Source organism: Apteryx mantelli, chromosome 5, assembly GCF_036417845.1.
Source record: "Apteryx mantelli isolate bAptMan1 chromosome 5, bAptMan1.hap1, whole genome shotgun sequence".
NCBI lineage: Eukaryota > Metazoa > Chordata > Aves > Apterygiformes > Apterygidae > Apteryx > Apteryx mantelli.
In genome coordinates this window covers 5,823,742-6,106,255 of record NC_089982.1, presented here as the reverse complement: position 1 = coordinate 6,106,255, position 282,514 = coordinate 5,823,742, and the positions used below count along the sequence as shown (strand labels likewise).

The 282,514-nt window shown below is 45.4% G+C and overlaps 11 protein-coding genes across 27 annotated transcripts; 7 read left to right on the top strand and 4 right to left on the bottom strand.

Annotated features, from left to right (window-relative positions):
* Positions 1-27,261: 27,261 nt before the first annotated feature.
* LOC106494834 (glycerol-3-phosphate acyltransferase 3) lies at positions 27,262-52,742 on the bottom strand. Its single transcript, XM_067297389.1, has 12 exons — positions 52,480-52,742; positions 42,281-42,353; positions 36,647-36,917; positions 36,052-36,126; positions 34,842-34,931; positions 34,544-34,637; positions 34,011-34,126; positions 32,012-32,067; positions 31,437-31,522; positions 30,014-30,142; positions 29,351-29,430; positions 27,262-28,457 (listed from the first exon to the last, which is right to left on the bottom strand). Exons 1-12 carry the CDS (start codon positions 52,621-52,623, stop codon positions 28,331-28,333), a joined length of 1,341 nt encoding a protein of 446 aa, XP_067153490.1. The 5' UTR covers positions 52,624-52,742; the 3' UTR covers positions 27,262-28,330.
* Positions 52,743-69,078: 16,336 nt separating this feature from the next.
* LOC106494838 (glycerol-3-phosphate acyltransferase 3-like) lies at positions 69,079-90,614 on the bottom strand. The gene is made up of 13 exons (XM_013955165.2): positions 90,572-90,614; positions 89,698-89,717; positions 81,040-81,112; positions 79,185-79,455; positions 77,924-77,998; positions 77,151-77,240; positions 76,126-76,219; positions 75,722-75,837; positions 74,118-74,173; positions 73,694-73,779; positions 72,526-72,654; positions 70,423-70,502; positions 69,079-69,977 (listed from the first exon to the last, which is right to left on the bottom strand). The coding sequence occupies exons 1-13, from the start codon at positions 90,612-90,614 to the stop codon at positions 69,863-69,865; spliced, it is 1,248 nt and encodes a 415-aa protein (XP_013810619.2). The 3' UTR covers positions 69,079-69,862.
* Positions 90,615-97,656: 7,042 nt separating this feature from the next.
* ABRAXAS1 (abraxas 1, BRCA1 A complex subunit) lies at positions 97,657-106,577 on the top strand. Of its 3 annotated transcripts, none has more exons than XM_067297383.1 (9): positions 97,657-97,787; positions 98,899-98,989; positions 100,328-100,364; positions 101,242-101,308; positions 102,908-103,101; positions 103,747-103,866; positions 104,670-104,754; positions 105,267-105,378; positions 105,547-106,577. In XM_067297383.1, the coding sequence occupies exons 1-9, from the start codon at positions 97,701-97,703 to the stop codon at positions 105,972-105,974; spliced, it is 1,221 nt and encodes a 406-aa protein (XP_067153484.1). In that variant the 5' UTR covers positions 97,657-97,700; the 3' UTR covers positions 105,975-106,577. The 3 variants fall into 3 exon arrangements, with proteins under 3 accessions (XP_067153484.1, XP_067153485.1, XP_067153486.1); XM_067297385.1 differs by having other exon boundaries at positions 97,706-97,787; positions 101,259-101,308; XM_067297384.1 differs by lacking the exon at positions 103,747-103,866 and having other exon boundaries at positions 97,659-97,787.
* A 95-nt stretch (positions 106,578-106,672) lies between these two features.
* MRPS18C (mitochondrial ribosomal protein S18C) lies at positions 106,673-109,139 on the bottom strand. The gene is made up of 6 exons (XM_013955164.2): positions 109,009-109,139; positions 108,832-108,893; positions 107,727-107,810; positions 107,259-107,316; positions 106,872-106,931; positions 106,673-106,788 (listed from the first exon to the last, which is right to left on the bottom strand). Exons 1-6 carry the CDS (start codon positions 109,073-109,075, stop codon positions 106,712-106,714), a joined length of 408 nt encoding a protein of 135 aa, XP_013810618.1. The 5' UTR covers positions 109,076-109,139; the 3' UTR covers positions 106,673-106,711.
* A 126-nt stretch (positions 109,140-109,265) lies between these two features.
* Positions 109,266-131,460, top strand: HELQ (helicase, POLQ like). Of its 6 annotated transcripts, none has more exons than XM_067297378.1 (18): positions 109,269-109,629; positions 110,095-110,830; positions 111,350-111,528; positions 112,147-112,347; positions 113,376-113,448; positions 114,818-114,915; positions 115,495-115,593; positions 116,309-116,454; positions 117,296-117,535; positions 118,530-118,671; positions 119,002-119,106; positions 119,664-119,883; positions 124,239-124,396; positions 126,052-126,150; positions 126,433-126,606; positions 127,149-127,262; positions 129,499-129,633; positions 131,249-131,460. In XM_067297378.1, exons 1-18 carry the CDS (start codon positions 109,483-109,485, stop codon positions 131,333-131,335), a joined length of 3,153 nt encoding a protein of 1,050 aa, XP_067153479.1. In that variant the 5' UTR covers positions 109,269-109,482; the 3' UTR covers positions 131,336-131,460. The 6 variants fall into 6 exon arrangements, with proteins under 6 accessions (XP_067153481.1, XP_067153483.1, XP_067153482.1 ...); XM_013955155.2 differs by having other exon boundaries at positions 109,269-109,650; XM_067297380.1 differs by lacking the exons at positions 129,499-129,633; positions 131,249-131,460 and adding an exon at positions 128,864-129,492 and having other exon boundaries at positions 109,266-109,650.
* A 5,853-nt stretch (positions 131,461-137,313) lies between these two features.
* HPSE (heparanase) lies at positions 137,314-155,667 on the top strand. The gene is made up of 12 exons (XM_013955143.2): positions 137,314-137,596; positions 139,701-139,846; positions 141,426-141,551; positions 141,952-142,125; positions 142,600-142,771; positions 143,182-143,229; positions 146,615-146,708; positions 147,349-147,455; positions 148,613-148,727; positions 150,576-150,694; positions 151,088-151,234; positions 152,129-155,667. The coding sequence occupies exons 1-12, from the start codon at positions 137,400-137,402 to the stop codon at positions 152,286-152,288; spliced, it is 1,605 nt and encodes a 534-aa protein (XP_013810597.2). The 5' UTR covers positions 137,314-137,399; the 3' UTR covers positions 152,289-155,667.
* Positions 155,668-157,086: 1,419 nt separating this feature from the next.
* COQ2 (coenzyme Q2, polyprenyltransferase) lies at positions 157,087-183,800 on the top strand. 5 transcript variants are annotated; one of them, XR_010884323.1, is made up of 10 exons: positions 157,087-157,291; positions 157,639-157,805; positions 160,758-160,879; positions 161,114-161,199; positions 162,020-162,153; positions 162,586-162,774; positions 165,504-165,655; positions 177,908-177,995; positions 179,288-179,365; positions 183,691-183,704. XR_010884323.1 is itself a non-coding variant. In XM_067297387.1 (9 exons), exons 1-9 carry the CDS (start codon positions 157,087-157,089, stop codon positions 183,706-183,708), a joined length of 1,161 nt encoding a protein of 386 aa, XP_067153488.1. In that variant the 3' UTR covers positions 183,709-183,800. The 5 variants fall into 5 exon arrangements, 2 of the variants coding, with proteins under 2 accessions (XP_067153488.1, XP_067153489.1); XR_010884321.1 differs by lacking the exon at positions 183,691-183,704 and adding an exon at positions 182,393-182,502; XR_010884322.1 differs by lacking the exon at positions 183,691-183,704 and adding an exon at positions 182,371-182,502.
* Positions 183,801-197,020: 13,220 nt separating this feature from the next.
* LOC106494841 (uncharacterized) lies at positions 197,021-206,869 on the top strand. The gene is made up of 3 exons (XM_067297371.1): positions 197,021-197,083; positions 197,941-198,062; positions 204,555-206,869. The coding sequence occupies exon 3, from the start codon at positions 205,332-205,334 to the stop codon at positions 206,319-206,321; it is 990 nt and encodes a 329-aa protein (XP_067153472.1). The 5' UTR covers positions 197,021-197,083; positions 197,941-198,062; positions 204,555-205,331; the 3' UTR covers positions 206,322-206,869.
* LOC106494840 (maestro heat-like repeat-containing protein family member 7) lies at positions 202,126-224,402 on the bottom strand. Of its 6 annotated transcripts, none has more exons than XR_010884320.1 (10): positions 220,770-220,859; positions 219,187-219,257; positions 218,645-219,005; positions 217,376-217,485; positions 211,759-211,913; positions 210,881-211,047; positions 209,029-210,670; positions 207,813-208,425; positions 203,964-204,070; positions 202,126-203,836 (listed from the first exon to the last, which is right to left on the bottom strand). XR_010884320.1 is itself a non-coding variant. In XM_067297376.1 (10 exons), the coding sequence occupies exons 3-5, from the start codon at positions 220,860-220,862 to the stop codon at positions 218,870-218,872; spliced, it is 300 nt and encodes a 99-aa protein (XP_067153477.1). In that variant the 5' UTR covers positions 220,863-220,865; positions 222,814-222,854; positions 223,739-224,402; the 3' UTR covers positions 207,325-208,425; positions 209,029-210,670; positions 210,881-211,047; positions 211,759-211,913; positions 217,376-217,485; positions 218,645-218,869. The 6 variants fall into 6 exon arrangements, 4 of the variants coding, with proteins under 4 accessions (XP_067153477.1, XP_067153478.1, XP_067153474.1 ...); XM_067297376.1 differs by lacking the exons at positions 202,126-203,836; positions 203,964-204,070 and adding exons at positions 222,814-222,854; positions 223,739-224,402 and having other exon boundaries at positions 207,325-208,425; positions 220,770-220,865; XM_067297377.1 differs by lacking the exons at positions 202,126-203,836; positions 203,964-204,070 and adding an exon at positions 223,739-224,402 and having other exon boundaries at positions 207,325-208,425; positions 220,770-220,865.
* A 2,879-nt stretch (positions 224,403-227,281) lies between these two features.
* On the top strand, positions 227,282-230,520 carry DCTN6 (dynactin subunit 6). The gene is made up of 7 exons (XM_013955141.2): positions 227,282-227,363; positions 227,629-227,693; positions 227,786-227,891; positions 228,697-228,785; positions 228,991-229,038; positions 229,786-229,928; positions 230,074-230,520. Exons 1-7 carry the CDS (start codon positions 227,341-227,343, stop codon positions 230,170-230,172), a joined length of 573 nt encoding a protein of 190 aa, XP_013810595.1. The 5' UTR covers positions 227,282-227,340; the 3' UTR covers positions 230,173-230,520.
* A 5,158-nt stretch (positions 230,521-235,678) lies between these two features.
* Positions 235,679-282,167, top strand: RBPMS (RNA binding protein, mRNA processing factor). Its single transcript, XM_067297372.1, has 8 exons — positions 235,679-235,797; positions 259,684-259,761; positions 261,102-261,140; positions 261,767-261,829; positions 267,823-267,973; positions 271,963-272,093; positions 279,457-279,526; positions 282,082-282,167. Exons 1-7 carry the CDS (start codon positions 235,735-235,737, stop codon positions 279,517-279,519), a joined length of 588 nt encoding a protein of 195 aa, XP_067153473.1. The 5' UTR covers positions 235,679-235,734; the 3' UTR covers positions 279,520-279,526; positions 282,082-282,167.
* Positions 282,168-282,514: the final 347 nt, after the last annotated feature.

Below are 282,514 nucleotides of genomic sequence, written 5' to 3'. Positions count from 1 at the left end.
AAGGAGAGGAGAGAGTTGGGAGAGGCAGTGGAAGGAGGAAAGTACGGGGACGGGGAGGGAGAAATCCCATTCTCAAATGGTTCCCCATGGAGCTAAATGTGTATACATGAATGATCAGGTTGGAGGGATAAAAAGCGCTTCTAACAGTTGCTCAGAAGCAGAGTTCTTCATGAATTTCATAGTAAAGCTGGATGCAATTTTCACATTCAGCACAGCAAGATTACAGCAAACAACACAGATGGTAAAATCACTGGAGAGAGATGACAGGGCATGACCAATTCCTGTGAAGAAACCTTTTTTCAGATACTGTTATGATGATGTTAATTAAGCTACAATTTTATCAGGACATTATATCTGTTGGGGAAAATATAAAGCCAAAAGATCCATAATTACAGTCCACGAACATCCTTTTGATCATCAATATCCTGACTATTGATTCATGCCTAACATCCAGTCATCTTCCACTGCAATGTGCAAGTCCCAGGCAGGACATAATAGGCCTCACCACAAATTCTAATTTATATATGTTTTGGATTAGCATACCCAGCATCCTTTGATATGTATTGCTGTGACTGCTGTACATATTCATGTATAGCATACATTCCTGTGATAGCTTTGTTTGGATCTTGTTATCAGTGAAGAGAATGAAAGCACATAAACACTTCTGATGGAAGCAATATGACTTAAAAGCAGAATAGTTAAGCTTACCAGAAAAGTTCAAAACTACATAGTGTGCCGCCAAATCTTTGTGTTTCACCCAGCAGAATTTAGACTCCACCATTCACTAAGAAGTTTATAAAGTATACCGAATTTTAGGTGAGGATTATAAATTATGCCTTTGGTTAAACTTATGTCTTCCAGGTCCATGTCTAAGCATATGCAATCTACTAAGATTTATCCGAGGATTCAGAAAATACTAGAATTAGCACCTTACCAGAAATAGTCCCATATGTTAGAGGCTGAGTTGTCCACAGACTGTTTCTGAGTAGAAGTTGAACATAAATTTTTTAAAGATTCGAAAAAGTAAAATGATTCCTCTTTCAAAAGCCTCTGTCTCAGAATTGCTTGCTGGTGACTAGTAGTATATTCCAATACTCTAAAGAAGACATTTGTTTGCTTACCACCTACGAGAAATTTCAAGTGACTTTTTTCTCAGAGCTATGGATGAGGAGTGGGCCATACCGGAGAAATTATTCAAAGATAGTTATATCCTAAACTAGGAATGTAATCTGCAGCATCATAAAGTCAGTAAGATGCTAACGTTTTAGACTGCTTTAACTCATATAGTTGATACGTACTATTTAATTACAGAATGACTCAAACCTGATCTGGGAGTGGACTCCAGTACTGCTATGCGAGAGAGTCTGTAAATGGAATAAGGATTTTCTTGTAGCTCTGAAGATCCAAATCTCTGCAGCTTAAAAACAGGAAAGCTCTCGTCTTAACAGAAGGAAAAAAGCCGTAAAAGTCACTTGCAGAACTCATGTGGTAAATGCTGCTGGACAGCTCCCTGAGCCTCCTGGGCACGCAGGCACAGACGGGAGGGCAGCAAGCCTTCCTTGCTATTCTCCTCAAGAATCCGCTACAGCATCCTAAAGGAAACATTCTCCAAACTAATTTGGGTTATTATGTCTCAAATAACCATATGTTCGTTTTCATCTGAATAATACACAGTGTAATAGATACCTGCAATGATTCAAACAGAAGACAGTTACTGACTCTGAGGGTGAGACTGAACATTGCAAACAAGACTAGAACTTGAAGAATAAATTATGAAAAGTTCTTCACAATTCCTATGTGTTTGCTGTTCTGCACTGACTAATTTTATAAAGGTTATTATACCCTAGAAGTCAACTCAGTAAAGTTGAACTTACAGAGAGATACGAATATGTAGTCCAGGCTCATGCCACATTTTATTAATCTGAAGTTCAATTGAAACCTAACAGTTCACATCATAATTTGGAATTCCTCCAAATTTTGACAGTGTTGGGGGCCAAGGTTTTGACTCATTTAATCTTGAAATGTGTGGCAACACAAGGAATTTTAATAAATGTAATACTTTAATCAAATGGAAAATCATAATAATTATTCAATTATTACTTCTGTGCAACATTTACAACTCAAGCACTGCAGTATTCTGTACAGTGTTTACACCTAACTATGCCAACAACTTTCTTTGACAGATCTATTCTGAGTGCAGGGCAAAGGTATTGAATAAAATGATGAGAAACCCCCTTATTAACTCTAGGGTGTTCAGGTGAACTTGCAAACACACAAAAGCTGACTCCAGTGAAACACAACTGCCACAGCTTCTGATGTTCTCCCTCACTAATTGGTACACAGCGATAATGCAGATTTTCCAGTATGACCAAAGCTGCTAGCACAAATGACAAATTAATTTAACACCTCCACGTTCCAGCCAGTGGGGCAGTTTAATCTACCTTTTTTTCCAGGCTAGCTTTAAACAGCCTCAATCACGAGTTTTTCTCCCTGCTGAGAAAATACTGAAAAACCAAATGCCTGCCACCAAAGCTTGCTCTTAATATTTAACCTAAACATATTGTCCTCCTTTTCATCTCACTATTCTAAATTTACATTTCCTGTATAAAATAAACAACTCTTCTCCTTTTTTTTTTGGCTTGTTTATATCATGGAATATTTGTAGACCATGATTTCTTGCTCAAAATGGAGATGTTTATATGGAAAACAGTAAATCATTCCTCTCCCTGCTGTGCCTTGAAATGCCAAAATTAACGTGAAGTTCTCTTTAAATAATCTCACACCAAAACAAAGCTCTTTATTATCCTCTTAAATGGAAACACATTTGCTAGTATCTAAGTTTCAAATGGAGGCAGGTCTAGCATTTGACAGAGATACAATGTATAATATATAATATAAATATACCTTCACTATGAAATTTAGATACAGATTAGTGTTCAAATCTCCTCAATGTGAAGGGAGGGTTGCTCTTTCAGTATTCTTCTAACCAATCTATTCAGATTGTGAGATAAAAAGTGCTTCTTTTTTTCCCTCCCTTAAATAACTTATTAGTTAAAAGGATGTGAATTAACTTAGAATGAATGTTCAATTCATATAGTTGAATCATCATCATCATTATTACAGGAAGCTCTAATCATTACACAGCCACTAATATCAAACATTCTGCTAGCTTGCCTTTAATGAACATGACTCACATTTCACTTTAATGATTCCCACACCCATGTCTCCCTTCTGCCTCCTGGTTCTACCCAGCCACAGGGGAAGGGCAGACTACAATGCTTTTTAAGATGAAAGGCTACCTTTTAAGATAGGAATCATTTCCAGTGCCTTGGTTTTATAGGTGCTCAGTCTGCAAAACCTTGGATATGCCTGAAGTCCAGGAAGTGCTTGCAGCCATCTCCTTTCAGAGTCTCCAACTGGGCCACCCGAAATGGGGCACACCAATGGAGTGGTCTCCTCCCCAGTGGTCTCCAGCATTTCCTCCAGGAGAGTCACCTTCTCATCTCACTCAGGCAACTCATGATTTTCTGCAAGAAAACCTAGCAGCTGAAACAGAGCAGAGCTAGCAGGAAGGGGCTGGGGGAGGCAGCAGCTCAAAGATGGATGTGCATTGCACTAAGGGCTGGAAATAAAAGGGCCCATGTGAATATTTCAAAACTGAAGTGCCAACACCTTGCATCCTCCCTTTTCAGCCAAATCTGATCTTGCCACACCAAACAGCTATTGAGAAACCCCAGTCTGAAATGGCTAAAACAGTCCACAGAGTCTGCTTATCTCACAGCATCTCAAGTGTCTTCACAGCATGGACCATCTCTCAAAAAATCCACCTCAATATGTCACATCATGGTCAGAAACACCTCTGTGGCAACCATAAACAATGGCTTGGGAAGCATTAACTGTAATAGCCAGGGATAAGCAAAAAGTTTGCACATCACGTCAGCTACAGTTAAAAAAACAAAAAACAAAAAACACCCACATTCATGGAAAGTGGGATAAATAAAACTGCTAATTCGCAAAGGACTTTCATTAAATTGCTTAAAGTTTTATTGCTAGTAATTACACAATTGAATTGCAGAATTAATTACTTTACAAACCCTGTAAGTTCAACAGAATCTTACTCCTACTAAATGACTGCTAGGGCCAATTCAATGCCACGTGTCATCACAGCCTTCCCAAAGAATAAGACCTTAATGGTTCAGGGCGCTCAGGTTCTGGTTTTATGGGTGGTGGTTAGGGGTGTAAATGAATCACTTCTTTAAACAAGAAGAAATCCTCTATTGCACCCCTCAGTTATATAGACTAGAACATTTTACAGCATTTGTGGGAAAGAGACAAAGGAAGAGCAGGGAAGGCTTCCCAGAAGTGCCCCCATGTCCCAGGTGTGATGTCTGGCACGTAACAACAAAGCACCCGGCCACCTGAGGCCAGGGTCAAAAAGCAATACGGCCACTTGAAAAAACAGAGTTAGTCTGGGGAGGGAGAAGGCACCACTAAAATTGGTTGAAAAGTTTCACATTACAGCTTGCCTCCCTTTATTTTGTATTTTTTTAGTTTTTTTTTCCTAACTTTGACACTTACACACACACACATGTGCACACACACACACACACATTCTTTGCTTTCCCTCAGTAAATTTAGTGAAGCCAGCAAATTCAAAACTAACTTTCTCAAAGGACTGTAATGATCCGGAACCTGTTTAACATCCCACCTTGCAGGCAGCAGTTTGTAAAGATGAGGTTTGGTCCAGTCCTGACTGAGAGGCTAAAATGTATAATTACTTCCTGAAGCAAGCACTGGCTAGGTAATTAACCAGCGTTTGAGCAGCACTTTGAAGATACAAAACTCAATGTATATGCTACACTATATACACACTCTCTACCCTACCACTACTTCTATGCTGTGAGCCCTAATAGGCCTGCCTAAGACATTTAGGTCTTAAATGGAATTACTTAGGCTATTGAAAGACCAGTTTGCATGAGACAGCTTGAGTGGGAAAAATAACAGAAATATTCCTACTTTTTTGCCCATTGCTGCTATGAGCACAACCTGTTGGAGCTTTCACTGGTCTGAGTCAGGCCCAGATAGAGACCATCACCAAAATTTGTCTTAGAAAGAAGCATGCCAGTGATGTATACTGTACAGTGAGAAGGCAGGAGAAAGCGTAGAGGTTTCCAGACTACCAAGCCCACGTTTAGCTCCCCAGCTGCATTCATTGTCAGTCCACACCCACATTCACCATCTATCTACATCCCAACCCTTTATAGCTGATATTCTTAAGAGATACAGGACTTGCTTCCATTTCAGGTTTGGAGGAACATACCTATTATTTCATGTGCTCAGTGCCTTCTGCAATTACTCCTCATTACACCTTAAACCATAGCACAGCCTGTTTTACTCTTTGGTCTACAGTACAAAATGATTTGCAGGATCACAGTTGAACTTTTCCCAGAAACACCAAACTTCCCATGCCCCAAATTTGCCTGTGGTATAGCTCAGCAGAACATGCCATCATCGCTGAATTTGGCCTGACACATTCAAATAGTTTTCGAACAGGATTGGAAGGACATGGTCAGCTAAAACAACATTTCTGGTATGAAAAGTTGGCCAAAGTTTTTAGAGATTGCAGAACAATATTTTTTTCTTTTTGTTTTCAATAAAGACAAAAAGAAGATTCCCCTCACCCCATACTCATCCATTGCTGTCATCCTACTTCACACCCATTACAGCCAGGCACAGAAGCAGACTTGCTGAGCTCCGTCACAAAGACTGTGTTTCCTAGATTGGCCTGTGGAAGGAAGAAACAGAAATGCTAGAAGCAAATGCGGTATGAGTTCAGAAGGCTCAATAACTCTCCCAAGGTACCCAGGCATTGCCCACACAGAGTGCCTTCATATTTGGGGCCAGATTCAGACACTTTGGCTGATACTACCTAGCACTTTCTTCCACAAGTGGCTGCACAACAAGTGCCTGTGAACACGGGTGTTCGATTCTGACTCCCACAGGCTTGTTCAGTTTGCAGTCATCCCAAACTATATTCTTGTCAACAACATACACTTTTCAATACATCACTTGCTTTTCTAGTTAAATTAACACTTCACAGTCAGCTTCTGCTGCCTAGACAACTCTATTCTAATTGAGACTTCTATTTTATTTCAAGAGAGAGGAAGAGCTTTCATTCATGATTTTAGCTGCAGGGGCAGATAGATAATGAACTGCATAGGTTTCACCAAACAAAATATCACATCCCCTGAATGCAGCTACCTGACAAAAGACATTAGAGTACAGGAGCTGGGACTGTGCTTAAGCCCAGACATGTATTGTTAAATGTGACATGCTCAATTTATCATTAGTTACGAAGTGAAAACGGATGAATACACATTCAATTTAGTTCAGCTGCTTTCTTCATTTATCACACTCTTTCATCATCCATCATTCTTCCCCACCACCCTTTTGATTTGAACAAATAACACACTTTCATAAGTTTAATCTAATTAATCATAATTGTAAGGTAATGTTCCCTTAATGAACCATATATTGGGCTTGATAAAGTTTGTTGCAATTTTAATAAAATCTGTTCCAGATAGAATCTACAAATGTTTTCAATGGAGCCAAAACCACCCCTATCTCTCTTCCACTCATTATTAAGGTTGATGATGATGTATCGGTACAAAGATTTGCTCAAGCATATTATTCTTCTTTTATAGAACAACTGTTTCAATAAATTGGAAAGCGTTCATCATTTTATGAGACAAGAATCACAGTTAAAAAAGTTAATTGAAGTAGAAACAAATTAGAAAACCGACCAAAAAGATTTTTCATACATTATTACTCAGAAATATGCAATACTTGCTATCTCCTGAGGGCATCTTGAGTGCCAAAGATGGTGTAAAGGAGAAGTAGCTGCTTATTATCAGAAATGGTGTACAGAGTAAGCTTTGCTATGGGTCTCAGTTTCTCCAGCTGCACTTAATCCAGAAGAGACCTACTTTCTAGCAGTGTCAATGAACAGGAATCCTTGTGCATAAGACTGTGAGTCAAGAAATTTCAGTTCTGGTCAGGAAAACTTTCTGTGAACAGAGACAAGTCATATAATGACCTCCAGTTTCAGTCTCCCCTACTGTCCACGGAGGACCACAATTGCTTACAATGTCTTGCTGCTATTTTCAAAGGCCTGAGGGTTCATAAAGCTTTTTGGAGCACTTGGGTAGAAAGTGCTGTAGAGATTCAACATTATTTATGACTATTTTAATGAGTAATTTTATTTTAGCATTATTAACATACATGGACCCTCCATACAAGATTAATGTAACGTCCATTTGCTAACACTAGCAAATTCATCTGACTGTGTTTCACGTCAATAAGGATTTCTGCAGAACTATTGGCAAGTGAATACTCCACCTATACAACTGTTCATCCACAGTCTTATTTTCATTTTAAAGTGCAGTTTAACTAGCTTTAGTTAGCTTTTTTCCAAACTAGTGAGAAATCTCAGCAAGAAGAACATTTCTAACCATTATATAGTACTACCAGCACCTCCATCTAGATGGAGATTCATCTGGCAGCAAGATCACAGGTGAAAGCGTCTACCCCAGCATCTTCCTCTGGTGTGAGTCATTACAGGCTTCTTTCCCCTTTCATTAAAAAAGAGAGGGCAAAAAAGTGGTTCTACATCTGGTTCCTTGTTTTATATTGAAGAGTTGCAGAGTTTTTTCCATCTACTTTGTAAAATGACTGTTTGATGGTTTCTGGCAGACTGCTAGACAAAACGTGGTTGAGACACTCCCATGTTTTACACAAGATTAAGGCTGCGCAGCTGCCAGTGTTCTCCTTGGACCTCACAAGTCTTTTTATGTGCCACACTAACAGTGGTGAAAAATAGGGATTTACTGGTTAAAAACAAACCAAGTCAAAGGCAACACTAAAAGGAAGTAACTTCATCTCTAACATGGACTTACCGTGGCCGATTGCCTCTTTCAGGAACCACCTACTTGTGTTTCAAAGGGTTGGTTACAGGAAAGTACATGGCTTAATAATCCACCAAGGACTCTGAACACACACGCAGCAATGCTGGGAACAGGAAGTAGCACAATGGTCATAACAAGCCCTGTAGCCGGAGCTTGCTGCAATAAATTCACTTGTAAAGGAGCAACTAGCACAGATAGCCAGGTCAGGCTCTCTCTAGACAGAAGCTGCTATAGAGGAATTACATGAAAGAGATGCTTCAGACACCTAACATCATTCTTTTACGTTCTTCTGGAGAGAGAAAAATGAGGCCTGACCAGGTAAAGGAGGAGGCAAAGGGTGCAGTGCAAGCTCTTCTCTCCGGACAGTGAGAATTTCCACAGCTTTTCAGCTCCTGTTTTGCACCCCATTCTCAGCTCCTTCACCCACTTCCATTTTCCCCACAACACTAGCACGGGCCAGCGAGAAACTGCTTGGTGGCACTTTATGTTCCTTGTCCTATGCCCCTTCACGTTTTTCTGACTCAGAACAGAGTACATCCTCTAAGGCTAAGCTGCTACTGCAGCCAGTGTGGCCAAAGCACTGCTACCAATTAAGATAAGTACAAAGTATGAGATCAATTCATTATCTTTACAATGCAATAGCTGAAGCTCCAGGGTAGACAGTCCAATAATCCTTACAACCCCCAAGGTGCTCATCTTCTCCTAAGCGGATCATTCATTATCCAGAGCATATCAGCACCAAAAATTCTTCATTTTTAAAGGCAGTAAGTCTAGTAGAAATGACAAGTCTTTGAAGCTCTGGTCCATCTTAAACCCATGGAGTTTAAGATGCCTGTAAAACACATGTTAAATCTTAAGCAGATTTAAGTCTTGATCCCGCTTTCAGTGAAAGCAAAGGGAAAACTCTCCTTTAGCTCTTGGAATTCAGGTACAACAGTCACAACACAAAAAAAAAAAAAGAAAAGCAGGTAGCCTTCACAAATGCACTGTTCTGCCCTAAGTGCTACCTCTCTCCTAAGGCAGAAGTATATAAGAATGCAATGCAAGGGATGTATACGTAGTGAAAAAAGCTGCCTTCAGTAAACTGAGCACAGACAGGAAGTGATTTTGTATTTCTGGTGTATGATAGCTAAAAAACACAAGCGCAAAATATCCCAGCTCTTACCTTTCTTGTTTTGAGTTGACCTGTGACCTCTGAAGCAGGGGGAATAACAAGCGGGCAACATAAATGAGAAAGAAATGCCATGGGGTACCCATATAAATTAATCCACAGTAGTACAGAGCATTATCTAGAGAAAAGCCATGGTCGAGGAAAACAAACAAACAAAAAACCCACTTTGATAATATGATAGGAGTGTCCAATTCAAATGAACGGGTCAGTCAGCAGAGACTGATTTACCAACATCAGGCCACACAGCTGCTGGGCCAGTGGGGTTTGGAGAAGGGGTTGTATCCAGGAATGGCTGCTCTCCCCAACAGTGTCCAGGAGAGCTTATGCAGCCAACTAAGGGCTCCGGATCCTACAGAGCTAGTACCTACTTGTGCCTTTGCTATGATTTTAAAGCAATCTTGTATGTAGATAATATTCTAAGTACACCAAAATCATTAATTAAAAGAATTTTGGCTCCATCCTTTCCTTCTTTCTGTGGGAGCTCCCTCAATACAATAGGGCTGAAGATGTTTGCTCATATCTAGAAAACGTAACTGATGAAATTATGAAAGATACTCCCCACCTAAGCGCTAAAGAAATCTGGGCCATTTTTAAGCAAGAGATTTCTCATGTAAAAAAACCTTTCTTCTTTCAAAATAATAAAAGGCATAACAAAACCTCAGAATCTACTTCCCTTATATTCTTTAGTAACTTTTTTAAGGAAACTGATGACTGTTAACAAGATTCTTCTGCACGTAGAAATGTTTTTCCTCCTTGTTCAGCAGCAAAGTAAAAAAGAAAAAGCTTGCTTTTTCTTGGAAATGAGAAGGGAGAAAAGGAAAATAGGAAGAAATTCTAAAATGTCAAATTGCTAACATAATATTTTTTGTAAGATGCTTCTAAATTAAATTCTTTCCTTTCTGAAACCAACAGAAGAAAAATAACTTTGCAGTTTCGCATGACAGTTTTCATAAGATTTCCACCAACACTTGTGCAAACAGGTACCATTCCAGGAGCAAACTACATCCCTCTGAACACATCCAGGCTCAGGGTCATGGGGACCTCCTCAGTCCAAACACCAATGCTGTCAGCGTGTGCCGGAGACAGCAGTCTCAGCAGCAACACTGCTTCTCCTCCAGGATGTGGGCAGATACTTGCACACAGCTCTGACTTCACCTCCCCAAAACAGACCAGAACTGCTGAGCAGATGCAGAGGGGAAGCAGTTTTCCTCCGCACTATACTCGGCCCTTCATGCAGGGCCAGAGGCAAAGACAATCTCACCCCTCGTTACTTTTTCAGCTGTATTTTCCTCTCATTTTCCCACCCCTCAAAACTTACACTCCATGAAGGAGCTGAGGCCCCTCCAAGGTTGTGTCCTTATAGCTGTTCCCACTTCAGCACAGTCACCAAGCAGAAGGTTTCATCTGGGGAAGTCAGAGAAGATCCTTCTATTTAGCAACTAATTGGTTACAAAGAAAGGTCTCTTGCTTTTGGTTGTTGTTTGTCTAGAGAGTTCCTTTGTCATTTACTTTGTCAGTGCAATGTATTTCCTGAGCTCTGCATTCCTGGCAGCAGAACAGAAAGAGCTTGCAGTCAATTCATTAGCGTATAACGTTATATTCATAATAAGATCCACCACTTTACAAGAACTAACAAACATTGCCACCATATTATGCTGCAAGCAGAAGATAAGAGGAGAAAATGCACTGAGCATATTCCATGTTACATATCTGCCAACGCTAACTTTATTGTATACAGCCATTGTAACCTTGCTTTCAACTCTACTGAAACAGCTCATAAAATCTGCCTCTCTCTTACAACACTGTCTGCTCAGAGACACAGCACTAACATTTAATTAAATGGATACGTTGTAAGAAAAGCACAGTGAAGGACAACACCTACACTTCCACTTACAGCAGTACCATATAACTCGCTGGCTTGCACACAAACGTATCCGCTGTTCCAGCTTTATGAGGAGTGTATAACAGCACATAATCAACATACCCCAGGCCCTGAACTAACAAGGTATATCTGTTCAACACCCATTCTCAAAAAAGAAAGCATTTCATGGGGGCAAGAGCTTAACTGGGAAAAAAAAAAAGTCAATAAAACTCAGAAGAATCTTAATAGCATGTTAATGCTCTCTTTTTCCAAAGTGAGCAAATTTTTTTTCTTTTCTTTTTCAGCTTTAGGTTGAGGAGGTATTTTCTTGGAACTGTGTTTTCTAAGTGTTTATTTTAAAAGAATATTGCCAGAGAACGGAGCTGATTTCAGGTCTGGAAAAAGAGAACTGCATGCAAATAGACAAATGTGGGGGAACGACATGGAGAAAAAGAAGTCGTAATGAGGGGGTAGAGAAGAAAGTGCGTGAATGTTGTTCCCTATGAACTCTCCTCTGTAATGTTAGTGCTTGATCCTGGGTTTTAAAAGGAAAGACTCAGTCTACAGGTAAAATTCAGCAGTGCCAGCTTGACTGGTAAGAGCAAACTTAGACTCTGACAATTACTAAATAAGAACATAATTAATTATTTCTTCAACTGAATAGTCCCGAATCCTACCACAAATCAATCAGCTCTTCTAGCCTAAGAAGCTCTGACTCTATTTTAGCTCAATGAAAACAAAATCAATGAAGGCCAATTATAGCCCATCTCGTTAGAGTATGCAAATAGGGCACCGCATAGATGAGCTGCTATTGCCTAGGGCCCTGTTTCCAAGGCAAAATGCAAACGTGAGCTGCTGCTGGCCCCTAGCTGCCTGTGCTGTAAAACATGAGCTTCTTTCCAATTTATTTGAAACGGATGCAAAAGCAGCAGAGACAGTCTGTGCCCCAGTGCAGTTGCTCTTCAGCTTCCTTCCTAATTTAGGATCCAGAAACCTCCCCAACGTGTCTCATAATGCAGATTCCAGGTTAGTTGCAAGAAATGGTACACACAGAAATTACAGAGTGAGCCTACTAAAACAGCCACAGCCTTCCTGCCATCATCTTAGATAATGAAAAGGCACTTTAAGAAGCACATAATTATATAGCAAGGAAGGGATTTCAGCCAACTGCTACCTACATCAATTAAGCATCTCACCGTCTCAAATGACAATGTAGAGCTTTCTGAGTCCCCAGAACAGATTTCCGGTGACAGACATAGACAGTTGTACATATCCTCCATGCTACTTCACTAATCAGAGTCTGTTTTTTCACCTCCACCAAAGCACAAGTTTATAGGGAAACCAAAAACAAAGTTGTAGCATTTCATGAAGCTTTGTCCTCTTTCCTGACAAAATTCAAAATATAAAGGAAAAGCTGGGCAAAATTTTCACACATGCAAAGTATTGACTCCATAGCTGGCTGGAAACATGAGGTTTCTAATAGATGATTTTTTCAGGGTTTAGCCTTTTTTCTTGCCCAAGTTGCACAGTTCTGTTTACGCTGACCACACACCAGAGTATTAACATAGCGACCCTTGACTGTGAAACTGCACACACATCCCTGCAGCACACGTGCAACAGACGTGTGCCTGCCACACCACGGGGATCTAATTTCACACACTCACACAACAAAAATATCTGGCCTTTCTGGGTCTGTCTATCCCAATTCTTTTTACCATAATCCACTCACAACAGGCAGAAGTATTCCATTTCAGAAATCACCCATGTTATATATTTACCTTTAGAAACTTCCCCTCGTAGGTGCCTTACTCCAAGGCAGCCAGCATAATGGCAAAGCTGTGTACCAACCTCATGGTTTTTACAGCATCTTTCAACATCGTTAAGGGAAGTCAATCTGAACTTGTTCCCCAGTCACACACCAGGAGGCCAGTGATATTTCTTGTCCTTGGACCTCACGTTAAATAGGAGCAGGAATTTACTTTTATATTGGGCCAACTCCTATGGAACCCCCTCATGTCTGTAATCTTTAGCAAAGAGAAAGGCCACCCCCAGTCTTCTCATTAGACTCCACAAACAAACTAGGGAGAACCAGGACTGCTGCTACGTCCAAACAGCAGTGCCTGAGCCTGCTTCCCCGTTCTCTGGCCACAGCCCAAAAATGCTTTTGGCCAAAACCCAGCTGTGCACTGTCTTTCTCTGCCCATGTAGCCAGACTCTGCCCTTGGCTTTGTGACCCACCTTGGATAGGCAACTTGCATCTTTCCATGTCTTGATTAGTTATCTGAAAATTATGAGAAAATATTTTCTTCATTGCAACACTTGTTTGTGTTGCCAACGCTTGTGGTTGACCATATAGCAACTTAGTGACTTTTGCAAGATCAGGGTATCTCCAGTTTTGGGGTGTTCAAATTCTGAAGTCACTGCATGGTTTTCTGAAATATCTTTAAGAGGAATAAAGTTATATTGTATTTGGAGTGAAGTTTTCTTCACTGTTACTGCTTGTAACGCTAACAATCTCTGACACGTACATAACAGATGGGCCAAACCAAACCTGGGGGTTCAACTGCTCCAGTCACATTTGACCCTTGTTCCCTTTACATATTTGTAGGTAATTGATTTCTATAATAAATCCAGACACAAGCATTTTTGCACTGTGGACTGCATGGAATAAGGTTTGAGCTTCATATTTAACTACTGTAATCTCTCTAACGTCAAGTAGCCCCAAAAGACTTTTGAAGCATTAGAACTGAAACTCTTAAAGCAAAAAAGTGGTTTAAAGCAAAGCATTGATTAATTCATGAAATAAAAAACATCCTCTTCTTCAGATAGTTTACAAAACAATGAGCAAACTCTTGTGCAAAATAACATGATGTTCAGTAGCATAACAACCTGCTTGAAACATCATACTAAAGAGTCTATTTTACCTTTCTGCTAAGAGAATAGTGTGAAATAACCACTCATTTTAGAGCGCACATAGAAACGCATGCAGTTAGAAGGCTGCCTGAGACACTGTAATAAGTGAACTCTATAGACTATAATGAGGTATGCTGGAATTGTTGCCACTTACCCATGAAAAAATTTTCAGGGCTATCAAGGGCATTCTCAAGACAGCATTTCTGTCGCATCCTAGGATGTATTTCTTCTGCCTTCTCCCTGGGTCACAACCAATTCAGATAGCAATTTTCTTAATGGCTGAGAGTTTTACTCCCCACAGAGTTCATCGTCTTAAAGAACCACAGTGACTTATACAGGAAACCTTTTTTTTTTTTTTTTTTAATCTATTTACTGATTTTTTTTGTGGGGTATCTTCTTGAGGTTTAAAAAAAAAGACCAGAACGTAACAGCAGGCAAAGCAAGCAAGGCTACCTTACTGATGGGAAGTCCAAAGGACAGCAACAAGACTGGAAGATTGGCAGGAGTAACATAACATGCTGTGAGGAAGGCAGCCCTGTTTAGATTGGACTGAAAAGGCCAATTGGGAAAGGTAAGCCACAGCTGCAGGCCCATTTATACTAATTCGATCCTTGTTCAATTTCATTTGAGCAAGTGATTTAGTAAGGCAAATTAAACTGGCTTAAGCAAGGATTAATCCAGTTTAAGGTCCCAAATTGTCAAGTCACTTCAATTCAGCAAAGCTAGCAGGTACAGGTCTAACCAAGTAAATAATTACATCTTTTTGACAATAAGCCTATGCTTGTTGACTTCCTAAACTGGATTTCTGCAATAGGAGTTTACCGTGATTTAACCAGGTCAAACTCAAACTCTATTTGATAAGCTGGTGTGTATTTCCAAACCAAAAGGAGCCAGCTGGTCTTATTTGCTTCTAAAAAAAAAGAAAGCCCAAAGCATGAGTAGCAGTATCCAAAAAGCGGTACAGCTACAAATCCTGGTGCTGCCATCAGCAATTGCTGCAGAGCCTGTCAGAGGAGGAAGGTCTGGTTTGCTACATACACAGATTTCAAAGCCACATATTAAAAATAAGCTAATATGTAGAGCTGAGATTTCCACAAGGACCCAGAGGAGCTAGGTATGGCACTTGGCACCCAACTCCTAAAACCTATCTGAAAATCTCACCTGGATTTTTAATAACACATCACTGAACAATTATTAATTAGTATTTGTAAGATAGTGGGGTCCAGGAGCCCAGCAGGGACCAGGATCCAGAGCCAAAGTTTGGTCTTTGCATCAGACAACTGACATCAGCATAAGTTTGTCCAGAAGCTGCCTCCCAACGGGCATTAATGTACATACGAGTTCTCTCCTCCTTACCAGCTTCTTTTGGTTCTTGGACTGATAGTGATGTTGTGAGCCCTTGCTCATGAAATCATAGCTTCTCATCATGGCAAGTAAGTTGACATTATGAAGAGTACCAGCACCACATCCTCACTGATGTATCAGGTCAAGAAGCAGCTGACAGAAAAAGAACATGTCTTATAGAGTACATTTACCGAACTCTTCAGAAACATTTTGTGTTCCTAGCAAAAAATAGAAGGGTTTGACTTATTGGAAGGACTTCTGACTGAAGAGTTTTAATTATAAAAATATATCTCCTTCATACTTTACAATCTTCCAGAAGTGTTATATCTGAGGTTTGAAACATGTAGAAGTCTGGTTTAGAGAAACTACTGAGAATGGCTTACCTGCTGACCATTTCTATATCCCCAGAAGAAACATACTATTGTTAAAAGCGGAGAAAAAAAAAACTCAACTCATTCTGTTCTAAGTGTTGTTACACAAAAGCATTCTAATTCACCAGGAAACGTTACCCTCTACTCTCAGCATAATCAAAAAAATCTAGGCAGCAATATGACAGGACATCATACTCAAAAGAGTCACTCTCTCAGGCTCTGTGGGCCAGATTGTTCACTGTGTTTATAATATAGCTGCCTAAGTATGCTCTCCTTGCCACTCAGCATGATTTGAAACACTTACTTTAATAGTGCATTGGCAGTAATTACTGAAAAAGATCATAAAATTCCTTTTAGGTTTCTATCATCCTTTCTAACTCTTTCACTTTTTGTCTGTTTCTATTTCCGAGGTCATGGTGAGCTCCTTGGAGACAGCCTGTAATGTAGTTGTAATAAGTGAAAGAGACATGCCTGGAAAATACTTGAGATTAGCAAGGCTGGAGTGGAGACAGGAAGGGATGGGGGGGACCTCTTCACTGTAGTTCAATAAGCTCAGGACTTTATTTCAAGAACTTTGATATGCCACCCCCCTTATCTCTTCCCATAAAGAGCCCTAGGATGGAAAATTAGTTAGCTCTTACCTACTGTTTGATTAAATGAGATCTTACTAGGATGATAAACTCTCTCAGCTTTTAAGTACTAAAACGAGACCAACCCATCTCCCCAACCCAAACGTGCATTACAGGTAAGAAATTTGACAGTCTCATGACATTTCTGTGGTTTGGCTCCTTCTCCTATATCCAGAACGTTCATCTCTGAGTTGACGACAGAGGACAATGTAATGAGTTGCTATAGCTCTTTCAACCCCAAGCTCACCACATTAATATCAAACCCAAGGTTCTACCCAGCATTGCCATGTTTTTACTCTTCAGTTTCTCCATGGGACACAGAACAGAGGTCAGTTCTTCAGTACATGCACTATCCCTCCATCTGATCTGCACAGCTCACAGGAATCGGTTTTCTTTGGTCACCTTTGAAAGATCTTCTAGCAGTACCCCTTAGACTTGTAAGGGTCGAGCCCTGCTGCAGAGGATGCTGAATAGAGCAGCCTCTCTAGTCTATGCTCGGCCCTTGGAATAGCTCCTCAGAAAAACATCTGGCCGTATTGCCACTGAAATCCATGCTAGCTGAGCAGACTGACGGTTGATAGCCAGGACAAGGAGAAGCAAATTTCTAATGAGAAGCCACAAAGCCTTGGAGCGGATGGGGCCTGAGCTGACACTGACTGCCTGCTTGCACTGCCAGCAATACTCTTTGATTTGCCATTTGGCAAGGAGGCAGGTGAGCCTTGGAGAAATGAGTCATCCCTCCACAAGTGAGGGACAGTAGTTTAAGGAGGTGTCAGAAGAGAGGCAAAACCAGCAAGTGGGGATCAGTTACAGAACAGCCAGCAGCAAGCCCACCTCAGTCAAACAACAAGGCAGCCCCACTGGGAGCAGGTTTGCTGCAGAAGGCAGCCCGGGTTAAGAAACACAAGCAGGGCTCAGGCAATAACAAGGGAAGCAGTGGTGGAGGGCTGGCTCTGTGGCATAAAGCAATATTTTCAAATGCAACAAAGAGCTCCATTTTGTTGAAGCTTTCCTGAAAACCTTTCCCCTGCTGTGCTGGGGAGCACAAGGTCACTGCAGGCTCTCTTCAGCTTTCCAGGAGAGCTGTGGAGGGCTGGGAAAAGCTAAGGAGATGGCTGTAGAGTTTCAAGCAAAGGAAAACAAAAAGTGAATGTGACTGTCTTTTACCAATCTGAGAGACTTATTTTAGTAAGAAATTGCCTTATTGCTGTCCTGAGGATTTTGATCTGCAGATTTCCCAAGGGACACCACAGCCAGATCAGTTAAAAAGTAAAGCCTGTGGCAGAATGGGGGTAGCCAGGGGGTAGCCCCGTGCAGCCCAGCTGCCCTGCAGGAGATGTTCAGAGGCTCTGGCTGATGCAGCTGAACATCAAAGAGACTTTCAGACACTAAAAAGCTTGCTTCAAGACTGCAAGGAGCAATGTTTGGCTTTCCGTTTTGGCATTAGTCCCACACAAAGGGCAACAACCATCTCAAGTTTTAACATGTTCAGACACAAGTGGAAAGTAGTGTTTTCTAGCTACCACACTATAAAAGCTGCAGGCAAACAAATCCCAGAATAGCCTCTCTGAGGGAGTATATGGTGACCCACTAATACTGAGACAAAAACACCCTGGATTTCCATCTACCTGGCCTCCTTATGTCTATTTTTAAATTGTACAGCTTATGTTCAGATTTGTACTAAATTTCACCTTCAAAACTAACTGCAAAAGTCCAAACAAATGAGTCATTTTAGATAGAGTGAATAAAGGATCTAGAGTCAGAAATGAGAAGTTAATGATAAATCAGGTTGCAAAGAACTGGGAAGGAGACCTCTCACTAAGGAAGGTCTCACAAGGAACAAACATAGATGTGAGAGAAAGGGAAATAAAGAGCACCAGAATTAGAATAACTATTAGAATATCATGAAAGTCTCCCCCTTTGTCATGTATCTGATCCTCTCTAGAATACTACATGCACCTTTGCAATATTTAAAATATTGATGCACACAAAATATTTTTTTTATTACTCTATAGATGGAGCTCCAAGAGATTCCAGTGCAAATTAAGAACCTGAATGTCCCTGGTGTAAACCTGAGGACACATAGGAAGCATGAAAAGCTATATGTACTAAATTACACACTATTGTTCCATTCTTTTTCAAAAAGATTTATAATTAAACCCATCTCCAACATTTCTCTTTATCCCAAGAGCCAGAAGAGTTGGCAATGAATCTCAACGTCACTTGGAAATTTCCATCATCTAGGAGTACTGTCAGAACATGAGGTAAGCCAGATCTCCAGAGGCTTTGTACAAAGCTGTCAGGAAAGAGCTCAAAACTGGGACCAGTCATTTCACTAGACAGTAGCTTTAACAGTAGCTTTTCATTTTCACAGGACAGTAGCTTATATCAAAGGCATATTTGTTTCTCATGAAATACGAAGGATTCAAAGCAGTAAAACTTGTTGTTCACAGTTCTTGGTCTGAGATCCTGCCAATGGATTCTGGCAGTATTTTGGGCTCATAATCACTTTAAGCTGTGTAAAATAATAGGGATCAATAAGTGGCGTCTGCAATTAACAAAAGAAAGAATGCCAGACTCTCACTGCCAAAGTACTGCTGGGAGATGCAGTATCTGAAAAAAAACTGAAATGAGGGATGTACGAAGTTTAAAAGGATGTGAAATTCATTTAACAGAAATATAGTTATGCCAGAGGCTGACTATTGTATAAAAACAACAACAATTCAAAGAAAATAGCAGCATGCTTTAATTTTAGCCATTGGAGCAGCACCTCGAGTGGTGCTTAAAAAAAAACAGGACAGTTAGTACTTACTAGTGAGTGCACACATGCATCAAACCATAAATTTTTCTCTAAGTTATATATATAGCAGCATTATAGTAATGCCACCCTGCACTGAAGGTTAACTCTTGATCTTAGCCCTTAATGCATCTTTTGTCAAATCACTTCAGCCCTCTCAGAGTGCTTCAAAAACCTCCACAAATACTGCAGTAAACAACACTGTTAAAATAATTTCAGGACCAGAATTGACATATCTGTGGAAATCGCAATGATAAATATTACCTCTGAAATAGCACTGATTAGCAGTTCCCAATGAGTTCTCTTACAGAGGTATAAGTCAGTTTTACAGAGGGAGTGGGATGCAAGACAAAACACTGCTGATATCCTGAAGGTTCATTTCTAGCCCCTTTGAAACACGGTAAATCCTGTATTGACTGAAGTAGGAAGAGGAGTGGGTCCTGAATGAAACACAGTCAAAATGGGGGAAAGACAACATACCAGACTGGAAACAAAACCACAGGTTTGTCCCTTTCAGTGAAAGAAGAGCTGGTCATTAGACTGCTCAGGACAGCTTTGAAAGAAACAGATGGGTGCAAAGAAAGGATGTAGTTTGGCTTGAACATAAGATTTTCCCAAGCAGCAAGAGATTTCAGCAGCTATGATGGCACTCCCTCCCCAGATATGATTTTTTTCTTTTTTTAATTCACATGTTAGTCAGCTGTAGTTTTACAGAACTAGTGTCAGTCTGTGCTACTTAAGGAGCTTGCAAGATTGAAGACTTTCAATGGAGGCCCACCTGTCTAAAGGTGCCAGAGAATTTCCAAAGATCTTTCTGGACCTGAAGATTAAGATACAAGGTTTTTAAGCATCTCAGCACAGCATCTTAATACCCAGCAGGCACTTCACAACCCCAGAAGCCTAAGTCTCTCCTCCCCACATCACAAAAAAAAACAAAACAAAGCCAAAACCAGCAGAAAATGATTAACTTTTACCCTAAGACAGCCCAGGTAGATGAAACAGTTGGGTTTTGGACTTTTCAGTTGATCACTAGTTTCTTACACATGATTGACTGGAGAACTTACTACCTATATCAGGTCCTCTTAAATAAGATTGCCTCCCACCCTGCCCAACAGGGTATGGTCCTTACTGTCAAACGTGACAAGGAAGAGATTGCTGCTGCCCACAGGAGGCCGTGCTGCCAAATTCCCTTCCCGTCCCTTGAGCACGAACCCAGCATTAGGAGTCACGTGCATGAGTGGAAGTTTGATTGTGGTTGTTGAAAAGAACTAATCCCTGCCCAGGCAGCTGACCTCCTCGGGGCAGAAATTAAGTGGAACTCTTGCACGAGAAGAAGCATAAGGAAGAAAATTACTGTATGCTGTGCAAGGGTTGTTTTGCAATAGAGCTATCCCACATGGGTTTATGCACCATCATGCTCACTTCACGCAATGCATCTAGACTAATCCATTAGCCAAGGATGAAGTGAAGAGAGCACAGGGCTGATCTCATTGTTCTTCTATAGCAAAATGAAATTAATTGTAGGAGACAAGTGACTTGCTAGTGTACAGGGGTGGAGAGAGAGACAGCCCACAGGCAAACAAGAGTAAAAAGAATTCAAAACAAACAAAAAGAACAAAACTTGTGCCTTATTTTGGGGAAATATCAGGCATTGAACTGCACAGCCAGAGCACGTTTCCAAAAAAAAGAAATCCAGATTGCAACAAAAGGCATGATGAAAATATATGGAAAGGTGTGAAATTCTCATGAGCAAAACACACACACAAAAACCCGTTGTTATTCAGTAAAGCCCTGACTCATGCAATTTACTCACTTCTGCGACAGGAGTCTCGACAATACACTGGCACAGGGCTATAGTCCGTAGGTGGCAGTATTCTGCTAAGAAGCAGATAGAGCAGTAGTAGGTTTCTGAAACCTCCAACAGCATCAAGGAGAGCTTGCAAAAAGCAAACATTCCCCCATCCTCACTCAGCTGCAGCTCATCCAAAAATCCCTCTTCCCTACTCAGAGCAAGAAGGTTTTTATGGTGTTGTAAAGATGAGTTAATATGATATCCCAAGCTAATTCATTGCACAGGGTTGTAACTGAAAAACTTTCATGCTATCATCACCTGAAATGTGGCACTGCTTAGCATAGAGGAGGTCTGTTTCCTAAAAGGTATTCAGTACGTGTCTGGATTAAGGTAATTGCTTCACAAATCCAAGGCAAGTTTCCCTTACATTTCTGTGTGATGGTTTTTATGAGAGATCTCGGGACTTACCAAGAATGAAAAGCTTAAATACTAAGACAGGACATATGTTCATGGTATAGCCCAGAATCGCAGTCCTCAGATTCATCCTCATTTCAAATTGGCATGACTCCAGTAAAGCCAACAAAATTACACTGGTGGAATGGTATCAGGTATAGCATGGCATAGAAATTCACAGAAATTTAGGGTTACAAACCTCTCACTCTCTCTGCAATTAAAATCCCTACAAAATTAAGTCACTGAGAAATGTTGTGCAAAATGAACATTATGTGAAGTGTAAGAGGAAGTTAGATTTAGCCCAGCCCATGGGCTGGACAATACTCTGGCACAGAAACACAACAGAATAACTGATGATGATGAGGCAAGGCAAAGAGCAGGTAAGCTAGCCCTTCCCACCACACCGAGATGCAGAAACAGCCAACTGGCTACCTTCAGCATGCCAGCCAGGGTTTCTGCCACCATGCCACCCCTGGCCGACAGAAAAGGCAGAAAGTCACCAGGGTGATTTCTCTGAGCTTTCTCACCATGTTGTAGGGGCAGCTCCACTGAAGTTTGGACACAGACAGCTCTACACTTGCCTGTCCCATGGGTGGTCCCATCACCAGTTCGCAATTTGGAAAACAGACCCAAGCACTTGCCCATCCCATGGAACCTAACAGAAGTAGCGGTCTTATCCAGGGAACAGTATCATACCTGCTGTCCATCTTGCATTTAAAAACAACAATACCATTTTTCTTAATAGACAAAGGGTAAAGAGAGGTCACGCTCACAGTTATAGAGCCTAAAAGCCAGATATTAATTTCGAGAGACCGTAATAGCTTCATGATCTGTGCAAGCAAATCACTGTCATTCCAGATGATGTCTTACATGCACTGGCTTCTCTGTAAAACGAATTTACCTTTTCATTATTATTTACTGACTGCCATTGTATTTCATTTGTATGGATTTTATCCAGCAAATAAGGGGAAAAAAACAGCCTCAGAAAATCTAATAGAAAGATGGAGACAGTGAACAATCATTGGAGTCTGTATCTTGACTCTTGAGGTCACATTTCTGCCTTTTTTATTATGTTCATTTCAGGGAAATAAAAAAAAAATTCTAGATGGCAACGTATCAGATCTGATAACAGCATGGGCACATCCATCAGGAGCAGCAGTGCCAAAAAAGCACAGCTGTGACAAAACCAAGAGGTTACCCTCACTGTTAGGCTTAAGCAATTAGTTTGTCACCCAATCAATATTCAAAATACCACTGACTTTCTAAGAGCCCCTTACTGTGCACGCTCAGGCATGGCTGAGTCATTTGCAGCATGTACTGGCCTATATTCACGCTCAGGATGACTGTGCTCAAACCTTGATTCCTCCCACCCTAAAGTGATTCAGCCCATAGTTTTCAATCACCATCCTGGGATCAGGGCAAAGACTGGAGCCCCTCAAAGCTACTGCTGCTAATGAGTCTTCACAGAGACCTATTTGTATAACCACAGGACTGGGGTCATTAAGGCTAGCCTGAGAGAAGCTCAAGAATATCATTAGTTTCCATTTTACCCTCATTTAACAAAGCTGTCTCAGTGAAATGTTGTCTGGAAGAAAGGTCGATTAGCTTGCAGGAGAAAACAGTGCTGAAGACTGAAATAATGGGACAGTGACAGTGTAGAAACTGTGATGTGAACATGCTCAGGAGCTGCTTTCTGAGTATAAAAGACAGCCCAGAAAAGACTGGCAAGACATCAGCCTATAGTCTCCTAAATCACCAAGGCAAACCAAGTCTGGTTTGTTACTTTCACTTGTCTTCATTAAAAATAAAAACATACCCAAACAACCAACCGGGACAACATATCCCCATGCATAAAATCTAAATGGGTATAGCACTCATTCATGAAATGGCAAACACTAGCTTTATACCTTCAGTGTTCAGAGATGCCACATACATCCACTTTCCATCTCTCCCAGAAGGGCAATACCAGCAAAGGTATGTTATACTGAGCAAATGCATTTCTCCCCCTTCTCCCCTCACTGAAACAGAAGCTGTGCAAAAAGGCAGGCAGTGATCAGGGCACAAGAAAGGGGCGGGAGGGAGGGGGGGAAAGGAACAGAGACTTAGCCGTCTATTGAGGCACCAAGCCATCAAACTTAGGCTCTTGTCCAAGAACTTATTTGGGTTTTGAGTGGTTTTCTACAGGAAATTAAACTTGCAGCATCATGGCAATTATGTGCCAGGAGGTGCATCCCTAATAACTTTGTACTTGTCTATTGCTTTCAAAAAAATTTTTAAAAGGAAGTAAAATTCTTTAAGATAAATACAGCTCTACTAATCTCATTAACCCAGCTGGCCAAACTGAGGACAGATTATATTCATGTCTCCACAGAAAGTAATGGATACATTAGACACAAGAGAATCCACAGCCAAGACACCTTATTGTACCACAGTCCTGTATCACTACTTCAATTACAGCTTGCAGTCTAAGTTGTGGCACAAATCCATACAAAATCAGGCTTCCTTAGTCCTTGTACTGATAGCATTTTTGTTTATCCAACAGGTATCTAAATTCAAACACATACAGAAAACTAGGAACCAGCAACATCTTGCTAGGGAGTTAGTACTAGTATCTTGGGCAAAGTTTCATAGCTGAAGTCTGCTTCCTTCTTAGTTATGTGGCTGCAGTGTTATTTGGCTCTTTCCTTAAATAGCTCAGTACTGCTTAAAATCCCTTCCATCCCTCAAGGGAGACTTTGCAGACTGCAGAATTTCTGGACTGTCCAGTTCCTGAGAAATACCAGGCAAAACAAAACAGGGGAATACATCACAGCATTTGTCAGCTAGGTGGTTAAAACCTTCTGCAAGTTACATCAACTATATATTCAAGAGACCCAAGTCTTAGAAACCCCTATGGACCTGTTGAGCAGTGAGGTTGAGAGGGACATTCCTAAGTACCTAAAGTCTCAAGATAAAGTAACTTGGATTCTGGCCCTACAGGTTCCAGAGCAATACTGGTTTATTCATAACAAGTTTCCAAGGACTCCTGATCTGAGGATTTTCATGAGTCTCCCTCAGATCAAGCACAAGTTTTCTACAATGGTGGCCTGCATGTATTTAATGTTTCTCTGTATTTTGTATAGTTGAGGAAAAGCCAATTAGAGACGGAATGACTTAAGCAGGACACAACAGAACCGTTGGCAATAACTACTATGCTGAATGTAGAAACAACATGTAGATTTGAGTGATGTGAAAAGATTAGTGACACCTGAATTGGGCTGTATCATCATCTACCACATCAACTACCAGTGTTTTTGCTCAAAGTCAATGAGAAAAAAAAAGAAAAAAAAACTTTTTTGGTGGAGTTTCAAAGGAACCTCCATCCTCTGCGAGTTCAGAAGACACATTACACTCTAGGACTACAATAGAGGGGAAAATAAAAGAGCTTTGACAAAGAAAACATTAACATTTGTGAGATACAACAGCAAAGGCTGCTGTATAGCAAAGCCCAAGGAAAGAAAGAAAGAATTTTCTATAACACACTCCTTTAAATGCCTATTTTAAAAAAAAAGAAAACTAAGTACCACCTAAAACACAGGTATTCCTATGGTCCTCGGCCCTGGTCTCTTGTATAAATAAGATGCATTTGATCTCATTTTCTGCTACTCCATAAGCCACCCTGCAAGCCTTAGCTGTGCAGAAAAAGAGGTAATAGGCATGGGCGTTTCTTAGCTTCTCTCTGCCTCAGTCTGAGTCATAACTCCCGCAGGCCCTGAAGATTGAGATACACAACTCATGTTTGATCTCTTCTTATTAGTTTCTGTTTTCTGAGATCAAATGCCTTTCCCTAAATCATAGAAGAAAGAATACAGCTCCTTAAATAAGAATCAATGCTCTTATGTGCACAGCACTATGAACTAAGTCCTTAAATTCAACTGTGCCATGGGTTTCTCAAGCTGTCTCTATTGATCCAAGCCAATTCAGCAGCAACATTTCCCAGACTCATCAGGAAAAAAAAGAAGAAATTGAACAAAAACTTTTCCAAAGGCAGGGTAAAGAGGCAAGAGTAGCTTAGCTGATATTGAGCTGAGTGGCATATATGATTCATTGTCCCACTGCCATCTGCAATTGGGGTATGCATAGCTGCCCTGTAAAAAAACTTCCCCAAAGCTAATAGGCTCATCTTCAAACCACCCAAAGAACCTGGATCTCACCTCTCTAATGAATTATGGATATGGTCCAGAAGCATCTATTAATACTCACCACTGCTCCCACAGCCTCCCTGAACAAAACACTTAAGGAGAAATAGAAGCAGTCAAGGGATATTACACCAAAGATGTATCAACTCCTGCCAGGGATGGAGTCAAAGACTAAGTGAGAATACATTTTGTTTAAGAAGTGTATGAGCAACTGTATGTTCATAAAAACCTATCGGTTTGTTAACTCACCTACATCTTCTGCAACTATGCAGCAATTAAGAGGTGACTGATGCCTCATCTCATGACTATAGAGATGCACTCTACTTATTTAGTCCTTAGTGTAAATTGTACTGCTAATCTACACATTTTCTTGGTAAGGTATCTGCAGTCAAAAAAAAAGGAAGAAAGATTTTATTTAACAAGTGATTCAGTAGAGGTTATTTGCAAATCTTTTAAACCTGTAAATTCTACAGAAGTCACACAACCCTACCGGGCTTCCTAGATGATATTTCAACACAATGCTGTTGTATTACCTTATTATTACCCTTCCACTTAACAGGGCTTTTTTCCTTGGAAGCCAAATTTGCCCTAAGCAAGAGTCAAACCACAGTCCTGGTGCTGTAAACACTTACAAATACAGGATACCCCAGTGAACGCAGCAGGATTTCATAATCCAATGCAATTCAGTTGCTGATGACCAACTCCAAACACAGGAAGGAAGCAGTGGCACAGTCAGCCCATAAGCTGGCCATAAAGATTTGCTTAGGAATTGCGTATTTAAACCTTCACCTATTCTCACTTTATGTTTCATCTATAGAGTAATATATATGTAACAATATAGAGATTAGAATGTATTTTGTATCTGTCTATACACACACGCGCAGAAAAGAAGGGTTTCCTAACACAAAGCTTCCTACAGAAAGCGCAGGCTAAGCCCCAGCTCAGAGCAGGCATTCAGAAATTATGACCAAATTCATTAGCCCAAAGGTCATATGACCAGTTCATCCTAGTAGGAATAATAAAACTCAAGTCAAAGTTGAATTAGGTTCGAATTAGGCAAAAACTTTTACCTTGCTTCACTTCTGCCACCTCTAACCCTCTCAATATAAACATTTTTGCTCTTAAAAAGGCCCACCATGCTAAACCAAAAGGCATTTTTCCAATGTTTTCTTCAAGGTCACATAGCTCCAATGGGTTTCAAGACAAGATACCCAAGACCCAAGTACGACATGCAGTGTATCTGTATTAGACTTGATGAATGGGAGTATCTATGTTTATGAAAGTACACATACTGAGGGATAAGGGAAAAAAGATCAGAAACCCTTATTCATGAGGCTAAGTTGTAACAGGACTTTGAGACACTATTCTCAGTTCTGGAACAGTTTTTCTGCTCAGCATTAAATTGAAAATCTCTCTGCTCTGGGAAAATAAGACTTACAAATGAACTCACTGTTAGTAACAAATTTAGAGGTTCACTGTTGCTTTAGAATTAATGACAGTTTAATTGGTCAAATCTCCTTGAGGTGACTTCATGTTCTAATCTCAAGTTCAGTCTGCATGATGTGCAAGTCATTTCTACTCTCTAGACAGAAGAGACACCTTCCTTTGTCAGAGGAAGAAAAAGGAAAAGGAAAAAAGTCATGTTAGAAATCAGGTAAGAGTTCAACTACAGATGGTGCAGCATGCCACAGTGAGTTAAGTTTCCATGACCCTAACTCTAAGTTTCCAGAAAGTACAACTGTTTTATTTAAACACACATAGAACAGAACATAAATGCCACACAAGACCCATTAGAAATATAGAATTTATTTCTCTTTACATTAAGACAGCAATAGATTGTAGTTTTGAACATGCTACTTCTTGTATCATAGATGACTTATGGATCCTGTTTAGAGTTGTGATAGCTATTGCTGGCCCAGATCAACACAAAAATGTGTTTCTGGAGTTGTACTCTTAAGACCTTTAAGCCATTAGCAGGATTTTTTTTTTTTTTTTTTTTTCCAGAAAAGTAGTCTTGCAAATCCACTTCCTAGAATACATCTGCCACAGCCTAACTTATTCAGCTGCCTACTGTATCTTACCTTTAAGATAGCTCTTCTGGTCTGAAGAAAGCAATTTGAACAGTAGCAGTAGACAGTAGATTGAGGATTCACTCTTTATACCTCCCCTCAGACAGCAGTTCTCAATAAAGACAACTCCATGTCACAAGGCTGCCAAATTCCTCATGGTCCTTGAGCTGTGCTTTTGGCAAGGCAGCTCCTTCTCTATCCTTTGGGATCTATCAGTCCTTGCTTCCCTCCCCCATGCTCATCCAGGTCAAGGTAAACAGAGTCAGCCTTAATTTTGACACCATCCTAAAACATGTTATATAATAACTCTACAACAACAAGAAGTCTGTGAGCAACAGGAAGAAAACAAAATTTTGTTATGTTTAAAGTTTCCCATTACCATGGACAAGAGGTATCTGCACAACCAGTGTTCTCAGAGCATCTGTCCAGCGTACTTCCCTTCATCCTTACGAATTCAGAAAAAGTAGTGTCGTGCTTTTTTGCTTTTGTCCCTTAATTCTCCACATGCTCCATTCCCCGATACCAGGAGCCACAATACAGCAGTGCATCATCATGCTTACAGTGAAGATGGGGAGGGACAGCAGAGGGAGAAAAAAGGGGGAAGGAAGGAGGGAGATATACAGAGACACTAACCTTGGCAGGCTCTGCACCAGCCACACAAAGAATATGCGCACACATTACAAGAGGGATTTTGTTACTCTGTTTTTTGTTTGTTTTTTTTCTTGTAATTAAAAACGATTATTCCTGCTAAGGCTGGATGTGCAAAAATTGCTTGAAAGAACCACCATTCAGTCTGACTCTGTTCCTGTAGACAGATTTCCTATTGATCCATTTCTTACTAGCATCTTGCTGTAGTTTTTCTGCTGTTCTTCCTTGAAAGTATCTTTGACTTTAGCTCGTTTCAGGCCTCCATCCCTGGAATAGAGCAGGAGAGAGGTACTCCATCAGGTTTGTTACCACTATTGTTATCAAAATAGGTATTACATCAAATATCTTAGTCAACTCTAGAATCTTGTCCCACAAGACGTTTCAGGAGGCTTTTCTTCAGAGCTTTTAAATACAAGTTTAAGTGTGTTTATTAAAACAGCACTTACCCAAAGCCTTAATGAATATGCAGGCCAAGTTTAGAGTTTAGCCCATTAAAGGAGAATAATGCTGATACCAGGCTGCACCTACAACTGAATAAAAATCCTTGCCTACGTGGGATAGCATTTCCCTAAACTGCAGAGGCAGCCAATCTTGTGGAAAATCATAGTTGTCCCTTGCATTACTTCCTCTCTAGGGCCAGCTGGGCCTTGTAGCTCTAACAGCTTGCCTATTCTGTTTATCCTGTTCTCACATTGTTTTCTATAGTCCAATAAAATTAAGGGGTTATACATTCTTCTAATATTCAACTTCTTACTGAAGTAGCACACAGTATGGGGAGGTCAGTACAGCAGCGACTTTCAAAGTCTGTATTTTATTGTTCATTGTTCGTCAGTGTGGCCAAGTAGTTTCACCTCAACTTCAATCTCAACATGAGAAACTACAGTGAGGGGACCCTCTTCAAATGCACAAAGCCTTCAGACAGAAGTCACTGCAGGGGAGCTACATGCTGCCAAAGACATTATGCATCTTTTTTCTCACATGCACATATCTGTATGTGCAAGTAAAGTTACTCCCTTGTTTTCTCCTGACCAGAATGAAGTGAGGTTGAATGGTATCTATCACAAAGCTAGGAAGGGAAGCATCTCTCAACCACAAGCTCTAACAGATAAGTCTAGAAGTGCAAGTAGTCCATACACTCTAAGAACGATGGCATTACTCACCAGGGAAGTTCAGTCAGTCCTCCTTGGCGAGCAATGGCAGACCTCACTCTGTTGGCAAACTGAACAGCATCTTCTCCTTCCTTCAGAGGTTTTAAGTTCAACATAATGAGACCAGAAAGAATTGAATTGAGACAGACTTCCATCACACTTTCTCATCTGCTGCCTCATCAGATTAGCTTGGTGACAAAAGATCCCTCCTCCCTTCCCATGCCAACATAATCTGAGCTTCCTATGCGTTATTCATTTAGCTCTCAATTTTCCGAAAATGTTGAAATTAGGGGAAAGTTTTGCTCCAACACAATGAGTTCATGGACAGTTTTGCAAACTATTAATATACTCTTAACTCCAGCTGGCATTAGCAGCAGTGCTACTGTAAATAGCAGTATGTTTACTGCTATCTTGTGAATATTTAGTGCAGTGTTGATGGTACCAGGCTGCATTCCACACCTTTTTCCAGCACAAACCCTGCCAATCCTTTAGAAAAACATGTCAGGAGAAGCAAAGTTCAGTCACAGGGCAAAATCAACACTGAAAGTCCAGTATAAAACCCTTTTGATTTGGGGGTGGGGGGATGGAGGTTGGGGGAAAGAGGAAAAAAAGATGCTTGCAGAGACAGTGTAGATCTTAAATAGCAATCAGACAGTCAACCATATGCCAAATTACCTTTCTAACCATTGGTGGCATGTACCACACATTGCACACAATGGCCCAGCTGGTCATTATTCGCAGCAGATAGCTCACAATATTATATTTGCTGCTGTTCCAGAATGCATCTCCAAACTGAGGATCATACTGTAAAGGATCACAAAAAGCAAACTGTAAAACCATTTCCTCACAGAACACCGCAGCCTGTTTCAGATCTCGGGGGAATGCTTTCAGTCACACACCAGAGAAAGAATATTTTCAACTAATGCGTTCACTTAACACAAGGCTTTAGAAAGTTAACCCGTGCTCATTTATGCATCTTGTGCTACATAGCAGCGCTGGTCACCCATTTGCTGGAACAGCCAAAAGAGCTACCTCTACTGTGAGCTACACGCTTCTCTTCCTTTCAGCACTGGGAAGGAGTAGCTGTGTCTCCCTCTGCAGCCTTCCTTTCTTCCAATTTTCTGGAGAAGGACATCAACCCTACCAAGTCTTAAGCAGCAAGCTCCACAGACTGAAGGATCGATCTCTCTCTCTGCCTCTCCCTGCCTTCCTCCCTCCCTCTGCCTCTCTGCCCCTCCCTCCCTCTCTCTCCCTTTCTCTCTCCCTATCCTCACCCCACCATTCTCCACCTCTCTCTGCCTCTCCCCCCTCCCATTTCTCCCTCTCTGCCTCTCCTTCTCTCCCTCTACACCTCTGCCTCTCCCACTCCTCTATCTCCCCTCTCCCTCCCCCACCGCCCATCCCGCTCTGCCTCTCCCTCCACCTCTCCCTCCCTGTCTCCCTGCCCCTTCTCTCTCCAGCCCTCCCTCCCTGCCCCTCTCCCCCTTCACTCTCCCTTCTTTCTCTCTCCCTCTCCCCCCCTCCCCCCTTTACCCCCTCCCCGTCTCCCCCTTGCCTCTCTTCCTCTCCCTCTCCTCCTCCTCCCTGCTTCTCTCTCTCTCCCCCCTCCCCCATTCCCCCTTGGCCTCCCTCTCCCCCTCACTTCTCTTCCTCCTTCCACCCCCTTTCTCTCCCACCCTCTGCCTCTCTCTGCCTCTCCCTCTTCCCCCATCTCTCCCACCTCCCTCCTTCTGCCTTCCTCTCTCCATCCACCTCTCCCTCTCTATCCCTCTCCACCCCCCTCCCCCTCCGTGCCCCTCCCCCTCTCACTCCCCCGTCATCCTCTGCCTCACTGCCTCTCCACCTCTCTCCCACTGCTGCTCACTCTCCGCTGCCTCCCTCCACCTCTCTCTCCCTCCCTCCGCCTCACTTGCTGCTGCAGACTCTGCCTCTCCCTCTCCCCCTGCTTCCCTCTGCCCCTCTCCCCCTGCCCCCCCTCCCTCCACCTCACTTAAGCTCCAGTTTTTATTAGCAGCTGGGCTGAGACAGCTTCCCACCTCCCTGAGAGAAACAGATCCCAAATCATTTACAAGTTAAGCAAGCACTTATTTCCCCTTACCTTGATCGCAACGGGATAGATTGTCCCTCCTATTTCAAAGCTCCCCTTCTTGAACATCATCACAGATGTATTATTTATGCAGGTGCCTGTCCAGAATAGAAAAAGTCACTACTTCATATAGCCTGCCACATTTCAGTAGCAAGACTACACCAACATACAGGTCTTGCACTCACTGAGGAGCAAATGCAGGCCCTTTAGAGATAAAGTTAAGCATCTCTCCCCTGCTGTCCTTCATTCTGTCTTGTGACAGACTCCCTGACTGAGGCAAGACCAAGTATTAGAGAGAAAAAGCACAAGGCAGAGGTTAACTCTGTAGGACAGTGAATAGATATTCACAGGGTAAAACAAATAATCTTCCTGTTCTTCCGCATACAGCTTCTGTCAGAAGATCCAACAGCCAGAGATTGCATACTGTTGTCTTTGTGAAGTCTTATACGAAAGAAAAAAAATATATGAAAGCCCTAATAAAAATCTCGTGCTCTAATGGAGCTGACCCATGGCTTAGAAGTCATGACAAGGGAAAAAGAGAGATGAGATTATGCTGAATAGAGGGAAAGAGCTGTTCAGTTTCTTACCTTCTGGAAAAATTAAGATTGGAAGTTTGCTCTTATCTGCCACATGTTCCCTCAGCCTGTGGGAACAGAATGAAAGTTTAAAAAACAGTTCCTTTCCACTTTTATTTCCCCAGGCAGCTGCATTTAAGAAAAAAAGCCTTACTTACATATATTCATAACAAAACCAAAGCTTTATACTGGAGACAAATTTGTATCTGCCATTCTGTTCGTAACAGATCTGAAGCTTTGTGCATGCAGTCTTTTCAACCCTCTGAGAATTGCTCCCATTACTTTTACACTGAGGCAACATCCTCTTTTCTTTCCTGCATATTATTTTATTAGCTAATGACCATCAGGAGAGCCAACAAATATATGCCATTAAGTCATTTCTATAAACTCAACTTGTAAGAAACAGCCTACATGAGAGAAAAGTGTGCGCGCGCGAAACAGTCCATCCAGGCTCTGCTTACTTAGACTTCTTTAAGACAAGATTTTTAATGCCTACAGCTCACGCTACCTTGACAACACTTGGATGACTTGTCAGAGCCATCCTGCCATGTAGAGGCCAACAAGGTGATCAAGAAGATAACCTGTCATAAAATTAATCTGAGAAGTTCTTCAAAAATTAGGAAGAGTACCTATCTCTCTATGCCAGCATCCACAGGCAAGCCTTTGGACAAGTTCAGAGCCAGGACCATGCCTTTCACATGGAGAAGTAGGCTTTATCACCAAGCTATTTGGATAAAGACTTCATTCAAAGTGTCTGAGGAATTTAGGGTGAGCAAAAGGGGGGGGGGGGAAGGGGGGAGGAAGAAAAGGATGTTGAAGTCATTTGTGAATACATAGAAGGAAAGAAAAGAGGAACCAAAGAGGAATGGTTTGGGTAAAACATTCTGCCATTCATAAGAGCACTTTGCCTTAATGAAGGCCTAGACTGGATAACTAGGCCTAATGAGGTGTCAGCAGTTCTCTTCAAGTCAAAAGCATTACTTTGCTTTGGTCCAGATGCCAGTTTAGAGTACCGCTTTCATATACAGGCATGGCTTGCAACACATGCACTATTATCTATTCTAAAATGATCCAAGTCAAGTCCTCTCCTATATGCTATACCGTACTTCTGCAAAAATATGCCTTTCTTTTAAGGAGCTCAGTTTTACAACTAGATACATTCTTCCTTCACCTGAGCAAGCCAAGCTTGCCAATTTTAGTGGCTCCCAATTTAGAATGAAGTCCTGATAGGTCATGACACAGAAAGTCTGTTTTATAATCAGGATTTCCTTCTGAACATACAGTCCCTGAATTTGAGGTATCTTCATGTCCTTTTAAAGTGTATGTCTGAATTAGTAAGAAATTAGTTATTAAGCTGATGGTTACCCAAATGACATCTTCTGTTATAGTCAGCTACAATCCAATCCTTACCAGAACCTCTGGTCTGAAACACTTGACCCTGTGTAAAGTATTCAAGAGTTCCTCAGTGACCTGGGGGCCTGACATTTTGACGACAGTCTACTGTACCTCAGACCACACCAAGCAAGCACATTCAGGTCATTCTGAATGAACCAGTATGCTGCAAAACAGCCCCTCCTCTTGCTCCAAGAGCTGCCATACAGTCACTGCTATATTGACGGTTTCCACCCCTACCTGCTTCTACTGGTTGGTAAGGTCCTGCATCATTTCAGCCTACAGTAATATGGAGTTACAGATGACTGGTGTCCCTAGGATCAGGGCTTGTAAGCAGCAGCCATCATTTGGAATAAGACAACTAGATGTGGTCCCTATTAACAGAAGATGCTTTCGCAAGACAGCTTGAGTCCTCACAGGACAACGAGGTTCCAAGTGCCATTTCTCACAGTAACCTCATGGGCTCCTTGGGTTTTTGACTTTCCAAATTAATAATTCCTAATCTGGGTCCTTATTTTTGAATTACTGTGCAGGGATTCCCTACACGGGGCCCCTCAAGCACCATTAGATATTACAATTACACTACCACTACAATTTACCACTCAAACTCATGTCTCACCTTTTTGTCACTAGATGGCGGTCTTTAACTTCTGAGCGTTCAAACCAGACATGAGGACAGGCCTTTACTGTGGCTCTCTGAATAACTCCCATTAGTCCACCATGAACCTGGCCAACCTGCAAGTCCAATGAGACATGTTAGCATAAAAGACTCCTGGAAAGTAGAATTTCCTCTCCTGCATCCCTACTAAAAAAAGCCTACTGGAGACTGCAAATCAGGATTGGGAAAGGCCAATAAAAACTAGTAAAATGCATTCACTTGAAAGGGTCTGGAAGCACACATGAAAGCATATCTCAGGTTTTATATCAGATGAAGAACCTGGCATTGACATTGCCAGGGTAACTTTACCAGAACAAAAACTTCCCTGTAGTCAAACTTCAGCACAATTTATACTTTTCCCACTGACTAACACTGACCATAACATAGCTACTAACTGTAAAAGTTAAATACTGAACCCCACAACCAATAACCTATAGTCCTCCCCTTTTGCATCCTCCCTCTCTCCTCTGTGTTCATCATGGACCTCTGCATACCATTGCATAGCATCCATCATTTGTCAAAATGATTGCATCTATCGGTGATGTGTGGTTGGCCACACAAATGCCTCCTTTCTGAGGTTTGTTTTCCCTGCAAATACAGAATTTGTTGTTAGACTAACAGTGCAGGGAGCACCACATTACACACACATTTCTTTAAAACTACCAGGTGAGTCAGCATCTAGTGCGACATCGACCTGTGGGCCAGGAAAGAGCTGCCCCATTTCAACAAGGATACTCATGCACGTAGAGCTATGCACAAACACTTAGGCTATCCTAGCATCGGCTCACTCACTTGTTATGGTAATGGATAGTACCAGAGAGAGCTCTGACAAGGATCCGGGAGCATGTGAGGTGGACAAGTTCACTCAGATAGCTTTTCACACTGAAAGAGAGAACACAATAGTGTGGAGCATCCTGGAAAGCAGTCAGACACAGACAATGTTCTCCAGCCTGCTCAGAGTTGGGGTTAAGAGAGGTTTTCCTGGGACTCAAGAGCACAGGGGGATATTCCCAGCTCAATCACTCACTTGCTACAGCAGCTCAGCCAAGACACATCATCCCCTTAGTCTTATTAGATAGCAGGCAAGGCAGAAATTTCCCTCCTGGATATTTTGTATCCTAGCACAAAAGTAGCCCAGGATTGGTGCCTCAGAAATGCTAGTGTATAACAGAGGACTGACCTCAGCGTGGAGACCCAACTACAGAAGAGGGATGCCAACATCTCTTCCGAATTTCAACTTGGAGAGATAGCAAGAGAGGGAGGGAGACCTGAACAATTCAGCACCACCTTTTTTGCTTTACTTCTGGGATTGTCCCCACACAGAGCTAGGTCTACCCTTTTCTACACACCTCTGCATGTTACTGGGCTGTCCCTGGCTGGACACTGCTTCACTGTCATATCCTATCACTAAGACACACTGCTGAATTCAATTTGCTTCCTCTGATCATCCTTCCCATCAGCCCTTTTAGACAAGCCTGTCTTAGTAACTCAGCAGAATACTGCACTACTTTTCTGTCAAGTGGATTAAAAGCAGAGGAGTCTTTCATTTATTAATTCTCATTTCTTTCTGTCTTCCTCACTACTTGTAACAAGGTCACACCAGCACACACCTCCTTCCTCCTTTCCTTAAGGAATGGACATCACCAGCATCCTATCTGAAGGGCTGTTTTGGGCCTCAGTTCTTTGATTTTGCGGTCCTAAGACAATGAGATTTTTCGCCCCCAAGATCTTCCTGATGTTTTTAACACCTCTTATGCTTATCTCTCATAAGAAGAGGGGCCCATCAAAAATCACCATCCTCAGTGCCAAGCCTGGCAAGAAGACAACCTCAGCCTGAGTTTGAAATGCCACCATAGACAAGGACACCAGTTTGTGGGTGGAGTGTACTATTGACAGTGTACGACTTGTCAAATTCTGTCCAGTTTTAACCTTGAATTCTCTGCACTGCAGTGCTACTGACTTGGCTAGTTTATCCCTCATATACACAACACACACTACTTACTTGCTGTTTGGCAGCTGCCCTACCATTGTTGTCCCCACAATCATTGAGGTAATCCCAATGGCAGCCAGGGTAAAGCTGTAAGAAGAGAGACATTAAAGCAGGATAATTGATTTTGCTCCTTTTAATATCACCTTCCCCTTTAAAATGGAAATGGATTGCAGAAGTTCAATTATTTCTCAGAGTCTTGACATACCCATTTCTCCATAACTCTACTGTTAATGACTTCCTGTCACATATTGCTCAAAATCATGGTACAGCAAAGGCAACAGCATCAGATACCCCAATGCTTATAAGGTCAGAGTTTAACTAGAGATTGCCCAGTCTACTCTTATGTTGCCAATCCATGTGACTCAGGGGAAATACTCACAGAAAAGATGATCGCTTGCCCTAAACTATTCTGCATAGGGAATGGGAAGATAAATGTTGAGAGTGGCTTTTTAGCCAAAGAAGAGTTTAAGCCAGTTAACTGTCTGTATCCACAGGTGGTCTCTGATAATGTTACCTTCTGCTAGAGAACTTCAGATGATGTTTCCTAAGAATATACACACTGACATGTTCCCAGACTAACATAATCCATCAGCACCTGTGAGCTCACCGTAGGGGCAGCAGGAAGCAGTACCGCACCACAACCCCAATGACCCACACAATAGTCAGCCGCAGGCTGATGTAGTGGAAGTTGACATTAGTCCTTGTGAGGAGATTCCAGGAGACCAACTCTTCAGAAGAAAACCTTTGGGTGACTTCATCTTCCACAATGGCCTCAAACCCTTTTCTGCAGAAATAGAATATGTCGGAGAATTCGAAGTCCACTCGATGCAGACCTGCAATTTCTTTCTCCATAGTGGTTTCATCTCTTTCTATGATACCTTGGGAAAAAAAGTGTAACCATATGAGAAAATAATTCTGTACAATAATAGCCATCCTCCAAATTACTTGCTGCTCTGCAATGTTCCAGGAGACAGCTTTATTATCAGACCTCTACACCTATGACAATAAGATCAGAGGAGTAACTGAACACCGCATGCTCTTCAGCAGGCTGGTTATAGCTCCCTTTCCTCAAATAAACCCCTTGAGGAGCAAACATCCAGTTCTGTAGCCTGCTGGAGGTGAAGCAAGAAAGCCAACCCCTTCCCACCATCTGACACATTATAAACTCAAAAACTTTATCCAAGACCATCTTGTGCTTCCACAGAAGAAGAGAGAAGAAGTGAGAACTTGGTCCCTTCAGAGCCCTTCTCCCAGTGCTCCATCTGTATATTTAGGGGCATTCATGCTCCTGCATGGAGGCTTCCCTATTTTCCAGGCCCTTGGCTCTAGTCAGGCATTGTGGCTTCCCACAGCCATGCTCTGCTAAGACCTGCTCTGCTGCTACCTGTCCAAGTCCCAGACCATGACAACTACCTGACACCTGAGCAAGGACCAGCTTTGGACCAAATGTACCTACCTTCCTTCACAGCAGAAGTCTCTTCTATGAGTAGAGACAGGACCACACTGTTTGTTTGTTTTTATTATAGTATACATTAAAGAAAGAAAAACCCTCCAAAAGAAAGGAAGTCAGATAAAGTTGTGCCTAGAGGTGCCTTAATGTAATAATGTAGTTTGTCACTAACAGTTGTGTTTTAGTTGAACTCTGCCCGTGTAATGCCTGACAAAACAAGGGAAAACTGCAGAGCTCAAAATTGCAGTAGAAATAGCAAGCACCATTTTTTTTAATTTATGGTCCGATAAGCCAGTTGGATGAGCACCGATTTCTCACTGAGTCCCTGAAGGTGAGGGGAAATGGGGTAAGCTAAATATAAAGATCAAGTAGCTGCTGTCTGGTAAGCAAGTCTAGCTCCAGAAGTTGATGACTGAAGAAATCTAGACTGGCATTTAACCAGAACAGCCATCACCTGAAACACTCAACTAGGATTACAGAGGTCCAAGTTCAGGTCACTGCTCTTCCAGACTCCCTCTGACAAGTTACATAATTTCTATGCTTCAATGTTGGGATTAAAATAAGGGAAGGAGGAGGCACCCAATTGTCTCAAAATACATGGCACCTTCCCACAAATACACAACCCACAGAATTAAAATCTACTTCCTACGAAAGTCTTGCCAGCACATGAAAGAAAGACACTAGGAATATACACGCTATGCAAATCATAGGCAACTTTTAGACTACAACTGATCCGGGGAATGTTTGTATTGCACTGTATCATACACAGAGGCTCCTGGCTCCTATTTCTTGGCTGAAACTGCTGCAGGTGCAGCACATCGGAGCCTAGGGTTCAAGTTTAGCACACTGCTGGCACACACAGGATGCCCTTGCTGTAACCTCTCTTATCAGAGGCCTACTGTGTCACCATCACACCACACCGCCAGTACACACGCTGCCTTACTGGTGAGAAGTGCCCTGCCAAGAGCTCAGTAGCATTATGCATAGAATTAAACACACACTGCTCAAGCAATATACTTAGCTTTCTTCTAATCAGGAGTAACATTTAATGGCCTTTAAGCCCTTGGCCATGAGCAGAGCTGAGTTTGCCAGAGGCAGCTAAAAGGCAGTTTTATGCAGGAGCACAGCAAACATCACTCACAAGCAAAAGATGGACATAACCACCCCTCTGTTCACAATGTCATGGCACAAGCTCTGAACGCTTGAGCTTTAAGTCTCAAGCTCCCATACTCTAATTAGCTAATTATGCCATGCTCAAACTTCACACTACCTAGTTACAGTCACATATTTGCATAAGCCCTTCTTTCAGTAGATGATGCTTTCAAAATTTATAACTGAACAGTGTTTTGGCGTTTTTTAAACACACAAACTAAAGAGCAGCACTACCTTTTGACACAACCAACACCCACACAGACAGCCGAGAGCTAGTTACTCAGAAACACATATCCAGCCTCTGAAGTCCTGCCCAGCAGAGAGTCGCCCATTGGGCCCAACGTGTGACACACTGCCCTCTGACATGGGCAACATGGGAAGTGACAGAACCAGATAATTCCCCACTCAGCAAATACAACAGTCAACCTTTTTCCTGGGACTATTGTGTCTCACACCACTAATGCAGGGGCATTGGACACTCTCTTTGCAGACAGATACAAAAGACACTGGGCTTTGGTACTGGAGTGAAAGGTGTTGCCTCCTCAGTCATGCTGTCGCTTGGTTGTCATGTTGAAGAACCAGGTGACACTGGATTTTAAGTTCTTTGGAAAAGGTACCTTTTTTGCTCTGCCAGGGAACAGCGCCCTGAACACAAGAAAACAAGTCATTTCACACACAACTGTGATTCTCCCTCGTTTCCTAATCCACCTCCTACTGAGGATTAGACACAGTCAAGAAGGAGGGAGGAGGTACTACAAATTCTCCTCAAGTCAAACAGCCCTCAACACACACATGCACACACACACGTGCATGCCCTTACCTTTACCCTGTTTTATTCAGTACTCTGCAATCTATTATCACCAGGAATTTCTCCTCCCTCAATAAATATTGCATAACGCAATTGGGCCTTTCTGCCTGCTCATGTTCTGACACCTCAGGGGCCAACTTAAACATAGCACTGCTACACCTAAACCTTCCCTGGTCCCCAAGTAGTTTCATCCACATGCAGGAGCCCAGAGCACCTAATCACAAGTCAGTTAGTACTGTACTCTTTTTCAGTACTAGAAATTCAATGTGGAAATAGCTGCAGGCCCTGACGGCCAAGGGCATTCAGCAGTACTCACCTCAGATTCACGCTGCCGCTCCCCTAAGTTTCTAGTGGCCCCAGCACACGCACAATTACCATTGTAAATGCAGATCCATGTTTGGTGCTATCCACTTAACATCTATTCAGACCTAGCACAGCATTCATAACACTGAGCACAGAGACCACCTAATATTGTTTGGCAGTTCTGACTGCACATGTGATCATTTGCATTTGGGCCTGCCCTCTGAGCTAGGACAGGATTTCAGAAGCAAACAGGCTACTGGATTGCAGAGGGAACAAAGAAGCAGCAGCCATGCCTCAAAAGGCACTAAGTGTGCCCAGATCTGGTTGAAGACAAAGGGAGTTTTGACTCTCTGTAAGAAGGTAGAATGCTCATCACAAGCTTCCTTTCTTACTTTTTTTTTTTCCCCCCCCTCCTCCCCTCCCCCGACTAGAATTCGGACAACTCAAAAAACTCCTGAGAGCAATATATAGAGTACAGCTTGGTACAGGAAACTACAAATCTCCCCTGTTCCCATACTTTCTCAAGTAAGGGGGAGTTAGGTTCCCATAATCCCCATGAGAAAGGGAGTCACCATGTCTCCTTTGTGACAAGCTTCTTCTGGAATGTCATGAAACTTAGTACAGGAGAAGACATCCACAGAGGGCAAATGCTTCGGTTTTACTTTCAAACATAATCCAAAAGACGGTTTGAACATAGAAGGCCTGCATGCAATCATCTATATGAGTTATCCACAGGCATTATTACTAATGCCTCAATAGAAATCATATAGATAGGTGCACAGATTTGTCCGGGTTATAAACTACAGCACATCTAGTACACCCCTCAGCTGCACATACAATTGGAATAGGTATCCAAAAAGGGTACTTTGGGTTTTTATAAAAGGATAGCTCATACAGTGATATCCACTACCCAGGTATTCTCTCCCTCAGTTTTTCCTTCTTTTCTAGGAAAGAAAAACTATGTGTCACAATCATCAGCTATACAGGAAAAAGAGCTCCTAGTTGCAGCAGCACAGTCGCATCTCCTGCTCTCTCACTTGGCTACAACGTGACAGGACACTATCACCCTTACAGGAAGAAAGAGGAAATCTAGCAGCATCACTGAGAAGCTGTGAGGCATAGCCAGCGGGACACTTGCATTACCTTGGGTGGTTCCTTAGCCTCTCTGCCTTTTCCACACCCCACCCCAAAAAAAAAGACAAATGCAGCAAAACAAAAACAAAACTGATTCAGGACACTAGCAACTGGTACAGGACATTCATATTTTCGCTTGCCAAGTTTAAAGTCACAAATTAATTTAGAAGTCATACTCTGACCCCTGTTAAGAGCTGTTGTGCAGCACCTCCAGTTTATTATTACTGCTGCTGACAGTTGGGTCTGCTACCATCCAAGTCTGTTTCATACTTGGCCTGCTGATAGTACAATACCCAGTATTTCCAGCATTGGTAAGGATGCTCCTTTTGAAATGAAATACACACGACCACTTCAGGAGTTCAAACCCCATTACTGTAACATGTTCACACAAGAGCTATTTTGTGGGATCAGAGAACAATCTTGCTAAGCACTATCCTGTTTTCAGGTGTGCTGCCTAATAAGGGAGTACACAGTAAAAATGCTAACAGTAAATCTGTCAAAAAAAAAAATCAGCATATCAACAGAAATATGAATGCAGTCAGGAAACGGGAGAAGACAAAGTGCTGGCTACAATGGCAGGTTCAGCCTTCCCCTTCTTTTAGTTTCCTGTGCAAATTCAGGCTACTCTTGCTGCACGTACAGCTCCAAAGTCCTCTTGCAGACAACTCTGACCTAATATGGCCTACCATGACATGCTGTATGGGATAAGATATAGTAAGAGAAGTAATTTCAAAATTAGGGTAAAGGAAGAAATATGAAGCAATTATTCAGCTGTCTTTCTACAGACAACGAGAGTAAGAAGTTTGTCTGCAAATACTGAGGTAACTCAAGAGGGCAAAAGGGAAATAGAAGCAGACTGAAAGGAAGGAGAAAAGTAAAACACCACACTGTCCTACAGCAGAAACAAAGCACTGAGCTTGCGAAAGAAGAGTGCTGGACTTGGACTTCAAAATGCTCTCCACTAAGCTCACAGATCGCTTTAGAGATCTGATACTGTCAGGACTGATGGCCAGCAGCCTTGTCAGCACTGACCTAAAAGGAGTCTTCAAGACAAAAGCAAGCATTGCAACACAAATGTTTCCTTCAATTGATAACAGTCTCCATCTTAAGCCCTGCTTTGTTTTTACTAAACATATTGTTATTTCATACCCTTGTTTTCTCAACCCCTCTGGCTTTTCAACCATTCAACACAGGCCAATACAAGAAGTGTTTCATTCTGCAATAGCACTTCTTGTGCCAGTAGTATTTCAAAATAATTAGATCTAACAGTAAGTTAGTAAACAGCCCCATCTCCTCTCCTGTTCACTCTCGCACACACATCTACTTCTTCATTTGAAATGGTTCCCCTACTTCAGCATGCGAGTCTTATCAGGATGACTTGACTTGATTCTTACCATTAGCAACAGGAGTTTTGAGCATCTGTGGTTGTGCCTTTTTGACACCTTTTTCTATCCGTATAGTAGCCCACTGTCGAAGAGAAAGAAAAGTTAATTTCACAGCTGTAATATGCACGTAATAAGTAATAAGTTAATAATATGTATATAATAAGTAATATTCATTTAATATTCACTTAAACAAGTCTCCTAAGAAGTGACAGTTACTTAGAGACAGGTTGTGACTTTCAAGGAACCTCCTCACCTGGTAACAATCACTCATCTTCCTCAGATGCACACACAAAAGCACGGATCATTCCTCTGAAGAAACACTGCCTGAACATATTTCATAACCAAAAAACACCTAGTGATAGCCAATGCTTCAGACTCTGCTTACCTGTCTTCAGAGAGCCAACAGATTTGTAAGTTAAATTTCAGATACTTGGCCACTGAAAGCCATATAGGCCTGTATCAGTCTTGCCGTTCACACCTCAGCCACTGAACGATGACCACACGGGAGGCTCCTGGCTACCAACTTGTGGGAACAGTCAGTCCTCCCACAGGGGCACAGTGCTGAGCCTGAACAGACCCTGAGCACGCAATACATGTTCACAAAGCCAAGAGACACATCACAATTCAGCTCATCTTCTTTCATTGTCATTTCATGCTCTTTTGTGACAGACTCACATTTTCACTTCTTGAGTCACAATACCAGCAACAACCTTGCACACCATTAGGAAATATTCTCCAAAGAAACCTTCCTGTACCAAACTCCTGGCCCAGCCACACCCCTGAAAGTAACTGCATGAAATTGAAGAAAAAAGAGTTATAAGTGCATTAGGTCAAACTGAGGCCTAAATGCAGCTAGCTGAACAGAAAAACAAAACAGCATTTACAGTCATGGGAAGCCTTGTTTAAGTTTGGTTTCACTCAGAAGAGGACTGCACCCAAGATTTTTCTAAGTTGGGCATGACTGAAATTTCCCTTCACCCTGCAACTGCTCATTTCCTGCCATTTTTTAGGGCTAAGAGCAGCAGAGAATCAGGCTAAAATGTCAGTGATAGTGAACAGCTGCAGAAAACTATTTCCCCTGCCCTTGGACAGGGCTGCCAGCTGTTTAGGGTGCAAAATTCCTATTTTATGGTAGGCAGGTCAGGAGAAGGAGATTGAAAAAGGGCATAAAGCTACCTGAGCTCTCACCCCAGCACCACCAACATCAAAGTTTCCTGACAGCTCTGTCCCTCTGCTTCCCCCACAAACACATGTGGCAAAACCACTCCAAGGGTTAGGAGCCTGCTTCTCATTTCCAGCCCAGATTAATCTCTAGCCAGTTCAACCTGTTCTTGGGCCAAAGGGCTTCAGTTGACTCAGTTCCACAAAGTGCTTTTAAATAGCCCTTGCACCTCCCACATCAGCCTTCATTTTTACTTGGTTAAACATGACAACCTTGTTGCTGCTCCCAAACTTTTTTGACCATGTAGTAGCCCTTCTGCCCTGGATCTACTCTTTCCTCACATCACTGCTTTTGGAAAGGATGGAAAGCTCAGCAAACAACGACTGATTTTGTGGTTGCCTGTGAAGATAAGGCTATGAATATTAATCCTCCCACACACAACTTCATCCTGTTTCCAGGAAAACTGTTACAGTGGGTGTTTCTCAGACAGAGGCACGCAATCTAACAAAAATTAGCTCAAAGGTAGGGATCAGGATATTACTCTGTTCAAACCTCAACTTGCTCTGCAGTCCTCAACCAGTATCAAAGGAATATTTGTTGTTTTAACAGCATATAGATGGGCCTCACTGGTCTGCACAGAACTCACCAAGAGCAGGGTAGGTCAGACAGAAGAGTGACTGCCCACAGGCACAGCAGGGCACAAATGGAACTCACAATAACTAAATTTTTGAAAGCATCAGCGCATGCAGTTTCCACCTCTTCCCTCCAATAGAGTTGTGGCATTTGGGGATCCAGTTTCATTTTGAAGGTTCAGTATCCTGACTGACAGCATCATCTCCACCATGGAACTTTCCAAGACAGCAGACTGCCAGGACTGCTAACCGCATCTAATCCTGCTGATTCAAGACCTACCCTGCCAACACGTTCACTTGTTTTGTCAGTTCTTCTGCTGCAGAGGCAATAGCTGTTCCAGGAACTATTACTTCCAAGACTAGCTCAGTACCTTCTGGCTACATGTGATCCTCAACAATGCTACAGCTGTGAACATCCTAGGAAATACCAAAGCAAAACATTCTTAAAGGAAGAAATTATTCAGAATACCTCCATTTCTGGAGTTCCTCTACTAACTGAATTTGGGGCACACGTGGACCGGCAAATATGCTGATATAATCATTCTCTGACCAGGCTTGAATCACTACACAAAACACATTTGTGAGCAGGCAAGTCAGGTTTATTACACAGAAAAGCAAGAGCTTCAGCCATGTACACTAGCAGAGAAAATGAGTTTTCACCTACCAGATCCTCTCAAATTGGTAATCAGAATGCAGTGTTGCCACCCCTTGTTTTGCAAAATCTGGGAGAACAGTTTCTCCATTTGGAGCTCAGAAGAACACACAGCATTCCCTACAGATCATTCTTGCTACAGAAATCATACTGCTACAAGTAAGCTCAGTTCATGCTAGACCTAGTGTAAAAGTTTGAGACCAAGCAGAAGTCGGTAACACCCTGAGGACACAGGCTACTGAGACATGCCTTTGTAATGCTCAAAAGCTTGCAACATCCTAATATACAGCAGTATCTTTCAACACTCAGCTTTGCAAAGGAGGCAATGGACTTTTCCCAAAGCAAATGGAAACTACGCAGTCATGCAACCCAAATAGGTTTCTACTGCTTAGATGTGTTTATCCACCCTTCTCTGAAAAGGACGTTCATGCTTCCAAATTTCTCTGACTTCTAATCCACAGGCTCACCTAACTTCAAAGGGTTGCAGCACCACAATAAAGTGCCTAGACACCCCTTCTTTAGGGCAGAAAGGAAGGCTCCAGGGGACAGTTACCTTCATCCTCCACCCATGCCCTGCCAGGAGAAGGGAGCACCACCACAAGCATGGTACCAACATGGCACCCTGTACAAAGGTTGCACAGATCATTTCAGGGGATAACTGACTTGTGTTCCACAAGTCAACAGTTGAGACAATTTTATTTTTGGTGCCAGACTTTCCAGGGGATTTAGGCATGCTTCGTAAAACCAGCAAGCAGGAGGAAGACCATCTGCCCTTCTTGCCCAGCAGCGTTAAGGCTTTCTCTGGGGCCCAGGGGACCCAGGTCTACCACCCCTACTGCAGACCAGTTTGAAGTCCTCTCCTCCAGCTCTCTTTCTCTCTCAGTTTGTCCTATTTCCCGAGACCATGCATGTTCTAACCACCAAAGAAAAAGACTTGTTTACTTAAGTTTACTTAATCCAATCCTTCCACTTGTTCTCAGGCACTTAAAATAAAGGCACTTTCATCAAAGCTAAAAATTTAACTTTGATGAAGTCAAAAGTCAGTTTATACCTACCTTGAAAAAAGACACCGCATGCAGAAACGTGAGTAATTTCCTTTCCTTCCCACTAGCTACTGATTTGCACTGCCCATTGCCATTCCAGCTAGTTCCTGTACTAAAGCACAGCCCTGTGCTTCAAAGAGCTACCACAATATAACCTGATTCAAACCACACAGGGGAAAATACCTTGTCCTATTAGGGACAAAAAGCATCTCAAAACAAAATTATAAAGCATAGCTTCCATTCTACTTTTACACAGAAAATGAGCAAAAAGCAGCCTGGCAGGTTTTTCAGATATATTGCTTATCAGCAATACTGACACACATCAAAGGGGCTCTTCCTCCCAGCTTGTGAGCTGGCTGAGCAGGCAGCCTCAAGCACCTTAGTGCAGACCTCACCTTTTATCAGGAATTCCTGAAGCAGTTTTAGAGAAGGAGTATAAAACCTCAAACTCCTGAACAGATTATAAAAAAAGGGTTCTGCAGCTTGGGCTACCCACTAATACATGGAGTTAGAAAGCTGCATGATTGCAGAAACTGTGCCAATATCACCACAGGTCTGGTTTTAAAATTATGACATTTCAGTAGCTCAGGATGTGTGAAGTAGCTTGCATGCTTAAGTCACACACAGGCACAGTCTGAAGAAGACACCACACCACATTTCACAAGGTGAGAATAACATATTCACCTTTCCCTGAAGAGGTTTCCCTCCTAAACCTATAGGAAATATTTAAGTTACCAACACCTTAAAGAGCAGCAAGTCAACAACCTATACAAAATAAGTCAAAAGATCTACTTCCCTTATACCTGGGAGCAATGCATTACTCAAGAAAGGTCCAGTTAGACCTCAGAGGCAACAATCACACATTATTTGTAACAGATGTCCAAAAACAATCCCATTTCCAAGCAGATACCCATCTCCAAAGCCAAATTTGACATATAATTTCACGTAAGCATATCTCATTGATGTTTTGCTAGGCTCCATCACAACTTGATTTACTATGAACATTTCAGAAATTGCCCTTATTTCTCCTTATGTAGGTGGAGCTTTGCCTCTCATCCCCCTTTTCAGCTTTAAACAACACCTCCAGTTCAATAGCAATGCTTGATCATTACAAAAGAGGATATTATTAAATATCTAGAGTCATATGAAGTTAGATCACTGGTGTTCCCCTATTTAAAGATACTGGCAGGTCATGTTCAGAGCAAAATTTGATGTGCTAGTTTAAGTGAGCGCTCCTCCTTGGAAGCTTTCCAAAGGTTAATATCAACAGAACAACTTCAAAGCATCTCCCACACAATGCTGTGGTGTTTAATGCAACAAAATCTGAATACCAATTGTTGGGTTGTTTTGTATGAGGAGGAGAGGAAAACAACAATGCAAAGAGCAGCAACCATTTTGGAATGAGTATGAAAGGTCTTCTGCAGTCTCTTCTACCATCTTTTCCTCATTCTGATGATATATCTTTGTCACGACCTCAAAACAGCTTTTGAAATGTTTCTATACACACCACGAGCAGTATAGCAAGTCTTTCTTGGTGGACAAGTATCCAAAGCACAGTGAAGAGTATAACTTGATGGGGAAGCACCAGGGATCAGCAACAGAAATGCCAAGCAGTTTCTTTTAAATAAACTTCACGCATTTTAACTTTAAGACAAGATTTGAATATAGCTGCTTTTTGTTTTTGAACAGCCTTTAGTTATCAACAGTATCTGGAATCCTGGTGTTCACATGCTGTGAAACTGGGAGCAGTTTCAGGTCAGTGCTGTTGGCCAGAAGGATGGTGAGTTTAATTACTGATGTAACAGCAGAGGGTAACCCCCTCTCTGCTAACCTTACCTATGTGTAAGGGGCCTTGCTGATTATTAACAAATCTCTGTGCAAAATATGCATAAGGGCCTGCATAGGACTGGCATCTAGGTTAATACATCTGGGGAATTTACATACTTAATATTAAATAAGCCAATTTCCTAAATTCTTGTTCCAAAAGCCAATGCAAGCCTTGTAAACATGGGTGTCCTTCATATTGGGCTCCTCTCGAAGAGATGCTTCTTGTTAACATCTGATCTAGCAGCCTTTGGAGTTACTCTCTTACTCCAGAGCTCTTAGTTTCTCCTCTGCCCCGACAGTCCTTGAAGGATACCAGCTATGCAGTTAAAAAGGCCTCAGCTGACATTGTGCAATGACATTAGTCAGCACAGCTTGCTTAAGAAGCCAATTAAATAGGAAACTGTAGAAACCCACAATGATTCACATATTTAAAGCCTACATATCCTCTGTATTCCTTCCCCACCCCATTACACCTAGCACCATATTTTGTAGCTTGCAATCCTGACGGTGGTTTACAGGAAAGAGCTGCATCCTTGAGTACTTTAGGACAGACAGGCCATCTCACCTAACCCACACAGCCAGAGCCTAGAGTCTGACCAGAGGTACACTATTCTCAAGTTGAGGTCCATTCATCCCATAGGGGTCATTCCTAACCCAAGTATCCTTGGCTTCACCTCCTTGCTACTGAATAATGTTACACCTTTATCTAGTGAAAACACAATCTCCACAGGGCAGCATAATGAACTATTAGAAATTGCTTCTGTTCCAAGGGGCCGCTATTAAACCCAGCTGGATCAGTTACCTGACATAAAACACCTATGACTCCCAGCATCTGTTGTGCTTTACAGTGCTCCAGGAGAAAAACCAACTCAGGAAATGCTTTCTTGGCTAATCAAAATTCCCAGAAGTGGTATGCCTAGACAGAGTGCAGGATGGGGGCATTCAAAGCTCTGCAACTAGCAACAAACAATTAGTCCTAATAACACATAGTAAGGTGATGTTATTTTTTGGCAGAGCTGCTCCTGAAGGCCTAATAATTTTATTTCACTCAGGCTGGCTAGTTTCCCGAGATTTCACTAGTAACATGCACCATGCAATTTAAAACATACAAGAAATGTATTAGAAAAAGCAAGTGGGGCAGAGCCTATGCAAGCGTTTATTGGAATTAGTTCTTTACAAGACTGGATACAATCTGTCAAGCACAGACCATCACTCAGGAGCATTCATCACTACTGCCTAATACTGAGGCATGCAGTGCAAGCTAATCCTTCAGGTTTTCTATAAACTGATGTAAAGGGAGGGACAGATTGCTCTGTAGTAGTGGCTGGTCCATGAGCCTTAATGCAAGACAAATCACTCTCTGAAAGGGTAGTCTCTCCACTGCTTGGCAAGAGAACTCGAACGGCACGCTTACAGGTGCTGTATAAACCCCAACTTGTATTAGAGTTTATAGAAGAGGTAAACAGAATCCAAGACAGGGGAAGAGTGAGAGCAAGACAGAAAGACACACAAAATTCAAAACTGGAAACCATGTGAAGACTGTTAAAAGCAAACAAGGAGAGCTGTAACATGCTGTGACAATCACAAGAGGCAGTCCCCTGCATTTCAAGAGCAGGCAAGAGTTCAGCGGCAAAGGATTTTGCAAGTGTCAGCCTGGCAGAGCATCGCCAGCCCAGAGAAATTCCTCACAGGAGCAAATGGCTGCCAGAAAAGCTTTTGGAGCAGTAATCTGGCTCTCATGTGAGACACTGAAACATCTCTAAAAAACATATGCAACACAATGCCAGAGGTCATTATATTAGCACTGAACAGGAAGCAGCATGCAGAAGAAAGTGAGCTGTTTTCTAAAAGTTTACTTAGTTTGGCAAGAAAATTCAGAAGCAAGGTCATTATACTCTAAGGTCATTATACCTGGGGGGGGCGGGGAGGGAAGGATTCCTAACAGCTAGTAGACTGCCTGCTGTACTGCATTCCTCCGGTATTCAAATAGCTGGTCACACTTTTCTACTCTTTTTCCCCCTACTCCAATAGAAAAATATGCTCATCCCTTTGGGGTCAAAAGCAACCCAAAGGGCAGTCCAACAGAAGCATATCGTCAACAGTGCCACATCTGTACATGCTGCATTTTGCTTGGAAGAATGTGCCTTTCTGAGGCAGCCCAGCATAAAGAAAAAGCTATTGTGCCCCAGCTGATCTCCCTCATTGGCAACGTCAGACACGCAAAGTACAAAAACGCTCTGTTCATAAAAGGAGCTTTTCCACCCCCCGCCTCTTCTTGGAACATGCTTGTAGCACAGGAAACAAACATCTGCTCCCCTGAAACAAGCACAAACAGATCTATTTTTATTTTATTCTGCTAACACGGGGGAGGGATGTAAGCAGGCAAAACCAAAGAATAACACCATATTCAGCTGGGGTCAATGAGTGACCACCACGTCACTGACCGGTCTTTCCACCTTGCCCATCAAAGAGGCAATGAAAGCAGCAGCAGCGCGATCCCAAGTGCTCTGCAGGCCCAAGAGGCCATCTTCGGGCACAGCAACAGGACTGTGCCTCTGTAAGCAAGGGCTGGAAGCCAAAGAGGAAGCTATTAACTTAGCCACTGTGCTGGAAAATGTCTCAGTCATCAGAGACTGCAGCATCCATCTCAGCCATCAGACTGTAGCATTCTATGATTTGACGCAGCCACAAAATAGGCTATTGCTGCTTGGTAGAAAGCCCATATATTCAACGCAACAGCCCAGGAGATACCAGAGACTTGGGCAACCAGACATGGCTAGCAGCTATGTATTTAAGACTTTGCATTGTTACCATTGTTTTTGGCAGGTAGAAAACAGATGTGACAACACACATTTTTAATGGGTTCTGACAGAAGCTGCTTGGAGCTGGCTGGCAGAATATCCACCTCTCCGTCAGGATGCTGAACAGAGCGGAATCCAGCATCAAGGAGCAAAAGAGATTTGTAACAAACTGCTTTCTTTGAGGGATTCTCCCCACGCAGCTGCTCAGAGGGCACAAAGAATTCACATCTGGACTTTGCCTTGCTAAGTCTAAGCGGACTGAGCTTCTTCACTCTCCTGCAGCAAGTCCACCTTACCAGATTTTCTTTTTCCCAGGTATCTTCCCAATTTGTCATCAGCTTCTCTTTTTAATATATATGTATAAATACACAAATGGATAGAAGAATTGGGCATGTTATTCCAAAAAGGATTTCAGCCATGCCACACACAAAGGTAACATTTGTCATTTTCTTCTCCTAGATTTGTCATTTTCTCCTCCCTTACACATCAGAAAAGCACTTACACTTTGCCTATCAGGCCACCATCATGAAAATGCTGTCAGATGCTTCTCCACACTTATGCCCAAGACATTTTGAATTACCTCCTGTCGCAACATTTGATGACACTAAAAATAATGATAAATGATCTAAGAATAAAGAATGTAGACTGCAGTTAATCACAGGTAAGGGCAAGTTGTTCAAATAAGACTATCTTACTAGGTGATCTGCATTGTTCCCCCAGGCTGGTGTGACCTTTAGCTCCTCAGCTTCTGCTATCTGAATTTTTTTTCCAGCAACAACTGTGTTTTCTACCCTTAACAGTTATCCTCATACCATTTAAACTAGGTAAGAATAAACCTGTTTCAGGCACCCTAAAAAACACTTCAAGTATGTGCATCCTCACCAAAAGCCTTAACACACCACATTTAAGATACATTTGATGGATGCCATTTTTATAGGTGGTTGGTTGTTGTTTAGCAGAGCACCAAAGATCTTTAAGGCACTGAAGTACATTAGCGAGGTTTGCTGAAAACTTCATGGAACGAGATCAAATTTGACAAAACCTATTTTCCATAACAACATATTGATTGGTATCGTATTGCCACAGGTTGCACTTGCATCATTTTACTTTCTCCCTTATGGTTGTTTTGTCTTTGATTCCCTTTCTCCTTGGGGGAAACATGAGAAAAATTTAACTCAGACCATTCCACCCAGGCATTTCAAAATACTTCCCCACCACCACAGCAAGCTTCAGAGAAGCACTTTCATGAATTATATCCCATTCAGAAGCCAATTCCTTTTCAAGAAGAGCTCGCATACCTACAGCATCAGGGTAAAGCAGGAAGGCTGAAGTCCTGCACAACTACAGCTCGTACAAATTCACATTTGTTCACACCAGCACTTGCCATGATAGGAGCCAGGCACGCTGCCAGAAATGTCACATCCACACAGAGTGTGACCCGATAACATTTCTCTCAGATGGGCAACAGCTGCACCAGGCCAAGACAACCACACCCAGGATATGGCACAACCCTAAGCACCAAGGTTTATTTTGCCAGCCTGCAGGTTCAAGGAGTGCAACCCAGAGGTTTGCACAGTTAGTAGATTTACACAGATTTAGGGTTCTGCCTGGGGGTTTGAACTCCAGGACAAAGATGTGGGGATTTTGGTCTATAAATGAATGCAGGAGACACCGGATATTACCAAATTCACCCCAAAATTCCTACCTGTGTGACAGCCCTCACTTCTGCAAAGAAGATAGCACCTTGCCAGCCAACACCACATTTGGGCCCCACCATGAAGGAAGGGGGATGCACATTTGGGCCCCACTATGAGGGAAGGGGGAAAAAGGGGGCAGGGGAAGGCCCACTTTCGGGCCTCACCGTGAGGGAAGGGGGCGGAAGGGGGAAGGCACACACAAGCCCACCATGAAGGAAGGGGGGGGCACATCTCGGTTTCCCCCATGACGGTGGGGAGGGGGGCGGCCCCGCGCGGCCCCTCCCCCAGCCCGTCCCCCCGCGGCCGTTGCCGCTCGCGCTGAGGCGCGGCCGTTGCCCCACGGGGAGCCCCCGCGCTGCCTGCCCGTCCGCCCGCCGCCACCGCCGCCGCGTACCTCCAGGGTCCGCACCAGCAGTCGCATGTAGGCCTCGGAGATGCCCAGCGACACCCCGAGCGCGGAGGGTACCACGATAAGGGCCAGCACCAGCGCCAGCCACACCGCGGCCACCCGCGCCGCCAGCGAGCCCACGTCCTCCATCTCAGGCCGGGCCGCGCCGGAGCCGCGGCTGGGACCGGGACCAGGACGGGGACCGGGCCGGACCGGGCAGCGCCGCCGCTACCGCGGAGAGGGCAGGCGCTGCCGCCACCGCCCCTAAACCCCGGCGGGCGCCACCGCCCCCGGGCCCGCCCCCGGGGCCGAAGCCCCCGCCCCGGGCCCTGCCAGCTTGTTTACTTCTTCCTTTTTTTTTTTAAACTCATCCCTTACGCTGCTCCGTAAGGGAGGAGTCAGCCCTGCAGCGCCAAATTAACCTGCCCTGGCTCCCTCAGCGCGTGGCAGCAATTTCCTGAGAACTGAAGTTTTTAAAGCCGGCTAAGCATCTTCTATCATAAATATTAATTAACAAGATAACACAGTAGTTATATCGTAACTGCCTGAGAGGAGGTTTCCCTGCCGAATTAGCCACAGGAGCTGTTTGCCCGGAGGACTCGGTACATTTGTGTTTCCTGCAATCTGGAGGCAGGGGAAAGTGGCCTCGGGGAACAGCTGAGGCCCTCAAACTCACTACGCACTCTGTTCAGTGAGGCAAAGCCTGCTCCTGCACGGCTTGTGCACAGAAAATGTCATTTATTTTGCCATGGGGCAGATGTTCCTATAGTGAGTATCTCCTTGTGAAGGAGAAAGGAGGATGCTGCTCAAGAAAGAGGCCTCTTTGGAGAGCACAAGGTTAGGGCTTCACGTTTTCCCAGGGAGAACCCAGACTAGCCTCAGAGGCTTTAAGACACCCCACACACACACAAGTGTTTGATTGTGGTGCTGCCTGGCTTGTACCATATACACATTAATACCAGAGTGCCTACATCAAGGTCAGAAAGCAGCTTGGAACAGAAATTATTTAAAAGGACATTACTTTCGAGGTTGGGTGATATGCACAACACAGACACCAATGGGCAGTTTATTTAAATTTGTATTTTTCAGTTGCTTCATAAGCAGGAAGCAATACAGGGCATTTATTATCCGCTCATGAATCTTCATGTCAGCTACGAGTGGCAGAGGCCAAAGGTTTCAGGGTGTTTTGGTTGTTTGTTTTTGTGCTGTATTAAGGAACAGAGGTCTCTCACCGAAGGGCAGATGTAGCACAGGCAGCAGCAATGCACACAGTCCTGCTGCTGCGGGGAGCAGCACTGTGTTCACACTAAATCGTCATATAGATTTCACCTCCATTATGTATTAATATCTTCAGGGAGACAAAACCTGCAAGCATTGCAATACTGATAAACCTGTGCAAGGCAAAGAGCTTTTCAGTTTGGTGACAAAATCTTAAAAACCAGGGGGGGGGTCGGGGAGATTAGTTTGATCTAGTCCATGCACGGGTTAATCATTGTTTTAGTAAAATGCAAAAACAGTTCAAACCAGCACAGTGTATGTCAAATTTTGTGCCATATGGCAAATTCCTGAAGCACCAAGGGCTGAAATCCACTGGCATCCCTCAAACATCAGAGGAAAGTTCTGGTGATGGCTAGTTATAGTATTTCATCACACAAGATTAAGATGTTTGCCATTGTAGCAACCCAGCTATTGTATCTGGCCCGTCCTGGATGACACCAGAGGCAGCCCAACGCCTGCAGGATCCAGCAACACACAGCACGAAACGGAGTCCCCACCAGCGCTGGCTTTTCAGAGCAGGGAAAATGACTGGTTTTATCCCTGCCATCACTAAGTGTCAGTGGGAAAAAATGCTGACAAAAAGAAATTTTAAGGAAGCACAGTTTTAGGCATGGCCAGCCATTCTGCACAAACTGAACAGAAGTGTGACAGAGGCAAGACTGCAAACATGTAAACAGAAACTCCTATTTTATTGCATTCAGGTATCCCTTCCCCCCTTGCATGAATGTTTCACAAAGCCATTAATATTAAATTGGAGAAAAACAGTGCTGTTCTTGAGTTGCTCTTAGAAGCTTCTTCTCTGCTTGGTACAGTAAGGAGGAAACATGTTTAATAACTCAACAGCTCCTTTTTAGAGATAAAGATGCTGGCAAAGTCCTGTCATGAATGTGCTGACGTTCATCCTTTGTGTTTATCTTGCATTCCCATCACAGAATAGCTGGCTATTAACTACCAAAAAATTGTTGACTTATTAAAAAATAAAACCAAACAAAACTCACCTTTGCTCTCATTGTCCAGTGGCCTTTGTCTTTTAAAAAACGTAGCTGTTATAAACCACTGATCATTTATCTACTAATAAATCACTTTCAAATTAAGTCCACCGTTACATTTTATTTGTCTGCATTGTAGCACATGAAAAACATACGACACAATTACTCTGCCTCACTTTAACCAGTAAGCCTATTTTCCTAATAGAAATTACTTTTTCCTCTCAAGCATTAGGACCAGACTTTCAGCATGGGCAAGCCAGCATCAGCCCACTGAAGTCATGGACACAGTGCTAATTTCCATAATTGACAGTTTCCTTTTTTGAAGGACTATTTTATGCAAAAAGACTACATCTGGTCATACCTTCTAATAGAGTATTTCCCAACAGAAAGTGTAAACTGTTAGAAACAAACACATGCCATGAGAATGTGGCAGTGTTGATAAACTTGAAACAAAATATTTTCATAAAACCTTATCTGAACAGAATATTTGAACTTTTCATTTCAAATAATGTTTCCATTTGAAAAGTATTATATATGAATTTATTTTTTGCAAATTATAGTGCAAAGGAGAGAAGCTGTAGTTAAAAGGAAATGGTCTGAGTTTATTTAAAACAGAGCCTTCAGTAGATTCAAAAAGATGTTTTTTATTTAATTTTCTGGGAAATTATCAAGAGTCCTAATATTTGTTCTGCAAAGATTATTAGTAGTATATTTTTATGGCTTTAGTGAAAATGCATTTACATTCATTGCCTGGAAAAAAAGTTTCGTAGGACATATAATGCATAATTGTGACAGTTGGATTAGATCGAAGACTGAAAAAAAGCACGCATAAAATTCTTATTAACTATACCACACTGGTTTTCTCAATAATTTATTTTTATATTCCTTTGGCTGTTGTTATTTTATTCTGTTTAAGTATCGAAGCCTACAGAGTTTTTGCTCCATGGAGCAGAGCTGCAAACTTGGCTTCTAGGATTAAGGAAATCCTATTGAACCAATTCAGGAAGAGTGTCTGGAAAGTTGCCCTTCATTTAGCAGTCACACTCTTCATTTTCTAAGTTATTGTATACATTATTGATTTCTAGTAGGTCAGATCTAATAAAAAAGTGGCTTTTCATTTGTCTCCTGTCACTACAGCCAGGCAGCTTCTTAATATCAGACAGTTTAATCTGATGTAAATATCAGTATTTTATTGAAAATAAATACGGTCAGATACATCATAGTTATCCCAGCGCTCGCTTTTATCTCCTGCCGTTCCAGAGCGGCAGGTAGCCAGGAAACCACTCAGTGCAATTCTTCACCCATTCATTTGTCTTTTGATTGCAGGCAGGTCATGCTTTTTCTCCACCACTGTATTTGCTATTAACTCTCTGTAAAAATTGATATGCTTTAAACATGAAGTCAGATGTTTTCAGCTTTGCTTTGCATCCTGGAACTCAACCGGAATTTTAGTCTCCTGCTCTGCTGTCATTGACCTCTAACTCGAATTACACTAAAAATACATACAAGTATTAACAAGGAGGCTTACTTTTACATTGCTTTTAAGCCTAGCGGTGTTTATTCTCTCAGCTGCAGTACTGTTCACGGCCTCCAGTGCGGGTCAGGGTGGGACGTGCTCCACACTTCATAAACACTGTGCCCAGGCCAGCCCCACCACGAGAATTTAAGGGAAATGTCCACAAAGGGATTTAGGTTTCTGGAAGTTCAGCAGTCCACTTGCCATTAAAACTCTATTAAAAGCCCCAAGCCTAGTTTATCCTTACAATGCATGGGGAAATGTAGACACCCAAGAATGAGATTAACAGAAGCAAGGAAAACCAAAGTGGATTCAAGCTAAAACAGCTAATAGGAGATGCACTGCAGTGGAGACAAGCAACTCCAGGCCACAGAAAGCACCTGTCTCTGCCCAGGACTCCCAGTTAAGTGGCCTCTCCAGAGGCAAGTACTTTAACCAGCCCAGCCCTTTTTCACAGAAAATACAAGAGACAAGTTACCCTAAAGCACACCAATTTGGAATAGGAGCTTAAACACAGTCTCCTGCTGTCTCCACTAAGAGACTCCCAGGTAATCCAGGCCAGAGCTTTTTCTTCAGTTCCCTCTTTTGGAGTTGTTCTATTTTGAGTAAATCATGATATCATCTTTGGCAGAGAGAGCTCCTTGTCCTGGCTGAATAAATAACAACAGGACTCCAGAGTGAAACCCCTGTCTTGCTGTACTCTCATTCTCCAGTCCAGTAAATGCTGGACTATACAGGCAAAGTGCAAATGAAATAAACTCAAAAGCCCCACATCAAAGCCTAAGCCCCAAAATTGTTTGTCAACTTTTTTTAGCATTTATGAGCATAACATCATGAAATCCAGTGGGCTGAGACACATCATCAAGTCACCACATATCAGCTGTGCTACAGAAGGCATAGGTCTCACAGAGGTCCTACACTATTTATCTGCCAGCCTTGCATGTGTGCCCTACATAACCTAGCGTGTCTCAGATGCACCTGAGTGCTCAGAACCTGGGCCTTCAGTGCTGGCTAAAAAAATGAGAGAGATCTTCTCTAGTTTGCAATGGTCACATGAGTATGGTCAAAGGGGCAAATTTTCATGGGCGTTAAGCATCTAACTCAAAGCACAGCTAACAGAGGCAGCGAACAGATGCAGCAGTTTGTGCAGCAGTTCGCACAGAAGGGTGCAAGAAGACACCTTTGTTTCCGATCCCTCCGGTGTACACTTCAAGCATGGTCATGACACACCGCAGAGCACATTCCTCAGTGGCTGTTGGAGTCGCTGCATCGGCTGTATCAGAGGCTGGGACCCAGACAGACCCTCTGACAGCAGATGCAGCTCTACAGGTCTCAGGCTGCAGGGAGTGCTTGGGGCCTCTCCAGGAGGTCTGGGCTGATAGTCAGCTCTCCTGCAGGAGGTGTACTGCTGTTGACAAGTTGTGTCGTCAAGTAAGGGAGTTACAGGAGGAAGTCAGTAGGCTGCATAGCATCCAAGAGGATGAGAAGGAGATAGACAGGGTATTCTCAGAGACTGTACAGCTCCAGGAGTTTCAAGCCCCCACAGCAGTGGAGTTGCTGGAGGGCTCTGTGCCATGTGAAATGGTACATCATAACACTGTAGAAGGCGGCTGGAAGCTGGTCACTTCTTGTAGGAAGAGAAAGGCTCCTACTCCTCCTGAGGACTTGCAATTGAAGAACAGGTTTAGTACCCTCCAGAATGAGGAGGAGCTGGACATGGCTGCAAGGGAAGTAACTGGGACAACAGACCCTGTGCCTTGCGGGAACACCCAGAAGAAGCGGTGGGTAATTGTTTTGGGGGATTCCCTGCTGCAGGGGACGGAGGCATCTATCTGCCGACCTGACCTCATGTCTAGAGAGGTTTGTTGCCTGCCAGGGGCTTGCATACAAGATGTCATGGAAAGACTGCCAAGGCTTGTCCACGCTTCAGCCTATTACCCTCTGCTGCTCTTCCATGTGGGCACTAATGACACCAAGGGCAAACTGGAGACCATCAAGCAGGATTTCAGAGCTCTGGGGATGGTGGTCAAGGGTCTGGGAGCCCAGGTCATCTTCTCCTCAATCCTGCCAGTGAGGGGGATGGATGAGAGGAGGAGGAGACAGACTTTCCAAGTTAACAACTGGCTGCGCCGCCGGTGTTGGCAACAGGGTTTTGGTTTCTGCGACCATGGGACCCTGTTTGAAGATCGACAACTGCTGGGGAGAGATGGGATCCACCTCACTAAGTGGGGCACGCGTATCTTTGCCAACAGGTTGGCCAACCTGGTAAGGAGGGCTTTAAACTAGGAAAGATGGGGGAAGGGGAGAGTTATAGTGACAGGGTAGTTGGCAAAAGGCGGCTCAGGTCGGGACGCCTCCAGCGGGTGCATGCAGCCAGGGACATGCGCACAGGACATGGCTATGGAGGATCCTCTTGTACCCCTCCAGGGAAACCTGCATGCTCGATCACCTCTCTGAAATGCCTGTACACCAATGCATGCAGCATAGGGAATAAACAGGAAGAATTAGAGATCTGCGTGCGGTCGCAGGGCCATGATCTCATTGCCATTACAGAGACATGTTGGGATAGCTCGTATGACTGGAATGTGGTCATGGGTGGCTACGTGCTTTTTAGGAAAGACAGGCCAGGAAAGCGAGGTGGTGGAGTTGCTCTTTGTATGAGAGAGCAACTGGAATGCATCGAGCTCTGCCTAGGGGTGGACGAAGAGTGAATTGAGAGCTTATGGGTAAGGATGAAAGGGCAGGCTAGCATGGGTAACACTGTCATGGGTGTTTACTACAGGCCACCTGATCAGGAAGAGAAAGTCGATGAGGCCTTCTACAGACAACTGGAAGTGGCCTCACAATCACAGGCCCTGGTTCTCATGGGGGACTTCAGCCACCCTGATATCTGCTGGAAAGACAACACAGCTAGGCACAAACAGTCCCGGAGGTTCCTGCAGAGCATTGGTGACAACTTCTTGACACAGGTGGTGGAGGAGCCAACAAGGAGAGGTGTGCTGCTGGACCTCGTACTAACAAACAAAGAAGGACTGGTGGAAGATGTGAAGGTTGGGGGCAGCCTTGGCTGCAGTGACCATGAGATGGAGGAGTTCAGGATCCTGCAAGGAGGAAGCAGGGCAATAAGTAGGATTGCAACCCTGGGCTTGAGGAGAGCAAACTTTGGCCTCTTCAGGGACCTACTTGGAGGAATCCAATGGGTGAGGGCCCTAGAAGGAAGGGACATTCAAGAGAGCTGGTTAATATTCAAGCATCACTTCCTCCAAGCTCAAGATCGGAGCATCCCTATGAGTAAGAAGGCAAGCAAAGGAGGCAGGAGCCCTGCATGGCTGAGCAAGGAGCTCCTGGCAAAACTCAGCCAGAAGAAGGAAGTATGCAGAAAGTGGAAAGGGGGAGAGGCCACTTGGGAGAAATATAGGAATGTTGTCAGAGTATGCAGGGATGCGACAAGGAAGGCTAAGGCCCCTTTGGAATTAAATCTGGCGAGAGATGTCAAGGACAGCAAGAAGGGCTTCTTCAAATACATCAGTAGCAAGAGGAAGACTAGGGAAAATGTGGGCCCACTGCTGAATGGGGTGGGTGCCCTGGTGACAAAGGATGCAGAGAAGGCAGAGTTACTGAATGCCGCCTTTGCTTCAGTCTTTACTGCTCAGGCCAGCCCTCAGGAATCCCAGACCCTGGAGGCAAGAGAAAAAGTCTGGAGAGAGGAAGACTTTCCCTCGGTCGAGGAGGATCAGGTTAGAGATCACTTAAGGAAACCTGACACCCACAAATCCATGGGCACCAATGGGATGCACTCACAAGTGCTGAGGGAGCTGGCGGACATTATTGCTAAGCCACTCTCCATCATCTTTGAAAGGTCATGGAGAACAGGAGAGGTGCCTGAAGACTGGAAGAAAGCCAATGTCACCCCAGTCTTCAAGAAGGGCAAGAAGGAGGACCCAGGCAACTACAGGCCAGTCAGCCTCACCTGCATCCCTCGAAAGGTGATGGAGCAGCTCATCCTGGAGGCCATCTCCAAGCATGTGGAGGAAAAGAAGGTGATCAGGAGGAGTCAGCATGCATTCACCAAGGGGAAATCATGCTTAACCAATCTGATAGCCTTCTATGCTGGAATTACTGCCTGGGTAAATGAGGGGAGAGCAGTGGATGTTGTTTCCCTTGACTTCAGCAAGGCTTTCGACACTGTCTCCCATAACATCCTCATAGACAAGCTCAGGAAGTGTGGTTTAGATGAGTGGACAGTGAGGTGGATTGAGAACTGGCTGAATGGCAGAGCTCAGAGGGTTGTGCTCAGTGGTGCAGAGTCTAGTTGGAGGCCTGTAGCTAGCAGTGTCCCCCGGGGGTCAGTACTGGGTCCAGTCTTGTTCAACTTCTTCATCAATGACCTGGATGAAGGAACAGAGTGCACCCTCAGCAAGTCTGCTGATGATACCAAACTGGGAGGAGTAGCTGAGACACTAGAGGGCTGTGCTGCCATTCAGAGAGACCTCCACAGGCTGGAGAGGTGGGCAGAGAGGAACCTCATGAAGTTCAACAAAGGCAAGTGCAGGGTCCTGCACCTAGGGAGGAATAACCCCCTGCACCAGTACAGGTTGGGGGCTGACCTGCTGGAAAGCAGCTCTGCGGAGAAGGACCTGGGAGTGCTGGTGGACACCAAGTTAAGCATGAGCCAGCAGTGCGCCCTTGTGGCCAAGAAGACCCATGGTATCCTGGGGTGCATTAGGAAGAGTGTTGCCAGCAGGTCGAGGGAGGTGATTCTCCCCCTCTCCTCAGCCCTGGTGAGGTCACATTTGGATTGCTGTGTCCGGTTCTGGGCTCTCCAGTACAAGAGAGACATGGCACTACTGGAGAGAGTCCAGCAGAGGGCTACAAAGATAAGGGGACTGGAGCATCTCTCCTATGAGGAAAGGCTGAGAGAGCTGGGCCTGTTTAGCCTAGAGAAGAGAAAACTGAGAGGGGATCTTATTAATGCGTACAAATATCTGAAGGGAGGGTGTCAAGAGGATGGAGCTAGACTCTTTTCAGTGGTGCCCAGCAACAGGACAAGAGGCAACAGGCACAAGCTGAAACACAGACAGTTCCATCTGAACATGAGAAAAAACTTCTTCACTGTGAGGGTGACAGAGCCCTGGAACAGGTTGCCCAGAGAGGTTGTGTAGTCTCCTTCTTTGGAGATATTCAAAAGCTGCCTGGACACGATCATGTACAATGGGCTCTAGGTGACCCTGCTTAAGCAGGGGGGTTGGACTAGATGATCTCCTGAGGTCCCTTCCAACCTCAACCATTCTGTGATTCTGTAACTCTCTTCATTTAGAGAGACAAAGCATGGACTTTTTGAAAATCTGGCCTTACGTCTACAGCACAACTTTATCACTTGGAATGGAACAGCAGAGGCTCCTTGTTAGCCTGAAAACAGTATTTTAGGACCTTTCTAGCAAACAATACACTTGAACATTTTTCAGTGGGCTACATCAGGGCTTGATCCTGCAAGCTGCTAAATATGCTGGTCTTAATACCACAAAATATTTAAGCACATACTTAAAGCTTAGCTCTGTAACACCAGACAAACATCAGAATGCAATTTAGCAATAGTCCTCCCTTTATGCCCTTTAAAGCATCTATGCTAAAGTGACCAAACTCCCTGGGCTCTGACGTGGGAGTGATTTTGTGGCTGTGGGAGCGGTTCTAAGTATCAAGCACGGGAGGTGATGTGGACACTATCTTCAAAGGCCAAAAATGCTGCAAAAAGACAACCCAGCAGGCATAGGAGAACCTGCAAGAGGAGCATGCTACAGGGGTGGCACCTCCCTGTGCATGTTCCCCATTCCTCTGACAGCCTGCCTTTCTACTGCACCTGGAGAGGAAAAAAACATGGAGGAACAGCTTCATGATCTCTCTAGCGACTTCAGCTTGCAATACAACAAAATTACTACTTAAGATGGTACTGTATTTTTCCATTCATGTCAGTATTATAAGGAAGGACGAAACATGCTGCTGTCCAATAAATTAACTTACCTTTTCTTTTCTTTCTTTCTTTTTTTTAACTTAATAAAGTTATATTAAGGATATACTTCCCAAAAGAGCATTAATCACGGTCTGTTCCTCATGGCAGTGCTAGACATGCGTACAGTGCTGCCACCTCCTGGTCCCAAGGCGAGAGCAACACACAGACCAGATATTGTCCGATGCAACCCGAAGTACGCGCTTAATGTGCCAGCCAGAGTCCCGTGTCACTCATAACGAGGCACTGATGGAGGAGCAAAGCCTCTGGCATTTGAGTAATGACATAACAATGCAAAAGGAGAGGGTGTGACATGCAAATAATTACAACAACAACAATAAAAAAACAAACACACTGATTGTGTCTGGATAAAAGTCAGCGTAAATGTAACATTTGGTTCAGTTAATGTTTTAGATATTTTTAATAAATGTATGATCTATATATTACCTTATAGTCTCTCGCAGATATATTTTATAAAATAAAATTAATTTAAAAAAATGACAAATGAAGTGATTATATGAAGTGTAACATACAAGTTTTTCTATTTGATGTGCATGTATACATTTTTATTAATAATGTACGTATATATCTCATGTATCTTTTGTAAAGTTATACATCATATGGATAAAGATGGCCTCTAGCCATATATGATGAGGCTTTTCTTTTTGTATCTATTATATAATTGATAATACACATTTACTATTTTATGTATGAATTAGTGAATAAATGTGTTTATTACCTGTTATGAAATGTACTGTTTAATAGGTGATGTCTATTGAGTTATAAATGAGTATTTAGTAACTATCCCATATAAAAAGATGAAATATATCTTTATATATTATCTAATAAGATTATATTTTAAGAAAGTCTAATATACAAAAATATAATAGTCTTCAATATTATTCTATTTAATATCCACTGATATGGTTAATGTTTCACCACATCTATTTTCCTTATAGCCAAATACAAACACCAAGGGATATCAGCTGTTGTCAATAATCCACATTTGCACACAAATCATGACTACTGATTAGTAAAGCAATTATCATATTAAAAGAGTTCAACAGGGCTCAACATACTGTAAAATTAGAAATCAGTCAATACCGTGGCCATTATATAGAATATCATTGATCGGATGTACTAAATGCTAGCCTTGATGACCATTGATCACAATGAACCCCACTCACAAAGGAGTCTGGTACACTAATTGAGGAACCATCATTAAATAGAATAATAAATCAAGGAGGAGGAGGGGAGAGGAGAAATGGCTACAAAGCTAAAATCCTTCATAGCTTTAAAAAAAGAAAGAAAGAAAAAAAAAAAGGCCAGGAAGGGCTCTGCCTCTATAATGTGCCCACTAAATTCTAAGCTGGCTTTTCCAAAGCCGAATAAACCCCTCAGAGATCACCTCCAGAACCTGCATCAAAGGTGGGAAACATGCTCCAAAGAGCATGAGCAAACAGCTATTTCATCACAGCACAATCACTTCCAAAAGCAAATCCTCTAGAAAGGCCAGAAAACACAGAGGTCCTGTCGGTAAAGGATCTGTGATCTATTGTCATTGGCTGATTCCATATTAGGCCTCAAACTACAGGCAAACTCCAGGACATGTTTTTTAGAGTGCCTTCCAGCTAAAATAAACATCAGGTGAACAGCTGCCCAGACTGCTTCCTTCCTTTCCATTTGCGGCAAGTTTACAAGGAAGAGTTTGAGTAAATGCCAGATCTGAGTACCCAGCCTTTAATTGGTAGCTATTTTCACTACAGCCCAAGGAAATGCAAGTTCAGAGTATCTCCCCAACATCATCCTGAAAGCATGCTTTCTTCCAGAAATGATGCCATTCCCAAAACAGGAGCAAACAGCATCAACATATTGAGGAACCTAAGGAGGTCACAGCAAAAACTAACCACAGCAAATGACAAGTGACACATTGCCTTCAGGAACACACCAGGCTTGCAATATGCCTCTACTGAATATTAAAACACAGACAAAATCAGGGGGGATAGACCTGCACCTGATTTTGAAGCAGTTAGAGCACAGAACCATCTCTGCTTTTGGTTTGTTCACAGTGATAAGATGACCTAACCTTCACCCATGCAGGGAAAACCTACAGCACACAGCTGCCAAAACTTAGATTGAACACAGGTTTGCAGTCATTTACTAGGGGAATGGTACCAGCTCCCACAGATTACAGGTGGAGACTTTGACTCACAATAGCGCATGGCTTCCTTCAGGCACTTCAGGCACTGAAGAAAAAAAAAAATATCCTAACTTACTGCCAATGCATGAAGCTTTTCTCGTTTTGCATAAAGATAGCACCCAGCAGGGTCTCTAACCACCACACTTAGCTTATTGGATCTGGCAGTGAGAAGAAACTGCAACCTGGGCAGAGCAACCTGAGAACTGGGTCCCTGGAGAGCAGCCTTGAGTGTTCCTGGTCTGTACATGGTCCCAGGTCGTTTTGCTGCCACAGCATCACAGAGGCTGCAAACACCTGTACAGAGAATATGAGGGACACCCAACACTGCCACCCACCCCAGAAAAGCAGCAGGTGCAGAGGTTCCACTTCTCCAAATTATTTCCTGCTGAGCACTCTCACAGCACGATGGCAAGGGCCACATTCATTATTTTAGACCTCAGCTCTCTCTCCTGATTTTTACACCTTCTAGTTGGAAAGAAGAAATAAAACCTTTTAAACAGAATGCAGAGTCCAGCAGCAAGGGAGGATGAAGCATGCAGCACACTCCAGCCCCACACTTTGTATGGACAAGCCCAAAATATGAACAGTCTGGGCCAAAACAACTTCATCCTCTTCCCATTGTCACTGTGTTGTTTATCTCCTCTTCCTTCCCTTTAAAGGTTACTCTGACTTTGCAGATCTCCATCCCAGGACTAATGAGAGGAACTTACAGTTGCAGCATAACTTTAAGAGTGAGGCCAGGCTACCGAGCTATGCTGTGTGCCATATATTCTAGACAGCAAGTTTTGCAATACGTATATCCAGCAAACCCATAAGTAGTTACCTAACAGTGTGTTAGTTCTAGTAGTACATCCATATTCAGGGAGTATTTACATATTTTCCTGGAAATCTAGAAAAAATACATCATTCATTCATCAGTATTTAGGATGATTCTGCATTATTAAATGAAATGTTGAGAGCGCTGTAGGTGGGACAGTTTTCTAGCACTAACTAGATGCCACTAGATGGCAATCTTTGCATTGGCTATAAAGCACATTTCTGACAGTGAATGCACATACAACTACTAAAACAAACTTCCAGAACAGTGAGTCCAGTCAAGTGGATGCAATATGGACTTGGTCAGATACTTAGGAAAAGGAGAGGCATCTCCCAGTACAGTAAAGCGAGTCAGCAGAAGTCGAAGAGATAAGAGTGTTTCAGACATTCCCAAAGATAGGACAAAGCTGTAGAGAGCAAGCAAAAAGACATTTGGAGGAAAGAGAAATAAGGACTCTGTAGCTACAACAATCATTTTTAAGATGCAGGTACGTTACAGTGAAAGATCAACAGATGTTTTAACAAACCCTGACTCAGTTCTCATGGAGTGCAAGAGATCATTAAATTGCTTATCACCACATCTTACAACCATCTATAACATTTCTATTGATGTAATTAATACACATTTCTCATGTCTGCACTATACTTCTAATAACTAGCAGTCATTTAGGCATCCTTTATAGACTATTTCTAAACAAGAATTATATTACTATCTTTATATATATGTATAAATAAACACTAATATATATATAAATACTTTATATATATCCTTATATCCACAACTTTTTGCACACGGCTAACAGTCTGTAAACTGATTTATTTTTAAAAAGCTGAAAACCTATGGAAACCTCAGAACTTTTCATCCCTTCTGATACTTGGTTCATATAAATTTTTGAAGGCCCAGGAAATTTAGAGAACCTGTTTATAAAGCTGACACAGAGATATTAAGCCCAGGACAATCATCTACATGGAATTCACCTTACACTACTTCAACAGTGGACAGTTAAACCAGTTTCAGGCTACTTTACTCTTTTAGCAGAGCAGTGCAATATACTTTCAATGTGAATAGCTGTAATGTGCAAATAACCTCTTTCTAGACCAGAACTGAAAACCCAGAAGTAGGAGCCAGATGCTCAAGCTATTTCAGTCTGCACATTTAATATAAAAGGGGTCAAAGCATAAATCATCCTTGCAAGTTCTAGTTCCAACCAAGGAAGATTTATGTAATAATAATGCAAACAGTCAAAAAGTTGCTTTCAGAGGACTCCTTCAAAAGCTCTGGCATGGAAAGCCTGCCCAAAGAAAGAGGCACATCAGACCCAGTGCCCCAGCATTTACTTTGGAGAGCTGCCCTTATTTATTCAAGGCTGCAAGCCTCTCAGCTACCTGGGAAGGCAGCTCCAGCCTTCAGCACAGTGCATAATCAGGATAGCGTCCAAAGTGGCTTAAGGTCTCGTCCCACCCCAGGACACACACCATGCACTAAGATGCACTGCATCTTAGGCATGATGCATGATTTTTATTAATGATCGAAAGGTGGAGCTAATTTAATGTGTCTGGCTTGCCAACCACACAGCACATCAAATAGTTATGTCTTTGAAACTTAACATAAGCATCCACTTTGATTTTCAGTCTTGCTGACCCACCCACATAATGAAATGGCCAGATTTTATTCATTCATTCCAACGTATGTGTATTTTCAACACATGGCCCACTGCCATTAGCCTTAGGCATCTCAGGCATGAGGGATGAACTCACCTAGGACTACTTTGATTTGCTGCAGTTTCATCAATAGGGTAAATGAGTGCCATGGCCACAATTAACATCACTTAGACACTTCATACATGGGTAGTAATCAGCAGCATCAAATTCCAAAGCAAGGTGAAGTTTTATAATGTAGGACTTCCCCACACTGATTAGCTATATCAGGTCCTCATACATTTTATTGGGAGAAGTCACCCAATTGATTCAAAGACAGGAGATACTCTGATGAAGAGTGCTCCTTAGGCAGTCTTGCTTAAATGTAGCATGAGGCTCATTGGCTAAGGAACTGGAGGGAGTGTTTACTACTACTATTAAGTAGTAAACTAGAAGAAAGTTTTCCATTTCTTCTGCTGCTCTGTTTTGTGCTCTCAAGGAAGACAGAGCTGCAGGCTTCTCCAGGGTGAGGATACATCTTGTGGCTTGCACATCTAACAACAACAACAACAACAACAACAACAACAAAGTTAGACTGATATCTATTTTTGAGGGTCTGATCCTCCGAAATATTCCTTCCCTTCCATCCAGACCTATCAATGGTCACAATTCACCACAAGACCCCACTACACTTGCTCCTGCGTAGGTGCAGAATAAAAAAGGGATCTCAAGCAACTTAGAAGCCTGGTTCCCAAGAGATGGATAGAAGATTAGCAGAGATAAGAGGAGGATGAGTAACACAAACATTATCACAGTTATTCCACTGTGAGAAGCTGCAGTTTACAAACTTCCCACTCATGAGTTATCATGAGAACATGTTCTTTTTACTGTTACCATGTCCTCCTGCTGGAGGAGGAGAACTTGCTTATCTGTACTGTCCTTTTGGAAAACAAGCAACTTCCCCACAACCCCTGCACTCTAAAGGCAGTATATAACCTCAGCTAGGAGTGTTTGCTAAAGGCCACTGATGATAAATGCAAGTGAAATATAGATCATACACAGAGTATCAGGGGAAAGGAAAGCAATAAAACTGAGGTGGAGATGGAGGGTAGCTGAAGAAAGCACCAACAAAACCTGTGCAGGCACTTCTTCAAAGTGGGGTAAGGCAGTACACAAACAAGAGTGCTGCTGCCACACACTGAAGGACCCATAGATACAAGGTCCCAGCAGAGGTATCTGGCAAGGTAAGATTCAAAAAAGAGTGGTCTCCATTTAAAGTCAGGCTGGCATTTTTATCAGCAGCTAATAAAGCACATCTGACTCCTGTCATTGACATGGTATGATCAGAACACATCGAACCAAGTCCAAGTGCCCTACTGCCCCTGCCTCCAATGGAGAAAGAATGAACATCAATCATCAAGAGAGGCAGATATGGTTTTCCTTTGCAGTCTTACTGCTAGCACTCTTCCTACCTGGGTGGCTAATGGCTTTTTAAAAGGGCATTTTCTGCTACTGTCTACCCAAAATATCAAAGTTTGGGCTGACTGACCGACTGAGAGAATTCATGTACTTGTAGAAACTAAACTCAGGGATGATACACTGGGCCAGGCCCAGATGCAGGTGAGCTCAGTTCTCTCTTTCTGTGCTGTGCAGCCTTAAGGAAGTTACTACCCCTCTGTTAGCCCCTCCACTCCATATTAGTTTTGTATAATTAAACTCTGTGAACTCTCCAGGGCTGGACAGTTTTGTAGTCTCTATTTGTGCAGTGCTGTATACACAGCTTGCCATGATAGATCTTCCATCTCTGATGAGACCTCAATGGGCTGTTGTAATGCAAACCTTATTAACTGTCCTTACTGACTGATCTGTCTTTCAGCAATTTAGGCAGACCAAAGTAATATCTATTTGTGTGCGCTTCATTAGTGACATTCAAATCACTAAAAAAAACCCAGATTCTTCCTAGTGAGAGCTACTCAAAGGGAAAGCAAACATTTTATACAAAGAAACGCTAAAGGTGACTGGAATATTTACATCTCACATTCCTTAAGTGCACTCACATGAATTATTTCTGGAGGGTGGGCTTGCCAGGAAGTAATTGGCAGCTGTCACAACCAGTGATGACACAAGCAGGCAGCTAGCCATAAATAATTCCAACAGATGATAATGGAGGCCATGACATAGTTCTCTTTAATTCATGCAACACATAAAAACAGACACAGAAAGGGATACAGCAAAACCAGAAGTCAAAACATAATGCAACAATATGGTGCATTTTTCTATCATGTTGTCCTTTCTTCAGACTAATTTATCCCAGTGACACAGCTAGGCATCTGGGACATGCTGTCATGTCAGTTGTTCTGCTGCTTTTCAGCAGGACCCTTGAACACTTCCTGCCTTGCAACCCCTGGTCTTGTAACATGAAGAGGAAAGTCTGCAATTGCTTCTTTCTCTGAAACAGCCAACACTTCATCTCCAGTTTCCAAATCCAAAAATATATTTTGGTGAACTGCTCAATGGCTTCTGACATCAGCAGGTTTTATCTCTAATGTAACACAGTGCCTCTGGCTCACAGGAAAACTGCTAAAACAAATCGTTGCTATAGGCTGGGAGTACGGAGATATTTTATTAAGAGTTAAGAAGTTAACGTCTAAGTTTTCAAGGTAACTCAAAGATTAGAAAATTGGTGTTCTAATGAAACTTACTAATTTTATTGCAGAGAGTTCTCAGTCATCACTGGAGAGAAATAAAAAAATACATTATAAATCTTCCTATTTATAAACATACATTCTTACTTAAAACAGAACACTCTATGGCTTCTCTGCCATGTCATATGCAACATATCTTACAGGGACAGCTGGTAAAGACGAGGGGTTTAATATATAAAATATAGCTCTGTTTCTGGATGAGATAAGTCATGGAAAAAAACCATGAGGTAAAATAAACACCATTCAATGAACATTTCCATTTCCCACTGTTCCATTTTCTATTACTATCTGACAATATTTTTTCTGTTGCTCCTCCTTCAAAGACTCTTTGACCTTTTTCCTTTTCAGTCCTCCATCCCTGGAAGATACAGATTAAAAAACAGCCTTGAGTTAATTTCATGGTAAAGGTACAAAAAGTTTACAATATTTAGATTATATAGTCAAAGCAACTTTTACCTTAAATGTCAGCTTTTACAGTACAATGCTTAATGATCTGTATTGCCAAGATTTATTACAAAATAGAAACAATGCCTTTAATTCTCATCAAATTCTACCTGCTGGCTGGATCCACATTCTGCCAGATTTGTTCCTCTTTTTATACTGTATTAGTCTACTTATTCTAGAGGAATTGTTCATGGAATAAGAAAATATTCTCTCAAAGTCAGTAAGGGTGGTGGACTACAGCCAAAGCAAGTCAAATTTAGAAGAAATTTTAAAAGATTCCAGGCTTCTAGGCTAAACTTCCAGATTACAGAACACCTAACTATGTTTCAAACACAATTTCAAAAGGTGTTGCTTCTTACCAAGGAAGTACAGACATTCCTCCCTGAGCAGCGATGACAGCCTTGACTCTGTTAGCAAAGTGAACAGCATCTTCTTCTTCCTGAAAGATAATGATTTGCTTTACAATTTTAACGTTTTCTCTACGCCCCACTTTAAAAGACATTTCTTGCTAGAGAGCAGGCACTTAAGTTTATGCCAGGCCCAAATGTGACCTGCAGGCCAGTTTTAGCAGGACCTGGCAAGTCAGCCCGCTGGGTTTGCCACTGTTCAGTACCAAAAAGAAGTTGGATGCTCTGTGGTTTCTAGAGCAGTCTGAAACAACACACGCTCAGAGAAAGGTCACAGGCCTGGCCAGAGCAGGGGATACATCTGCTCCCAGTACCTCAGTAACCATCTGACCACAAGAAACCCAGAGCAAATCAACAGCGTCATCTTGGAGGAGACATGCCTTGAGCAGGTTGGGGCCTGGTACATTCAGCATCAGTGAATTATTGTGGGTCTACAGGAGTCAGTTTGCCCTAACCACATAGGATACGTGTTACAGCACCTTCCTAGTACCTGCCAAGACTGAGCAAAGAGTGAGGTAGGCAATCTCAAATTGGGGCATCACTAGAGCAGAGGCCTTGGGCACCTTGCCAACTTAAGGTCAGCCTTCAGGGGCAGTGGACTAGCCAAGCTGTATGGTAATGCTGCTGGGCAAAAGATTAGCTGGATATTCTGCAGGGCAGAGAAGCAAGGAGATGGGAGGGAGCTGGGCAGATGGGGGCAGAGGAGGGCACAGGATGGCAGAACCACCCCAGTACCGAGTGAAGAGAAGGCCTGAATTGAAATATCACTTCTGGAGTAAAGAAAGGGAGGGTTGTGCCAAGCTGAAGGGCAGGACTCCTGCAGCACAAAACCATATTTCAACATCTTCCAGTCTGTGGGAGCAAATGAGAGCAAGGCAGCTGCAACCATGTAAAGAAGCTGTTCAGGAGCAAAAGGGAGCATGGTGCAGAGATACCTGAATGTCTCTGCAAGAGCAGTTTTTACTTAAAGATAACTAATCCACAGAAATCCATGCTGACTGTGCACAGTTGTGCATCTCGGTACCATGCCTAGTACCCACGTTATACAGCTTTCTTTACCATTTCAGTGTCCCCAAAAATTCCATTATCCCAAAAAACAGAGAAGTGACTGTAAAATCATCTTCTTGTATTGATCTAATTCCCAAAGGGCTGGAAAAAAGTGGCTCCCAAGTATACAGAAACTAGTCAGAAAACAAAACAAAACAAAACTTTTTTTAAAAAAGATGGGCACATTTCAAGAAGTGGCTCATTAAATAAAGAAAAGAAAGGCTCCACATTCATTTCCTTCTGTGATTATCTCATCTAATACCCTCAGTTTACAAGTAGGAAAACTCCCAGCCCTGCAGATTCAGACTAGACACTGACATCTCTAGTAAAAGATGACACAGTGCATCTTTATTAAAACAACAAACTACTGGGCCAAATATCTGTCTTCACCTTCTTACAGCTGCTGCCACATCTGCTTGAGTCTATTAAAATTAAGGTCAGTTTCCTTCCTGATTTCTAAAATGATGGGTGGTGTATAAACCAGACTGCTATATAGGTTTAGCAGCTCAGGAAAACCAAGAATTTTAACAAGACACAAGCTAGAGAGAAGATGCTAGCTCTTCTACAGCTTTTCTGCCTTTGCAATGTTAGCTGTGCTAAGACAGCTTTTCACTGCAGTAAGCAGGTAGGAAAGATGAATACTCTTGAACTGCCCAACTATAAGTGCTCCGAGATATCAACCTGCCCAGAAAAATAACCATAGTACAGAAAGTTTATAGCTCTCACAGACAGGAGCTTTATTTACTCCAAGAGTACACCAAGGAAACCTCTCCCTTGGACAGGGAAATGCAGAACTGTATTTGGATTGTTTCCATTGTCTTAGCATGTTGCATTTTCTGATTTCCAATCTTTGCTTAATTTTAAAGTCACGGTGTCATTTCTGGCTTTTGTCCACTAGGCTGTCAATAAAGATCAAAAACATAAGGCCAGTATATCGTACCTAGCAGTCCAGGTTTCTTCCCAGAAAACAGTTACAAGCATCTCCAAAACATACATAAGCATAAGTACCTCTTTGACCATGGGTGGCAGGTACCACACATTGCAGACAATAGCCCAACTGGTCATCAGCTTAAAAGCATAGGTCATCACGGAGTATTTCATGCTGTTCCAGAACGCATCTCCAAAGCGAGGGTCATACTGGAACACAGAACAATAAGCTGAAGGGTATGATCTCCTATGTAAGCAGTATGTGGAGATACAAGATGTACACACAGAAGAGAAGACAGGCATAGAAGTAACAGCAATCAGAGATCAGCCTGAGATTAAAGAATCACTTCAAAGATGAAAAAGTAAAAGAATACTCAAAAAGGAGTTCACGGTGTCAGTTCTGAGAACGGACAATTGCGAGGCACAAAAAACCTAGTATATGCAAAATAAGAGTTCATCCTGGACTACATATGCTCTACAGCAGGACTTGGGTTAAAGCACACAGGTTGCTCTTTTTTGGCCATGAAATCACAGCTCAACCGCTTAAATCAGGGGCAAATCTAATCACAGCTCTTAAAAGCAGCAGTAAATGCAGGCTGAAGCTCCATGTTTTCACTTTTATTAGAAGTTAATAAAAGTTAACCTTTAAAAGCAACATAGGACCCCAAACTATGACAGCCCCATAGAAACAAATCTCAACTGTAACCAGATGCATCCACTCAAAAAGTAAAAACTTGTAATAATGTCTATATCTATAGATATACTGACTACAAGGTTTGCTTGATAATGCTCACAATACCTGCAACAGTTTCCATGAGATTAGACAACATCATAGCTGCAGGAAAAGGAACTAATGTATTCAGAGGTAAAGTGACTCTGCTAAAGCTACTCAGAAAGCTCTGGAAATGCCAAGAAAATAATTGATTCCTAGTCCTGTGCCTTCATCCCCAGAACAGGCGAGAGCCAGGAGCCTTAGGACGAAAAGAGCAGACAGAATGGAGCACAGCAATTGCCGTGGAGCTTTTTGGGTTTCTCCCAATCAGTTGTAAAGACACTCAGAAACTTATTTCCCATACGGCACTGACCTGCAAGACACTGCATCGTAAAAAGGTTCAGATTTCTCAGGGCTTATTTAGTGCCTTATTCATGCAGAACAAAGACCTTTTTAAAGTTTACACATGAATATTTTCTGTGAGTTGAGAACTTCCTGCAAATAATCTTCCATGCTTGGGAATGGGAGATACATTACCTTGATTGCTACTGGATGGATAGTCCCTCCCACCTCAAAGCTTCCTTTCTTAAACATCATTACTGAGGTGTTGTTTATGCAGGTACCTGGCCAGAATTAAAATAGGTAATGAGTTTATCCATTCTAATAAAAGTGTCAATGAATGAATCAGAATGTGCCTTAAGGAGACTTAAGCTGCTGGAGGATAAAGCAAGCTTCAGAAACCCAGAGTCTGTTCTCTCTTCTATTATGCTACACAAACCAAATAGATTGTCATAAAACTGTTGTAAATTAATGGAATCTGACTTCTAATATCTCACAAGAGCTAATTAATTCTACAGAATAAAAATTAAAAAAAACTGTCATTGTAAAGGTCAGGTGTAATAAACAACGCATGATAGCAAGAAGTGAGCACAGCAGTAAAATCAGTATAGTTTTTTCTTACCTTCTGGAAAAATTAAAATGGGTAATTTGGTCTTATCTGCAATGTGTTCTCTAATTCTGTGGAGGGAAAAATAAATTTTAAGTGTACATTCCACTGTCATAGATTACTCTCTCATTCATACTCAGCCATGAATCTAAACATATGCAATCTCTTAAATATGACAAGAAAAAGCCATTGCCCAATTGCTCTTTGCTAGTCAGTAGTCTCTACCAGGATAAGAATTAGGCTCAGGCCTTCATCTTGGAGGTTCTCTTCCTAATTGCATAAGCAGGTTTTCTACAAAAGTGAATAGCTCTCCTTTTATTTCAACCATTTTAACCCAATTAACAGTGGCACTTGAGAGAAACATGAATTGTTTCCTGTTTATCTTTGAAAGGCTCCAGCTATGAACACAGTCAAACTTTTTTTTTACCTAAAGTACGGCAGTTTTCCATATTTCAAGTTTTCATGCTTTCCAGCTTCATAACATCAGTTTTATACATATCTAATGATTCTCCTCATCTAGATAAGAACTAAAATCTTTTACTACATTTGGTGCATCATTTAAAAAAAGAAAGTATATTACCACTATGCAGAGCACACTTACTGATACACAAAATTAGTTGTTTTTCAAGACATATATCCGTCTTTCCTAAGAATCAAGGGCATGCAGTTTCTCTCCAGGCCATGTTAAAGAACAAAAAAAACCATCAGATACCAAAATGAGGGAATGATCCAGCATAGAGTGACCTCCTCCATTTTTCTAAAGACTAACTGCCACAGACACTTGCTTAATGTTGGCTGCATTGCATCCTCTTTCATGAAGATTAAGAATGGCTAAAAACAATTTACTCTGTAAAAAACCTGAGAACATAAGAAAAGCCACACTGAGTCAAACCTGTTCATGTCCTTAAAGTCCAATAAGCTGTCTCTGACAGCAATCAATACTGCAGGCCTGGAGAACAGTATAGGAATCAAGCAAACATACAAAGACACTTTCAGGATGCTCTTCCAGCTTCTAGCAGTCAGGTGATATCTTGATTTTTTTCTTATGAACTTGTTTAATTGCTTCTGCAAACTTTTGCATGCAAGACTGATGAGGGCTGAGGATGTTTCTAATGAGCTGTGATTGGTTCCCTCAAATGATCTGTCCATCTCCAGAAGCAAATACATAAGCCTAAAGTTAAGATTTGCTACGATCAGCCTCCCTTTATCCTTTACTCATGATGGATACAACCAGCCTCGCAATGGTCAGAGCTGATGAAAAACATATGAGGGCAAGGCATGATCTGGGAAGCAGATATGCTGACAAAACTTGGATTCCTGTCCTGACATTCTGAGTTATCAGTCTTGAATCTGAATGAGCCAGCTGCTGCCTGGGGCAGGCAGAGTGATCGTGGAAATGCAGAAATTCCCAGAGGTTACAGGGCAAATGGTCAAGAGTCCAGAAGAGGATTACTACACCTTCCACCATAAGTGATGGAACAGTTCCAGAACTTTCACTGATGACAACCTACAGTTGCTCAGCAAGAAGAGACGTAGGGTCAGAACATTCTGAATTCACACTTATGGCTCACAGTTTCTAAACCTGATGGGACAATTAAGTTAACACCTCGCTACCTTACTTTTTTCTCACCAGGTGACGGTCTTTCATTTCTGAACGTTCAAACAAAACATGCTGAGTGGTTTTCATGCAAGATTTTTGAATAAGTCCCAGAAGCCCTCCATGTGCCTGGCCAACCTGCAAGCCCAAAACAAACTGGTTACTATGCAAACACACGCACACATTTAAATGATAAAGTTCTGAAAGAAGATGCATCAATTGCTGAGCTCATTCACACATGATCCCAGTGCTCTTGGTCAAAAATGTGTACACACCTACCTGTGTTCATCACTCTGCAGTCCTGAAAGTGAGAATCTGAATCCTATCATATCCCACTCTCTCTACAAATAAGCGTATGATCTCATCCAATACTGTATCTGTGGGCATCTCAACATTACCAATATTTACTGATTCTCTTGTTCATACCAAAGAATAGCATCCATCACTAGCCAGGATTAGAACATCTAATGGAGACGTGTGGTTGGCTACACAGATGCCTCCTTTCTGCGGTCTGTTTTCCCTGCAATGACAACCGTAAAAGTAATTACTTGATGTTTATTCTCGAGGCTCCAGGCCCCACCAGGAAATCCATCTAGTGAATGTACACCAGCAATAGAAACTCTCAGCCACAAAGGCATTTCACACACATAGCTTATCTGTAGATCCGTAGGAAGCAGAAGAATACAAAACATTTTTAAGATATGAATATTACTGTCACACATATTAGAACTTCTGGCAGTATATTACAGTGGATAAGTCATCTTGCCTCATTCCTTAAAGTACCGTTCAGACTTCACTAGTATTGGCATTTCAGTAAATTCCTTATTTCTGTATGTTAGTTTCCTCATAGCAGGGAACATGCAATTTCTCTGCAGAAAACATTTTAGTTGCATACATTACCATTCAGAGAGGCATGTATCAAAGACTACTCAGAGACACTGAAACTCTAAGTTCAAACATACTAGAGCATGATTTTTGTTGTCTTCTAAAGCAAAAAAAAAAAAAAAAAAAGGAACCTACATTACATAAATCTCCATAATTACAATAACTAAGTAAGCAAGATACTAGAAGATTTTACTGAAATATCATCCACAACGTACTTTAGAAAGAGTGTGAAAGATTAGTTACTGAACAAGTCGGCTAATAAAACAACTGTAGGTTTTGAGAAAAAAGTCTGAGTGTAAATTTAATCAAGTATAGAGCATTATTCCACCTTTGCATACCCTGCAAATACACAACAGAAAATACAGTAGTGCCATCAAAATGACTTGAGAGAAAGGAAGAGAGACAGGGTTTAGATTATCTAAGTTCTTGAATCTAATTTCATCCACCATAATACTTATGCAATAATGGAATAAAAATCCCCCTCTGAAACTTGAGATGCTTGGTACCATAGAGGGTACTTTAAGAAATGAATAATGCACAACTGAGAGTAGGTTGGCATCACTCACCTGTTATGGAAATGAACAGCACCACTCAGACATCGGACCCCTAATGCAGCACATGTCATCTGGACCTGGTTGCTCAGCCAGCATTTAACCCTAGAAGAAATAAAACCGTGCATATTTTTCCAGCTCTCTGTAGTCACTCATAGCACAATATCATGTAAACCTCCCAACTTATTCCCAACAGTTGTTATTACAAAAAGCACACCAAGATGATTTATTGCAATAGCTGTGCCCGACAGGACGAGCTAACTGGTTATCAAAGATACCCTTGACTCCATTCCTCTATTCAGGTCTATTATAAAATCATCAGATTCAAAGCAGAGGAGATTATAGTAGGGGTTTTGATTTACAGATTTCCTCTGGAAGAAACTGCTATTGACTCATTCATTAACATTCATCAAATATAGAAATATTTAGCTGGTAAATCATATTTGGGTTGTTTGCACTGACAGAACTACTTCACAGCATTAATGCTGAACTGCTCATGACAGGACTGACTTGCCCTATTCCGAGACAAAGAGCATCCTCTCTATTTTCCACTGTAAGATGGAGTATCTATCTGGGTTACTCCAGCAGTATCTTTCTGGGTTACATTGCACATCCACTTTTGGATACCATTACCTTTCAGTATCCTGTGAGTTTACAACAGAGAAATACCACCCAACAATCTTCCACATTAATCCTCCCAGCTCAAGCAGAATTATATTTTAATGCCCTAATTCAATTACCTAAAGAACTGCAACAGAAATGGCAAAGAGCTCTCAGCAAACATTTACCTGCCATTTGGAAACTGTCCTATGACCGTAGTTGCTAAAACCAGGAAAAGGATACTGAAAGAAGCCAAGCCGATGCTACAAAATAAAATAAACCTCTTAATTAAATGGTAAGAAGCAAAACTGGAAGATCAAGCAAAAAAATCTTTTAATCCCTTTATCCATTCTAGAGTGCTTCTCTTCTCCATTAGTAGCATCTAATTAGCAACACAAACCAGTTAAGGCCACAGGGATAACATAAGCCATAGATTTTCATTCAGTTAATCCTGCATTGAGTCCCAAAACTTTTGTTGCCTGGAGCATATATTCCAAAAAGCACCACGTCTTGACCTCAAGGTATCAGGCAGTAAAGAATCCACCAAGTTCAATGAGGCTAAGTAGCGGCTACGTGATTCTTTAAAGTAGGTAAGATTATATTATAAAACGCAAAGCAGAGACCCGTCATTTAGTTTTTAAAAATCTATCCAGAAATTTCAGTACATATTTATATCCTGTGCAGTAAGTTACTACATAATCATGAAAATTAAATATCATTAGTTACTAATGACCGAGCAAAACAAATACTAAAGACATTTCTGCATGAAAAGCTGTCTCCTTAAATTGTCTATTTCAGCTTACACAGAGGCATATGTACTTTGATAGGTGATTTACTGGTATAAGACACCTTTGTGCACTGTGACAGTTTTTAAAATATTTTCCTCCCACAAAAAAGAGCCTTTAAATGCTCCTGCTCTTTAGAGGAACGTGTGAAGATTTGTAATTGTGTGGGCAATGTGATACAGGTTGTTTTTGCTTAAAAGATACCTCAAAAATTCTGAAAATTAAATATATCTCAAGTGGATGTGTCTTTTTTTTTTTTTTGCCCCATCCAGCTCTGTGCTCCCAGAACACTAGCTTTCCTCCAAACTCCAGGCATTCAGCATACAATCTGCCCCAAATTATTCAAGCAAGTAGAGCCTGATCTTTTCAGTGGAGACAGTTGCTATTTTATATCAAAAACATCTTCAGATCTTTTCTATGAGGTTTTGTTGGATTTGAAAAAACTAGTTAAATGAATAGAGACATTAGCATACTAAGAAAACAGAACATGAGAAATGTACATCCTCAACACTTTTTATGGATATTTGCATTTTGATGGCATCTTCAAAAATCAAAGTCCTGCCACATTCTCATTCCTGCATTAGTCAAAAGCATATCATTTCACCGATCTTTTGTAAAAAGTAACATGAAAAAAACAAACTCAAGCTAATTGCATCTGGCTCACCGAAGAGGCATCAGGAGACAGTACCGGATTAGGATCCCAGTGATCCACACAACGGTCAGTTGCCAACTGACATGGTGAAAGTTGACATTAGTTCTGCTAAGGAGGTTCCAAGAGATCAGCTCCTCAGAGGAGAACCGCCGGGTGACTTCATCATCTGCAATAGCCTCAAACCCCTTCTTGGAGAAATACAAAATATCAGCAAGGTTGAAGCATCCTTGTCGCTGGCCAGCAACCTCCTCTTCCATGGAGGTTTCCTCCCTCTGGATGATCCCTTAATAGTAAAAGCAAACCAAAAAACACCTGCATGAGGAAATGAGTCTCCCTTCTACACAGAAAAATGGATAATCGGGTTTCCAGAAAGAGGAAAATACTGATTCTTTTTAGGAGTAGTTCTCCTACTGTAAGCATTCACAGTAACTGCATTGGTATGTTTGGTTTACAGACTGGCAGTTAACTCCACAGGTTGCTTCTCTAATCCTATGCCATGTCACATCACTAGATTGTTGAAGAAGAGACAAGCTTTCAGAGTCAGTTGCAAATAAAACCCTGAGCATGACACCTTCTTCGCTGTCATTTATCAAACAATGTATGTACACACAGCTAGTAATGTCAACCCTGCACTGCCAAGATTACAGGTCCCTGCTCTTGCCTTGATGCAGAAAGTCAGGCAGTGTTTATTTTGTTGTTGTTTCTGCTGTCCTCATTTAATTTTGCTTTTTTGCAATATTGCCCCAGCTGCAGCAAACACCTTCCTCTAGCATTTTTTCCTTAGAGCCTTCTCCCCCCTCATCCTCTCTCCTTTATGAGTCACTTCACTTCCAAGAAGCATGAAGTTGTCAACTTTTTTCCCCACAAATATACATACTGTAACACAAAAGCACTATCAGGAAGAATTAAACATATTCACATTTCATATCTGTAAAATTATGCCTCATCATGAAATCTCAGTGATGTTGGCTGAAATAGCTCTGAGGCCAGATTCTTAGCTAGCTGGTTACAGTAAACAACACTGCATTGATTCATATCAGTTAATACTTCTTTTTTTATATATAGCATTAAATATGCATTACTTAAAATGCCTCTAGTGTGTCTTAATAAGTGTGCTAGCCTCTGATCAGAATCACAAAACCTTCCTCTAGCTGGATTTCGGTTGAACCTTCAATGTCAGGGAAATCATCAGACCCCAAAGTCTTCAGCTGACAAACCAAACAATGTCTTGGATTCCTATGACTAAAAATGCCACTACAAGTAAAAGGACTATTGTGAGACTTTGATCCAGTCCCTTTCTGGGAAAAAAGAAAGGAAAAATAGTTGGGAAAACAAAACAAAACAAAACTATACTGTCTTTCAAATTCTATCCCCATACCTAGAGAAGAGTTCAACCTGTAACAGTGATCCAAGGGCCGATGCAACTACTTTACTTAAGACTCAGTCTTTTTGCATACTAGGAGTTCTGACAAGAACAGACAACCTGTAAAGAGAAGTGTCAGGTGCAAAAAATATCCATTCCTTCTCCTAATCCTCTTAAGAGAGAAAACTGATGGAGTCAGAAAGTACAAAATCCCCATGAAAAGTGGGACAGCTTCCCAAACACTTATCAGCAATGTCTTTCTCTTCCCACACTGCTCTCTCTAATGCCTGTTATCCAGAAGACTCATCAACAGGGGTCTTGCTTGTAACATACTTAGTCTCTTTTATTGGTTTGCTCAATGAACTTCATTTTGACCATTCTAGTTTTCTTACTTAACATTAGATGCAATTTATGTTTCTGTTCTCTCTTTCCTAGGTAAGATATAAAACAGTTGCCATTTTACCAGATGAATACTGCCGTATCACCTTCATACAAAGATCTTACCATTGGAGATTAAATTTTCAAGTGCCAGCGCCTTCTGCTTTTTTACTCCCTTCTCAATCTGCAGGGTGGCCCACTGTTCCCAAAACAAGAAAAGTAAATATTGATGGTTTTTATTTTGTCATTGCCAGGTATTCTGTAAAATCCCTTTGTGAATTGTCTGAGCCTTTCTTATTGAAGCCAAGGCTTAGGTTTTCATTGATTTTTCAAATTCAGTTGTAAGACTGTCATGCACACCTCTAATTTCATTTGTTATATTGATTACCTTTTGCCACTGTCATGAAAAATTATTTGGTTCAAACTTATTTTCAGGACTCATGCAGGTTTTTGTTTTAAACCAGATTATCTGACAGAATCTGTGAGGTCCACGGGTCCAGAACTCTCTCTTCCCTAGTCAGCTTCAGGCAAATGATACAAAATACTGTCACTGAAATTAGAGGCATTCTGGAATGATAGACCTAAAAATGTATTTTAAAGAATAAAAGAGATTATCTCAGCCTCAGGGCAGTCATGCAGTTTGTGTTAACAGAAGACAAGGAGAGAAGGGGGCCATTTCTTACTGAATAGTACTTTTGAAGAAGGAGAAGTTTCGGTAATGAGCATTCACCCTTCCCTGTCTTTACCTTTTTGAGCTAACCCTATTTTCTCCTCCCTGTGCAAACTAGCACAAAACTCAATTAGCAAAATCAAATACACCAGAAAGAAAAAAAAAAACTCTTCTGCAATACATTCAACACATTGAAACATCTCTTATAAATACACAAAATCATTATAAAGACCATTTGAAATCCTGCTGCCTATTTCTTAAGGTTTTATGTTGGCACAAAATGCAATAATAAATATATAGACATATAAATAATAGCACTTTTCAGTACTAACTCTTATGTTAAGATGTCTGTTCTAACAGTATGCAGGAGTCTTGTGTGTGGGCTCCACTCATCATTAAGAAAGCATCTACCCACTCATCATATGTCTTCAGCTGCCATAAGGCTTCCCACCTACAATAGGTAAGGATCTATCCTTCTGCTTCAGGGTAAGCTCTTGCCAGACAGTTTCTTTCCCTCTTACTGACATGCACAGCCATTGAAGTCACTGAGCAGCTTGATCTCAAATAGTTTTCATCATCTTTCACACCTACAATTTTGCATGTGCCAACAACTTAGACCAGCTTTTTGTCATCCTTAGGTTTTGTGTGTAGTCCTCCAGCTCCTTTTGTAGCTATTGAACTAAAGTCAATGATAAAAAGGGACACTTTTATCATAGCATAATTAGGATGTTTTAGTTACCTTTAGTTGACATACATTACCATTACTAAAAAAAAAAAAAAAAAAAAAAGCAAAAAAAAAAACCAGAATGGGCCCCAATGATGTTATGTGATTTATTAAACTCCACAAAATCCATCTGTTATCACACCATAAAGAAAGTACTCCAAACCTCTGGATTGTCTATACTAGAACATTATTAGATTGAGATACAGTGAAAATTTAAAACACAGTAGGTGTTCCAGCACAGGCAAGTCCCATTATTCACTAGGAAAGGGGAACTGGCACATTTATCTACCCCAATGTTTCTCAGTACGTGGCAAGTCATTCAGGAGTGGGGATCCAGGGGCTGTCATGAGAATTGCATCCCATACATTGAGAAACTAAAGAAAAATGCCGTATGAACAAGAATGTCACACCATAAAAGGAATGGAGGACATGCGACAAACCTGAACCGTTCATAATCTGCCACTGCTCCTCACCCCTCCCACAGTATCCCAAAGAATAGTTGCAAGGCATGAGGGAAGGGGGGGGAAAAAAAAGTAAAATAAAATGAGAATCACCTAACATGGCAAATAAAGCCCCTTGCCTTACTTTTTGCTTTCCTATCTGTTGTCTAACACCCTTATCTTGCGTCTCATGCTCTCACATGGACAGGCACCTGCCATGAGCTTACTCATACTGTCTTAAGGTTATTTTGAATACCTCAAGGAGACCAGCTTTTGATCCCCACTTAAAAAAAAATAAAAAGTAATAATCATTGACCAAGGTGATTTTTACCCAGCAAATGTAAATTAGCAAATTCAAGTGAGTCAGTCAAGGATAAACTGAACAAAAATTGAAAAAGTGGACTAGTCAAGTATAAAATCCTGCCAGGCTATTACCTAGTACCTCACAGCACAGAGGAACAGTTGGGTAAAAACAGCAGTCTGTAGTTAAACAGGCAACTGAGACTACAAAGGTAGATAAGGAAGAGCTTCCATAAGAGGAACAGTTACACAGGACTTAGCCTAGAAAGAGCTGGCTGAGATAGTGTACAACAGAGGTCTATAAAATCATGACTGGCACAGAGCACATTCATAAGGAACAGTTACTCATTTTCTCTTCTAATACAAAAACCGTGGAGCATTATACAAGAACGTTGGGCAGCAGCTATGAGCCAAAAAAAAGGCAACCTTCCTCCACGCAACATGCAGTCAAGTCATGGAGTTCATTACCAGGAACGTACTGCCAGAGATAAAAAACTGAAATCCGTTCAAGTAGTTAGGTCAGGCTATGGAAGAAAATCATTACAGGATATGAAACACATGAATCTGCATCAGATGCTCAAGCAATGAGCAGCTGGGAGAGTACTCCTGGCAGTACTGCTATACATTCATCCTGCTCTTACACTTTTCACTAAGCATTTGAGTTGACTCCTCTCAAAAGCAGGCTATTGGTCTAGGTCAAACTTTGGATCAACCCAGTGGAGTAGTTTTTTACCTTCTTATGCATTTGGTGACATCCTTACACTTACTCTGTTTTTGAAACACAAAGTAAGGCTTTGTGATTGCCTTTGTTTTGCACAGTATTGAGACAGAGCAGTCGCGCTTGCCTTTGTTGCAACACTAATGAAAGGATGTTTTAAATAGCTTACAAAACCACAGATGTTGCAACTAACACAGAATTTAAGTGTTAAATGGAGCAACTACATTCTGAAGTTTGCTGACCGAATAATGAGAACTCAGGTACTGTGTTTTCCTCCCTCCTATTTCTGAAGGATGAGGACACAAGGTGTCTAAACATCCCTCAGGTAATCCCAGTTTGAATACTGAAAACTTGACACCTTAACTCCAACAGCCCATTCATTTGAAGCTCCCTGTAATTACATTCTGAACAAAATGAGTGTGCACAATACTTCCTTATACTAATTATTCTCTTCACAGTACATTAACATTAAGAGCTATACAATATGGAATGTTCACTTTTTTAAATCTCATTTCTACTGTTTTGGTGGGTTTTTTTCACTCCTTTTCTTTTTCAAGCACAGCTTGATGTGTTGTTCAGTAATCCATTCTCCTGTATTGTGTCATCATTTACTTTTGTCTCTTTCTGCTTCCCTTCCAATGTTTTTATCTCTTCTCCCATGTTCTCCTAAAAGTTTTTTCAAATCACTCATTACACAGGTTCTTTTCAAACCCCTTCTTGGCCTAGTTCTCATGGATAACAAAGGCACATTGCTTACTTTGCAGCAATTACTCCATGTAAAATCTTCTGATGCAACCACAAAAAGAAGGTCAATGGGTTTTTATTGCAAGCTAACATAACACTCTAAGATCAAGCCCTCAGGAATTTTTCATCCAACAGCCCTTTCTGCCTAGCTTCATCTCACCTTTCATGTCCCAGCCAAGAACCTAGAGGAAATGATCTGTATATTAGACCCCTGCACAGGCCTGAAGAGGATGTGCAAGCTCTAACTCTCCATGTTCAAATGATGGAAAGTATTCAGAAGTCTCCCGGCTGCCAATCTGAGGGCAGATAAATCAGTTCAGTAGGGTTCTAGTCATCTGTCATGAGTAAAAGCAAAAGTATCATTTCTTTGTTCTGTGTTGCAGTGGCTAGTTCAGAATAACTGTGTACTTAAAAGCATAGCAGAGAGCTGTTTCTATTCACCTAAGTGTTCACAGCATCTGCCCATACTCCAGTGGGAGTTTACAGCACGTTAGCTACCCCAATGTACAAGCGAGCTATTTCTCAGTTGAAGACACAGCTACTGCAAACCTTCCTGAAACTCTCCTGTGGGATGGATCTGGACTTCTGGGGTTCTCAGCCCTCTAGCAAAACATGACAGAGCTGGAAGAGGTTCAACACAGCCCATCAGCTGCTGTCCAGAAGCAGATGACAGTTGTGCGTGCATAAGAGCAGCCTGAGACAGCCTCTGCAGTTGGATGAAGCAATGCTGACTGGGCCATGTGGGAGGCTGAAAATTTTCTTAGGATTTACTCTCCAGACTGGGAATAGGGCACCAGACTTCAAGAGTTTTATAGGGTGGGTCCCCCCAAAAATACTCTATGTCAATGTAATTTCTATCAAAATATTAACTGAGATTCTAGTAACATGAACTGGTAAGGGCAGTGCTGCTTTTGTTCTGCTCTTGAGCCCATTTTTGGACCTAGGCAAATCCACCACACATCAGCTCAAAGAAGTATCCATCACACTAGTTGGCTGATGCTTTCCCTATACATGACTACTTCTCAGGAAACATTAATATTCCAACTATACAAGGAAGTTCAGATCTCAGGAAATTCCAAACAAGATTCCTGGGGAATGGGGCTACAGCTACAAAGCACGCCTATCTAACTTCCCACAGGGCTTTGAGGGTACAGTATTTATTTCATACTAACATTTTCTTTTGCAGGTGCCAATCAGCGCTAAAGGGTTGGGGGAATGTTGCTAGATTAGCTTTTCTGGTATTGTTGTTTCCACCAAAACCCATTACAGATAAGCAACTCTAAAACATAGATGCTATTTCACAAATGAAAGCTGACAAGCATATTGGCAGGGATAAGCTATCCAAACAAAATTCATTTTTAACATGTTCAAAAATATTTTTTTAAGGACAAATAAAATGTAATAATAGTAAGTACTAACAGCTGTTTAATAGAAACTTATGAAACTAATCTTTTAGAGATCTTTTGTTATTATACTATTTACCCGCCCTCAAAAAAAAGCAGATTTTCAAGCCTTGAGTCCTGTTTTTAGAAAACAGCTTGTTTTGTTTTAAGAAATAAACATCTAGATTCCTCACTGGAGAAGAGGCAAAGGATACAAACTCAAGTCTTGCCATACACAGATTCCATCTTGCTCATTTGTTCCACTTACTGTTCTCAGTGTTAGAACACTGCGGAAGTGAAGAAATGAGCTGTCTCATCATATGGCATCATTATTCATTGCTCAAGAACAGATCTGCTAACTTGAACCTGATCTTAAAAGACCTGGAGCTCCCAGAAAATTCAGTAAGGGCTAAAGATACCCTTTCTTTGCAAACACAGCTTTCAAAGAAGCACCATTTGACCTTAAAATCCTTGATTTTAATATCTACTCTTTTATTTTTCTTAAATTGACAAAACATGGAAGAAAATAAAACATGTTTTCCCTCTGCCTCCCAATTTGTGTGGTCATTCAAAGCTGTGAGAAGCAAATATAAAGTGATCTCAGATCAGAATGGCCTCATTTTCTACTCCTTTTGCTAAACTACGTAAGGGACTAAATCAAATGCAAGACAATGGAGAATCCAGTCATGATTTCAATAGGGTTTTTTTTCCTGGGTAAAATATCAGCTACTTGTTAAGTACTTCCCAGAGCACTGACATTCCTGAGATATAGTCAGTATTACACTGATACGTGATTAAGTGTCTGCTATTACTTTTTTAGAATAGCTATCCAGCAAGGCATCATATTTCACCATTCAGGTTAGCCACAAGAACCAAATACAGTCTTTGTGCCATTCCTAATTAGTGAGATCTCAGGCAACCAGATACCGTCACAGCCAGAAACAAGTTGACACTTGGGCAGACTATCAATGTCAAGTGACAATTTTTGAACAAAGGGTGCATATAAGCATATAAACCTGCTTAAAGCAAACTGCCTCTCAAGCAGTGGTTTCAGCAATATCCTCTTCCATTAGCCCCAGGACTTCCACAAGAAGCCCAGCAATTGGATGCACAAGCTATAACCTAGCATGCCCCAGTACTAACTACCCTTACTTCCAAAGGACAAAGCGATCCACTGCCAAAGCAAACGAGACCTAACACTCCCTCCCTTCTTTAGCCCGCCAAGACATCTCTTAGCTACTCTTGTGTCATAGTGAGAAGCACTTTAAACAATACCTGGGAGAAGACAGCTGCAATGAATCAGAACATGAAAACAGAGAAAACTTTCTTTTTTGCCTTCAGGACAGTTAGAGAATAACTTTCAACTGAAAAACAAAACAAAAAAAAGAATGTGTACATGGAACCGACCAGAACTACAGCACATTACGTTGTGCTCTTTCCCTTATTAGCTGCTGCAAATTGGGTAACTATGCATATAAGGTTGTATCTGATCTCAGAACAATTAATTTGATTACATATACATATTTTAATAAATTACTCCTCCATGTTGGGAGCACAAGATTATCCTGCTTGTAACCTGTTAAGAAAACTGTGGATGATAACAAAAACATTTAACGTGCTTTTCAAAAGAGAATTGCCTTCCAGTAGTAAATGCCCACTCAATGGGTCAAATTTCCTTTCAAACAGGGAAACACATAAGAAGAAACTACAAAAATTACTGTAATATCTGCCAAATGCAACAGCAAAGCTGTCCAATGAGCTCCTCAGGTTTATGTTTGATGTGAAAGAGACTGATGAAATCAATTGCACATAGAAGTGTCACAAGCCTCTTATTCAGGTTATCAGTAAGAATTTAATTAGCATACTGCTGGCTGATAAAAAATGATCACATATAAAAGCCAGCATTACTTATAGTCGCTTATAAGTCAACATTACATATAGCCAGTCAATTCCCATTGATAGGAACATCTGAAAATACATGCAACCCTTAAAGTTCGCAATCATGACTCAAATACTACCGTGCTAGACGATGTACAAACAGCTGCAGACAGTCTCTGCCTCTACTTTAATCAGTATGGGGGGAGGAGGGACATACAAGAGACAACTACAAGACAGAATTGGGGAGGTAAGATGGACATACTATAAGCTGTATCACATTGTTAGGGATATTTTCTACTGCACAACTAGATGGCTCCAGTAGTTTAATAATAATAATAGTAACAATAGCAATAAGACATTTTTTGCCACAGTTAGAAAAGTATATAAAGCAGTTCTGTGCCAAAAAGACAGAATTCATCTACTGGAAAGGTGAAATATTTCTCTGTTCAACACAATGAAATCACAGCACCTACTTTTGGCCACTGACAGATATGAAATGTAAGACTTTAAAAATAAATGCAATCCTGGCTTATTAAAGACACTAATATCACTAGTATCACCAATATCAGCAGAATCAGGATCTTAACCATGACCTATTTATTCATCTCTAGAAAAAATTACACTTTTAGAAGACGGTATGGATTCCTCAAGTCTTGTACAACAAAACTTGTGACTGACTGCTGTATCACCCAGATTTATAAATGGAAAAAACAGACATATGCAGTTAGTATTCTTTCCTAGAACAGTATTCACTAGTACTATATAATTAGAATAGTTCAAATAAAACCATTAAAACTTATGTACTTCTAAAATACATTTTCTTGTTAATTACAACCTCCCATAAACTAACATATCCTTTTATTGAGATTTGTTAATAAGTATACTGTGAAGCATCCTTACCAACTTGAACTATAGCACCATATCATGAAATCTCTATTTTAACAGAAGACCACCTGAAGTTAGTGCTAGATTACAGCCCATCAAATAACTAGGTATCATTGAATGCACCATTCAAAGGAGCTACAACATCAGTAAAAGCTATAAAAAACACATTCAAGACTCCCAAAGTTCACAGAAGTCTTTCTGCTGACTTTTATGACATCTATATCAAACACTCAGACTATTTTATTAAACATGCCCTGTAGTAAACACATACCTTTTAACTCAATACTCAACTTACCTCTAACATTTTTATTACAATTTTCACATAGATATGAGAAATCCCCAGCGACACTCTAAACATCGAAGGCAACAGAACTAGTACCACAAACAGAATCGGCCAGACTGACAGAACCTTGCCTTCCACAAGACTGTAGCCCCCTCTATTTTTTTCCATGCTTGCTCCTTCAAAATGCCAACCTGCTGCCTTTCTGACAATATTTCTTCATCTGTAGTGGAGAATCCAGCAAACTTCAACAGACAGAGGCAAACAGAAATTACACATTCTAAGAGCCCAAACTATCCCTAGGAGAGGGCTGCTGCCCTCTGAAGCATGCCACCTCAGATACTCTCAGTGATAACAATTTTTATTCTTGATCCCGCCCTAACTCCACCCACTTTCTCACTATTGATAAGCATTTACTCATCAGATATAATTCAGAGGAGAAGAAAGAAAAAACAGATAAGCAATAATATACGTCAGGCAATATGCTGTCAATAACTTGTCAATGCGTCAACTAGTTTCCACAAGGTGTCCTATCAATAGCTTACAACACAGAGCAAAGTAGGTGTGGTTTCCAGACCTTTGAAAATGTTATCTTTTAAACTAATTTAATACATGTAACACTTCTGCCACTGAAGTTTGATCAAATTAGTAATTTATTTGGTCACTTTCTACTACATGGCAAATGACAGCTTTGTTTGGGTAACTGATCAAAGGAACCAAACTGAAGCTTTAGATGTGGTAAATCATGCTATTTTATTAATACCTGTGAGATGGAAAGACAAACTGCAGCAGGTATGAATCAATAATCCAAGGGAATAAAACATGCTTCCTCCATTGCTCTGCAAGAAATTAGCCAAATCGTATTAGTGTTAGATAATACACGGCAGTGAGGTAACTAGTCATCTATCTTGAATCTATTCAACTGCAGAAGTTCAATATGCTAGCTAAGTAGGTTTCTGCTTTTATCCTATGAAATGCCAATAGTTAAATTCAGTATTTTTTGGAAAGTCCAAGTTCAGCCCCTTAGAGCCACCCCTACCCTGTCCATTTCTACGTACCAGAGAAGAAATAAAACTGAGTAATGGTTTTCCTAGAATTTAAGAGGAGCACATCAGCTGCTTATTTATAAACTTGTCACAGAAAAACAAACTAATTTTGGTGGAATGACGATTTCCAAAGTGATGTCATGTGGGTCTGTGAAAGGTTTTTCCTCTGAGTGTGCCTACATCAGCATTTTTGTTTGCAGCAGGGGCAGTGCTTTTGAAACAAGTTTCACTATCACCCCACATACCGCTGTTTAGTCTCTGTTGTGGAGCAGTCCTGGCACATGCAAACTGGATTCTTTAGGAATGAAAGGAAATGCAAAGATCAACTCTAGAGAGTGTACCTAATACACTCCAGTCACTAATGGAGACACAAGGATCAGAGTGGGCTGCACCACTGCTAAGTCCCCCAGTGTGCACCAAGCTCACATGATATCATGACATGCTTCTTGTGCCATATAATGAGTCATACAGTTTTTGTACCTTCAGATTTGCTGTTGGATTCCAGCCCTCAGGTCTTTGCAACTCCATTGCATCTTCCTCCTCAGTCTAACTTTTCTTCTGCCTCTTTCTTTCCTTCTTTACCTGCCCTACCTTCTTCTCCTTTGCTGACCTCTTTTTGAGCCCTTTGTCTCATCTATGAACCCTTGCTGACTTATCTTTTAACTGGCTCTGCTTTCCCACCGCTCTGTCTCCCAATGGCAGACTCAAGCCTTTCAGTTTCCCAGAAGACTGGTGCTGCCAGGAACCCCACTGCCTACTATTTCCCACCTGTCTCACTAAAAGTTATAGGCTATGTTAGCCTTCTCTAGGAATAAAGTTCCATTGTTTATAGATAGTTTTGCTTACCCATTTCTGTTTAGTTGTCATTTAGTTCTCATTTTTGGCCTCTTCCTAATGCAACTTGCCGTCCTAACACGTGTTCCCTGGAGTGGTATTAAGTAGAGAGTTAGACGAAGGGGTGCAGAATGCAGTGCGTCTCTGAATAGCTGCCTTCAGCATCAGCACATGGAATAGGTTAGAAAATAGTCTAGGTGCTAAAAACTTTGTGGGCGGGAGGGTGCAGGTAGTTTCTGGGACCTGATTTGAGGCAGGAAATGTGAGCCAAATGAGGTATTAATAGTCCACCAGGAAGTAAGAGGAAGGTGTGGTAACTTTCTTAAAGGAATTTCTCAGCAAAAACTCTAGGCACAGGAAAGAAGGATCATTTCTTAAAAGAAGAGAGGGGAGGACAGACTTCCCTTCCCTGCAGGGAGGAAGAGGAGGTTTCCTTTGCTGAATGAGGAAGAATTATTTTTCGTCCTGCGAGACCTTATTATCTGCACTGCTTCTCTAGCCCTTACTGAGTTAAATTCCCCAAGCCACAATACGAGCACAGACAGGTACTATAATTCCTCCTTGTCCCCTTCCAAAAAAAACAGAAAGCCAGTCAACTCCTCCCTTGCTCACCCCTCCATCCTGCTGAATGATGGGACTACAACCATTTGTCAGCTATAATCATCCTTTGTAAACAATTCAGTCCAAGACCTCTGAGCTTTCCTGGGAGCTGTTGCAACAGCTATCACAAGCACATCCCAAAAAAGCAGGAAAGTTGGGAAAGTTACACCTGCTGAAAAGTGCCATTAGGTTTGGGGGGAAACAAAGTGGAGAGGCACTGGCAATCTACTGCTTCTCACGCAGCATTTGCCACACACTGAAAGACAATTACTCCGCCCATCCCATTCAGTTTGCTTCGGGACACACAGCATTGCTATGACCCATTGCAGTGAAAGTACTACCTTGGATTTGCAGGCCAGCCTGGGGGTCCCGGCACCTTGCAGCACTGTGAAAGTTGTCCCATCACAGTCTAGGCAGGCAATCCAGTGACACAGGGGATGCCACATCTCCAAGAAAGCAGAAGGACACCAATCATCACAAAAGATGCCATCACTGCTAAGAAAGTGCCAGTATCCCCTTTCAGTCCAAAGCTGAGTTACAGGCAATTTGGGTATTGTGGCTTCTTCTTCCAGTGTGGCTTCCTGGGATGGCCGTGAATCTGCCTCAGTAGGCCTCCAAGGCTGGCAGGTCAATCAGGTGGTGGCCACTGTGATGGTGTTCCCACATAAAGTGGAAGAAGATGAAGGGTTGCTAGCAGCCTCTCTGCCAAGGTGGTCAAAAGATCTAGCCCAAAGGCAGGCAAAAGGCAATACAAGATCCATGTGGCCAGCTCTCTTATAATTTTTATTCTTCACTCCATCTGCTTTGCACATCCTGAAATAATGAATCATTTTGGTTTTCTTACACTGTTATTGCAATCCTTTATGTCACATGGTTTGGAGAAGGAGAAAAAACAAACAAACAAACAAACACCCGAAGCGACCAAGCCATGAATGGCACCAAAATCAAGTGGAGCCTCTGTGTCTACATATTTACAGTATAGACTAAAAATTGTAATACAATGAAAAAATATCCCCAAAAAGCACTACAAAAATGAGCTTGAGTACCGAAATCAGTCCAGCCAGGTCCAAGAAGTTCAGCCTCAGTTAACTTATCTGCCAAAAGGGGCTGTCAAGGTGTTTAAAACATCCTTCTGCTCATACATGTGATCAGGAGCATGGAAACAACTGAGAAACACTGACCAAAGCCTGCCTACTTCTGAACTCCAAAGTGCTTGATATTGCTAGAGAAATAAGCCTGCATTTTAATGATGCCTCTGGCCTGTCTGAAGGTGATAGGCTTGCTTGTAATATGAAGAGGAAAAGAGGTTCTTCATCTCCAAGCAATTCATAACATAACTTCCTATTTTCAAGTCAGAAAGCTGATGTAGCCTATTACATCGCCAACACAATCATTGATTTATTTTATTACTTCAAAAAGAAACACTGAAGGGTACACATTTATCAAATTCCTGTAAGTTCACTCATGCATCCATTATTATGAGCTGAATAACTACAATGTATGATTGGGCTATATAAATATTCTCAGCACAACAATTTAAGAATTAGCTTTGCCATCCACAGAATAAGCAGAGCCTCAACATGTCATTCCTCTGCCCTTCTTGCTGCTTGTTCCTCTTACCAAGAGTCAGTTTGCTGCAATTGTCCATTCTGAAGCTGGAGGAAATACTTTATTTAGAAGTGGGAAGATACTTCAAATAACTCATTTAGATAAGTTGATGAGGCCACATCTAGAGTACTGTGTCCAGTTCTGGGCTCCCTAGTACAAGAGAGACATGGAGCTACTGTTAGCAAGTCCAGAAGAAGGCTACTAAGATGCTGAAGGGACTGGAGCATCTCTGGTATGAAGAAAGGCTCAGAGAGCTGGGCCTCTTCAGCCTGGAGAAGAGAAGATTGAAGGGGGATCTTATCAATGTTTATAAGTATCTGAAGGGAGGGTGCAAAGAGGATGGGGCCAGACTCTTCTCAGTGGTGCCCAGCGACAGGACGAGAGGCAACAGGCACAAGCTGAAACACAGGAAATTCTGTCAGAACACGAGGAAAAACTTCTTTCCTGCGAGGGTGACAGAGCACTGGAACAGGTTGCTCAGAGAGGTTGTGGAGTCTCCATCCTTGGAGATATTCAAAAGCCATCTGGACATGATCCTGGGCAACATGCTCTGGGTGACCCTGCTTGAGCAGGGGGGTTGGACTAGATGATCTCCAGAGGTTCCTTCCAACCTCAACCATTCCGTGATTCTGTGAAATACGTAGCAATAAAATGCACTTTGACTCATTTAAATGCTCCATCAGCTACAGGTGAATAACGACTGATTAATACCAAATAGCTATATGCACCTCTGCACCTACGTGTGATACAATACCCTATATTTCCAGAAGTTGCAAGAAACTTCACGTGCAAAATTCTCTGTTCATTTGGAAGAATTTTACTCCTGAACTTTCAAAAAAAATTAATAATCAGAAATCTAACTCAGGAGAAAAGCATGTTGGTGACAAAGGAGGAATCAAAAGTAAAACTTCCTTTCATTTGAATGAATCTCAAATTGAGAGCTACAAGCATGGAAAATTCACTTGAAACACTGCAGCAATTCCTGACATCTTAGGGGACTATTTCATTACGAAGTATCTTCAGGTTCACAACTACTGAATCACAGAAATAAGCAAGCTACAAGTAGCTCAGTATCAACTAGCTGATATCATCTATATGTAATGTTACATATAAAGCCAATCTTAATACCAGATATATCAAGTAGTTCAATGGATAATAGATGAAAGCCTGTATAAAGAAGCGAAATGTAGTGACCTGGCACAGAAACCAAATCTTTCTAATAAATTGGTATCAATGCCATCCTTACACAAGCCAAAGAAAGTACTATCAACTCAAAGGGGAATAAAAGACTACTCTATCCATTTAATTGTTAGCGCTATTTGGTTTCCATATGTAGCATGACAGTCAAATATATCTGACAAAATAAAAAAACAAAAGAAAAGAAAAAAAGATGCAACTTCTTTCTACCTACCACCCAAGGAACAGTGCTGTGATTAGCCAATATATTTTCACAGGTTTTTTACTGCTCTTAGAAAAGGTAATTCAGTTATTTGTGTGCATTTCCACAGACCTGCCTGTGAAAAAAAAAAAAATCAATCTGCAGTCCACATAGCTTGTATCTTCTCAAAGTGGCAAAGCTTGTGGTCTTTGCTTCACAGAGAGAAAAGCCCATAAAGTAAATGACACAGAGACAAGAGAACAAGTCTAAGATGACTTCCCAGCATCTCTCAGCATTCAGGGATTACTGAGATTATGTTTAACGGGACAAGAAAAAGCTGTTTGAATATAGTAACCACACTGTCTTCATGCACTAAAGTGCAAGTATCCGCTCCTCAGTGGCTGTACTCTAACTGATATACGTCCACTGTCCTTTAGATCAGAAGATTGGATCCCAAGATCCAATCTTCAGTCTGACTGGATCCCATCTATGCCAGAAAACAGATCCATTTTTACATCTGACTGCAGAAAAACCATGCTGGTTTATGATTTATCTCTGACTATAAACAGCTGAATTATGACAACAGTAGACAAGTACGTTTTAGCATTGCATCATTCATTAGGATGATTAAAACGCATTTAGCTCTGACTACACAAGCATTGGTTCCACACAAGATAAATTCAGCAATCACAAAAGCTTATTTATCATATCCTGTAGATTACAGCAGGATTTTATCTTAGCATCACAAAAGCAGGGAATCCACTGCATGTTCTGACTACATTTGCCTCAACAATATAGAGATATCTGTCAGATGTATAGGCAGTACATGATTGTCAATATATATCTTATATATTGTCAATACATATTTTGTATATGGTCTGCATATCATCAAAGTTGAATGCATTAGAATAATTCGTCAATGCCTGACATTTATTGTATTGATTTAATGTACAGAACTTCATTGCTGCCCTGGAAAAACTTTACTGTGAGGGTGACAGAGCACTGGAACAGGTTGCCCAGAGAGGCTGTGGAGTCTCCTTCTCTGGAGATATTCAAAACCCACCTGGACGCGATCCTGTGCAACGTGCTCTAGGTGACCCTGCCTGAGCAGGGGGGGTTGGACTAGATGATCTTCAGAGGTCCCTTCCAACCTCGACCATTCTGTGGTTCTGTGGTTCTGTGGTGGCTTAAAAGTCACTGCAAAAATGGTACACCAAACTTTTCAGGCCATTTCTGAAAGATGCCAGCATTCATGTTCATTTTTACTCTTTTCTCCATAAATAGCTATCTAAGCTGGTCATATCCTTTTATCTTTGTTGCCTCCACCACAGCAATATGGTCTTTGTTTGTATCATACTTATTGCTCATTCATTTAATGGGGTGTGGCTTCTGTTGCAAGAAATGCCTAATAGCTGTTTCCCATTCACCTTCTCAATCATTCTGTATTATCTGCAGACTTTGCCACCTCGCTGTTCAGAGCTCTAGATCATTTATGAGTGTGTTGAGAAACAGAAATCTTAGCTAGTACCTCTCCGCGCTGTAAGAACAGATAAGAATAGCAGCAATTTTACTCTTTTAAATATCGGTACTACTTGTATATATTTTAAGTGCTACTTAACGAAACTCATTTAAATCTGAACGTGCTTGAAGTAGCCATGTTTCTCCTAAATTTGTTGACAGGTTTTAAGGGAGTAAGAAATTACACTAAAACATTAATTATATATGCTAGTTAAAAATACAAGCATGACAGCCCAATTTAAGGAAACACCCCTTTAAAGAATACAGGAGTATACATCCTATTTCAAGAAATGAAGCATATGCCTAAAGCTAAGAATATGCTTATGTAAAGTCTTGATAAGGGATGAATTTAAACACTTGCTTTCCTAAAGTTGGGGGAGCTGGGGGAGCAAAATGGCAGCCTTTAGACTGGGTCTCTGATTATGTTAAAAAAAATCCCCAAACTCAGTCCATAGCCTGAGGTGGAGTGGTGTGACAGAGTGGCAGCCAGACTGGGGTTTTTTTAATTATCATTTTATTATTTCCTTATCACAATTTATGAGGTTCTTAACTCAGAATATTCTCATCACAATCCTAGATGGTACAGTACAATTCCAGACATACTCACACAGCAAATATGTGTAAATATGTGATAAACTCCACAGTTGTATGTCAAGTTTCCAAAGGTACAGCCTTTTTATGGACACCAGTTCAGCCAATCCCGTGCCTTTACCTACTTCGGGGTGGAATGACACAGTCCTCCCACTCTTAAGACATGAATACAGCCTGCTCCACCCACACTCCAAGCTGGATGATTTGCACCATATAGCTTTGTTTAAATGCTGTTTTGATGCTTTACCGCAGATCTTAATGCAAATTAATGAGGTCCACCTAGAAGCACAGACCGTGACTTTCAGCGTGGCGTTAAGCTGGTCCTGATGCCTGGTGGGCAGCTGACTGTATTGGTATCCACCGCTGACTGTACAGGAATCCATCAGGTGGGGATACCATACCTTGCTTTCCGGAACAACTCCCATGCCTGTGAAACGCATTGGCGCTGAACAGCTCTTCTAAAGCCAAGTATTGTTTCACCTTAACAATGAAAACAAAACAGAAATTTAGACCGAAGAATTATATAATCTGTGAAGGAAAACTGAAAACCTAGTGATAGCAATAGTAAAGTAATAGAGGTAGCAATATGTAAACAGAGCCGTGGCTTTCTAAGGAACAGAGATTATGTAGATTCCTCCTGCTCTCTTTTGTTAAAATGATCTGCGAGTTAACACTTAAAACTAGAGTTTTACCGGCAATCAGTTTTTGCAGTGAATACTGCAGGGCATGAAGAGGGAATAAACGGATCGAGAGAGGGCTCAGACGAGGGAGAATTCGAGGAGGCGAACATTAAAACTCACATGAAGTGCAAAACGCCAGGCACCGGAGAGGCGGCCCGCGCCGCTGCGAGTAGCCATCAGGCCGGGCCGTTACCGGAGGCCCGGGTCCCGCCGATGCTTTTCTCTTCTGCTTCGCGCCCGCTTACTGTCCCCCACCGGGGTCGCATGTCCCCGCTGCCCCGCTCACAGCCCCTTCGCTTCGCAGCGCCGCCGGTGGCGGGGCGCGGAGGGAGGCGGCCGCCGGGGTCCCCCCGCCCGCGGGCTGCCCCCGCCGCACCGCAGGGGACAGGACGCGGCGGGACGCGAGCGGGCGGCGCGGCGCTGCCCTGCCCTGGCCTGGCCTGCCCTGCCGCCGGCGGCCACTTGGGGCTCCCTGCCGCCGCGGGGCGGCGCGGCCCGCCATTGTTGGGGCATGGAGGGCGAGAGCACGTCGGCCCTGCTCTCCGGCTTCGTCTTCGGCGCCCTCGCCTTCCAGCACCTCAGCACGGACTCAGACACGGTGTGTACCGCCGCGGGAGGGAGGGGGCCGCGCCCTGCGCAGGCCGACGACGCGCGGGGCGGGGCCAGGCGCCCGGCCGCTGGCCGTTGGCGCTTGACCGTTGGCGGTTGGCCTCGCGCGTCCGCGGCGGCGCGCGCGGGGAGCTGCTCGCGCAGCGGCGTCCCCGCCGCCATGGCGGGCCTCATCGCCGCTGGGCCTGCAGCGCCGGTACGCGGGAGAAGGGAGGGCAGGCTGGCTCCCCCGGCTCGGACAGCCCTCCTTCCGAGGGAAGGGAAGGACGGGCCCGCCGCCTCCGCCTGCCCCGCTGCGGCCGGGCTTCCCTGCCCCTGCTGCTTCCCGCTCCCACCGCGTCTCCTCTGCGGCGCGTGTCACTGCCTGGGCAAATTCTCTCATCTTTCAGTATCAAAAATGGTGCCTGCCGTGCTCTTAACTGTGGAGTAAGAGGCTATCGCCTTCTTGGGGAGCGCAGGTGTTTTATGCCAGCAGCCATTAAAGATGCATTGGTAATTTGGAAATTAAACTGTAGCCGCAGCGAAATTGCTTGTGGTGTCTTGCCCATGGACAGTTAGCAGCGTTGTTAACCTATATCATCAGGATCAAGATTCAGGCACAACTTTGCCTCATCAATGTGCACTTGGTCTGCGTTTTATTTATTTATTTATTTAACATTATACTGTTCCCTTATTATAGCATGTTTCAATTTAGTACAGTGCTGAGTAAGGTCAGAAAATGGTTGTTGTTTTTAAAACTACTAAAAGTCAGTGGCAAAATGTATGGTGCAGGACTAGTAGTATTGCTTCCACGGAGGATTGTCAGACGTTTTGGCTTCAGCCTTGGAAGTGCACATTAAAGGTAAAGCCCCAAACTGTTCAATTCTGAATAAAAACAGAGAGAAGGAAGGGAAAACATCTCAGAATGGATCTCAGCTTATTTCCTTAAATACTTGCATGTATTTAAAACAGAATGAGAACCTACTCTGTTTAAAAACAGTTGACTCCAAGACTCCCCCCCCACCCCACCCCGAGGACAGAATTTACACTGTTAATATTAGCTATAGAGAAACTATTGTTAAATGTCAATGTTAACTTTTCTTCTCTCCCCCCTTATAAAGGAAGGTTTCCTCCTTGGAGATGTGAAAGGTGAAGCCAAGAACAGCATTACTGACTCACAAATGGATGATGTTGAAGTTGTTTATACAATTGGTTAGTCCAATTTTCTAATACGTGCTTGGTTTTAGAAAATTATAATATATGCTTATAGTTCTGAATGAGGGCAGCAAAAACCTTTCTGAAAGTATAATGATACTAGATCTTGAGGTCCACATTGGTGTAAAAAAACAAATGCAAAGATTATTTTATAACAGTCTGACAGCTGGAAAAATGTAACAAATTTAATGTAGAAATATCTAATAATTTAATGGAAGTACCAGTTCTTGGTCCCTTGAATGGCTCTTCTAAACATCTTGTTACATTAAAGATAATTTCTGGCTTAGACTCCCTTTTTGTCTTAGCCACGTCACTTGAACCCTCCTAGACAACATTTGCCCAGGATAAGCCTAGCATATTTCAGTGATGAGAGTTTTAACGCATATTTGTTACATAATTCAGTCTTTTTAAATAAAGTATGTCAATGCCCCAAACTACTTATGTATTTCATTGTTGAGCAGATGCCAGAGGTATTTCCCCTTATACTTTCCACAGGATTGGAGTGGAGGTGTATTTTACACTATCCCTAAAACAGAAGCATGTGTACATACACACACACACACAAACACACAAATTGATTCCTTTAAAATACAGTCATACAAAAAGAACAGGATGACAGAATATGTGCCTTCTTTTTGACCTTTCATGGGAAGAATTTTCCCCTCAGTTTCCAGTTTGACTCTGAGACACAATTAAGGAATAACATTTTTCTGCACAGAGTCTCACTGCCGATCTGATCCAGAAATTTGGGGACTTTTTGTGAAGTTGATCAAGTTGTGCAGAGTCTCACTAGCACATACTCATCAGCAGTGTTAGTTGCTCCGTAGTTGTTTTTAATTCATTTGTGAAAATGAAAGTAGTGGAGAATTAGGGCAAAGAAAAGGTACTTGAATGCTATTAGATCAGCCATCATTTTTTTTGTCTCTTATTCTTGATCATTTACCTTGAGGGCTTCTGTTCTCCAGCCTCACCTTTCCTGCTAACAACATCCATGCTTTGCTGAAGAGTGCAAAGTAGTTTTAGTGTTTTGTATTACTACTCTTGTACTTGACAGAAGGGAGGGAAAAACAGTGCCAAATTCAATTTTTCACTTAAAACAGAGAAAATTTTATCCAAAAAGAAACAACCACAGTTTACATAGGTAATTATTACAGACTTTTAAAAAGAAATATTTCTTAACCTTATTTAAGTAGATGTCAATACATTCCATTTTAAGAAATGACATTATATAGAATTCTTCCCTGGCCCTTACAGAGTTAAACTCTAATGATAGTCTACAGGAGAATGTATATCTTGAGCAGATGAACCCACAGTAACACTGGTTTCTCTTTTCAGATATACAGAAGCATATTCCATGCTACCAGCTGTTCAGGTGAGGATCTTAAGTAAACAGATATAAAAAATTTGGTGTTAACCCTAATTTTAGCTCTTAAGAATTAAATTCCTGTTATATTATTCAGAAAATCATGCAGCTGGAACAATGGATGCTGCATCAATACCTTGAAATTACAAGTGCAAAGTGTCTAATCATGCTGCTATTTTGGTGTTACATGCCTTTTTATAGGTGTTTTTCTATGCATATAGAAACAGATATGGTATACCACACTTTCTATTGAGCTATGCAACCATATGAACTTCAGAACTTAATGTCCACCTGCTGGAAAAAAAAAATCCCTAAAAGCATACATCCTGACTTCTCACCCTCACCAAAAAAAAAAAAAAAAAAGTAGTATCAGCCTGAGGCTTCAAGGTAGGCCAGAAGAAGGAGCAGTTTTTAGTCCTGTGTTAAGAATAGTTTCAAGGAATAATACCAAGTCACATCAGAAATAAGTGCAGCTGTACAGACTTATACCATAAGGGGAGAATCACAACTTAGTTTCCACTTGAAAAAAATCTTTCTGAAAATTAATCCATACTGTCTTAGGAAGGTGTTTCATATCAAACTGAAGACATCTTACTCTGTTGTAGTTGTGACTACAGTATAAGTAGATTTTACCTTTAAGTTGTTTGTGTTCCAGTAGCATTGGTGGTGGAACAGCACATAGGCTGTACAAGACCACCTACATAATTATCTGAGCAAACAATAATGACATTAACTGCACTGTCCCATCACAGAGGCTGTGTCAGCGCATCTTAAATAGCTTTTTTCTCTGGTAAGCTTAAAATAGGGTAATTGCCAGACCATTTGGGGATAATTATTTGTTAGAGTAGCATTTTTTTTCCCTCTTATTGTTCTAATTTTCTTGTAGCTTTTATAATTCTGCAGGAGAACTGAATGAACCTGCCCTGAAGAAAATATTATCAGGCTGCAAAAAGGTATTTTATTTTCAAACCTAACCCATACCAAGGGGCTGGCTCAGTTTTTTTGGGGTGACTGGGTATCTCGTGTCTCATCTATTGTATACAATCCTTCACATTGCTGATCAAGACAGTTACCTCTTTTTCCCTAAAGAACAGTATCCATTTAGGGTAATTGTGGACAAGGGTATGCCTATGTACACATTGCAACTTTATTTTTCCTATTCATTTTTCAAGTGAGCGATTTAAGTGCCTCAAGGAAGCTCTAATGATTTTTAAGCGTGCATCATTTCAGGTAAACTTTCAGCTGAGGGGTTATGCTTTAGCTTAGTCAAATGGCTATGCAACACCTAAAACATACCATCTTCTCTGCAGAAAAGTTTTTCAAAAGGAGGAAAGCAGAAGCTAGAAAAGGATAAATGGATAAGTAGTGGAACCAAGTTTGCAGACTTCCATGTTGAGCAAAAGCTTAGAAAACAGGCCAATTCAATACTTTTTTGATAGAAGGTGCTTAGTAGAATTACTGGGTTATTGGATATTTTCACACAATCACAGAATGCTCAAAATTGGAAGGGACCCAGGAGATCATCTAGTCCAACTCCCCTGCTCAAGCAGGGTCACCTAGAGCACATTGCACAGGATCGCGTTCAGGCGGGTTTTGAGTATCTCCAGAAAAGGAGACTCCACAACCTCTCTGGGCAACCTGTTCCAGTGCTCTGTCACCCTCACAGTAAAGTTCTTCCTCATGCTCAGACAGACCTTCCTGTGTTTCGGTTTCTGTTTGTTGCCTCTTGTCCTATTGCTGGGCAGTACTGAAGAGTCTGGCCCCATCCTCTTTACACCCTCCCTTTAGATACTTGTACACATTGATAAGATCCCAAGCCTTTTCTTCTCCAGGCTAAACAGGCCCAGCTCTCTCAGCCTTTCTTCATAGGAGAGATGCTCCAGTCCCCTAATCATCTTTGTAGCCCTTCGCTGGACTCTCTCCAGTAGTGCCATGTCTCTCTTGTACTGGGGAGCCCAGAACTGGACACAGCACTCCACATGTGACCTCAGCAGGGCTGAGTAGAGGGGGAGGATCACCTCCCTCAACCTGCTGGCAACACTCTTCCTAATGCACCCCAGGATACCATGGGTCTTCTTGGCCACAAGGGCGCACTGCTGGCTCATGCTTAACTTGGTGTCCACCAGCACTCCCAGGTCCTTCTCCGCAGAGCTGCTTTCCAGCAGGTCAGCCCCCAACCTGTACTGGTGCATGGGGTTATTCCTCCCTAGGTGCAGGACCCTGCACTTGCCTTTGTTGAACTTCATGAGGTTCCTCTCTGCCCACCTCTCCAGCCTGTGGAGGTTTCTCTGAATGGCAGCACAGCCCTCTAGTGTCTCAGCTACTCCTCCCAGTTTGGTATCATCAGCAGACTTGCTGAGGGTGCACTCTGTCCCTTCATCCACATCATCCATGTTCTAGAGGTTTAAAGTTAAATATCTGCTTGAACACGTACCTATCACTAAGCAATTCAAATTCAAGACTTTGCACCAAATCCAACAATTCTTTCTTCAATATAGCACACAGTGACAGAATGCTTTAACAGCAACTAATCAATTTTCTCTTGTCTGCAGAGCATAATAGGATGGTACAAATTCAGACGCAATACAGACCAGACAATGACATTCCGAGAAAGACTTCTTCACAAGAATTTACAGTCACACCTGTCAAATCCAAGCCTTGTATTCCTTTTATTAACTTCCAGCGTGATGTCAGAAAGTTGTTCTACTTACAGACTGGAACATGCTTTACACCGACCACAAGAGGGGTAATTTGTTTGTTCTGTAGTTTAAATGGAACAGTTGCACAGCATATGCTATGACTTGGAACAATTCATTTTTCTTACTAGTTAACATTGAATTACTTTTACTGCTGGTTTATTTTACTCTTGAAACCTATTACACACTAGAGAAAGTTACTCCTTGTACAGATGGAGCCCTTCTTATAGGCAGGGTTGAAACCTTTCCCTTTAGGGCCTTTAATAACCACCTGAGGCACCAGTGTAAGCAGGCAGAAACTATCACTTCATTTATACATAAGTGATCAAGAACAGTTACTGTGCAATTCTTATTCACAATAGCAAATCTGTGTGTAGTAGTCACATTTATACTCTTTAAAGTGTTAAAAGTCAGGGGCAACTTTCAGTTGACTGCATGGAGATACTGAGACAGGCTGATAAGAGAAAGTTTAACAAGGAAGTATTGTATCCAGAAGCAGGGGCATGGTCTGAAATTTGTAGCCTCTTCTGAAGTTTGCTTTGCTTAGCCATATGTCAGTTGTCCAAGTTATACACTAAGTTTAGCAGGAATTATACTGAGAATCTGTGATGCCTAAAGACAGGGAAACTTTTTCACTACTATGAGAGAGCTTTTGAATGTTAATATAGTATGTTTTCATACTTCTGCTTTTTAAGTCTTTTTCAGAAAGTTCCTCTGGTGGTTACTAACTTGGGTATGGCAGAACAGCAGGGCTACAGAACAGTGTCTGGTTCCTGTATATCTGCTGGCTTTGTGAGAGCAGTAAGACAACACAGGTACAAAATATGCCCTCTCTACTTGCCTGTAGCTTTCAAACTAGTTTTCCCATAAGTTGTGTATCACCATTTTCAGTCTCAAGTAGAAGAATGTAAACTAAGTGATGTTCTACCTGAATTACTTTGATACTAGTAAATAACCATCATAACCACATGGCTTAACAACTGCAACAGTTCTGTAGAAGTAACTAAACTATCATGAATGTAAATCATTTTTTCCCCCCCACACACAAAAAATCTTGTTTCTTTGATATCCAGCTGAAGTCTCCAAACACAGTTTAACTACTTCAGCAAATGCTACATACCCTGCTCACTTTTTGGCCTAGTTTCTGCAATTATTTGACTTGCACTAGGTACTTGGAAAGTAATTCAATCATATAACTTTCACAGATAAAAGGAGTCTGTCTAAACATAGGCATCTAGGGCTGAGCAACCCTACAATATCATGTGTCATGTGGACTAGGAGATCCAATGTATCAGAGTTCCATGCTTAGTCAACTGAATCCCCTCCAGACTGTCAACTTAAGAGCAGTGCATACAAGATTCCTTACCAGAAATTAAAGGTCCAGTTTTTCTTTTCCCTATTTTTATTGGTTGCCCAGTAAAGTCAGTTTCCCTTCTAGTTAGTCAGTTTTCCACGTTACTCCTGCAAGATGAGCTTTAGAAGCTGTAGTTTAGTTCAGAATAGCTAATTTTAGATAAGAGTCAAGAAACTTGAAATGCTTCTTTCTGCATTATAGCTTCTACTAAGTAAGCACTGGGATCATTAATTTTCAATTATACAATTGATTCTTTGTCTAAAGGTCAGATTTCTTTTATGAAGATGGATCTTTACAAGAGGTTCATAAGATTAATGAAATGTATGCCACCTTGCAGGAAGAACTGAAGGTAAGTCAGGCTTACCTGCTTGTATAGATATTTTCACCAGTATTACAAACACATCAAGCAAAGGCTGAAACATCCTGCACTAAATGAGACATAAGCCTAGTGTCTTAGGCTAGTGTGCATTCAAAGACAAATGAGTTTAGTGGACAGCCACAAACAGTAAACAAGAGTTCTCAAAGAGGAAGCTGTAACACTGTGCAAGACAATCTTTGCCCAAATGGAAAGGTAAGTTTATCAACAGAATTGCAAAAAATACCTTAACAGGATTATCTAGGGAGTACTGTCTGTAGTTCATTCTAGCTCTTTGGGAGGAGAAAGTAAAGATGCCTTACACCTCACTCAAGGCAAGGTTAAAGTTCCTAATCAAAAAAAATCTAGTCCAATCTCATTGCAGTTTTTTAATACTCTTTATTTTAAAAGCTGGGAACAAAGTATCTTTAAACAGTTTGCTATGAAGTTAAATTCACAAATTCTGTGAAAACAGCTGATTTGATAGAATGGACTTGTCCTTGCAGAACATAAGCTCTACCGTAGAGGTCAGTGAACGATCTGTAGAGAAGCTCTTAGCAGAAGTGAGCCAGTTAAAAGAAGAAATAAAGAGAAAAAAGCAACACAAAGATTCTGTGGGTAAGTTTAATAAATCCAGTGCTGGTCTCAGTAAAACTTGCAGTTAACTTCACTGACAGAAACAAGAACAGAGCTCTTTGAAAAGTCCTGCCAGAGCTTCTGATGCAACCAAAACAGTACTGGTAAGAATGTGCAAGCAGGACTGAAACTCTGACCTTTGTTTTTCAGGAGAGGCCAAAAATGACGCAGGAGAGCCAAAGGAGAATGTTTTCCTTTGTCAGGCTTTGCAAACATTTTTTCCCAATTCTGGACTCCAGACATGTATTGTTTCTTTAAAAGGCAGACAGATATTTAAGAACTGCTGTAACACTGACCATAATATTAATGTTGTAGACAAACTGACTCTTATGGTAGAGGAAAGAGACTTCACTGAAGCTGAAACAAGACAGTTAACCAAGCGTAAGGTCAGAGGAACCACAGCAGGACCAAAATCATTCAAGAAATCAAGATCACTGCAGCTTCAGCAAAAGTTACTTCGAGACCAAGAGGATAGTGACCAGGAAAGGAAGCTTACATTGAGTAGTACTGAAACAGATGAGGAGGTGTTAGAAAAACTGAAGGATACAACTGAATATCCACACTCTCCCACTTTCTGATCACTTAGCTCAGTGATTTGTCCAGATGACTACAACTACACCAAAAGCTACTGCTAGGATGTTAAAACTGTCTCCTATCAATTTTAGTACTTCAGGGATAAAAGTGATATACTGAATTCAACTTATTTTGAAATGCATGAATCTTATTTGGCATATGCAGACCAGAGTTCAGATCACATTTCCTCATTTTGCCTTCCAGAGTTAAGTCTGTTCTCTCTCAGGGTTTAAATACTACACTAGTAGGGTGAAAGCAGTGATACATGTCACATACTGCCTCAGAGTGATACAACTTAAAGCTACTGCTGAAAAACCAATACCATTCCTTGGATAAGCCTTTTCTCAGCAGAAGGTGTTAAAGAGTATTAAGTCAACTCAGGTAACATAAGAGGAGCAGTTGCTGTTTACGTATCACCATAATTTACATACTTCCACCTTTTCTTAGATATCTAGCACTCCATAAGCTTCCCCCCCTTCCTATCCAACAAGGGAAAAACAGCCGTTTCACTTTGAACTTTAGGGAAGCTGCCTAACAGGACAAATGGTCCATACAGTTAAGGATTTTGCTATGACATTTAGCCTTCAGACTTCCTTCAATAGAGACTTAACACTCCATAAAGAAATTAACATCTCTCCTTCCACCAGTGATGTTTTATGCCAGCCAACCACATTTTTGGTAAAAAAAGTCTATAAACAGTAAATAAAATACAGTTTTATTGTTCATTTCTTTACAGTACATATTACTCTGGATACTTGATATTACAGATCTTGGGGTCCATAAGAAATGATGGATTCTTAAACATAACTGGCATAAATCCTGTAAGAAAATACAATTGAGGATTTTTTATTAATAAAAGATATACTTGACTTACAAAAGACTCAAGTCATAATCATACTTACCAAATACATGAGCTCTTTTAATAGCTTTTGTGATCTCTTTCTGTTTCTTGTTACACAAACCTGTGTAGATAAAACATTTTTAGCCTCTACCTGCACAATAACCAAATAGTTTAATGGATAGAAATAGTAATATTTCTTCTAGCTTTTTTTTTAAGTCTTCCTAGAAAAATGCATGTCTGCTTATACAAACTGTTAAGTTATAGAAAAGCATATAATTATGGAATATTTTCATTCCAGGATTATGGAGGTTACCAAGAGCAGTATTTTTCAAAAATACATATACAGCTGTTAGTCACTTTCAGAAAGATAGTTGATATGAAATTACTTGACTCATAAGAGCCTTAACTTTGACAGAACAACACTGAATGAGTTAAGTGTTACACATACCTGTTATGTGCCTGCCATAAATGCGACCAGTATGTGGAGAAACAAACTGTGACAGAAGCTATTAAAAAATAAGGTCAGTGTCAGTTTCTAAAAAGCTTTAGCCTTTTTTTAAAAACTGTTTTCACTCTAGTACTATTATGTTTCCCTTCATGAATCTGTTCTTACAGAACCACAGGTCATTTTTTTTTAAAGGAGAATTAAGTTATTTATACTAGAATTGAGCATTGAGTAAATGCCAGTTATAACAAACATATATAGGATTATTGGGTTGAACAGGTTGTCACATTTACATTATTTGATTTGTTTTATTACACTCACCCACATTGTCATTGTTGAAGTTTTAGACCCCCTTACACCTAGCCTTGAATTCTTCAGTTGTTTTCCTTGGACTTTTCACCCTCCGCTTCAACACAGTAAACCTAAGAGTCACCTTGATTATTTAAGCACAGATACTTTAAAGAAACTCACCTGCACATTCTTGTAGTCTACATTTATTCCACATAAGACACATTTTCTAGGAGGCTCTTTATAGGGATTCTCCATTTGTATTGGCTGAAATTAGAGAACTATTAATATCTCAATTTTGCAACATCTACTGTTTTCCTTTGTGTCTTCAAAAATTAAAAAAGTATTCCCTGAAGCAAAGAGGAAAATGTAGTGTATTAGAGAAATTTTAAGAATTTAGTACAATGGCAAAAAGCCTGCTTATGTATGGTCCTCAAGCATACTGATACCTAGCACTCCAAGAGAAAATTGTTTCTTTTTGCTACAATGCAGCCCTTTGTATCCTAAGGAAGGTGACAACTCACACAGGACTCAGCACATACATCTGATCAAAACCCCCCAAAAAATCCCCAAACCCACCAGCAGTATCCACCCACTGCAGTAGTGAAAAACATTCAACTTAAGTCCCAAGAATAGCAATAAAGATATAGAGAAACCTGCAGTAATTAGTAAGTGTTATCTGTGTATTTGGGAGAGCTTTCTTTTTGAGTTTAACCCCCAAAAAACACAAGAGAAACTCCCATCCACTAGCACACTTTTTAAAGGATATTTTCAGAGGTTTCTGGAGCCCTGGAAAACTCCCCTTAGAACACAACTGGCACCAAGTTAGAACAGCAACAGGCAAGGGAGAAAGTTAACTCTTCCAGTGATATAAATACAAGTTGCACATAAAAACCTTCTTTTAAAAAAAATTGTTACCAATATAGGGAAGGAAATCCAACAACCACACCTAGCCAGCACTTCAAAGTCTCTTCTGAACCACCTGCAGAAATTGTGTAGACACACAGCTTGACAGGAAGAGTGGGTTTGAAAGGTCAAGACATTGCACTTTATCTGGCTTGGTCCTTTTTACCACTACTGCACAGTAGATTTCTTGAGCACTAACTTCAAGGTCTGTAATAGGCTGCATTATTTCACCCTAACATCGCTTTGTCATAGGACACTGAAATGCTTAAAAGCAAAAAAGTTTGTGCCGGTTTCTCTACTGCTTTACCAGATGTCCTCCAAGTGGAGGGCTACAATCAGTTTTAAAAGAGTGAAGAGAGAGGCACTTCAGAGCGAGCCTTACGTAATCCGACTTGACTGACACCTCCTCCTGTCGTGAGCTGCATCTCCTTCCCCACAGCAGCGCTGCAGCACAAAAACGGAACACAACGGAGTCACCACCAGGCGCAGATTTACGCGACCCCGCGTCTCTCCCAGCCCCGTAACGCGAACAGAGACGACAACGGAGAAGGAAACGGACCGGCGGGGAGCTGTCGCCGCAGCGTGCACCAGCTTCGCGTCTTCCCGGCCAAGGCGAGCGCCGCCATGACCCCTCTCGCCGTGCAGAGCAACCGTCACTTCCGACAAGGCACCACACTCCTGACATCACAGCCCACTGCGCTGCCGCCGCGGGAAATAGGCTCCGCCGCCCAATGGGCTCGCAGCCTGTCGTTCTTAAGGCAGACGATTGGCTATTTGATTGTCACGTGTTTATTTTTTTCATTTTTACTCGGTGGCTGTGCATGGGGCTGGGGGTTGCGCGCGCAGCAGCGGAGGTTGTTGGAGTCGTTGGCGGTGCTCCCCTGGGCTGCCGCTCTCGCCATGGAGGCGCTGCCGCCCTCCGGCGCCCCGGTCCCCTCCCTCGGTCACTGGGCCGCGTCGCTGGTGCTGGCTTGACACCCTTCGCACCGCTCCCTTCTCGCCCGCAGCCTCCCTGCCGCGCCGTGAGGCGGCGATGGCCGAGCCCGGTCCCGCCGTGCGTCGGAGGAGCCGCCCCGCCCGCAAGAGGAGCCGGGCCCCAGTGCAGCTTCGCGCCGCCGCCTCGCCGCTGGCGTGCAAGAGGCTCAGCCCCAGTGTCGAGGAAGCCTCGGCGGAGCCCCCGGTATGGGCCGCCGGGGGTGAGGTGGGTAGTGTGCGGGAGCGGAGGGGAACGGACGGGGCAGATGGCCTCCTCTCCCCCGGGCATAGCGGGGGACTAAACGGCGGGGACAGGGTGTCTGGCTTCTCCTAAAAGTGGACCTATGTGGAGCTGACCTGGATGGCCTTGCTCTGTACAAGCTGTAGATGTTCTTTAGTGTTTTAGAACACAATTTTTTAACAAAAAGTCACTAATAGCAAATAGTTATATGGGCATAATGTTTGCTTGTAGATAAACTTCCACCAAGTTAGGAATATGCATTCCTTTGACAGTCAGCTTAGGTATTTTTCACAAAAGAAATCAAGGGTATGCTTAACTTCCCTACTAATTTTTAGATGATTTCTGCATCTGTGGTCTCAGCTATACGAGATCTGTTGCACAAACCATTTTTGCTTTGGAGCAGTAATGTTTATTAATTTGTTCTTACAGTGTACTAATGACAGTGAAGAAGACATGTTTGGTGACTATGATAGCTTTTATGGAAATGACTCTTTGTTAGCCCAAGTTGATGATATGGAGCAGGTGTACCTGCAGGATAAAGATATGGATATTAAAGCTGCTGGAGAGTTCATGCTTGGGAATCTTCAGTCAGGAACTGATCAGAGGAAACAATCTGATTTTTCTACTTCAGAAAATGCTGCTGGTCACAAAGCTGAAAGAGATGATGGTTTCCAAATGAATGAAAATGACCTAATAGATAACAAGGAAGAACCAGGTGATTTTATTTTAGAAGACCTGCCATCATCACAATTTTTGTATCTTGAGGAAATGGATGAGCTTTCCTCTGCTTCCAGAAAATCTGCAGGCATGGAAAGGATTGATAACTACATGAATTCCTGTTTGGATAAAATCTCAAGTCCATCTTTTTGTCATGTTGCAGAACACAGGGAAGGAAATACTGAATTTCCCATGGTCTCTAAGTGTGACCTGAGTAAACGAGAGAGTCTCAAAGATCATCTGAAAAGTGCTATGACTGGAAATGCCAAAGCTCAGACTCCGCTGGTTTCTAAGACCAAGCAGCTTAAAGAAGCTATTTTATCTGAAGAGATATGTGTTGCTAGAAAAACTATTGAATCTTCTTCTGATGATATTGGCCCTTTTTATGGATTACCTAGTAAAGTAAAAGATCTGCTCAGACAATTTCGAGGGATTGAAACACTTTATGGTAATATCACTAAAGTTTTCTTCAAAAAACAATTGTTAACGAAGTGTTTCTCATTTGTTCCTTTTGTTTCTAAAATTATCTGATGATCTTTCTGTCATTACGAAAGCTAAATATTTGTGTTATGAAGAAAAGTTTTTAGATTGTTGTGACAGAATTTTTAGTTAATGTCACCCATCACATCTAAGAGAAAACTTAAGAAATGTTGGAACTCTAAAGGTGGAAAGATAAAGTAAGTTATAGTAATGCTTAAAATAAACCACATAACATGGGAAAGGGAGCTGATTTTTAGAGGGTAGGGGAGGTTGGCATGACATATAGAAATTCATTTGTTCTGGGAAATATGACAAGGTGAAGGCTTTGGAAGACTGGATCATTGGAAGTTTGTAGAGTTTTAGTAATGCAAAACATTCTAACACTAAGCTTGTAATGTCTTTTTGTATTACAGAACACAGGCATTTAATTGTTGATCAACATGCCCTGAAAAGAAAGGGTTAGTAATTTTTTTTTCCAATTTTGCAGAATGGCAGCACGATTGCTTAACATTAGAATCTCTGCATCAAAGAAAGAATTTAATATACTCGTTACCAACCAGTGGTGGAAAAACACTAGTAGCTGAAATTTTAATTCTCCAAGAATTACTCTGCAGGCAGAAGGATGTTCTGATGATCCTGCCATATGTGGCTATTGTCCAGGAAAAGGTGTGGAAACACTGTTTCTGATATTGGTTGTCTTCTGTTACTCACATTGTTATATAGCTGCTTTTAGCTCTGATGTTAGGAAACAGTTTTATTTCAAGTTTTTGTCAAGCTACAGGAAAACTACGCTTAAAGCATGTCTGTGATTTAACATAAATATAATCCAGGAAGTGAGCAGTTGCTCTCTTTTTCTAAATCAGATCTGAGTCTCAGCAATTTTGTGATAAAACATATTTTGATTGTCTGAAGTGCTGAGTTAACAAGTAATGTGAGCTGAATTTTGAAATATTAGTGTTTTGCAGTGTTACCTGTTCTTCTGCAGGCTTACCCATTCTTCTCTACTATCCACCTTGCCAATGAAATAGTCTAGTAATAAAAGCTAATATTTTTGTTGGATCCAATAAAAAAGTGACTTTTGGAGAACAGTTTTAATCCAAGGTTCATAATGTTTATAAGCACTTTTGCAGTTGGGAAAGTCATAGCTAATATGGTTTCACTTTCTCAGAAAATAGTTCACTGGGATCTGGGTAGGCTACATGCATGTTGAATTCTGAGACAGCTGTGAAATCCAAGATAACCATGAGTTTGTCCTCTAATTGATACTTCTGTATTTTATTATAGGTTTGGGGTTTATCAAGTTTTGGGGTAGAATTAGGTTTCCTGGTTGAAGAATATGCAGGAAGTAAAGGAAGATTTCCGCCAATCAAGAGAAGAATAAAAAATTCCCTATATATTGCTACTATAGAAAAAGGACATGCTCTAGTGAATTCCTTGATTGAAACAGAAAGAATTGATCACCTGGGTCTAGTCGTTGTAGATGAGGTTTGTTGCAAGATTTTAAAAATTATTAGCAAATAGCAGTATTTTAATTATTTATTGGATTTTGTTATGTGTGTTTATAATAAAGTAACTAGTATAGTTTTAGACTACTGCACTGGTACTTAATGAACTGGAAACTTGAATTGAAACCAAAACCTGTGTTTTTGAAAGTTATTTTCCTTTGATTGAAGTATTTTAGTGCCATATCAGGGCAATAGATTCTATGTTGAAATATCTGTCTTGTTAGAGTGGTTGATGGTAAATTATTTAACAGCTATTTGTCAATTTGGCTCCAGTGAATACTAGAGTAGACAAATGAAGTATCTTAATCTTAGAACATACTTTACAAATCCTGTAAATTTTTAACCCTGAAATTGTGTGGCTGGTAATGATAATAACTAAATTAAAATATTAAAAGGAATGCATCAAATCACATTGGATTGGAGAACTGGTCCTTATTCTGCTTTTGTAGTGGTGCAACTGAATTCTGCTGCAGCTAGGTTGGAGGATTCTATCACAACCTGTAGCATTTAATGTAGGTGAGCACTATTTGTGTACTGCTTTTGGCTGACTGAGCTTATTTAAATATATTAGCTTCTACATGGAAGAAGATTTAAGAATTAAGTTCTGCTTTTTTCTGGTATAGTTGACTGTTAAGAAAATATTACCTTCCACTGTAAGCATTACTTACAACATGGATTGTATAAAACTGGTTTAGGCTGGCTAATATAAAAATCTGTATGCTAATTGTTTACTGCTAGGAAATGCCTGTTTGTGACCTATGTGATCTACCCAAATGGAAGGCAAATCTTGTTAAATAGACTTGCTTTTGGGTCTGTTTTTCTGTGACTCTTGAATACGTGTTGTTCTAGTGAGGTGATCCTTTAGAAGATTAACAGTCAAAATTCACCAGATGAATGTTGAAAGGAAGTCTGACACAGACTTTACTGTAATCCGAGTTGATAGTGTGTTTCTAGAAATATTCTTAGCCAGTAATATTCTCTCCTTTTCTTTTTTGCTTCTGTCCACAGTTACATATGCTTGGTGAGGGAAGTCGTGGTGCAGTGCTGGAGATGACTCTTGCAAAAATTCTTTACACTAGTAGTAAGTTATGGCTGCAGTTAATTTTACTAAAATATTGTAGCGATGGAATAGCTAGAGAAAAAAGTTTCTTTGCTTTCTAGATTTTTGTGTTCCTTTGATTTCTTCTGAAAAATGTTTCATTCGGTAACAATGTTTCATCATTTTATTGCAAGAGTAATTTTTACCCTGTGAAGATGGGCTGAGTATTTTTGAAGCTTTTGTGATAGCTCCTTTGTGAGAAATCCTGAGTATTGTGTCAGATAGTCCCCCTTTTCTTTGCAGAAGCCCCTTAGCCCTTCCAATTAAATGCTTCTATAGAAACTTGTATGGTTTTTGAGATATAGACCTTTAAAGTCAGGAGTAAGTGTTTAATAATAAAGCTCAGGGTTTTTTAATAGCTATTGGATTTTTTTCTTGCATTTTCTCTGTATGTGAAAAGCAACATACAGCCTGATACTGAGAAACATTCCAGAGATTCAGTATGTTGCAGCCTGGAGGAATGATCATAAAATACATTTGTTTAGCATCTCGTAGCGTATTGAGAGGCGTGAATCCTACTCACCCACATCTCACTCAACTCTTTATGGTCAGTCTTCTGGAGTATGCACACAAATGATATAGGCTTATAATATTGTTGGAATATTTTTTGCTGTTAGAATAATTGAGTAAAAGGGTAAATTTCACATACCTATCAGTCCAAAAAGTTAAAACAGCTTTGATATGGTAAGAAGAAATGCTCTCCTTTCATTTTTGTGCATCTGTAGAAGGAATTATTGGGAGGATGCTTCTCTGTGCAGCTATCAGGGAAGACAGAGGTCTTTTTTCCTTGTTATAAAATTGGGCATGTTTTTCTTCATATTTTTCTCCCTAAAGGAACTGCATTTCTGATGCAACTTTGCAAACCTCAGCTGTTAGAAGCAGGTTTCTGCCTTCTGATGCTGTTGAGTGGATGGACATTCAGCATCTCCACATGAGGGACAGCATTAATGGAAATTTATGTATGCTGGAAAAAAAATACAGAAATGAATTAGTTTGTAAAACTTCATATGATTTTAAGATGCAGCTGCTCAGTGTTTAATTCATAAGATTTCTTCATTGATACTATTTATTTTTAAATGCCAAAGTGGCAGGTTTCACGGGGATATAGCTAGGAAATATTACCTGAGATCTAAACATTAGAAAAAAATCCTACATCCACAATGTATTTCTTACAGCTCTAACTTCTCTCATTTTTGGTAGTAATGCATTATTCTGGGCACCCTCAATCAACCTAGCTCATGAGTCAATAGGCAATAAAGAAGATGCTTTTCTTCAAAATATTTAAAAACTGAGCAGCTGTGTTACAGAAGCTGAGCATGGTAATAAATTAATGTCAACTTCTCCTTTACAGAAAATACGCAAATCATTGGAATGAGCGCAACTTTAAATAATGTTGGAGACCTGCAGAAGTTTCTGCAAGCAGATTACTATACTAATAATTTTAGACCGGTCTGTATGCAAGCTACCATAAACTAGTAAATAACATTTTTGACATTAAAATTACAGCAGCCTTAAGGTTGTATCACAGTTTTTGTGTTACTTTCAGTGCTTTAGTTTTAAAAATAATTTAATGCCTATTACTGGTTGGAATTGTATTGATACAAAAATCTTTACTACTTTTCATAATTTGCTACACATACTTGTACATTGTATGTACTAATGTATGTACAAATGTAAGTGCCTTTATACTGTTGTGATTACAGTACTGTTAAGTGATTTGTCATTTTAACTAAACTAAACTTAAACTAAGTTTTTAAATCATTACAGTTCATGTGATATAAAGTTTCTTTCATGTCCTCTCTTATATTTAAGATGATGCTTATTTTGTCATGGCAGATATTTAGAAATACTGACTTTTTAAAAAGAAACTGTTGATGGGGGAGCATGTGCTTATGCATGCAGGTATATATATGTATGAACTGTTATGCTTTGAAAGAGATGTTAACAACCCCTCAGTAATAGGTTAAAGTTTGCAGAGAAGACTTGTTAATTTAGCTAATATTTTACTGCTTTTCTTAATCCACTAAGGTAGAATTAAAGGAATATATAAAAATACGAGATACTATTTATGAAGTTGATGGCAAAGCGGAAAATGGCTTTACTTTTTCACGTCTCCTTAGTTTCAAGGTAAAACCAAAGTGTTTAAAGTTAGTTTCTTTGAACTGTTCTTATGAAATTTTTTACATTTTGTTTACAGTGCTTTTACAACACAAATTACTGTAGCATGATAGTTTGTTCATAATACCTATGAGAAAAACAGTGGCGGGGGGGGAACCTTTAAAATACTGAATGCTTAAGTTTTTACTTTTTGTTTTCTCTGCTTTTTCTTAGGATAAAGAGAAAGGGTTTTCTCTTGTTTTTTGGCATGTGAGGAACAATGGGCTTGAGTATATCAGTTACCTAGCTGCTAAAGGTCTTTGGATAGGTTTGATAGGTTTTCTCAGCAGTTAATCACTCTTAGATGGTAAAAGGAAATATTTGTTATCAATTTTTGACCACATTCTAGGGATTTAGTTTAGTCTTCTAGGGGAGACAGGTGAATAATGATAGACCACCAGTAGCAGATGACATCACTATGGGGTTGCTAAGTGAAACTTGAGCATTAAGGAAAAAAGTAAAACATTTGATTCTTTCTTCCCTGTGTCCCCTGGTTCAATCTGGGTCTGTTGATACACTGTTTAAGTGAGGAACTGAAAGTAGAAAAGCTTATCCTAAAAATTCTTACAGTTATGTTAAAGCAAATGGGACTATTCTAGTGAAGCAGAGAACAGGTACTAAATATTTACTGGTTTTACGACTTGTAAGATAAAAAATAAATGTACATAAATCTGTTTTATGATAGTATTCTAGTAATTTGGAGAAAGCAGACCCTGACCACATTATTGCATTGGTGACTGAAGTCATTCCAAAATACTCCTGCCTAATCTTTTGTCCCACTAAAAAGAACTGTGAGAATGTGGCATCAATGGTGTGCAAGTATCTGAACAAGTATGTTTTTCTCATTTTATTATTTGTGTGGAATATTTGATCAGAACTTAGGATTTACCTTTGCTAAGCATGAAAATGACCTTCCCTGGTGATGAGAAGTAAATACTTTGGTGAATATAGAATCATGCAAAGTTGTTAACTACCTAAATTGTTGGGAACTGTTCAAGGCTTCTTAGTAAATTTGTTACCAAAACAATTTCAACTTTTGAACAAATGAGTTGAGCAAATAAAGAACAAAGGAAGAGCGTTCCAAATGCATACAAAGAACCAGTGTATTTAATTTGTGTTCTGATGGCCCTGTTCTCTGCAAGTTACTTAATATATACATGCTTTTTCTGTATCACAACTGGTGCAGTATTTAGTCATATATATCCTAGTCTATTCATTATCTGTTTCGTACATGCTTTGAGAATATACAATGTAAACTCCAATCCAGACTTCACTAACAAAGAAAAGTTGTAATGATTTCATTTACATGAAACCAAAGAATTTTTCATAAGTCTGTGATAAGCTTATAACCGTCTAGTAGGTTAAATTGTATTTAAGAAATTATATTAAAATAAATATTATTTCCCTCACCACCAAAATTGAAACCATTTTTTGATATTTCCATAAGCTTAACTTGCTGATGCTGGTTCTCTTCCCGTTCTTCAGTGCACTTGATACCCATATCTAGTCAGTATTGATCCCATTTATACCCATGTTTCCAAATAAGGAAACAGTTCTAATGTTGGGAGTTTATTTAGCCTCTTGCTTTTTACAGAAATAGACAGTAAGCATATTTCTTGTTTTATAGTTATTGAATGGTCAAAGTCTAAAACAATGCTTTTCTTCCTCCAAGAGAATTTAGAGCTCACAGGGAGAAAGAAAAGAAAGATCTCATTAAGAACCTAAAGACTATTGGAAATGGAAGCATCTGTCCTGTTCTGAAGCACACCATTCCTTTTGGTATTGCCTATCACCACAGTGGCCTCACTAATGATGAAAGAAAAAGTATAGAGGAAGCTTATTCTGCAGGTGTCCTATGTCTTCTTGCTTGCACAGCAACTTTAGCTGCTGGTGTCAACCTACCAGCTAGAAGGTTAGTCATTCAGAAATGTTTTTCATGGTTTCTTTAAATCTTGCATTGTTAAAACTTTAAGTTGGAAATATCAGTGCTATTTAAAGTAATCTTCTACTTTCATTACTGAATTGCAGGACAAAATGATTTCATTCATGCAATTCTGGGCAGAATTAAGACTGCAAAGTTTTTGTTTATGAAGTGTGAATCAGTAGAAAGTCCAGTAGAATGAATGCATAGTTGAGAAATACTTTTTAAAAGAAGATTAAAGAAGTTTTGAGATAGGAAATTCTTCAATATTTCAGTGATTTTATGGAGAAGAAAGTCAGGGTGGTGCTTTTAGATGCTTTCCTAAGAACATTTTTTAAATCCTGAAATAAATCCTTTATAAGGAGATATGGCTTAAATGGTTTAACACAAAAATGTGTAAGCATATGTCATACAAGTCTTAATTGTGTGGCCACCATGCTCTGGGACCTGGGATTCTGTGCGCTCATAATCCAATTTTTTGTGTATGTATGTTTGGATAATACATCTGAGAGGAAAAACAAGTAGTTGCCATACAGAAAACTTGTTTCTTTTCAGTGTTACTGATCTGTGGTCAATCTTGCCTTTGTTTTTTAGTAGGATTTATTCTGTATCTCAGTGGTTCTCAGTCTTCGACTCAGGCCTTTGAATAGGTGTAAATACTATTTCCAGGGACTCTGCAATGAGTAAAGAAAAGGGTTATTTTTCCAATAAACTTGAATTTGTTAAACATTGGCAGTTCTAGCTAAAACTGTTGATTTGCACATCCATTAAAGCAATTTTTGAAGATTGCTGTTGGGACAGGTATGCTTAATTTTTGTTAACTTATTTCCTCATCATGAGGCATATCTAAACTTTCTCTTAAGGAATAGGTATTTCTATTGTAAAATCTTACAGCTGCTTTAGTAATTTTAATATAGAGCATAACTTTGCAAGGGGGCTTTTTTCTTTTTTGCTTCCCCTCACTTTTTTTTTTTTCTCCCAACAGGGTTATTTTAAGAGCTCCTTATGTTGCTAGGGAGTTCCTGAAGAAGAACCAATACAAACAAATGATTGGCAGAGCTGGTCGAGCTGGTATTGACAGTGCTGGTGAAAGTATTCTCATAGTACAAGAAAAAGACAAACAGCTGGTAATTTTTACAGAACTGGTCATTTAAGTCACCGTAAGATGATGGGAATAAGCTGGTGGGATAGATGGAAGATGCTGAGCTGCTTAGCTTTTGTAGACTTTTTCTATTGCAAGTATTTGACTGCTGTTACATCTGTTAATTACAGGATTTTTTCTTATTACCTTCGTCATCTGTGGTTTAAGGTTTCAGACGTTAACCGTAAATTTTAAATGTCTACAGTTATTTTCTGTATAAACAAAAAGATGAATATCAGCACTATAAAATAACAATGTAAAATTGTGTAAATAAAATATTTCCCTTGAACTAAGATATTTCTTGCCTTCTTTTTAGGTTCAAGATTTAGTTAACAGTCCTTTGGAGAACTGTTACAGCAATCTCCTGCCTGAGTTCACCAAGGGAATACAGAGCCTGTTGTTATCTTTGGTTGGATTGAAGGTATCAGTTAACTCTTTTCTGTAAATAAATTGAGAAGCATTTGAGAATGTGAAGGAATTCTTATCTGTTTTTTATAGGAAAAGCAGATTTTTTCAACAGCTTAACTTCCAAGAAGTTCAGCTGGCTTCCAATCGGATGAGAAGGACAAAGTTGTGATTAGTACTCATCTAACTCGGTTATCAAATAATGCTATAACATTACAGTTTTTAATGTGGACAAGGCCAAAATTGTATCTCCTTTCTGATAAACAGTATTTACAATATTCCATTTTTGATACATGATTTAAGACTACCAAGAAGTAACAGTAGAAACAAAAAAACATAATGCAATAGCTAGAATAATAGAACAGGTGAACATATAGTTCCATCAGATCTTTTGTAGGTGGACTGTCTACTGTTGTATTTGTTATCATGTCATTCTATATAAACATACAATTAACAGGATAGTGAAATGTCTCTGTATTCAGTAAATCATTTTGGATGGCTTGTATGTTTCCTGTTATGCATAATGACACTTGCATTATTTGAACATGCTAATCACTTGCAAAACTGCTATAGATTGCAGTAACCCTTGAGGAAATCTACAGTTTTATGTGCCATACATTGCTGGGTGTTCAGCAGCAGTTGCTGTCTAAGGAAAAGAGCCTCTTGGATATAATTAAAGAAGGGGTGGAAAATCTGATAGAAAACGGACTCCTAAAAGGAAAAATATCTGAAAAGGATGATAATTCCCAAAGTATACTAGCAATCACACAGTTGGGTAAAGCTACATATAAAGGTAAGACTTTTTTCATTCTTATTCTCCTTTTATTTCAACAGAACCTTTCATCTCCATCTTATCTTCATTTGGTATGACTCCCTATCTTCCTTCTGAAATTGCAATGAAAAATATGTACAGTGCCTGTTTTGATTATTAAATGATGTGGTGGACTTGAACGGTGATGGAAGTGAACAATCAGTGACTGAACATGATGGGAATGAACTGGAACACATCAGTCACAATGGAAGTCAGACCAGATCTGTACCAAAAAAATTAAGGATTCAATTCTTTGATTTGGTGATTACAGTTAAAAAAAAAAAAAAGCCATGGTTCACATACCTGATTTATAGTGATCTGTTTTTATGAATCGATATTGTAAGCAGTGGAGTTTCTTTTCCAAGAAGGAAGGTAAAAGAGAAAGGAAGCATATGAAATCTAGGCCAAATGTGATCCAGAGTGCAGACAGTATATCAGGAACTTCTGTTTTAAGTCTCATAACATAAAGACACAGGGCATGGAAGATAATTGGAATAGGGCGTCCAAATCTCAGGCTTCTACAACAATCTGCAGTTAAGTTTTGGAGCACGTTGCTCCGGAAGTTGGTTAAAGTCAAGAGAATTCATAAAGATTTCAAAAATGCGCACACAATTGGCGTGTATGTATGGAAGTCAGTGACTGCTTTTTCTCAGTTTCTATGTTCCAACTTATTATAATTACAACAGTTATTCGTCTTGCAGTTCTTTAATTTGGATGGGTTAAAAAAAAGACAGTCCCTGGATGCTCTGTATAGTACGGATGGGTGCGTTTGGCCAACCAGTACACACATCTCCAAATCCTTGAGCTTTAAACATTATTTTATCAACAGTAGACTTACAGAATCACAGAATGGTTGAGGTTGGAAGGGACCTCTGGAGATCATCTAAGTCCAAACCTCCTGCTCAAGCAGGGTCACCTAGAGCACATTGTACAGGATTGCGTCCAGGCAGGTTTTGAATATCTCCGGAGAAGGAGACTCCACAACTTCCCTAGGCAACCTGTTACAGTGCTCTGTCACCCTCACAGTAAAGAAGTTTTTCCTCATGCTCAGACAGACCTTCCTATGTTTCAGTTTGTTCATTGCCTCTTGTCCTGTTGCTGGGCAGCACTGAAGAGAGTCTGGCCCCATCCTCTTTACACTCTCCCTTCAGATACTTGTACATGTTGATAAGATCCCCTCTTCAGTCTTCTCTTCTCCAGGCTAAACAGGCCCAGCTCTCTCAACCTTTCCTCATAGGAGAGATGCTCCAGTCCCCTTATCTTTGTAGCCCTCTGCTGGACTCTCTCCAGTAGTGCCATGTCTCTCTTGTACTGGGGAGCCCAGAACTGGACACAGTCCTCCAGATGTGACCTCAGCAGGGCTGAGTAGAGGGGGAGGATCACCTCCCTCGACCTGCTGGCAACACTCTTCCTGATGTACCCCAGGATACCATTGGCCTTCTTGGCCACAAGGGTGCATTGCTGGCTCATGCTTAACTTGGTGTCCCCCAGCTCTCCCAGGTCCTTCTCCGCAGAGCTGCTTTCCAGCAGGTCAGCCCCCAACCTGTACTGGTGCATGGGGTTATTCCTCCCTAGGTGCAGGACCCTGCACTTGCCTTTGTTGAACTTCATGAGGTTCCTCTCCGCCCACCTCTCCAGCCTGTCCAGGTCTCTCTGAATGGCAGCACAGCCCTCTGGTGTATCAGCCACTCCTCCCAGTTTTGTATCGTCAGCAAACTTGCTGAGGGTGCACTCTGTCCCTTCATCCAGGTCATTGATGAAGAAGTTGAACAAGACTGGACCCAGTACTGACCCCTGGGGGACACTGCTAGCTACAGGCCTCCAACTAGACTCTGCACCACTGAGCACAACCCTCTGAGCTCTGCCATTCAGCCAGTTCTCAATCCACCTCACTGTCCACTCATCTAAACCACACTTCCTGAGCTCACCTATGAGGATGTTATGGGAGACAGTGTCGAAAGCCTTGCTGAAGTCAAGGGAGACAACATCCACTGCTCTCCTCTCATCTACCCAGCCAGTCTTTCCATCAGAGAAGGCTATCAGATTGGTTAAGCATGATTTCCCCTTGGTGAATGCATGCTGACTCCTCCTGATCACCTTCTTTTCCTCCACATGCTTGGAGATGGCCTCCAGGATGAGCTGCTCCATCACCTTTCGAGGGATGCAGGTGAGGCTGACTGGCCTGTAGTTGCCTGGGTCCTCCTTCTTGCCCTTCTTGAAGACTGGGGTGACATTGGCTTTCTTCCAGTCTTCAGGCACCTCTCCTGTTCTCCATGACCTTTCAAAGATGATGGAGAGTGGCTTAGCAATAATGTCCGCCAGCTCCCTCAGCACTCGTGAGTGCATCCCATTGGTGCCCATGGATTTGTGGGTGTCAGGTTTCCTTAAGTGATCTCTAACCTGATCCTCCTCGACCGAGGGAAAGTCTTCCTTTCTCCAGACTTTTTCTCTTGCCTCCAGGGTCTGGGATTCCTGAGGGCTGGCCTGAGCAGTAAAGAATGAAGCAAAGGCGGCATTCGGTAACTCTGCCTTCTCTGCATCCTTTGTCACCAGGGCACCCACCCCATTCAGCAGTGGGCCCACATTTTCCCTAGTCTTCCTCTTGCTACTGATGTATTTGAAGAAGCCCTTCTTGCTGTCCTTGACATCTCTCGCCAGATTTAATTCCAAAGGGGCCTTAGCCTTCCTTGTCGCATCCCTGCATACTCTGACAACATTCCTATATTCCTCCCAAGCGGCCTCTCCCCCTTTCCACTTTCTGCATACTTCCTTCTTCTGGCTGAGTTTTGCCAGGAGCTCCTTGCTCAGCCATGCAGGGCTCCTGCCTCCTTTGCTTGCCTTCTTACTCATAGGGATGCTCCGATCTTGAGCTTGGAGGAAGTGATGCTTGAATATTAACCAGCTCTCTTGAATGTCCCTTCCTTCTAGGGCCCTCACCCATTGGATTCCTCCAAGTAGGTCCCTGAAGAGGCCAAAGTTTGCTCTCCTCAAGCCCAGGGTTGCAATCCTACTTATTGCCCTGCTTCCTCCTCGCAGGATCCTGAACTCCTCCATCTCATGGTCACCGCAGCCGAGGCTGCCCCCAACCTTCACATCTTCAACCAGTCCTTCTTTGTTTGTTAGTACGAGGTCCAGCAGCACACCTCTCCTTGTTGGCTCCTCCACCACCTGTGTCAAGAAGTTGTCAGCAATGCTCTGCAGGAACCTCCGGGACTGTTTGTGCCTAGCTGTGTTGTCTTTCCAGCAGATATCAGGGTGGCTGAAGTCCCCCATGAGAACCAGGGCCTGTGATTGTGAGGCCACTTCCAGCTGTCTGTAGAAGGCCTCATCGACTTTCTCTTCCTGATCAGGTGGCCTGTAGTAAACACCCATGACAGTGTTACCCATGCTAGCCTGCCCTTTCATCCTTACCCATAAGCTCTCAATTTGCTCTTCGTCCACCCCTAGGCAGAGCTCGATGCATTCCAGTTGCTCTCTCATACAAAGAGCAACTCCACCACCTCGCTTTCCTGCCCTGTCTTTCCTAAAAAGCACGTAGCCACCCATGACCACATTCCAGTCATGCGAGCTATCCCACTATGTCTTTGTAATTGCAATGATGTCATGACCCTGTGACTGTACGCAGATCTCTAATTCTTGCTGTTTATTTCTCATGCTGCGTGCATTGGTGTACAAGCATTTCAGAGAAGCGATCGAGCATGCAGGTTTCCCCAGAGGGATACAAGAGGATCCTCCATAGCCATGTCCTGTGCGCATGTCCCTGGCTGCATGCACCCGCTGGAGGCGTCCCGACCTGAGCCGCCTTTTGCCAACTACCCTGTCACTATAACTCTCCCCTTCCCCCATCTTTCCTAGTTTAAAGCCCTCCTTACCAGGTTGGCCAACCTGTTGGCAAAGACACGCGTGCCCCACTTAGTGAGGTGGATCCCATCTCTCCCCAGCAGTTGTCGATCTTCAAACAGGGTCCCATGGTCGCAGAAACCAAAACCCTGTTGCCAACACCGGTGGCGCAGCCAGTTGTTAACTTGGAAAGTCTGTCTCCTCCTTCGCTCATCCATCCCCCTCACTGGCAGGATTGAGGAGAGTAGACTTAGGCATAGTGGGTGTTCGGTTTGGAGGGAAATAAGCCCTATGATTAAACTATGCATACTCAGAAGTTGAGAGGACATGCCCAATCTTGTCTTTATTGCCAAAAGACTTTTCGATAGCAATTGAAGTGTAAGACTAACATTTTTTGGAAAATGTGGAAAATAAACTGTGCCCATGTTGAAATGTATTTATCTATTTTATATCTGATAGCTCTGTATGCCTGTTTAAAATTGTAATAACTATTCTAGGGTCTATAGACTTGGCATACTGCAATGCTCTCTACCGAGAACTGAAGAAAGGTTTGGAAGGCCTGGTTCTTGAGAGCAATCTTCATCTTCTCTATTTGGCAACTCCATATGATATGATTTATAACTGTAACCCAGATTGGATGATATACTTGAGACAGGTGAGAACTGACTTTCAGACATGGATCAGGGCATATATTAACTTTGCTCATTATCTTTAAAATTATCTTTTAATTATAGGAAATGTAACTGCTGGGGTAACAGTTTGATGAAAAGGTAATGGTTTATGTTATTTTATTTTTGGTCATACAGCTGAAGTGCTTTTTTCATATTTCATAAACACCTAAAAGATGTCATTTGCATCTATATTTTTAGCTGTGTTCAAGAGAAAGAATATGCAATATGAAACTGATCTCTTCAGTTCCCAATATTCCACATCCTAACATTAACCGTGGTGCTAGCCTCGCTATGACCAGAGTCTGACTGTTGAATCTTACACAAGAGCTCACCATAAACCATTTACACTTAACCATATCATCCTAGTCCTGCAAGGAAAACCTGGTTGAATCAGTCAAAAGCCATCTTTCCCTTCTGATGCTCATTTATTTCATCCTTGGTTTTGCGAGCAAAATTCACCGGTAAACCTAAGTCTTCAGTCTTTCCTGTTTAATATCCCAGTATTATCCTTAACTCCAGTCATGATTTCAACTGTTACCCAGTGACCCATACATTCCCACAGACTGCTAGGGTTCTATCAACCCTGACAGCACAGCCCTCATCCTACTCTTGTGCACTTTAAGATCCACCAATAGTTCAGGTATTCCCTCTCTTGCAAAGTGTAGTACACTAGGGACAGAAATAAAATCTACGTGGTTATATTTCATTTGTTAAGCAGGGCAGTTGCAAAAGGGATTGAAAGTTACAGACAATTCAAACAGGCAAAGAAACTGCAGGTCTCTGACTACAAGCAAGTCAGTTTAATAGCTAGCCAAGTGTTAGATGTTTAAAAACACTATTTCACTTTGAGTAATAGGCATGTTTTCTCTAACGTGCTTCATAAGAGAACTAAATATCTGAAAATTCTTGAAAGATGGTTATCTTGGAGCATGTGCAGAGCAATTGTTAAACCTGTAGAACATTAAAAATAGTTTCTGACTTGTTTGATTTTACAACCAGTTACTTGTGAAATATTTGGTGACACTGGAATCTTCTGGTTGATAAAACCTAGTATTAGCATTGATTAACATTTGAGGAGAGACCTTAAATCAAGGAGATGTTTTTATGTAGATGATACTCTTAAAAAAAAAAAAATTACAGCGCACATGGCAATAAGGTGGTTGTAAGTTCTTAACTGTTTTTATCTGTTCATCTCTAATTTTGTACAAATATAGAAGTAAACATTTTTACTGAGGGGAAGGTAAAAAAGAGCCCTGCTGTGTGCACCTTAATGCTAAAGTAGGATATGCATTCAAACAAACACACAAAAAAAACACAGAAAACTTTCATACCTGCATACACACCAGGAGTTTATCAATTTAACAGATTTGTTTATATAGTTTTTTATACTAGTGGAATAGTTCTCCTTGAAAAGGAATCAAAGATCCAGTTATTCAGGGAGGAAAATAAGGGAAAGCAAAATTATGCACCTCAATGTGTGCAGGTGGCTCAATATTATATGCATTTAAGATGAATTATTTTTGATGTCTAGATAAAGCACATTCACATTGGCTGCAGCTGTTCTGTTTTGTAACTCTAACTTTTAATGAGTTTTTAATAGAGAAAAATGATTTTGACTGTAATCAATCTTCTGTTTTAGTTTAACCAGCTAAGTGCAGCAGAGCAAAGAGTAGCAGATATTGTGGGAGTACCTGAAAGCTTTATTACAAAAAAGGCTTCTGGTCAAGCCATCAGAAAGGTAGGCTGAAAGCTTATGATTCCTAAGAGAAAACAGTTTAGTCTTTTCATTTGAATATTTAGAAATGTTTAGATAACTTTTCCATTAGTATTTTTTAGTGTTATGACTATTCTTTCAATAATTAAGATTCTTTTAACCTCATCTAATTGGTTTTCTTAATGTCATGTAATATATTTCAGATGTAACATAATATACATTTGTTTATATATGTAAAGAAATTCTTGCATTATCGGAACATTTGGAATTTTGTTAGCTCTGAATTCTAACTTGCTTTCTTCCTAGAACATGGACAGTGCTATTATAAACAGGCTGTACCTGTCATTTGTCCTTTATACCCTACTGAAAGAGACCAATGTGTGGAGTGTTTCAGAAAAATTTAATATGTCTCGAGGATATGTGCAAAGTCTCCTTACTTCTGCTGCTTCGTTTGCCTCTTGTGTTCTACATTTCTGTGAGGTAGTGTGTGTTAAATATATCTAAATACCTTCTTTAGGATTTCTATTTTGCAAAACAGTGTTAATATTTTTCTGTTGTGGCATATTAGAACTTAAAACAGATGTTATATTTCACATTTCCTGTGCAAAACAGTGTATATTTCCTGTTCAGAAAGGCGTGACAGAAAATGCTAAATAATTTTCATGTGCAGGGCACTGATCACGGTGTCAGAATGTGCTGTTAATGAAACAACTGACAGAAGTTTCCCTTTCTTTCTCTTTGAAATAAGATCATCTAGTTGCAGAATGCCATCCTAGGAGAACAGCTGCCTTGGCTTGCTCTCTTTGCTGCTTCATTTTTTAAAATTTATTGTTAGTCATTTGAAACTGTCTCAGCTTTGGAATGTTTAGCAGAGGGTAACTACAGATAACAGCTTCCCCCTGTCTAAAAGCCGAATATGTGCTTGTTGCCTTAGAGCTCTATCAGTAGTAGTTCAGTGTATAGAACTTGGGCTCAATTTCTTTAAAATTGTTTCTCTGATTTTTAATCTCTTGTCTCTTCAGGAATTGGAGGAATTTTGGGTTTATAAAGCGCTGTTGACAGAACTTACCAAACAGTTGACCTATTGTGTTAAGGCAGAGCTCATCCCTCTAATGGAAGTAGCAGGGGTTCTAGAGGTTAGTAAACCTGGCTTTCTGTTCATGAGCTCTTGAATGTGAACTTTTGTGTTAAACATTACTGTGTCACTCAAGTATCTCTGGAAGGCCAAAATAATGTTTTATTAAGAATTTAGTATCACGCCAATGTCCTGCAGTGTTTTCTGGAGGTCAGGAGAAAAAAGAGTCTAAATGTTCAGAAAATGTGAGCTGGAGCCTATGTTTTTCTTCTGGCTGCTACCACAGCAACGGTGAAAATGTTGTAGTTGCGCAGTAATTTACAGAGCCATATACTCAACCGAAAACCAGAATCCATGTCACTTTTGTGGTAAGGATTCTTCACAGTTTATGGGAGCAAAGAGAAATAAGAATTAACATTACTTAAGTTAGAAGATTCTCACAGATATGGTATGTTGTATTGGGAACCTGCATTTTTACAATAACTTTTGTGATGCTATGTGCATTTTAAATAAATTCGGCTGGCCTCTGAGCTGAAGACTCCTATTCAAATAAAAAATGTTTTGGGGCCTCAGTGCAAGGCTATGAGTAGCCACTGGACTTCTTTTCGAAATTATCTAGCTTGGCTGTTCAGCATATTGTGGAATCAGTTTGTCAGCAGACCTTTTAATTTGGTGGCACTAAGGTTTTATTCTGGGAGAAACTAAAGAGCGGTGAAGAATGGCAGCCTAATCCTTCTTATATGTATGTACGTAAAAGTTTCAGGATTTGATGCAAAGGGGAATGCAAATCTATTTCCTCCTGCCTCAAACTTTTTATACAGGAGCATTTTTCTGTGTAAAGGCAAGATAAATCAGGACTGCATGATTCTGCTGAAGTTTTATGCTTTTCAAAGTTCTTGCTAACATCATGTTACTTATGCACTGGAGTTAAAACTGTATTGAAAAATGGTATTTGTAGCAGATAGACTGTAATCTTTAACAGACAAGATTTGCATCGATTTCTGTGGAGGAAACTGCTAAAATCAATGCTGTGGTTACTGGAGTGAAAAAAAACTTGTTCATTTTTCCTTTTCTTGAAAATAGTGTTCAAAGAGCAACCTAAAACCATTCCATGAGATTATCTCCACACTAGTGACTTTAATTTGGGCCATCAGATATACTGTGCACACAGTAACCAGAAAATAAAGCACAGAAAATATTTGCTGGCAATTATTCTTTTGTGACATGACACCTCCTTCCCATAATTGAATGTTTCTGGTTCTCAGTTACCATGGAGAATACCGTTATTGTCTGTAGGCCTTTCTTGGAATGCTTTATCAAAAAAAAAGGGCATGGGTAGTTGCCATCAAATACATGGGTTTTTTCTTTTTGTCTTTAAAGAAAAGAGGAAAAAAGCCAAGGAAAAAAGATAAATGACCAAATGCTTGGAGATGTAGCACTTGGTCATCAAATTGATGAGTTATACTTTATAACTCAGCATACAAAAGTGTTTATTTACTTGGGTTTATACCAAAATGTCTTCCATGACTGGACTAGAAGTGCATTTTTATTTAAACTTTGTAAAGATCTAGCACTATTTGTTACGGAAAGAAAATTTCTTCCAGAAGTAGCCTTTGCTTAGCAAATACTTTACAGCTGCTTTGCCTTCTTTCATCGCAACAGGACCAACCCAAGTAAAAAGCAGCAGATAAAACTCCCTAATGGTCACGATCTTTCAATTCCAGAGCATGTCCTGTATATGTGAGTTCACAGCCATATCTCTGCACAAAACTACAGAAATAAAAAATTATATTACTCATAACACTAAAGGAAAAAAAGTAATCATAAGCCTTTAACAGGAAAGTATAGCTTTTCTGGACTTCTATGGAAGCTTGTACGACTGTCTTTTAAATTGCAGAAAATAAAGGACTAGATTTTTCAGATTAAATCAACCTTCATTTATTTAGATACCTCTAAAAAATGTAAGATGGTCATTCCTGTCGGTGACAGTGAATTTGAAAAGAAAGATGACAAAAGAGGATGCCAAAATCAGTATTAGTGGGCTCAGAAAATACTGCGAAATGTTATTAAGCTGTGTAAGAATGTGTAGGGAAAATGCTATGGGTGAATCTGTTTCTTAAGGGGTGGGCATGGATAGAGGCTCTTATCAGAAGGTCAGCTCCATTGCAATGAGTATTGCTGTTCTTCAAAAGATGAATCAAAAGGGATCAAATTGATATGCAGAGATAGAGATTGGATGACGATTTTTATTGTCTGGTCTAATAATTTTCTGCCACACCTTAATTTTTGGCTTGCAGGCACGTGCAAAACAGCTTTATAATGCAGGCTACAAAACTTTAGCACACTTAGCTAATGCAAATCCAGAAACACTGGTGAAGATGATTGAGCATTTGTCACGATGTCAAGCCAAACAAATAGTTTCATCTGCAAAAGTAAGTAAGAATTATATTTAAAAAAAAATGCTTCAAAACTTCCAACTGTCAAAAGTAAAAGTGAGTGAAATTTGAAGTAACTGAAGCCTTCAGTTTAGTAGTAATTGATTTAGTAGTAATTGAAGCCTTCAGGTGGTTTTGGATGTCTGAGATTAAAATTTTTGATCTGTATTAAGAATCTATTGAAGTACTAGTGTTCTTCACAATATTATTTGTCTAAGATTGTTACAAGAGTAATGAATTCAGCATTTGCTGGCCTTAATGCACCTGAATGATAGGCAAATATTAATTATTTTTTTAATAGTTTGTTATGTACAGGATAGGGGAGAGTTCTGTTCTTTTTCAAAAGGGGAAGCAAAGTTTGACAGCTTGTCTGATGAAACATGGGAAGTAAATGACTACCTTCACCTTTCAGTCAGAGCTGTGGAAATTTAACCATGTACCTTGCTGGTTTCACCTTACCTTCTTACCATGTTGCTTTTTATCATGTCCTGTTATCCATTCTTCCTCAGTTGTCTACCTTTTTGAGTGCATGCTCGTAGAGAAGGGCCTTCGCTTCATATTTGTCTGTAAGGTACACTTAGTGACTTAGGCACACAGGTAAATAATAGAAGAGAAGGAATTGGCTGTTGCGATGGCATCAGCTTCATGTTTAATTCAGCTAAAACAGTAAGCTATTCAGTAAAATAAGAGAATGCTTAGAACAAATTTAGGGATAGTTGCTATAAAAAATTTGCAAGTTGAACAAACTCCTGCTTTGTATATTCTGATTATACTGTATATACTGATTAAAAGTACTGACAGTGGGATTTAAATGTTCCTTCACTGAAGAAATGTTAATGGCTGTTTAAGATTGTTGCAGCCACTTTGCTGCATTTTCTGCTGCTATGTGAGCCAAAAGAACAGGATATACACATATTCCTCATCTGTTTCAGTGCCAAATCCAGCAATCTAGCTTACACCCTCTCTCATGCCAGAATATTAAACTGATAGTTTGCTCTAACTAAGAGGAAGAAAGCTCGCATGTCTTACCCTACAAATTCTGCTGGCGGATGGTTAGTCTCTATTAAGTGCCAGTAACAAACAGTTCAGGGTAGTAACTGAACAGTTGCTAGTGTTCATGTCTTACGTGCCTAATATAAAAGACTGTGCTTCTCTTACAAGTGTTTCATAAAGCAAGGAATCTGTAATTTGACAGGTACAATGTATGAATGCTTATATTAACATTGAAAATAAATGCCTTAAGTTAAAAATGCTTTTGTTAAAGGTACTAGATAAATGGTTTATGTTCTGTTACATTTTATGTATTACTTAAAACTGCAGGACTAAAAAAAATAAATTTGTATGTATTTCATGAATTTTGTGGCTTCTAGGCTTTACAGTGTTTTCCATATTGGTATGCAGTAAACAGTAAAACATGTTAGCAGTAGTACCTGTGAAAATGTTACAGTCCTTTGAAACAAAGATGCCTCAGTCTTGCTAGCAACAGCAGAAGTTATTTTTGTTTCATTCTGAAAGACCCAGATACAAGCTTGGAAAGCAGATTGTTTTTTATCCTTTCTTGCAGTATAGCAAATGCACTTTTTGTTTCCGAATGATTTGATTTTAATTATAGATGCTGCTGAGTGAAAAAGCTGAGGCTTTACAGGAAGAAGTTGATGAACTATTAAGGATGCCTGCAGATATCCCAGGGGCCTGCTGACCAACTTTTTCATTAAAAAAAAAAAATCATGAAGCAATAGAATTCAAATACTTTTACTTTTTAATTTTGTCATGTATAAAGCTGCTGTAATTATAATAAATATTTAAAGTCTTTTGTATACCTCATTTTGTGTGAATTTTGAATTCAAATTACTACTTAAAGTAAATTTCATTTGAAGGTTCTGATTATGAACCTCTTCAGCAATAGATTAGAATCAAAAGACATGATATTAAATTCAGTTGGACTGACTGGTGCATGCTTTTGTAGACCTAGAGCTCTCAGGTTCATAGCTGACTTCTAAAGCACAATAGAAAATTAATTTCTTTTCGTTGTAAATCCTCTGTAGGACACATTTGCCTGAGTGAATTACTCCAAAATTCCTACTACTTGTAGGAATCCCAGTCCTCTAGGCATAGCTAATAGAATGAGAGAAATAGAATTGTAATTCATAATTCAGAAGTTTTGCCAGAGCTTCATAAGAAATTCTAAGTGATTCCTAATTTAAACATTGTTAACTGGGGTAAACATATTTGTATTCAGTCTTTGCTAACATACCTGGAAAGACAGTTCCTTTAGGATGTTTCTGTAACAATCTTCTGAATATGTTGTGTAAGATAAATGATCATGAAGACATCTGGAGGTTTAAATATCGATCTTATATATGACAACTTACTATTAAAGAGAAAGAGTTAAACAACTGTTTCATTTTCCCGAAGCCACATCAACTTCCGAGACTCCATGAGCAAATGTCAGTCATTCTAGCTAGGTTTTGAAAGGTAGGTCTACCAGATCCACTCTGGCACAAAGGTAGGCTTCTAAAAGTAATTTTGCAAATGTTTTTCAGCTGTGATGTAGTAAACTTCTTTACATGACTAATATGTAGTGCATTATAATTTACAGCACTGCACATAGAGTGACTTGAAAGCCAGTTGGTAACCAATATATTGCCAAGGTTAAAGTTTGACATTTTTATGTAAAATCAGTTGGCCCTTTATTCAGTAAAGGAAACCTAAGATAAAATTTAATAAGCATTGCCTTTTTTATTCAATTCTACCATTATGTTTGTGTTGTGGCTCCAGAGATAAGAATGTTTTAAATTGACTAGGATCTGCTATTACGTTTGTATTGAAGTTTACAGTAAAGAACTTGAGGCTGAACACTTGTCCAAAGGTGGCAGTGGTGGGAAAACTGATTAAAAAAAAGTTATATTGCCCATTTGGTTGTGACACTAGAGAAATCCTAGGTAGTGAGTAAATTCCCTGTGTTAGCCTTCATTTAGAAGAACCATTCCTTTAAGGCCACAATTCTGATACTTTGTGTACTATGGCTTTAAAAGTTCAGGTAAGTGAAATATTTAACAGTACATTCAGTATTAAACCAGGCAAAGAACTTCGAAACTGCAAATTTCAGAGACAGCATGAGTCATTTGTTTGCTAGACTTTTCAGCACCCTCAAGGGAATCATGTTACTGTTATTTCAGTACCTAAGGCACAATGGTTTTGGAAACATCAGAACACGTTTGTGAAGTTGGCTCTATCAGTAAGAGTTATAATTAGTCTTCAAGTACAGAACCTGTATTTGCCATGCCCTGAGGTTATCTAAGTATGTCTTTTAATGCTTCCCCTTTTAAATAAAACAGATTTTGACGAAATGATGGCTAATGTAAAAAATTGATTGGTTTTATATTTAAAATAGCTTTAAAAGACAAGCTATATACTTCAGCATGACTGTGAGTACATCTCAAAGCAGTTGATGGAACATTCCTGAGGGAAAATTTTAGTGGTGCCTTTAAGGCTGAACCAAGTGCTCTGAAGCTTTGTTGGTTTGCTTGACTATTTTCCTGAAAAGTTTGAAACAGACTTGCCTGGAATTTCATAAACTCGTGAGAAGTGTGGGAAAAAAATTGGGGTAAATAAAATACTGACAGCAAATCATTTAATTACAATAACTGATGTGGAAGAATTAATCTGTTGCTTATACGGGTAATTAATGAGCCATTAACTGCAGTCATGCTTAAAGATGTTGTTTGTATTTGCTTTTATGCTAATTAATTTTAAAATTAAGTGTACTTTTTTTTCTTGTATTGGAAAGGGGAAACAGCAGAAAAACATTTCAGACAGCTGTGCATATTTGGGTCAGTAACTCCCCTGTCCTCACATTGGTTAAGCTGATGCACAAGCACTGTTGCAAGATATGGTTTTGATGAGATGTATGTTTAGGAATCAAGTCAAGTATCTTCTGTAGAAAACCAGCCCCTTTGACAAGTGTAGCAAAGGTTCCTATGTGTTGGAAACAAGCAGATGGATTCAGTTCTTCACAAGGCCAGTCTGGGAAGAAAATTAGGTTGGCGTTTGTCATCTCTGCTGCTCTGTTTCTGCAGTCTGTGCTGTGCCAAATGGGTGATTGAACTTCCCCAGGCGTTCTCTGACCATGACCTTTGTTGTCCTTAGAAGTGAAAGGAATGAGATTGCAGTTTAAAATTCTGTTATAGAAAACCTGTCTTTTTCTGAAATAAAAATAGTCTAACCAATCAAGCCAGTACACTTCTTCCACATTGCTCTTTTTCATTAATATGTAATACTGTATCATTAAACATTCTTAAAAAAAAAAAATCAATTACACATGCTTTCTCCCTGGATGGAAGTGTGTTTAAAAAAAAAACAAAAAACACTACAACAGATACTAGTTATGTTACTTAGGTACTGCTGGAAGATGCTCAGGTATTTCAATGTTAAGCATAGCACTGGGCTCAAAAACCAGTATAGCATGCAGGTATAAAGCTGGGTATTTATTGGATTAATGAATGCCTGTTACTAGTTGCCACACTATGGAAAAGCTTGTGCTATGATAGCTTCAGAAAATTTTGGAAGGCAAAGAATTTTTTCCCTGGTTCAAAGGAGTATTTACATCCTAAAGCTTGTCTAAGAAGGGAAGAAGCAATTATGATTAGCTTGTCTGCGCAAAATCATGACAGGCACTTTGAAGTTAAGGTAGGTCAGGCAGATGCGCTATATTGGATGTTCCTGACAATTTCTTAGTAACCCATGTTATTCCACTTTTAATTGGCTTGTGTAGACTAGTTCTTGTGTTTATCTGATTTCTTTTTACCCCAAGTATTTATTTTTGCATTTTGGGAATCCCTGTGCAGAATTTATTAAAAACTATCTTTTAGGAAGAACTGGTAAAAGTGTCAGGCTTCAACTGCTGTTTAGCTGTTAATTTTCATTGTGTGAACAAGACCTATTGTGATTTGTGTGTTCTAGAAAGCCACTTCCATGCAAGTTAGTCCTGAGTAGGCAGTTCTCATTTTGTCATTTATTTTAAAGCTTCTTTTTATTTTATTTTGTGTGCTAGAATCGAGCTCAGCAACGTTCTTGAAGTACCTAAATTTGTCAGCAACACAGTCCACGGAAATAAGGTCTTTGAAAAGTATCTACGTAGCTGTAGAAATACTGAGAACTTAAAAAAAAAAAAAAAAAAAAAAAAAAGAGAGAGAGAGATCAAATGTCATTTTCATCTCCAAATAGATGGAGTGCATTAAATGTTTCTTAACGAGCTGATTTCAGAAATAAAATTAACTGGGAGGTGCTATGTCAGAACAAAATCTGGCTGTCTGTTTGCAGGAGGGCAGGGAATCAGACTAGCTTACAGGAAAGCTTTAACGGGCTTGTCTTTATTTGCATCAGCTCAATTTTCTGTTTAAGTAAAGAAATTACCCAACTCCTTAATTCAAAGCGATTTTGGTATTAATGAAAGCAGAATAGTTAGCTGGCATTGGTAAGGAATGACATTAAAATAATTTGGGAGACTTTTGAAATATTTATTTTGAAATATATAACCTGGATTTTCAATCTCTGTTCAAAGAAACGCGTACGGTTTTCAAGTGTATACTCATCTTCTTGTGTAGAAATACATAGCATTTATGTGCTAATTTGACACAGGCAGCTCTGTTCATCCACATTCATGCTGCAATGTCACAGTAATTTCTTGCTTTTTGTGTATTGAACTTTTACTGAATTCCCTAAATATATATTAGTGTTTTACTTGCGCATGAAGTTTTCAGTTCTTACACAAACAGCTGTGGTGGTGTTGTTATTAGCAGTAATTCTGTGCTTTCTGTGTGTTTAATTTCCCAGAATGTTTTATTATTAGCTCTTAGTTCTTAGTTTAGTAATGGCGCTGCTGGCATGAAATAAGCAGAACTGCATGATAAGAATTGTGTGACCAAAGAATTTTGAAAACCGCAAGGCACAGTTTAAGCTTTCTTCGGAATAAGGAAGCAAAATGGGATGTTGGTATGTAACTAGCTTTAAAAAACAAGAAAGTGGTTTTAAGTCCTGGTTCTGACACCCTCTCTGTCTGTAGTTTATAGTAAATCATTCAAATTCTGTCTTTTCTGTAGAAGGGGTTACACGCTTCTATGTTGATCTCCCTTATTTTGCAGAATTTACAAATGTATATAATGCAATGTGAAAAATGCCTGAAAATTAACACTTCCTATTTAATACATACAGCTTTTTATATTTAGCTACACATAGCTTTCCAGTTACAAGATTTTATTGGGATATTAAAGGCATAACACCCACTAGACATTTCATACTGTCTGCAATATATGGATTGAATCCATAACAGCATTCACCATTTGGAACGCAGATTTTGTGCCCGTGCAGTGAGAAAGGCAGAGAGTGATGAAAACTGATTCAAAGCATCTCTGTACAAAGAACCCTGTTTTAAGAATTGAAGGGGCAAGTCTAGTGAATTCCAGCAGAAATAATTGTGCACAGGCTGTATCTCAGCTGACAGCTATTAATATTTTCTGTATCTGTAGTAGTGTCTTTAATAGTGGTTTGCCACAATGATTTGTCATGTATTTATTTAATTTCTTAAATACTAGGTTTGTTCATAGGGTTGGGTAATTCATGTGACACTTCAATCATCCACTGATATATGAATTATTACTCTGACAGGTACTTCATAAAGAGTGATTCATTCCAGCCCTTCCTAGAGGTGTAGACATATAATTGGAGGTGTAGCACTAAAATTGGAAGCATTATACTGAGTCAGATATTGAGACAGCCAGGAGTGTCACTGTTTGGTCTATCTTAATCTGTCAGTGAATTGCATGGTACAAAAATTTAGAGCAAGCAGGAACAGGAAAGAACAGACAAGTGTGCACTTGAGCCAGGCTGATTAATTCCCCGACTTATTTATGTGACTGTAGGAAGTGCTGGACATTTATACTATAATAGATAAGTATTTGGCAATTTGCAGTGTGTTTTAGCAAACCACCATTTCAAAATGAGCCAGGTAAAAGAAGTTTGAAGTCAGAACCGATATGGATGGGCTTTCTGAGTTGTACTGGTCACGTTAAACATAACTGTTGAAAAATACTTTAAATGTTTTTATACTATGATATTATGCAATACCACAAGTATGACTGGGGTGAATTAATTCAGAATAGTGCTTTCTGCTAAGAATGGATACTGCCAAAGGAGATGGTATTGTAGCAAAGGGTTGGATGTCGCAGCCCCATTTATATACACTGTACTTCCCGAGAGTACTTCTTAAGAGTAGCGATCCCCTCCCCATGCAGAAGCAGGCAACAAGGATCAAAGTCTTTTACCTGCCTCTTGTTCTGCTTGGGTGAGGTGCAAGACCCTTGAAAGTCGCTTGGGCAGATGAGATCGCTATCGAGGGGTGTGTTTGGGGAGGGAAGGGCGGTAAAAATCTTTGCCCGAGCAAAGAGAGCAGCATCCTTTTGCAGCGGCAATGCCCGCAGCGGGTACGGCTGCCTGCTGGCCCTTCCGCTTCCCCCTGCGAGCCGTGGGAGCGTGCGTGCCGTGCCCGGGACGCGGCCAGCCTCCCCGCCACGCGCTCAAGGGGGTGGTTTCCTGGCGTTCCCAGCGGGGCTGGCATGGAGCGGGAGCGCAGCAGCAGGAAGAGCAGAGTCGAGCCGCGCACGGAGGCGAGCTGCATCCCTTTCCCGCCGGGGCGCAGGCGGCAGCCCGGCGGTCCCGCGAGGCTCGGCCCGGCTCACCGGTCCCGCTGAGCAGCCCTGAGAAGGATGCTCCTGCTGCAGCTGCTCTGCTTGCTGCCCGGGCAAGCCCTGAGCCAGCCGCCGGACACCTTGCGGGAGTCGAAGGTGGCAGTGCTGAGCCTCGGGCTGCGGGGACGACCTCTCAGGGAAGTCAGCCCAGCCTTCCTGTCTCTCACCCTGGATGCCAGCCTGGCTCAGGACCCAAGATATGTCACCTTCTTGAGGTAAGGGACAGGTGTTTGCCTCCTCCCTCTTCTTCTTCCCTTCCTGCAGCACCCAGCAAGGCTGTGCCTCTTCTGTCTCGTGAAAATTTCTTTTTCCCCAGCCCCCTGCTCTTCTCGCCCTGCTCCTTAGCAGAAAGGGGTGCTGAGAGGGGAGACCCTCTCTGAACCTCTCCTTCTTCCAGCGACCCTGGCACTGACTGAGGAAAGGCCAACCATCCTTCACAGCTTTGCTCTGGTCCCTTACAGAAATGAGACACAGCTTTACAATTTTGGAGCTAGGTTGTGTCTCTGCACTTTGGGATGCAGCTCATACCCACTGCTTGGGTAAATGCAGAGTAGAAAGAAGAAGCTACTTTCAAATGGAGAAGTAAGAGGGATCCCACAAAGGAGGAACTGGGCAGCTGTAGGTGAGTTACTAGTAACAGCTTTAGTAATCAACGCTCAAAATCTGCAATCCAAAAGCCATGTAACCTGCACTGGCCTTGTTCGATTTGGTGTCTTTAAGATACATAAGGTACTGAAATAGCTAAAGGATGGTAGGGGACCCTCACCCCCTGAAGCTTTAGATGGGGGAGACTTGGGAGGTTTCACTGTGGAATAGAAGTTATGATTGCCCAGTCTGCTTTGAGATTAAATAAGCTATTTAATTGTCCCAGGACAGCAAGCTGGTATCTGTCATCAGTGCTGACTACTCTGTGACCTTTTGCTGAGGGAACTGGAGAAGAAGTAGTTAGATGGGGAGAAGACATGCTTTGATGATACTCACTGAAAAAGATGTAGGGATAAACTCAGGAGGGGAGCAGCCTTGCTACCAGACTGGAAGGAGAGGGAAATTTTCAGATGCTGAGCAGAGCGGGTTACGTGTGGCCAGGCTGGGGGCCAGGGGCTTCTTGCCCTTCCACTCTACAAGGTAAGAAAATGATCTGAGTCCTAGTGTAGTTTTGGAAACATTTGCCAGGGAGCTGTTGACTTAAAGTCAACTCTAATAAAGGCCAAGGAGGGTCTGTCACAACTGAGGCCAAATATACAGTTCCTAAAAATGAAGCTCTCTATTTTTCTTTTTTTTTTTTCTTCCCTCCTTTGGTAACACTTTGAACAATTCAAGACTACCAAGCGGTGATGTTCCTTGTCTATCCTGTTGGCTCTGATCTCTCTTGCCTTCCTTTTTCCTGCTTTTACTCTTATTTTTTTTAACCTGTTCTTTCTTCCTTTTGATTCTATAATTTTTGAAGCTATTTTATTTCTTTCCTTTGATCCCATTTTTCAGTCCCATCTTCTTTCTTTAGTCCTTTTGATTTTCCTCATCCTACCTCGTTCATCTTTTCCTCCTTGCCAAGGTGGGGGGAGGGTGATACCACCTAGTTTGAAAGAGGTTGAGTCTGCAACCTTTAGACCTTCTGGCAGCAGCAGAGTAGGATCGGGCCAGAAGCCAGCGGATGCAGCCCTGAGCTTTGCTCAGTTTGTCACTGTGAGCAGGAAGTTGTTGGTGGGCAGTAATCAGCACCAGATCTCCTCAGAGTAGTGATATTGCTTGTGTATCAGATGTCATCTTGATGCCTCTCTCTCTCTGTTTCCCCTAGCAAAGGCTAGGTTTAAGTGGTGTGCACCCTGCTCATTTCATGCAAGTCACAAAAGTATAGCTTATGCTGTGTTTTAAGTCTGCTTAATTAAACTAATGTTAGTCCCAACATGGACTCTTTTCTTCTCTTTGGTACAAAAGCATTTGATTTGGCTGTAGTTTAGGGAAACTGGGAATGATGGTGTAAAGTCAGTTTTACATCCAGCTTCTCATGGGACTGGTATGTTAGTTTTGTCTAAACAAAACCAAAAACATCTAGGGGAGAAAAATGCCTGTTCTCAAAATGCTCTCTTACTTTGCCCACCGCCCATGACTCAGCTCCTCACCAGTGAGCGTGATCCCTGGAGCGCATCTCCCTCACTTACCAACTCCTTCAAGCTCTCCTAGTCCCTTGACCTAGCAATGACCCTTTTATATAAAACAGAGTACTGGGAATACAGGTACACGAGAGGCATGAGATGGCACACTCAGTATGAGTTAGTCTGACTATAATGTCTCTTCCATTTCTTGATACTCTTCCCTCAGCAATCCCAAACTGCGCACCCTTGCGAGAGCCTTGTCCCCAGGCTTCCTGAGATTTGGTGGCACCAAAACAGATTTTCTGATTTTCGATCCCAACAAGGATTCAACTTTAGAAGAGAAAATCATTTGGGAACTTCAGGTGAAGCAAGGTAAAGTAGATGCGAATGAAACAATCTGTAGTTTAACTAATAAAATAATTGCTTCAAAGTGTGCTGCAGATGCAGCAAATGTGTGACTGCAGCATTCGTGCTTCTCCACTGATTCAGGATTGCTCCCTTCTGTAAGGATCTTCCAGACTTGTCTCCGCTTTGACCTTGTTCTGTTTTGGGACCTCTCCATGTCTCTCTCTTCCCTGCCTTACACAATTCCCTAAATTCTCCACAATCTGTCAATCTCTCCTTTCCTCCAGCATGATTAAAATAATGAGCTCTGTCAGGGTCCCTGTGAAAATGAGGAAAGTTGCAAAACACATCCCTCATGTATTCGGTATCTGCTGCAACTTTGCTGCCCGATACTCATTTCTGTGATGCCACCGCAGCGTTTGTAACTCTCCCACCGTCTGGGAGCCAGCCAAGGTCAGCTCAAAAATTGTAGTTTCATCCAGAAAACAAAGTACTGGCTGAAAGTAATAATCTGCTGAGAGCAAAGTGATTGTTTTGTCTAGCTTTCCCAAAATCAGAGTTAGGCTGACAGTGAGCAGTACTGCATTGCATTCCTAAAAAATAAGTGTAAACTGACCCCGCCCTGATGAACTTCACTTATGTTTGGTCCTTGTGTGCAAATATTTTTCCTTTACATTCACTAAATTAAAGTTAATTTCCTCCTCAAATTTTGTGAAATATATAAAGCATTCTAGAGTTGTTTTATGTGAAAAAACATTGAGTAGCCTTTTGTATATAGATACTAATGGGTGATGTTCGGTTTGGAAGTCAAGTATTATTTTCACCCTATACCACTTTCTCAAATACCCTGCTCCTCTTTGAATATTTGTAACTTTGGCCTGCTTTTAACTTCCTCTTTGGTTTATTGTGTGATCCTCCATGGGTTTTCATACTTAAAAAAAAAAAAAAAAAAAAAAATTACGTATGAAGAGAAACGGAACATGTCTGCAGACTTCTGCCAGGGTTTTAATCTGAATCTTGTAATACAGTCAGCAGTTCTTACTGCATGAAACAGGAAATGCTGCCAACAGTTCTCATCACATAGAACAGGAAGTGGTGCTTTATATCTCTCTTAAGCAATAAGAGCTATTAACCATGTGGTATTGTTGTACGGAGGTTGTTTATCTGCTCCTCCAGTGCCATGCCTGTCTGGGCACCATGGCCTGCGCTTCTTAGTCATGATTTCCAGTGGTTTCCAGAGGGGCTCTCTAATGAAAACAGGTTAGCAGGTTACGGCCAAAAGTTATATGAGCTTCCAGAAGCCCAGTTTAGACTTTTTTTTCCTCTTTCCATCTCCATCACCTTAAATGGGGTCATACGTAAATATATATACACACATATCTGCACACACACACATACATATACACACACATATATATCAATTCAGTCCTCCTCTTCCATGTGATTATTATATTGGTCATGAAAGTAGGGACGAGTTCGATAGAAATGCAGGACTGGCTCTCAGCCCTACATAAACTAGTTACGTTTCTTGATGAGGGACACAGCCCTTCGCACACTGAACCCTTGCCATGGGTTTATTGCTGTCACGCTTTATTCTGTCTTACAGAGGCTTGTGGATTAAGATCTGGGTTTTCAGCTGTTGAGGAGCTACTACTTGCCCAGTGGCCCACCCAGGAGACATTAATTCTTAAGGAACAGTACCGGAAAAAGCACAAAAACACCACCATTACAAGTAAGATTTTGATGGATTCTTACACTGGAATTTATAACTAAGAGATTGCAAATCTCTGTTCCATGGTAAAAGTGTCATGGGCAGTTAGGAGCTGACACCAAAAATTAAGGTTTGTCTAAGTCATTGAGATGTTTCTAAAAAATCTTACCCTACTCTCTGTCTTCTTGTTTTGTATTTAATACTATTTGGTCACTGCAGGAGTTAGGCAAATCTCAGCATCTTGCAGGGTAATGTTTAACAAGCTTTACTGGAGCTGGGTTCTCTGGTTTGGCTCTGAAAGCCTACATATCTACAGCACCGGGTTAAATGCATACAATGCAGATTTTAATTTGGCTTTAAATCAACTAGCACACTGGACCTTTGAAATAAATGGTCTCCCCGGTGCTTCTCCATCATGCAGGAAATACAGTGGACATCCTGTACAGCTTTGCAAATTGTTCACAGCTTCATCTGATCTTTGGGCTCAATGCCTTGTTGAGGAAAAATGGCCTTCAGTGGGACAATTCAAATGCTCAGCTGCTGTTGGATTACTGTGCATCTCAGAGGTACAACATGTCCTGGGAACTGGGGAATGGTAAGTACGAAATGTGTCTGTGGGCAAGAGAAGCAGGCAGCCCACTGCGGTGGGCTGGAAATGTGCTGCCATGAGGTATGGGCTGTTTTCAGAGCAATGTGCTTGTAAGAGCACGTTTTGGATGATGCCCAAAAGAGCAAGGTAATATTTTACTGGGAAAATATTAAGGCCTTAATTGATGTGGAGAGAGGTGGCGGAAGGCCCAGTGACTGAATGGCTGGAGATGAATTCATCGCTCCCGAAAACACTCCGAGGTTCCCAGATGAAAGATGCTCCATCAAGTGCAGAGCGTTGTTTACGCAGACTAGCTTGGACAGAGTGCTGGAGAATGTAATATCTCACTGCAGTGCACTCTTTCAGTATCAAATAACAATCTCTTTCAAATACTGTACAATATAGTGCGAAGCCATAGATGGTTGGTATTTTGTCTCCCAAGACTAGGCATGGGTATTGATGTGCATGTCTCTCTCCCAGAACCAAACAGTTTCAGGAAGAAGTCTGGCATTTACATTGACGGTTTCCAGCTAGGACAAGATTTCATTCGCTTACGTCACCTGTTGAATAACTATACCCTCTACCGTCAATCGAAACTCTACGGTCCTGATGTGGGACGGCCACGAAAGCACACACAGAAGCTGCTGCGGAGGTGAGGGGAAGTGGGAGCCACCGGGTGAGTTGGTGCAGAGCCGTGGTCGCCCGCTTGCAGCTGCACGCAGGAGGTACAATCGAGGATTTGCACAAATTCAGAGACACTATTAAGGAGGAACAATACAGATAAATCCAATTTAGCTGAGAACTGATTTGTTTTGATTTTTTTCTTAAATTAGAATCATTGATTTTTGGACTGAGGATGACTGAAATCTTACCTGCATGCAAGATCTTAAGCTTAAACTCCTCAGCTAGTTGCAACTAAGACATTAGCAGTACCTCACTGATCCACATGTCTTTCAACTAATCACTGGCTCTAGTGCCAAGCTAGACTTTTCACCCTAGGAATCTCTGTGTTGCACAAACATAAATTAACCCTCCCAACAACCCTGTCCTCTTTGTTCGCAGCTTCCTGAAATCGGGAGGGAAGGTGATTGATTCTGTCACTTGGCACCAGTAAGTCCAACTCAGATGTCCAGTTGCTTGCTTAACAAATAATTTTTCATGAAATGTGGATTTAAACTTATTGATGGGAAGGGGAGGGAAGGAAATACCAATTCAAATGGTTCCTTGTGTGCCACTCTGTATGCCTCCTTTGCTCCGAATAAGCAGATTACTTGAGGGAGCATAATATAGAAATGCAAGAAGTGCCTGGAGAGGCTAGTTAGTGCACAAAACTGAAAGCACTGCCAGGAATTTATAACATAGGCATAGCAGTGATGGAAATGACATGTACAAGGTCCTTTTGCTTGCTAAATACTTACACTGAGAAAAATGGAAATAGGGTCGGTAATAAAGAGAAATGGCAGCTTTATTTCTCAGAGTGGAGGTGCAAGGAGCTGGATAATGGTACTTCCCCAGATGAGCAGAGTTTTGACAGTGGTGGTGGTCTTTCTGCCTATGTTACGTTGCAACAGCTATGAACAGCTAGGGAAATCTTCAAACGAAGCAGCTGCTCTGGTTATTTCAAATGTTACCAATTTCCAGTAAAATATACCTTCCAACGGGAAGCAGAGGTGACAGTTGGGAGGAAAGCTAGGCAGCTCGGGCTTATTTGGCAGAAGAGCTGCATTCCAGAAAGCACAAACTGTTTTTACAGGGAAAAGAGTTCTCCTGCTTAGACAGGCACAGCAGAGGGGAGTGAATAGCACAGTGATGTGTCTACACACATTCATTTCTAAAATGTGCTTTGCAAAAATGTACCTAATGCTAAAGGAAATGGGACATTCTCTGTGTGAATGTGTTGCGACCTCATCATCTGCACCTGGGGGCTTATATTTCAAGGGCAGGCTATTTCAACCAAGTCCTCTGGCTCTGGAATCATGCTTTTGTCTACCTTTTAGAAATGCATGGAGCAAACTGGATGGTAATGTTGTTGAACAGCTGCAAGGAAAAATATGTCCCTTAAAGCAAAGAGAGATCTGTACTTCCAGTAGCGAGGCTAAGCTTTAGTTAGAGCATGGCAAGTGCTTGGCCTCAGCAGTGAAGGTTTTCCTTCTTCACTAAAAAATTAGAGTAGCTCTTTCCACCTTGCTGAATGAATTTTTGCTACTCTTTGTGTCCATTACTCACCATATCCCATTTTGTGCTTTGGCCTGATTTTTTTTTCTTCCTGTATATGTGGTTCTTTTTCCCATCTTTTGTAATTTGAGCTGGTTTTCACTTTCCACGTGCTTCCTTCATGTTTGGGAGGTGACTGAAGAGCTCACAATTTAGCCCCATTAGTTTCTTACATCTACACCGATGTTTCTTATTCTTGAGTCCCTAATACAGTTCTTGTAAAGATCCACAGTTCTCCTGGATGTTTTTCCTCCTTGGACTAACCGTGGGATCCTATCTACCAGTTGTCTGAGTTTATGCAAGTTCACAGTCTCAAAATTTGTCTTTGAGCTCGTTCCGCGGCATTCCTCCCCAGACAAGTCGCACCCTTCTGTAATTAAAGCTCTGGGGTCTTTTAGTTCAGATGTTTTCAGATTATATAGCCTTTAAGAGTGAGTGAACATCATTAGTAAGAGGTGACTTGGGAAACTGTCCTCCTCGAGGGCATCAGGGTCTCCATGGCAGGCTGCAGAGTGTAGAAGCAACGACACTACTCTGCTGCATTTCTGCAGGCCACTTGCAATGGCAAAAGGAAACTTTGTGCACCACCTATGGAAGGATTTTTTTCAGATTGTAACTGTGACCGAAGAAAACAACTCAGACCGATGTTAATTTTTGACTCAGAGGCAGGAGAGGTTTTAATGTCGCACCTCTGTCTTTCACATGGAGACACAGGTCTCATGTACCCAGCATCACACACAGCAAAATCAGAGGGCTGCATCACAGGATGAATTACCTTATTGCAAAAAAAAAGAATATTTTAGCTTTCTGTGTTATTTTCCCACTCTAATGGCACAACATTTTAAACCGCCTCTAGGTGGTTGGCCTGAGAAACTGAAGCAAGTTTCTGTTACGTCAGCACTCTTGTTGGGTTTAGAAATGCTGCATCTGTACAAGTGAAAGTTTGGCTCACTAAAAGAAAATCCTAGATCTCTTCAGTGACTCTGAGCCAACTCTTTGTAAATAAAGAATACAACAGCAGCCTTGTTAGCTGATGCTTTAAACTCTGCCTTTTTTTTTTCTTTGTGCCTATTTAATATAAGAAAAAAACCTTAACTAACCTTTACCACATAGAAAACTGATCCTAGCTTCATCTGCTGAGCTAAATTTGTTCTCCAGGAGACAGAACTGGATGTGCACACAATTCTTTCAGATCCAGCTCAGTACGTAAATAGCAATAGTTTTCTGATTCTTTCATTCCTGTGTCATTTTTTTCAGGACACTCTATTCTAAAGTGCTGAAGTGAGGAATGAAGCCCCACAAACTGGCATTTGATTTTTCAGTTTTGGTGGTGTAAGTTTGTCCTCGCAGCACCTGCAATTAAATGCTGTGTAGCTGAAGTTGATTTTGATGCTGTTTTTTTCGGTTTGGTTTGGTTTGGTTTTTTTGAGTCAAATGCAGCACAGCGAGCTTCAGCATTAGGTGGGAACAGATTTACATGCTTGAATTTATTTTGCAAAAATGAGCTGCTAGCAAGCCACAAATTGTATCCTTGCTCCTTACTGGGCTGCATACAAAGGATCTTAAAATTCTGGCCTTTTAGCCATCTTTGCTTTAAACTGACATGTTTAATTTTCTTTATCAATTTAGGATTATCAGGTTTTAGCTTCCTATTGTGGCTGGAAGACCTCAGCTACCTCTGTGAGGACTGAATGAAATGCTAACCTAATAAAATGCTTAAACCTCAGATCCTGATTTCCCATTTTTTTATTCAGACAAATCAGACTTAAAAGCTCTTCTGCTCATGGCAGGACATACTGAAGAGTAAACTGCATCCCATAGGGATGCCTCCATCCCAATCCCCTCCAAATTGCCAAAATACTCCAACAGAAAGTGAAAAGTTAGAATCTGGTTTTTTTTAATATTTAATTTCATACTGTAAAGCAAGTTATCATATAGCAGTATAATACTACGCAGCATGAGAAGATATACAGAACCTGACTCTTAAGTGACATTTTTCTGATTCTAAATGAGTAATGTGATTTCTTGGGGAAAAAAATCTGTTGCTTCTAGTTCTGTTGATCAAAATTTCTGTGAAATCCTGCCTTAGTCAATGTAACCCTATCTGAAAGTCCCTTAAACATAAATGGCATACCTACACATTTGGCAAAAAAAAATTAAAAACCGGACAGAACAAGAGTGATGATGTGAATAAATGTATTGAGCAACTGAGTTCTTCTGTTGTTTTGTACCAGTGGTAGAATTTTTCCTTAGTTTTGACTGTTCTTTCTTCCAATTTCAGTTACTATGTAAATGGACGAAGTGCTACAAGAGAGGATTTCTTGAGCCCAGAAGTGCTGGATACCTTTGCCACAGCTATACGTGATGTCCTTGAGGTGCAACACCCTGTTCAGTTGTTCACACATTCAGTTACTGTGGTATTAGCAGAACAGAATCCTGAATAAAATAGAGCTGCTCAGCTAGCAATAATAAGGATCCTCAAAGCTCGGATGCCACTGTCAGTGTAAATATTCAAAAGCATGTTTTAACAATACTGCTAATAGGTGTACTCAAGAGAAATAGTCTGCTATCCACTATACATGATGCTAGAAACTTCACAAACCTACAAAATTCTGATTCATCAGTTTAATCACTGGGCAGAGATGCAATTTAGGATCATATTTCCCTCCTCCCCTTTGCTCACATTTCACAGTACTTAGAGATCCTGAGAACAGGACAATTTAGAGTATAATGCTACTCAGCATGAGAAGGCTTACAGAACCTGATTCTTATTAAGTGATGTTTTCCTAGTTCTAAATGAGTAGATGTGACTTCTTGGAAGAAAAATCTGCTTTTCTAGTCCTGTTGATCAAAATTTCTGTGACATCCTGCCTCAGTCAATGTTACCACCCATTAAATGCAAATGGCATACCTAGGCATTTGGCTGAAGCACAGAATTTTGAATGTTGATTATTTTAGAAGCCATAAATTTAATTATTGTTCTCCTTCTTTTCTTTCCTACACAATACTAATCAGATTGTCGATGGAACCGTACCCAGTAAAAAAGTCTGGTTAGGAGAAACCAGCTCAGCGTATGGAGGTGGAGCTCCCAAACTGTCCAATACATATGTCGCTGGTTTTATGTGAGTAAAATAGCACGTGTTATAAATTATACATTTTTATATGGTTAAAGAAATGCCAGTTTGGGGCCTCTAAATGCCCACTACATCGCTGGGTCAGTAGGACTCGATTTTGCTTCCCAAAACCACAGTAACAATCCTGTATTCACAGACCAAAGCTTGTTGCGTTTGAGCTAGCTGGTCCCCAGAGCCTGAGAACAGTGACTGATGCTGTTACTGCCACAGGGCACTGCATAAATGCCAGACAGGAAAAACCTCTTCCTCTGACTTTTTAGATGATGTAGAAGATGAGCGGTTGTACATCAGCAAGTAACCTTCATACCTTTCAAGTAGATGCTTACGTCACACTTCAGGTTTGATGTATAGACAGATAACATCAGATTCCACTAGGAAATTGGGAAATAAAAGCATGAAAACGTCCCATTTCTGTCCTAGAGTCTATAACATAAACTTCATCCTTTTGCAAAGACCGGAAGCTCTTCATGACATATGTGTCCTTTTTCTGTGTCACACTTTGACTACTGTGAAATAATTAACCAAAGTAATGTCTACATTTTCTCCAAGGATGCCAGATTTAGCAATTTGAAGTGAAGAAAAAAAAAAAAAAAAAGGAACTCACACTTTTCTTAGCACTTCAAATGATCTGTTTGCAGATTCAGGCATATAAAATAGCATTGGTATGTGTGGTTGACTCTTTGAAGATTAACAAAAACAATTTTGCAATGTATTTTTTCCCTCCTAGAAGGCAGAATGATTTTTTCAGCACGGCCTTATGGGTCAGCAAGTCAAAGCCTAGTAATCACAGACAACCTTGTCATTTGCTGTGATGATTTCTCAATTTTTATGCCTTTGGGCAGTTCAAGAGCACATGCTGTTGTTGGTTTCCATTGTCTGTATCTTGTTTCTCAGGGTAAGGACAGCAATAAGGGAATTTAAGTTTTTCCATAAAATTGGGCTGCAAGTCAGATGCAGTCTGAAATTAATTTCTAAGGTAATCACTGCAAATTTTGAATTTGATTTAGTTGCATGATTTTAAGCAAATGTCAGCACTAAGTCTTAATTCTTTCTTTTCTACTTCCCATCTCTGTCTGAGAGAGGCAATAGAGTACAGCTTAGGTCTGCAACTTTATTTGCATGTTGTTTGCCTCATTTTTTGGCAGGTGGCTGGACAAACTTGGACTCTCAGCCAGGCAGGGAATTGATGTGGTGATGAGACAGGTGTTCTTTGGAGCAGGAACCTATCATCTGGTGGATGCAAATTTTGAACCTTTGCCAGTATGTATACAATCCCACTAACAGTATTTTAATGCTTTATGTACTTATGTACAGACAAAATCTGATGTGCAAAAAGAAGATAGCTATTTTTACAACACAAGATAGCAACAGATTTTGTAGGAAAAATATAAATTACATCACAAGTGAAAAACAACATAATATGAAATTAAGAATAAGCATTTCTTGGGTCACATATGAGCCAAATAGTGACTGAAGCATAAGCAAGTGAAAAGGTGCATTTAGCATAGTTTAATTTATTTAGAATAACATGTTGCTATGATCAAACACCGTTATTGAATATGACATTCTCTTTGTGTATTTATAGCATGCTCTTTTGTGCTAACAGCACTTACCTCTGGATGAGAAGATAACTTTTTTTTCCCTTTCCTCCCATTTTTCTGCTTCCAAGTTGTGATTTTTACAGGCTTGTAAAGCACATCTAACAAAGGAAACCAACATATGGAGTTGTTCTGTCCTGTGGTTTCAGATGGTCCCTACGCCAGGGAGCAAGTTGTCAGGGATGGAAGAACTTGTTACTCCCCCTCCCCCCCCCCAATTTAAAATAGATTTAGACTGAAAGGATGTGTCTTATTTTCATCTACAGACAGTAAAGATGCTAATAAACCAAATAATACTTCAAAGGTATGGAAATCCAAAGCAGAGCAGTCAATTTTACATAGCACTGAAATGAATAGGATGCTAAACAATATCAACAGGCTGTGTCTCCATACAAATGGACTGAGCAAGCAGGCCAATAGGAAAAGTCACTTCCCTGGGTCTGTGGTGAGTTAGACAAGAGAGAAACATTACAGCTTTCCTTCTAGGAAAGCTTCAAAACAAAACAAAAAAAAAATGCTGAAAGAAGCTCTCTTTGAAAGATATCAGCTTTAGCATAATCCTCTGCTGGAGTTTTGATCAAAGAAATGACTTTCCAAAATACATCTACTAGGCCTAACCAAAGGCCACATTTTCCCCTGTTATGGTTACAGAGTTAATAGAGCAAAATCAGCAGTCAAGATTCAAGAAAAAGCAGAGCTGGAAAAATGAGCTCTTCACAGCAAGCATCATCCTGCTCTTACAACACTTTTAAGTTGGCATCATTTTAGGACTTCAGTGGATTTACTCTTGACTTGCATTCAGAATTCATCCTCTAAGACCTAATTAAAAGCACCGTGTCATCTAACTGCATGAAAGTCAGGGGACTAGTCCTGATTCAGCGTTGGTGTGTCAGGCACAAATATCCCTGCATAAAGGGTAACTCATCCCTCATGGGTTCCCATCAAACTCCAGGGAGCTTGGCCCTCTGCTGAAAGGGCAGAGCATTCCCAAAATCAAACCCTCTCTCTCTAAAAAAGGAGCTCTCCTAGATCAGCATACGAAGAGCAAAGTGACTCCGAATGTACCTTGCAAACAGAAGCATTTTGCAACTTGGAGACACAATTTTCTTTTTTGCTATATTATTTATGTGAATTTAAATAAATCTGATGAAAAAAACCTTGGCCAAGTAGAAACTTAAAGGGAAAAATGCTGAAGTTACCAGCAAAACGAATGTTACATTAAGAAGAATGTGGATGACAAAACCATTTGGATGCTTTATGAGAAAGCGCTCAGCTCAGGGAGTGCTTTTGGCTTCCAACTTTTTCACGTGATTTTTAAGGAAACATAGATTTCTGTCAGCACACAGTGCTTCCCTGTTGGCAGCTGCAGTCTTTCAAAAGTAAAAATATTTTCTGAACTTAGTCTTTCCACCAACATCTTGCTGGAGGGGTGGGGAAGGGAGAATAAGAATGATAAATATGAATTTAGTATACACAGTGGATATAAGTGCACATGTGTTTTGTTACACAGGACTATTGGCTTTCACTGTTATACAAGAATCTGGTTGGCACCAAGGTGCTGCGTGTTAGCCTAAAGGGAGCCGACCAGAAGAAGCTCCGCGTGTACCTTCATTGCACAAACACCCACCAGTAAGCATTTTTGTTTCTACAGAGATTGCCTGGATAGCGTTTAGAAATTACCAAATCTTGGCTCCAGACTTGCGAGAGAGATGTCTCCCATCTCCGGCCCATCCTATATTCTGAGTCTTGATCTGCTCTGTGTCCTTTTTTTAATTCCTTGCTGTCCATGACACATAAAAGCAGCAGTAGATCCTTTCCCTGCGAGCGCCCATCTCTGGCACACGTGGGCCCCCCTTTCCCAGCAGCCAGCTGTACTGTTTGTCAGGATACTCATGGACGCTCGTCCTGTCCCTGGCGGTGGGGCCACGGCTGTCTCTGGTGACCCTGCTGTGAACAACACCTGGATTCTGCACAACTTCTTTATTGTCTGATCATCATTGCAATTTTTCTCTTGCTTTTCAGCCCAAAGTACAGAGAAGGAGATGTTACATTGTTTGCTTTAAACCTCTACAATGCTACCAGATATTTGCAGCTACCTAATGACTTGTCTAGCAAGCATGTAGATGAATACCTTCTACTACCTCATGGGAAAGAGAACATACTTTCCAGGTAAGGACACAGTTCCTCTTCCCTCTATAGAGAGTATTGTGATTAGCATGCAGATAGCCTCTAAAACAATACTTTTCAACCTGTAAGATAAAAAGCAAGGTTATCATTCTGTTTTTCTGTTGTTGTTGCCTTTTTTTTTTTTTTTAGGTAAGGTCTGACTCCTGTTAAATCAGGTATCCTAAAATCAGGCCACTAAAACCTTGCTAAGGTATGATGGCAGTTGTTTGATGCTAACTCTCCAGTAGACTGTCAGTGCTCTGGACCAGAGCCTAATGACCTTTTTATTTTGAACAAGAGTAGGTATATTGCTTTCAGTGGTGTTCGCTCCTGATTTACAGCAGCATGTTGTGTCAATACTACAAGCGTTAACCATACAAAATCTGATATTGATCCAACGCATTGCTGTAAATCAGCAAAACAAAAAGCTGGTAACAAAAACAGTACTCTGGTCCAGAGTACTGACAGTGATAACCAAGTTGGTTTTTTTTTCCTGCAAATGCTAGTATATCTTTCACATCCAAAGCACAGATCCTTCCAGTGCCAATGTGTACGACATATACTAGCATTTGCAGGAGAAAAAGAACTTGCATTTGTACTTTTCAAAGTCTGTTCTATAGTTAATTTGAGTATATGAATAAGAAACAATTACTTTTCAACTTTGCTGTAATACTACTCTTAAGTGAATACTTGCTGTGTGAGTGCAATAGATACTGTAGATATATGGTGTATCTGTATATATATATATGTAAAGCCTTAAGGGAAGGTTTATGCTATGTGCCAAATTGGTTAGGAAGCTTTGTACTTGCTTGTTTGCAGTTGAATTTCAAGAGGTATTTGCACTTGATGGCAAACAAAAAACAGCTGCCACAACCATCTCTCTCTCTCTTTCTCTAGGTCTATTCAGTTGAATGGCCGTGTCCTAAGGATGGTGGATGACAAAATGCTGCCAGCACTTAATGAAAAACCCCTTGGTCCAGGGAGTATTCTCGGCCTTCCAGCTTTTTCTTATGGGTTTTATGTTATCAAAAACGCCAAAGCTATTGCTTGCATTTAAATGTCGAATGCACGCTTGCAGGATAACTGTAGTAGCAGTTGGCTAGTAATTAAGTTTGATGCTAGAAATTCACATTTCTATAGTGAGATCTAATTCTGGCAATCGATTCAAATCTGCTGGTGGCACTGGTATTGTTTGTGGGGTAGACATGAAGTCATACTGTATAGTTTGTATGTAAAACACATACTTGCTGAGCTTTAAGAGCAAATTTTCAAGTACAGAAGCCCCAGATGGAGGGTTTTTTTTCTTTGTCTGGCCTGCATAAGTACATTTGATAGCAAGACCCTTCTCTATTCCGTATGTTAAACTGCGTATGTTTTTTCACTGCAATTGTGCAAATGTTTCACACTGCAATTTCAGGTCTGCCAGCCAGAAATTTCACCATACCCTTATTTCCTAGTTTATGTAAGCACAGTTTTCAGAGCAGTTGATCTAAAAACTTTTCTTCAGAAAAGGTTAGGACAGCTTTACACACACACACACACACACACACACACACACACGTGGTTTTGCTTGCAGTGTACACAAGAAATACCCGACAGCTTGGGATTTTTGTAGCTGTTAACTGTGGGTTCACAGCTATGGACTTCTTTGATCTCAAGGCTGCTCACAGCTTGGCTTCTCTCGTCGACTGGCAATCACTTTGGGAGGGACAAAAAAAGCCAGGGATGCATAAAAAAAACAAGGTGGAACGTCTGAATGGGAAATGAAATCAGGGAAAATGCTGTTCAGAGAAGTAAAAACTGCCATCAGATTTTGGGCAGCTCCCTGGCTGATATAACTTGTCCACACATGTCTCCTAAGTTATGATAGTCGGGTCACAAGATGGAGCTGTAGCTTTGCATTTTCCAAACACACGTTTCTTGACAAATAAAACACTGTTGCTCCTTCAGAACAGCCTGCAGTCAGTATTGCTTTAAAAGCTGATCTCCTGGGGAGGAGAGGGACACATCGCTGCTCCAAGAAATGATCTTTTTTAGTGCAGGACAGTGCTTTGCATAGTGCGGGCTCATTACTCCATTGATTAATGCAAAAATCATCACCTTTGAAGCTGCTTTTCTGGTCAGAAGCTTGCCTAGTTGAAAAAAATTCACCTTCACGTAACTGTGCTTTTTCCTCACTTTGTCAGTCCTGAAGGCTGTTTTTTGGGGTTTGTTTTGTTTTGTTTTGATTGAGCATCTCTTGTCCTGTCCTTAAGGAAATGGGAACCTAAAACCACTGAAGTCATCAGAAAGCTTTCGGTGGTCTTCGTAGCATGCTGAGAATAAATCTGGCTGCCAGATAAACCAACCCATTTTCTGCCGCTGGGATGCAGAAGCCACCTCATTGCCTTACTGAGCCACGTAAAGACTCCTTTTTTCAGGAGAGAGAAGTTTCAGCTAGACATTTCTGCTCATGGCCAGCTCTCTGAGCCACTTATTTTTCTCTCTGCACATGCTTCTCTATTCACACCTTTTTGTGGGTTCGGTGTACCACAGGCTCTTTTTTCTCTCATAAACATACTGTAAACGTGCAACTTAGCAAAAGAGTTCAAATTTTTCTTGAAAATATAACCTATGCTGTTCCCATCTCCTTATGATATTTTGAGCATGGGAGGAGAAAATAACACACAACTGTATCTCCCTTCTTAAGCTTTAAAAGGGTGCTACCAGCTAAATGGAATTCCAGTGCAGGGTGGCAAGGAGGTTGAATTATTTTAATAAAAAGGCTTTATAAACACAGAATTGATAAATAGGCTTATGAAGCTGCGATCAAAAATTGCCACAATATATAGGTTATGTTTAACTTCAAATGCATCAAAGGTATATTTGCATCTCCAATGTAGCAGCATTGTGCAAAGGCTTATATACCAGGAAGTAATACAGACCAAAAAGAAAAATCAGGCAGGTTAAGTTTTTATTTACATTGTCCAAGTTCAACAGGAGAAGTAAATGGACAGCATAAGGTGATAGGGAAAAAAATCTTAGATCTGTGAATATGAAGTGTTACAACTTAGACATAAAATTTATTCTTTGCCTGGTAGCTTCTTTTTAGAACGTTTTAACAGCTTTGTTTATTTTAATGCTTGTATGCGACTTTTATATTTGAATATTTTTATTAAAGTAATTTATATTAGCTTTTGGTAGTTTTCCTTTTTTTTAAGACTCCTCTTTAGCATACTGATACCATGAAATAGATCTTGTTACCTCTGTACAAACAAAATGAGAGGAGACTAGGAATTTAAATGATTAATATAAGTATACAAAGAGAGTTAATATCAATAGTCTATCAATATCTAACTATCAATAGTTTCTAGGCTAGCACTTCTGTCATGAGACCTACCTGCCACAACACTTCACTACTGCATTGGCATCTTAACTGAAGGGCTTTTTTCCTTGTGTTTTTATAAGCCTTAGGATTCCAATCTTGTATGTAGGGGAAACAAAAAAAAGTGATACCATGAAATATGATTGTATCTTCATCTGCATTTCTGTTTTCTTTTACATTTTTGACCCTGGAACTTGGATTACTGGTCTTGGATTTACTGTAAATGAGTTACTGGAAGGTGGAGTAACTTGAGTCATAAAGCTTTTATACAGTGTGTTGTTTTATGCATGCAAAAATAAGGAAATAGTCTCTTTGAAATTGGTGAGAATTTGACCATCAACTTGCATTTGAGTAGAACAAGACTGTGGGGCCTTAATACCCTTTGATGATTATCAAACTCAATGTGCAATTGCCTACATGCTTTTCAGTGAGGGGCCACGCTGTGCTATAGTGAATACAAATCTATTGATAAAAAGTTTGCTTTTCTAAATTGCTTTCATGAGCTCCTTAAAGATAGTCCAGAGATCTGCTGGGACTTGCTCTCCACATGTTCTCCAGGACACATCACTAGAAACAGCAGGATTTACATGTGCTTTGGCATGGCACTCGCCTCTCTGTGAGTATCGGAGGCGAACTGAGAGGATCTGTACAAGTTCTCTCTTGCTGGGCTGGTGCCTCCTCTCGTGCCGCAGCCACTTGGGGTGTGGGTCACATATCAGTTGAAACTGCAGGAGGAGCCTCATCAGCTTTATTCAACTGTGAGATGACAGCTTTGCTCCTCAAACAACTAGACTCTGCTTCAAGCCGTGCAAGGTGGGGAGAAAGGCCGTGAGTTGCTCACTGCTGGGACTCAGCTGCTGCCCTCTGTAACGTACTGTTTAAATACACTTCATGTACTCGTCCATACCTGACTAAATCCCATGCAGCCTAAACCTGTGATTGTGAAAGGGAACAGAAGTCTCCAATAGTTTTGTTTAATCAGAGTTCACTAGCTTTTTTTTACTGTCCTTTGTGAATTGCTTGCTGCTGTGGAGCATTGCTCATTTGAACAGTGAATGGAAAAATGTGGAAGACACTCCTTTATTATATTGTTTTTCTACTTCCTCCTGGTAGTCTACATTTGGGGGAATTAAAATTTCAAAATGGTTTGTTTTGGGTTTGGTCAATGTCAGTCCTTAAAGCTGACAGGAACTGTGGAATGCGCCTTAGGTTATTTAATTCATGATGTTGCATTACAGAAACATTGTACTTTGTAAGAAACTTTCATGAGTAATTCTAAGAAAAATTTTATCACTGAAACTATGCCATACAAGCTGAACCATTTATGGTTCTGTCTTAACACCAAATATTCCCCATGCAAGTCATGAAGTTTGTTCATTACCTCAGATAAGATAATGTGAGAACTGAGAGAATGAGGGCAGAGATGTGAACGGCATTTATGAAATCATAAATGTTTTACTACCTAATGTCTGGAACACTTTTGTGAGATCAGATTTATGCTGACACCATGGGACAATCTATACAAATTTAACAAATAGCATTAAAGGCTCTGAAGAAACACAGTAGTAAAAATAGTATGAAAACTTTTAGTGAGATGCCAAAGTACAATGACTAAATATTAAAGCCATTATTAGCTAAATGCATGCATTTGATTGTTCTGTTATTAATCTCAGGTGCTTATTTGGTGTTTATTGCTCAAAGCAAACGCCAGCTAAAGCTTCAGAAAGAATCTCTTGTACATTGGGACATCAAGGTCTGTTGGGTTGCCCTCCTCTGTAAATGTGCCTGTGCGTGCAATTTTTTAAAGATAACCCAACAAATCTTTACCTGCTGATGTCTGCTGTTCTCCTCTTAGCCTGAAGTAGAAATGAATTAAAATTCCCACATCCACCCCACTCAGCCCCTTTGATCTACAAAACTGCTTGATATGAATGGCATTTGGTGTCCCCTCCCCTGCAGCAGATTTGTATGTGTTGCGGTTGCAAGAAGCTGTCAGGCAGGCTGCTGTTTGACAGGCATGCATAAGCCCTGTATTTCCTTAGGTTTTGATTATTTGCTGTAGGAAGGAGAGCGATGAGTAAGGGAGTTAATGTACATCATCTGGGCAAAGTACAGTGTGTGTGTGGGGGGGGGGGGGGGGGGTAGAAAACAAAACTGGTGCCAGGAGCCCTCCCCTGAGTGCCAGGGCTGAGGCCTTGGGGGACTGCCAGAGCCCCTGAAGTGCTTAGGGGAGACCAAAGGGCCCCTGAGTGGGTTGGGGGGATCCCACAGAGCCCCTGAGGGGTTCAGGGATGCCACGGAGCCCCCCAAGGTTTGGGGTCCCCCCCAAGACCCAGCTGTGCAACCGTTACCCCCCCCCGCCATCACTCACCGCCTCACACAGCGGACGGGCGAGCAGTCTGCGCATGCGCGGTGCCGCGGCTGCGCGGCGGCGGCACGGCGCGTGTCGTCAGCACGCCGGAAGCCCCGCGCCGCCAGCGGGGAAGGGAAGATGGCAGTGCTCCTGGCGCGGCTGTGCCGGGGCGCCCGCGGCCTCCGCGCCGCCCGCCCAACCCTCGCCGCTGCCCCGCCGCCCCGCGCCCTAGCGCGGACGGGCCCCCCGCGGCCGCTCAGCTTTTCGGTGGCGGAGCTGGTGCGCGCTGCGCCGGTCCCCGTGCGGCCTTACCTGCGCCTCATGCGGTTGCACCAGCCCGCTGGTGAGTCGGGCGGGGCGGGGCGGCTGCAGCGTCGGTAGCCATGGCGACGTGGCCGCCGTGGTGACGTGGTCGCCATGGCGACGCTGCTGCGCGCCGTTGGGGGCTGTCCCGACCGTTGCGGCCCGGGAAACGCCGTTGGGGCCGTTGCAAACCGTCCGAGGGGGCGATGGGCAGCGCCCCCCACAATGGTACTGGGGGCAGGAAAGCTGGCACCGGAAGCGCTGGTAATTTCTTCCGGCATTTCTCTCTTCAGTGCTTAGCAGCTGTTGGTTTTCATCTCGTTTTGACGTCCCGCATATGTCATTTCTTCCCTATTCCCTTTCAATTTTTTTTTTTCCCCTTCCCAGGGACGTGGTTGTTATATTTGCCGTGCACCTGGAGTATAGGCCTGGCAGCAGAGCCGGGTTGTCTACCGGACTGGTATATGCTGTCCTTGTTTGGGGCTGGAGCAATTCTGATGCGTGGAGCAGGCTGCACAATTAATGACATGTGGGACCAGGACTACGACAAAAAGGTAGAGAAGTCCCTGTGGACTTGATAAGACCAGGCAGGCTCATAATGTTTGATAAGGAAGTGAATTGCTGTTTATTTAACCAAATAAATCTTTCACCTAGAACATAATAAGTAATTTCATGCCTAAAGCAAGCATAGCACTCCAGGCAAATCCATTTTTCCCCCAGTTTGGAAATTCTTCCATGTTTCTGTTTGAGATGCAATTCATTTGTCTGTGTTTTCTGCTAGAATGATAAAATTGTTTTATTTTTGTATTACTCTATGTTGGGCTGTAGTAAGTGTTCTAGAATACTTACCTCTGTGTAAGCTAATCATATGTTGTCAGCTGTACGTAGTACTTGAACAAAATAAATTTATTTTTTTAACTCTTTTCTGCACATCGGAGCAAAATAAATAACCTCTCTGCTACGTTTTACAGCTAGATGAGCTGTCAGTGAGGCAAATTGGGAATTGGCTGAAAGGCAGAGCTCAGAGGGTTGTGATCAGCAGCACAGAGTCTAGTTGGAGGCTTGTAGCTGGCTGTGTCCCCCAGAGGTCAATATTGGGTCCAATATTATTCAACTTATTCATCAGTGACCTGGATGAAGGGACAGAGTGCACCCTCAGCAAGTCTGCTGATGATACCAAACTAGGAGGAGTGGCTGAGACACTAGAGGGCTGTGCTGCCATTCAGAGAGACCTGGACAGGCCGGCAGAGTTGGGCGGAGAGGAACCTCATGAAGTTCAATAAAAGCAAGTGCAGGGTCCTGCACCTAGGGAGGAATAACCCCCTGCACCAGTACAGGTTGGGGGCTGACCTGCTGGAAAGCAGCTCTGCGTAGAAGGACCTGGGAGTGCTGGTGGACACCAAGTTAAGCATGAGGCAGCAGTGTGCCCTTGTGGCCAAGAAGACCCATGGTATCCTGGGGTGCATTAGGAAGAGTGCTGCCAGCAGGTCGAGGGAGGTGATTCTCCCCCTCTCCTCAGCCCTGGTGAGGTCGCATCTGGAGTGCTGTGTCCAGTTCTGAGCTCCCCAATACGAGAGAGACATGGCACTACTGGAGAGAGTCCAGCAAAGGGCTACAGAGATGATTAGGGGACTGGAACATCTCTCTTATTTGGAAAGACTGAGAGAGCTGGGCCTATTTAGCCTAGAGAAGAGAAGGCTGAGAGGAGATCCTATTGATGCGTACAAATATCCTAAGGGAAGATGTAAAGAGGATGGGACCAGACCCTTTTCAGCGGTGCCCAGCGACAGGACAAGAGGCAACGAACAAACTGAAACAACCATCCGAACATGAGAAAAAAATTCTTCGCTGTGAGGGTGACAGAGCACTGGAACAGGTTGCCCAGAGAGGTTGTGGAGTCTCCTTCTCTGGAGATATTCAAAACCCACCTGAATGCAATCCTGTACAATGTGCTCTAGGTGATCCGGCTTGAGCAGGGGACTTGGACTAGATGATCTCCTGAGGCCCCTTCCAACCTCAACCATTCTGTGATTCTGTGACTTGCTATTTACAATCTACTCAAGAACTATTTGTATGTTTTTTTGTAAATTTTCAGGAGTAGGTTTTCCTTGAGTATTCTTTTCTCCTCTATTTTGTTCACAAGAGGGAAGACAAACAAAATTGTCTGAACCAAAGGCAGTGCCTAATGTCATATTTTGAAATGTACACAAGTGTAGGCTTGGAAAGTATCCTGGTGAAGGGCAATAATTTGCTTGTCCTATCTCCTGTTCTTATATCTTTCTTCAGGTTTTGGGTATTGGCTGCTGTCAAGTAACAGGATAATGAGCCCATCTGATGTGTGAAGTTGTTCTTACAGCAGTGTTGTATTAATGCTGTGGGAAATGAATGATTCAGTAGAGTTTTGTGGTATCTTTGGGTGGTTTAGGGCTCCGCATTTATAAACAACTCCATGTGTCAAAATGATATCACAGAGTGCAGAGTGTGATTAGCAAGATGCAATTTACATTATTATGACTTCATTTATGGATAAATGTAAAGGTTTTAAACAAATTTCCACAGCAGCTCTTTCTTCACAAACCTCAAACAGATATCTGTAACTAGTGTGCTTGAGGCTAGTTTGGTAACAGGATGTTGGGTTGTGGTGTTGGTGATGTCTTTATTTTTTTTTTTATATTCCTGATCATTTAATAAGTGTTACTTTTTTTTTAAACATACCATGTTTGGTCATGATGTGCAGCAGAACTGCTCACAAATTTGTTAAGATGTGCATGTTTAAGTAACAACTTTTTACATTGTTTAAATGGCCAAAACAGTATTTGAAGTTTGGTATAACTAAATAATGAGACAAGGGGAAAACAAACTAAAAAAGCTTACACTTTGTTCTGATGTTTCTTTCTTCCTTTCTTCCTTTATTTGCCTTGATTTCTCTGCTCCTGAGGGAGATTCTAAACTCTTTTATGTCCTGATTAGGGTTAAATTAGTTTTCTTGTTACTGTTATTAGCAATGGCTATGTGTGGCATTCTTAATATTTCAGTGACAGAGGACCGCTGAATCTTTAGGATCTGAAGTCATCGCCATAATCACCTTGATCACAGAAATGTTGCTCTTCTAATATTAGTATAGTTAGCTCACGGCATTTAACCTTTTAAGTTTTACAAGGTTTTTGTTCAGTTAATAAAATTCACATGCAAAATTTCTGTATACATGCAGAATATCTAATGCAGTATATCTAATCAGCCTCATTGCACACAAGTGGCATTTTATTTCTGCTTTGATTTTTGAAGGCAGCATCCTTTTATTGTAAGTATTACTGCTTAGAAATACTTCTCATGTATGTGATGATATACTGAGTTAATATTCTTGGAGGAACCCTGTCCCATTCATTTTGTGACCTGTTTATGTTTTATTTTTTCACTTTCATGTCAGTGGCATGACACTTATTTTTATGACAAGTCTGAATTTATTATATTGGATTTAGTGTTAACATTATTTTTTCTTGTTTTAGGTTGCAAGGACAGCAAGTAGACCCCTGGCAGCTGGAGATATCTCTACTTTTCAGTCCTTTGTTTTTCTTGGGGGACAACTTAGCTTGGCTCTTTGTGTGCTTCTGTGTCTGAATTACTACAGGTGATTTATAAGTGATCTTTTATTATTCAAAATTTCATTTCTGGACTCTGTGATAAGCACAGAGGTTTTCCACAGAAAAGGTTTGGGGGGGACAGAGAGGGGAGGTTTTTAGCCATTGTATTGTAGCTGAAAGTAAAATAATTAGTTCAGTACTATGGACAACATTTGTAATGCTGCACAGTGTGGTGTGATTCTTAGACCAGCAAATAACAAACCTCTTAATACTTCTTACAGTATTGTTCTGGGAGCTGCCTCCTTGTCTCTTGTGATCACCTATCCTCTGATGAAGAGAGTAACATATTGGCCACAGTTAGTTTTGGGTGAGTTTAAAATGTTTTTAGTTTTCAGATACAGTTTTGGGGTTGTTCTAGAAATTAGAAATTGAACTTAAGCCATCTGATCTTACATAAATTAAAATAAAAATGCCTTACAGATAAAGTTGTATTGTGCCAGAAGTTTTTTAAACAATTTATAAGATATCTAAGAATTAGGGTTTGTTTAGTTTTTCTGTTAATAAGCAGTTTCTCTTCTTGTAATGTTGAGAGAGAGTAAGTATTTGTCACATGAGAATCAGCTGTAGTTTTGAGGTTATCTTGAAACCTTTCTTAAATGTGCATTTGCCCCGCATTTCAGTCTTCAATCTCTAATATAACTACTGTAGAGAAACTGATTGCACTTTTATTTCCGCTAGAGCCATAAGACATCTCTCAGTATCCTGCCTTCACATTTCAGCTGCATTCAGCTTTTCAATCAGAATTATAATTTTCAGCCTTTAATTACCGTAGTTGTCTTTTGCAGCATTTTAACTTTAGATGCATTGTTTGAGTACACTCAAAAGCTAATTTTTCCCTATGCTAATGAAATCAAATTTGAAGTGGGGAAAAATGTGTGTAGCTATACGTACTTCTCCATGTATGTCCAGTGTATTTAATGTCAAGTTACTTGTATTAATTACCTGACTGAAAAAGTGTGATAGAAAATAGAGATACTAGTGTGTGTAGAAGAACCTGCTGACCTGATACACAGTCATGCAAATAATATTTAATTCTGCAAATGTAATTTAGATTTCTCCTGGCACCCTTTTAGTGGTGGGGTTTTTTTTGTTTTGTTTTGTTTTTTTAACTCTCCTTCTGCTTTTAGGACTTGCATTTAATTGGGGAGCCCTTCTAGGGTGGTCGGCCATCAAAGGGTCATGTGAGTGGTCTGTGTGTTTGCCTTTGTACTTAGCTGGAGTTATGTGGACGCTGGTATATGATACCATTTATGCGCATCAGGTAGAGTAACAGTTGGAACTTTCAGATATTTGTGTATGTTTGCATATTTAATTTACTACTTTGGATTCAAACAGTACTAACCTGTTGCAATTCTTCACCCTCTAATGAGCTAAAATAGGAAGAAATAAAAAGTCTCTGGGACTCTTTTTCCGCTGTTTAAACATTCAACCTAGTATGCAAAGTATTTGGAGTATAATGGGTTTTGTGTACCTACACATATATGCACTGTGTAAATAATTTTGATGATGCTATTAGCTATTGGGTGCTGAAGTAGCTCTGAGGATCGATCTTTTAATTTAGAGATCTACAGAGAGGCTTAAATTGGGTTCCTAAATAAAAAAAACATTTGTAGTTTTAGTGAGGTCCATTTTTTTCCCTTATGACATAACACTTGGATTTGGGTTTTTTTGCTAATTCATTCTTTCATTTTAGGATAAGAGGGACGACATCCTTATTGGTGTGAAGTCAACAGCATTACAGTTCAATGAAGATACAAAGCAGTGGCTCAGTGGCTTCAGTGCTGCAATGCTCTTGGGCTTGTGCATGGCAGGAATGAATTGTAACCAGACTTTCCCTTATTACTCAGCTGTGGTTGCCGTAGGTGCTCACTTAGCACACCAGGTTTGATTGATTGATTTATACTTTTTCTATGTGGAAGTTCTTGATAAGAAATCGGAGTGCTTTTCAACCCCTCTCAATTTACAAACTACTTGAAAATTTTGCTGTAAATTCCTGTAAAGAGAATTTAAGTCTTCTAACTATAAGCTTGCTTCTCTTTACTACCTTTTGCAGAGCTTACTTTTGAAGAAACTCCAGTGGTCCACAGATTGTAGAGAACTGTTCTCCAGTCTGTTCCTGTTCCAAAGAACTCAGGCTGTGATCTCAAGGGAACAGTTCTCTTCTCACTTCCAGTAACAGCTGTAGCTAGATCCCCCTCAATATGAAATAAGATTTTGCAATTTTTACTGTTCTGATATAGTTTTCACTATGTCTTAGGTATATGATTTAAGACTGCAATTGCAATCTATTATGATTGTTCACTTAATTTAAAAGGCTAAGTGGTCTACTGTATCGAGGGCACATGCAGATCTTTTCTACAATGTGCTGTACCATAGCTGTATAAAAGTGAGTATCGTATGTTGTCTTCCAGAGACAGTTAGTTGTACATCTAAACAATTTTTCTCTACTGTGCCCTAGCACATCAGTCTGGGATTTGACAGTATAACAAAATTTCCCGTGGCTTTTTCTTTACCACCCGTAGCAGATGTTAATATTACAATTTTACAGTAATTGATAGTTCTAGTTCACAGTTCTTTTTGTACCTGAGAACAATCCAATTCAGTCTTGTATTTGTATTAGTTTAGAAATTTTAATGAATAAGAGCAAAACTGAAAATTAGCTTTGTCCAAAAAGGAAGCAGGTAGGATTTTTTTACTCTGTTCTTTCTGAATCCTACTGACTTCTTAAATTATTAATGACTGTCTGGTCTAGTATTGAAGTGACAAGCTAGTCTATAGAAAATTAATTGTTGATCTTAATAGGTGAGTGATAATAAAGGAGTCTGTGCATTGTAAATAGTAAAACTATAAGCAGTCTGAGAAGTTAAGTATATGATGAACATGCAACTTGGCATGAAAGGGGCAGCTGATCTGTACGTTAAAGCACATTAGACTTAAGTAGCACTTTAATGGGGAAGCTCATGTGGCTTGTAGATATTATACATACCTGTGGTTAAGAGAATTCTTGTGATAATGTAGTTTGGTACTTTTCAGCCACTGCTCTTCATGGGGATTGTGCTTGGAAATCTTTGGAAAAAATACTACATTCCTTTGTATAATCATTCAAAGTTTGGATTGTCAGAGTGGCTGTAAACTGTAGTTTTGGCAGAAATGCAAATTAGTTTCCAGCCAACAGGATTTTCATACCCGAGGATGCAGACCTACTGGATGTAAGTGGAGAAGAGTGTACAGCAAGTCTCTAGGTTACCAAAGTCATAAGAACAACATTGTTCTATATACCAAAGAGTATCTTCTTCCTGAGTGATCATTTTAATATTAGTTCTACATAAGCATTTTCATGCTTATCTTTTTGTTCAACATTTTGGAACATGCAGTTACCTAACTGACTTTAAAAAGCTCAGTAAGCCACAATAAGGGTTAGCTTTTTCTTAAATTATTGAATTTTTGCCTGAATCACTGTCTGAGTGGAAATAGAGGAATTTGGGTCATGGATATGTCAAATTTCTGTCCCATTAAAGAAGTTTAACTATAGAAAAATAACATCTCTCTTTGCTTTGCATTTCTAAAGGTGCATCTCATGACTTGGCTGCTGTTGAATTTTATTTTTCAGTTCAATGTTTTAAATTTATGTGTTTTAAATCCAGCCCTGTCATCTCTACACAACAGCAGAAACCACAAATGGTAGCGGAATAGGTTTATTAGGGAAGAGCTAACTTTCATTTCTTTTTGTTGGGTGCACTCTGTTTTGATCTTTTCAGAGGGTGAATTGCAAAGTTTTGGGTGTGTGGTTTTATTTTAGGGGAGGGTTGTACTACTAATCCTTTCATCTGTTTTATTTAATATTTCCTCTTGTCACCTGTCTTAAAAGGCTTTTGCACAACGTTTCGTTTTTGGTAATATTTTTCAGTAACTTTGCTCTTGCTGTGCCATATTTTTTTCATCTATTGTGATTCACAGCAGACACCTGTTGATCTGGGTAAGCCTTGTTTCTAGCTGTTGTTGCAGGTGTCCTGGTTCCTTTTCGCAAGAGAATTGTATAGATGTACTTAAGAGCAACTGGATTAAACCAGCCCTGTGTGACTGGGCAGCTTCTTGTGCATTACAGTTAACTGGATTCACTGCATTCTCTCCATCGCCTTGTTTCTACTGAAATTTAGGCCAACATTTTATAGTAAAATTCCAAAAGGTACAGGGAGGTACCATTTCTTTTAAGTTCCCATTGAAGAATTAGGTGCCTATCTATTGAGGAAAAATCTCAGAAAGACTTGTTTGCATGCCTAGATATTTTTGCGTTTTTAAAAAACAGGCCAGACAGTTAAATATTTAGGCTGTTTATAATATGCTTCACTGGGAAGGTCCAGGAATCATGTCTGTATGTGAAACTTTACTTTTCTGTTGTATGCTCTACAGTAGTTGAATAAATCTGTCAAGTAAATATAGATACCACTTGTGTAACAAAAACCTGTGTAAGCACAGAGTGTTCCTGTTTATTATGGAGCTTCAGGTAGACTTTAGAATTTGAAATGTGCAGACTTTTTTTTTTTTTTTTTTTTTGGCAAAGTGTCTGATTGCAGAATAATATTGATGGAATGTTATACTGTACTTTCACAGATTTACACTTTGGATATAGACAAACCTGAAGACTGTTGGAAGAAGTTTACTTCAAATCGTACGGTGGGAATTCTGCTCTTCGTAGGGATTATGCTTGGAAATCTTTGGAAAAGACAAGACTCAGAAAAGGAAGAAGAGCCTTTAGAAAACAGGTAGTTGAAACTACTATAAATACTGATTTGTTAGTCTGGTTAAAATAAAAATACTGTAAGAGTAAAAACACTTATACCTGTTTCTGGTTTATTCTATTTATTTATAATAGCTGATTAAATTTTCCTTATTTCTAAAAATTTGCAAGTGAGATTAACCAACAATGTAAGTTGTGGTTGTCCTTGAAGGACTTTAACCACCATAAAAGCTTTGACAAGTAAGGCTGCTGAGCATTGCTTAAGGTGATACTGAATGTTTAAATATTGATCCTATGTAGCACAAGTAAACTTCTGTAAAATTCTCGAGACTGTGAGCCCCACCGTTTTATAAATAACACAGATATCTCTTGATGACAGTACATGGGAAATGCAAAGTGATTTCAGGTTATAAATAAAATGTGGTTGTAAATGTTTGATGTTCTGATTTATTGCATGAATAATTCGCAGTTTGGGTTGGAGCTTGTTGTGTGAAATAATTTCCATAACTATTTTTATCCTGAGATGTCCAGAAGCTGTCAGGACTCTATGTGTTTTTTTGCGTGCATGTGTGGTCCAAAATAATAATAAGTCAATAGAAAAGTACTTTAAAATTATCTTTTTGTTTTTGCTCTGATTGCTGGCAGTGGTTCTAAGTTGTATAAGAGCAACAGACTTCTGCAAAGTTGTCTGCACAGAGTGAGCTGAGCTAGTCTATCAAGAACGATTTGAACATGGACTACTGACTTTTAAAAACAGAAAGGCCCAGAAATATTGCAAAGTATGCATGACTGGTAATTGACTATAAGCTACCAATTCATCTTGCAAAGTGAACAACATTTTTTTTATTCTAATCCTTTTACCTTACATTTATTATCTTTATTTGTGATCTTACAGGAAAAACATGTATATAGGAGTAGGTCTGTAAACCAAAAAATAACAACTGCAGGCTAACAATTACATAGCTCCAAACTGTTCCATATTTTTGACTTTTTAAGCTCTATCAGTTATCTAATTTGCACAGTAGTTATGCTTTTTATTGACTCGTGGTGTTAAAGAGCTTGCCCAGTACAGTCTGGAATTAGTTTCTATGCAAGAAGCAACAGACACTCTTATTCCATGAAAATGAGAGTGGAGTTTACTTCAAGCTAATCATGGTAGACAATGCAAGTGAAGTTTTCTTCAGAGAAAGTTTTGCACATGCCTGCGTTTGGAGCTGCAGTTTGATGATACAGAGTATTTGTTAACTAAAGTCGTTGTGGTATTCAAATGGCCTTTCCTTATTTCTGTTCCCCTCCTTCAGTGGTGGGGTACAGCTGTTTGTGCAGTCATGCTAAAAATCAAACTAGGGAACTGATCTGGCTTTAAATAAGACTATCATATTCTAGGGTTATTTAAGTGGTATGTATGAGAGACATGTCAATCCAGAACTGTATGCTCAGGGTTTAACTTTCGTTTCTCCTCAGTGATGATAACAGTTTAAGAGTTTCCTGTTGCAGCAACGTGAGATAGTTTTATAATGAGTAAACAGCTCTGGTTACAGAAAATCCTTCTTGGGGCTGGGCTTGACCTTGGTATTTTTTTGTATGCTTCTTCCTTTTAAAGTGTACTCTGTTAAGTTTTCTTTTGTTTTTTCCTTTTGTGTTCTCTTACTGTTCCAACAAATGATGTCAAAGATCTTTTGAGCAAATTACATACAAATGGATTTTTCGACCTGGATTGTATATACAACAGAAGTACTTGAAAAAGTTAGGAAGCATAACTTTTTTTTTAGGGCCTTTTAGGTCCTTAGGCAGAAATTGTTCTAACACTTGATTTATAAATTTTCAGAGGAGAAAGTATTAAGATGAAGAAAAATACTTTAAATATGAAGAGTAATAAGTTTCTGAATAATTGTGTAACAAAGATGCATTTAGTAGAGGGAGAATTGGACATATCCAGTTCTCTGTTGAACTTTTGTTATTAGGCACTTACTAGTAACCAAAAAAAAAAAAGTCTTGTGATATAATTGGCATGCATCAGTTTCTTATTACTTATATATTACCATAGAGAGGTTGTGACCAGTTAGTTTTATCCATTTTAAACATATTAAAGTGTCTTTAACTAACTTTGATTTGAGAAAAGCTCACATTTTGTAGTGCCTTTGAAACTTCTAGTGTCCTTTCTCCAGTGACAACTCGTCATGATCGAGTATTTATTTTGTAATGATTTATTTTTGCATAGCAAAATAGAATAAAATTTCAAATTTCAAAACAGTCCTGCCCTAAGCTTTAAAATTGTTGCATGTTTTCTGTGGTGGTTTCCTAGAAACAACTCTAAATGCAGTTTGTTACAAAGATAGCCCCCAGCTGTATTTTAGGTTCATTGTATAGAAATGGAAAAAATATATATATATATACTCTAGGCTATCCTATTGACTGTGTTAATTCCAAATCATTTTATGAATAATATACAGAAATAAGACATAATCTTATAAGTGCAAGAAATACAAAGGCTGAACCATTTTCTGGCTAAAAGGCTGTATTTGCTTGCAGACACACGTGCATATCTCCTTCATTCTGCTCCCAAGTTATTCTATTCTGAATCTTCAAGAATCAAACACACACTCAGTTGTGTTTAAAGAAAGTCTGATATAAAAATTATTAAATACACCCATCTCTGAGCAGCATCAGTTTTGTTATTAGCTATTGTGGTTTTGCACAAATAAACTGTTCTTTGGAAGTATTTCCTGCAATGTTGGATGTTGCTTTTCTCTTCCCCTTTCTTTTCTAATTGTTCCTTTTCAGGAGGTCAAAGTAACTAATGCTTTTAAAGGCAGCAGAAAGGTTGAAGCCTTACAAAGGCAAAATTTCAACATTGGCTATTGCTCATTGAAACAGAAATCGCTGTAACCAACAAAAATGTTTGCCTTTACATACTACATGGCATTTCATTGAAAGGTGTGTCAAAAGCAACACCAACTCTGTTCTCAGGGAGCTGTGTACACTAGCTCCTGTAGAAGCAGCAGCAGTGAATACGAGGCTGGAAAATGTGAGGGGCTGCCAAGCCATTGGCAGCAGTTTGTAGCTGGGCTAGAGTTTTGCCTTAAATGCCTCGTAGTGGCAGTTGTGCATGAGATCTTTCCAACTCATCTCTAAAGGAGGAAGGGAATCATGATGTGGTCATCCCAGGTACCTGGATCTTGCCATTTTTGTATTTCTTTAGCAAAAGAAGAGATTTTTAGAAAAAGGAAGCCAGAGATTCCCTTCTTCTATCTCAGGAAAGTACATGTTGCATGCACTTAGCTCAGGAGCTGTCTAATGGAAACAGAATTGGCAAGAGGGCAGGTGAGAGCCAATATTGTTGGGTGGAGAGCAGTCTGGCGGGAGGGGGTTATCAGCTCACTAGGTCAGTCTTAGGGCTGACCATTAAGAGTATGACCTGGGAACAAAAGGGGGATGCTAGTGACATTTCCTGATAATTCAAAATCAGAAAGTTATGTCAAAATGTAGAAAGATCAGAATATCCTCTGGGATGACCTGCATGTCTATCAGGGCTAGAGTAGTAAAAAGCAGCCTGAAAATTAAGGTAATACCTCATCTAGACCAGCACGGAATTGTGGTTAACCAGTATTAAAGGAAGACACACAAAGTACAACTGTTGAGATAAAGGACTGATATGGTAACCAGAAGTGAGAGGATGTATTTTATGGCAAAAATAGGAAAAGGGCTAGTAATTTGTTTCAAAACACATCAAGATGTGAATACCTGTAAGGAAGACCTATTTAAAATTCAAGATTAAATTGGCAGAAGAAGAAGGTGGGCATTAACCAGCTGTGAATAAGTTTTGATACTGGTTAAAAGCTCCTAGGCCATTGGAGAGGTGAGTTTCCTGAAGTGCATCCCTGTAGTTTGTAATGGAGGCAAAGACCAGAACAATTTTTAAGACAGTGTGTAATAGATACATTAGCAGAATTATAAAGGGAATCATAAAAAATGCTTGGTTTTCCAGCACTTTTTTTCCTGGATAGTGCTGCAATAAAAACTCACAAAAGCCCTCTATTCAGCCAGCTATAAACACATTGCTTTGTCTGAGCCAAAGAGGAAGACAAAAGTTCTTTTTTGTTGTTGTTGTTTTTTTTTTTTTAAGATAGTCATCAAAGTATTGTTGAGCTCTGAATGAAAAGTATATTGAAGGAAAGTAACTTTATCTTGAAGTTAACCATGAAGACCCCAGCGCATGCATAACACGAGAGAACTGTTTTGCAGAGAAACTTTGACAACAGCATTAAGTGGTTGCTTATCAGAAAGACCTCTGTGCATTCCATCTTAGTTGTCACGGTGTACTATGGCCAAGTATTTGCAAGACAGAAAATTCCCCAGCTTTATCAGAGCTTATTTTCCCCCAGATTTTGCCATGCTATTAACCACTTTTTCAGAAATTATCAAAAACAATATTTCAGAGAAATATTATGGAAACACTGAGTTTGTTATGTACTCCTTAATGTTTTTCTGGCAATACCTGTGTTCCTTTTGGGTCTTTTGAGCGCAGCTAACAGAGGCAGCGAACAGACGCAGTAGTTTGCACAGCAGTTCATGCAGAAGGGCGCACAAAGGTACCTTCGTTTCTGATCCCTGTGGTGTATGCTTCCTCAAGTATGGTTGTGACACGATGCAGAGCACATTCCCCAGTGGCTGTCGGAGTTGCTGTGTCACAGGCTGGGACCCAGACAGACCCTCTGACAGTAGATGCAGCTCTACAGGTCTCAGGCTGCAGGGAGTGCTTGGGGCCTCTCCGGGAGGCCTGGGCTGACAGTCAGCTCTCCTGCAGGAGGTGTGCTGCTGTTGACAAGTTGTGTTGTCAGGTAAGGGAGTTACAGGAGGAGGGCAGTAGGCTGCGCAGCATCCAAGAAGATGAGCAAGAGATAGACAGGGTATTCTTGGAGACTGTGCGGCTTCGGGAGTCCCAACCCTCCACAGCAGTGGAGTTGCTGGAGGGCTCTGTGCCGTGTGAAACGGTACATCACAACACTGTAGAAGGCGGCTGGAAGCTGGTCACTTCTCGTAGGAAGAGAAAGGCTCCTACTCCTCCTGAAGACTTGCAGCTGAAGAACAGGTTTAGTGCCCTCCAGGATGAGGAGGAGATGGGCATGGCTGCAAGGGAAGTAACTGGGACAACAGACCCTGTGCTTTGCCGGAATGCCCAGAAGAAGTGGCAGGTGATTGCTGTGGGGGACTCCCTGCTGCAGGGGACGGAGGCATCTATCTGCCGACCTGACCTCTTGTCTAGAGAGGTTTGTTGCTTGCCAGGGGCTCGCATACGAGACGTCATGGAAAGACTGCCAAGGCTTGTCCACGCTTCGGACTATTACCCTCTGCTGCTCTTCCACGTGGGCACTAATGACACCAAGGGCAAACTGGAGACCATCAAGCAGGATTTCAGAGCTGTGGGGATGGTGGTCAAGGGTCTGGGAGCCCAGGTCATCTTCTCCTCAATCCTGCCAGTGAGGGGGATGGATGAGCGAAGGAGGAGACAGACTTTCCAAGTTAACAACTGGCTGCGCCGCTGGTGTTGGCAACAGGGTTTTGGTTTCTGCGACCATGGGACCCTGTTTGAAGATCGACAACTGCTGGGGAGAGATGGGATCCACCTCACTAAGTGGGGCACGCGTGTCTTTGCCAACAGGTTGGCCAACCTGGTAAGGAGGGCTTTAAACTAGGAAAGATGGGGGAAGGGGAGAGTTATAGTGACAGGGTAGTTGGCAAAAGGCGGCTCAGGTCGGGACGCCTCCAGCGGGTGCGTGCAGCCAGGGACGTGCGCACAGGACATGGCTATGGAGGATCCTCTTGTATCCTTCCAGGGAAACCTGCATGCTTGATCGCTTCTCTGAAATGCTTGTACACCAATGCACGCAGCATGAGAAATAAACAGCAAGAATTAGAGATCTGCGTACAGTCACAGGGTCATGAAATCATTGCAATTACAAAGACATAGTGGGATAGCTCGCATGACTGGAATGTGGTCATGGGTGGCTACGTGCTTTTTAGGAAAGACAGGCCAGGAAAGCGAGGTGGTGGAGTTGCTCTTTGTATGAGAGAGCAACTGGAATGCATCGAGCTCTGCCTAGGGGTGGACGAAGAGCAAATTGAGAGCTTATGGGTAAGGATGAAAGGGCAGGCTAGCATGGGTAACACTGTCATGGGTGTTTACTACAGGCCACCTGATCAGGAAGAGAAAGTCGATGAGGCCTTCTACAGACAGCTGGAAGTGGCCTCACAATCACAGGCCCTGGTTCTCATGGGGGACTTCAGCCACCCTGATATCTGCTGGAAAGACAACACAGCTAGGCACAAACAGTCCCGGAGGTTCCTGCAGAGCATTGCTGACAACTTCTTGACACAGGTGGTGGAGGAGCCAACAAGGAGAGGTGTGCTGCTGGACCTCGTACTAACAAACAAAGAAGGACTGGTTGAAGATGTGAAGGTTGGGGGCAGCCTTGGCTGCGGTGACCATGAGATGGAGGAGTTCAGGATCCTGCGAGGAGGAAGCAGGGCAATAAGTAGGATTGCAACCCTGGGCTTGAGGAGAGCAAACTTTGGCCTCTTCAGGGACCTACTTGGAGGAATCCCATGGGTGAGGGCCCTAGAAGGAAGGGACATTCAAGAGAGCTGGTTAATATTCAAGCATCACTTCCTCCAAGTTCAAGATTGGAGCATCCCTATGAGTAAGAAGGCAAGCAAAGGAGGCAGGAGCCCTGCATGGCTGAGCAAGGAGCTCCTGGCAAAACTCAGCCAGAAGAAAGAAGTATGCAGAAAGTGGAAAGGGGGAGAGGCCACTTGGGAGGAATATAGGAATGTTGTCAGAGTATGCAGGGATGCGACAAGGAAGGCTAAGGCCCCTTTGGAATTAAATCTGGCGAGAGATGTCAAGGACAGCAAGAAGGGCTTCTTCAAATACATCAGTAGCAAGAGGAAGACTAGGGAAAATGTGGGCCCACTGCTGAATGGGGTGGGTGCCCTGGTGACGAAGGATGCAGAGAAGGCAGAGTTACTGAATGCCACCTTTGCTTCAGTCTTTACTGCTCAGGCCAGCCCTCAGGAATCCCAGACCCTGGAGGCAAGAGAAAAAGTCTGGAGAGAGGAAGACTTTCCCTCGGTCGAGGAGGATCAGGTTAGAGATCACTTAAGGAAACCTGACACCCACAAATCCATGGGCACCAATGGGATGCACTCACGAGTGCTGAGGGAGCTGGCGGACATTATTGCTAAGCCACTCTCCATCATCTTTGAAAGGTCATGGAGAACAGGAGAGGTGCCTGAAGACTGGAAGAAAGCCAATGTCACCCCAGTCTTCAAGAAGGGCAAGAAGGAGGACCCAGGCAACTACAGGCCAGTCAGCCTCACCTGCATCCCTCGAAAGGTGATGGAGCAGCTCATCCTGGAGGCCATCTCCAAGCATGTGGAGGAAAAGAAGGTGATCAGGAGGAGTCAGCATACATTCACCAAGGGGAAATCATGCTTAACCAATCTGATAGCCTTCTCTGATGGAAAGACTGGCTGGGTAGATGAGAGGAGAGCAGTGGATGTTGTCTCCCTTGACTTCAGCAAGGCTTTCGACACTGTCTCCCATAACATCCTCATAGGTGAGCTCAGGAAGTGTGGTTTAGATGAGTGGACAGTGAGGTGGATTGAGAACTGGCTGAATGGCAGAGCTCAGAGGGTTGTGCTCAGTGGTGCAGAGTCTAGTTGGAGGCCTGTAGCTAGCAGTGTCCCCCAGGGGTCAGTACTGGGTCCAGTCTTGTTCAACTTCTTCATCAATGACCTGGATGAAGGGACAGAGTGCACCCTCAGCAAGTTTGCTGACGATACAAAACTGGGAGGAGTGGCTGATACCCCAGAGGGCTGTGCTGCCATTCAGAGAGACCTCCACAGGCTGGAGAGGTGGGCGGAGAGGAACCTCATGAAGTTCAACAGAGGGAAGTGCAGAGTCCTGCACCTAGGGAGGAATAACCCCCTGCACCAGTACAGGTTGGGGGCTGACCTGCTGGAAAGCAGCTCTGCGTAGAAGGACCTGGGAGTGCTTGGGGACACCAAGTTAAGCATGAGGCAGCAATGTGCCCTTGTGGCCAAGAAGTCCAATGGTATCCTGGGGTGCCTTAGGAATAGTGTTGCCAGCAGGTGGAGGGAGGTGATTCTCCCCCTCTCCTCAGCCCTGGTGAGGTCACATGTGGAGTGCTGTGTCCGGTTCTGGGCTCTCCAGTACAAGAGGGATGTGGCACTACTGGAGAGAGTCCAGCGAAGGGCTACAAAGATGATTAGGGGACTGGAACATCTCTCTTATTTGGAAAGACTGAGAGAGCTGGGCCTATTTAGCCCAGAGAAGAGAAGGCTGAGAGGAGATCTTATTAACGTGTACAAATATCTTAAGGGAGGGTGTAAAGAGGATGGGGCCAGACTCTTTTCAGTGGTGTCCAGCGACAGGACGCGAGGCAACAGGCACAAACTGAAACACAGACACTTCCATCTGAACATGAGGAAAAACTTCTTTACTGTGAGGGTGACAGAGCACTGGAACAGGTTGCCCAGAGAGGTTGTGGAGTCTCCTTCTCTGGAGATATTCAAAACCCGCCTGGACACGATCCTGTGCAACGTGCCCTAGGTGACCCTGCTTGAGCAGGGGGGTTGGACTAGATGATCTCCAGAGGTCCCTTCCAACCTCAACCATTCTGTGAGTCTTATTTCAGCATTGGTTTGAAGGGCCTTAAAAATTAATTTGCTTCAACTTGCATGATGCTGTCTTTTTTCACAATAGTGCATCTTCTCCTAGATGCATGATGTCACTGAAAACAGTGATACAGTAAATGAAAGACTTGACAAATCACTAAAACCAGGTATCATGGTGACTGTAACCTTTCAGAGAGAGAGAAGCTGAGAGATCTCTTCTTTTCCTCTTGCTTGGGAAGAAGATCCAGACCAGAAAGCCAAGTACAGGTTGCCTGTCAGGTTGGTTGGCCTAGTGTCACTCTTGTTGCAGTAAAGGACAGGCTGAAGGCCTTGTGATAATGTGATGAAGTGTGTGCTTCCTCCATCAGGTGCCAGTAGATAAAGACCCGATCTCTCACCAGTAAGTATTCTTCCAGTGTATGCAGGGTTCATTTGTCATGAGTCTTCATCCGGTGAGGCTGTTCTGCATAGCTGGCCTGCTACCAGTGAGCCTGATACCCAGTAGCCTGTTTTTTTTCTCATATGTTGGATAGCATTGGTAGGACTTGCTCTGCTATCTTCCTGTGTCTGTCAGTAGATTTGTGAGCTGCTGTGCTGTCGCTGTTTGTGCACGCTTTCAGTGATAGTCTGAGATCTTGGGAAATCTTTAAAAGGAATCCATGCTACAGAGTAGGTATAAAGCCAGTAATTATTGTATCTGGTGTCAAGAGAGAGGGGAGAAGGGAGAGAGAGGGGAGAAGGGAGAGAGAGGGGAGAAGGGAGAGAGAGGGGAGAAGGGAGAGAGAGGGGAGAAGGGAGAGAGAGGGGAGAAGGGAGAGAGAGGGGAGAAGGGAGAGAGAGGGGAGAAGGGAGAGAGAGGGGAGAAGGGAGAGAGAGGGGGAGAGGGAGAGGGGGAGAGGGGGAGAGGGAGAGGGGGAGAAAGAGAAGGGGAGAGAGAGGGGAGAGAGAAGGAGGGGGGAGAGGGAGAGGGGGAGAGAGAGAAGGGGAGAGAGAGGGGGAGAGAGAGAGAGGGGAGAGAAGGAGGGGGAGAGAGGGGGAGAGAGAGGGGAGAGAGAAGGAGGGGGAGAGAGGGGAGATAGAGAGGGGAGAGGGGGAGAGAGAGGGGGAAGAGGGGGGAGAGAGAGGGGAGAGAAAAGGAGGAGGGGGGGAGAGAGAGAGGGGGGAGAGAGAGGAGAGAGAAAAGGAGGAGAGGGGGGAGAGAGAGAGGAGAGAGAAAAGGAGGAGGGGGGAGAGAGGTGGAGAGAGAGGAGAGAGAAAAGGAGGAGAGGGGGGAGAGAGGTGGAGAGAGAGGAGAGAGAAAAGGAGGAGAGGGGGGAGAGAGGGGGAGAGAGGGGAGAGAAAAGGAGGAGAGAGGGGAGAGAGAGAGAGGAGAGAGAAAAGGAGGAGAGGGGGAGAGAGAGAGGATAGAGAAAAGGAGGAGAGGGGGGGAGAGAGGTGGAGAGAGAGGAGAGAGAAAAGGAGGAGAGGGGGGAGAGAGGTGGAGAGAGAGGAGAGAGAAAAGGAGGAGAGGGGGGAGAGAGGGGGAGAGAGGGGAGAGAAAAGGAGGAGAGAGGGGAGAGAGAGAGAGGAGAGAGAAAAGGAGGAGAGGGGGAGAGAGAGAGGATAGAGAAAAGGAGGAGAGGGGGGAGAGAGGGGAGAGGGGAGAGAGAGGGGGGAGAGAGAGAGGAGAGAGAAAAGGAGGAGAGGGGGGAGAGAGAGAGGAGAGAGAAAAGGAGGAGAGGGGGGAGAGAGGGGAGAGGGGAGAGAGAGGGGGGAGAGAGAGGGGAGAGAAAAGGAGGAGGGGGGGGGAGGGGGGGAGAGACAGAGGGGGGAGAGAGAGAGGAGAGAGAAAAGGAGGAGAGAGGGGGGAGAGAGAGAGGAGAGAGAGGGACACTACTGCGTAGCAAATGGCCACCACCTAGACCTGAGATATTGTTCTCTCAAAGTTTAACGTGTATATCCTTCATAGTCATTTTTACAAGGTGGCTTGAATGTGTGCCAGGTTGAATTGACTGTATGCCAAATAAAACCATGAAGAAAGAAGGAAGGGGGTGTGGCTGGTTGTAAATAAATGTGTATGCTTCTCAAAAATATTTTTCAAATATTTCCTTGAAAGATTTAGTAAAATCAAGATGCCCCTACTACAAAGGGTGAAGGATGGTAGACATTCATTTCCAATTAATACAAATGATTAGGGAAGTAGAGTAAGTAAGTGGAAGTCAGGAAGTTATGATAAAGCTTGCACTTTTAAGCCCTGTCTACAAGGTAGTTGCTAAAGGAATTACTGAGAAAAGAGATCTTTTAATCCTGATGCAAAATAAAACAAGACACCATCTGAATAAGGCAAATTGCTAAATACCTATGGTTTTCTTTATGTGTGTCAAAATATAGGTTCTATTCTGTTGGATTATGGTGTTATTAATATATTCTTTAATTCAATATGATGAATAAGTTAAGAAAGACTATGAAATAAAAAAAATCCTCAGGTTGGTTTAGGAAAATATGATCTGATAGTTTAAGATGTAGGATTTGGAAAAGTGTTTAGCTTAGCTTTATATGTGTAATAATGTATACACTGCAAATTTAACCTTTCTGTCTGTCAGTAGCACTTTGCCCAATATAAAATATTTTCTACTTGCATAAAAATCATATTTTCTCTCTAAAAAGAAAAGTTTGTGATAGTTACAATGCTTGTCAGTATTATTGTGACAGTTCACAGTGTCTTTAAGGTTCTGTGTATTTGTTTGAAAAACTTAATTTAGAAGAGTATTAACTCCATAGCTCTATCCAAACCTAAGATAATCAGCTTAATTTATTTACCAAGCTTACACATGTGTATTTAATAATTCAGAAATATAAATGCATCCATAAAAAGGAACAGGGAGCGTACTTGTAAACAGAGCAGCAGAATAAATGCAAAGGTATTATTGCAACCCGTTGTTTGTTTGCTCAGGGCTGAAAACAGAGGAAATGAGTCTGGGTTGGGGTTTCCTCAGCAGATCTCTGCCGGGAGCGGGCCTGGCTGAGACCCCCCGGTGTAGCAGCCGGGCTCCCAGCATGAGCAGGCCTCCTCCGTCAGGCCAGCCTGAAGCCACAGGAGTCACGCTATTTCACCTTAGCAGCAATTTAAAGAGTTAAAGCAAACAAGCAAATCTGTAGAACCTCTTCCTCCAAAGCCTTTTCCGTGAGAAAATTTTTGAATAACAACATCCTGAGGTTCTCTTTGTTTTCTCTGCTTTTTGATATTAAGAGTATGCTTATTCTTTGAGGGAAAATATTTTAATGTTGGAAAAATGCTTATCTCAATTAAGACGAGTCATTCAGGCCTATTCTTCCCATAACAACAACCACATATAAATAGAATTAAGGGATTATGACAATGTATATGCAACCATTTTTTTTTTAATATGAACAAAATTCTCTGACTTAATTCTGAAAAGAAAACCTAATTGCGCTCTGCATGTGTTAAATTTCTGGTCATAGTGACATGGCATAACTCCTGACCCCCTCACTCTGGTTACCTCCCACTGTTATGTTTGCTTGCTACTACCAATGAGAGTCTCAAGAGTGAAAAAGTTGAGTTTCATTTTCCCCAAAGCCTTTATGTACGAGACGACAGCCAGGAAAGAGCCCTTCTTCTGCCTGAGGCTTCCCTGCAAGACCTGCTGCATACTTCTGTGAGCAAGGTTTGTTCTCTTAAAACATTAAAAACTTGTTAGCTGCTAAGTTGGTTATGGCCCAGGAAAAGGGGGCAGCTAATGAAAATGGAAAAATTAAAGAATTATTTTTTCTGCTCAAATCATTTAAATCAAAATATATGGCAAATCCAACTGGGGTTCTTTTAAAAAACTGCTCAAAAGCTGGGTTACAGAGAGATTACTTCTTGTTTGCTCTTTTCTCCTTTTACTAGAATTGTATAAATGTATCAAAAGAATCAGACTGATACTTTGCTATCTGTTTAAATTAGGTTGTCTGCTTGTCTAAATGAGTACTTGAAATCAAATTCCTCTTATCAGTGGTGTTCAGGTTTTGCAGCTATATAGTTTTTGGAAGATTTGGGGTAGTTTCTAGAGTATGTGCTGAATGTAGTTCATATCTTACAAGAAGGCTGTACATCAGTTGCTTTTATATGTTGCTGCATGGTCCCTTTGTGCATTTTCTGTCCTTTTCAGTGTTGTAGTGACCTCCTGTCTTGGGAGCTTAAAATGCCAATGAGTTTGATGTAGTAGTGGGGAGAGGAGCATCTTCATGTTGCAAAGTTTTCAGCTAAGAGAAGAGAAAGGATGTGGATAATACCCATATATTGAATAATTTGCATTTGTAATAGTGTAAAAAGTGTAGATGAGTTGTGCGTTTACCATGTGCTAATAGTGTTTCTGTTGGTTGGCAGAGGAGACAGCTCAGAGGCAATCATTGTTCCCACTTCTCTTTGTACAGATACCTGATTTTGCCTCTGGTAGATTCAGTCTCCCTTTAAAATAAAGGTTGCACATGCTGCCATATAAAGATAAGAAAGGGCTTTCTGAAGGCTTGGGGTTTGCCACCCACATAGTGGTGGAGTCAGAATGTGCTCCAATACCAAGGAGAATTTATCCAGGGCTTTAAGAAGCATTGCCCTGAGTGATATCAGTTTCTATTCTGGCTTGTGTGCTCAGTAGCTGTGTGGGGAGAGGCTTGAAGCTTGAGCAACATTTTTCTTACATTTGCCAATATGGTGTTTCTGAGGAGGAGAAAAAAAAATCAGTTTGTAGCAAGAAATCTTAACAAATTTCACCAATTTGTTTATATAATTTATATAATTATATATAATTTTTTATATATTTTTTATGTAATTTTCCTTCCACTTTCTTCTATTTTTGCACAACCATTATGACTTTGCCTCAGGGCAGAATTTATTTTTTATTGTTACATGAAATGTGTGCTGTCTTTTACTTGGCTAGCATAATAAGAATACAGTCATTCTTTATTTTTCATTTAGATCTGAAGCTTTCTGTTTTTCAAGGTCTACTTGCTCACTCATCCACAAGAAAGCAAGGATTGGGATCAAACTTAAGATGTAAGGCTGAGTATCTGTGTTTCTCAATCTCTACAAAACAGGCCTGGCGATTCTTTTCTAACGTACCTCTCTTTCACTGAGTCTAGCTTGGTTAGAAGGATATGTTAGACTATGGCTATTTACCAAATGCTTTGTACTCATGCCAAAGCATTCTTTTGAAAAATACTCAAAGTTCAACAACTGAAACATCTGTGTTATTTGCTTTAGCCTAGATTCACTATCAAGCTCTGCGCAGAACAAATGAAATTAGTGAACTGTGTCTAAACATTAGCAAAACCTTTCTGGAATGGGAGGAAAAGTGAATGGTTGGATGCTGTTTAGGGGGCCAGATAATACAGGCAAAAACCTGAAAAGATTCCAAATGTGGGTAACAAATGGTTATGTGCAAGAATACAGTACAGGATACAGGAGTGTGCATCATTTTTCCATCCTCTGACAGGTCTGCAACACATCACTTAGATGGGTTGTTAATGTCTAAATGTATGTCTTGCTAGTTGGCTATGGTTTCCAAAATCCTAATCATTTTTTGAGTTGGGGCTGCTGCATTTACTGAATTTTGTGCTGAACAGCTATCCAACATGTGGTATGTTAGCTAGGAAACTGGCCATTAGTCCAATCAACAAGGAAATGCTGTGGAGGGAAAGAAGAGATGACCAGAGTTGCTGAGCGTCAGGGTATTTTTCACATAGGTTGCTGTGAAACTGCAATGGCCAGTATTTTTAATGAAAACTGGCAAAATGCCTAGTAAACACTTGTATCGGAACAAGTGCAACATGCTTATAAAAGTATAACTTTAATAAGCAAAATTCTGTATTGTAAGCCATAGTGAACTGAAAAGCAAATCAAGATGCTCTTGAAGACTTTGTGATTTCATTTTCACAACAGCAAGGGAGAAGGAGAGGAAAGGCCATATACTGAACAGCAAAGAGAACTAACTTTACTTCATGTCTGGTTTGCTGTCCCTAACACCCTGACTCTGGGAACTCTGTAGGCCACTTTGAAAAAGTTTTCAAGGGAAGCCGGGGGGAAAGAGGGATGTTCTCACTTAAAACTGCTAGCTACTTCAACTTTAAAAATTCAGTCTACTCAAGCTAGGAGAAGGTGTGCAACTTTCAGGCACTGCCAAAGCAGAAGATGCTATTCCCAGTGGCCATAAATCAGCTATGATGAGGGGGGTTTGTCACAGGATTCCCTCAGTGGCTCCAGTCGTATTTTAAGAACATAGTTTGAAATGGCTTTTGCAGAAAACGGGGGAGTCTTAGGGGTATTTAACCCGATTACAGAGGAAAGAGCTCTTGTTTGTTGTGCAGTATGTGACTTAATCACTTGGTGTTCTTAATGTCTGAGTCTTGCCTTGAGGCAAAATTCTCTTGTTTTCTACTGAAAGGCATTTGCCAAGCCTAAAAAAAAAAAAATGACTTAACACAAGGTTTAAATAGTGTCACTGATGACCTAATACCTTATCATCCTATGCACCTAGAAAAGACCTAGACAAAAATGCTAGTTAGTGAACAACTTACATGTAGTAAGCAGAACTGCATTTCTGCAGTTGAGAGTTTTGGTAGAGTTTTGGTCTTTTCTGGAAAAAAAAAAGAAAAAAGAAAGAAAGAAAATGAACACAAGAAGTGTCAGTAACCTAAAGAATGGGCAAAGTTTTTGTAAAACGTTTATTAGGGTGCCAAGAGAAACCATTTGTGTCATGGCATATGACTCCAAAAAGACAAGATTAGAAGGACTGCAGCAGAAGACAGTAGTGGAATTTAGCTGGAGTTATGAGGTCACAGTAGACGAGAAAGGAGAAGAGAAATTAAAAACAGCTGGAAGACAAATACTTAGCAGAAAAAAGCAGCCAGCTTGAAAGCATGATCGTGAATGTCTGACAGAAAGTGAGACTATCTAGTACAAAAGAGAGTTGAGAAGAGGCTTCGGGGAAAACAATTAAAAAATGGCAGAGAAGCACGGTGGAACAACTAATCACAGGAGAAGAGAGAAATGATCATGGTATCATAGCCAGGAAACAGTGCTGATCATGGAAAAAAAATTACACCTAGCTATAGGTAATGGTGAGAGGCCAGTACAGTCTTCAGTGAGACAGAAAGAGAACAAGAAGCAATTGAGGCAGGTTTGTGGCTGAGAAGCATTGACAAGTCCGTTGCTAGAGCAGGTGAGCACGTCATGGTGGACCAAAATGTGGACCTGAGACTGAAAAGGATGCTGCTGGGAGTGGAGAAAAATCCACTGCTCATCCTTTCCATTGGGATAGGGACAAAGCCAGTGGCTGTGTAAAACATCTGTGGAGCAGTGCTCCTAATCATCCTGGATGGAGAACCACCCCCAAGAGCATCCTGGGAACAGAAAGTGGGGGGGGAACAAACTGGGTAAGAGGGGTTAATAGAAGCCTTTTAACTTGGATAAGGACCTTGGTAAAGAAAAGACCACAAAAAGTGCTAAAAGGGCAAGTATCTGTCCTCAAAGGCTGATCCTGGAACTTGTCTTGTTAGAAATTTTCACTGATGATCTTCAATGACAGCTTCATCCTGTGCTGATGAGATTAGCTGTCATGCAAGGCCAAGAGGTATCGGAAATCCAGACAGGGATCTGAATATCACTGTCGAAGCCCTGCACTTCTAAAGTAGCTGGGCCCCTGTACAATGAAGCATTTTCCACGCATAGCCGGGATGATGAGGTGCTGCTGCCTTTGGTGGCAGGCCCTGTCCTGCCCTGCCTGCCTCTGTGCTACCAGCCAAGTGCAAAGGGCTCTGCTGGCAGCGCAGCCAGTGACAGCTGGAGGCCCAGACCAGTGGGAAGAGAGATGATGCCATTCCCACGGGGTGGGTTCCCTCAGGGATAGTCCGCAGTGCCCAGTTGAGCACTGAAAGCCAGAGCAGGTTTGGGCTGGGCGAGGTGTAGTCCCTGGTGTCCCAGGAGTGGTGCTTTCCAGTGTTACAAGCCACATGTGCTTTCGTGGGTAAATTCAGGGAAGCTCGTGACTTGCTTCCACTCAGCCTGCCCATGCTTTGCTGCCAGGAACTGCAGGAGCTTCTGACACCCACGGCACTGAACCGTCCTCGGACCTGAGGGAGGCTGAGGGTGCTGCTGCGGCATCACCACTGGGGCGCAGACTCCAGCAGCACATACGCGGGTATGTGAATGCATGAGTGCTGCTTGCTCAGGCTGCCGTAGCCTGGGGCCAGGGTGCTCAGTGCCTGCTTCCCCCCTGGCTTTTGTTTCTGAGTGGGAGAGAGAGATTTACTGCCCCAGGACTGGCCTCAACGGCTCTGGGTGCGCTGTTCCTTGCCCCAGCCCCTGCTGCTGCTTGCAGGAGCCGTTCTGGACCTTGCAACTTGTTGGGCCACCAATGACAGTAAGGGTGGTGGTGTCCCAGTGAGGTACACCTGCGTGTGTGTTGTTCTGTGAGCATGTGAAAAGTGCTTTTTGGCAATGGAATCAGTCTTCACTGATATTAGTATGTGCTGAGAACTGACTGTGTGTCTGGCTGATTATTAGCTGGGTTTAATTATTGTTTTTATTATTGCTGTGTATTTTAGGAGAATGTCCATCTTTGAGTATGGCAACACAAGAAAGATACTGATTTTAACAGTATCTGACTTCTAAATATCTAATAGTGATTGTAAGTGAAGGGAGACAATAGTCTCGTGAAACATTTTTATTATTTTTATTATTATTATTATTATTATTGTCAAGAGCTACTCATAAGAACTTATAGTGAAAACATATTCAGACCAGTGTGATATTTGGGTTGAGTGTTAGGCATGAAGAGATGTGATGTATGTATATTGTATTTACATTTATGGTATATATCTATGCACATTGCTTCTTGATGTTAGAACCCTTCCTGCTTTGGTCTTTCATTGAAGCAAAAGGGATTTTTTTTGTCTGAGTAAAGTGCTAGTGAAAATCCCTGAATCCACATTGAAAAACAGCAGCAAGAGTGTAAGATTTTCATTTCTCAGTACCATCCTGAGTATTTTGTGTTTCCCAGATCTAAGGTCATAAGCTGTGGCAGAGAAGGGCACAGTTCCTCCAGAAATAAATAAGGAACCACTAGCTGTTAGTCATGGACTGAAATGGTGCCTTTCCTCTGAATAGGGAGAGTTATTCTTGATTTTGAGGTGAGGAAGAAGGAGGCTTTTGAATGAAAGTATTCAACCATTCAGCATCCAGGTGGGGAAGAATTAGCAAATTTTACCCCATGGATGACTTCACTGGCCGCTACAGTTTGGTCACCTCCATCCATGCAATTTACTTGCTTTGTTTCCTGCCAGGTGTCACTAACTGTCCTGTTCCTCCCCTTTCTCTTTCAGAAGATCAAGGTGATCTGAAGAAACTAGAGATGGCCTCTCCGCCCGTTGTTACAACCCAGCCTCAATATAGCATGCCTGTTTCATCCATATCAATAAATATGTGGCAGACAGGCCTGATGGACTGTTGCACTGACTGTGGCGTGTGTAAGTGTATAACTGGATATCTTATTTCAACCATCCATGTGAAGAGGGGCTTCAGACAGCTGCTGAAACAGGTGGTGTGGTACGGTTTGTCCCATGCCTTCTCAGAGCTGTTCTTGAAGCGATGCTAACACCTGCTTGTTCTGATAAATAGTGGAATAACTAGAGCAGTGTAACCTGCTCCCCAAAAGGTGTTTTTTGGTGGTGGGATAATGAACGCCTACTTTGAAACAGTCTCAGATATGAGGCCCAGGCAGCATTTCCAGTGATGGAGGTGGACTGAGCTAGCACACTACACTCTGTCCTTCACCTCACCTTGTTACCTCTGGCTAAGAAAGCAGGACCTTGTCCCTCATTGCTGACAGCAGGCTAATGGAAGTGTCAGGTGTTCATCCTGTTGCAAAAACAGAGCTTTTCTTGGTGAAGACGATACAGGCAGCCCTAATTAGTGGACAAAAAACTGCAGGAAACTTGCAGTCTCTTGTGCCATAGCCCTTCAGTTCTCTCAAAGATCTCTCCCTCCTGTCCCAGCTCTGGCCTACCAACATGCCCCTATGTTTCTCCTTCTATTTTTCTAGGCACGCCTGCTTCCCTCCTAAGGGTGACTTTGACAGGGACAGGCTGCAGGAACCAGAGGCAAACCCTCACTTGTTCCTGTGTTTCATCTTATTCCAGGCTTCTGCGGGATGTTCTGCTTTCCTTGTCTCGCGTGTCAGGTGGCTGGGGATATGAATGAGTGCTGCTTGTGCGGTACCAGTGTGGCGATGAGGACCCTCTACCGCACCAGATACAATATCCCGGTTAGTGATTAATGGCTTGTTTCACTTTGCTCAAAGAATAAACATTAAATGCCCTCGGAGGCCCCTCTCTTTGGACATAGTGAATGTGTGGAGGGCAACAGCATTCTTTGTTTGCCATTTCTCACTCATTCTTCAGTGTTTTATTTCCTGATTGATGTTGGGAGCACAGAATGGGAGTCAGGGGATATTTAGCCATACAAATCTCTTGGCTGCTTTTAGAAAATTGATTTTAATCTTATGCAACTCCTTTACAGCATCCTTCATCGCATGAAGGCAGGCTTCCTGTAGCACTGCAAAAGGTCCTAGAAACATGTCCTGCTTTCAGCTGTTGTTGACCGCAGTGATTCACAGGGTCTGGGCTGCTTCTTCTCCGCTCCATAATGAGCATTATATATAGGAAAAGATTTGAGATAATTGGAGGTATAATAAAGAATAAATTCAGTCTTTTTTTTTATGCCTATTCATTCCCTCCTTTGAGGAGATGTGCTGGCTGGCTATTATTACACAGATAAACCTCTATAATAAGGCATTGGAGAGCTGTGTTCATTCATATACAGTAAATCTGGCAAATCATTTATTTTCAGAGGTAAATTAGTATTTTCTGTAGCACAAACTGAAGTAACCCAATTCCAATTCACCAAAATTGCCTCTCTTTTTGTGTGTTTTTCCCCTCAATCTTAACCTAGGGAGCCAAAAGATGAATAGCTATCTGAATGCTGTATTAAGTTCTTTCTTTTTTCTTTATATTTTGTAGTTGTTTTGCAAGTCCTCTATGTTCTACAACAAATACAGTCATCCATATTGAAATGTTTTAGCATTTTTAAATACTGTTACTCTAGATTTTGGAGCTCAATGCAAAAAAGAACATCAAAGAGGAAACAAAAGACAATGCGGACTATGATTAACTTATTCTTAGATGAAATGTGATTTATGGAAAGTTCTACAGTCCTAAATAACTTCTGTTTAACAGGGGTCCATTTGCTCTGATTGCTGTATCACCACATGTTGTCTTGTGTGCTCTGTTTGTCAACTAAAGAGAGATATTAACAGGAGGAGAGCACGTGGCATATTCTGGTAAGTTTGGCTGATTGTTGCTTATTTATAAAGCCACCATGTGAAGCCCAGCAGAAGCTCAGGCCCTCATGGTCCACCAGTGGCTGGCGTAAGGCATATGGATGCTGTGATGCAGAATTGGAAATAACCAAGTGGTAATAGTGACCTGTCCCACAGCAAGACGTTACCAGGAGCCTTCTGTGAGGGAGGAGACCAGCATCTCTGGGAAAGTGTTTGTGGGGTCCCGGCCCTCCAGAGGGGAGGAGGCTGGGAGCAAAAACACGCTGAGACAGTACACCAAGACTGTGGGCTGGCTGCCAAAATGTGCCTGGCAGGGTGATGCAGGGCAGGGCATGGTGAGGGTCACCATGGGGAAGAGGTGCTGTGATGGCAACGTGCGGGTGGCTGGTGGGGCTGGGGCATTCAGGGTGAGTCAGGACTGGCGATGCACAGCCCCGCTCGCTAGCGTGGTGGCATGGGCTGCCCGGAGTTCATCCACCCTTTGCTGTGTGACAGATTGGCCTTGGGCTCCAACGCTCCTGTCCCCATCCCGTGGCGGATGCCACTGGCCTCGCTGGGTGCTGCGGAGTTGCAGCATGCTGGAGTCACTGGCTGCACTTTCGGTTGGAAACATACCACAGATGTTTTTGCTTGATTGTTATTGATTCCTCTTTTCCATGTTACAATCATCAATAAACTGCTTGGCTTCACTTGCACTATGTGTCATCTTTCTGTACCACCTGAGATATCTTGAGAAACTCTTCCTCCTCCTGCTACTTCCATTTTAGCAGCTTCCCTCTGTCCCTAGGGCAGCTGAGACTTCTCTGTGCCCTATTGCAGAGGGAGATTTTGACTACTTTTTTTTTATTTACAGAGCTTTTAAAAGGTATTTTTAATATGTATGAGATGTCTATTTTACTCACACAGAATGTAAACTGTGGAAATTTTTTTTTTTTCATTTTCTTGTCCTGAAACTGAATTTTCCAAAAAGTGATATTATTTCAAATTACTACAGCAACAAAAAAAGATTAAAAAAGGAAACATGGGTGGACGCTTTGCAGCATCTTCTCTTTGGGAACAACAGCTTTCAGCCAAATGCTGTTTTTGTGAAAGGAAAAGAAGGGGGAAGCAGAAGTGGGTTGTATGTGGGTCAAAGCCCCACTCCAGGGTCCAGCAGCCCCATTCCTGCAGGCAGCAGGGTCTCTGAGCATGGAGCTGCCTCAGTTTCCATGGCCTGGGCTGGCCACAGGAAAATGCATACCCTAGAAATGAAGCAACTGAGGCTGTCCTGGGTGTCAGAGCTTCACGTGCTGCAAGAAAGCATCATGGAAAAGCAAATTCAGTCTTTACAATTCACTTGTCTTTTTAGCTGTAACCTTCTCCTCCAGCACTGCCTTTCCTGACCTGGCAGAGAAAGTGCTCCTTGCAGCTCTGTCATGCTCATTTCTGAATTTACATCTACAGTGATTTTTGGCTGTCTGTCACAAGCCGAACTTGTGCATTGCAAAGCAGAAGTGAGCAGAGGTCTTCGTGGTGAACATGCTCCTCCAAGGAGACTGACAATGAATTCACACCCACTTGTGTGTAAAAACGTTGTTGGGTCATGGTAGGCAAAGCCCTGTTCAAGGACAAACTCTGCCACACGCTGGCCACAGCAAGAGAGGGCACATTGGCTGAGGATTTGGTCTTACAAATATGGGTTTTGCCTAAAATGCATCAGAAAGGCAGCAGAGAAGTCGTAGCTGCCCTCATGCCGTCATTTGTGGAGAGTTACTAAAGGACTCTTGGGCTGTACAGATCTTCTCCCAGCTTTACTCTTAGAAAATCTGATTTTTTGCAACAGGGATCCAAGAAACTCAGATATATTGCAATTCAGCACCGCTCAATACTGTTGTCTAGCTCACTTCTTGTGCTTATAGCTAAGGGAAGCCAGGAATCCCCTCCGCAAAACGTGTGACCTCTCCTTTATGTGAAACCCAAATGTTGTAAATATGCGACTGAGCTTTGCCTGCACTGCGGGGCAGAGCAGCGCAGTGGCACTCCCTGCGAGCTGGGCCCCACATTGTCCAGCCTGTCTTTTGGATAGTCTGTAGAAAGTAGGAGAACTACACTGTCATCCTAAGAAAGCTGAGGAGAGAGAATAAATACCACACATTAGGGCTCCTTTCAGCATGATGTAAGAAAGTGATAAGAATATGTACCCAGGGTTTGAGGCAGCGCCTGTGCCACCCAGAGGAGTCATTTCTTTATGACAGCCAGGCTTAACTATAAAACTGCCTGGCAGGAATTGTACCTCCACCAGGAAATTTCTTAAAGCAGTGCAAAAGCTTGAATACAAATTTTCCTTCTCTGAAAACTGTTACTCTCTGAAACTAGTAGCTCTGATAAAGTATCTGGGCAAGTGTGAGAAAATGTGAGGCATGGCAGCAAGAGCCCTGGAAAAGCAGTGAGTCTCCTGAAGGGATGCACTTGATAGGCCAGCATTACACAAATCAGGTGTATGTTGCTATACCTGCTCTGTTGGTCAGACAGAACAGAGGTTGCCCTGGGCAGTGCACCCAGTGCACATATAAAGGGTGAGGAGCAGGAAAAGGCAGCTCACCTCCCCAGACGAGGGCTACTTGCAGGCGGTACGTGCATTTGCCTTCATTTCATTTGGCAAGGTAAAAATATTGGTACTCGCTTAGCTGCTGGACTGGTTGTTGCCTAGGAAGGAGATGTAGTAAAAATAGAAGTGCTCTTTTCTACCTTACAGGCTGCTTCAAAGCAAAATTAACGTGTCGGTTGCTGCTGATGGGCATTTTAACAAAAGTACACAGCAAAGTTAGATCGTGCACAGCAACGGCAGTGTGCGTGGGACCCGGCAGAGCCGCTGCTGGAGCTGCCACAGGGCTGAGGCTGGAGGACCAGTCAGACTTGGCGCTTGCTCTGTTGTTGGAGGGATCTGGGTCTCACTTTGGCAGAGCATTGTTCCTCAGCTAAGACTTCTTATTTCTGTGAGGATGGTGGTGTCACAGGCAAAGCAATCTTGATTTGGGAAACTTTTTACCTAAGTTAATTTATTGCCAGTTAACACAAACTTCTAATCACTGATTTGAGTATTGTGGAAAAAAAAGGAAACATAAAGAATTAAACAAAGACTTAAGTAAACACCCTTTCTCTGTTTTCCCAAGGCTCAAATTAAGCCCAACACTGCTCTGACCATCCCACATCCCTTCAGTGAGGCAATGGGCAGTGCAGGAGGGTTGGATCGTGTGTGTGTGTGTGTGTGTGTGTGTGTGTGTGTGTGTGTAAAACCTTTTCTTCCTGCTGCTTCTCCACGCTTCTTACTGCTTTTCCACTGCTGCCTAGCATCCCTGCCATGGTGTGGGTTGCAGTCCTTTGCAGGGGTGTCCTTTCCCAGATGTGGGCCAGGATCCTCTTGGAGGTGCACCCCTCTGACCCATGAATGCTGCTTTCCAGGAGGGCGTCTCTTACGCGGGAGCGCGTGCACAAGCTAGCAAGGTGCTCATGTGTAAATCAATTGTGGGTGCATGCATGAAGCAACCAGGTACTCATGCATGAATGAATGCTCCTGTGTTCATTAACTGGGTGCTCATGCATCAGTTGTGCACTCATGCATGAACTAACTGGGCGCTCAAGTTTAAATTAATATATGCTTATGCATAAATGAAGTTGGAGAACTAACTGCACACTCAAGTGCTGATTGTGAGCAGAGTAATGGTGCACTCACGCATCAATGCATGTGTGTGAAGTAAGCAGGTGCGAATGCATGAACAGACTGTGCTTTCACACAGCACATAGCTGCGTACTCAGGTGTGCGCTAGCTGTGTCCTGCTTGTGTGCAAGCTCAGTGGGTGCCGAGGCCTGCTCTGCTTGGCTGCCTACATGAACTTGTTGGGCACCCATGCATGAACCAGGCACTTGTGTGCAAACCGATTGCATGTTTGTGTGTGAATTAACTGCATGCTTGCAAAAAATCAATCATGCGCTCCCACATGGATTAATTATGTGCTCATGTGAGAGGGCAGTAAATGCTGTGACTCAGGCTGGCATGAGGAGCCATGCAGAAGCAGGGCTGGCTGGCTCGGGGAGCGCTTGGGGCTTTGGGAACTGCAAAGATGAGCCACCAGGTCGGATGCTGAAGATGTTGAGTGGTGACTGATAGGCTTCGTGCCCCGTCCTGCACCTGGTGCCCTCGGCCACGCCAGCCCTCATGGTGGGGTGGGTGCACCCAGTGCCGCACCAGCCCTCGGGGTGGGGTTCTGGGTGCTTGTCTGAGCCAACCTTCAGCATGTGTTGGTTAATGAGGCAATCCTGCTGGATGGCTGTATGTCCTTCAGGGTAATTAGTGGGCTGGAATTACATAATGGAAGAAGATACTGGTATCTCACTTATGGTCAGTCTAGTTGTACTTCAGCTGTTTGTTTGCAAAAAGTCCCTCATGAACAAGTCATATGGAGAGTTTCTACAATCCTTCTTCCATGTCGTATCTTGTGTCATGGCAGAATCAAACTCCCTTCTTCTTTTTGCATACTGTTATGGGAAAAAAGGTCTTCCTTACCGTGAAAGAACTCCTGGGAGGCAGTATTTAGTTGTCAGGCAGTGGTCTGTGTTCAGAGAGCAGGGTGGGATTTCAGGCAAAAAATGTGTCCAAGCTAGTCTGTAAACTATCCATTCTGCCTGTAGAGCACCTAAGCCACTTGCTGCATGCTGACGACAGTCAATACAAATGAAATTCCAGGAAATACCCTTATATCTCTCTGGTATTAATTGAAGGTAATGCATTTAATGGACTTTTTTGAGTGCTCAGGATAGTAATATACTTATTATACTGTATTTCTGGAATCTCACTTTTACCACAAATTCTGTGTCAATGTGTGATGCCACCACAAAAGCAATCATCCCACTCATTTTTAATAGAATCATAGGAATTAATGCCATCTTCCCTTTCTTTAAAAAGCAAATGATTTCCTTGTTTTCTTCCTGCCCCTCCCAGCATCCCGAAATTCAGACATCAAGCCCTCCCTGGTTACATATGGGAAGGGAGTGCTGAGCTGTTCTGCGCAAACACCATAACCTGCAGCACGCTGTACCTAATGCACCGGCAGCACAAACGTGCCAAAGCCAACACGGCAAGGGCAGATGGGGAGCGTTTGCCAAAGACACTCTGTCAAACACATGTAACACTAGTAATGAAAATATCTGGTGGCTGTGTGGGGAAACAAATGAAAGCACCAGAGAAAAGGCAGGCCCAGCTGACCCAAGCGTGGCAGAGGCAGACACTGGTGGGACGAAGCTGTGCATAGCACCGCGGCTGCCAGCAGAGCTGCCGATGCACAGGGAGACCCTCCGGGGCTGGAGATGCAGTCAGAGTCATTATGGGAGTGAGTGGGATCATGGTGAAGGGAAGGAGCTGTGCAGCCCTCTTGGAGTGTGCAGGCCCTTGCTGAAGAAGGGAAAACAGCCCAGGGTTGCTCAATCAATGTGCTGCTGAGCTCCAGAGGCCAAGGAAGAGAAGGACGAGGGGCTAGGGGAGATGAACAAAGGGAGGAAGGAAGGGAAAGAGGATCATGGTTATCATAGTGAAAAATGACAAAATAGCTGCCTCAAAATCTGCCAAGAAAACAGGTTGACAAGAAAACAGAGAAGAGGAAGCACATACCCTGGAAGCTGCTCTAGAGGGAGAGGCAAAGGGATGAGATACTCGAGGAACAAAGCACAACAGTAGGATGATTAATGAGAACTTAAGAGAAGTGGGACAGAGCTCTGAAAGCTTCAGAGCACTGTGGATGCAAAAAAAAAAAAAAAAAAAAAAAAAAAAACCCAACCAAACAGGTAGAAGCAGATAATGGAGACATTTAACCCAGAGATTAGCAGACAGGATCGACCTACAGAAGCCCTGCGCTTCTGAAGCAGCTGGGCCCCTGGAAAATGAAGCATTTTCTATGCATAGGTGGGATGATGAGATTTTACTGCCCCCGGATTGGCCCCATTGGCTCTGAGCACACTGCTCCTTGCCCCCAGGCCCACTGCCGCTTGTGGGAGTGGTTCTGGACCTCACAACTTGTTCAGCCACTTGTGAGGGGGAGGGTGGTGGTATCCCTGTGATGGGGAGCTGCAAGGCACACAGGCCGCTATCTCATCTCTGAGTACAGCAGCATGAGCAAGATATTCAGTTTAGAAATATCTATAGTATCTTTCTTCCATATCTCTCCCTTGCAGAACAGAAACTGCCTTGAGTGACCCAAAAGCTGTGGAAATGGCCTCTCATCACGTGATTACAGTCCAGCCTCAATTTTCAAGTCCTCCACAGGCGAGCGAACGGCAGACGGGGTTGCTAGACTGCTGTTCTGACTTTAGAGTGTGTAAGTGGATCAGAATCTCTTATATTTGACATTTACCTGCTATGCATTTCTGGTATGTCCTCTGCTCTTTTAGCAGGAGAGTCTGGAGTGGGGAGTGATGACTCTCCAGCTGGACGTTTACAAATCCCACTCACATTGCCCCTACTCTGAAATGGAGAGGGATGCAGGTGAAGGTGTCGTCAGGGCTTGCAGGGACTCGGGACAGAAATCCATGGGAAGTGACTCGGCTCATTCCAGCGCTCGTGGAACAGCTGGCTTTGCCACTTTAACCACCAAACAGTCCTCTTAGGCAGTTTTTCCTATGATGGAGGTGGGTCAGGTTTGCACCCTCGCCTCTTCTCCTAAGCAAGGCAGGGTGTCACCTCCAACTGCTGACAGCAGGCTGGCACAGAGCATGCCAGGTCACCGCCTGTGTTGCAATCCATGTTTTTTCTTGGTAAAGGCAGGAGAGCTGCTTTTGTTAGAGGCTGAGATCTGTGGCTGAGGTTGCAGCCTCCTAACACAGCTCTGCAGGGCTTTGAAAGGGCTCTCCAGCTGTTGCTCTGGTTTGCCAATACACCCCAGGTTTCTCTCCCCTTTCTCTTACATCATCTGCTTCTCATGACAAAAAGCACTTCTTTTTCCTCACCTCTCTGTAGGTATATGTGGCACCTTCTGCTTCATTTGCCTGGGATGTCAGGTGGCCAAGGACATGGACAAATTCTGCTTGTGTGGCTCAAGTGTGGCAATGAGGACACTCTACCGCACCAGATACAACATCCCAGTTAGTGATTCACCTTTTCCTTTGCCCCACTTAAGGGCTAATGCTTTGTAGGCACATCCACAGATGTAAGCTCAGCTCCCAGGCTCAGGGTGCTTAGCTGCAACCCTTACCAAGCTTCGCCCAGGAAGTTTGAAAGGGCATCCAATGGGGAGAGCAGCTATTGGGATTCTCACAGATAGCCCCACCCCACCAGACTGGGCACCAAGGATCAGTGCGATCTCCTTGACAGCCCAAGCACAAAGTGATCTCCTTGGCAACCTGTTGGTCAGTCACAGCTTCCTCACTCATGGTTGTTGTTCCCCCCCCCCCCCCCCCCCCCCCCAGCATCATTCACCCTTCCTTAGTGGCCGGATTGAGGCTAGGCTTTTTTTGTAGACTTCAGAGAGACAACAAAAATAGTCTTTAAAAAAAAGGACGATTTTAAAAAAGGCAAATCAAATCAGAGGATGAATTATTTTTTATGACGGCTCTTTCCACCCAGGGATCCATTCTGACTGATTTTGTCACCATCCTGTGCTTTCCCTATTGCGCTCTTTGTCAATTAAAGAGAGATATCAACAAGAGGAAAGAGCAGGGCATATTCTGGTAAGTTTGATTTCTAAAGCTGACAGCAACGTGCAGGCAGCTGGCGGAGCTGGGGTGCTCAGGGCGAGTGCTGGCTGGCGATGCGCAGCCCCGCTTGCTAGCGCAGCAGCGTGGGCTGCCCAGGGTTCACCCACCCTTTGCTCTGTGATAGATCGGCCCTGGACTCCAAAGCTCCTGTCCCCATCCTGTGACGGATGCTGCTGGCCTCGCTGGGTGCTGTGGAGTCACTACACACGGGAGTCGCTGGCTGCACTTCCAGTTTGGAAATGTACCATGGATGTTTTTGCTTGATTGTTATTGATTCCTCCTTTCCTTATTTTAATCATCAATAAATTGTGATGCTTCAGTTCATTTGTAGCGTGTGCTATCTTCAGTCTTGTTTTCTTTCTCTGTGCTCTGCTGCAACAGCAGAATCAAATATAATTTTTTTTTTTTATGCTTTGAATTCAGACCAATATTTAATTTAACAGATAGAGGGGACATTGTATGTTCAGTGTATGTGACCAAACCACAAAGTAGACAAAATAAAATGTAACAAATCAAAAGCAAAGCTTGCTGCAGCCATCTCAGTGTCTCCCCCCATGGAAATCACGGCTTGCAGACAGCAGTGAGCCTGCTGCACCAGTGACAGCATTGCCCTGTGCTCACTCCTTATGCATGTGGCTGGCAGAAAGCACAAACTTTCCCTCCCGACAGCAGGCCAGACACGCAGTTTCCCCTCCATCCTACCAGTATTGCTCTTGCCAGTGCTGCTGGTGGCCATGGCCGTATTGCTTATACCCATCAGGATGTAAAACATGGAATAACCGTGTTATTAACAAATATCATTGTTGCAATGCTCAAGTTTGGTGGTGAGATGACTATAGCTTACGGCCTACTCCTAGATTTGGCAAAAATAGCAAGCAGAGTCAGCCATTTTATCCCTAAAAGATGTGAGAACATTTCTACCTCGGCAATCAGGGTTATAAACCAAGACACATAAGCTATGAGCTTTGCATGAAACTCATTAAGAAAGACCACAGGAAAAGGAGGAACCCTGTGAATCTCAACCACCAGCGTATGGAGAGGCCATCTCTTGGAAGAATTGCTGCTCAATAGGGTAAGTGTTGACATAACTGCTGTATTTGATGCTTAAGTCTGACATGTGCTGTGTTGAATTAACCCCTGCCTTCACAGACAAGCCATTGTCTGAAGCAGAGAAGGTCATAGCTAAGACCCTACCTGCGGTACCACCATCTCCATGCTTGCTTCCACACTTTTGTCACGCAAAGCTCCTATACAGGTGTTGGAGGCAGAGCCCCCGAGCCCCTAGACCTGCAAAGCCCAGAGAAGGGCCCTGAATGTTGCACAAGCTGTGACCAATGGGCCCTTTTGGGAAAATGGGGGACCTTACTAACAATTCAACAGCAATTTTATACACCCAGATAACCAAGGAGAAGTTGCCTGCATGGAAGCTGGCTGTCTCCTGGATCTTGCGGCTTCAGGACAAGCTCCTGCAGCCAGAGCAGGAGCCATGGTGGGTTGGTTTAAGAGGATAAAGCATGCCTTGCATCCAGAATGATGCAGAATGAACAGTTGTCACTGCACAGGAAGCAAAGTGTTTTGGGGAAGAAAAGCCAGGCAAATCCATTTCCAGAAGCAGGGAGCTCAGAGCTGGAACAGTTTGGGGGCATCACTGTCCCCGAGTGGCAAGCCTCAGCTGTGCCGAAGCAACAAATCACTTTGGGGGTAAAGCGGGGGGGCCCCTTCCCTGTCACTGCCCGAGGGAGAGGCATGGCCACTGCTGCCCCAGGGCTGTCCCGCCTCGGGCTGCCACCGCAGCGCTTGGGGCTGAGCCGCTGTGCCGAAAGGCAGTCGGGGGGCACAGAAGCAGCAATTCGGTTGGGAAGTGCCCCTGAAGGAGGAAGGGAGATGCAAGCATGCAGACGCCCTGAGAAAATACCTTTTAAATAGAATTTTTTTTTCAAAAGCTTTACTAAAATTAAAGGCCCCTAATATTGCCAGAGATTATAGGCAATGCATCTCACTTAACATGAGGAGCCACATGAGAATAGAGAAGAGGCATACAGAAATTGAGATGAAGTTTCTGCATTCTTTTGGGACCTGATCAAGATTTTAAAACATAACTGTGACAAGAGTTTTCTTAGAAAGAGGAGATTTTAATCCTAGCCTGGAATTAAAAAAAAACAACCAAAATCCAAACCAGCAACATTTAGGTAAGGCCAGTTGCTGTGTGTGAGTTATGTTGGATTACTTTTAAAAATTATATCTGTGTAAACTGTGATGGATAAATCAAAAAGGGGCTATGTGAAACTTTCAGACTGATTCAGGAAAGCAGTATGTGGTCTAATATTCTATGATTTAAGAGTGGGAAAAAATCGTGTGCTTAAAGGATGCTTTGTGCTTAGCAGGTTTTGAGCGGGCACACAGATTTATTTTTTAACCTTTCATCATGAAGAAGACAGCTGAGATAATACCAGGGCTGGGGTTTCCTCAGCAGATCAAAATGCCCTGGCCACAAAGTGCTGACCCCTGGAAGTTGTTCTGCTGGTCCAGATGGGGGTAAGGGTTGTGATGTTTAACAGAAAGCACCATGTTTTGCCCCAGAACTGCTGTGGTCAGTGCGAGAGCTGTGACCTGGTTCCCTAGCATGCGGGGCCGCACAGGGTAGAGCTCCTCCACTTTTCTTGTTTGTGGAGGTAAGTGTGTGTGTGTGTGTGTTTGTGTGAGAGTATTTATGTTATAGAAATGTGTGTTTGTATACGTGACGTTTTTGTGTGCATGTGTGTGCAGACAGAGAGAGAAAGCAAGAGAGCGTTTAGTGCATTATGAGAAGTTAATTTAAGTATATTCATCTTCTGTGGGAACAAATTTTAATGTCCTAATTTTTGCATTGTGAAAAACTGAATGCCGAGCAATCTCCATTTGCAATTGCTGATCTTCTTGGATCACTCTTGTTCCACCCATGTCGTTTTGTTAGCAGCTGCCCGAGAAGTGTCTTTCAAAATGACAAGGTCAATTTTCAGTTTTCTCTTGCACATAGCGTACATATCTATATGTAGCTACCTATCTATATGGGGTACCACCAAAGAACGATTTCCCCTTTTTGGCAGAAGGTGCTCTGTATTTGATGAAAGTGGTGAAGTTTTGCCTTCTGCCCCACAAATAATGTAAAGAAAACAAACAAAGAAAAAACAAAACAAAACAAAACACGTGCCCAGTCCTACCAAGGGGCTTTTAATAGAAGTATGCACCAAGGTTGGGCTGGCGCACGTGGGCATTTGGGGATGAGGCAGCAGCAGCTTCCCCACCTCGGAAATTTGTCCGAGCCCCAAGCCAAGGTGGACCCCACTGCCCAGACTCGGAGATCAGTGGTGGCCCTCACTGCACCTAAACACTCATCTGGGGCCGTTTCAGGAAAACGCTTTCATTCTGGCAGCATCCTTATCCTTTTCCATTTCCTTTCCAACCATTTCCTTTCTGGTCGCCTCTCACCTGATGAGATAATACCTTTCCCAGGCAGGAGAAGAGCTCGCCGTTACCGCCCCTGCCTCGCCGCGGCTGCCGCCCCCCTCCCCGAGACGGCCGTTACTGCCCGCTGCGGCCCCCCCGCCAGCGTAGCGCGGCGGCCGCTCCGGGGCGGCGTTGCCGGCAATCGCGGCCGGGGCCTCCGGGAGCACCAGGTAGGCGGCGGCCGCGCCGGGGAGCGGCGGCGGGCGGGGACGCTGGGCCCGGGCGACGCTGCCGGGCCCCGCGGGGCGGCCCCGCTCCCCTCCCCGTTCGCGGCGGCTCCTCGCCGGGCCCGGCCGGGGCGGGGGCGCCGCCCAAGGCCGCTTCTTCCCGCTGCCGGGGCCGGGCCGTGCGGGCGTGGCGGTCCCCGGACCCCCGAGCGGGCCCTGCCCCGAGACCCGGCGGGGAAACGTCCCCGAGGGCAGCGGAGGACCTTAGGGCGGCCCCGGCGCCCCTCACGCCCGGGAGCTTCCCCGGGGCCGGTCCCTGCCCGAGCAGCCCGGGGTCTCCGCGGAGAACCGGGCACGGGGCCGGGCTGCCCCCCGGGTTCGGCTGCCTGCTGGGGCGTGGGGGCCCCGCCGGCCAGGCACAGGGCGCCCTGGGGAGAGGGTCAGAGCCGTTAGCGGATTTGGGCAGGGGCAATGCGGCGGCTTCTTCTCTTCTCAGCCCGGCCGTCAGCGCCAGGAGGCTGCAGAGAGGCACTGGGGCGCCTGCAGCTGGACCGACAAAGTCTTTCAGTGTCTGAGCCCAGCAGCGAGTGCAAACGCTTCCCGCACACTGGTGTGTTGCAGCCAGCGTCTCCAGGCTAGCTCTGAGTAGGTGAAGGGAACGAGCCCCAGGCTGTGCTGGGAGCCCAGGTGGCCCCACCATTCCCAGCAGGGCCTGCCAGGCTTGCTGAGCGCTGCCCTACTGGCATGTTGAGGTCAGGGCTTCAGGGCTGGGTATATGAGCTGGGAACTCCTGCTTGACAGAGCTGTGTCCTTGCTGCAGTTCTGCTGCCATGTCCTCACAGGGGCTTTTGTCAGCGCAGGTGATGCTGTGGCGGTGCAACGAGGAGTCAGAAATGCTCAGCCATGAGCCTCCATGAGGAGCACAAACACCCACTCCCATGTGAGGAGTGCTGGAAGATGCAGGAGCTGCAGGAAATCTTGGGTGAGTGCCCAGACGTGGTGACTGAACACATTGAAGCCTTGCTGTGATGTCGGGGCCTGTGCTGGGGGGGCCCAGCAGGGCTCTGGCTGCTGGCTGGAGGCCCAACAGTACCTGAGGGGTCTCCAAGGACCCCAGAGCCAAGGGAGTGGGTATGGGCTGTCATTTAGGAAAATCTCATTTTGTCTGGTGACATCAGTTTTTGCTCCTTGTCCTGTGGTGGGGAGCAGTTTGAGAGTCACTGGAGGCTGCAGTGCCCATCCCCCTGGCTTTATTTCGGACTTTATTTCACTCTGCCGGCAGCGACCAGCCCCGCAACCCAAACCCTGGGCAAGCGCGGCACTGCAGGAAGCGGGAGCCCCACGGGGGGGGGCAGTGCATCACAGCCCGGCCCAGGGGTCCCAGACACCGAGCACCGCTGCCCCCTGCACTCGCCTGCAGCTTTAGCAGCCAGAGCAGCCATGCAGGTGCAGGGAAGTGGTGCCCTGGCCCTGTCCCACCCCACCCACCACTCTGCCCCACCATGCCGCACCCCGCCTGCAGCTCTGGCCCCACCCTGCCCCTGGGACAGCAGCTGCGGGCCAGAGCTGTGGGGCCCCGGGGGCAAATGGGGGCGGTGGGGGGCAAAGTGACTTGCGGGGACCTGGGACAGAAACACCCCTGCTGCTGCATGAAAATCCCAGCAAGTTTTATTTCACCAGCACCTTGGAGGCTGCTCAAGGCCAGTGTCCTGGAGGAGCTGAGAGGCCACCTGTTGCACCCGCAGGTCCCCATCACCCTGCAGCACCCTCAGAGCTGCAACAGCACTGGCCACAGCATTGGTGCTGGCCCCAGCATTGGCCCAGCCTCCCCTGGAGGGCGATGCAGCCCTGCTGCTGCCCCACAGCCACTGCCGGCTCAGTGACCGCCATGGTGCCAGGGCCCAAATTCCTCTGAACCCCCAGGCCTGGGGCACCAGGGTCCCATCACCTACCTGCTGAGAGCAGCATCTCTTCCTCCCCTGTCAGCTGCTCGGTGCCTGCGTGCTCCACGAGGACCCCTGCGCACACAGGGCAACACACCGACATCAGGGTGCTCCCTGCAGCCTCCTGGCCCAGGCCATATCCTGGCCCTGAGCACCTGCTTCGCGGAGGTGCAGGGCCATGCTACCAACACTGATATGTCGCAAGTTTCAAGGGCAGCTGGGGCCGAGCCGCCCCACGCCAGGGCCCAGCCTCCCCACGGGCACAGGCCCTGCAGCGAGTGCCTGCCCTGGCTCACCAGTGACTTTGAGGGCTGCAGCCTGCAGCTTCCCGCAGCTCCTTAGGAAGCAGTGCCTGGCAGCGATGTACAGCGCCTGCAGGTGCCTGGGGCTCTCCTGGTCCTGGGGGAATGCAGGGACACACTGTCCTTCTCCGCCCAAAAACGCCCCCCGCTGACCCGCAGCAAGCAGGGTGCGTGGACCGTGGGGCGCCAAGGAGACAGAGCGGGGCCAGGAGGCATGGCCGGGCCCAGCACCAGCCCTGCGATGGCGCCCTGCTGCCCTTGGTATGTCGCCCACTCCCTCCCTCGGGGCCGGGAAGGGTCCTGCAGCCCCCATCACACCTGGGCGCGCAGCTTCTCACTTGGGCTGCAGATGTTGTCCTGCAGCTCGGCTGCACTCAGCCTGGTGTTAACAGTGATGCCCTGCTACACCTCCTCAGCCCCAGAAACAGAGCGCACAGCCTCAATATCCCCTGGCACACCTGCCAAAGAGAGCCCAAAGAGAGCCCAGTCTGAGTGTTAGTGCTAGCATCTGAGCAGGGCAAAATGCTGCAGAGAAAGAAATCCCCTCTGCAAGGGAGGCTGAGGGCTGTCGCGGGGCATCATTTAGACCTGCCCGGAGGAGACTTCAGTGCCTGCAGGACTTTGGGCACTTTCTGCAGTGGCTGAGCACTGCTCCTGCTGGACTCAACCTTAGGGCTCCAGAGGAATGGCCTGCCTTGGTGATTGATAGGAAACTTGTTGCAGCCCTGTGGAGGGCTGCGATGTCTCCCCAGTTCCCTAGCCCCCACTGCAGAGCTTTGCCTGCTCCTGGGGGAAAGAAGGAGCCAAAATCCTCTGCCAGCTCACGGGTCTCTGGGCCCCGGCAGCTGCACCCTCTGCCTGTGGCTGCAGCACTGCAGTGGGACAGGACTCGGCATGGGACCCGCTAAGAGCCGTGCTCCAGGTAGGCAGCTCCCGAAGTGTTTCAGTGTGAGACTCAGTTGTGGCTCAACAGGGGCTCTGTGCTGGTGATTAAACCGAGGTGCTGGCCCTTTTCTCCCCTTGCATTGCACCTCAGCCAGGAGAGAGGGGAGCTGCTGCTCTGCTGAGGGAGGCCCTGAAAAGAGTCTGGATCTGCCCCATCTGTTGTCATGCAGCTGGGGTGCTGCAGCTCCCTGAGCTCCGAGTGCAGCAGTGTCCCGGGCTCCCAGACACTTCTAGCAGCTGGAGCATGCTGGTCTGCGCCATCTCCCCAGCATGCAAGGGTGGCTCTGTGTCAGCTGGGGAGAGCAGTCGGGACTTGCTGCCCCACGCCCACAGCTGAGGGGGGCTTCAGTTTCCCACCTCACTGGCAAATAAATAAAGAAAGAAAAACAATGTGTCTTTGCTTAATATCCCAGGCGAGTTTGGTTGTTTTGCTGTCCTAAGAGGAGGGCAAACCATACACTCTGGCAGCTGCAGACCTGGTGCTCAGTAATTTGGGTTGTGCTCTATTAAGGCTCCTCCCTGAGATGGTCTGGACGTTCATTTTGCCTAAACATCTGTGCCCAGGGTCCCAGGGCTGGCAGATGGGCCAGGAGACCTGCAGGAGAAAAATGCCTTTCTGCTGATGGGTGAGACAGAAACAGATGACATGCATTTCTGCTTTGTGGCTGCAAGACTTGTCTTGTAGAACATGAATTATCACATCTCACCATGCCATGGACTGTAAAGGGACCATTAATATAAAGTGTGACCAAGGCATCCTTCCTCCTTTTTCCACCAACTCACTGGTAACTGGCTGCTACAGGTATCTGGATGATACATCTAGTATATAGCAGGCAGTTCCTGCTGGAGATCTGATGGGATTATTCAGCTGGCATCTTCAGCAGGGGCTGCGTTTCCCTGCATTCCAGGTAGGCTGCTCTCATTGCTGAGCCTTTGGGGCTGTCAGCTCTGCCAGCCGAGTGCTGCCACCCCCGAGCACGTCGGCATCTGACAATAACCAGGCTGTAGAAGAAGATTAAGGGAGTTAGGTGCATCTTTGTTGCCCCCAGGCAGTGGAGGATGGAATTGCATTCGCCATGTTGCCAAAGCCCGAAGTGAGGAGAGCCCGAGATCCCTGAAATGTGGAGCCCACAAGATAAGTGCGGAAGCTGCTCACTTCACATTGGTTATGGTGATTTCAGAGCTGGGACTTGCTGCAGAGCTTGCAGTGTTCATTCACCCCCATCTGTCAGTGTTTGGTTTTAGTGATGCCCATTTCTGCTGAGGGCCAAAGGGTTGTTAGGCTTATGCTAATTAAACTCCCAGTACTATTTCATTTCAGACAAATGCACAGCATTTCTTGTGATTTGCTTGTTCCTGGTGCATCATTTCATATTTTTAATAATGTTCAATGTAGTACAAATTCAAGCCTCGCAGTAGGCTTCCTGTTGTGCCCGCTGATGCTCTGTGAGTCAAAGGAGCAGGCCTGCAGCTCGCTGCACTTTTCCAGGTGCTTTAATAAATGATCCTGGGGAATGACATTTGTGCCTTAGCATTGGCACAAGTGATCACTGGCTGCATAAATCTAACTCTGTGTGCGTGTGTTGCGACGGGCTTTGCTTAATTCAGTTTGCATTTCACTCCCTATGAAGGCTCTCTGAGTTGATCTGAGCTACCCGCTGCTGGTGCTGTCCAGCTGTTACCTGGAGCCTTTTCTGATTCCCCGTATATTGAATGTGGGGTTACTGTTACACAGGTAGTGATCTGCTTCTGTTCAATACAACGGGCAATTCCATAGGTGTTTACTAATAAAAAGACACTGGAGGCATTCTTATGCAGTTTTCATTTATCTTTAGTTTCTCACAAAACACCCTGTATATGCAGGCTTCTTTGAAGCACGACTTCTGAGCACTCTTGTCTGTGTGCCTAATGCTCCAGGTAATTAAGAGCAGTAGTACTAACTTCTTATGTTGCCAGTGATCACATGCCACATGATTTTCCCTTCCTGACACAGCAGCAGTTTGAGTTTCTGTGGGGTAAGGAGTTGGCAGCACTTTCCTCCTCTCCTGGTTGCATGGCTGTTGGACACAGTGTGTGCAGGCAAGGACAGGAGGTTGTGCCATGGGACTGGAAGGTCCTCTGAGAGCTGTTCTCAGTGGCCCCAGGGGCTGCTCCTATCCTTCCCTACCATCACCCCATTTTTCTTCTTGTCTCCTTTTTCATCAGCTTTGCAGTGGAGCCTCTGTAGTGGGACTTGAACCCCTTGAAGGGTTTTTTAAGGGCCGTTCGGGTTTAAACTGCCCCAGTTCCTGTTTATTTGCAACCGTGGATTAAGCAGGGCAGCAGTGCTTCCTGAAGTGCTCTGTGGTCTTCATCTCCTTGGAGGTGGTCAGAAATCAGCAGTGACCAACTGCTGCCCACAGGGATCGATCCATCCTGCTCTGTGCAGCACCGGAGGGACACAATGTTTTGCCTTGGAGCAGCTGATGTGGGAGCTTTCCCTGATCCCGTGCAGAGCCGGCACCTGGGTTTTTACCAACAGCTTAGAAAAGTGATGTGCTGCAAGGGTGAAGAGGTGTGCTTGCCTGCTACAGGACTGCCGCTGCTTCTCTTGTGCTTGTGAGTTGAACGTCACCGCCTTTGCTGTGAATGAGAAGCCGTCAGTGCAGTCTGAGCTGCCACTTGCATCCCTGTCGTGGTGGTCGGGAGGACAGGGGACAGAGAGCTGCCCAGCTCTTGTCTCGTCATTCAGAAATGGTGAGATGGGGCCGTGATTTCTGTTTTACAGAGGCAGCGTTGCCCTCACTGCCCAGCATCTCTCTAGAGTGCCAGGACGGTTGCTTCTCTGGAGGAATGTGTTACAGATAATTGCATGGGAAGCCCTGGGTACGGTAAGGCTGACTCGAGGTGTGAGGAGCAGTACCGAACTGAGGGGACCTGAAGGTCAGCTCATCTGCTCCAGGTTTGGGATCGTTGGTGTTTGTGGCTCAGTGGCAATTTAACTCTGCACCGCCTTAGCGGAAACTGTTGATCGGTGCCTATTGTTGTGTAATTCCATGCTGCATATTTACCTCAGGGAGTTTGGTAGCGATGTGAGGTGTGCACGAAGCTGAGCTCTGCTGGGAGCCAGGGAGGTGCTCCGTCCCTCCTCCTGTTATGTGCAGAGTAACCTTTTTCATTTGTTTGGCTGGTTGATGTTTTGTGTGATTGTATTTTCTTTGCAGCAGCTTTTCAACCTGGGAAGATTTCCCAGATAGAATTATTGCAGCTTTTGGGGTTCAGGCTGCCTCTTCACGTGCCCTTTGTGCCCCGTCTTCGTGTGCTCAAGGGAGGTCTTTTACTCCAGAATTTATGAGTGAAGGCTTGTGGCTGACAGTATTTGCTGTCTTTGCAAGTAGCATTGCAATCGCAAAAAGGTCTCTTTCTCCTCCCTGCAAGCTTTTGAAGAGCAAGGAGCCAGCATTGCTCTTCCTGACTTGTTCTCAAAGCTCCAGGCTGAGGTGTGCAGCTACATTGCTCCTGGGTACATATTAGTCTTTGCTGGACGTTGAAATCCTTGTTCTGTGGCTGCCAGTGCACTTTGGGGGCTTTCCAAAAAACACAAGTTGCAGTTAGCTGTGTGTTGGCCTGTGTCTGGCAGCTCTTAACAGGCATCTTGGCTCCTGGTCCTTATTACTGGACCTTGATGGAGCCCCGGGTCACAGAGGGATTTACCTCCTTCAGCAGCAGCAGAGAGCACTGAGGCACTGGTGAAAATGGAGGTGCTGATCATGTGCCAGCTCATGAGGATCACTGCCGTTGCTTGGGTAGAGCAAAACTGTCTGTGGGGTAGATCAGCAGTTCAGTTAATCGCCAGGCAAATGAGTCCAAGTTTCCTGTTTTTCTAGATTCAGAAGAATGCCCTAAAGTGACTTAGCAAATCTGTGCTATGGCAGGGTAGCTCCCGGTGTATTCGGGGTGGAGGAAAAATGTAGGCCTGATAGTAGTAAGGGTAGAGGAAGTGGGGCTCTGAATGTGTCCTGGCATTTCTCTTTCCAGGGTTCACTTTTATTAATGCAGTAAAAACTCTGAGAACAAGAGATGGTGGAGGTGGTGTGGCCCAGAGGGAACTCTTAGGAAGAGAGGGTGATGGGTGTGTTTTGTCAGAATGGGTGGCTTTATTCTAAATACTTGGACCTGAGACACTGATCCTAAAAGCATTTGAAATACACGGCACTGCCTGGCTGGGTAGAGCTGAAGTGACAGGAGAGCCATAAAGTCTAGCTGGGCGTTTGACCTAAACTGAAATCCTTTTCCCTGCTTCAGGAGTCCCCGAGCAGAGGTGCCGCTCATCTGGAGTCCCCCAAGGAAAACGCAGGTGATGCTCCCCAGGAGCTGGGCTGCCGCTGCAGACTGATAGACAGTGCTGTGGCCACGGCCTCATCTACTGCCCCTTCCTGGGAAGCTGCCCCTCGCCTGCGAGCTCCTGCAGCCGCTCTTGTTTCTTCAGGGTCAGACTCGGGGCACCACAGGAATTTCACAAAGTTGGCAATGGCTGCAATAAGCAACAGGCTGCTTTGAAATACTCTGTGGTTCCTTCTCTGTCTCTTCCTCTCTTTCTCTCTCTCTCTTCTCTCTTCCTTCTCTATCTCTCCTTCTGTCTTTCCCTCTCTCTTGCTTTCTCTTGCCTCTTTCCCTCTTTCTTTTCCACTTTTTGTTCCTTTCCTTTCTTCTTTCCTCCTCTGCTCTTTTTCTCTCCTCTCTTCTCTCATTCTCTTGTTTTTTTGTCACTCTCCCTTTTTCCCTTCCTCCATCTCCGTTTCTTTTTCTTTCCCTTTCCCTCTCTCCACTTTCCCTTTCTGTTTCCCTCTTTGTTCTTTCCTTCTCTCTCCCTTTCTCCTTCTTTCTCCCTGTCTCCCTTCTTGTCCTTCTCTCTTCTTTCCCTCTCTTTGCCTCTCACTTTCTTTTTTCATTCTCTTATACTTCCTCTACCCTTCTCTCCCCCCTCCTTTTTTCTTTCATTCTCACCCTTTCTCTCCCTTTCTTCCTTCGTCTTTCTCTCCCCTCCTTTTCTTGCCCTTTCTCTCCCTTTCTCCCTTTCTCATGCTTTCCCTCTCTGTCTCATTGTCTGCCATTCTTTCTTTCCCTTTCTCGCTCTCAATTTATCACCTTCTCTTCTTTGTCTCTCCCTCTCTTCTGCCCTTTCTCATCTTTTTCTTCATTTCTTTCTTTTTTCTCTCTCCATTTCTCTCTTCCTCTTCCTCTCTCCCTCTTTATTCTGCTTTCCCTTTATCTCTTTCCCTTTTTGTTTCCCTCTTTTTTCCCACTCTCCCTTTCTGCCCCTTTCTCTCCCCCTTTCTCCCTTTTTTCTTTCTGCCTCTCCCTTTCTTCTTTCTTTCTGCTTCTCCCTTTTCTTTTTTCTCCCTCTCTTTCCTGCTCCCTTTCTCCTCCTGTCTCTCCCTTTCTTCCTTTTTCTCTCCTTCTCTCTCCCTCACCGTTTTTTCTTTTCCTCCCTCTCTCCTTCTCTTCCTTTCTCTCCTTCTCTCTCTCCCTGCCTCTGTCCATCTTCCGTCACTCTTTCTTCCTTTCTCTCTCCCTTTTCTTTCTCTCCCACTCTTGCTTTCTCCTTTTTCTCCCTCTCTTCTCTCCCCTTCTTTGTCTCTCCTTTTCATTCTGCTTTTCTCCTTTCCCTTTCTCCCTTTTTCCTGCTTTTGCTTTTTCTCCCTCTTTCTCTCCCTCTTCCTCCGTTTCTCTACCTTGTTCTCACTCGTTCTTTCCCTCTCTTCTCCTCTGTCTTCTCTCCTCCCTTCTGCCTTTTCTCCCTTTCCTTCTTTCTCATCATTTCTCTGTGCTTCTCTCTTCTTCTCTTGCACTATTTGTCTCTTTTCTCTTTCTCCTCTCTCTCCATGCTTTTTGCACTTTCTCCTTCTCATTTTCTCCCCCTCTCCTCTTTCCCTTTCTCTCTCTCTCACATGCTTTTTCTTCCTTTTCTCTTTCCCCCTCTTTTCCTCCCTTTCCCCATCTCCTTCCCCATCTCCAGCCATCAAACTGGTAAAACGCAATTTGCTTTGCTCTTTAATTAACAGGCTTTAATTAAAATATATGTATATATTTTATATAGTTTGATAATAAGAATAATCTGTTTTCTGTGGGAAGGGGGAGAGAAGGGAGAAAGAAGGCACCTGACTCATCTCCAGGTTGTCCCTTCTCAGGAGTCAGTGTGACAGTTATGTGAACGTGAGTCTCAGATGATGTGAAAATTGTGTGAACCGCCCAATGTGGCAGTTCTGTGCATATGAATCCATGGGAAATCCTGGCCATTTCAGGAGGAAGCCAGCCCTTTACGCCAGCTCTGCCCCAGCAGTGAGCACGCAGATCGCACATAGGACGCTGCAGGCTGCAGAGAGCGAACAGCCCCAGGGAATGACTGGCCTTTTTTTGGTTTATGTCAGAGTTGCTCCTTGTGCACACTGCTGAACCGCTGCTTTGCTTCCAACATAAGGGACTGGTTTGGGGCCCCTGAGGGCCCCCGCTTCAGCCGCCCTCCCGGCCCCGAGCGCACGGACGGAGAGAGGGAGGAGGTGGACGGCGGCCGCGAGAGGTCGGACCGCTCCCTCCACCCCCGACAGCCCACGCACGTGACCTGGGGCCTGCCCCGCCTCCGGAACTCCATTCCCAGCCCCGCCCCACGCTCCTGGCCCTGCCCCTGCCGAGGGACCCCGCCCCCGGAGGTCGGCTCCGCCCCCTGCCTCCCCCGGTGCCCCACTCACCCCCGGGGGCCTCCCAGTGACTCCCGGTGCCTCCAGGCCCCTCAGTCCCTCCACTCCTCCCGAGGTCCCCGTGCCCCTCTCATCCCCAGTCCCACCCCATCACCCTGCTCACCCCAGAAACCCCAGTGTCCCCAGGCACCTCCTGGTGTCCCCCAGTGTCCTTCCTGTGCCCAGACGCCTCCCAGTGGCCCCAGTGCCCCATGGCACCACCCAGTGACCCCCCCGTGCCCACGGTCCCCAGGCACCTCCCAGTAGCCCCAGTATCCCAGATGCCCCCAGGCACCTCCCAGTGGCCCCAGAGCCCCCTGGCACCCCGAGGGCCTTCCCACTCACCCCTGTCTCTCCATTCTCCCATGTCCCCGCTCCCCCCGGGCCGTGTGCCCAGGCTGGTCTGGGCTGGGGGGCACCAAGGCCACATCCTGGGGGCGGCAGAGCTGGGGTCAGCACGAGACCCCCACAGAGCCTGGACACATCCAGTGCCTTCCCCACACGGACAGAGCTTTATTGCCCTCCTGCCCGGGGCTGCCAGGGCCCCCCAGCGCAGGGCATGGAGGCTGCTGCCAGCTGCACGCAGGACCACCGGCTCTGCTGAGCTGCAACAACACCACAGGGAGGCACCGCAGGTGCTCAGCCGCCATTTTCCCTGCAGCCCCTGGCTGGGGGTGGCTTCCTCGGCTAGGAGCCTGGAGGCTACGCAAGTCCCCTCTCTCTACAACCCCCCGGTTTTCAGTGCTAGTGTCCCCCAGCCGGCGCCCACAGGGCCTCTGGACGCCTCCCCGGCCCTCGGGCTGGGAGCTCAGTCACCATCACTTACCTCCGAACAGGAATGCCAGGTCCTGCTCCTGCAGCCACTTGACCGGCACCATGTCCAGGAGGACACCCGGCACATGGGGAAACACAGTCATCAGGGCACAGCCCCAAACCCAGACCCCGACTCCAGCTCTGGCTGCAGGTTCAGATGCAGCTGCACAGAGAGGGGCGGCACAACTGGCCCCAGACCCCCACATCGACCTGGGGGACACGGCAGGGAGCAGCACGAGAGCCTGGTGCTGCTTCTCACCCAGGATGGTGATGGCTGCCACCTGCAGCACCCAGCAGCTCCCTGTGCAGCAGCTCTGCATCATACTGAAGAGCCTCTCCAGCAGCACAGGGCAGTCTCGGGCTTAGGGTAAAGCAGGGATGCAGGAGCTCATCTCCGGCTGCATCTCTGCCTGCCCACTGCCTGGTGTCCATGTGGCCCCACGGCACAGGAGCCATGGGGTAGCTGGCTGCAGGGACACAGCTCCAGCGCAGAGCTCACTCACCAGGTGACTGCAGACCTTGTCCTGAAGCTCAGCCATGCTAAGCCCAGTGCTTGCAGCGATGCGCTGCAACACCCTCTTCGACCCCCAAAACAGGGAGTACTGATGCAGAGCGACCTTGCACACCTGGAAAAGAGCATCCGGCCCTGTCACAGGGATGCTGCTCACCTGCCTGGGGCGCCAAGGGAGAAACCTTGCCACAGCAGTGTCAGTGAGGGCCTGTGGAGACACCAGCAGGCCTGCATGGGTGGGAGTGGCACCATGGCTCTGTCAGTGCCGCAGGGCTTTCTGCAACTGTGCAAGGAGCTCTGGGGGCTCTTACGTTGCAGATGGCCGGGGCCACCTCCCGGAGATGCAGCACAAGGCTGGGAAACACTTCCTCCACCTCTCTGCTGAAAAAGGACCTCCTCCCCAAGGCAGAGGAGACCAGCGTGCTGTAGAGGGCGAAGGCCAAGCAGTGCAGGACCTCTTCCTCCTGCAACTGAGAAAGCCCATCTGGCAGGTTGCTAATGAGGGCACCTCATACAAACTGCTCAGCACCACTAATCAGTCAACACTGATTCAGCCGGCAAAGGGAGTTGCAAACAACAGCTTTTGACCATGCTGAGAAACCTTCTCTCTTCTCCAAAATATACGTGTCTGCCCTGATCCCCCATGCGCTGGACAGGCCTCAGCCCCACCCGCCCCCACACCTCTCAGATGAACAGGAGAACAAGCAGCTTCACTTACTCCCCCCTCAAGAACAGCTGGGTGGACCTGGTGATGTCTTTAAAGGCAGAGCGCTTGGCCCTCGCCTCCAGCAGCCCCAGCACCTTCGCCAGCACCAGCAGGCCTTCCACAGCCACCTCCACATCGGTCACATCCTCCAGGCCCCTGAGCAGCACCTCCACCATGGCCACCCTGCGCCTCTGCAGCTGCAAAGAGCACAAACTGCTCGCTATTCCTGCCTCTCACTGCTGCTCTTCACCACTGCACCAAGGGCTGAGCTTGCTAGAGCAAGTCCAGAGCAAACCCCAGCCCAGGGAGCCCCAATTTGCATCCGGTTTCCCCTGAAAGCCCTGAAGCCCTGGGCAGCTCTCCCCTGGCAGCTTTTGAGTTTGTGCTGCGCTCAGAGCGCAGGAAAGACCATCTCACCTTCGTGGGCGCTCCACTGACCCCATTGCCCATGCCTCTCATGGCCACTTGCCACACGGTGCTGACAGGGTCACATGATCTTTCTACTAAGGCCTCTAAGAGGGGCTTCAGGAGCTCACTCTCCTCCACCACTTGGTCCTTCATCAGCTGCAATAAAGCCACATGGCTGCTAGCGTCAGGATGTCATTCATGTCAGGCAAGATGCAGCAATAGCCGCATCCTGGGGCTCCAGCGTCAGGAAGCTCTACAGCCCCTGACCGGCTCCCCTGCAGTGGGGCTTTCCCTCTGGGCCAGCCTAGCTGTGGCTGCAGAGTCAGGCAGCTGCCAAGAGCAGAGCTGCACAGTGCTGGGAGAGGCCTCACACATGGGTCCACATGGGGTGGCACCTCCTGGCAGGAATCTGCATTCGGGCCTGGGGCCCCCGGGAGCTTTGCCGCAGCTGACCGAGCTCAGGAGCACATCCCAGCCAGGCTTGGGAGCACCTGGCAAAGAGGGCACCCAGCAAACACCCCTTCACCTTCCCTCCCCAGCAGCACCAGTGACAAGGGCCAGGACAGGCTACTTCGCAGGGGCAAGAACGTCCCTGGCAGCAGCTCCAGGAAAGGCTCAGCAGGAGCCTGGGAGGTGCTGCTCTCCAGAGGCTTCCTACAAAGGAGGAGCCATTCGAGCCACTCCAGCACTTGCTGCTGCCATCCTCCCCCAGAAAGGGACACCCTGGGCAGCAGTTTCTGAGGGAATACCTCCGAGCCCTCCCTGCCCCACCTGCTGCCTCACCTCAGCAAGGAAAGCTGTGGCCATGAGCCACAGGTTTGCTGAGCGCAAATTCAGCCCCAGGAAGAGACTCTCCACCAGGCACTGCAGGATGAGCTCCACACAGAGCAGCACACTGTGCATGAAGCACGAGCAGGCTCGTGATACACAGCCACGCAGGACGGCCACAGGCTGCGACTCCCAAATTCACATGCTCCAACGCAGACGTTGCTCTGCACCTCAGCAGAGCTCCCGGGCACGCAGGAAGGTCCCAGCAGCCATTTCCCCGGCAGCCATTTCCCCAGGCACAGCCCCCATGACAAGGCAGGGTGCATCCCGAGGGCTCTCACTTGCCAGAAGACACACGCTGTCCGTGTGAGCCCAGGGATCTGCCAGGGATGCCCACACTCCCTGCTTCCGGAGCAGCCGCAGCCACAGCTCCTCCAGGCACTTCGCCAGCACCAGCTCTAACACCTCCACAAAAAATCTGGTGAAAGAAAAACCAAGAGAAATCTCCAGTCACAGAACTTTGGGGGAAGATTTGTCTTTAGCAGAGCTAAAACAGCTCAGCCACTTTGGGAGGTGTTTGTTCGCTCATCCTAAACCGCACCGAGGGAGAGGCAAAGCACCCCTGAAATGACACTCTGCACTCTTCAAGTCTCAAGCTAACAGAAAACTAGCCCCTGCCACTTCTCACCTGCCCAGCGTGTCGTCGCTCCCCAGCTCCCCGAGGGACAGCGCCATCTCTTCCCCCAGTGTCTCGCTGACCTGCCCCAGGAGGCCAGGAAGCAGGCAGCAAAGCAGGCGCTGGACCAGTGCCTCGCTCCACAGCACCAACATCACCTCGAAAATGGCCTGGGTGATCTACAGAGAAATTCAACCAAGAACCACCTGGTAAAACAAGGGCTTTTCCCAACATCCAGCTCCCCCCACCAGCCTGCGGGGCTTTTACTGTCTCCAATTCTCACTTCAGTAACAGCCTTGTAGCACAGGAGCAGCAAACTGTCCCGGCTCCCCACGCCGCGAACACTGCCACTGCCCTGGCAGAGCACCCCACAAGGCTCCACAGGTGCTTGCAAAGGGCATGAAACTCCCTTGCGCTGAAGCATGAGTTGGAAAGCAGACGCAAAGCGTCACTAACGCCTCCGTCGCTGACCGCACCATGAGAGGCTCCAAGGCAGCCTGGCTGCTGCCCAGCTCCCGAGCACAGCAGTCGCTCCTGTGGCTGCTCTTTCCAGCTGCCCTTAATTTTTTGGTTAAGCGTACCAGCATGTGGCACCCCAGGGCGCTTCTCCCCAGGCTCCTCCACAGCTCCACTGTGTCGCTGCAAGGGAATAGATGCTTGCCCATGAGCCCGCATCCTCAGGTACCTGCAACGCCCTCACGAGAGGCCAACGCTCTCCTCGTCTGCATCGGGGCTGGCAATGCCCTGGTCAGGACAGGGACACAAGCCCACAATCCTGCAGCGCTCAGCCTTTCCTGGGGAAAAAATACCTGCTTCCAACCAGGACCCCCCCCATGCAGGCACACCCTGGGGCTGGGTCTGACTGCAGAGGGAAGGACGAGCACACAGACCTGTCTCTGGGCAGGCGCTTCTGGAGGAGACTGTCGAGTACTGGCTGTTGGTGACTGCGGGCCAGGAGGAACATCGCCCACTGCACAAAGTGCCTGGGGGTGCTCTGTCAGGTGCTCTGCAGGCAGGTGTAAAGGATGACCACAATTTCAGGCACCTGAAAGGAGGAAGGCAAGAAAGAACAGCTTGGTGTGTCCTTTCCCTGTCCTTCTTCGGGGCTAACAGCTGTGACAGTGTGCTCCTTCCCCCCCCCCACCCCCATGTGCTCTCTCTCCCTCAACCTGACCTCCCTGTAAACAGCATGTATGCAGGGGCTCACTGAGCATGCGCCAACTAAGACCCGTCTAGCATGCAAATATGGCTATGAGTCAATCATCTCCCTCCCCATAAATAGGGGGCAGTCCAGAGCCCACTGAGCTCTCCCGCATGGCAGCGGGCTGCACTGCAGAACCTCCTCTTGAGCAGAGACACCTCTCAAGGTTACTCCTCAAGGTTGAGAGATTCCTTACCCACGAGAGATCATCAGTAAGTGATTAATAGCATGCTGAACTTTTGCAAACTTCGCAAAACTTTGCTGAGTTATTGTCGGAGGACGCCGGAGTGGGAGGCGGGCCCGGAGTAGTGACGGAGTCTCAATATGAGTATGATCGTTCTCCCTTTATTAGAGCTTACACAAAGTATATATAGACAAGCAATAAGCATGCGCTAGCAATAGCTACATGATTGGCTACAGTTTCTGTCCACGCGCATAAAGCGGATACATGATTGGTGCAAGGTTGCTGTCCACGCTCCGTCGACATTTATGGAACCTAGTTCCGTCTAGACTTGTTTACCAGTTTTGTGAATACCTTCTTTTGTAGTGCTCAAGGCCACTGCAAGGATCGCTTACCTTGGCCTACATTCCTTCCCCTACCCTGAAGACGGGATTGCTCATCCCAATCAGATCATGCCCTCTCTCGCTTAGCCATTCCTCCACAATTCCCCCTTCTTGTTTATGAGCAATCCAAGCGTGGTGCACTACTTTTAGCAAAGCGTGCTTCAGGCAGCTTAGTACTACACATAAGCATAAACCTACAATTATAAGGATTATTAAAATGCTTAAGCCTTCAGTAAGCAACCCTATTAACCACTGTGGCAGATGTCCAAACAGGTTAGTTAGCCATTCGTCTAAGCATTAATAAGCGTGGCACTACAATTACTAGCAGGCATACTGCTGTTGCATCTCCCCCTGTTATACTCAGAAAATTCGCTTTTATCATACTGCTGGGAATTCCTACTAGGCAGGTTCTAAAGGGTTGCATAGCAGAAGCGAGCGACAGACAAAAGGCGTGTTGCCCTGTATTGTTCGCCCAGGTAACACACATATTTTGCCTGTGTTCAATCTTGTGGAGAGTCATTACCACTGGGAACAGCATTCCCAGAAGCAGGATCTCTGTCTGCTTGTTCGCTAGATGAGTCATGGTGAGTCAAGACAGGCTTCACGTTCTTGCTGGGTACCCACACTGGACCACGATCAGGCTGTCAGCGAGCTGATTGCCTTGACCTAGCCCCACATCCAGCTGGTGACTACGAATGTGGATAACACAATAAGCCGCTGTCCGTTGGTTAAGCACAGACCGCAATGCAATAAACAGACTTCCCAATCTCAGGTTCGCCGTCTCCCGTATTAAAGCGTCCTCTAATCGTGGCACTATCCCTGCTACATACATTGAATCAGTCACTACGTTTAGAGGGGTATTTAACCAATTAGTTAAAGCCCAAACTACTACAGTTAATTCCAGGGTCTGAAGAGAGTCCTGGGGCTGTCCTTCCATAATATGTTGCTTCCAATGGTTACTTTCCCTCCATACGCACGCTGCACGTCGCAAGCGCTTGCCTGCGTCCGTGTAGACAGTGACACTGTCTGGAAGTGGTTTCTCACTTACTTTGGATTTTCCTAGCCACTGATTTCGCTTTAATACTTGCCACAGCTTTCCCTGTGGCTGGCACGAATGTACCTTACCACCGAAGCCTAACAGAGCATTTTGTATGGCCACAGCGTTTTGGAGCCACCATTCTAGGTCAGCCATACTGACGGGTATGCTAATATCGTCCGGCTCCTGGCCACTGATCTCTATGATTCTTGATCGTCCCTTGCGTATCAAGTCGCCAACTGCTTCGGTTCGGGTCTGGACACTTGTTTTTGGTTGTACACTCAGGAATACCCATTCCAAGATGATAAATACATCTCTGTGATTTTTGCTTTTGTCAGTGGCATTGACCAGAACAGGGGAAAGAAATTCCCCGTTGCTATGTTGCCACTGGCAGATGACTGCATATGGCGAATCTTTCCCATTGCATATGATTAAGGATATGGGCAGACTTAGGAGACGGCGCGAGGACCACGATAGATGTAGTTTGTCCGTAATGCGCTGCAATACCGCATGGTGTTCAGGTGTCAGGGTAATCTTGTTAGCAGGATTTGTGCCTCGCAGCAAAGCCGTCAAGGGTGCAATATCAGTGTTAGAGATACCAACACAATGCCGCACCCATTGAATATCTCCAAGTAAGGTTTGAACATCATGCAGGGTGCACAACTGAGTTGCGAACTCCGTTTTCTGGGGTCGGATTTTTGACTCTGCAATGGACCATCCTAGATATTTCCACGGAGCCGTGCGCTGGATCTTTTCTGGTGCGATGACAAGTCCCTTTGTTGATAGAATGTCACTTAATTGTGTTAATGACTCATCTGTAAAAGACTTTTCCTGGCAGCAAAGAATGTCATCCACATAGTGATAGATTATGGTGTCTGACCATTGGTTTTGGAGTGGCTGCAATGCCCAGGCGACATAAAGTTGGCACAATGTTGGTGAGTTTTTCATTCCTTGCGGCAAAACAACCCACTAATAACGCTCCGCAGGCGCAGCCTTGTTTATTGCTGGCACAGAAAAGGCGAAACGCTGTGTATCTTGAGGATGTAAAGGAATGGTAAAAAAGCAGTCCTTCAAGTCAACTATCAGTATGTGCCACCCGTCTGGTAGCATACTAGGTGATGGCATGCCGGGTTGCAACGCTCCCATAGACTGCATTTGTGCATTGACTTTGCGGAGGTCATGCAGGAGTCTCATCAGATTTTTACAGTCATATGGACACATGAGATCAGCCGAAAAAATCCAGTTAACTATTTGTTGAGTGGCTTCCGACTTGACCCCATATGTAGAGACGGTGTTACGGGCCTGTTGTAAAATTTCCAGTCATGCGGTTCCCATTTTCCCTGTCCGTGTTGGTATAATATCGGTAATGCCAGCGGGGCGGAACCGCCCTTTTCCCCAGTGGCTTGCCACTGACCTTCTACTATAGCTTCTTTAATAATATCACCCCAGCAAGACTCCCTTGGAAGTCCAGCGGAGGGGTTCATTAAGCAGGGAGATATCCCTTTCTCTTTCTCTTGCACCTGTAGCTCCACCTTTTTCAGGCGTTCCGATAGCTCCCGTAGCACTCTTATGGTTTCCCCTGGTGACGGCGGTGCCCTCCTCTCATCCGGTGCTCTATTTTCTGAAGGCTGGCAGGGCGAAAACAGCGGGGGGTTCTCTGATGGAGTCTGATGTAAGCTGGTGGTTTCATTGAAGGAGGGGATAGGCGGCTGCTGAGGTGGCACAGGCAGCGGTAACGGTGGGTACAGGGGAGTCGCGCGAGGCGGTGGTGAGGGGGGGAAACCGGGGGGAGGCCGGCCCTCCTTTCCACCCAAGTCTATGAGGTCAGCGAGGGGTGTGGCCACCGCCCCCTCTCGAACCTCCTCTGGGTGCACTTCCGTGTTTGCCCCAGAGCTCGGACCGACCAGCTCTGGGGAAACTTCCGCCTTCTGGGATACAGCGGGCAAAGGTGCCAGCGGCGTTTCCCCCCCAGAGTCCTCCCGCACCCTTTGCAGTACCTCTGCGACAGACCGGCATACTGGCACCGTTGGCCCTTTAATGGGAAGTGGTCCGCCGAAAAATCGTGACATCAAGCCTGACTTACTCGGGGGGGGTCTGGTAACGGAGGCTCCGGGGCTCAGCATTTTCGCAGCCGCGGACGCTACCTCCCTCTCTGCCTTCATAGCGGTTAAAGTCTCCAACACAGTATTCCAAAGTACGCGAACGGCTTTTATCTCCTTCTCCTCCTTCTCGCTTCCCCCGATTGTCTTCTGCCACATTGTTCCCCCAAAGTCTCGCCACTCAGACACCGAAAACAACAGGTGGGTGTCAGAAAAGTGACCCCAACGCTGTCCCAACTTGATCAAATCATGTACCTGCTTCGCCGGGGCTTCTATCCCTCTCTTAGAGAGGATTCCGATGAGCAGCGTGGCCGCAGCCTCAGTTTCCATGGCTGTGCCTGAGAGGTGGGGAGCGACCCCTCAGACCGGCGTCTGCCCCGCTACCATTTAGGCCAGCACCTTCTCTCAGCCGAAGTTTCCCACTCCCCTCCTCTAGCTGCTTACCGCAGGCTCGGAGATCTTAGTGGAGCTAAACCATCCTCTGTTACCAGATGTCGGAGGACGCCGGAGTGGGAGGCGGGCCCGGAGTAACGACGGAGTCTCAATATGAGTATGATCGTTCTCCCTTTATTAGAGCTTACACAAAGTATATATAGACAAGCAATAAGCATGCGCTAGCAATAGCTACATGATTGGCTACAGTTTCTGTCCACGCGCATAAAGCGGATACATGATTGGTGCAAGGTTGCTGTCCACGCTCCGTCGACATTTATGGAACCTAGTTCCGTCTAGACTTGTTTACCAGTTTTGTGAATACCTTCTTTTGTAGTGCTCAAGGCCGCTGCAAGGATCGCTTACCTTGGCCTACATTCCTTCCCCTACCCTGAAGACGGGATTGCTCATCCCAATCAGATCATGCCCTCTCTCGCTTAACCATTCCTCCACAAGTTATATCTCTGATTAATTGTGCACATAATCCCCTAGACATAACCTGTTGACCAAGTCTGAGACTAGGACTGGATCCAGCCGCACCTAGGCTCCTCTCCGAAGGAGTTTAGAAAGCAAGGGGGTCCTTTCTGAACCTCGTGACTCAATGAGAGGGTCTCCATTGCACGTGCATCTGACCCTGTCCTTCATGCAGTAAATAACTGAGTGAACCTTGCCAATCAAACCTCGTTAAATCATTCTTATTTATGATTGAACTTTGTTGAGTCGCTGTCTTACCGCAATAAACACAGTGCTGCTTCCCTCGTACAAGTAAAGTGCATCGCTCATTCACGACAACAGCCAACAACAGAAAACAGCCAAAGGCAAATGGAAAAAACACCTCTCTTACCTCCTCCTGGAGTATTTGCTCTCCGCACTCCCCCAGAAACGTGAGCATCCACCACTCAGCAGCCCACACACACACAGGCCTGGCGCACAGCAAGCTCTCCACAAAGGTGCTCATGAAGTCTGTGGCCTGGCCTCGGGGAAAATATCAAGGCATCTGCTCCTTTCATCATGGGCTGAAAGGACAGATGTGTCTCCAGCCTCCTGCTCCGTGCTTATGCCACATGTCCCTGTGTGACAGCTCGCTCGGGGAATGGCACAAGCCCCTGGAGGGAGCAGGGAGATAGGCACAAGCCCAGCACCGGGCCTCCACCCCCTTTTCAGGGGCCAGTTACCTTCATGATGTTGATGGAGGTCACCAGGAGAGACTCTGCATCATCAGCATTCAGCCTCTCACACAGCTACCCGATCTCTTTGGTTGCCGCTTCTGTGGTCTTGGCTCGAGCTAGAAGAAAGGGGAGTCACGTTCGGGGGGAGCCAACCTCCGGCCCTGCGTGCAAATAAAGGAGGACCCGAGGGACGGTGGCGAAGGCCATGGCAAAGCTAGGGCCCTCTGAATGCAGCGCAGCAGGTTTGCTAGCCAGGTGAGGGGCTGGCCACAGAGAGGGACGGTCCCTGGCACCGGGGGTGACGTCCTGCCCTCAGACAGCAGTGGGGAACGGCCCTGCACTGCTCTCCTCACCTCCTATTTGCAGCAGGCTGCCGAGGCAGGTCACTGCCCACATGCGGGATGTGGCTGGCACATCACTTGTCAGAGGCCCTAAAAGTCCCACCAGAGAGCCAAACCGCTTTCAGGCATGGCCTCGCTGCGGGAGCAAGAGGCAGGCAAAAAGGTCACTGGCAGCCCCTGTGGCCACTTGCCTTCTCCCAGCCATGCCGTCCCTCGAACCATGGCCAGGTGGCAGGGCAGACAAGGGGCTGCCCCACAGCCCTGGGAAAACCAAAACCCAGCGCTTGCCTGGGTAGAACTCCCTGCCGGGGCTGCGGCCGGCAGAGAGGGGGCCAGGGAACGTGGGGTCCCTGCTCACCCTATGCTTGCATCCCTCTTCATAAGCACCCAGCTGGATGCACACCTGCAGGGCCCTCTCCCGCTTGCACACGTGGGCCAAGGCGAGCCAGCGCCGCAGGACCTGGGCATGGGCGGACCTGTCCCACCACAGGCTTCTTTCCACCGACACCTCTTGTCAGCCCCCTCCCTTCCCGACCCTGCCACCTCGACAGCCCTGGTCTCTCCAGGTGCCCAGGCCCCAGGCGAGGAGCCCTTCCCTGTGGGGACCTCCCTGCTCCAGGCTCTCGCCACAGGCAGCATTGACTTGTGCAACACCTCAGCTGTGGCTGGGGAGAAGCTCTAGCTCATCTAGCGGACTCTGCAGGACACTGCAAGCTGCCTGCAAGGAAGCTGCTGCCGATGGGAAAAGCTTGGATGCAAAATTTGGGCAAGGGGGCCTGAAACCAGGACCATTTCACTCTCTGCCAATTTGGGGTGTTGCACCTAGTTACAGGCAAGCTCCCCTCCTCGGACCAGCCCTGCAGGCGGGATCCCCCACAGCTCTGCCCCACTCTGGCAGCGGCAATGCTTTCCCTGCCACCCCAGGGACACTCACCTGCACCACATCCTCAAAGCAGGCAGGGGCCAGCTCTGTCTGGAGAAGGGCTGCCATGAGCTGGCCCAGCACTTGCAGGGACAGCGCATGCACATCCTGACACCAGAAAGGGGGACTGAGGCTGGGCACCCCACGGAGACACCAGCGTGGCCAGTGGCTGCCAGAGCATGGGGCGCCCATGGCTGGGCCCCCACCGAGGGGCAGCTGAGAAGGGTCAGCGGGTACTCATGCGCATGCAGGAGCTGCCGCCACCTCCCCTTCCTCTTCCATCTGCTCCAGGTGACGAAGGCACACGATGCCCTGGCAGCACTGAGCCAGGAGGCTGCAGTTTTCCTCCCTGCTCAGATGGGGCTGCAGCTTGCTGCCAGGAGAAAAAAAGGAGAGAAAACAGAAAGGGGGCTTACTAGCACTCTCCAGAGCGAGTCAAAGGACGACTGGCTTTGTCCCAATCGACAGCCCCAAATCCAAAACCTGCAACCCCAGCCAAACCAGCCAGCTGCGCTGAGACACGCGAGTCCTGCAGCCCCGGGGACAGACCCTACCTCAACTGCTCCATGACCATGATGGCCTGGGGGCACAACAGGGACTCCTGGGGCTCCTCCTGAATCGCCTCCTGCAAGTCACAGAGAGACATGTGCAAAGTGGGCAGCAGGCAGGGGCGCAGGAGAGCCCTCCTGCCCACCCCAGCTACAGGGTCTTCTGGCAAACTCCGCAGGCGCCGGCACTGCTACCCCCATGGCTCCCACAAAGGTCCCACAGGACCTTTGGCAGGGAGGCGGCAGCTCCCTGGTGCCCGGACACACTGCACTCCCCCACCACAGCCGCGAGTGCCAGCTGGGGATGCAGCTCAGGGTGCTCAGGAGGTCACGCACGGCCCCAGGAGACCATTTTGCCTCTGCGCAAACCTGCCCCATGGCAGAGCCCAAAGTTCCCCTGTGTGACGGCCCTAGCTCTGGGCGCTCACCAGGAGGGTCTGCAGCAGCTCCCACCTGTGGCAGAGCTCAAACTTGGGGCAGGCACCCACAGCCTGGATGGTAAGGCTGATCTCAGTGATGCTCTGCACCAGGGAGAGCCTCAGCTGTGTGTGCTGATCGCAGGGAAGAAAAAACACGCTTTGAGCTCTTTGAAGGGCCGAGGGTAGAAAGAACAGCGGAGCCAGGGGGAATCTGCCTCCAAGCACAGCATGAGGAGGAGACTGCGTCCTCCAGGAGCCCAGCAGACCCCAGCTTGGCACCTGCACCCCAGGAAGGAAACCTCCTCTCCCCCCCTGGGAAGGAGCCTCCCACAGGGAGGGAAGCAGCTGCCCTGGCTACTGGCCGGAAAGATGCCGTGGACCCCAGCCCAGGGGAGCAGGGCGAGCAGCGCTGGTGCGGCTGCAACGGGAAAGGTGTGCACGGGAAGGTCGAGGAGAGTCCAGAGCTGGTGGCACCCAGCTGGCTCTGCCCCGCGCCCCGAGCACCCCCCTGGCAGCCCTCTCGGTAGAGCCGCAGGACTTTCCCCACGACATCTCTGTTGACGTGGGTGAGCAGCTGCTCTCTAGGGGCATGCAGCACCATCCTGCTGTAGATCACCATGAGCACAGCGTGAGCAGTGCAGGTCCTCGCCCTGTCACTCTGCTGGCGGTTTGCTGGAGAAGCACCAAGATGCCAGTCCATGGCCCCGCTGTGCCCAGGACTCTGCATGCTCCTGAGGCAGAAGCTGCCCCACACCCGACCAGTGCCTCAGCTCCCTGGGCACTTCCCAGAAGCTCCCCATGGCACTGCTCAAGCTCCCATGAGCTCGGGGCCGGGGGCCGGCACTCGCCCTGCAGCTGGGGTGCTTGCACAGGCATGGGCAGAGGACAGAGACTCCCTTGCCCCCAATGCTGGGGCTTCACCAGCACGACGGCAGGTGAGCGAGCATTGCAGCTGCCCTGGCTGGGAAGCTCTGACCCACGAGGTGCCAATCCCATCCTGCCCAAAAACACCCCAAGAGCCCCAGCCCTGGAACATCCCCTTTCAAGTGCAGGGCTCAGGGAGTTCTTATCAGAGGTGTGAATGAAACGCAGCACCCACGACTAGGCTGCCGCTGGGGCAGAAGTGAAAAGAGGACAGAAGGAAAACAAATAACACCCCGGGCCCTTTACCTCCTGCTGTTGAAAAGTCTCTGTGAACTCCTCGACCAAGGACAAGGCCAGCTGGAAATGGCTTTTGGCACAGCGGAACAAAACAGAAGTCATTCCCTGCAAAGCAGCAGAAATGGGGAGTTGCTCCAGCCCCAACACCTAGTCCTGGCCAGCTCCACCAGCCAGGCAGGACTTTTCCCCAGGGAAATGGCAGCAAACAGAAAACCAGCAAGGGCTGGAGCAGGGCACGCAGAGCCCCTCTGCTCCAGGGACACGCAGGGGACACTTGGGAAAGCAGAGAATCATGAGGAAACATCACTTGTGCCTCCCACAGCTCCAGGTCGTTTGTTTCTTTTAGATATTTCACTATGCTTGCACATGGCTGAGATACTGACAAGCTGCCAGGGCCATGCCAAGAGCCCTGTACAGAAACTGCTGCAAGAGAAGAGGCTGAGCCCTGGCTGAGGTGAGAGCCCAATCTGGCAGGAGAGGGCCAGGCCACAGCAGACCCCACCAGGGCCAGGACCTGCCGAGGCCTCTGCGACACCAGCCCCAACAGCAGCCAGCAGCCAGCAGCCAGCAGCCAGCCCAGCCCTGATGCCAGCCCTGCTGCAGCACAGCCTGGAGGGGAGCGCCTTTTTGGGGAAAGAGAGCAGGCAGCAGGGAAACCAGACCACGGAGCAGAGCACCACTACCAGCCCTCACCCTGGCCTGAGTGTCCCAGGGCTCTACCACTGCAGCCCTCAGGGCACACAAGCAGCAGCGACGCCACACAGGGAACAAACCTTTTCCCAGGACATGCAGGGAAAGCTGCCTAACTGCCAGCTCAGCTCCTGGCTCAGGCCCACGGTCCAGGCCTGGTTCTCAATGAGCTCCAGCAACATTCGCAGGAACTAGGGCGAAGCATGAAATGAAGCAAATGCTCCCCTGTCCTTTGCCAGAGCCTTCTGCACATCCAAATGGCCCCAGAGACTGTCGGGGCAGAGCTCCCCCTCACAACAGTCCGTCTCCCCACCCACTCCTCTTGCAACCTGCTTCTCGCTCTTCCTCTAACATGCCACTTGAGCCCCCTGGGCTCGGCACATGCCAGAAGCAGCCAGTGCCATGGTACGGGGCTGCTTTGGAGGCCTCTGCTGCGGCCTTTGGCTGCATTCGTGCTCAGCCATGCCTCACGTGCCAAGAGCAGCTCCTCTGAGTAGGCAGCACCCACGGCTGAGGCAGGCACAGGGTGCTCGGGAAGTGCCCGCATCGCTCAGTGCCCAAACAGGGAGCCCCCAGGTTTCTCCCATCACTTTTTCTGCTCCACTTTTTGCCCATCCAGCTGGGGCCCCCACAGGGATGCTGTGCCTTCAGCAGAAGGCTCTCCCATTCGGCCACGTCCAGGGAGCTTGCAGTCATTCCTGCAAAGCCAGAGGAAGCAAAAGCCTTCACTGTTATTCCAGCAAGCACCACAGGAGAGCCCAGGTGTCTCCTTTGCAGTCTGAAAACCCAAAGCCTCAGGCCATCAGGCTAACAAGCGTTGGCAAACCCGGGACCATTCCCCTTCGCCAGGCTAGGGAGCTGAAGGCATTTTCCTGCTCCCTCCGTCCCCAGTCTCTCCCTCCCACTGGCACTTTACCTGCCAGGTGCTGCAGCAGCAGGGGGATATCTGCAGCCCACCTCGCCCTCATGGCTCATGCTGGGGAGGGCCTGCAGCAGCTGCAGGGCCACGGGTCCAGGGCCACTGCCCGCACACAGAGCCACTGCCACCACCACCTAGGCCAGGGCAGGAAAGAGATGGACTTGCACTTGCCCCAAGAGCTGCAGCTGCCCCCACAGGCAGGCAGGCAGGCAGGCAGGGAGGTCAGCGCTGCCTCCACCAGCAGCAGGCAGCCGACAGCTTCACCCAGGCGCTGCCGTCCCCCAGGAGGAGCAGGAGCCCCTAACAGGTGGGGGAGGCTTAGGCACCCTCCAACATGCTCCTGCCTCCTCCTGGGGCACTCAGCACTGGCCTCAGCACCATCTCTCCCAGCTTCTTCCCTTGCCCTGGCCACAAAAGCTCTTTCCTTGGGGCCCCGCTACTCACCAGCAGGCAAGCCAGAAGGGCCTGGGGAGCCAGCAGAGCAACTGCGGGCAGAAAGAAAGGCTGCGTGAGATGCCCAGCCCCACTGGGCCCTGCCTGCGCCATGTCCCACACTCCCACATGGGGCTGAAGGGAACCCTGGCCGTGCCACCTCCTCACCAGCCCTGCCGGGCTCCCATGGCTGAACAGTCACCGACGAAGGCAGCCCCGAGACGGCAAGAATCAGCCCTGAGGCCCCAGCAAGAGCAGGGTGCAGGAGTGCCAGGCAGCTCCACTGGAGAAGGGGCATGCAGGGCAGAGCCCTCTCACCCAGCAATGGGCACTGCTCTGTCCTGCACTGCCCCAGGCCTCCTGCATGGGGCTGGCAGCAGATGGGGGACACGCACGGCCCCACACCCACTAAGCCCTGCACAGTACTCATGGACTTTCTGCTCCCCACCCTGGCTTACTCCTCCACCTTCTTTTCCTCTTGCCCACCTTGTTTCATGCCCCTTTCCTCCTCCCTTTGGCTGCCTGGCTGGTGAGAGCTGCCAGCACAGGTCACCCCTGGGGCAGTTCATCTCCCTACTGCAAGGGGACACAGGATCCGTATGGCCCCACCAACTCCTACATCTCATTTAGAAGACGCAGCCAAGACACACGCCCAGCAGTACTTGATTCAGCTGCAGAATGCACTGAACAAGCAAATGCAGCTCCACAGAGCTCAACCCCAGCTCTTCTCAGCTGTTTTAGTGGCTAAAATGGGGGGTCCCAGCGCACAGAGGAAAGCCTCGGGCACCCCCAACCCCACTGCTCATGGAGCTCGCAGACGGAAAGGACGGGTGCGCTTCCCCACACACGCTCCACAGCATGTCAGGGGAGAGGTTAGGGCCACAGGGAGGAAAAGCATCCCCAGGCAAGAAGCAGCAGCAGGCAGAGGACGACTTACTTTGGCCACCCCTCTGGCAGAGACGTCCAGCGTGCTCAGGATGTGGGCACACAGGCGCTGAACAGCCTTTTCTTCCTGGGCTTCCCCAGCACAAAGGTTTCCTGTCACCTGCGAGACAGAGGTGGGAAACACCCGCCACTGCCCCTTCCCAGGCCCCCCGGTGCACTGCAATGGGGAGGCTATTCCCACCACAGCACCGGTGGCCCTGCTGCACCAGGCTCCCTGCAGCTAGGGATGCCCATGGCAACGCAGTACAGCTGGGGCATAGGATGCAGCCCCGGCATCGCACTCTGCCCTTACCAGTCTGCCTGAGGCCTGGCTGAACTCACTGAAGACATGCCCCATCACATCCCACGCCAAGCAGCTTGGGGCACTGGAGCACAGCAGCTCCCTGATGAAATACAGAACTGCTCTCCTCATCTGCCAGGCAGGCTGCAGTTACAACCCTGGCCCAAAACCCCAGGGGAGCTGCCTTCGCAGTGCTGCAGCCCTTCTGGCCAGACCGAGATGACGAGGGCGCAGCAGCAGCCCTCGCTCCACAACTGTCACCGGGCTCTAACCCCAGGCCCTGCCTTTGCCTACTGGTACGAACTCACCAGGCTCTGTCCCATGGAAAGGGTTGCTCTGCCCCCCCGGTGGCACCAGCCCTGCCCAAACCAGCTCACCCGGGCCGCAGGGTCACAGCACACAGACTGCACGGCTGTCACTATCAGGGACAGCTTCTCCCTCATCTCAGAGGCTGCAAGAGACAAGGAGAGGCGTGCATTGAGGCCAAGCCCCCAATTCTGGAGGGATTTGTCACAGCTCCCCAGCTTTTTGTACACAAGCAGGACAGAAAAGCAAGGCCAAGTTGCGACTTCAGAGGAAGCAGCAGCATCCCACAGGGACTATATTTCTATGAACACAGCTATTTTATAGGGATCAAATGTGATGGTAACACAGAGACCTAGAAACGCACCCTGGGCACAAGCAGCTCCTGTGCCTGCCCCTGGCACGGAGCTCAAAGCGTCACCCCGGCATGTTACCATGTCCAACTGCCCAGTGAACCCTGCCACAGGGGGGCTGCTCCACGGGTGACCTGCTCTTTGTGGCTCGTTTCGGGTGTTCGTGCTCTGCTTTCAGCCCCTTCCTGCTTCAACCCAGCAGCCCGCACCATGGCCTCGTGGCTCCGGCCCCTGTTACTGACCTTCAGAGCGGACCAGAGCTTGCAGCAGATCCACAGCTGCCACGCAACTGGCCTCACACCCACTGCTCAGCTCAGGCTGGAGGAACACAACTGTCTCTTCTGGGCAAATTCGGGCTGCAGGAAAGAAATCACACTCAGCATTAGTGACCAGCGTCTTCCCACACGGGCAGGTTTGCGAGAGAGCTGCCAGCACACGATGGTGCAGCACTGGCTCTCCTCTCCTTACCCTGCAGCATGATGCAGCAGCACAGTTCTGCTCTGTGTTCTGGACTGGGCTGCTTGATCTCATCACAGGGCGTTGGCAACAAGGTGCATTTTGGAGAAAGCCAGATCAGTGTGGAGAGGGACGGAAAAGAAACTGCACTGTCAGCTCTCATCTCATGGGCAGCTCTGGGCATGGACCCAAGGCCAAAACCCAGAGCCGGGCACATGCAGAGCTTTGCAGCAGCTACGGCTGCCCAGGAGCCAAGGCTGAGCAGCGTTCGAAGGCTCCTGGTGGGTCCTGCCCTCTGGAGCCCTCCTGCAACTCAGCCCAGAGGGGAATTGCTCTGTGAACCAGACTGTCCCCTGGGCTGGTGCAAAACAGCCCATCCAGGTCCCCAGTAGCCTCAAGGTGCCAACATGGGCCATGGCTCACAGCCCCTGCACAGCCCTGGCCTTCAGGTGGCTCTCAACGGAGGGATGCCCAGCCCTGCCAACCGGCAGCTCTGTCCCCTCTGTGGGGACCCACTCTGCCGGCCCCAGGCCAGCAACATGGCGTAAGGCCTTACCTGCCAGTGCACAACAGTGCCGATGGCCAGAAGTTTGGCCTGGGGCATAAGGGTCTGAATGCCCACCAAGACCTCCAGGAAATAGCTGAGACTGCAAAGGAGCATGAGAGAGAGAGGGAGGCTGTCACTGCAAACCTCCCGGAAAGGGAGAAACCGGCATCACTGGGAGACGCCACGGTCTGAACCCACTTCCACGGAAACCCCAGCCCTGCACAGGGCTTCTGGCTTGTCCTTCCTACAGAGTGGCCCCAGGAGGTCTCTCTCCTCCTCACAGTCCTGCTGGGACAGCCTTTCCTGGCACATCGCCCCCCTTGCACCTCTCCCCATCACAGGGGCTGGACACGGCCCTGGGTGCAAGGGCAGAGCTCCTTGTGCACCCCTAGTCCCAGGAGGCAGGGCAGCCTCCCCTCCGAAGCCACTCACCCCAGCAACTCACCCTCCTGCCTTGCTGGTTTCTTCCAGCAAGAGCCTGGGAAGCCTCAGGCCCCGTTTCCCCATTCCTGCTCAAAGGGGCCCTGGCTTCTCCCAGCACCCCGCAGCTTCCCGATGCCTCGCAGCACTCACATGGCCCCCAGCTGCACCATGCCCCACATGATGCCTCACCATAGTCACCCTGAAGGCGTCCTGGACTTCTTGGACGCCTTGCAGCCCACTGGAGCCTTGGCTTTCTCCCTCTAAGGCACTGCTTGCCTAAGGACATTGTACACCCAAAGGCATCAGCCCCTCCACAGTCCTCTCCCAACTTGATAGCCAAAGGAGCTGCTCCCACGTGTGCTCGCGGTGCTCCTCCACATGCAGGAAGACACCCATCATGGCACCCATCACTCTGAGGACAGCCTGCTTGACCTGCCAAGGGATGGGGACACATCGTGTCAAGGGCTGAGGGTCTCTCCAGCACTCACCTCCCCCAGACACCAGCTTGCCCTTCCTGCACAGAGGGCTTTCCCTTCCCCTTTGTCCCCAGCGAGAAGAGCTTGCTCTCTAGCACAGAGAGCATTTCCTCCTGGCACACCCAGCCCACTCTGCCAAAAGGCCCTGGGATTTGTCTGCTTCCTGGCAGGGAGCCCCTGACCTCACCACACCGCTCGCCCCAGCACGCTGCCCGCAGGCTCCCAGCTCAGGGCACTTCTGCGCCCAGCCTGCTGCCTTCAGCTCCTCGCGCAGTGCTGCGCACAGCCCCGCTGGCCCCCACGGACGTCCCCACTGCTGCCCACGGCTGCAAAAGCAGCAACGCTCACCTCTTCCTCCTCACAGCCCAGCAAGTTTCTGCCTGCGTAGCAGAAGGGGGCACAGAGGTGGGCTGACCCAGGCGAGGGAAGGCACATTTCTCCCACTCGCGGAAGTTCGTGCTTATCTCTCTGCACCACTGCTCCAGGAAGAACTGCAGCACAAGAAGGGAAACAGGGTCGCGTCAAAATCTCTGACCGGTAGGAGACCTTGCACCGGCCCCCAGGCTTGCTTTAAGCCCAGACCAGGCTTGCCAGGGCTTAAGTCAGGAGGAGATCTGGGTTCAGGTATGTGCTGTGCCACGGTTTGAGATGCCTGGATTGAAACAGTGCCTTGTCTCTCCCCTGTCTGCGCATGCGCGCGCCGCTTCCTCGCTCTCCCCGCGCAGCGCCTGCGCAGGCAGCGGCTGGAGGGCTGTCATGGCGGAGAAGGGGCAGAAGAGGTGAGGGCCGGTGCGTCGGAGGCGGATGGAGTTGCGCCGCGCCGCGCCGCGCCAGTGCTGCGGCGACTTCCCGCCGCTTCTCCCCCCGCCTCAGCTCCGCCTGCGCCCCGCGCACTGCAGGGGTTCCCCCCCGCGCTCCCCAACGGTTCTACCCGGCGAGCGCCCACTCCCACCCCGCGTGCTCTAACGGTTCCCCCTCGCGCGCGCCCAGCAAGCTCCCCCGCGCGCACTTTTCCGCCGGCCCCTGATACGCGTGTCCCCGCAGTGTGAAGATCGCGCCGGGGGCCGTGGTGTGCGTGGAGAGCGAGATCCGCGGGGACGTGACCATCGGTAAGGCGCCCCAAGAGCTGCGGCGCTCCGCCTGCAGGGGTGGCCCCACGGTGGTTCGGCATGGCGCTGCTGATACTGACCTGTCTCTGCAGGGCCACGGACAGTGATCCACCCCAAAGCCAGAATCATCGCAGAAGCGGGGCCCATCGTGATCGGCGAAGGCAACCTCATAGAAGAACAGGCGCTTATCATAAATGGGTAGATAAAACGCTCCCTGGTGCACGCTGGGCTTCCCGAGGGAGGTTGTTCCGCAGCCGAGTGTCTCTGGCTGAATTGGCTGTGGTCAGTTCAGGCTGCTAACCCTTTGTCCCCGCAGGTTTGCTGTGAACAGTATTCCTCTGAAATCGGGCAGTAGGGGGAGAAATTTCTTTGTGATCTCCGGTGTTGTCCCTGGGTTGGCTTTTTACAGAATGGGTATTTTGTGGATTGTTCAGCAAGGATCTTATGCAAAAACTGTAGTTCATCTACTGAAGAAGGCAGGGGTAGATTGACTCTACTAGTGCAGAGTTGTGCAGTTTTAGCTCCATAGAGATGGTTATATTTCTCATATTTAAGATTCTCCTAATACAGATCCCTTATCTGACAGTCTTGTCAAACATGAGGTTGTGTTTACAGCTATTTAAGGAGCAAGGCATTGACTTAAACTCTGGGTAGACAAGCTTCTTTAAAAAAAAAAAAAGTTACTCTTTGTGCTTTTATGTGCGTGTGTGGCACTATGTCTCAGGGAGAAATCTCTCTAGGAATCCTTTTCCTACTGACAGATTCTTCTAATCCTGATTAGAATATGAGACCCAGGGCAAGAACAGGCAGTCTGAAAACCCTGACAGTCTAGCCTAGCCACTTACTTTTTGTTCAGTTGATACCCATCTAAAGGATTGCATACATAGGATATATGTGACTTCAGCCTTTGTAACAGAATTGAGAGTCAGCTGTCGAATAGGACAGTATCTTTGGACAGGGTCTTTCTCATGTCAAGATTTGAATGTATTCTTTCATCTTTCAGATATCCAGAAAATATCACCCCAGAAGCTGAAGAGGTGGAACCAAAACCAATGGTCATTGGCACCAATAACGTTTTTGAAGTTGGGTGCTGTATCCTTGCTATGCAGTGAAATTGGACTTTCTAATACACCATGCTTCCAGACCCACACAAAATGAAGCATGTGTGGACTCTATTAGGGTTTAAACATCCTAGGGCTATTTAAGATGCAGGGCGTTGGTTTAAACAGAGTATCAAGGTTTACTCTTTGAAGTAAAAGCTAAGAATTTTACATTTCTCTTTAACATTAACCTTTAGATTCACAGGCAATGAAAGTGGGCGATAACAATGTAATTGAATCCAAAGGTAAGTGTCAGGCTTGTTGTCTTTGCCCTTGTGAAGACTCACTCTTGCAGATATGGGAAAGAATTACATTGCGTTGTCTTTAGCTGAGCTTGAGCTATACCTTACTGCATGTTACAGCCACAAAGTCATGTTTTTAATGCTTGTGAACCTGGTGGCAACCTTGACAAAGTTTGTGTTAACACTGCAGCTGCTTGTCCGCAGAACCCATGTGTGTTACTGTGTTGGTGGGAGCTGGGATTGGCTGTCTCTTTCTCTTGACACTGAGCAGCTAGTGATTTTGGTGTTTGATGATGCAGGGTTTAACCACACTATGGGCACATATATGCTAGCATTTTAGTTTTAGTGTCAAGGTTGTTCCTGATGGCCATGCACGCAGAACGATCCTTGAGCCTGTGGACTGGACTGGATTCCTTTCTGATAAAACTAAGCCAGAAGTGTTTTGGCTGCTCTGTTCACAGTCCCTTTTCAGTCCATGGGATTAGACTAGAGCTAGTCTGAAGTCAGAAGCCTCTAGTGGGAATGGCAGGTCTTCAGCTTTGTTCCAGGCTCCCAGGAGGAGTTTCCAGGTAGTGCCATTGAATTATGTGACAGGATTGGGGGTAGAAGGAGGTTACTGAACAAGTGTGAAGGCTGAAGGAAGTAGGACAGAGAAAGGAGTTTGAAAAGCTGGATGTGGCTTTGAGTAAGGCTGCCTATGCCAGTCTCCCCTTTTCAACTCCTGCAGAGATTTCTCTCTCTCTGTTGCAGCATTTGTTGGTAGGAACGTGATTCTGACAAGCGGCTGCATCATCGGGGCCTGCTGTAACATCAACACTTATGAGGTGATCCCCGAGAACACCGTCATCTATGGGGCTGACTGCCTCCGTCGAGTGCAGACTGAGCGGCCGCAGGTGGGTGTTGCGCTGCTCAGGGAGCTGTCTCCACGTAAGGGTCTCCGTCCCCCTCATTGCTGTAGTGAGGCCTGTGCCTGACATAATGTGGTAAGCTTCTGTGCCTTTGTTTCCAGCTCAATTCTTACAGTGTCTTTCTTTCTAGCCCCAAACACTGCAGTTGGATTTTCTGATGAAGATCTTGCCAAATTACCATCATCTGAAGAAGACCATGAAGGCCACATCCACTCCTGTTAAGAGCTGAGAAGCGCTCTGCTATTGGTTGCTGAACTGGGATTGTGTCTTGTCCTTTTAAGCACTACATGGCCACTGGAAGCAGCTGGTCTCTGCATCCTTCATTCCATTCTGGAAAAACTGTCTTGCTTATTCATGTCCTTTATTTATAGTCTGCTAAGCATCTGAAGACAGCTTTAGATCTGTTGTCTCTTTGGCACTAACTTTAATATTATACATGCTTTGTTTGGGGAATAAAATAGCACTGGTTATTTTTGCAAAGAGGAATTGCAATCCTTTCTGATTAGATTCTGGGTTAGGTAACACTTCGAAGTGTGCTGTATCCTGTTAATAAAAAGTATTGACCACTGCTTTACGATTTCAGTGGTGCTGTTTTATCAAAGCTTTCAGACAAAAGTAATCCTGAAGTTCCACAACAACAACGTTCTCTAAAAAAATGACCTTGTTTGGACGAGCTGCTCACCTGCTGTGAGGCAGCTGCAGCAATGGCCTGGTTCCTGCCCAGTGTCTGGGGCTGTGTCTTGGGGTACGGTGGCTGGCTCCTGCAGATCACATGGCCTTACACCATCCCTCTGGGGACAGCTGGGGCGTGGAGATGCTGATTCTTCACCGCCCGCTCCTTCCTGGGCCAGCCGGCAGAGGGAGATAGGGCCACACCAGGGAAGGCCAGGGGAAACCCTGACTCCTCAGGGTGAGGAGGGTGGGAGTTGTGGTGTGTCCAGGTTGCACACCCCAAAATCCAGGAGGACTGTTGGGCTCCCCACGGGGGCCTGTCAGCGGCCTCAAACCCTGAGAGCAGGTCTAAGCTGTGCAGCTAGTGGAGCTGGTGTGTGCGGTGCTGCCTGGCAGGCAAGGAATGCCTGGAATGGTCTTGTAAAGGAAACAGAAAAAAGAGGTCATTGAAGTCGCCTTCAGAAGCAAATGGGGCTCCCCACAGAGCTTGCAGGCAGGATTTTTTGGTTGAGCAGATCCGTCTTTCCCAGCCTGGTTCAGGTTTCCCCAGCAAAGCCCTTGCCTTGGTGCTCATTGGTAGGTCTGTGTGGGCAGAACAGCATCACCATCCTGTTCCTGCCCAAAGCCTGTCTCTCACACCACCCTCTTCAGGGCTCCTTTTTCTCCTGACTGGCCTTCCACTGCTCAAGTGTTTGCACATACATGAGAGACAAGCTGCAGCTGGACCTGCAGCTCCCTGCATTGTCAGCATTATATGTTTATGATACACTGCGACCCGTACAGCCAGGGATGGTACGGATATGATAGGGGAAGCCACAGTCCTTGACTCCACTTGTGGTGGGGGGGAGCACAGAGCCTGCCAAAGTGGCATGTCTTATTCAATAGCTGCAAACCAGTTATCAATATATAAGATTTCTCCCTCTCTTTTGGCCTTTTCTACAACTAAGTCAGCTTTTCCCAATTATTTCTATGGGATTGCAGAATTATGGACAACACTGTGCAACATAGCCTGATACCTGCCTGTTTTTTCTTCACTTACCGTAGGCTGTAAGAAAAAGCAAATGCTTGAAACATGGTGATAGCCTCTCTCCACCAACCCCTGAAAGCTGCCTTCAGCTCAGCTTGCTTTTCAGCCCGTTCACATGGCAGTGTGGCAAGATTAGAATACAGCTGCAGCTTCTCTGGTTGTCTGCTGTACTTATCGTGAGTTTTGGATGTGCCTGAGTTTTAGGCAGATGAATCTCAATCCGATCCACAGGATTCCCAAGCAATGTTTTTCATAACTTTCCCTTCTACCTTTGTAAATATGTTTTGCAGTCTTATCCCAAATGCAGAACAAAAACAAGTGTTGGATAGATCAGAATTTCCTGTGGGAGAGAAAGCAAGAGGCACTGTTCATACAGAAACCCCGAACTTCAGCAGGAAAATGTTTGCTATGACATTTCCTGCTTTCAGCTTTAGTGTGGACGGATTTGGAACCGATTTCAGGTGGAGCAAGGCTTGACATAAAAGCGAGGGAACGTGCACTAGAACTAATCAGATTTTCTCCTTAAATTCAGTTACAGGGATATCAAAAAGCTGGATTTGGGCCTTGAATTTCCAAATCACAGCCCATCGCTGCTTGGAAACTGTGTGGCTATTCCCCAAAGCAGAGTCTGAATATGGGCTACAATTACTGTCACAATTTTGGCACAGTTTCCATCTTGTTGAGGTAGACCCCGCCAAGTTATTTTGTTCAGATGACCAGGAAAATATTGCAGTTGAAAACAATAGAATAGAAAATAATGAAATTGGGGTGAACCATGCGGATTTCCACATATGCCACTGAACTTGAATAATACCTCTTACATGCTTAGCAGCGTGGTTTCAAAAAAGCAATTAAGAAAAGACATGTTTGAGTTGGGAAAACAAAAAAGATGCACCAATGCAGAGCCCCGGGTGGCAGCTGCAAGAAAGCACAATATACCTTCAGGTTCACGCTCGGGAGCAGTCATTTGAAGGTACCTACGGAAAAATAAGCCTTGTGAACCAGCCTGAGTTGACCTGTTGGGCACCCGTGGAAATCCCTCTCTTCTGCTCACTTTTCTTGCTCACTTTTGGAGCTATGAAGAGCTGCTATGTCTCCACCTTGCAGGGGAAAGCATGGAGGCAGCCCAGGCAGCCACCAAAGGGTTGTTCGGCCCAGTAAAGGGGCTATCAGTCAAGCACCACTGTCAGCAAAAGCATTCCTCTGACAGCAAGCACACTGCAAGTACGCTAGGCAAAACCTGAGGCTTGGCATGGGAAAGATTAAACAAATCTCTTCTCTCCTCCTAGAGCCACCTTAAATTTCATACACTGTAGGGTGACAGCATTCTCAGTAGCTGCTACGAGGTTTTCTCCTCTCAGAGATAAAGAAAGACCAGGTTTCTTTCTTAACTCCCAGGCTTTTATTCTTATTTGTTCTGCTTCTTTGTTTCCTTGATTGCTTTTCGAGAAAGCTTTGAACAGTTAATACAGTTCTGACAGAAACAGAAATGTTCTCTTATTACAGAGGCACCCAGAGGGTTGGTAAATATTACACTGTGCTTGTGCTTCAAAAGCGACTTTTTTTTGTTGAAAAAGGCCACCAGCCCATCCAAAACTTTCCATGGGTAATGGGCCATTTCCAGGCCTATAAGGGCCCTATCCTACAAAACCAAACATACAGCTCCAGGAAGAATATACTGCTAAATTTGTTCGGTTCTCTCCTTTGGGAGTATTTTAAACCCAGCTGTTTCCTCATGTCCTAAAAATGAGGCAAGTTTTCAAAATCTCTTGCTTTTGAGGTAAATTCCCAGCAACAGCCCTATTGCCGTGCAGTTGCTGAGCAGCTCTGCACCATGTTTGGGGAGAAAGTAGCAAAGCACGGATGGTGCATGACAGGTTCCCCGTGGGATCCTGCACCCCAGCCTTCTCCAGGGCCAGTGCCGATTTTGGGCTGCTCATTCACCTTGTGATAATGAACAGCATATACTTACATGTAAATCTAGCACGCTGAATTTATCCCAACGTCCTGGGACACGATTTCTACCCGCAGTGACTCAGTTTTTCTGACTGTAGACACCATCCTACCAGAAAGAGAGAAGTGGGAAACTAAGATACCAGTCCTTGAACGAATCCCAATTGCATCTCCTTCCCAACACGGTTGAGGTTGCATCCGTGCCACATCTTCGCAGAAGCCTGCAGACCAGGGGTACCATCGCTCTGCTAAAACCCCTTGTCCCATCTTTTTCCTGGAGTCAAGTGAGGTCCCTTCTTTCTCCTTTGCTCAATGGTTTTTAGGAGCGCTTGGGCCTCTGCCTGCTCTTTCTGACCCTGAGGCTGCTCAGGTGGCTTGCAGGGCCACCTGCCATCACAGTCGGACATTTCCCCACTCCTGGAAATTTGGACCACATGGCTAGTTTCAATCTAGCTCCCATCAGGAGAAGTTCTGCTATGTAAGTTATTATTTTCGAGAGGTTGGAAGCTTGCCAGGTGATGTTTCGGGCATTTCAGGTAAGCACTGCAGCGTGGAAGGGGTGCTTAGCCGCTGGAGGAGAGAAGCTCGCATACCCTCTCCTGCCCAGCACTGCGGGAGCAGCCCCGTGGCCCAAGCAGCTTCAGCATAGCGTCCTCGCTGCTTTGGTAGGACAAGCAGCCCAGGGAGGGGGGGGCCTTCCAGAAAGGCAGGCTGAGCCTTCAAGACTGTGTATGGCCCTCATGTCTCCTGATGGGACCACTTTCCTCCAGGCAATCTTGACCTCGATTAAAACTTGTTTAATCCTCCTTAGTTTAATCCCCTCAGCCAGCCTGCTTCCTCGGGGCTGGAGGGCTGGTCAGGAGGAGATGCCTAGCTTAGCCCTGCTTACGCCACATGCTGCACAAGCTCCTCTCTCTGCATCCTGATATAGGTAGTTTCCCAGGTTAATTATTCTTCCTGCAGAAATGTGCTGGAGAGAGGCATTTAGTGTCAGCTCCCAGGCCACCTGGTGACGCAGGTCAAGGATGCTGTGTCTAATAAGTGCACAGAGAAAATTTTAGGGACTTTTCCCCAAATGCTTGGGCAGAGCTGCAGGGGTGTTTTTGGAAATGAGGAGGGACACCCAGCATCTGATGCCAGAGGACTGATGAGGGACAGGAGCACAATCTGCACTGGGACAAAATGAGATGAGTCTCCTCCCCAATGCCTGGGCAGCCCTGCAGCCAGGTGTCCACATGGGGTCACATCAGAGATGTCGTGTCTCTCCTGATGCAGCCAGCCCTGGCACCCCTCTTCCTGCCCCACACCCAGCCCTGCTGCCCTGTCCCCCACTGCCACCTGTCCTGCCTCCCAGCCCTGTCCCCAGCCCTGTCTCCCACTGTCACCCTGGGCTGCTCCACAGCCCTGTCCCTGCTCCTCTGCCCCACACCCCTGCCGCAGCCACATGCCCCTGCCTTGATACAGTGTCCCCGTCCCCTCTCCTCAGCCCCACGTTTCTGCTTTAGCCAGATGTCTTGACCTCAGCTTGGTGTCTCTTGTCCCAAGCATTTTTGTCTCACCAGCCTTGTATTCCTCAATACCTGTGTCCCCAGACCTGTCCCCTCTCCTCAGCCCCATGTCCCATCCCCAGCCCTGTGTCCCTGCCACAGCCCCAAGTCCCTACCTTAGTCCTGTGTCTCCTGCCCCCAGCTCTGTCCCCTCTTCTGCCTTACATCCCTGCCACAGCCCTGTGTCCCTGCCTCAGTCCCATGTCCCCTGTCCCCTGACCTGTCCCCTCTTCCACAGCCCCACGTCCCTGCCTCAGTCCCGTGTCTGTCCCCTGTCCCCTCCTCTGCCCCACATCCCTGCTGTAGCCCTGTGTCTCTGTACTGGTCCCGTGTCCCCTGTACCCAGCCCTGTCCCCCTCCTCAGCCCCATGTCCCTGCCTCGGTCCCGTGTCCCCTGTCCTAAACCCTGTGCCTCTGCCCCCCCCCTTCCCCCGTCCCCCCTCCTGTGCCCTCGCCGCGTCCCTCCTCCGTGCCCGCCCCGTCCCGCCCCCTGCCCTCCTGCCGGGCGGGCCGGCCCCGCCGCCGACTGCCTCCAGCGCCGCCCGCGCCGGCCGCTGCTGCCGCCGGCGGGAGCAGCCTGGCCGGACGCACCATGAGCAGCCTCCCCGCCGAGCGGGAGGGCGGCCCCGCCGAGCCCGGCCTGCCCGAGGAGGAGGTAGCGGCGCCGCGGCGCGGGGCACCGGGGGTGGGCCGGGGGGGGTGCCCCGGGCACGACCACCACCCCGCGGGGGGCCACCGCGGCTCCTTCCTGGGGCGGTGGGGGGACTCGGGCTGGGTTTGAGGGGCCGCCGGCGTGCTGCGCGGCGGTGCCCGTCCGCGGGCACGGGCACCCTGCCCTGAGCGCCTCCGGAGATGCTGCCGCCTTTCCCGCGGGCTCCTCACTCCTCTCTAAGTTGTGTGACCCTCGGGATGTGCAACCCGCTCTTAGCGCTGCAGAAGGCAATGTCCACGCCGCGTCCACGCCGCGGGGAAGAGACTGTTTTCTCTGTCGCGCCTCTGAAGTTCCTGGTTTCGCCTGTGACCTTGAAATGAGAATGTGGGCTTTGGGAGGGCAGGAGCAGCCAGATAGGATCTTCCCCCAGCCTCTTCCCAGGTGGTTTTTCACAGCTTCCCCTAGACTTTTTGGCAGGGTCGCTGGCTGATAAAACTTGCAGATAACTCTGCGATGCAGACGTTGCAAATCTGTTTGCATACTACTGGGTACCTTGATTCTTACTTTAGATATCTATCCAAATACAGTGCAGGCATGAAACTTCCCGAAGTTCAGGAATTAAGGTGTTGTTAAAGCTGGCTTTCTGGTCAGATGCTGAGCAAAACAGGAGGCAGATGCAGGCTGTTATGCTGGTGGGGAAGCAGGCTGCAAAGCTCTACAAAAGGCACAGCAATCTCCCCTGTACACGGATGATCATGACAAGAGGCAGTGATTTTTCTTGGCCCGGTAAAAAGTTCTGCGAGAGGAATTTGGGAGACTGCAACCTGCACTTGGCTCTTTTCTGCCCCATGTTGCTGGGTGTTTTTTTAGCAAAGTCCCATGGAGATGGGGTGTGTGGGGGGATTCAAATAGGCTCTGCTAGAAAGTTGAAGGGGGTGACCGAAACAGGGTAAGCCTCTTGCATCGGCAGCACTGGAAATGTGAAGCCAGGCTCACCAGCATCTGATTGATAGGATTATTTAGCTCTGTCGTTCCAATAAAGTTGAATTTTCCGGCTGAAGACCTGCGAGCATTAGGCAGCTTCCTGGGATACAGGCAAACTGGTGCTGCTCGACCCTTTCCTGTGATATGGATATCAGCGATTTTGGTGAGACTGTCGAGGCAGGAGGGCCTGTTTCCTTGGGCCCCAAAGCAGCTTGGGGGGTGCTGAAGGATGCAGAGAGCTTAAGGGGAGGGACGCAAAGAGGGGACAGTTCGCACCGGGGAGAGGGGCCTTGTATGTGTGTGGGGAAGAATACACCCTGGCCTTTCGTTACAAGGCATTGGACACCACAAGGACCCTCCCTGCCCTAATCTTGTGACACTAAGCATGGTTGCAGGTAAAGGAAACTGCTTTGTGATGCTGCCAGGCCTGTCTGGGCCAAAGACGAAGATGAAGATGCTGAGGTCCACTCTGAAGGTGCTTTAGGAGAAAGGGGAGCCGCGTGTCTATGGCTTTGTCTTGCTCAGAGAGGGGTATGGGCAGCAGGTGCCTCCAGGGTGCCAAGAAAAAGGGGAATCGGCCCCAGGAGCATATCATATGCGGCTTGGAGAGGGAGGATGGATGGATGGGCTGTGCGATGCTGGGCTCCACCTCCATGCTGCAAGTGTGGCTTTAGGAGGGGGCTGGCTGCTGGCACTCACAAGCTGGGCTGCTTTCCCACCACAGCAGTCCTTCCCGCACCTGCCTCCTCCTGCATAAAGCCAGCAGGTACTTCACTGGCACAAGCTCATACTGGCCCCAGCTGGAAGTGCTGATGCTTGGGAGTGTTTGCATAAGGGCGCTCAGAGAGGGTTGCCTAGCTACTGGGTCATGCATACCTCTCCCCTTCCTGGGGGGGGGTCATGCCAGAGGGCTTTTCTTTAAGCTTTGTGCCCCCCCCCCCCGATGCTGTGTTTTACCCCCAAAAGAGGGAGAAGCAGACCCTGTCTTGAAGCTGTAGAGCCCATCCTGGGAAGGTGGGAGGTCAGGGCATGTGTGTTCCCATGGCAGAGAAATCCACAGGCTTTCCGAGGGTTAAAGTGACGGTGCTGCGACGTGTGACAGGCCCTGGTTTCAGTGTGGGTCTGGCCCAGAGCCTAGAACAGAACCTAAAACGACACTTGGATAAGTCCGACTAGTTCTCCTTTGTCTTCCTGGGGCTCCTGGGAGTCACTCTCGCTGCTCCTGGCAACGGGCAGGATGCATGGGGCATCTCCTTCCCTCTTGCTCCAGCCCCGCTCACCCGCAAGCCATGTAGCTGACGCTTGCCGGCATAGGTGAGCTGCAGGCTGGGGGGTCCCAGTGGAGGAGCCTGGCAGGGGTAGAGCTCTTGGAAAAGAAGTCGCATAGCTATGGCCGGGCAAGAACGGCATGTAAAAGAATACACAGAGGCCTTATTTGGTAGCGGAGCGGCTCCAGGGAACATGGCTTGCAGCCCTTGTCCCTATCCCTGTGCCAGCTCCTCCAGCATGGCTCCCAGCACAGTGGGGTTGGGCTGGTGGAAACGCTGCTGGCGTCGCTGACTGTATCATCCCAGGGGGTTGTGGGGGGCCCGGACACAGGCAGGGGGCAGCCAGGGTGGAAAGTGGGGAGAGAAGGGCTGGCACAAGCAGGGCCAGATGCCCTTGGGGACAATTCCTAGCAGGAACATTTCCAGCAAGTCGATAAGGTTTTCCTGTGCAGCCACTTCACCTCGTGGTGGAGGTATGTAGACTTCCCTTTATCTTGTCAGGAACTGCTTGTGGTTTGGGGTTGCTTCCCATGTACTCGTGCTTCCCTCCCTCCTTTAAGAAATGTCCGGTCTCAAGGATTTGGGAGGAGAGCTCCAAGCAATGACACAATTGTGCATGACCTCAGGCCCCAGCCCCTGCCCTGCAATCTGGCCTCTCTTTTGCAATCTCCCATCTGCTCCCTTGGCTTCTTGCTTTCTTTTGCTCACTTCCTCGTTCCAGCTTTGCCTCTGGAGCAGCTCCCCCACATTGTCCTCAGTCCTCGCTTGACTTTGTTTTCCCAAATGCCACTCCTCTCCTTGCTTTCCCTGCCTGCCTCGACAGTCGTTTTGTCAGTGATCTTGAGATGCAGCTCCAAGTCGTGGACCTGGGGATCTGAGCTGAGGGAAGGAAAGCCTGGGCCTCCTTGTCTGGAAAGGGTCCATCCTCGCTATCCTGCGTGGCCTGGTGCAGAGGATGAAGCCATTCCCTGTGCCTTCTGCATCCCTGGTGTCACAAGGACCAGTGTGCCACATGCAGGCCTAGGACATACACGGTGCCACTTGCAACGCAACTATCTTGGGCCTCATTGACTGAAGTCTTGTTTATGTCAGTGAGTTTTGTGGGCTTGTGACATGCTTACACAGAGCCCAGTAATCTAAACCAAACTGAGGGAACACTCCATTAATGGAGAGAGTATTTATGTAAGGGCTAATCCGCATGGGGCTGGAATGCACCCCGCCTCAGGGGAGCAGGGGCAGCGCCGGCCAGGGCTCCCCGCCTCTCCCACTCCTGCCCCGGCTCTGTATTTAGGGTGCCGTTTCTCTTTGCTGGGACGAGGGGGTAAAGTTCCACTTTCTGTATTTTACGGCTTTATCGCAGCCCTGAGCCAGTGCAGTTGGCTGGAATGGATTCATCTGTCTCCTCCTCCTCCTCTGGGCCTGGTTCTGCTGTCATGGCACTCCCCTCCCCTTGGCCCCCCATGCTGCGTGCACATCCTCCGCTGCTGAGATCCGGTCCTGCAGGGACACAGCCCTCCTGCCAGTGCTGTGCCTGCAGTGAGCGCTGAACAGCCTCTCTCGGAGAGGCTTTTCCCAGTGCTCGCTTAGACCCTCTGTTGTCTCAGTTTTCTCAACAGCTCTCTGCAAAGCAGCTGAGATCCCCAGGTAACTCCAGCTCTTGCTGCGCCAAAAGCAGATCCATGATTTAGGGAGTGCTTTGCACGACTGCCACTGCTGACATTTGTCCTGCAGCATCTGTCCCCACACAGTGGGCCCCTCTCTGTCAGTGTGGCTCCTAGCCTGCTCCCCGGGCCTGGCTTTGTGGCTGCTGCCAGAGGGTGCCATGCAGGGTGCTGTGCAGAATGTGTGCCCACAAATGCCTGGTGGCTAATTATGTCATTAGCATGCCTGAAGGAGGTTCGGTTGCTGCCAAGCAGAGTTGGACGGGAAGGCAGGCAGATCCCCCACTGCTTTCCAGGCCTGGGTAGGGATTATTAGGTCCCTCCAAAGGATTTAATGTTTGGGGACAGCAGTAGGAAGGGAGTGTTGCTACAGGGGAGAAAGCACTGCACAGTCTGGTTTGCTGAGGTGAATTCACTAAGCCAGGTTGAGAGCCTTTTGCTGTTTTTTCCCATTGTGTACAAGGTAGTGTGAAGGGGAAGGATACTGTGCCTTCTGCGCCAAATTGCATTCAGTGGGGATGCTTTGCACCCAGACCTGGGATCTGAGTTTTGTGTGCTGAGCAGGCCTGTGGGGGGGCAAAACAGGAGCAGGAGACAACACCCAGAAGCAAAGGGCTCGCACAGCGAGGTGGGCCCGAGCTTGACAAAGCCCAGATTTGGGGCCATGCTGAACTGGCAGCAGCATCAGCAAGCCATGGGCTGAACCTGTAAATGAGTGGTTCCTCTTCAGCGGTGAGCAGTCAACCAGCTAATCCACTGGTAGAAAATTAAAGCAAGCCCTGCTGAAATGTGGTTGATCTGAAGCTTTGGCCTAAGTAGGTAATTAAATACCTTGTGAATGAATCACTTCTGCCTCTCCCGTCTATTGCCTTTCCTGTTAAAGTTTACTCGAGCTGGTTTGCACAGGGGCAGGGGAGCATGACTGTGTTGGTCTTCTCATGGGATGCCTGGCACCCTTTGAGGTGCCGCAGCCTGAACTGAGCCTGAGATGGGCAAAAGCTTTTCTTGTGGTCACATACCTTCAGAGAACTGGCTGGAGGTGAGTACTGGTGTGCAACGGAGGAGGGCTGCGTGGAGATGTGGGGCAGTTGGTGCTCTGCTATGAAAGCACCTCTGGGCCTCTCTTCTCCCCGCTGGCACAGTCCTTGATCTGTGGTCTGCAGATCAACGCTTCTGGCTCTGCAAAAAGTGATCAGCAAATGCAGAACTGTTACCCCATACCACAGATGGCTGTTCAGGGCCCCACACCTTGCCTGACTGTTGCCCCTGCTTTATTATCTGCTGTGGCCAAGGAGAGTTTGGCTCTATCATCGTGGTACCTGCACTTCATGTAGTTGATTCTGTGATTAGATTTCCCCCCCAGCCACCTCTTTGCCAGACTGAGCCTGTCCAGATCCCCCCGTCTCCTTACAGGCCCTGTGTCCCCAACCCTGACCATCCCAGCAGCCCCCACTGATTTCTCTTCAGTGTCCCCACACCCTCCTTAAACTGCGCCCCAGACCGGACATGGTATTTCAGGAAAAGTAGAAAATGGTGGTGAGACATACAGGAGTGGACATGAGATGGACAGGCAGAGCAGAAGGACTGTGAGGAGACAGATGTGCCAGAGATGGAGACGAGATGGAGACAGCTCCCTAGAGAGAGGAGCAGAGGAGCCATGCAGACTGGTGAGGATCCTTTAGAGAACAGCAGAGGCTAGGAAAAAACTTTGTGCAGGAACAATAAAAGATAGGAGGGGAAAAAACAGGAGCAAGGTGGAGGCCCTGATAAATTTGGGAGTCATGTAGTGCAGTGGCAGGAGCAGAACGGTCCAGAGAGGAACACAGAAAGGAGATTGGTGTGTTCCTCACACTTTCAGACAGCTATCATCCCTGCTGAAAGAAATCAAGGGGATGTTCCTTGGGGAGATACTAGAGCCATATGCAGTGGCTTCCCAAAGAGTGAGCTAGAGCTGAACGAATGACAACATTTCTGACCTGGAAGAAACTTTCTGTTTGCCCCAGATGGTAACAAGAAGTAGAAATAGTGAAATGTTCCACCAAGAAGAAATCCTGAAAAATGTTTCTGCAGCAATATTGAAATAAAATATTTCAGTTTTCCTAAACTAGGAGTGTTTGGGCTCTTGGAGCCCCACTGCCACACTTGAGAGAATTTCTCTGATCCTTTTTTGGGAGCTGTAATTCTGGCCCTGTCCCATCTGGACAGGTGATTCCCAAGACACATTTGGAGAAGCATGTGTCTTGCCTGACACACCTCAGAGAGGGAAGCTGTTTCATTTTTCCCAGCAGAAAATGATGTTTGGGGAGGCAGGGAGGGAAGAAAGTCAATGTGATTTTTCCAGTAGGAAATTTGTTGTTATCCCAGCAAATAACTCCAAACAGAAAATTCCTGACCTTTTCCAAAGCCAGCATGGTGGCAGGCTTGGTTTTAGTGGGGATTAGAGACTGTAAATGAAAACACTGCAGAGCTTTTATATAAACAAACAGGAGTATCTGTTTGCAGTCCAGTCCCGGACCCTTGTCACAGCAGAGATACAGCTAATAGCAGTTGTAGGACGTCTAGGCCGTGAGCACGGGTGGCTCTGGCAAGGCATTGGAGAGCTGCTCTGTCAGCAGGACCTTGGCCAAAGGTTAGTCTCATGAGGGGAAAACCAGATGAAGGGTGGGGGATCTCCATCCTTGGCAGCTTTCAAGAACCAACTAGATTAAGCTGTGTCTGCCCTGATCTGGTGGATGGTAGGCCTGCTCTGAGCGGGAGGTTGCATGGGAGACCTCAGTGGTGCCTTCCCACCTGTGCATCTGTGATTTGGTGGTACGGTCTTGGAAATGATGGTTTCACTGAGCAAAGAGGATTTGCAGTCTTGGTTTAAAATGCTTTGTCCTTGCACAAGTGTGCCAGCCAAACTGGGGCCATAATGTGGGGATGTGCCCTGTCACTACATGTATGCTGGACATCAGACTGGCAGAGCTTCTGGGCTCTGAATTTAACCCAATGCCCCCAGGGCCCTGAGAAATTGGTGGCCAGAGGAGAATATTTGTGTTTCTGGTTCCAATTAAACCTATCTAGGCATTTGGGGGTTAGGCCTTTCAGCCATCTGCCATGTTTCAAAACTCCCACATTGCCTCCTATTGTATTTTCCAAGCTTTCCAAAAGTGAGACTGAACAAAACAATAAAGTATGTCAACTATTCACTAAGGCCTGTGAGTGCTACTCATTTTTAGCCAGTGGCAGAGGCAAGAGAGTTAGTGTTTGTGAGGGGGCAGTGTGACCTGCATGCTGCCAGCACAGTCAGGGGCCTATGGTATATGACCTACCATCTGAGCTGGTTTAGCCTGGCCAAGAAGAGGCTAAAGGGAAGCTTAATTGCGGCCTAAAGCTACTTGAAGGACCGAGGTAATGGAGCCAAACTCTCCTTGGTCATGGCAGATGATTAACAGAGCAATGGCCTCAGGTGGCAGCTTGCAGGGTTCAGGTTTGGGAGAAGGGGATCTCCTTCCCAGGACAGCAAGGGGATAGGTTACTGGGTGGTGGGGCATCTGCAACCCTGGAGGCTTCAAGACACACTTCGACAAACTCCTGGCTGCTCTGCTCTCATGTTGGTGACAGTCCGGCTGCGAGCAGGAGATTGGACCAGAGACCTGCCAAGGCCCCTTTCCCCATGCACTCCTGTGGCTGAAACTCTGTGTTTGTTTTTCTTACTGGTGAGCATGGAGATAGAGACAGGGGATAAGCCCTGGCTTGGCTTGGCTCTCTATCCCAGTCCTGGCTTTCTCCTTCCCAGCTTCTCCTTCCCAGCTTGGCTGACCCACTGGTTCCACCGATAAGTGGGGAATCACAGAATCACATAATGGTTGAGGTTGGAAGGGACCTCTGGAGATCGTCTAAGTCCAACCCCCTTGCTCAAGCATGGTCACCTAGAGAACGTTGCACAGGACCACGTCCAGGCAGGTTTTGAATATCTCCAGAGAAGGAGACTCCACAACTTCTCTGGGCAATCTGTTCCAGTGCTCCATTGCCCTCACAGGAAAGAAGTTTTTCCTCATATTCAGATGGAACTTCCTGTGGTTCAGTTTGTGCCTGTTGCTTCTTGTCCTGTCTCTGGGCACCGCTGAAAATAGTCTGGCCCCATCCTCTTGACACCCCCCGTTTAGATATTTGTATACATTGATAAGATTCCCTCTCAGTCTTCTCTTCTCCAGGTTAAACAGGCCCAGCTCTCTCATCCTTTCTTCATAGGAGAGATGCTCCAGTCCCCTAATTCTCTTCATAGCCCTCCACTGGACTCTCTCCAGTAGTGCCACGTCTCTCTTGTTCTGGGGAGCCCAGAACCGGACACAGTACTCCAGATGTGGCCTCACCAGGGCTGAGGAGAGGGGAATGATCACCTCCCTCGACCTGCTGGCAACACTCTTCTTGATGCACCCCAGGATTCTTCTTGGCCACAAGGGCACATTGCTGGCTCATGCTTCACTTGGTGTCCCCCCAGCACTCCCAGGTCCTTCTCCGCAGAGCTGCTTTCCAGCAGGTCAACCCCCAACCTGTACTGGTGCATGGGGTTATTCCTCCCCAGGTGCAGGACCCTGCACTTGCCTTTGTTGAACTTCATGAGGTTCCTCTCTGCCCAGCTCTCCAGCCTGTCCAGCACAGCCTTCTGGGGTATCAGTCACTCCTCCCAGTTCTGTATCATCAGCAAACTTGCTGAGGGTACACTCTGTCCCTTCATCCAGGTCATTGATGAAGAAGTTGAACAAGACTGGACCCAGTACTGACCCCTGGGGGACACCGCTAGCTACAGGCCTCCAACTAGACTCTGCACCACTGAGCACAACCCTCTGAGCTCTGCCATTCAGCCAGTTCTCAATCCACCTCACTGTCCGCTCATCTAACCCACACTTCCTGAGCTTGTCTATGAGGATGTTATGGGAGACAGTGTTGAAAGCCTTGCTGGAGTCAAGGGAAACAACATCCACTGCTCTCCCCTCATCTACCCAGCCAGTCTTTCCATCATAGAAGGCTATCAGATTGGTTAAGCATGATTTCCCCTTCGTGAATGCACGCTGATTCCTCCTGATCACCTTCTTTTCCTCCACATGCTTGGAGATGGCCTTCAGGATGAGCTGCTCCATCACCTTTCCGGGGATGGAGGTGAGGCTGACTGGCCTGTAGTTTCCCGGGTCCTCCTTCTTGCCCTTTTGGAAGACTGGAGTGACACTGGCTTTCTTCCAGTGTGTTTTGAGCATTATGAATGCCAGCAAAGCATGCATTGCCACTTCCCTGGGGTACCCCTCGGTGCCCACACGTTCACACGTCACTTAGGACAGCAATTCAATGCCTGCACGTGTCAGGACGGGCTCTGCAAGCCACACAGTTTTAACAGAAACAAAGAGACAGATGTATTTGAGAATTGGAGTCTGTTCTTCTGTCCTTCTCAGGCTGCTGCTTAAACTTCTCAAGCTTCTCAAGCTGCTGGCTTTCTCCTCCATTTCCAGTAGGAACTGGGTCGTTGTGCCCTGGGAACAAAGGGCTGCCACCAAGGTGAGAGCAAAGGTCCAGCTAGCTCAGCCTGGTCTCCCAGGCTGACCACAAGCAGATGCATAAGAAATATAACTTGCATAGGGTAGCCCTTTCCCCTTGCTTCTTGATGGGCACTGAGTTCTTGTGCTATTTTGCAGCCACTGATAGATTTGTTCTATTAATTTGTCTGATCTGTTTGGAAACTGTTTATACCTTTCATCTCTGTAGTCTCCTGTGGCTGGGATTGTGCTGGGGCTCTTTGTCTTGCTTTTTACGACCTGTGGCTGAACTGTTTCGTACGCTGCCTGGTTGTTCTTGTAGCTTGAGGAGCCAGGCACAGGGCAGCGCTTCTGGCCCCGGGGGTGCCAGAGTTGAATGTGGGGGGAGGCTGCGTCGGCCTTTGGGGGGACTGCACTTCCCTGTGCTTCGGCTTCAGTCGGGCATGGGTTATCGAGCTGGGCACCCTTGAGCTCACAGCATGGCCAGTCTTTGGATTGCAACCTGTCTCTGATTGCAGCTGCAGGCCAAATTTGTCTAGCTTTGCAGCCCACAATTTAGGCAGGATGTTGAAAAACTGGAGAGAGCTGAGAGGACAGCCCTAAGAGCTGCCAGGAGACTGCAATACCTGCCTCACTGTGAGAGCAGAGTCACTCAACTCTCTTAGCTTGGCAAAGCGGAAGTTTTGGGATGGTTTCACCAAAAGCTGCAACTACCTGCAGGGGAACAGGACTGTGTTCATGGAGGACGTTCGTTAGCTAACATCCTGGAGGGTGATCTAAACCATCAGGGTCACCCTGTGCTAGTCCAACAATTCACGGAGCAGGGCTGTGGAGAGCTGCCTGTTGCTTGGCTCTTGCCCAGGAGATCTCAGTTACTTAAACATCTCTTTATCAGTAGTCTGCCCTCCAGCTTCTCTGTCACCAGGCAGGGCAGTTAACGATATTGCAGATCCCTGCGCTGGATGATACAACTTTTTCCAGCCCTGTGTTTTTCCCTGGAAATCAGTAAGTGCCTGGTTAAGAAACCCAAACGATCATATGTACTCCTTGGTTTCTGATTCCTCTATGAGCGCTCCTCTGAGCGCTGGGCAGGCAATTTTCAGGCGCTTCTTTGATTAGGCTTTTTTTTCAAAAAAAGAATTTGGTCCTGGGATCGTTTCTGGTAGAGGAGGGACACTGAGGCCTCTGGGATTTCTCCACATGTGAAACCATCAAGCAGCTACTTGCAGAGTGAGACTCCTATTCCATTTAAGGGCAGAAAAATATTTCTTTGTAAAATCTTTTCCTTGGCAAAAGGATGTCTGTGTAGCCTGCTGGGAATTATTTCTGAGGACGCTCCATTTCTGCGCTGCTTCTACCTCACTTTAACACGTCCCAGATCCTCCCACCTGTTTGTTATCAAACCTGGAGGACCATTCCAACCGAAAAGATGATGTTTCCATAGGACCTGCTCAAATAGCTATTTTTATCTGTGGTTTTATCTGTGCGGGGCAATACAGTAGCATCTGAAAGGCATAAGAAAGATTTTTTCTGTTGTCAGGTCTGAGGCTCCAGGATTGGAATAACATTTTCCTGACAGCAAAATGGTTTGAGCCATGATTGTAACACTGTGGGAATTTTGTTCTTCTCTTAATGCACAGGAGGGCACCTCCTAGCTTGTTTAACTAGTTGAATCAAAACAGAGGTATGCAAGGCATAAAGTCACGGTTTGCTCTGGATCCAGGCTGGTTCCTCCACAGCGCCACACCAGCCCGGCCATGCCAGATGGCAGCTCCCGCGCTGGGTGCGCGAGCCCGAGCCATCTCTTGCAGGGCACAGATGAGGAGTGCTGATTAGTTTGTGCCGCTGAGGAGACTGTCTCTTCCCTCCTGCCCTAAAGGCTCCTGCCACCTCAAAACATTCAGACCTTTCGGGGCTAGAAACCAGATAAAGGATTCTTTAAAGATCCCTCTTTAATCCACACTTTTCTCTGTCTCCCATTCTCAGCTAACGCAGCAATATAATTTTACAGTTTAAAACTTGGCTGACCTGTGTTTGAACTTTCAAAGAAAACAAGTCATTACTGAAGAGAAGCCGTTTCTTTGTGAGGCCTAATTTCAGAGGATTTTTCAGAACTTTTATCTCTCGTATCTGCTACACAGTTATGGGACTAAATTATCTGGTAAGTCAGGCTTGTATGGGTTTGAATTTCAGGAATGCAGTAAATTTGTGTCAGATTCTTCCTCAGAGCCATCTCTGAGGCCTGTTATTTTACACACCTCCCTGGGGAACAGAAAGACAAAAATCCAGCAAACCTGGGAGAATATGCAGGAAAAAATTGAAGGCTGGATTGACGAAATCAAAGAGACTGTAAACTGCAAGTGGGAGTTTTCTGGGGAGCTTTGGTACTTTTTAAACGTGACTCTGCACCCCTCTGTGTGTACAGCCTCATCCTGCTATCCCTGCTCTGGAGAAGCAAAACGGCTAGCTGTAGCACAAGCCCTGCAGCAGCATGAATAAGGGGGAAAAAAACTGATCCTGGCATTTTAGCTCCCCGCTGTTTGTTTAACTAGCAGTAGCACTGAATGATGAAGTGTGGGATAGGGGAGCAGGAGTAAATGGGAGACGTGACTTTTTGACACTGTGAATTTGTCAGTGTGTTTTCACTTTGGGGAGTAACTTTGCCAAGGGAGTTATTTATCAGCAATCTCCAGCTTCAGGAGTCTCGGGATTATGTGCTGATCTCAATTCCCTTTAAAGAGCATGTTCCACTTGATCAGTCTCTCTGGTTCAAGGACTCTTGGACAGCTGACATTCTTCTTTTAAAGCTTTTGGGGTAAGAAGGCTTATATGCTTTCTTATAGTGACCTTTTGATGGTGTTTTTCAAAAGCTCTGATGCTTGCTAGCAGTGAGGGGCTTTAGCCTTTTCCATCGGCACCTGTTTCATGAAGTTGGGGCCCTCTTCAGGAGGAAAACCCAGATGGAAAGGTGGCTGTGTCACCTTGGTAGCAGCAGGTCTCCAGTCACAGCCAGCCCAGCGAGTACCACAGCCACAACCCCGCAGATACCTGCCTCGCGTGCAATGAGCAGTCTAGCACCGTGGCACTTCCCCTTGGCCTTTGCAGAGCAGGAGATGATGTGGGTGTTGGGTGCACAGCGCAAGTGGGGTCAAGGAGCTTATGCCAATCCTATTGCAGGCAACAAATTCCTGGAGAGTGGCTCTGCACTGGGATGGAACGTGCCGGCTCCCAGAATGGCAGGTTTGCAAATGCAGGGCAGGCCACGAAATTGTGGCGTTGGATCCTCGTGCTGGGAACTTCTTGTGTTACCCAGGGGCCTGTGCTGCTGGGAGCAGGGTTCTGCTGGCCTCCAGATTTAAAAGCCCTGAGTCTCTGGCCCTGCTGGTCAGAGAGGTTGAAACCAGAGGCTGAAACTCCAGTTCCTGGGTATCTTTGTTTTCTGCGCTCCTGCTCTGCTCTGGGGCAGGGACAATGAACACACACTGGGGAAGAAGAGGGACCCGTGGCTTACCTTGAAGGCTTTGTTTTGATCTGGCTGCTCCTTCTGAAGCTCCTTCCCTTTTGTGGGCAGCTCGTAGGATTTCTAAGCCAGTTGCGTGATTTTAGCTGGGTAAGCTGACTTGTAATTTGAGGCCAACAGTGGCAACAGTGCCATGTTTCCTAGTTTCCGATTAGCTGGCACGCTGACTTTGTTTAAAGTGCAGCACATTAAACTGTGAGTATTAAAGCAAAGCCATTTGCCGGTTATAGTTATGCTGGGTAGGATTAGCCACAAGGACTAATGTTCCCCAAAGGGCTCGTTCCATCCCCTTCTGACTCCCAGGCACTGACTTGCTTGCGGCTTGAGAGGAAATTTAATTGGTACCCACAAATGCAAACAGGGGTGTAAATTCAACTGATAAATATTTGCTTAACATAAAACGTGAATTTAAGCCCTTCTCAAACTCGGCATCTCAACCTGTCACCTTGGGGTGGGACTCTTAAGTGGCACCTGTTGCATTACTTTATGCTAATAGAAAGCTGGTGTCCATGGGTTGGATGCTTTGTGTGCTGGTTAGTCACTTTGTTTTTCTTGATTCCTGGAGTAAGGGAACATCTTGTTGCATTTTATTAAAGCCATTAATCTTCTGCTCAGATACACCATGTGGTTATATGTAAAGGAAAAACTAACAAATATATGAGCTTTAACAAAGATAAAAGTTTGGATTAATCTCCGAGTTGACTCCTAACCCACCAGGTCTGCTTTGGAGCTGTTCCTAAACAACGTTCACTGATTAGCTGCGGGATTTGCCTCCTGGCCCCACGAAGCTGCTGCTTGTATGAGACCAGGAGCTGAAGCACCCGGTGGGGCTGGCTCTTGCCACCTCTCTCCAGGGAACGGGAACCTTCTCCTCTCTGGCATAAAGCCACTGTAATCAGGCTGTCCTCTGCATGCGAGGGTCTGGCCTGGGCCTGCACTATTCCCCTCCAAGGGGCTCCCTGCTGCTGTGCCTCTCCCACACTGTTGTTGGTTGTTTGAGCCATGCAGGGAGCTGTGAAGCCTGGAGAGCTGGTTGGACAGAGTGTGACAAGGAGCAGGTTTTGTCTCCAGGGCTAATGTCTTGTTTCTGGAGACCTGGGTTAAATTATAAATGCCAGAGCCAGCTTACTCATTACAAAACTGGAACATGGGCTAAGTGCTGCAGAGTCCAGTCTGCAACACGCTGGTAATTACCCCAACAGCGGAGTGTCAGGGGTCAGTAACTCTCATTCCAAATTGCCCAGAAGATCCAGGTCTACTATTAACCAGAGCTTTAATAGATTACATGCTGCAAGATGAAACTGGCTTAATCTCAAAGGGAGGTTAAGCCACTGCCATGGCTTCCCGTTAGCTCCCGAAATTCCTCGCTGGCAGCGGAGCCTGGGGAGGGTCAGGGAGGGTCAAGGACCTCCATCCCACGTCCTCAGCTTTGTTTCCAAGGCACCAAATAGAAAGAAGTCCTGGCATGCCAGCCCGAAGAACAGATATCCCCAAGCCAAAGAGTGCATGGGACAAGATGCCTCACATGGCAGAGCCAGCTGAGAAGCAGTGTCAGTGCCTGAATCATTTTTCTGCAGAGGATGCTGCTGTTTTTTCTGGCCTTTTTTCTGACAATGGCTAGAACTGGGCTGCACTGCTCACAACAGCTTCGGTCATCCTACCCCCACGTACTCTGGCCAGGCCATAAGCTGACCCCGGCCTGCTCTTGAAGGAAGCCTGCTTGACTCAAGTTGGTGGCAAAACTCCCGCTTGCTTTTTGTGGGGCAGGTTTTTCACCTATGCTCCCTGCTCAGAGAGCATCTCCCTGCTCCATCCATCCACTGCCTGAAAAACGCAGGGTTGCTCCTCAGCCTGCTCCTGAAGCAGTGGCGGTTTTTGCGTGTCATAGCTAAAGATAGCTCTGAGCTGCCAGCCCTGTTTCCCAACATCCCCTTCCTTTTCTCACCTCCCGAAGTCTGTGTGCCATCTAGTGCCTCTGGCACAGAGAAGTACGTGGAGCATCAGGGAATCTAGATACAAGTGGGGCCTTTCAGTAGATCAGGGCACAAGCAACAGGTTAGCTGTGTGTGTTGCCACTGCAAGCCTCCCTGTGCTAGGACAGTAGCTGCACATACAAATGGGAAGAGGAATATCCCTGTTATGCCTGTGTTTGCAAGTATCCCTGCTGCCCTGGAAGACTTGCACAAACACATATTTTGCAGATGCAGATGAGCCACTAAGCTGACCAAGGGATGTCAAGTGATTGAGCTAGAAACTCTCTCTCCCTCCACATGTATTAAGATTTCAAGTTGTTTTTCTTTTAATAAGCGCGTACTGGAGGTAGATTGTTGGGGTCCCTCATTTAATTTCTTTTAAGATACTTGTTTCTGCTGAATTGATGTATTTCTCTTGCGCCATTTCACTCTTTGCTACTGCTTTTGAATTGCTGTCTGTTTGTAACCTGGTTCCCTCTGCTTGCAGACCTCCATGGCATCTTCTTTTTTTCTGCCAAAGTGATTTCTTCTCTCACCATCAGTGTCCTTCCACTCTTTCCTTTCCTCTTAGAGTTGCCAGGCAAGCTTGGAATCATGTGTGCTCTGGGGAAGAGGCTGGACTAGAAACCTCCAAAGGTCTCTTTTAAGCAATATTTCTCTGCTTCTAGGATTTCTCTAGTTCTCTGCTCAGGGACTGCGGCAGCAGGGAAAGACTCCCCTGCCTGGTTTTTTTTTTTTTTTTGAAGACTATTTTCACCTTCTGACCAAGGAGCAACCAGGGCTGAACCTACGCAGGTCTTGGAGAACAAGCAGCATGAGGTGCTGAGCCAAAAATAAGAAAAAATGATGTTGTCCCAACCCACAAAGCGGTTGGATGCCCACAGGCTGACCCTACTCTCCTTGTTGCTATTGCTGAAGGAGTGTGGGATTACCGAGGGCAGTGTGCCTTCAAAGGAACTTGACTATGTCAGATGGAGGGGGGCACACGAGATAAAAAACAAACCCACCTTTTGAGGTCTGAATTGCTCCGCAGTCTGATCTTCTTTATTTCACAATCGCCTTGGTCGGCATTTTTACGACGATCAGAGAGATTTCACATTCTTTAGTCAAGGTTCTCACTCGCTGAAGCATCACTGTTGAAAATAAGCTATCATCAGTGGGTAACATAGCAGAAACTGTAATGCAGCAGTCAGCTCAGCCCTCCAATTACAGATGAAAGGGTGCTGTCAGTACCAACAGGACCTATCAGCATTCACTGGGCATCACTAATCAGCTTGGATGTCTTTGGTAGCAGGAGGAGGGAATCAGGCAGGAGACAAAAACCTGCCAAGATCCTTGTTCAGTTAAAAACTAAATGCTGTGTCAGAAGGGACCACTGGGAGAAAATGGCAGGAGGAGCTGCTGGGGATCACAGCAATCGAATCCGGTCCTGTGCCCCAAGGCAAGATCAGGATGAGCTCTGGCAGCTTCTGACGTTGTTAAATATGTTGAGTGCTGGATTCTGTCAGGCCCCTTTGGAACTGTGGCAGCAGAGCTTTTCACCCACAGGAGGCAGAGTAGGTGCTGAGGCATCCAGGAAGGGCCCAGTCAACCGGTAATTCCCTGCTCCTCTTTTTATTGCTTACAGAAAGTAGCTATTTGTAGGGGAAAAAAAGACAGTCAGTGTTTTTCCGGTTGTGTTTGAAGGGAAATACCTTTCTTCTAGGAAAGGATAAACTTGTCTTGTTTACACTGAATTCCAGTAGAGGGAGCTTATATAGAGCAAAACCTATATTCTGGCAGGAGGAAATATATACAGTCTATACATTTAGCAGCAATTTCCAGCCAATAAACATGCCAATTGAAAACAGAAAAATTGAAAATATTGAAAATAGAGCAGCCTCTGGGATGTTGATAGGAATTAATCATCCTCTGTTACAAACAGGAGTGGTTAGACCTTCACGCAGTGAAACCTTGCCCTGGTGATTTTAAAAGGAGCACTATACTTTCAGGATGGACCAAATACATGGACATTACCCTTGGCTGGAGCCATGAAGCAGCATGGCTCCCTCCAGCAGGAACTGGGCACAACTGGAGCTGCTGCAGGAGGAGTCCTACTATCTTGATGTCTTTCCCACCCAAGACTACTGCGTTCTGTGGACAGCCCTCATGTTTTCCCATGGTGATATTGTTCTCCTCTGTGGCCCAGGCAATAAAGGTGGGACTTGCCTGGGGGATTTGCTAAGCCAGCTCTTTGGTTTCCTGGGCAAGTAGTGGGGAGAAACAAGTACCTAGAGAGAGCAAGTACTTACAGTTCTGTTTTATGAGTGCTGCATGGTATTTTATGAGAGCCTAAGGAGTGCAACGTTTCATCTGTCTCTGCATTTATTGGGGTGAAGGCTTGCTGAAGGGAGCAGTGGGATTTCTAGTATTGTTTTCAGTTTAGTGGGGGGAATGAGAGACGCTGCTAACCTTTTTGCCACCGTCATCTCTGTTGTCACTGCACTGGAGAGACACAAGCTGAATGGAGGGAGGGACAGGGAAGCAGAGCTGACTGGTCTGCGCACACACTTCTTGGGCTTGCCATCTCCTGGAGGATTATCCCCGGCATGGGCATGAGAGATTCTTCTGGAGCTCTGCTGCATGATTTTCTCCCCAGCTCCTGCCAGAAGAAACTTGCATAGCAGGGCCAGGCGTAGTTTGAGTCCATCTGGCAGGAGTTCCCAGGCAATTAGAGCCTGGCACGCTGCAAGCAAAAGCTTCACAGCCCTGCTGGGACCATCACACAGGCCTCGGCTGTACAAGGCTGCATGCCCTGCTGTGGTCTGCTGCAAGCGGCTGAACCGCAGCACCTTCTCAAGGGGGCTAGTGTCGCTTCTTCTGACGATTAGCTCTGCACCGCTGCTGCCACGGCTCTGCTGGTCAGCCCCTCCTGGTTGACATGAGCTGTTATGGTGTATGGAGCTCTGCGTGGCACTTGTGGGGTAATATCTGGTGATGTACCTTTGGCAGCCACTACCTGGTGGATTTTCCCCTCTGTTGTCTTCCCTGCATTCAAGAAATCGCTGTGCCTCCTTCAGGAGATGGTGGAATATCTAACGGATCGGGCCTGACAGTGGATGCTGCCTCACTGCGTGGCTCACCTGCTCTCTCCCCAGTCTTAACTCAGAAACCTTTCTGGGTGCTCCCAGCAGCTTTGCTGTGTGGTTATAACTTCTCTCTCGGCAGTTGCGTGGCATTTGAGGTGTTACTCAAGAACTCACTTGAGTGGTTTTGTGGAGGATGAAGGTATGGGTACTTTTTAACTGGAGGGTTGACAATCATTTACCCAGATTATACTCAAAAGAGTTTTGAGCATTTACAGGAAGTCTTTCAGTGCCAGCTCCCTCTAAACCAAATTAGCTGCTTAGTCTATAGTGCCATCCCTCTTCACAAGAGGTCAAATTTTATCAAATGAGGACGGGGAACAGATCCCTGTGCTTCACTCCAGGCTCACAGTATTCCTGAAGATCAGTGGGGGCAAAACATGGGTCTCTCCCCATGCAGGTCTCTCCAAAACAGTGTGTGTCTGCTGGGGCTGTTCTTCACTTGCTCTGAATCCAGCACGTCCTTAAACCTTGAAAGGCTTCAGCCGTGACCTACTCAGGAGCAGTGCAAGTTGTGCAGCACTGGGGCTGGAGCTCAGCTTTTCCTTATAAGGCTGCAGCTCACCCTGGCCGGTCTTCTCCAAAACAGAAACAATGTCCCCCAAAGCATCCATGGCACATTTTCTTCCCAGAGATCCAGCGGTTCTGGCAGTGTGGGTGGCAGTGAAGCACAATGCTGTACGGGGGGTCGAACTGTGAGCTTTTGTGTCTTGTTTGGGAGAAGAGCTTCCATTTGTGGCACAGAGCAGCCTGGGCTAGGGAGCATCGGATCACCTTGGTTCCCCTCACCTTTGCTAAAAGAAAGTGCCTGGGGGAGACATTTGGGAGCTGAAGGTGGGGGGATGAAGTACAGTGATGCTTAAAAGCTCTTCGTGCCCTATCTGTTGTGGCTGACATTTCACAGGTCTCCAGCCATGTCTGGTATGTCCAGTATGTCCCCAGCCAGTGTGACATGTTAATATCACAACAGCAAAGGGAGTCAAAGTAGCTGAGTTCAGAAGCAAAATACCGTCTCCCCTTCTCCCTTTTTATGCAGCTGACCTTTCCTTACAGCATGCAAGTCTGGAGAGCTTGTGTTTCCCCACCATGGTTCCCTAGCTGAGGTACAACCTGTAATCCCTGGTTTCCATCTGTGTTGGCCGGTGTTTGGCTGTGTTACAACACGTGCTGCCGGATGGTGACAGCTCCAGCAGTGCGGCAGCTTTGAGGAGCAGGGATCAGTCACTACAGCCACCAGTCCACTGTTGATAGTCCCATTACCAATAGCAGGCTGTTTGCTTGTTCTTCCTCATGCAGGAGAGAAGAAAGGCAAGGTGGGAAGGGTGGGAACAGTACAAGTCTTATTTCCAAGAAACTCCCACAGCAGAAGCAAAAACTAGTGATCTTGTCCCAAATCAGGGATTTGTTACCCGATGTGTAACTCTCATAACAATCTGATGGTGTTTTGCAAAGCAGCTGAGGTTTGGAAAGGAGGACCTGCCAGTTATAAGCCTGGGGTCCGTCTCTGCTTTCCTGAAGGCTCAGTGTCATGAAAATGCTTTTCCAGGATGCTTTGGACCTGGCTCCCAGGGTGGTGTCTTGCCGCAACCCAGATGGCAACTCCAGATTAGGAAGGGGCATTATGCTGGGCCTTGCATGGCTTGATCTCATTCACCCTGAGATCTCAGCACCTGTTTGGCCAAGGCCCTGAGCACCCTCACGCAGATGGGAGGTTACCCTGCCTGGAGCAGGGGTTGAATGGAGACCCCCTGGAGACCCCTTCCCGCCTTGGTCTGTCCATGCTTTGGGCTACCACAATCTTGGGCTGCAGACTAAGCACATGTGAGCTCACAGATCTTGGTTAGTCTTGTGACTATCTAAATCCAGGTGCCTGTCTTTCTGAGATGTGTTAAGTGCTGGCTGTCTGTACTTTCATGGCTAGCTTGTTTTTTTCCAGCCTGCATGCATAATGTGATCCATATCAGCAGTGCCTGAGCTGTTGACATAAGGGCTATATGCAAATGGCCCGTGTTGTGCCGACAGAGCTGAGTACCTTTTGTTATTTAATAGATATTTGCCGTAGGTCAGCCAGAGGTTTTGTTACACAAAGCAGGAATGTTTGCACTCCCAGATCTTCAGAGATGTGTTAGATATCTTTTATCTGCAAGAGAAAGAACAAATTTCAGCTGAAGAATAGGCCTGGTCTGGCAGTTTTATGTGTCCCAGTACTTAAGCTCAGATAGTGGGTGGGCTGGCAGAACTACAGGCCAGGAAACTTGGCCAAAAATCAAGGTTTTTTTCCCCTCCTCCAGTCCAGACTGGGCAACTTGTCACCAAGGGCTGGTCCAACTGACAGTTGCTGCGACCCCTCTGCCCAGCTCTCCCAAGGTATTTGGGTGCCTAAAAAGCAGTTCATGTCCAAAGGACTTGAATTCCTCTGTACCCTAGATGAGGGAAGCTTTCTTACTCCAGGATATATATATAAAAAACAACATGCTCCCTCCCCTCACCTGTGACCTTGCACTTGGGATGAGGACAGGGGGCTCCTGCCTCTGTGAGCTCTTTGCTAGGATAGTGAGGGAGTGCAGCAGGGATCTCACCAGTTGGAGTGCAGCCCCACAGCACCCAAACAAGCAGAGTCAGTCCAGTGAGAGTAGCCAGGGCCAGCCCCAGCCCCAGGCCTGAGCCTAAATGCAGCCCGGGCCATGGGCAGGGACATGTGGGCATTGGAGGCGCCAGGAGAGGCCAGTTGGGCCATGAGGGCCCAGTGAGGCTGCGACAATGGAGACCTAACACGCCCCCCAGGCCTCATCCGCCCCAAGATCTCAACACAACGTGCATCAGGCTGCACTCTGAGGGCTCCCCGGGCACCAGGCACCAAACCTGTGTGAGCCATGGCTCAGTGCTTCCTGCCTGGTCAGTCTTTGGATGAGGTTGATAGGATAAGCCACAAGGGACTGGCAGCAGATACAACTCTCAGTCTCTCGTCTTCTCCATGCAGCGCTGCTCCTCCAGTTAAAAGCTGGTTATAAAGCATAAGAATCACTCAGTGTCCCAACTTTTATACACAGTCCAGATCTGACTCAAAAGGTTTTACCCAGGCAGGGTTTTACCTGCCTCAGAAAAGCCTGACATAAGTGCAGATCTCGTTTCTGCTGCATTAGCAGAGCAGCAACAATTTCCTTGCGTGAAGCTAGCTCATCTTGATAGGTTAACACAATGGATTGCCTCAATTAACACAATGGGTTTAAAAGTTTTTGCAATACATTGCAGGTGAGATAGGGATTTCTTTGGCAAGTTGCTGCAGGTCATACCACTCAGATTAACTCCCATCTGATTAGCCACAGAGTCTTTCATGTGGAGCAACCATGTGGTCCTGGAGGCTGGAAAAGACCCCATTTCCGAGCTCCAAGCATCTGTGGTGTGCCTCATGGTTTTAAAGAAAGCGTTTCATCCTTGGTCTCTGCAGCCCCAGCAAACTGGCCGTGCCAAAAGACCACTGCCCAGCCTGGCCACTGAAACTGGGCAACGAAGTGGCAGATTACATACAACTTTTTAAGAGAGGTGCAAGGCACACAGGCCTTCTCCAACTCATGGTCCCTGAATGAGTGTCTGATCAGAAGGGCTGGCAAGTGTCTGGCAAGTGAACTTGCCACTGGCAGCAAGGCTGGTCTATGGGAGGAGATGAAGTGTTTTGGATGTGATCTTGCTGGTTTTATGCCTAGGCCTCCAAAAAGGGAGAAGAGAGACCCACAAGCTGTCTTGGGAACTCGCAGAAAGTGGTTCAAGTGCACAGCTCCTTTGAGCTCATACTGGTACTGCTCTTCACTCTAAATAAAACTCCCTCCTTGATGTTTACCTGAGTGTATTTATGAAGCCATCAGGTCCTTCTCAGGCTTTGTGTTGGTAGGTTCAAAATAGCCAGTCTGATCTCTTTCCATCACCTATTTCCTCCATTTCCTTAAGCATTTGAGTGTGTCCACCTTCTCTGCTCCTCTTGAGGTCAAGCGTCGTTCTGAGCAGAAGTGGGGAAGGGCAAAGAAAGTCTCCCCCATCCTGTCTGGATGGCAGGAGCAATTTGAACAGTAGGATCAAAGGGTCCCTGTGAGCAAGGAGGGCATGTCCCCCTGCCCTTGTTCCTTTTTACTATCACAGTTTGCTTTTTGATCCTTTGAGCGTATATTTGAGCTTATGTCTGGCCTGGAGGAAATGAGCTGATATCAAAGCTTTGGGGCCTCTGGAGGGTGCGTCTAGTTCCCCAGGGTGAGAGGAGGGTGCATGAGGGGGTGTACACATAAGAGCAAGGCATCATTTCCTTGGTAAAGACTCAAAGATGAGTGCTTCACCCTAATGTTTTAAATAGACTTTCAAGGACAAGCAAGTTATTCCAAAGTAAGGAAGCAGCTAGCAGCCCCAGGGGCTTCTGGTGGCTGCAGCCCCTCTGCACGTAGCACACCCTCACTTGGTCAGCAGGAATTTACAATATTTGCCAACCCTGACAATTAGGCAAGGTGAGAGGTTGGCCTTACCTGCCATTCCTGCCGCAGTGAGGGGAAATCAGCTCCCTATGGACACTGCTGGATGCCACAGCGTGAGCTGTTGATAGAAAGAGGAAGAGACGACTTTCAGGGCTTATTTATTCAGCAGAGTTTACTACTGTGGGATTATTTTTACCTGATCTCTCCAGGATGTTAACAAGATTATAACGCTGTTAGATCCTGTCAGCGTAGCCAATTTCAGTGGGACTGAGCAACTTTATAACTCTGTCAGGGATTATTGCAGAGTGCTGTGACCTACCAGTGCAGTCTGATCTTCCATATTGATGAGACCTAATATGTTCCCATGGGGGAACTGATTAAGTTCTCACTTTCTCAGTCTTGTTGCTGTCATCATTTGTGGAATCAGGATTTCTGCAAGCTGTCCCTACTTTTAGGATGTTGCATGACAGCAAACGCTGCATCACCACTCTTAGATCCACCCAAAAGGAGTTTAAATCCTTCAGACACTGTTAAAAGGTGACTTTAAAAAATCCGGACAGACTACTTAAAATTAGCCCTGTTCCAAACATTGACACTTCTGTACTATAGGAGAAGTAGTTTGGGCTTGCTTCTTTGAGTCCTTACTTAGTTGCTTCAGGATTGAAACCCTGCAGAGACAATAGCCATTGTTTGCAGAATAAAGGCTCTGTTGTGGATTCGGCAAGATATCCTGTTTTGCACACTGTGTAGGAAGGCATGGGGAAGCATAGCCTCTTCCACCTGGAGAATCTTTAGCTGAGCAAGGCTTCCCATGTGCCGCACACGCTGGTGACACTCCACGTGGCTAGGACTGAACTCAGCTAACTTTAAACCATCTGAGCATCAGGTGTCTAATCTAAACGGCTTCTTCTGTGGTCACTTTAGGGAGAGGGACACCCCCAGAAAAATGCTTCATCCCTTAAGTGTCTTAAGGCATTTAGCTGTCCATTAAATTTCCCTTCAGTTGGAGTTGTTCCCTTCTAGGAGACATCTTTACACTGTGTGTTAGAGTTCAACCGTCAATTCAAAGAGTCTCCAAGGGGGAAAGAGGGCACAAAGCCCTGCAGGCACGGGTCATAGGAGAACGGCAACTGAACGGAGCAGCAGCACCAGGGCTGCCTGTGAGTATGGGCAGTTGGGGCCATGAAAGGTGGCAAACCACCAGGTGTCCTGCTGTGGGCCTGACTGCTTGCAGCGTGTCCTTCTACAGTGTGCATCTATTTCATGTGCTGCCACTTACACTTACAGCTCTTGGAAGTGTCCACAATGTGGGTTATCTACATTATTTACAAGTCTATTCCAGAGATGCTGGATAAGGATCCCCATGAACCTTCCTTCTTCTTTTCTAGGTCAGGACACTCTTTGTGAGTGGGCTGCCTCTGGATATCAAGCCCCGGGAACTTTACCTGCTGTTCAGGCCCTTTAAGGTACCAGATCTGTGTCCCCCAGGGGGAGAGGTGGTCTGCAAAAATCTGTACAGCAGTGGAGCACAGTGGTGACCGTGGAGCACATTGCTTCAGCTGGCAACCTGCACCATCCCAGTGTCACCATGTGGTCCCTCTCCGCAGACCTGAGAGCAAAAAGGGGTGCAAGAGATGGTAACATACCTGTGTAGCAAAGAACCCTTGCAAATGGAGCAATGTAAGGTCAGGTGGGGTGTCTGGGGGTATGTCATGGGGACCTGGCCCTTGCAAAGGCATTAGAAACCCATTCACTGCTCCAGACTGGGCCCTGGTTTAGGGTACTGTGGCAAGACTCAGGAGGTGTGAGCTTGCTTCCAGTCCTCGCCATGGCAAGGCTGGCAAAGTGTATGGGCTGGCAGTCTCTGAACTTAGCAGGATCCAGGAGCCCACTGGTTTCCCAAAGAAAACCTGCTTTGATCATTCCATTCACTGACACAAGTTTCTGCATGTTTTTCCCCCAGTAAAATATAGAGAGATGGTATCAGGCTCTTTGATTACACAGAGGTTTAAATTCCACGTTGATTTTCACCCCATTTAATAGCAGAAGAGAACTGACTTTAAACCTCTCAAAATCCCCGCTGTGTTTCTTGACCATGACAGATTTGGAGCTTAGATATTGGCTCTTTTAAAATACAAAAGATGGTATTATCAAGCTACGATCAGGCATTAAACAGCCATGCAAAAAATTCAGTGGCACTGAGTCCCTGAGCTTGTGCTAATCCTTTATAGCTGTAAGAAGCTCAATATCATGTCTGCCTAATACTCCCCAACTGTTTTACTGCAGAGTCACAGATAATGCACATTTCCCTCTCGAAGGGCTAGCGGGGTTGAAAGGGTAGGGAACAACAAGTGCCCTAAAGTGTTGGCACTTCTGCTTCTGAGCACAACCCCCAGGAGCCTGGGCGAAGTAAGGCAGAGGCAGGGGAGTCCACGTTAGGGAGCAGAGCATCTCTTTGCCAACAGCCCTCCTAACCGAGCGCTCAAGACTCTGTGCCCCAGGCTTGCCTTTGCAGCTTACTCTTCCCAGGCCCTCAGTAGAGAGGATGGGGGGGGGGGTGAGCCTCTCCTAGCCAAATTTCCCTTCTCAGCAGGTCTTGCTGCTGGTCAACTGTTCCCAAGTCTAGGCATTGCTGTTGCAGTGGTTGTGTCCTGGTCCAGCATGCTCGGCTGCATGGGGAAAACTTGCTCAGTTGCTGAGGGATTGATAATATCAGTCTCTATCTGGTTGTCCATGCTGAGCATTATCTATCTGTGGCAATCTCAGAAGGATCTTGGCTAAACAGAGTTTTTCTCTTTTCTTGCAGGGATATGAAGGGTCTCTTATAAAACTCACGTCTAAGCAGGTAAGAGCATTTCAGAACTGGGTGCTTGTAGTTGCCAGCACTGTGCGATTTGGGAACAGTGTCCCAATGCAGGGTCTCATCTCTTCTAAGCTCCAGCCTTAGTCTAGTCCTCTCTTTTCCTCATCTCTCCAGATCCCCTGATTTTCATGCAGTCTCATTGCTGGGAGTGCTCAGCTTCCAGTGGAAGAGCCTTGCATCTACAGCAGAGGCAAGGGCCTGTTTAGGGACGATCAGGGCAGGTGTCCTGGGAGCAGGAGGGTCACACGGCTGTTGGACTCAGCCCTTGTATTGGAATGACATGCCTTTTGCAGTGGAGGGCTGCAGTGACACCAGGCTGTCCTCCAGGCAGAGAGCAGAGCCAGTCTGCCTTGGGCTGTGGCCCTTGTGTGTATCGCCAGAGACCGCTGCTCCAAGGCCTTGCCCTCTTGCTTGAGTACCAAACTAAATGTCTGGCCCCTGCCATAAAAGCCTCACCTGGCTCCAGTCCCCCGTGAGGCTAAGACCATCTTTCGGCGCAGATCCCAGATCTGCATTTCCCATCCCAGGGAACTGCTTTGTATGCAGCTTAAGGAGGCATCACTGCTCCCCTGCCTGCCTGACTCACCTCTCCTCTCTTCACTCCTCAGCCCGTGGGGTTCGTTAGCTTTGACAGCCGCTCAGAAGCAGAAGCTGCTAAAAATGCTCTGAACGTAAGTATGTGGTGCCCTTCCTTGCAGCTTGTGCCAGGGCTCGCATCCTGGGGAGGGATGGGGAACTGTACTGCTGGCAGAGTAGTCGCCTGTGCTTGCTCCCCTGGAGGTGGGGAGAGCCATCTTTCCTTGATTCATGGCCAAAGCCTAACACTGTGCTTGTCTGTGACAGCCTGTGAGAACCATTGTGTCTGCCAGGAGGGAAGGGCAGCTCGCTTACGCCATCATGTTTTGCTCCCATGCTTATGAGGTGACTGTGGACCAGGCAGGAATGAGGGTGGCTGGCCTTCAGGAATATGCTGCGTGCTCCTCAGCACTCGTGCTCATGGACTCTGTCTTTTCTCCAACAACTCTCATATGACGGGACCACTCTTAGGAGGCTGAAAGAGCTCACTCTTTTTTTTCTCCTGTCCCTGAATTCCTCCCTCGTTTCTCCTTCCCCAAATGACTGCCAGTTGCTCTCCAAGTTTCTCTGGCCTGGGGATGTGTATCTTCCGCACCTGCTAGCTTGAATACGTTCCATTTCTCCAACCATTTCCTGATCTGCTACTTATCATCTGCTATCATTGTAATCTCCACTACTTCCTAATGTCCATCCCTCACTCCTCTTTTTATAATGGCTTCTCTTTGCTGGCCGCATTTTTTCACTGTCTTGGCACATGGTCAAGTCTTAGTCCAGCTTTAAAAAATGTTGGGGAGATAAGGCTTTCTGCTGGCCTCTCTGTTTTCTGTAAAGCAGGTAGCCTCTGCCTTCTTCCAGCTGAGGCCCATGTTACCAGCACTGGAACTGGGCAACTGTTATTGGGCAACAGGAACATGGAGAGATTTAGGGAGGAAGGGACTTTTGGAGGGCTCTAGTCCAACTCAGAGAGTTCATGATCTCCAAGGATGGAAAGGCCAGAGTGAAGATGCCAGAAGTGAAGACCTTGTGGTGAAGATCACATGTCATGGTGAAAATATTTGTGTTGTCCCCAACATCATAGCAGAGTTTGTCTCAATTTGCAAGATTTGGCTGGAATTCTTTTTTTTTAGGGCCAGAACTATTTAATCGCTCCTGGAGGGGAAGGAGGTTATATTCTCTGTCTCCCCTCTCCCACCTCCATAAAAAATGGCTGAGATAAGAGCACCTAGCCAAGATCTCTTCCCAAGGGAGTTTGAAACTCACGTCTTCTGTAAGAGCATCCAGGAGAGTCCTACCAGCTCCCCTGAGCACTGCAGGTACTTGCAGTTTTTCCTGTTGACAGTGTAGTACTTTGCAGCCACAGTAAGTCACTGGACCAAGGAAATATCTCTGGGGTGTGAGCACACTGCCAAATCCATGCACTCCCTGCTTGGCCTTGGCTGTTCATACCACCTGCATGCAAATTCTGGAGAGAGCCTTTATGTGTGGCTCAAGCTGGCCTTTACCAGCTGGCCCAAAGATCTTTTCCTGGGCCAGGCCCAGCAAGAGCTGGCAGCTGTCCTGTCTCTGTCCTGGCAATGCAGAGCAAAGGGCTGTGTCCCAGTGCATGGGCCGACAGACCTCTTTGTGCAGAGCATTGCCCATGAGCTCTGTGATGCCAATGTGCTGGAAGAGGATTACAAAGCACAGATCATTTGACCGTTTGTCAGGAAGAATTTGTAGCCCCTTTTTGCTATAACATGGGAGGGGAGAGAAAGACACATGGCTACATAGAAGATGATGCTTCTAGATCAGTGTTAATCTGCTCAGTTGGTTTGAAACTGGTTCCTTACCGCTGGCAATGTTGTGGGAGCGATCAGACTTCATGAACAAGTGTATGAGTGTGTGTGTGTGTGTGTGCGTGCAACAGCACATGTGTGAGGGTACGTGTGCATATGTGCTTTTGTGTGTGTGTATGTGTGTGTGCATGTGTTTGTGTAAGAATGTGTGTGCACAGGGACAACCCTGACACTGATCCAAGCCAGATGCAGGCACTGAAGAGGTTATTTTCTTCCAGTAAATGAACATGCTTTGTTCCAGTCGTTTGATATCCAACTTATCACTGCATCAAAGCTCTTAAAAACATCCCTCTTGTCTACAGCAGTGAAATAACCCTGGAGAACTCACGTTTCCCTTTTTTAGACTGGTGCCTCGGTTTTGTGAGGCCAGTGGTTTGTTCCAAGTTGATGCATGGGGGCAGAGTGCTTCCCAACCAGGTTTCCAGTGTGCCAGCCAGCCAGGGCCCTCCACATTTGCACTAGTGACAGCAGCAAATGTGTCCACCCTGTTCTCCTCCACTCGGGCTCTCCAGATCCCAGATTTATTTGGAGCTGTGATTAGCATGTTTGATTTCATTTTGCTTAGGGGGTGCCCGTGGGGAAGAGGTGCTGCATGAACAGCCTCTGGCCTCCCCTGCTAAATGCAGGGGAGGAAAAAGATTACAAGGAAGTGGTGGTGGGGGAACGTTATTTATGAAGACGGCTGACATTTGCATTTGGAAGTCCAGACAGCGAGGGGCCCTGTCGCAGGACCCCGTCTGGCTGACGTTAGCCAGCGCCCAGGTCTGCGACCTCCTGTCTGTGGGAGATTAAGGAGTGGGAGGTGATGCAGCAGCACTGGTTCTCTCTTGACCTCAGGGAGCTTTTCCAGACAGTTTTCCTCTGCAAAGCAGGCGGGCTTATCCCTGCAGCACCTCCTGTGTGCTGACGGAGGGCGGTTCCCTGGAGTTGGGGCTGCAGCATCAGCCTGGGGGCTCAGGACAGACCTGAGGGAAAGCCCACCCTCCAGAGGCCCTTCATCCTGCTGTGAGCTCAGCCTGGGCCTGCTGAGCTTGAGAGCTGCGTTGCAAGCTGCCAGCTTAGGCTGCAGGTGATAGACCAAACCGTCTGCCTAGGCAGGTGTGTGGGATTGGCGGGAGGAGAGGGGGTGACCCACAGCCCGGATGTGCTAAGGAAACACTGTCCCAGACATCACATAAACAATGTGTCATTAAAAAAGTGTTGTCAAAGGAAGCGGCTGCCTCCGTTCTGCAAGCACCAGCTGTGCTTCCCTTCCACAGCACCCTCTCTTCAAGTCTGCTGCAGCCTCAAAAGCGTGAGCGCCTCAGCCCATGGCAGGCTTGCAGTCCCTGCAGGGTGGCATAGGTGACGTGACCCCTGTGAAAGGGAGGCACCTCACTGCAGTCTGAAGATGCTGATACTGTGGCAGTTTTGTCCTGCCATGCTGCTGCAGGTGGCTGGCACTCTCTCCAGCTCCAGCTCTGCCCACACCGCAGAGGTCTGGGCAGACACAGGGGGGGAAAACAAGGTCTCTTGTGTGGTTGGCAGATCAATTCAGGATGGTTTCAAGGGCTCCTGGGATACATGTTTGTGTAGCAGCTGGATCCGGGTGGGCTGGGAAAAAAGCGGAGCAACCGAAGTGCACTAGTGTGTCTGCAAAAGGCTCAGGAAATGGGAAGCACAGTTTATGCCCCAGGAGGGCCTGTTGCTTGCGGCGGCAGCTCTGCATAATTCTGCCGCTTGGCTTGAAATGCCTCATGGAGAACACAAGTGGATTCATAAAACGAATCTGCTGTACATGCAGGGCCAGCTCAAGCAAGGAGCTTTCATGGCAGAAAGCGGGTCTCAGAGGAAAAAGAACAGCTTTTCCAACCATGCTGGAAGTCAGTGATGGGACTGTGAGGGCTGTATCGAGCCTCTGAAGGCCTCTACATTCCTTAATACTTTGCTTTCTTTCCTTTCCATGGGCGATCCTGATAATAGTGAAAGAGGTATTTATGGTCTTGAGCACTGCAAGGGTTTTGACCTTGGAAAGGCACATCCCGGTACAGAGACGCAGTGCTGGCAGCAGAGCACTGCGGACAGGTTTACCTTCTGACCCTGTTGCTATCCACCTTTGGTCCGACACATTAAATTAGGCAGCTCCCTGTCATGGGTCGCACTAAATTGGGTGGCTGTCATGCTAGCCAGTGTTGTATCGCTGGTCGGACAATAATCCTGGCAACTCCTCAGCTCCTTTCCCACTTGGAAAACGTGAAGCTTTATCTAAATAAGGATTAGGCTCTTAGATATGAGTCAGAGTGTGACTCCTTTCCCAGAGTTTCCTGTTTGTTCAGTGGGAAAAATAGCAGCTAAAGCTGCAAAAGCTTTCAGAGAGATGAAAAAAAAGTGTGGGAAAAAATGTCTGCCCAGCCTTGAACTCCTCACCAGCTCCCAGGATGCAGGGTTTTGTACCACAGGGCTCAGTGTCTGAGCAGAAGATGCCACAGTTTGTTGGTGTGGGCTGGAAAAACAGCCTGGGAATGCGTTGTTTTCCAGTCTGTGCCAGAGGTGTCTCATAACCAGGTGGCAGTTGTAAACCGGCAGAGGAAATGCAGGACCGGGAAGCAGTTCTCCAGGAAATGTCTGCTTTTCCGAGGCTCCTGGAGTGCTCGTCGGCCAACAGCACCCAGGGGTACCTGCTTTCCCCAGTCATGTAACCTCAGAGGTGCAGCTGTCTCATTCCCTTGTGTGTCGGGCTAATGAAGGCCCCTGCCCCCAGCTGGCAGGCAGCCTTTCACTACCCGACACTGCCCTGGCTCACCTTGCTCTTGCCATCAGAGCTGCAGCACAGCTGTAGCCCCCAAGGGCTGCTCTGGGTGCCAGGGCCCCCGGACAGTGGCTCAGGTTGGGGACCAGCATCTCTCAGTGCCCCTGAACTGCTTCGTCATGGCCTCAGACATGTCGGCACCACCATTTGGCAGAAGTCTTTGGAGAGGCGCCTCTCAGCCACCATCGGCTTTATTTTTGCTACAGGCAAAAGAGCAGATTTCACTTTTCTTTAGCAGCTTCCTTCTTCCTTTGCAGAGTTAAACTGCTGCTGCTGATGCAGTGGGTAACATCACCCCGCCCACTGAATAATCTCATCAGGCAGGGATAACAGCGTGAAGCCAGTTCTCTAATGCCTTTCTGTGTTTTTCCTTGTCTTCATTTTAAATTTAAAATATTTTTGGCTCTGCTAATCCCTCTGGACAAGAGCTTGGCTGAGCAGGATGCCGACTACCAAATATGGTGCTGATCCTAAAGATGTTAGAGGAATGCAAGTTGTTGAGGGCCCACGGCCTCAGTGTTCACTGCCAAACAAATTAGGTCATTTAAACTTTGGAAGTTTGCAAGGATGTTGGAAATTGAATTGAGGACAAAAATCTGGAGTTATTTTTGTTGCAGGGCTCTGGGAGGCGGTGGAGGGGGCTCATGCTGGAGGAGGCAGGGAGCTTTCTGCCTGCCCCCACGTGTGTGCTTGCTTGCCCTGAAAATGTGTTAGATAAGAAGAGGTGCCAGGATCTCTTTCTCCACCTGTAACCATGTGAGATGGCATCAAGGAAGCTACCGCCTCACATTTGCTCTGCCCAGACTCCCCTTTCTGCACAGTGTCATTTGTATCTGGGCTCAGAGGGAGCGTTGCTCCTTTTAAAAGCAACTCCCTGAGGTTCCCTGTCTGCTTCTCCCTCCTCCAGAGCGTCGCTTCCCCCTCACTCCGAGCACACCGTGTGCCCTGAGCAGCACATGGTTAACCGAGCCAAGCCCCCTGCCTGACGTAAATGTCTTGCTGTGAGCAGGGACGTTTTATAGCCAGGGCATGCAAAACATCGTCTCCACGGTATAATATGTTTCCATCCCCATAACGCCATGGCATTGTTCAGTCCAGATTAGAGAGCAGCCTGGGAGCCAGATGAAGGTTCCTTATGTGACCAGGGGACAAAATCAGGAAAACAAAGTCCTTATTAGTGAATGTTTTATCAGCAGGAAAAATAAACAGGCCCAAGCTATGGACCTAACTTTCTGAGCAAGTCATTGGAGCTGGTTTTCCAGCTGGAATTTTGGGGTGAAGGTGATGGAGAGAGTCTGTGCATGCAAGAGAGAACGAATGAGGCCTGTGGGAAACGTCTGCTGAACTGTGGCAGGATCAGGACACTGCTGGGGCTGTGAATGGCTGAACCCCCTTTCCTCCTGTCAGGGCTCTTTGGGTTTTGTTCGCCTGGCTCGCTGACTGGCTGTGTTTCCTTCCTTCCAAGGGCATCCGCTTCGACCCCGAGATTCCCCAGACACTCCGCCTGGAGTTCGCCAAGGCAAACACCAAGATGGCCAAGAGCAAACTGGTGGGCACACCGAACCCCAGCACACCTCTCCCCAGCACCGTACCTCAGTTCATCGCCAGGGAGCCATGTAAGTACTTGGCTTTGCTCTCCTTTGAAAATGAACAAGAGGGGGAGAAATGACCCTCCAACCCAGTCCTTCATCTGCCAGCTGGGAGCTGGCATAGGTGAAGCAGGGCATGCTCTGGTGCTCCGGGCAGAGCCAGCCCCACCGCCTGCCTCTTGCCCAGTGTCCTGGCAGTGAGGACATCGGACATGAGGAATCTTCCCATCCTCCTTTGCCTTGGCAAAATCACTTGTTCAGGCAATTCAGACCATGCAGAAATCCCAGGCAAACATACAGACCCACCAGCTCTGCTGGGACAAAGACACTGGGGGGGACACTGGAGGGAGCTGAGGTACCTTTGGGGGGGCTGCTGGTGGGCACCAGGTTAAATTTGAGCCAGCAGTGCATGCTCATCCTGAATGAGGCAGCCACATGCCAGGCTATGTGAGTGGGCCTGTGGCCAGGAAAGCAAGGGCAGCTGTTAGCCCTTCCCTTGGTGCCAGGGAGGCTGTCCCAGGGTACCACATCCAGCCTGGGCCCCTAGTTCAAGGAGGCTATGGGGACACTGGAGAGGGTCTGGTGGGACTACCAGGATGGTTGAGGCTGGGGCCACTAGGTTTGCAATGAGAGGGGAGCCAAGTCAGCCTGCTCTGGTGACGTATGGGTTATCTAAGGCTTGGGAGTATCTAACCACAGGTACAGCATCCTGAGGGGCAGACACCATGATCACGGAGGCAAACTCTTCTTGGCCACAGCAGATGATACTGCAGGGGCAGCTTGTGAAGTTTGGCTCGAGTATTAGGAAAAACTTGTAAAAGAGAAGGCAGAAAAAAAACCATCCTTGGTGGTTTCCAAGCCTCAGCTAGATGAAATCATGGCTACTCTGATCTCGTGTTGGCAACAGTCCTGCTGGAAGTGGGAGTTTGGACCAGAGACCTCTGGACACCCCTTCCCCCTTTGCTCCTGTGGTTGTGGGGGAGTCTTTTCTCTGGGGCTTTCCTCACTGCTGGTGACCACTAAAGGGCCCATTTCTACCTGAGTGTCTTCAAACCTGGAGCGTGCCGCTTGCCTGAGAGCCTGACATGGTCAGGAAAGTGCACCGCTCCCAGAGTGATGGGTGGGATATGGGTGTGCAGCTGGGGTCCCTCCGATCTCCAAACCCGGCTGTCAATGCTGGAGAAGACCAGCAAGCAGGTCGTGGTCAGCCCAGACAGGAGAAATATTTGATTCCTGCCAGGAAATCCTCTGCCTTTGCTGTGGTGGTGTGGGTTCCTGACAGATGCTGACATGGTTTCCAGCCCCAGCTGTGCCAAAGTCAACACCTTGGAACAGACCACTCTCTCCTCCACACCTGTAGTTTTGGGGATGGTTATAGCAGGGAAGAGATGAGGGAAGCCAACAAGTCTTCTGTCCGGGCCAGCAAAACCCTTGCTTCGTCCCTGATGCTGCCAGCCAGAAATCAAAGCACAATGTGCTTTGTTCTCCAGGAGAGAGAAAACAGGTTTTTTCTAGTGCCCAGCCCTCCTGGACACACTGTGAAGGGCACTGGGAACCCCATGCATCCCTGCTGTGTCTCACCACCTTGTGAGGGGTTTCTTCGGCACCATGTTAACCCACAGCTGCAGCTGGGGCCCATCCCTGGGCTTGCCCAGTCCTGCTGCTCCCGCTCGGAGAGATGAACACGACCCTTAGGAATGAGCTGTGGTAGGGGTGGTTGTTTATGCTAGCCCTTGCCAAGTTTTTGCTGTTTATCTTACTTTCAAGTCAACAGTGTAAACTTGTAATCTCCTGTGTCATTGAAACACAACCTCTGGGGTGGCGATGGTGGTGCAGGGGATGGTGGCTGCTGCTTGCTCTCACGACTCACTGGAGGAAGGGCCGTGGAGACGGGAAGTGGGTCGCAGTGAACCCGGGGCATAGCTGGAAAGAACTGGAGCCTTCTCTGAGCATGTGAAGGTTGCTGGTTGCAGAGGGAAGCTAGAAAAACCTCTGCCGAATCCCTCCAGCATATCTGTGTGGGGCTGTTAGAGCTGCCCAGGTGGGCTAGCATTTTGGCCTCATTGAGGTATCCGACTACAAAACATCAGCTTAGAGACAGGCAGAAATCTTGGGGTAACCCTGGAGACGTTATGGGTGTCGGATACAGCAGTGCCAGGTGCTGTTGTGCTGGCATACAGTTGGAGCAGCTGGAGCACCTCATGCTTGGAGGCACTTCAGCCCTGACGTGAGCCGTTGTGATTGTGTGATGTGGGCAAGTGGCCAGCCTTTCTTACATGGTTGCTTCCCCGAGTTGCAAAAGGGCTGCGCGTTTCCAATCTGTTGAGGCAGATGGGGTGCGAAGCATCAGCTCAGCTTGGCGATGTCCTTTCAGAGCTCAGCTGGGGCTCCTGGAAGCACCTTGGTTTAAAGCTCCAGGGCTGCGATATTTGGGGCAGGCTCTGTCTCAGCCATGGCAGCAGCATCCGAGGAAAAGGCAGCATAATTGTCCATGCTCTGTCAAAAAGCAGCGGCAAAAGGGACATGTTGTGGGAGAAACTGCTGTGATCACCTCCTCTGTGAAATGGGTGCGGGAGAGCTGCTCTCCCCTCAGTTAAGACAGGTTAAAGACCATAAAGAGCATCTCTGCTGGGGTGGACTGACTTGCCCAGGCTCCTGTCACCAACAGCAGCCAGGAGCACTTGCTTAGCCCAGAGCATAGGGACAGGACAAGCTTGTAGTGTTGGTTCGCCACATCGCTGGGCCAGGGAGTTTCTGAGCAGTGGTTGGAGATTTTGTTGTAGTGGATATTTCACCGTGAAACATGTCTTAACAGTTTTTGCTGTTTGAAAGCATTTCTTGCACTGCCTTTGGAATACTACTTCCATTTTAACTTTCGTGTCCAGATGAAAAACAGAAGCCTTAACTCCTTGCATCTCTGTTGCACAAGCGTATTTATGTGTGGGTGTATTTATAGGTCATAAACTCTCTTCAAACTGGCTGACATCGGATTCCCAAATATAATTAAACCTCTCAGAGCTGAAGAAGCCAATCTGGCCTCCCTGGAAACGGGAAGGAAGCGTACCTAGCCTCACAATATGTCTTGCTAAAGGCTGAAAAGTTGAAAAACCGAACTCTGTGTTTTCTAAGCAGGCGAGTTAAATAACAGCATTGTATTCTGAGTCAGTCCATCTGCTCTTGCTATTTCTCATTAGCTGCTGCTGACAGCGACACCGAACATACTGCTTTTTATGGAGAAGCTCATGAATGAATCAGGTCCTAAGCATTAGCTGTGAACAAGCCTCGGGAAAGAGTAGCCTGTGGCAGTAATGCAAGCCCTGGAACTCATAAATTGCACAATTTAGGCAGAAGCTTGTGCTTGGTCTCCACTTCCCTACTGTTTTGGGGGAAAACAAAGGATTTATGATGTTATTAAATCACTTGTGGCTGGTGTCCCCTGCAGGCTATTTAGAAGAAGCTGGAATCAATAAACTGACAGCTCACAATTAACCGTAGAAAGAAAAAGTAGATTACAGGTCCTCTGAATTCGCTTGTGATTGCTGCCGACCTGCCCCAGCGGAGTTACTGCCTCTGCTCAGCGCTGCAGGGAGCGAAGGTTTCCATCCTGTGAAGGAAAGTCTTGGAGGACACAGCTATTTCCACTCCTGCCTGGGCTTTGGCTCCATTTAGCCAGCGTCTTCTAGGCTGTAACTTAACAGTGCCCTTTGCCAAGCACTGCCTCTGTTGGCAGGGACATCTTTGCTTGACAGGCTCCTGGATGCCATCTCTGTAGCCGCTGTCCCACCTTCATGTGAGCACAGGACCAAGTCGGAGTGGCTCTGGGCTTGTGTCCTTCCTCCACAGCTGGATTTGCCACGGCTCTGCCATGCCTTTCCCATGATCTTCAAGTCACGGGGAGCTGGTAGGGGAACACAGTCGAGGCTATTTGGCTGCAGGTGCAATTCGGCGTCTCTTGTTTTGTTGTCTGAGCCACAGCTACATGGTAACTGTTAACTCTCCTTATTCTTTTCTTGCAGATGAGCTCACAGTGCCTGCACTTTATCCCAGTAGCCCTGAAGTGTGGGGGCCGTACCCTCTGTACCCAGCGGAGTTAGCACCTGCTCTACCTCCTCCTGCTTTCACGTATCCCGCTTCACTGCATGCCCAGGTAATTGATACCAATCAGCCACGACTTCGCTCACCTTACCACAGTCCTTTCAAACCTGGTCCCCCGTCCCCCTGCCCCTACCCCTTCCCCTCAGTGCTCACCATACGACTAACCTCTGTCCGGCTAACAGACACTCCTTCCAGAGATTAATGATGTCACCTAAATCAAGCTGACACGTACTGCCGGGACTGGTGGGACGAGATGACAGCACACTGCCTGATATTCCCCAGACACCTCTCTCTTCCTTAATACCTTCACTCTCGTCCACACTAGAAACCAGGGCAGCTAAGGGAGACCTCATGGGCAGGGTAGATGCCCTCCCTCTCCATATGTGGTGTCCGGCCAGGGCTGGGCCATCTTTGGGTTGAATTAAATGGAAGGGAATTTGTGTTGACACATGAGTGTGCATTTGAGGTGAGTCTGCAGAGCTGGCAGCTCCAGTCCTAGCTGAGAAGGAGCAGGACGTGGGGGGGCTGCATGCGGAAACGGACGGCCCCACAGTGGTGTTGCTGGAAGGCAGGTTGTCTGCCCCAGGGGCAGTAGGAGGGAGGACATTGCTGTGACCTGGCTAAGGAGTGTGAGGGACCTTCTGAGTCCTCTGAGGAGCCCTATGGGGTCCGGGAGCCCTCCTCCGTCGATGTGGGGCAGTGGCCCTGCCATGCTGTCTGCTGCTAGTACGGAGATGAGGGTCACCGTCTTCTGTGCCACCCAGTGCCAGGGGTGTCTCAGCATCACCTTGGCCCCAGCTCACACGCAGGGGTGCAGAGGTTGCAGTGGTAACCATCCCTGCATGGTGGGTGCATCTGGCAGCCAGGTGTGGACATCAAAAGCTTGCTCCCCCAGCTCTAGTGCAGCACACAGGTGGGGCAGCCGGCTGCCAGCCCGGAGCAGCTCCAGAGAGGTGCCTGGAGCTGATCCAAGTGCAAGGGGCCCCCTCGCCACTCAGGCACTTCGCAAGCAGTAGGCAGCAACCCAGGCCAGGCAAGCAGCCAGCCTCTGGCAAGCTGGTGGTTGGGGCAGTACATGGGAAGTCAGCTGCAGCCTGCATTTCCAGCCATTTCTGGGCTGAAACAGGGCCATTTCCTAATGCTGTCTGAAGAGTGCCTGGAAACTTGGGAGCTGAAATGAGGGCAGTGAATTTGGGGGTTGAAGTAAAGCAACTTTGACTGGAAGGAGAAGGAAAATGAAGCACAAATAGAGGGCCCATATTTTATTCACGATGTATGGTTGAGCAGGCAGGGAGTGGAGCTGACCCTGTCAGCATGGTCACACCCTGCAAAGCGAGAGGCAGAAAGCCCAAGTAATGTGCTCTCTGTCACAAGCGCTTTTCTGCTTGTTGCACCCCACTAGCTGAAACCACTAATGGTCCATGATAGCAGCACACAGCAATTAAAAATTAACAACCAACCCAGAAAAAAGAAGAAACAAAAGGAGGTTGAAAAAAAATAGCAGAATTAAATATGGTAGATGAGCAGGTGCCATCGGCTCATCCCGTCATGGGTGCCCGTCATGGGGAAGCTGTGGACTTTGCCATGTTGGTGTGGTGGCTGGGCCCCATCTCTACCCTTTCCCACCATGCTTTCCCCCCGCACTTGCTACTCCAGCCCCTCCTGCTGCTGCGTGCTTTTATCCAATGTGTCTGGGGACAGGGTGTTTCATTCATGGCAGATAAGTCATGCACCAAGGACCTGGATAGGGGGTGGCAGTGATGAGTGGTTTTCCGGCCCATGTTTTTGCAGAAAATTGGTGCAAAGCTCCCGCCTAAGTTTATGTGTTGCTAGGGCTTCTGCAAAATGTGTTGTGCCTTTTCTAACACTGTCCTCATCCTGAGGGCCAAAACTGTGACTCCTCTTCAGGTTTCTTGGAGAGGATACCACCCCAGCTGCCTGAAATGATCACTTGGGCCGGTGCCGTCTGTGCCCAGCCCTGTGCCCCTCTCACCCCGATGGGTTTGGGGGGCTGCAGACCTGTTCTGAACCCCATGCACTATATCTGTTGCGAGAAGCACAGTTTGTTCACTTCAAAGCACAGGAAATGAGTTTTTTTTCTCCCAAGATTCTGATACTTGCTCGAGGCTTTTCAGAGGCTGATAAAAAGATAGGAAGGACAGTGGAAAGGAAGGGCTTGTGCCTCTGAGGTCTCCATGTGAAGCCATGACTTGGTAAAACCCCGGAAAACCCTCTCAACTGCACAGTACTTTTGCTTTCTCTTAGCAGAGATCGAGAGGCGGAAAATCCTGTGTCCAGAGGAGCTGGCAAAATTTAGAGGGTGATGGTTAGCAAGAGGTTTTCTCCATTTGTGGCTGATAGGTGCCTGTTCTATCCTGAGACCAGCGTGCTTTGCAGCACCAGCCTCCAGCTCCCATCTCAGGTGATCTTCATAGCTGAGGCGGCTGTCCGGAGCAGCCTGGAAGCATCTCCCCACCGGGTGGAAACATTGCAGCCAGTGGCCGGGGCTGTGAGATGCTGGCGTGCGGGATGTTGTTAAAGGCCCCGAGGTTTGCTCCTCTCCCTCGGCTCCAGTTTGGCCGCAAGCTGAAGGAAATGAGCAAATGGAAACAGATTTGCTAGATAAGCTCTGCAGCATCCGAAAGGCTTTTGGCCCCAGCCCACCGTCCCCACAAACACAGTGCTGCCGCAGAGGTCAGCAAGAACGGCGTTAGCCATTTATTTACAAGACCATGTGCACTTCTGGTTATCCGAACCTGCTTGCTGTAAAGCATGGCTATTACTGGGAGCTGAATGCAGGAAGCCTGGGTTACAGCCACCTGTTAAACTCTGGAGAAATGAGCTTTTCAACACAGGCAGTGATCAGAGGGAAGGCGATTTACTAGTCCTGCAACTGAGATTGGAGGAAAGCTGCTTGGCTTAAAATCAAACTTTAGTATTTGGACAAAACTCCAGCTTTTCAGGCCCTGTTTATAGGAAGAGCAATGGTAAATATTATTGCAGATACATTCTTTTCTTGTCAAATAGTTGTTAACAGCCAGCATCTGCACTGTTTTGGAGGCACAGGAAATGTTCAGATAATTGCTTTGGTGGTCTGTTAGAAGGAAACAGTCATGTAAGTGCGGTCCTTGCTCTCCGAAGTTTGCAAATGCAAAATATCCACACAGTGCTTGCAGCTTGTCAGCTCTAACCCAAGCAAGCAATTGCCAGCATTCCCATGCTGCATTACTCGTATTTCTTGACCTGGGAAGTAGAGCCACTAAAATCAGAACTGGGCTCTGCAGGGGCAGCGTTACAGCAGCATGGTGTCTGCGGAGATGCTTGGCTGCCGGCAAATGCAGCTGTGCAGAGCACATTGGTTCTGTGCACCCACCAAAGCACACAGCGCTTGTGACTATAGGCAGGGGCTTTCTCTTAGGCGTTGCTGAGCCGGTCTGGGACTGTGGGCATGCTCCAGTTTGCAGTGTTTTGTGTTTTTTTTCCTATCAGGCACAAACCTGAGTGTCAGAGTCATTTCTTGTCATTACATGTGACCCTGCTTGCTCACTAGCAGTAACTAAGTTAAATTTTGAGGTAATTGATGTATTCTATCTACTTCTGCCTAGAACATGGGCTATTTTAATACAGAAAGTCCTTTCTCAGTGCCTGTCTTTAAGCCGCTGAGCAGAGTTGCCATGTGCTGTTAAAGCTTCTCCGTCTCCTGCTAAGACAGCTGATGTCTCAGCTGAGTGGTGCAGCCCTGGCCGGCTACGCTCACTCCTCCATGCCACAGCTGGCAGGCAGTGTGGTCCGCTGGGTCCTGCGGCAGCACTGCATCTGACCAGGGGGAAAACCCTACCAGTTTGGGCCATGTGGAGATGGCTTCCAGCCACCCTTGCATGTGCCTGTGATGTGAGGAGCACATCAGGGCAGCAGAGCGCCCAGCTCAGGGCGCTTTGTTGATGCTGGTTGGACAGACCTGTGCAAAAACATCACAGAAGTGCCAGTTTTATGATAGAAATGTGCCTTACTGGAGAATTTCAGACCCAGGGTTGTCACCAGCTTGTGGTGGCCTTCAGTGAAACACCCTAAGTGTGGTCAGCAGTCAGGTGCAGGCACAATATAGCAGCTGGCCAGTAATTTGGAGGGTGTGAAGTAGGGGTGGGGGTTTTCTCGATCCCTATGTCTAGCCTGCACAAGATAATACCCAGAGGCACCTTAACCAAACTCCTCTTCACCATAACAAGAGCCCTGCGAACCTGCCTGCTGCAGAGGATGAGGCAGCCTGCCAGCACAGGCTGTGCTCTTCAGTCGGAGACAGTGAGTGCTGTCGGAGGAGCACTGGCAGAGGGGGTGGCAGGGCAGGCATGTGCCGAACCCATCCCCACACACAACTTTGTGGCTCGGAGAAATGGCCTGGCAAGCAGGGAAGAGAGAAGCTGGCACATCACTTCTGAGGGCGCTTTTCCAGCTGATACTTCCTGCATGTGGTGGGTGTTGGCCAAACCCCTTCGTCCCGCTGCAGGGAATGCCCTGGGAAGCTGGTGCCGGACCACGCTCATTGGATGCCTGCTCATTTCCAAGTGACAGCAGAGCTTTCCATAGTGCTTCTGGGCACAATTCGTGCATTTCTCAAGCAAAGGCACATGCAGTTGGCACGAAGTCTAGGGAAAGGTCAGCTCTGGATCAGTCTGTCTAAGCTACCAGCTGAACGTGAAGCTGCTGCCTTTTTTTCATCTGGAAAGGACCCAAAGAAAAGCACCAGCAGTGAGTGAAGATGCCAAAGCGTGAAACACTAATGGACTGGTTGGGGTCTCAAGATGGGGGGCACCCTTTTGCAGCAAACAGTGTGCAGGCGCTTCCATGTGACAGAGATGCTGCTTCTGCTCAGTTGGCCTCTCTTGGGGAAGTTGCAGTCATTTATATTCCCTCTTGGTTACAGAGGATCAACCTGGAAAGGAGTGGAAAGTGCCTGTGCCCCTCTTCTCAAAGCCATACAGGGCATGCTGAACATGCACTGGCGCCTGGCATGATTTCCCTCAGGATTTGCGTCTGGCATCTCCCCCCCCTTCAAGGCTCTCCTGAGGAAAGGAGGCAGTGATGCCTGAGCGCCAGGCTGGCGACACCATCCGAGCTCAGCTCCAGGCACCAGAGCCATGATCTCTGAGTGAGCAATGCTGGCAAACCTGCTGCCAGCCCTACCCCTACTACCTGGGCGATGAAATACTCTGATCCCCACCTTGGGGCACAGCTTGGAGGTGGCAGGAGGCCAGAAATGGTGCTGGATGCTTAGGTTGCCAAATCTCTGACCAGAAACCCAAAAGGCATTTGAAGACATATTATCCGCTATTATTATACCCACACTGCAGCATGTGCTGCTTCTCCTGGATGGGCTGAGAGGGAATGGGTCCCAAGCAGGGCCACCTCACAGCCCCATCAGGGTGCTCAGGGCCATGTCCCCACAGGTGCCACCACCTTCCTGCTGGTGACCAGGCCCCGCTGCTCTCCAGTGGAAGGATATTTTCCTTCTGGCCCACTGGAGTTTCTCCTCCTGCAGCTTGTGCCTGGTGGCTCTTGTCCTTTTGCTGGGCATCATCTTTCCTGTAACTCCCATTAGGTGGTGGTGGACAGCAGGTAGGTTAGGTGGGGAGGCAGCCTCTCCTCGTGTACCATGTGCCCCAGCTCGAAGCACCTTCGTGGCCTTTCTTTGGCCTCACCCTGTTTTGCTGATGCTTCATAAGAGGGTGGACAGTCCCAAGCTGCTGTAATTCACTGGTTTGGGCTCAGCAAGGGACAACTCTAGATTGGCAGCATCTCCAACCTGGCCCCAAGGGGCAACGGGCCAACTGTGGAAAGGGTGGCACAGGGTGCTGTGGTGGCAGGCACAGCACAGGGACTACGCCACCTTGCCTGCCTCCATTCTTGCCTCTTCTCTTCCCTGTCAAGCACCATTTCTTCAGTGGCTGGGGGTCTTGGGCACCTTTTAGCTGCTGCCTGCACCCTGGCTGCGTGCAGCCTGCTCCCCACGGCCTTCAGGACCACTGCCTGCTCCCAGAGCAGCAGCACAGCTCTCCTCCCGAGAGGCAGCTCCAGCTCTTCTCGGGGACTGGTGACTTCCCAGGGGCAGAGGTCCGCAGGCAGAAGTAAGGGTGAGGTGTTTCCTTTTCTCATCCCTTCACAATCCCCAATACACACAGAGCCTCCTAGCAGGGCTGTTTTCAGCATGGTGAGGAAGGTTGCAGCATTACCTTCCCCATAACCCCTAGGTGCTGCTCTACCTGTGCCCAGAGCTGGAGCCTGTCCTCATACCCCTCCCAGCTGCCGGCATTGAGGAGTGGCGGTGATTTGGTGGGTGGCAGCGGAGAGGCACATCACATCACCCAAACTGGAGCTGGTTTCTGCAGGGTCACCTCCCTGCAAGCTGCATTACAGGATTTGCTGTGAGTTGCATCAGGTGAAAGATATGTCATGGAGCACTAGCAAGCACCTGGGCAACTTGGCATGCTCTTTCCTTGCTCCACTTGGGCATACAGACCAGGGAGCTGTGGAGGAGCACTGCGCAACCAACCTGTCATGGCAATGTACAGGACCACATCCTTCTGCAAGAGCTCGCCGTACAAGCTTTTGAGCAAGCTTCTGGCCAGACCTTGGTAGCCATCGCCACAGAACCGGCCAGCACCCAGCCTAAAATCAGCGACGTGCAGGGCACAGAAGAAGAAATGCAATTGCAGGTTCCTCAGTGGGCTGTTGCAGAAATTGCTGTGATGGGAGCTGCAGAACAGCTTGTCTAACTTACTGTTACCCAAGGGACTTGCGGAGTGCTGGATCTCTTGCCTTTGGGCAGGTGGCTCATACAGGAGCCCTTTGGCAGCTAATGGCAAGACTTGGCTTGTGAAGGAAGTGTTCTTTGGAAAGGCAGTGGAGCGAACATTTCCCCTATTTTGTGAGTGCTTTAAGGTGTCAGTAGAAGAGGGCCCAGTGTCTGCGGTTCCCGCTCAGGGGGACTGTGATGGTGCCTTTTCCTTTGTGTCATTGTCCCTGCTGGGTCCCCTCTGTCACTGTCCCGGCTGCCCCTCTGGCCTCTTCTCGGCTCCCCCCACATGCTCTGCTGTCCCTGTGGCTGCAGGCAGCAACACGAGGTGGGGAAGAGACCTTGAGACCCTGGGCTGTAGTGCCATGAGGATGCAGCCGGGCACCGTGGACAGCAGCCTGGGCAAACCGGAGCTGGAAGCAGTGTGCTGCCTCTGTCCCCAGCTTGTGTTTTGACTCCCTCTGTCCTTTGTCTGGAGACAGGAGGACACAGAAGAGGGAGGGCAGGGGGGGACAGGTCAGGAAATTGGAGCCCAGAAGTGCCCGGCTCTTTCAGAGCCTGGGTTTCGAGCGGCGTTGGGAGCCCATTGCCACCTGTCTTATCTCTGCCTCTCTTGTCTTTCCAGATGCGCTGGCTCCCTCCCTCCGAGGCTGGTTCTCAGGGCTGGAAGTCCCGTCAGTTCTGCTGAATGCCATGTAAGCGCGGCACTGGTGCTCAGCACCGCAGCCAGCCCCTCCCATGCGCTGCCGCGGCCCCTGGCTCTGAACAAGCCTAGAGAGGGTGGGAATGCACCGGGGGGGGCCTCACATTGTGCCCCATGCTGAGCCTTGAGGCAGTCGCACACTTTAGCTTCTCCAAGGAACGTCCCCTGGTCACTTCCTTGGCCATACGTCTGCCTGCTTTCATCCTCTTGCAGCCTCCCTCAAGGGTGCAGGCCTATGCACTGGCAGGGACTGGCCTGCTGGGCACCCATTCCAGCATTGCCCAGGTACACAGAGCTGTCTGGAAAGTCGCAGGTGGCACATCAGGCCCCAGTCCCTGGCGTCATGAGACCAGTGCCATGTCCAGCACTTTCCATGAGCTCCGGCCATCATCTCACCTTCCCCAGCCACACTGCCATGCAGAAGGACGGCACCACAGGGCCTCAGATTCAGTGCCTGGGACTGCTCCAGGCATGCTCCAGCAGTGCCAGGGGGGCAGCATGCACAGCCTGCCCCAGCGCCAGTGTTAGGGAGGCCATTTCTCAGCGAATGCCTCATGGCCAGGGGTCGCAGCACAAGAGGAGGCTGATAGCAGCTGGGAAAGGTTCAGAGAGGAGCTGGTACAGGCTTATTCAAAAGAAGGAGGAACACACATTAAAAAAAGACCATAGCAGGGCAAGCCAAAGGTCTGTCTGGCGCACAATGCTGTCTCCAGTGGTGGCCCTAAGCAGATGCATGGAGAAGAGTTAGAACACGCCAAGCAGAGATGATATTTCCCAGTCTCCAGGAACTGCCAGTACAGGGTGTTTCTTGAACCAGATATGGTTTCTGGCAATGGCTTTCTTTTCCAAGTATCCTTGACCCCATGTAAGAGACTTGAGCAGGCTCTGCAGGAAGAGATGCTTGATAGCACATGCCAAGCAAGCAGGCGAGCCCGGCCCAGAGTGCAGCCAATGTGCAGACAGCAGCAAGGACCTGGCTCAGTCCTGGCAAACACAGCTCCTCCTGAGAACAACTCACTGGGACGTGGTGCCCTCCTCATCCCCTCCAGGCTTGAGGTCAAGAAAGGGATGTCTTGCTGAGCGATGGGTATCTGTGGGGCTTCGATGCCATCCTCAATGCTTTCCCAAACATCTCGGTGTCCCTGTTACTGTGTACTAGAAAGGTAGGTCCATGCCTCCTCGGTCTGTGCTACTGCAGGAGACGAGCCACACGATCTCAGCCAGCCTGGCCCACAGCAGATGCCTGCCCAGGAGGTGGGGAGACAGCATGGGTCCTGCAAACCAAGCTGGTACTAGGGGCTCTGCTCTTCCCTGCCTGGCTCAAGACAGCCTCCATCTCTGAGTGCGATGCAAACATCTCATTAAAACTTAATGAAAAATCTCTTGGCAGCCTGGGGTGACCAAAATGAAAAGCATGGTGTTACTAAGCACCTGGCTGCCTGCTGCATGGGGGGGCAGGGGGCTGATTTGATTACACTTGGGACCTCTTTGGACGGAAAAAGTCTTGAAAGGGAGGTTGGAAAGATAAGTTCTGCAAATAACTCAGCCTTTAATGGATAAATAAACAATGGGGATTAAAATAGAAGAGGGAACAGGCTTGGTTGATGAAGAGTACCATGTGCACCATGATCCCAGACTGCCCCGACCATTGCAGGCGACGGCCCCTGCAGCCAGGAGAGAGGCTGCCGTCCACCCACACACTGTCAGCGCCTGACCTGCCATGCTCTGCAAAAAAGCTGAAGAACTGAAAGGGAAAACTTGTCGGAAACACCCTTGGGGAGGCTCCTGTGCCATGTCTGCACCCACCCACGGAGAAATCCCAGCAGCTGCAATGAGGCAGAGAGGCCCCAGTGTCCAGGCATGCTGCTGGCATTAGCTGCCTGTGCCCCCGTCCCCTGCAGAGTGGCTCTGCCTCTGCGGTGCAGAGTGGGCCGTGCACACTGGCACCCCTATGGAGGGCAGGATGACTGCCCGTGGCAAGGGCACTGCGTTGCAGCAGCCAACCTGAAACTTCTTGTATCTGCAAAGTGTTTGCCAGCTATTCTAGGCCCAGGGGATAAAAATAGGAAGTGGTGAGGCTTTGGGAACCAGTGGTTCTTCCAAAATATGGAGCGTGCCAATGTTTCCAGCTAAAACGTAAGCAAAGCCATATTTGGGAATGGGAGATGAGTGGCTCCATTGGAACAGATCCGTGTGCCCGGAGCAACACAGGCCTGCTCAGCCAGCTGCCATCTCACAGGGTCACCCGGGCGGGCGGTGGCCGTGGCTCCTGTGAGGTGTGGTGGGGACAGATGCTGCCCAGGCAGGGAGGTGGGGACCTCCCACTCCCTGCTAGGCTCCTCCGGCCAGAAAAGGCTGCAGCATGGCAATGCAGAAGGAAGGGTTTCGCTGCTGCCCTCGTTCCTCCAGCCTCCCTTGGGGCTGCAGCCACCCTGGGGCTGCCCCGGGAGGCCTGGCTGGAGCTGGGGCAGCCCCGCGCAGCTGAAGCCAGTGCGTGGCCATGGCTGCCGGCTGGGTGTCTCTAACCCTTTCTGTGTCCTCTTGCAGGTCTCAGGTGTGTGATGGTGGCCTACAGTCAGTCTTGTGGGTATTAATGGAGTCTTCCAAGGTGGCTACTGGGTTCTCAAGCTCTCCACAAAACCACAGTGTGCTGGTAAGGCCTCTGCAAGTCTCCCAGCCCACCAGTGCTGGCTGGGTGAGGGGGCTGCTCTGTGCGCCATTCCCTACAGCAGGACATGGTTGGGTTTTGCTGCCCCTGTGGGGGGGTGAGGAAGAAAACGGGATGTCCCGAAGAAGCCAGACGCTGCCCTGGGGACTGGCAGGAACTGTGTGGGGACAGGCAGGGAGCAGAGGAGGCAGTGAGGGGGAGCAAAGCAGGCTCTTCCCCACAGGAGCTGCCCTGCTTGGTGCCGTCACCACTCCCATTCCCACTGTGGCGCAGAGCGACTTCTCCAGAACTGCAGCTCTGCATTTCCTGCCT

Bases quoted from the DNA above. Each gene is read 5' to 3' on its own strand.
- HPSE (XM_013955143.2), top strand. From the start codon at position 137,400: ATGCTCCTGCTGCAGCTGCTCTGCTTGCTGCCCGGGCAAGCCCTGAGC. The intron at 146,709-147,348 runs GTGCAACACCCT...AATACTAATCAG, and splicing joins CTATACGTGATGTCCTTGAG to ATTGTCGATGGAACCGTACC. The intron at 147,456-148,612 runs GTGAGTAAAATA...ATTTTTTGGCAG, and splicing joins ACATATGTCGCTGGTTTTAT to GTGGCTGGACAAACTTGGAC.
- LOC106494841 (XM_067297371.1), top strand. From the start codon at position 205,332: ATGCTTTCCCTCTCTGTCTCATTGTCTGCCATTCTTTCTTTCCCTTTC.
- LOC106494838 (XM_013955165.2), bottom strand. From the start codon at position 90,614: ATGAGACAAAGGGCTCAAAAAGAGGTCAGCAAAGGAGAAGAAG. The intron at 89,718-90,571 runs GTAGGGCAGGTA...TACCTGCTGCAG, and splicing joins GGTCAGCAAAGGAGAAGAAG to TTTGTCTTTCCATCTCACAG. The intron at 72,655-73,693 runs GTAATGTATCTC...TCTGTGTTCCAG, and splicing joins TCCATCCAGTAGCAATCAAG to TATGACCCTCGCTTTGGAGA.
- MRPS18C (XM_013955164.2), bottom strand. From the start codon at position 109,075: ATGGCGGCGCTCGCCTTGGCCGGGAAGACGCGAAGCTGGTGCACGCTG. The intron at 107,811-108,831 runs GTAAGGCTCGCT...CTCTAATTTCAG, and splicing joins TGTCAGTCAAGTCGGATTAC to CCAATACAAATGGAGAATCC. The intron at 107,317-107,726 runs GTGAGTTTCTTT...ATTTTTTAATAG, and splicing joins TAGACTACAAGAATGTGCAG to CTTCTGTCACAGTTTGTTTC.
- RBPMS (XM_067297372.1), top strand. From the start codon at position 235,735: ATGAGCAGCCTCCCCGCCGAGCGGGAGGGCGGCCCCGCCGAGCCCGGC. The intron at 261,830-267,822 runs GTAAGTATGTGG...CTTCCTTCCAAG, and splicing joins CTGCTAAAAATGCTCTGAAC to GGCATCCGCTTCGACCCCGA. The intron at 267,974-271,962 runs GTAAGTACTTGG...CTTTTCTTGCAG, and splicing joins GTTCATCGCCAGGGAGCCAT to ATGAGCTCACAGTGCCTGCA.
- COQ2 (XM_067297387.1), top strand. From the start codon at position 157,087: ATGGCAGTGCTCCTGGCGCGGCTGTGCCGGGGCGCCCGCGGCCTCCGC. The intron at 157,292-157,638 runs GTGAGTCGGGCG...TCCCCTTCCCAG, and splicing joins GCGGTTGCACCAGCCCGCTG to GGACGTGGTTGTTATATTTG. The intron at 157,806-160,757 runs GTAGAGAAGTCC...TTCTTGTTTTAG, and splicing joins ACCAGGACTACGACAAAAAG to GTTGCAAGGACAGCAAGTAG.
- HELQ (XM_013955155.2), top strand. From the start codon at position 109,483: ATGGCCGAGCCCGGTCCCGCCGTGCGTCGGAGGAGCCGCCCCGCCCGC. The intron at 113,449-114,817 runs GTAAGTTATGGC...TCTCCTTTACAG, and splicing joins AAAAATTCTTTACACTAGTA to AAAATACGCAAATCATTGGA. The intron at 126,607-127,148 runs GTAGTGTGTGTT...TTGTCTCTTCAG, and splicing joins GTGTTCTACATTTCTGTGAG to GAATTGGAGGAATTTTGGGT.
- LOC106494834 (XM_067297389.1), bottom strand. From the start codon at position 52,623: ATGGAGGACGTGGGCTCGCTGGCGGCGCGGGTGGCCGCGGTGTGGCTG. The intron at 34,932-36,051 runs GTAAGTAGTGTG...TCTCTCTTTCAG, and splicing joins GGGCAGCTGCCAAACAGCAA to TGTGAAAAGCTATCTGAGTG. The intron at 34,127-34,543 runs GTATGCAGAGGT...TTGGACTTGCAG, and splicing joins ATGATGGATGCTATGCAATG to GTTGGCCAGGTTCATGGTGG.
- DCTN6 (XM_013955141.2), top strand. From the start codon at position 227,341: ATGGCGGAGAAGGGGCAGAAGAG. The intron at 227,364-227,628 runs GTGAGGGCCGGT...GTGTCCCCGCAG, and splicing joins GCGGAGAAGGGGCAGAAGAG to TGTGAAGATCGCGCCGGGGG. The intron at 227,694-227,785 runs GTAAGGCGCCCC...CTGTCTCTGCAG, and splicing joins CCGCGGGGACGTGACCATCG to GGCCACGGACAGTGATCCAC.
- LOC106494840 (XM_067297373.1), bottom strand. The intron at 219,258-220,769 runs GTAAAGGGCCCG...TGTGACTTGCAG, and splicing joins AGACTTTTCAACAGCAGGAG to GAGGCGATTCAGGAGGAGCC. The intron at 219,006-219,186 runs GTAGGGTCTGTC...TTCTCCTGGCAG, and splicing joins ATGGTCATGGAGCAGTTGAG to CAAGCTGCAGCCCCATCTGA.
- ABRAXAS1 (XM_067297383.1), top strand. From the start codon at position 97,701: ATGGAGGGCGAGAGCACGTCGGCCCTGCTCTCCGGCTTCGTCTTCGGC. The intron at 101,309-102,907 runs GTATTTTATTTT...TCTTGTCTGCAG, and splicing joins TATTATCAGGCTGCAAAAAG to AGCATAATAGGATGGTACAA. The intron at 105,379-105,546 runs GTAAGTTTAATA...TTTGTTTTTCAG, and splicing joins GCAACACAAAGATTCTGTGG to GAGAGGCCAAAAATGACGCA.